The sequence below is a fragment of the Chlamydotis macqueenii genome, chromosome 1 (assembly GCF_036417535.1).
Source record: "Chlamydotis macqueenii isolate bChlMac1 chromosome 1, bChlMac1.mat, whole genome shotgun sequence".
In the NCBI taxonomy this organism is placed as follows: Eukaryota; Metazoa; Chordata; class Aves; order Otidiformes; family Otididae; genus Chlamydotis; species Chlamydotis macqueenii.
Window position 1 is genome coordinate 187,097,844 of NC_141556.1, and position 235,517 is coordinate 187,333,360.

The 235,517-nt window shown below is 41.3% G+C and overlaps 10 protein-coding genes across 15 annotated transcripts; 4 read left to right on the forward strand and 6 right to left on the reverse strand.

The window, feature by feature from the left end:
- Positions 1-4,391: 4,391 nt before the first annotated feature.
- On the reverse strand, positions 4,392-32,571 carry ATP7B (ATPase copper transporting beta). Of its 2 annotated transcripts, none has more exons than XM_086741956.1 (21): positions 32,323-32,571; positions 24,869-26,096; positions 22,921-23,157; positions 21,605-21,768; positions 20,582-20,743; positions 19,018-19,094; positions 18,462-18,636; positions 17,657-17,890; positions 17,368-17,459; positions 17,104-17,231; positions 15,785-15,939; positions 15,440-15,574; positions 14,497-14,691; positions 12,752-12,934; positions 11,011-11,209; positions 9,519-9,665; positions 8,112-8,254; positions 6,367-6,570; positions 6,139-6,256; positions 5,239-5,341; positions 4,392-4,797 (listed from the first exon to the last, which is right to left on the reverse strand). In XM_086741956.1, the coding sequence occupies exons 1-21, from the start codon at positions 32,569-32,571 to the stop codon at positions 4,533-4,535; spliced, it is 4,593 nt and encodes a 1,530-aa protein (XP_086598082.1). In that variant the 3' UTR covers positions 4,392-4,532. The 2 variants fall into 2 exon arrangements, with proteins under 2 accessions (XP_086598082.1, XP_086598091.1); XM_086741965.1 differs by having other exon boundaries at positions 20,582-20,736; positions 21,601-21,768.
- A 13,891-nt stretch (positions 32,572-46,462) lies between these two features.
- ALG11 (ALG11 alpha-1,2-mannosyltransferase) lies at positions 46,463-54,651 on the forward strand. Its single transcript, XM_086771909.1, has 4 exons — positions 46,463-46,509; positions 47,521-47,754; positions 48,575-49,506; positions 54,255-54,651. The coding sequence occupies exons 1-4, from the start codon at positions 46,472-46,474 to the stop codon at positions 54,524-54,526; spliced, it is 1,476 nt and encodes a 491-aa protein (XP_086628035.1). The 5' UTR covers positions 46,463-46,471; the 3' UTR covers positions 54,527-54,651.
- A 105-nt stretch (positions 54,652-54,756) lies between these two features.
- On the reverse strand, positions 54,757-84,940 carry NEK5 (NIMA related kinase 5). The gene is made up of 22 exons (XM_086771908.1): positions 84,824-84,940; positions 82,935-83,031; positions 81,797-81,894; positions 79,785-79,868; positions 79,607-79,677; positions 76,027-76,113; positions 74,926-74,980; positions 73,226-73,426; positions 73,057-73,129; positions 70,235-70,371; positions 66,739-66,938; positions 65,452-65,518; positions 65,009-65,128; positions 63,693-63,776; positions 63,484-63,588; positions 61,714-61,794; positions 60,796-60,864; positions 59,837-59,960; positions 59,509-59,640; positions 58,394-58,531; positions 56,758-56,872; positions 54,757-56,341 (listed from the first exon to the last, which is right to left on the reverse strand). The coding sequence occupies exons 1-22, from the start codon at positions 84,938-84,940 to the stop codon at positions 56,089-56,091; spliced, it is 2,508 nt and encodes an 835-aa protein (XP_086628034.1). The 3' UTR covers positions 54,757-56,088.
- A 3,751-nt stretch (positions 84,941-88,691) lies between these two features.
- NEK3 (NIMA related kinase 3) lies at positions 88,692-102,455 on the reverse strand. 3 transcript variants are annotated; one of them, XM_086771912.1, is made up of 17 exons: positions 102,358-102,455; positions 102,032-102,100; positions 100,981-101,199; positions 100,065-100,158; positions 99,747-99,844; positions 98,635-98,718; positions 97,910-97,977; positions 97,688-97,774; positions 96,529-96,583; positions 94,400-94,600; positions 93,989-94,058; positions 93,361-93,407; positions 92,297-92,399; positions 91,757-91,900; positions 90,590-90,724; positions 89,813-89,939; positions 88,692-88,854 (listed from the first exon to the last, which is right to left on the reverse strand). In XM_086771912.1, the coding sequence occupies exons 3-17, from the start codon at positions 101,095-101,097 to the stop codon at positions 88,788-88,790; spliced, it is 1,497 nt and encodes a 498-aa protein (XP_086628038.1). In that variant the 5' UTR covers positions 101,098-101,199; positions 102,032-102,100; positions 102,358-102,455; the 3' UTR covers positions 88,692-88,787. The 3 variants fall into 3 exon arrangements, with proteins under 3 accessions (XP_086628038.1, XP_086628036.1, XP_086628037.1); XM_086771910.1 differs by having other exon boundaries at positions 91,757-91,903; XM_086771911.1 differs by having other exon boundaries at positions 91,757-91,903; positions 100,981-101,153; positions 102,012-102,100.
- A 1,078-nt stretch (positions 102,456-103,533) lies between these two features.
- Positions 103,534-114,756, reverse strand: CKAP2 (cytoskeleton associated protein 2). The gene is made up of 9 exons (XM_086741979.1): positions 114,696-114,756; positions 112,412-112,499; positions 110,996-111,071; positions 108,394-109,214; positions 107,184-107,370; positions 106,511-106,678; positions 105,898-105,970; positions 104,826-105,213; positions 103,534-104,430 (listed from the first exon to the last, which is right to left on the reverse strand). The coding sequence occupies exons 1-9, from the start codon at positions 114,754-114,756 to the stop codon at positions 104,193-104,195; spliced, it is 2,100 nt and encodes a 699-aa protein (XP_086598105.1). The 3' UTR covers positions 103,534-104,192.
- A 289-nt stretch (positions 114,757-115,045) lies between these two features.
- Positions 115,046-135,266, forward strand: VPS36 (vacuolar protein sorting 36 homolog). Of its 2 annotated transcripts, XM_086771913.1 has the most exons (14): positions 115,046-115,185; positions 116,428-116,496; positions 119,849-119,919; positions 121,243-121,357; positions 122,800-122,889; positions 124,314-124,400; positions 127,656-127,688; positions 127,799-127,876; positions 128,259-128,393; positions 129,286-129,351; positions 129,940-130,004; positions 130,475-130,559; positions 132,958-133,034; positions 133,115-135,266. In XM_086771913.1, exons 1-14 carry the CDS (start codon positions 115,090-115,092, stop codon positions 133,206-133,208), a joined length of 1,161 nt encoding a protein of 386 aa, XP_086628039.1. In that variant the 5' UTR covers positions 115,046-115,089; the 3' UTR covers positions 133,209-135,266. The 2 variants fall into 2 exon arrangements, with proteins under 2 accessions (XP_086628039.1, XP_086628040.1); XM_086771914.1 differs by lacking the exons at positions 115,046-115,185; positions 116,428-116,496 and adding an exon at positions 116,990-117,405.
- Positions 135,267-144,705: 9,439 nt separating this feature from the next.
- On the forward strand, positions 144,706-172,596 carry THSD1 (thrombospondin type 1 domain containing 1). The gene is made up of 5 exons (XM_086771915.1): positions 144,706-144,989; positions 151,227-151,366; positions 156,761-157,726; positions 167,036-167,194; positions 170,175-172,596. Exons 2-5 carry the CDS (start codon positions 151,309-151,311, stop codon positions 171,548-171,550), a joined length of 2,559 nt encoding a protein of 852 aa, XP_086628041.1. The 5' UTR covers positions 144,706-144,989; positions 151,227-151,308; the 3' UTR covers positions 171,551-172,596.
- A 2,536-nt stretch (positions 172,597-175,132) lies between these two features.
- LOC104474666 (fibrinogen-like protein 1) lies at positions 175,133-186,804 on the reverse strand. Of its 2 annotated transcripts, none has more exons than XM_086771917.1 (9): positions 186,713-186,804; positions 186,362-186,420; positions 184,993-185,077; positions 183,443-183,653; positions 182,197-182,356; positions 179,247-179,344; positions 179,078-179,166; positions 177,518-177,708; positions 175,133-176,512 (listed from the first exon to the last, which is right to left on the reverse strand). In XM_086771917.1, the coding sequence occupies exons 3-9, from the start codon at positions 185,059-185,061 to the stop codon at positions 176,323-176,325; spliced, it is 1,008 nt and encodes a 335-aa protein (XP_086628043.1). In that variant the 5' UTR covers positions 185,062-185,077; positions 186,362-186,420; positions 186,713-186,804; the 3' UTR covers positions 175,133-176,322. The 2 variants fall into 2 exon arrangements, with proteins under 2 accessions (XP_086628043.1, XP_086628042.1); XM_086771916.1 differs by lacking the exon at positions 186,713-186,804 and adding an exon at positions 186,606-186,691.
- A 7,303-nt stretch (positions 186,805-194,107) lies between these two features.
- LOC104478215 (phosphatidylinositol 3,4,5-trisphosphate 3-phosphatase TPTE2) lies at positions 194,108-213,882 on the forward strand. Its single transcript, XM_086741994.1, has 19 exons — positions 194,108-194,142; positions 194,673-194,762; positions 196,755-196,832; positions 199,287-199,334; positions 200,048-200,209; positions 200,592-200,711; positions 203,524-203,623; positions 204,187-204,250; positions 204,773-204,837; positions 205,382-205,442; positions 206,752-206,833; positions 206,916-207,004; positions 208,230-208,291; positions 209,229-209,309; positions 210,349-210,454; positions 211,073-211,170; positions 211,549-211,644; positions 212,146-212,216; positions 213,650-213,882. The coding sequence occupies exons 2-19, from the start codon at positions 194,713-194,715 to the stop codon at positions 213,750-213,752; spliced, it is 1,536 nt and encodes a 511-aa protein (XP_086598120.1). The 5' UTR covers positions 194,108-194,142; positions 194,673-194,712; the 3' UTR covers positions 213,753-213,882.
- Positions 213,883-215,853: 1,971 nt separating this feature from the next.
- SLC25A15 (solute carrier family 25 member 15) lies at positions 215,854-233,129 on the reverse strand. Its single transcript, XM_086771918.1, has 8 exons — positions 233,112-233,129; positions 232,134-232,242; positions 230,480-230,607; positions 224,855-225,113; positions 220,343-220,480; positions 219,868-220,037; positions 218,697-218,855; positions 215,854-218,147 (listed from the first exon to the last, which is right to left on the reverse strand). The coding sequence occupies exons 3-8, from the start codon at positions 230,532-230,534 to the stop codon at positions 218,023-218,025; spliced, it is 906 nt and encodes a 301-aa protein (XP_086628044.1). The 5' UTR covers positions 230,535-230,607; positions 232,134-232,242; positions 233,112-233,129; the 3' UTR covers positions 215,854-218,022.
- Between the last annotated feature and the right edge of the window lie 2,388 nt (positions 233,130-235,517).

Sequence of the window (235,517 nt, forward strand, 5' to 3'; positions counted from 1 at the left end):
GTTGTAATCATCTTGGATAGAAAACAGACAGTTAATTTGCTTGAAAAAGGGGGAAGGGAGGAGGAAATGAAATGGAATAATTTCTTTCCTGTGAATTTAGGGCATCAAAAAAATGTTATGGCAAAACTACAGCATGAAAAGGAAAATAATTGAAAAACTTCACAAGAAACACTGCTCTTGAGCTATTGCACAAAAAAATAACATGAAAGTCAAAGTAAAAAATCTGATTAATTAGACATCTTCTGTGTTCATGTCCTGGTTTTGGCAGAGATGGAATTAATTTTCCTCTCGGTAACTGACATGTTTTGGATTTCAAATGTGAAGAATTTCGACAAACACACTGATGTTATGAGTTGTTGCTAATAAGACCAAGGACACTGTCTGGCTTTCCAGGTCTTGCTAAAGTGCAGGTGCAGGAAGCTGGGAGGGATACAGCCAGAATAATTGACCCAAACTGGCCAAAGAGAGTATTCCATGCTGTAAAGATTCGGGCTGGGGGGCTCTGCCACCTGGCAGCCAGTATGTAAGTGGGGGTTGCCCAGCACGGGGGGGTGCATCTATGGCTCTCTCGCTCCTTTGCTTGCTGCTCTGCTTCATTTCCATGATCGCTGCTCGGGATGGGCTGTATCAGTCATTGGGACATCAGAAATCATGCATTGTTCATTTTGTATATTTTAGTATCCATATATTCTGTTATTATTGTAATTTTCCTTTGCTATCGTAGTGGACTGTCTTCATCTCAACCCACGAGTTTTCCTTTCTTCCCATTTCTCTCTGCCATCCCCCGGGAGAGGGGGAGGGTGAGTGAGAAACTGTGCAGTGACTAGGGCTAAACCACATCAGTCTTTAGGAGTTGTTAGGCGCACTTTGAGTTCATAAAAGAAAAAAAGAAAAGTTACAGGAAAAGACTCATGACCTTTTCTCAGGGCAAAATAACTAGACATCTCATGTAAATCATCAGATATATCAACATTTAGGGTCAGATCAGCAGTAACTGGGTCATGCTGAGAGGATGCACAGAATGTAGACACCTAAGACCAAAACTGGGATTTGAAAAGCTCCTCCACACTCTCTAATCCATCAGTATACTCAGTCCTGGGAAAGAGGAGAAGCGTGGTGTACTGGCGAGCAGCCAGGGCACCAAGCTTTGGGATTATCTTTTTCCAGCCCTTTTACAGGAGCTGGCTCATGGCACAGAGGAGCACCAGTCACAGGCCAGCACCTCACTCTGACTGGGGCTCTGCAGGCATATAGTCCTGGTGAAGGCAAAGGAAAACTTGGTGAAGGCAAGGAAATCTCATAGTTATGCTCTGCAGAAACACAGATGCTGTTCCCCATCATCTCGTACGCCCCTCCAGTGAGTCAGCTCAGGTTTAACAAGAGCACATGATCACAAGTGTCCAAACTGTCACTTACATTTCTTTTTCTTGACTATCTGTAGCTATTCTAACTTTCTTATAGGCATTTATGCAAGTTTCACAGCGGTTTACAGTCTAAGACATTATGCAAATACAGTTAGGAAACCTTAACACATTTTCCAATTCATTTCAAGTTATTAAATAAAGTCAAAGTCGATCTTTCTTCCAGTCCTTTGGCACTTCTTGAGAGCAGGACAGTGTGACCAGTCCTCTGCTCCACTAATTTTCCAGTTCATATTACATTCACAGAAATAAGAGAAAGGTCAGTTGGAGAGAAGGTCAGGAGATTGTCCAGTCACCAGTCCAAGGCAGGATTCACCTCTGGCTAACATATTTTCATCAGATATGTGCCTGATTGCCACTCACATCCGAAGAGTCCCCCTTGGCGATCTCCTCCAGTGCACCATAATCCTTCCTGTTACACAGTTCCTCCCTGGTGACTAATCTAAATCTTCTTTGATTCAATAAGCCTATTATTTCTTGTTCTAGCCACCATGAACACAAAAGACACTGAAAAGATGAAAGGAATAAATTATTTTCTTTGTGTTTGGAGGCTTGGATTTCCTTTGAATATTCTGTAGGCAAACCTACTCAAACTCCTTCAATCTTCTTATATTTCTCATTCTCATGTACTTATGTTCTCATGTTTTCTAGATTTCTGTTAAATCTCATTGCTCTTCTCTGAACTGTCTCCAGTTTTTCCTAACAAGTATAAGATATAGAACTAGACCTCATAGCTGATGCCTCTCCAGACCTGAACAGAAAGAGGTATTTTATGTTACATGGATGATACAGTCTTTATATAAAGTTTCTGTTCATTTTGCAGCACCACTGTGTTGTAAGAATGGGTCACAAAATGAATGCCAGCCAACTACCTGGCATTCTTCTGCCAAGCTGACCTTTAATTCCTCTCTTTCCTGTTTTCAAAGTTTGTCAGTTCTGTCCAATTTCTCACAATGATTTTGAATCCTAATTCCACCCAGCAAGATGCTTGCAACCTCACCTGCCTCAACATACAACACAAAACTGTCTTTTTCCCCAGCTATATATCCTCTCTGAAATAGATCACAAAGCAGTCACAAAATCCGTCCTGTGTAAATGTATCCTGCAATTCAACAATCACCGCTTATGCTCTTTTTTATTTTTTGCTGTACACCTCCAAAAAAAAAGAAAAACAAAGACACAAAGTTGTTTGTTTGTTTGTTTTTGTTTAAAAAAACACAGTATTTTTACTGTAAGCACCAGTAAGAAAACATAAAACAGTGAAACAGTAGACCATCTTCTCCATGGGGACGTGCATAGGAACCTATGGTGTATTTGAAAAGTGTGTGTGCTGTGAAAGTAATCTCTACACATGTAAAGAGATTTTACTGTTTTAAAATGGATTTGTAATTATATTTAAGACAGTACCATCAATGTTTGCTAAGGAAAGCTAAAATACAGTATTAAGAGGAAGAGAGAATAGGAAGCCCTGCTCAATGCTTTAAGCACAGTTCTTTTCCTCTCTGACTTATTTTTCATTTTTACTTTAGGAGGAGTAGGATTTGAACCCATGTTGGAAACAGTTCTGTATTTAAGTGAGTGAAATTAAGTGGTTATTTCACATGGCTTAGCACAGTAATTCCTGTTCTTTCACTTTTTAGATCAGACTATAAAACTCCGTTCTGCTTGCTTCAGAGTCCCACAGTTGAGCAACGCAGCACTCCAGGACCAGAATCAGTGCACCGAAGCCACTGAATCCTACTATCCTGACTGAAAAGTGGCAAGGGATGAATTTTACATTCACAGTGATAAAGTTACTGCAAGCTTTGGTAAAAACGTTAGAGTAAAAAAAGGGTTGCTCAGCACCTTGATTTCTCATGAAACCAGAGCAAAGAGGGAAATTAAAACCAATTTAAAACATTAATACAAATTTACATTAAAATTCAAGCTATTAAAAATCTTAGTTCAAGTCCTTCTGTCATCAGAAAAGGATATTTATATGATAGCAAATAGCAGCCTCGCATTTTAGGGCCATTTTTCCACCTTTAACATTTAAACTTTTGGCTCCATTTTAAGCAACCAGCAAGTTAGGGTTAATTTATGCAATTAACTCACTCCATTCAGCCATGCTGGAGTCACACCAGTGATAGTTCTGCTCCGAGTCACACCATGGTAAATACCACCTTCACTCACACTGGCATAAATTCTTCACTCTGTCAGAGGGAAGAAGCAGACAACTGCCTAATAGTCAGGAGCTTCACAGCATCCTGCAAGGTATCCACAGGAAAATGATGTGCTAACTTGGACCAGGAATTGCTCTGCCTTTGTGGACTTTAATAGGGATGGAAAAGTTCCTGGTGACTTAAAGGAGTTTGTCCCAAACAGGAATATCTGTAAACATAATAATAACTCATAGCAGATATCTTGTGCAAAGAAAGTGGAAAACAGAGCTCATATGGAGCAAAAGATAAAATCTAGGAGAGAAGTGGGAATAACAGAACAATTTTAGCAATGGAAATGTGCATTAAAAAGATGCAATACCTGAAAGAAAGTGAAAATCTTTGAAAGAGACCTTTCAGAGAGTTATAGTTGGTGAAATGTTGAAGCATTTTTGGTCCAAGGAGATGCACATAAATCCTAAATACAAAGTGGTCTCACACTAACGTGACTAGTCAGGATTCTGTATAAAAATACAATGCCGTGGATATTTTCACTCAGACACAGAAATTAGTATTTGACAGCTCTCTGAAAATACTTTTGCTTCATATGCTTTTGAAACAATAAAGTTAGAAAGAGTGTAAGCTATCAAATTTGGTGCCCAGAAAAAAAAAAAAAACAGAAGAGAGAAACTCTTTTAGACTTTGAAAATTACAATTTTACATCATTTCACTAATCACTGTGTGTAAAGGAGCCAGTTCACTGTAGAGCCACAGATTCTTTCCATGACTAGAAATAACTGGTGTCCTGAAAAAATCCACAATCCACACAACCCAACATCAATCTGAGTTGCAATTGTTTTGTGAGCTAAAGGAAGGACTTCACTTACAACCTTGAAGTTCTTGATAGCATAACTTGGTCCCTTCCATCACTGGTGAGAAGGAACATTTCCTGCTGTACTAAGAATACAGTGCTTCAGATGTACTGTTCTTCATCTCCCTCATTTATGAGCAATGACCACTTGTCCCCTTCCTCCTCAACAAAACCATTACATCTTGGCAGCTTGTCAGAAGTCAAGGACGAGAGAGACACTTGGCTGATCTGATCCCAAGGAGCCGGTCTGGATGAATCTCTCCTTCTATCATCCATTCCAATATGAACACTGATTTGGGAAGGAGTAAGTGGCTTCATGCAGCCTTGAGCTTGTGCTTCATAACTTTCTGTGTCTGGCTTCTTATAACTAAGAAGAGAAAGTGAAAAGATGTTTAGTACCAAGAGGTCAATGTGTAGAAGCATTTTCAGCGTTAGGACAAATCAGAAACTTCTGATATCCTAGATGTTACCTGCACATCAGACACAATGTTAATGGCTAAAAGTACTGGTCACATGGGATTAAGACATTTCAATGGTAAAAGAGAGGGACTTTCAAAGTGAAATTCTTTAAGAAAATTTATGAGTTTGCTGAATTATGAGAGGGTTCATGATAGACAATTGCAAGGGAATAGACTTGACTGAAAAAAATCACTGTTTGATTCAATGTACTCTAGGTCAAAAAAAGCCAAGCAATGGCAAGTACGCATGGTCTTCTTCACATATGTATTATCATGTAGTAACGTCTCTCTTGAGTTTCAGCAGCAGTGCTGCCTACAGTTCCACAATGGATTAGTATAAGACAACTTGCCATTTCAACTGCAGGGAAGACAGCACGACAGATACAGAAGAAGCTGCCATTGCAGCCGATCCCATCCAAGGCTGAAGCACAAGGCCAACAGGCATGAACACACCTAGCAAAAAAACATATGGACATCAGCCAAAGCCGCCTGTCCCAATACAGACATTTCTGACCCTGCATATCATAGAACAGATCGGTAGTTCTACAACATGACTTGGTGAGACCTTCATACACACAACTAGATTGACATATATTTACTCACTTATTTTTAAATATGTTGCTTCTATTGCAAGGGATGACCTTTGCATCAATTCAGCTACAAGACTGTGGCCACAAGGTAAGACTATTTGTCCCGTTCAGCTATTCTGCACATATGAAACAAAGCAAAAGCAACAGAAAGACAAGGCAATAGTCCAGGCAAAGGAGGGAGAAATTACTCATAAAGAAAAAGAGGAATACTTGAAGTAAGTTTTAAGGAGCAATTTGGAGCATGAGAAGCTATCTGACAGAAGCAGAGAGAATGCAAGCAGTAGGAGAGAAAATGTGTGCTTTGGAGTGAATAACAGAGGGAACATCCAGAAGCAGGATGGTATCTCTGATTAGAGCTGGGTTTGAATATACAGAAATGAATCCCCAAGTATTGCTATGTGAAATAAGAGCATGTTTTTTATTTCATCATATGAGAAGTTATTCCTAAGAGTTTAAAATTTGGGGAACAAGGATGTTTTTCTACAGCATGAAAAAAAATAAAAACAACAAAAGAACATATTTATTTTGTCCACCTTCTACTAAGTTTTAAATACTCTGGGAAACTCTCTTTGGTTCCTTGAGCAGGAAATGCTGTGAGAGGCACCACAGAGCTCAATTGTGCTGTTGTCTTCAGCAAGCTGAGCTCTGGCAGTCACATACCTGCTGCTATGGGTATTCCAAGCAGATTATAAATTAAGGCAAGAATCAGATTTATTCGTATTCTTCGAACTGTTCTCTTCGATAAGTGAATACTGGCAACTACATCCAGCAAGTCATTCTGCAAGATAGAAAAGCACTAAAAGTTTTCCACATGCAGTCTTCAGAATACCCAGCCAAAAAGAGGAGTGTCAGTGATACAAGAGGACAGGTCAAAACCGTAGTGCTCACTCGGATAAGAACAACATCTGCTGCTTCAATGGCAACGTCGGTGCCTGTTCCAATTGCAATTCCAACATCGGCCCTGGCTAGTGCAGGGGAATCATTGACTCCATCACCAACCATCGCAACCTTCCTCTTCCCACTTTGGAGCTCCTGGATTTTTGCAACCTTGTGAGAAGGAAGGACCTCAGCAAAGACTTTTTTGATCCCAACCTATGTACAAAGAAAGAAATACACCTCAGTTGGTGATATGATTCATGCTGAAAGGAAGAGTTATTTGCTGTTCTGGGTGAAAGAGAAACAAAGGAAGATCAACCAAACTGATCCCAGTGGAGGCAAGTCTTGGAAGCTACGCAGAACTCTGAAGAGCAACATGCCTTTGGCATAAGAAAGGGACTGATTACCCCCCTCCATCTTTACTGCAGAGGTGCTGGCAGACCATGCTCTGCCTTTTTTTGTCATTCTCTGCAGGGCTTTTGAAGCTCTACTGTTCTGGCAACAAAGGTTTGATGGTTAAAAGAGCCAGTTTTCAGCTAATCATGCTGTTAGATGCACCCAAAAAGGCTTCAGTGAAATGTAACACAGGAACCATGCATGTATGATTCATAACACTAGGGGAGATTATGAAAATAAAGCAGATGGTTGCTAAATGCTTCTACCCATTCACGTCTCAACTAATACGGAGTTGCTACCAATGGCTTCAGCACTATCGTTGAAAAACAAGTGCGTGCACTAAAGAGGGCTGGGATAATGCCCCTGGTTTGGCTGCCTCACCAGGCAGAGATCAGCTTTTCACTACACAAGGTAGAAGCTCTTTAAACTTTTGAAAAAGTAACATTTTTAAAGTTTTTAGGACTTGTGTACCATTTTTGCATTGGAAAGGAAGCAAGTGGCAAAAATTCAATGAAAATGTAGGCTGGTCCAGACTAACCTTGTTTAAAAACTTCACCTGGGTGCCTGGAACCATAAATTGAAACTTGTTTCTAAAAGACTTCTCTTAACAAATAAAGTTGGGTGGGAAAGCACTTTACCACAATTGAATACAGCAAAAGTGTGAAACAAAATAGAAGAAGGATTAAAGCATCACAGTGAGAAAGAAAACAGACCTCACAACACACGTGCATACCACAGTGCTGGCTGTGTGGTGGGATACCTGAGGAAAGCAAGGTGGCACACGGTAGATTAGAAGTAGATGGATTAGAAGAGAAAGAGGGAAAATAAAATTGAGAGCGTGGAAATGCAGCAAGGTAGAGTGAGAAATTGGCTTTGCCTTTGGAGCAACATTTATACTTTGAGATCAAGGAAATCTCATAGAAACCCTTTTAGACTTCTAAACTGCTATGCTTGGTAACTAATTCTTATTGTTATTACTATGTAACCCTTAAAGTTGACAAATCCCCACCTTCCTTATTGGGAACAGGACTGGACCTTAAAGGAACTTCATCACTACCAAATAACTGTCCACCAGGGAAGGGAATCATGAGGCTTCAGTTCAGCAACGGACTAATTACTGCAAGAAACTCTGTACCTCCGGAGAAGTATTGAGTGCTTGTCTTCAGAGGGATCTTAATGCAGCCACTGGGCTTTACTATGCTATAGGACCCAACTTGATTTTTCAGTCCAATTCAATAAAATTAGTCATCATTTAACATATCCAGGGAAACTCTTGAGTCCATGCTCCAAATTCACTGGAGTAAGCAGAGTTTTAGAATCTCATAATGTATTTTTTTTTAAAAAGGTAAAGAAGCACATACCTGAGTAGCAATGGCTTTTGCAGTTTTTCTGTTGTCCCCTGTTATCAGAACCACATCTATTCCCATGTTTTTCAGTGTGTGCACAGCAAGGGCTGCCTCCTGTTTGACGGTGTCTGCTATTGCAATCATTCCACACAACACGCCTGCACAAGGAAATGTCCTCTGTTAGAGAGAGCTGTGGGAAAATGTGAAATAACACATTCTGGGCAATATTGACACTCAGCCAAACAACTGTCTACGGTTGCCTAAGTTATGGTGTCTTTTCTTACAAACACCCACAATTTTCTAATTTATCTGTTTCGGATCAAATAACAAACACCTTTGATATTTAGGGACCAGGAGGAAGGGGAGAAGACAAGGGTACCTTTTAAACATGCCTGACTTCTGGGTTTTATGGTACCAACAAATATGATAGCGGGCCAGAGAAAGTTTAGGTATTTCTGCCCAGGTCAGATGTTGAAGCCACTCCTCCAGGAGGAGGCATATAGAGTATCTGGTTTTATGTCCTCTAATCCTTCAGGGTTGGATCTCTATTATAATTAATTACTTTCATACAGAGGTATGCAGGCACCTGCCTTTCAACACATTGACTCAAAGGTCCATCCATGTTTCCTTCACGTGACTTACAAAAATCTCACATTGGTTTATTATTGCATGTTACCTTTCAAAAGTAAGAACTTAAGTAGGTTTTACATCCCTGTATCTCTATTTGCTATCACCAGCAGCAATAGGAACACCAGTTTATTTCCATGTTAAGAGCACTTGATTTTGCTGGACTGAGGATGGTGCTCAGGCTAAGTCATGCAAATGTCTCTAAAAATCACTCTGTAGGAGCACCAAGAATATTTCTTCAGTAATTGAATCAGAGGCCCCACTTCAAGATTACAGATGCACTGGCAATCTATCACTATTACAGCAGTTTCTCATATTAAGGTATTGCCTGGGATCTCTCTCTGCGTAGCATAGAACAGAACCCCTCTGGCAAAATTCACTTAGTCTAATCTATTATACTTGAATGATCTAATGAATCATCATGTTTGTTCACGAAATGTTTTGAAATCAGTGATGCAATAGGTTGGTCAGTGATCCTTAAGTGAAGTAAAGTCAGGATGGCACATGGCACTGCACTGGCACTGCTTTTCTGAACAACAATCCTAGACAACAGGAGGTTCAGAAATTAATACTTAAATTAAAAATTACCCAACAAAGTCTTATAAACACCATTCTGAGGTGAAAGCTTCTTTTAAGAACACCTTGATACTTTGCAGTTCACAAGCAGTTCGGCACTAAAGGATTAGTAGTTTCTCGACACTAAACCACTGATCAATTGCTCCAGAGTTTGTTTTTATCTGTTCTGTGGTAGGATCAATTGATACTCATTAAGTCACTCCAAAGAACAGCAGTTACCATCTATAGCCACTAGTATGGCAGTCTGGCCTTTCATTTCATGGTCTGTCATTGCATCATTTACGTCATTTGCAATATGTAAGCCATTGCGTCGCATCCACTCACGATTTCCAATCAACACCGAGTATGTATGAGAAGCTGATGGACCTTTGTGCACAGACAAAAAGAAAAAATAGCAAAAAGTGAACACAAGCTAAAGATGTTTGAGGACAACAATGTCAGGCTGCACTAGCTATAGAGAGGTATTCTGAAGAGATTTTCCTAATTTGCGTGTGTGTGTGTGTGTGTTCTGGACTGGCAATGATCACATCCAAGACACAAACAGAATTAGTCTTCTTGAAGTGCTCACGTAATGGCCAAACACAAATGCATAGGCATTACCTGAAGACAGCCTCATAAAAGTTTTCTCCTTCAAGACTCAATCTGTGCCTCTTTATACACAGAATTGTGTCATGAACTTAATGGTATTTGCCTGTATTTGCCTTTGCCAGTTGGCATTGTTTTTCTGTAAAAGTGCAGCATGCACATTTCATAAATGTCATGCTGCTTTATTCTCACAACTAATGACTTCTTTCAAATACAAAGGCTATTTCTGGCAAGAAAAAAAAAGAAGTTTTGTTCTAACAAACAATGAAACAGTATGTAGAGCACCTCATTGTGAATTCAATCCAACTTCACAAGAGCCATTATGAAGCAGGTGAGAAAATATTACATTAACACCATTCAGAAACGGCACAGTTCTGATAAAGTTCTTATTTTAATTAATTCTTCTAATAGCTTTCTCAAAAAAAAAAGGTCAGGAGAGCCACAGTCTTCTGAAGAGAACTGATGAGCTTCTTAAGGAAGGCTTTAAATACTTTTTCTTTCTCTCCTACACTACAAAAGAGCAAAGTGGCTTCCATAGAGCCCAAAACAAAGCCCAAATGTATTGGTCTAATCAAAACCATCAGGCACTGAAACTCAGTTTGAGGATAGAACACACTTTATTGTGCATCTGCTGAATAGATTTTTTTTTAATTAAGTGCCTTGAGAGATATATGAACAGAAAAAAAATGGTCCCTGTTAATATGGAACTAAAGGGTAAAATATAAAAAGTAGCAGTAAGATAACATATGTTAAAAGTAACTGCTCTAAATGGGAAGATAATGCTAATTGGTAAACTTTGCTCTCTGCAGGGCCATTCTATGCAAAAGAAACATTGCAGGGTATGCCTTATTGCCTATCCTTTCTATGGACTTTTCAAGTACCCATCACTGTAGTATCTAAGTATCTTATTTAAATTTCTGAATTGCAGAGAGATTGAAAATAGGAGAAAGAGAGAGCTTCAATTTTTGTTAAGGTACATTTTTGTCCCTCATGTTCTTTGCCTCCTTCTGCCATAAATCCACCTTTCTGTTTTTCCTAGTTCGATAGGATTGTTTTACAGTGATTGGCACTGTTGATTCATTATGTCTCGCATTGTGGCTGGTGGTCACTTTGGGGACAGACATACCATGTGAGTCAGAGAGTGTGATCAGCGTGTTATCTCCCATAGGAGCACTGCTGTCCCTGCTCCCGTTAGCATCCAGTTTATTGAGATCCTCCTCGGCCATGCCCAGGACAGCCTCAACACCTCCGACTTTGCAGCTGATGCCACAGCCCGGGACTGCCTGGAACTCGGTGCAGTATCCCAGGCTCTGAGAGCCAAGCTCCTGTGGATGTAACCAGAGTTCATCATCAGTCTGTGCTGCCCATGTTGGGTACAGTTATTAGATAATTCCTGCTGAAAAGAGGCCTCATTCTTCCTCTTGACTGATGGAAAAGCAGCATGGAGTATTAGTAGTGCAAAACTAAAAATAAGGATGTTCTGGACGTGCTGTAGTTTAGACTTATAGAAAGGGGCAGCATACAGATCACATCCAGGTCTCTGCCCTAGCACCAGCAAACCATAAAGGACAGATTCTCCTGGTAGTTCAAGGAGAAAGCAGCTACAGTGGTGGTTCATGCCCTCAGCCAAGACTAGGAACTAAAGAGAAATACTATAACAATAAGCCATACAGCTTCTGAAAAGATGTAATTTCTAATTAGCCTCACAGACAACTAGCTTTACATATGTGTAAGCTTTTTGTATATATGTAAAAGTACAGTGAAAAACTGTATCTAATTCCTGGAGTGATCTGGCTGGATGATAAGGAAACTGAATCGTTCTGTCCAGTTAGAGAGAGAAGCCAGTCAGTACCTTCAAGATGAGAAGATGGATTACCAGGACCTTCTGCGTTACAAAAAGAATTGAGAAATACGCATTTATAAGCAAGTTATATTGGGCTGTTGGAATTACATGTACCTCTCAGTGACTTTTTTACAATACAGGGATAAGGCAGGTGGTAAGACTATTAGCAAACAGTATAGCATTGCAATTCATATAAGCCACGATCCAGTAATAACTGGTGCATGGGATGAATACAGAAGCGTCAGGGAACTAAGATAAATTTAAAAACAGAAAATGCAAAATACAACAGAGGCAACTGAGTCATTACCCATACTCTTTTTTTTCCCTCTAAGTTTATATGTTAATTTCTAAATTTTACCACTGAAACATTTAACGCTAATAAGTTTGATATATTCTTGCCAATATTTTTTTCCATAAATCAATTAATGACTTATCTTAGCAGAAATAAATTATTTATTTAAACCCAGCATCCTATTTTGGTTACTATTTGTGCTTTCATTCTTCCTGAATCATTTGAGGAACACCTGCAATATATGAATGACCTTTGAGGATGTGCAAAATTTGCAAAGACTTGAGTAATCCATTCATTTGTGAAATTCACAAATATCACAGTGTAATATTCAGGTTTTAAAGTTTTGACCTAATCTATTCAGATAAGCAAGTGACTAATAGAAGTTACTACAGTCAGGTAACATAGGAAATGTCACCACAGGCATTTGCTTCACAATGCTATTTTAAGAGTAAGTATTCCTCCTGCACATATTCCACAATCCTTATTTTCCCACTAGTTCAGGAAAAACTTTGTAAGATTTTGCTTGAGAACTCCACAGCACTACCAGAAAAGTAAAGCTTAGAATATGCCTTCTAGTATTGTCCAGACTAAGATGCACAATCTTAAAATCTGCCAGCTTTCCAGCCCGTTATTTTTCAGGCAAGCCTGTCCTGGCAGTTGCTCATTTTATACAACACTGCTGCATTTGCACAGATCCCTTCAGGCCTTAGATGAAATAGAAAAGCTAAGTACCTCTTTGCAATATTTAGTGACCGCCACTCCTAAAGGATGCTCACTGCTGGCTTCTGCAGTGCCAACTACTGCCAGTACCTTCTTCAGAGAGAGCACAGCTGTGTCTCCCAGCAAAAGCACCCTCATGACTTTAGGAACTCCGCAGGTGATGGTCCCAGTTTTATCAAACATCACAGTCTTGATCTGCAAGAAATAAACCAGGGTTACTGCCTAAGCCCTGTGAGCACAGGGATGCTCATATGCTTTAGGCACATAAATACAGGCAAGACCTTAATAATCAGCTAATGACGTCCACACCAAGACAGAACAAACTGACAAAAGTAGAGATTTCTGTATGTACCTTGAACTGTCTATACAGTAGGTCTCCTTATGCTTTCTTATTCATTCCCCATACAGTGATTTCACTGAAGCTACAACATCATCCTGTACCTGTATCAGGATCTCAGGCAATAGAGTCATTGCAGGACTTGCACTATCCTTTCTGTGCGCGTGTATGTATTCACACGCAGAATTCACATAATGGCACCTTAATCACTTTTACCACAAGGTATATGATGCAAGGAGGGTTTTTACAAATGCTGTTCTAAACAATTAACAATAGCAGTGAGGAAAGATAACTCAGGGAGTTATGTGGTGATAGAGCAAGTGGGGAGATTGCAAAAAATTGCAACAAGTTCCAGAAACAACCACCTAACCAAAACCAACCTCATGCTATCCATCAAATTCAGCAATCACTTGTTAGCCAGCACAAATGGTCTTGAGAAATCAGGAATGAAACAAAAAACACAGCCCCACATACACTGAAACCCAAAGCTAAAGTAAATTCTAATCCTAAAAATAAACACAGCACAGACAAACACAAGAACCAAAAAAAAACCTCAACAAAGTAGGCACTATTTTCATTCACAGCTATTCCACCCCACCAACGTTGCAGAATCCAACATGTCACCTAATTTTCCAAGCCCTGACCCTAGGTAAAATGTCCTGACACTTATTAGCAGACATTTTGGGTTGTTTTTTTTTGTTTGTTTTTTTTTTTCAGAGCTGTGGAAAAACTTCCAGTCTATGCTTTGTAATGTCCAGTAAGAACAAGAATTATCAGTCTGATTAACTTATTCTTACCATCCTTTTAACTTAAAATGTTCTGCATATGTCTAATCCAGTCTGCCATAGCATGGTTTGAACTCATATTCTTTTCATTGGTGTAGACATGTCAAACCTCCTCTGCTCCTCTGCCTTCAATCTCCTCCTCCTCTTTTAATCAGTTTTCTGTCTTTGAAGGGCTTTTTCTGCCCCCCTCCCATCTTTTTTTTCTGTACACTAAACCAACTTCAATTAATTCTTTTACATCCTGCATTTTAAACTACTGGTCATGAACAATATACATTTCACAACAGCCCTCTGAGGAAAGAAGGAAAACATTGGATCATTTGGCGTCTTTGCAGAAGAGGTAAGGAGAATGCAAAAGTCAGAAACCTCTGAAGTCATGCAGAAGATTAGCAGCCTCACTGGCATAAGACTGCAGGAATTGTTGGCTCTCAACATTTTGCTGTGACTGCTTTGAAGAAAGAAGGTCAGATCTGGCTTCTTTACCTTAATGAGCAGCAATTAATAGGAAAAAGAAAAAAAGAAGTACAAACCCAACATTCTGCAGTCTTTATCTGGATCAGCAGGACTCCCTGGGAAATTTTATTTCATGTAGTAACAGCTGGGTAAGGTACAAAATTACAGAATGAACTACTAACCTTGTGTGCCATTTCCAGGGGTTTTCCACCTTTGATGAGAATACCATTCTGCGCAGCAACTCCTGTGCCCACCATCACAGCTGTGGGGGTAGCCAAGCCTAAAGAACAGGGGCATGCAATGCTCAGCACAGTGATTGAGGTTTGAAACGCAAACCTCAGTATTAGTTCAGTTTTTGAAACATGTTTGTTCTGATTCTACAAGAAAAAGGAAGAAAGGGAAAAAAAAAGAAAGAGAAGTATAATTGCTGATAGAAGATAACACAGATGTACAATCAATCACAGTCATTTCAAAAAACACATTTATCCGGAAACCTCCAGCATAGGAAAGCAATATATTATTGTGACTGTAATGGTAGAGAAAGTTCAATGTTATGAATTGTTTATGGCAGTATTTTCTGGGGGGTTTTTTGCCACTCAAGCACACATATGCTTGACTCTGCTCTCAGGCTCCCAGATAACAATATAACTTGCTGGCATTTCCTTTATAGCTTAGCAAAGGAGAATCCTATTTCCAGGTACATAGATCCCCACAGTTGCTGAGCACAGGATATACACATCCTAATGATAACAGAAGCTCATCTTCTTTCTAAAGCCAAACTCACTATCTGCCATCACGAACAAGGATGTCCAAAAAAAATTCAAGCATGATATGAATGGCTCAGCTCCTTTCAGCGTGGTTATAGATCATACTTAGTCCAGAAAGACTGCCAATTATTTCAGTTTGTAGGAACCCCATGCAGAACTAAGGGGTAAATGCAAAAATATATTTATACCTGCAGATGATAGATTTTAATTAGTGTAATTATCTGCTCTGTGTAGAAAACACCACATTGTACAAAAGTATTTGTCAGGTTGCAACATCAAACCCTACATACAGACAGCATATTAGTTACACTGGAAGATATCCTAACACCAAAATCCAGCTCTTAATGAAATTACTTACAGGAAAATATTTTTGAATAACATCAAAGTTTATAAAACCAATTGTGATCCATACTATCAATGTCACTGTTGAAATGATGATGATAAATGGAACAAAATATCCACTAAACTTATCTGCCAGTTGCTGTATGGGTGCCTATAAAAAAGAAGAACAAGTATTTGCATTTTTATGATCAAAATGTGTAAATATGTAGAGTTCATTGAAATATCTAACAGTCTTTATCTGAATCTTTTTTGAAGTCTGGAAAAACACAGTTTTCTGAACAAGTAAATACATGAAAACTTAGAATCATTTTCTTATTTAATTAAAATCTGTGAATAAGGTTTTCTTTTCTATTATTTTTACCTTTGACATCTGAGCTTCCTCCACCAATTTTACAATTTGTGCCAGGGTGGTATCGTTACCAACATGAGTTGCATTAACAAGAACTGAGCCATGTGCATTTATAGAACCAGCAATCACTGTGCTCCCAGGCTTCTTAGTGACTGGCATAGCTTCCCCTAGAAAGACAAGATAAGAATAAAGGAGCCAATACTCCTAATAACAGTGAACATAGTCCATTAGCACACAGCTCACTCTATGCTAGCAAAATCTGTATGCTAAGCAATAATGACAAAAAAAAATCACATATTAGAATCATAGAATCATAGAATGGTTAGGGTTGGAAGGGACCTTCAAAGGTCATCTAGTCATTGTATAGCTCTGGCTAGTAAAGACATGTATAAGTGGTGTCATACTTCTACAAACCTTTTCTAGGTTTAGTTTCAAAGGAAATGCTGTTTCCTTAGTCCTAACCCTCCAGTATGCCACTCCTCAAAGGACCAGGAGCAAATTGGTTGTAATTGCTAGGAATTTCTCCAATTAATACTTTGCACAGCCATGGGAGTTTGAGCAATCTGTCTCCATTTCCACCACCATCAGTTTTCAAAGTCTCAAAAAGTTGTCTCTGTGGCAAAGCTTCTGTTCTCACACTGCCTCTTCAAGAATACTGGCTCTGCAAAATCTTTATTTTCCCTATTTTTAGGGTTACTGATAATGACTGGTTCTCTTAAATTAAGAGTGTGCCTGTTCCCCAAGCAAAGTAAATACATAACTAAAACAATCAAGCTAGTGACAATGTAAATTTTTTATATCCTTTACCTTATTTATAAGAATTACATGATAAAGTAAATCCTTATTATATTTACAAAATGAAATTAAAATGTCAGAAGCTGTGAAAAAGTCGCATGACCCTTAATGAGCATCAAGTCGTGAGGCTTTCTTTCCCTCTCCTTGCTCACTGGGTGATCCTTGTTGGAACCCCTGTCTGGTGCCCATGCGTAAACACCCCAACATCTCAGTAACATTTCCCCATCGCCCTTCAGAAGCTATTTCTGAGAAAGTACCATCTCTACAAATACATTTCATTTCTCCCATAAGATTTTTGAAATAATGACAAAGTGTTTAGACTCTACCAGTCCCATCAGTATGTTAGTAAAAGTGACCAAACAGCTGAAATTCTTAATTTTTTTAGGGTATATGCAGACACAGGATTTGGATTCAAGCTCACAAAGATCAGACACAGTGTCCGTTAAGGTTGGGGGCTATTTAGTTGGGTCTGCTCTCTTTTCTTGTAAGAAAGTGTTCTAGATTTCACTGCTTTGCATAAGTGTAAGGGAAGTTACCAGTAATGAGAGACTCATCTGCCATAGAACTGCCTTCAATGACCTTTCCATCCACCGGGAACTTTCCACCAGGAACAACCTTTACGATATCACCCCTTTGAACCAGTTCAACAGCTACCTGCTCCTCCCTGCAAAAGTCACAAGTGGAACAGATAGATTATTTACTGTATCAGCTTCAATAGAATAATAATGCTTCCACATTGACTTCATCAAGCCTAGCCTGTGCACCCAGGCAGGGGTTTTGAAGGGTTCATAAATATTTACCTGACAACAGAGTGGTCAGGTCCAAGAGTCACCACAGTGGCTTCTGTGGCTTGAAGAGATATAAGTTTAGCAAGAGCTTCTGACGTCTTGCTCTAAGAAACAGAGGTAAATATTTAAGATATGCTGAGATATATGAACGCTGATGTCTATTTAACACAATGATCCATGAACTCTACATTACCATAATACAGGCTACTACACATATCAGAAATATCTATCTCAAAATTCCTCTCAATAGTTTTATTCTATTCTCATCATAAATGCACAATTTTTAGTGAAGATTAGTTACCTTGGCTATGTGTTCCAGCCATCTCCCAAGGGCAATGAACACGAACAGCATCGGAGGAGTGTCAAAGAAAGTGACAGGGCTTTTCTCTGCCTTTTCAATTATCGCTACCATCAGGATCACACACGAATACACATAAGCAATCGTCGTGGCCAGCACGATGAGCACATCCATATTGGCCGTCTTGTGCCTCAGTGATTTGTAAGCTTGTACGTAAAAGTACCACCCACCAAGAAACTGTTGGTGTAAGCATGGACAGACTCATATTATGATCACAGGAGTGAAAGCAGGGAGTACCTAATACAATACAGTAGAATTATAAACACGTAGTATATAAGGGAAGGCATTGCTGTCCCATGCAAATTTTATATTGACCTAACTCCAGTGGAATGGTCTACTAGGAGGCTCACTCCATTGTCATCCTCTCAATTGCATTTCCTTGCTCTCAAAACAACTCCGTCAGCTCAATATGATCCTTTTCCTCAGCAACGCAAAGTAAACAAGGCATAGAAGTTGAAGGCAGTTACCTGTAGCTACCCAATTAGTTTGCAGCTGATCAGGTATTTCTTCATTTTACCATTACCTCCCCCACTTGGAAAACTATCTGACACAACTTTGTCAGGAGTGCTGTGAGCAATAACAGAATGGATAACGTGCAGAAAAATGCCACTTCATTCTGCACAAACGGTATGGACAAAAGGGCAGGTTTAATCTACTAAACCTTTCCTGTCTCCTGTCTTTATCACATCAGATTACATAAATGGGAGATTAATAGAAAGCAAACCCCTAGGAAGTACTGTGGACATACCTGAACAAAAGTGCACAGGACAAAGAAGAGAAGATTTAAAATAGATAATCCAGGAATGAGATTCTGTTCCAGCACCATAGATCCATGGTGCTCACCGTCAGGTATTAGCATATAAATCATTAGGATTAAGACAGGGATACCAAACAGTAGGCTGCACAAGAAAGATTTCCTCCACCTGAAAAGCAGAAGCTGTAAATCCCTGGTTGTCACATACCCCACAGTACTCAGGCCAAACAGTAAGCTCGCAGCGCAGAATTTGGGGTATCAGTACTGTACTAACACAACTTCGGGATCTTTGGGAAAGATCTAACAGTTCGGGACAGTTTCAGTGTCTCTTACATGTTTAACTGTACAGACTTCTATCAGTTAAAAACTGAAACTAATGAAAGTATTAAAAGCACTTGAACCAAAATGGCAAATTGTAAAATTAAATATGCTTTACAAGGATAAGCTAAATCAACTGGGAAGGTCCAGGGCCGGGGAGGGCAGGGGGGAAGCGAGTTACAACAGATGATCTATACAAGTTCATTAAAGAGAGAGAAAGATAAATACTTACTGCTGTATTTCTTTTTTATGATCCAAGTTATGTGCATTTGGAACTCTTCTAGCCACGGAAGCATGAAAGCCAATTTCCTTTTTATTGAAAAGGGAAGAAAGATGAGTTAGTTTTGATTAAACTAACCATATTACTTATAGCATATTTAAATGACACTATTTTTAGAAGAAATGTCAGAAAAGGACACTGTTCCATATTTAATAAATGCCAACTTCTTATTTATTTTTAGATCCTGCCAATAAGAGAGAGTATTTCAGACAGTACTCAAAATGTGAACTGCAAAGGATTTCTGCTACCTATACATGGACACAGTGTGTAGATGCAGTAAGTATCCCAGATTTCTTAGGCATAGGAAGCTCCTACTGACAGCTGGAGTTCTGCAGCCCTCCTCCACAAGGGAAATTTATGGCCTTTCATCTCCACTGCAATAAATATGAGAGAATGGGAAATACCACAAAGGAAGACAAAAATGTACAAACCACTGCGCTAGTCAACCTTGCAAGCATCTCCTTAACACTACAGACAATTGAGTAGATAAACTTGCAGTTGAAAATCAAAGTGACTAGAATAAGTTTCAACCTGTAAAATAACAAAATGCAAGGCAAAGTATCCCAGAAATGAATACATGCAAAAAGCCGGTTTTGATGGATGCTTCGGTGAGTTACTGCAGTAGAATCAGCCCCCTGCCCTCACCCCTCAAAGCCACAAAAAACCCAAAGCACACTTGAAAACATGATACATTTAAACTTTGGATCTGCACCATGACATTCTCCTGTGGCAAGATGCTCTTTACAGAACTACTCTGCCAGCCTGAAGAGTCTACTAGTTAACAGGTTAATCACTGCTGCTGCATCCATTCTGCAGTCTAGGAGCTTTTTTTCTGAGTAAATACTCTAGAACACGAAAGGCAAACAGTCTCTGCTATCTTCCTGACTACTCACTGTGTGCGCCTCATACAGTAAGTTCTCTTCCCTTCTGGTGGCGCAGAGAAGGAAAAAGTTTTGTCCACACCTGGACCATGGTAGCAGCAGATTTTATGGTCTGTGTGGTTACTGGCAAGCCAGGATTTTTTTTTCCTTTAGTGGCTGTATCACTAGCTCTTTCGTTTAAAAAGTTCTTCTCTGAATTGATGTGGGAATAAATGCCAGTGTATACAGAGATATGCAATACTTGTGGTATAAGCTGTTGCACAACTCCTTTTACAGCCTTCTTCACTGGCAAGAGAAAGTAGTATTTTTTTCTGAAGTATTAACACTTCACCGAAAAGACTGGAAATCAGAGATACATGATTCTACAAGCAGAACTGCAAAGAATTACTATATGACCCTTTCACTAGATATAGATAAAAAAGTTTATTTTTGTAGTTTTTAGGGGGTTTTTTTAGAGTAACAACCTGGGATACTATGCACTACTGTGGAGCACAGTAGCTCCACCACACAATCATAAAAACATATGGCAGATGTCATCTGCAACAGTCAGTGAAACCTCTCAAATATCAGCTGCTTTATTTCTTTTTTAGCTTCACCTTATAATTGCCCAAACATAAAAAATTTCTAAAGTCTACCTCAATTATTTTTATAATATCTCGAGGTCCAGTAATTTCAGGATCAAACTGGATGTGAGCTTTGCAAGTAGCAAGTGCAACTGAGGCGTAGAATATGCCATTCGTTCTCATGAGTTTGGATTCAATATTGTGAACACAAGAAGCACAAGTCATCCCTGTAATCTAAAGAAAAGACAAATTTAGGTACAGTTAGCAGTCTGCTACATTCACAAAGTATTTGGGGATGAATTTGAGACAAGGCCTCCCCATGTCACAAAGGTACTAATGACTATTCAAGCTCTGCTGGTACTGACCCAAAGCCTCAGCATGATGATTTTGTAGAGTTGTCTTAAATGAAACCAAGTTGAGAACATAAATATCCACTTTTATTATAAAAATCTGCAACCAGCAGCTATTTACACAGCTATGTACTTGTACATTGTAGTTACTGTAATGGTATTGCTAATAAAGTTCTGTCAATAGCTGTACTAACATTGCCAAAGTCAAACTCTGCATGCGTAACCTCATCTCACTTAAAGTTTCCTGTGGCTTCAGTAAGGCATGCTCCCACTTTCTGCTCTATTAGTACAACTGCAGACTGGCGTTACCTGTCTTGCAGTAGGCAGATGTCAGAGAATAAAAAGACTTTTGAAGGATCTGTCCTTCATATAAACAATTTACTAATTTTACCCAAAGTTCTCAGACTTCTGTACAGAGCCCCAGGCATTATCAACACATTCTCAGTTGCTCAGAGTCTGTACTGTTGACTGAATTGCCTTCACAGAAAAGTTCTGGTTTATTTCTCCTTGCTAAGAAAAGTCTATTCTGACATACAGCTATCACTTTTTATTTCAGTGCCTTTGGACAGGTTCTTCTAAGACAAGTTGATTTCATCTTTTCAGCAATTACGAAAAAATAGTGGCACCAGCCAGGACTGACGTGCTGAAGCCACAACTCCTTAAACAAAAGTATTTGCAAGAAAATGCTTCTTCCAGACCTGGCTTTTCCAAAACCAACATATCATTTCAAATGCACATGACTTACAAGAAGCTCCACATTTCCTTCTGTGTCTGCGTGATCTTCTATGACGGTAGCTTCAAAACCCAAATTCTGGATCAGCTGTGCTATTTCAAGAGGCTGTATGAATTCTGGCTTGTATTTTATCTCTGCTTTACCTGCCATCAGTGCTACCAACACTGAAACAATTCCTGCAGTGGCAATAATTAAAAATATTAGACAATGTAGCTTCTTTGATGGGAAGAAAAGTAAATATCACAAGTGATTGACAATGAGGGCTGCAACGACTTAGAGATGTTATAAGCCTAATGATTTCTCTCTGCCTCCTTTTAGTGTTGTTACCTAGCCACAACAGCAAAGTTTTTACTGAGATCCAGCCACGCTGCAGTTCCCTTTAGCAAGGAGAGGAACCACATGAGTTACACAGGGAAGGAGGTGAGTTTTGCTATGATCTAATGAGACAAAAAGGATGTTCAGAAGCAATCTTTGCAGTCATTGCTGCAAGCTCTACCCTGGACTATGTAAGTTTGGAAAGCTCTAAACAAACCCCACAGCACAATGCTAGGCCTTTTTCTTGTTTTTCCCTTCGTTTTTTTTTCTTCCTTTTTCTTTTTTTTAATAAAGAAAACCACAGAAATCTACATTTAGAATTGAAAAGCAAAACATAAAAAATCACAGGAAAAAAAAAAATTGTTCTGAAGTGCTAATGGTTTGTCAGATTTTTAAATCAAGGCAGTGAGACCATCACTGAGAGACTAACTGAGGGCACAGGAATCAATAAGCAAAGCCCTCCAAAGGCATGCCTACACAAATTAAATCAGACATTTGCTGAGGCTCATCTGCTCATCTTCTATATGGCCAGAGGAAAGGCAGCTCCAGTCTGCAGATTTCTAACGTAATAAGCTTTGCTGTGCCTGAGCTAATATAATTACCCAGGCACTGGAACCACACATTTGTTTGTACCTGCTTGTGCAAATGTGCCCTGAAGGGTGTTTCACATCACAATTGTGTCAGAGCTTTCAACAGCTCTGGAAGAGATGGATTGCTCTGGAAAGCAGTAAGGCCCTGAACACTAGATGGGAACCATTTTTCTGTTCTTGTCTTAAGCCTTATTTGAAATTTTTATCACATTACAACAATTAAAATACGCGTAAGTCCATAGGGTTTGTCCACCAGTGCAGAATGATAGTTAAACAGTGATATCATTCAATTAAGAAAGAGCATTAAGTCTCTTTAACGTCCAGATGTTGTACCACACACAGCCTCTTCCATTAATCCCATTAAATACCTTTTCTATCCCATAGTCCCTTATAGACTCATTATAGGAATCTTAAATTTATTACCATCTTCTTTCTGCAAATTTCTTTCAATTGTAGACACACATGATGCACAGGTCATGCCCGTGATTTGTAAAAAACACTTTTCAGCTGTCACTCTGCTGGGCTGGTTTGACCCATCGAGGTGAGGACTGCCTGGAAGAGCATCTGAGGCACAGCCTTGGTGAGGAGGCTCTGGAGCTCGAGGCTGCACGGCAGCATTGCTGGCATCAGGCTGGACCCTGCATTCTCCAGTGGCGGTATCTTGAACAAATGCACAATAAACTGAATAAACACTCTTTACAGTGCAATTGGATGATATAAAACTACAAGTAGGTCACATTTATCAATCATGCAAAGTCTCTTGGTTGTTTGAAAGGTGACAAAGTAATCTTGGTCTCTTCATGGAAACAATATAGATGGTTACTATGTGTATAACGATATATGCTCACCAGTAGCACTTGCATGACCATTTAACTCTACAGAACTGGTTTTCCAGTCTCAGATGGCGAATTCCCTCTAATTTCAATGCCTAGACCTGACAGTTACCTCCACTCAATAAAGATATACCGGTATCTAGAGGGTCCTTATTCAGCACAGAGAATGAATCCATTCTGTACTTGTTGTCATCTATGCAGGACTCACAGCACCTCTTCTCAAAATGTTTCTCTTTATGGCACAATATTTACGCTGCAAGTACTGCAAAACAAGTATTTGCAGCACTTAGAGGACTTCCACAAATACAAGTCTGTTGCAATCATTTTTGTTCTTTACCAGATACTGAACCAATACCCAAGAGCTCCAGATGCGTTCACAAACTGCCTTCCCTGGGCAGAGGTTTGTGTAAAGGAGCAAGAGTTGCTTCAGAACACATTAAACACAGGGGCTCCCCTCCTTTTCCACAGATGAATCGGGAGGTCTCCCACCAACAAATTATAAACCAAACATATCATAATTAAACACCACATACAGGCTTCTCCTCATTTGTAGTAGTCCCATAGATTCAGAGTGATTGGATCCATGAGAAAAGCAAATAGAGTGTGGTCGGTCGCGATCAAACTAATTCAGTCAACGTAAAACACATCAGTATCTCAAAGCAAATCCATTGAGTTGAAGCAGATAAATGTTGCCACATTTGAAATTAGCTAGAGAGGAGATTGTGCACCATAGCAACCTCTTAAACATTGAGCATATCTACAAAATGTACAAACTGTTCTGCAGCTGACATGTTAAAGCATCTGTTCCCACCTGTACCAGCATTTTGGCACTTATCTAGCTGAAAGTAAAGCTTAGTAAAGAAGAGCTGGTAAAAATACTCAAAAAATAAAGGTCAAAGGATTAGCACACTAAAAACGATATTTTATCTAGGTAAAAAGTGGTTTTAAATGAAAGATATTTCATTAAGTGGTGGGACTTTTTTAGTATTTTGGAACGTAAACTAAAACATTCACTTTGATAGATCTACTCACAGCAGCCTGTAGACATACTAGGAAACCTACTTCAGGAGGTAAGAGGATTGGCTATTTGAAGGACCTTGTACCAACTTTATAGAATCATAGAATGGTTAGGGTGGGAAGGGACCTTCAAAGGTCATAGAATCATAGAATCATAGAATGGTTAGGGTTGGAAGGGACCTTCAAAGGTCATCTAGTCCAACCCCCCTTCAAGAAGCAGGGACATCTCCGACTAGATCAGGTTGCTCAGAGCCTCATCCAACCTGGCCTTGAACTTCAGACCTTTTGGCTTCATAATGTAACCCAGCTCTTCTACCCGCTAGTGCAGTTACTAAGGGCTGAAACAGGGTGCTTCACAGCTGAAATCTCTCTCCCTTGCTAAGTGAAATTAGATCAGGCCAGTCCCTTAGAAAAGATAATGCCTATGTGTTGTTTTAAGGGTTCCTCTCCAGAAGAGAGTCTCAACACAGGTGTCACATGGCCCAGTTTGGCACACTACCCACAGAAGCAAAACCAGTTACCTGTCAGCACAGAAGCATCAAACCCCATGTCTTCTATGGCAGCTCTTAACTCTTCTCCATTAGTGACAGCTGGATCATAATGTATGGTCCCAGTTCCATCAGCTAGAGAAACTGCTATGCGTTGCACTCCTTGTCTCTGTGATATGGTCCCTTCTATGGACTGCACACAGGACTTGCAGGTCATGCCATCAATCCTAATAACAGCTGTGCATGTCGTGTCTTGCAGCGACTCTCTGAAGAGATCACACTGCAAAGCAGGTGATGGAGACGCTCCCTTATTAATTTCTGAACCATTAAAGAAACATACTTTAAAGTTTCCAGGTGGAAGGGATTCAATAGCTTGCTGCAAAGTTGACAGGGTAATTAAATTTGGGCTATACTGTACAACAGCACGTTTATGCTCCAAAGACACTTTAATACTTTGTATGCCAGGAAGATCTGATATATTTCCTTCAATGTTTCTGACACAGGACTTGCAGTGCATGCCTTCTATCTGTACAACCACTGTAGTTGTGCTACTCATCTCGTCGACCAGTGGATCCACCCCGTCACTCTTCAGACTTGCTGGTGTCTCTTTAAGGTTTGCATTCTGCAGGCGCCCAAGATCGAGGACACCCAGCTTCAGAGGGGTTGATTTACTTTTAATGGTGCAGTCATACCCCAGGTTACTGATATGGCTCTTGAGGTCATCAGGCTGAATGATGTAAGGATAGTAAGCAATAATTGCTTCCTGGTTACCAAGTGACACCTTGATTTTCACAACACCATGCAGTTTCCTAATCTTTCTTTCAATGTTGGAGACACAGGACTGGCATGTCATACCTCCCACCCGGAGCTTAACTACTGCTTCTCTCAAGCTTGACAAATTTACGGTTGCTGTTGTCAACCTCTCTTCTGCTATGTTGGCATCAAAGCCCATATCCTGAATTTCCTGGCAGATCTGTTCAGGACTTATTTCCGACTGCAGATACTTTATCACAGCTTTGTTCTGTTCAAGGGAGACTTTAATACTCACAATGCCCTTCACCTTGGAAATTCGGCCTTCTATCGACTGCACACAAGATTGGCAAGTCATTCCCACAACGTTGACTGTCACAGTGTGTTCTTGGGAAGATGGAGAGGGCACAGTTTCTAAGCTCTCTTCATAGCCCATGTTGTCAAAAGCAAAATTGTGTTTCATTGTAGGCTCCAGCTCACAGCCAGGAGGAGAATCAGTGTTGGACAAAGCCTAAAGAGCAAGAGGAAAAATAAAAATAAAATGCATGCATCTTTAGCACTGTAAAAGCAGTAATATTCTGCGAGTGTTCTCAAGCCCGTATGAGACATGCTGTCAAGTCAGTCTATATTGCCAAAACACTTCACAATGTTAACTTACACGTTCAAAATACTACCATTTAGCCATATTACCACAATGATGAATCAGGCCTCTGACATGTCTCTTGAGCAGCAATTGTAAAAATACTCACTAGGGATATAAAAGCAAAATTGTCTCAATATTTCCAATCCATTCACTTAAAACTTGAGCTCTCTGCAGCTACAGGGCACTTTCACTGTGCAGCCTGAGCCCTGCTCTTCAGAGCACATTGTCACCTGCACAAAGTGTCACAGCAGAGTGTGCTGAGTGTCCCTCCACAAATATCAGGAGCCAGCTCAGTTTGTCCAACCTGCCAGTGCTCAATAGGAGTTAAAACCAAAGCAAATCAAAATGCCCACAGAAAACAGAATCAAGAGTTTCCAAAGAGCCTGAAACCAGCTGGAGCAGAGTGGACCAGTTGCGTGATCTCTGAAGACCTGTACGCGTGCACACAAGGGTCCGCATATATACTGATTTTTAACTTAAAATCTATGTCTGACAAAGATTTTAAAAGGCACAGACTTACATGCACATACCTACACTATGGTTCAGTTTCATTAACCTCTTTGTGAGGCACTTAAGGAAGACCATATATTGGGTTGCAAGAACTCACTGGTTTGATCCAACATCAATTTTCAGAATGTAATGGGCAGTATAGAAGGAGATCAGACAGAAGTCGACTATCCATCAGACAGATCACAGGCTCCAAGGTACTGAGACTCTAGAGTTTAGTGCACTCAGCTCAAATGAAAATGAAATATTAAAAAAAAAAGTTATAAAGCCAATGCTTCTCACAGAACAGGTAATCGGAACACTGACTCAGTCATCAAAGGAAATTGCTGCCGCCAAGTGATAAGGAAGATTGAGAAGGTGAGGGACAAGTCCCAGATTATCAGGTTTCATGGAAAGAATATAAAAATTCATGTTTATGCCTTAAGGCAGCTTTAACTACTAAATATCTAGATGCAAGCTACTGCGACAAATCTATACACTTGCCTGCGAAGCCATGGGCATTCAACATGGCATTCAACAAAGCACCTAATGCTGGGCATTAATGCAGGGAGGGGGTCTCCACTCAGTGCTACAAATCTCGTTACTACTACGGAGGAGAAAACTCCCTCCTTGGTACCACAGCATGGATAAGAATGCATTTAGCCTTTTTTTTTTTTTTTTAGGCTGCTTATTAACACTAGACTGCATCCAGTTCATTTGATGCAGTATTCAAAATTCATTAACTTGATTTTGTTTCACGGTTAGACAGCTTGGGAATAATGAGGTCTGAGGTCATGACCAAAATGGCAAAAATTTAATACCAGAAATTTGCTTTCAGCTTTCTCTGTAATGTATTTATTAGAAGAGTAGGAAGAATAGTAGGAAGAGCTTCACCTCTTCAGCATTACGGTGCAGCCCCTTGCTATCCCAATTGCGAGCTCTCCCCCTATACTCCCTCCCTCTTCGCTTGGCCCTCCCATTCTGGGGATGCAGGAGAAGAAGAATCACAGGAATAGTTTATCCCCAACATCCCCTTTTATCTCCCACTCCTAAATGCCTGGCAGTGCCCGAGGCACATACCCAGCAGTTACTGAAATCCCCAATGTACATGGAAATGCACAGCCAGCCTCTTCTTTCAAAACAAAATATAAACAGTTAATCAGATCTCCCTGCAGACGTGGTTCCCTGTTTAAGCACACACAAAGACAATCACGTGCTTACTTCCTCCTATTTGTGCTCTCCCCACACTTAAAAATAATAATATGGCCGCATATATGGAAAAGAAGCCAGACTGCAAATGAAAACACTGTATTTCAGATGCTGCTGGAACTCAAACTTGCATTTATTGTAATGTCTACCTCAAGAAACATTATTTGAATATTGTCCCTTGTCTCCTCTTCTGTATCTCCTGTCCCCAGCGCCCCAAGGACACTTTGCTCGTGGCAGCCAGCTCTTCTCTTTTGCTCTACAAACACCCAGTAAAGTGAAAATCCAGGTGCAAGTTACAGGAGCTCACCCTGTACATATACTTTGGCTTGTATGACAAAGGCATTTGCCTTCTGCGTCCTTTGGCAAAACAGAGCATGAGACATGGGCAAGACGAACATCCTCTGCTCCCTCTGCTCCCCTTCACTGCGTTTCTGGCAGCCACTAGCAGATGAAAATAATGAACCGTCACAGGACTTATGTCCTCCACAGTGTTACCTCCAACCCCACACTCACCAACTGTCTGTTTTCCTAGGTATTCAGTGATGTAAAAGCAATTCAAATCAAAAGTATAGAAAGAAAAGTGCATCCAGTATTTTGAAAGACATAAAAGCAAGGACTGATTCTACTATTTCAAACATCAAAACTTGGCCATCGCTTTGTATTTTGGATAAAAAGCTATCCCAACGTTTAGAAGAATTGGCAAAAATATTTTGTTTGTGATAAAACCAGACATTTATGCTCCATAGGAGAAAAATCTGTGCACAAAGATTTTTAAATGACAAGGGAAAAATTAGAGAGGAGACATGGATATTAAAAAAAAAATCCCTTTAAAAAAACCCGAAAACAAAAAAAATCCACACAAATGTGAAATCATTGAAGAATCTCCCTCAAAAAAAACCCCAGAAATATGCAGGTTCATATACAATATTTACAAAGTCTTCAGTATTGTTTAACAGCTTAAAATAAAAAAAAAAAAGGCAGCACATGAATACATCTATGTGTGTATTTGCAAGACGGGGTGTTTTTACACTAGATCTGAGGAAAAACTAGAGGTTCACATAAGGACACAAAGATGAGGCACGCAGAAATGTGCCCATAGTTTTCCTCAAGCCCACACTAGGTCTCAAAAGAGGGTTTCCTAGTACCAGCTAACACCCACACACAAAATGGCACCTATGAGGTTGTATAGTAATTCAGAGACACCATCTGCAAGAGGATCAGAGAAGCAATCACCGCCAAAAATGCCAGAAAAAAAAAATGTGTCTGGGATTCCCAGGAGTTGCTCCTCCTGCTTATTTCTGCCTAGAGAGAAATCTCAATTAAATAATGAAAATGCCTCTGTCCCTGCATCCGTACAGGAGTGTGAAAGAACTGGCCGCAGTTACGGACTCTCACACCAAAGGAGGCCTGCTTACTTTTAAGGGAAGGTGTACACCAAGTCTGCTTGCTCTACCAGTCTCACACATATTTTTACAGTGACTTGGGGGCAGCAGGAAGAGGCAGAGGATCCTGCTCCCCATTCTAACTGCCTCCAGACAGCAGGAAGGAGATCATCCAACAAGAACATGCCCTGGGGCTGAACTGATTTTTGGGGAAAGCATGGAGGTAGGGCAGTGCAGGGAGACACTGCTGGATTGGGAGCACCAAGCCTCAAGCCCCGGCTTGGCACCCACCTCTTGGTGTTACAGCATCCAAAGCTCAGCTGCAGGTCTGGCGGGAAAGGTGGTCATTGTCCATGGCCTCTACAGCTGGTGGGGTAAAACCGCTCCATCAAGGGCTGCCCTCAGAGGCCTGGCATCAGGTTGCCCCACCATCCCCCAAAATGGCCTATTTCTTTTGGGTACTCCCATTCAGAAGCACAAAGGGCAAGGGCTTAACACAGCAGTGAGGAGATACAGAATAAATATAAGAAAATCAGCTGAACTGGGAAAAAAAACTCCAAAGAACAAGACAGCACTGGGTGAGACCCTTCCATGCAGCACATGGTCACCAGCGTCCTGACAATGAATGCAACCTCATGGCTGTAAATTCAACAAGGTTTGTGCCTCCTCAGCTTTGCACCCCAGCCGCTAGTCATCCCTAGCTGGGTCTCCACGCTCCGTCCACCCCTGTGCTCCATGGTCACCTCATGGGGTGGCTTGTCACCAGGAAAGCCATCATTCTCCACCCCTCCTCCCCTTCCCAAGAGGTGCAGCCACCTCCGAAACACCACCATAAAGCTCCTAGCCTCTGCAGCACGAGGCTAGGCACACCCTGCAGCTCTCCGAACATCACCCACACCGAGATCTGGCATGACTGCTGCTCCTCTCTGGCGCACTGGAAAGGCTTTCCCTCCAGGGCTTCCCGCCCTCCTTTGCCTGTCCTGCAGGGATGCCAGTTTTCATATCCTGAAATTCAAGCACCAGACTCCTCACCGTGATACCAGTCAGTCAGCGAGGAGATGAGGCCTGTCCTATTCACCGCCTTCCCCTCTGCCTCTCCTCGTCTGCTCCTCCACAAGTGCCGGACCTCACTGAACCTCTCGCCAGGTTTTTCCAAAGGTTCTGGGCTGCTTTTCTCCCTGTACCTCCACAAACTGAAACCAGCTATCGCCCTCTTGCCTTCGAGCACACAACTGCTGAAAAATTATCCTATCTGTGTCACTGTTTTAACTTTCCTGCTTTGTTCTTTCACAACCTGCTGATTCATGGCTTTGGATTCAGGCAGGCAGTAACACACAACAGAAAAGCCACATGCTATTAATTAAATACTTCAGATGCTTTCCTATTTTATTATAGATAGCCAGTGAACAACAAAATGAGGACAGAGCAGCTTCAGGAACATCAAAGGTCCCGAGTCTTCAATTTCGTGCCTACAACAGCAGCACTTCTGAGTGCGTAGAAATTCAACTTTCATCCTTCCTAAGAAATTTCAGTGCAACTTGTCCATCCATCTTGTTAGCATGTATTGTTTAAATGTACTATAACTTAAATGGTTGTCCTTCCTTCCCTTCCACCCCCCCTCCGCCCCACAAGCTTAGTGAAGATCATCAAATGTCAGTAGCCACTATTTTCAGTAACTACTTGGAACACAACTTGTTATTTTTCAAATGGTTCCTGAGCCTTAAATGAGGGAAAAATCACCCTCTCCACCTGGATATCAAGACCCAATGAAAATATTACTTTAAAGCAGCCTTTATGGTGCTTTTGTTTTCAAAATACTAAGTTAGTTGCCCTAATGCTTCTGCAAAGAGACTGCTCTTCCCATCTGGGAACAGGTTTCTCCAACAGTACAGGCAAGGGGGAAAGATTTCGGCAGCTTCAGCTAGCCTTACTGAAATGACACCGACATACACCATAGTTAGAGACCTTAACAGGCACTTTTAAATTAAAGGGAGCTGTGTAAACCATGCTTGGTTTAGTGGGAAAGGGGATGGCCTTGTTGTAAACAGATTGTTTAGAATTAAAGCAAAACACTTTGAGATGTTCGTCAGGGCTCCAGTACAAACAACGCATATATCCCAGTGAACTGAATGCAGAAAAGAGATCCTTTGGTAGAGCAAGTCATTTATGTTATTGTTTTCTAGCAAACATTTATAATATAAGGAGTAACTCGAAGCAGAAAAAGCCTTCAGGTATATTTGGTCTGTCCTGGCTGTTATTTCATTCCAGTCTGACACTAATGATTTAAGCCATTCTAAGCATACGCAGTTTCAAAGAACACAAAATTTGTTCTGACAGTTTATTTTCCTTAAATAGTCACAATATTCACTGATCCAAACTACACATAGCTTTTAAATAGTAAAAAACTCTTTTTGAAATAATAAACCTCATCATGTTTTTATCGGCATTTATTTTTCTAAGCCTCTTCTCCATGACACTTAATCTTCAAAAAAAAACCATAGTTACATACAACACTGAATTTTAAAAAATTAAATAATATTGCCACAGATGTATTGTCAAGAACTTTTGCTAGCATTCACTTAGTAGTTATAAATAAACTACTTACCTACAACTAGGATCTTTTAACGTTTCTGCAATTTCTGTTATTCCAGAGAATAACCTGGTATAAGCTGCTGTCAAACTACTCAAGCAATTGCAGTTGAAAATGAAAAATATTAAAATGCTTCCTTACTAAGAACCACCACTCTATATTATTAGAGGTGGAGCTGAAAAACAGCTCATTAGTTACTACAGCATAACTCATCACTAACAACTGCTTTCAAAGATTACTTTCAGAGGATCTCCAGCATTTATGTACTGCTTGGTTTGGGGCAGGCATACATGCTGGGGATTGAGACAATTTAGATAAAGAAGGTTTAACCTCCTTTAATATACAACCCACTTCCCACATGCTTTGTTTTAAATTCTCCAGTTCAGAAACACCTCTTCCCTCCCAACACACACACCAGCTCACTGACCTGGCTTTCAACTGTATTGACGTCTGGCATTCCCATGGAGTAACTCCGCAAAAGTTTCTCTTCTTTCTGCAAGTTACTGCTTGCTTTTACTGGAGATCCTGCCTTGGACTTTTCACTAATAATCAGTAGTTCAGGCACATCATGGGCTGCCTGCTGCTTACGAATAGACACCAGGGTTATGTTTTTGTTGTTTAAAGTAGCTAAGCAGGACAGTTCCCTTTTCATTTTATTGTCCAATTTTCTCTCCATTATCTTTCCAGGCTTTAAATATTGCAAAGCCAAAGGAAAGCTTTATGAGAGCAGTTATTTGGTGCCTTATCAGCCACGCTTCTTTCAGTTACATTTACAAGGGCTAGAAGAGTTCTGCCCCTCTAATCGATGTGCTCATTAGGCATTCATCACGAAATCCCAGATGTAACCTGTGATCCTTGTGTACACTGCTCGCTGCGCTCAGCTACCTGCTCTTCCTGCCAGTTTAAATCTTTCCCACCAATTGGCATCCCTGGCGCTCACCGAACTGCGTCCAGCACTGCTAATCTTTGCACACGGCGTTGCAGGCAAGCTCAGCCAAGGCTGCCTTTCACAAGCTAGTCAAACATGACCTGTGTGCAGCACGCCGGCGCGTAATTAACTCAGCCGGTCCGGCATTAGCTCCCTGTGGCCATGCGTGTGATCACAGCTTTCTGCAAAGGGCGATGCTATTCCACTTCCTTCTTCTGTGATACCACCAGGGATTTCTTGGAGAAAATGTGGTCCTGTCTAACTTTGAAAATGTGCCTATGACTATGTCATTAGGTAAGATTCCTAGACTGAAGGCCTTTCACTCATTTAGAGCATAAGAACATTCATTCTTTGTTTCAAGAAAGAAAAAAAAAAAGAGTATAATTAGTACACTATTTACACTTTTTTAAAATGCATCTCTATTATCAGCAAGCTTTACTAAACAACAAACCAACAAACAAAATGAAATCAACAATTAGTGCCAGGAGGGAAAAAAAAAATAAAAAAATAAAAAAAAAGAAGATATTCCCTTTGGCAAACTCAGTTCCCCTTAAATCCTCTGGGCAATTACAGGAACATTTAATTTAGACAGCCATACATATGCTCTGAGCAACCTGATCTAGTTGAAGATGTCCCTGCTCCTTGCAGGGGGGTTGGACTAGATGACCTTTAAAGGTCCCTTCCAACCCAAACTATTCTATGATTTTGTGATTCTATGATAGGTACCATCACTAGAAGTGCCTTGAGCCAAACCTGGATATATTTCTCTGGGATCGCCCGCAGCAAATTCACAGCACTGTGCTATCTTGGTAAGTGGGATGCCAAGTTTCCCAAGCCAGTCCCTAAGTGCAGTCCACTTCTGAAGACACCCCTGAACAGGGACACCTACAGAATGGCCAAGAAGGGAATTTATATAATACAGTTGATGTGTCACCAGTTCACACCCTCCCTGGCTATGCAGTGACCTCGCTGCACAGGAAAACCTTAAAATAATTGCTTTGCACCTAATCAGAAGCTTTTGGACTTGTTGGAAAAACTCAACAAATCTACTGCTGTGCACAGGTTAGCATACAGGGTCAAAATCTCAGCATAGCTCTTTCATGTCACAAAAAAACCTGAGGGAATAGATGACACTCCACTTGCCTGGCAGGACAAATTCAAATTCTTTTTACTTCCAAAAGCAGAGGTACATCCCTCACACCCTTGCCTCAAAGAGAGTGGTCTAGAAAGCCACCATGCAGGACATTAACATCCTGGCTTGTCTTCCTGTCATAACTTCCCCACAAAGATGAATCCTCCCCTCTGCTCACACCACCCAGTTCTTGACTCCACTTCAGAGTTAAGAACCATCTTCGGAAAAAGAAGGTTTTCTGACAATGAAGCGAAACTCAAAACACTGTTGTAACACTGTTTTGTATCATTGGTTTAATATAAAAGATCGGTGAGAATATTAAACTTAAAAAAAAAAAATATTATTTTGAAAACATTTTGAGAAATGGCCTCTCTAAAGAGTATTACTGCAAAGAGCAAAGCATCTGGGCTCATTCTGTATTTATCAATGAAACCAACTAAAAACACACCTGAATTTAGATGGAACGCTTTTGTGAGAAAGAAAACTGTGTTAAAGATTAAATATTTTCAGAAACTACTGATTTTAACTGGTTTTGAAACAAGCAATTTAAAATTGTACTATTTGACTTATGTGAAAATATTTCATTACAATTTCTTTAAATACTAACACTACATCTACATAAAGATACATATATCATTAAAATGTGTTCTTGTCTTTCTAAAACAAAATAAATCTAATCCTAAATCAAAGATATTCAGAACTTCAGCTCTATGTCCTAATGCCAAATAATGGAAATTGCAAATTCTAGAATGTCTTAGGGAACAGAAATTCCAGTTTCTGGCCAGCTCTAAAGTATATACTTGGTCCACTCATCTCAGACAGAATCTTTGGTATTAAAAATATCCCAAACCCTACCTAGCATGCTTCTACAAGTAACTAATATTCATGAAATTATTATATGATGAAACATACAGTAAAAACAAGTTGGTTTTTTTTTTTTTTCTTCTTCATTTCAGGTTTACTAGCAAAGCTCAGCTTAGGCTGACAGAATAAAGAGGTGTTCAGTAAGTATCTTCTCTCTGATTCCCCTCACTCATCCTTTTATTCCTCAGCTTCTGAGCAACTCTAAGGTAAAAGTCTGTTTCTTTCTAAAAGCAGTGAAGAGAAATTCTTACTTAGTGCCCCCATAGTCCTTTGCCTTTGACAGCATCCTGAATACTGATTTGGAGACAGAGAAGAGACACACGAGGCTGTGCTTTGAACATGTTTGGTTTAGAAGGTATTTACCCACATTAAAAAGAATTATTTGGCTGTAAAAACCTTTTGCTATAGTTCTTCAGATGAAAGGGGCAGAAGATGTATTTCAGCCAGTCTAGCTGATTCAAAACACCTGGTTTTGCTGCCGACTGAAGCAGAGCTATATGGCAATGGCAAACGAAACCTGTGCAGCTCACTGCGTTACGAGCACCAGCTCTTGGAGGAGAGGTACCATCCACAGAACAGAAACCACTGAGCATCTTGTAAAACCAAACAACAATTTCCATTTACCTTAATATACCAGGCTGAAAGCTCAGAGGTCCTCCCCCATCCCAACCACCCCTCAACTCTCTTAAGGACGGCAATGTCTGCCAGCGGAGCGAGGCAGCTGGTTGGAGCTAACTGCTGTGATCAGCTGCTGCTGAACTCTGACAGACTCCTACTAGTTTCCAAATGGTTTTCCCCATTCTGGTTTAATTAATTGCCCCTTTAGAGATAACACACAATTGTGGTATCTACAAACTGCGGGTGAGCATTTTAGTGAAGGCTGAAATAAAAAAAAGGCAATGTTGCCCATCTCATCTGATAAAAGTATCATGCCCTGGTTCAAGGCTAGATTTTGCACAGCTTAGGAGTTTCGCCAGGAAGAGTCACTCAGGTTTGGTAGGGTGAGGTTTAGATGGGAAATAGCAAATAAGCCCGCTGCCTTTCCAGCACTCTGCTAGTGTTGGGCTGAGATCTTTTCATTTTTGTGTCAGAAAATGCAGAACATCCTAAGAAAATGAAATCCCTTTGAATTAAATCCTCGAGAGCTGACAAAACATGAGCTTTCCCCTTTACATTACTTGCTACTATTGGAGAACATGGTAAACACACAAGGACTACGTGCCTTCAGGGAAATTCTGCTTCCTGAGTGCATTCATCCCTGGCTTCATAGGATATTCTGGTCTGTGTCTAATCACTCTGGCTCCTTGCCCAAATAAAGCATCTTAAAATAGTCTTAACAATGCCTTGAAAGATGAGAAGCTTGGATTTAAGGAAAAAACTGGATGCCTAAAGTTAAGGGTGTCATATTGCCTTAATCTGACAGACAGACAAGAGGAACCGGTTCAGATATGTGCACATCGTGTCAATGAAAAGAGGGATGTATTAGTATTAACATATCACTTTAGAAATCCAATCTGCCTTTGAATCGTAATAATTTTCCTGCTCTCCTCATACATAATTCTAAACCACTGAAATACAATCCATCCTGAGGCATACAAAGAATTATATGAAGCTAAAATCCAAGCAATTTCACATTTAACAGTATTTTGAGTTCTTTTTAATTTGTCTTCAGGATGCAGTCAGCTAAAATTTTTTAATCTTTTTCCCCATTATAACAGACTTAGATTGACTTTGGTTTTTACACATATAATGCAACTGCAAGAACTGGAGCTTTAAGAAAATAAAAGGGGCCGGGAAACAAAGTATTCCTGTAACATCACAAACAACAGTGGTGGTAACTCACAATTATCATCAAGTGGTTAAAAACATTGCTTGGGAGGGGAACCCGCAAAACACCCAGCGCTTCTGTGAAACAACTGTTTCTCCTCTGCCAGTGTCCTCTTAAAGCCAAAAGATAAGTAGTTAGTAAATGTACGCACTTTTTCTTCAAGCGAATCCCTACGCTTGCTCAGCAGTCATTTTTCAGCCCTACTAAGCAACACAAGCCTCACATTTTCCCCCTGAAGTCAATCAGTTGCAACTGAAAGTTCAGTGGAAGCTTGGTCAGATTCACGGTATGTAACTACGTCCTTGACCCCTCAAAACAAACAGACTTATTTACTACAGGAAATTTTTAAAGGGCATAACTTTTTAGTGTTGAAGAGGCAACAAAACTCCCTCTTTACCTACACTTGCTCCTAGTTTTGAGCTATAAAATCAGAAAACTAACTCTTTGGCTACAGTCCTGAGAAAACTGGCAGCCATGAGACACACAAGCATTTCTCTGTCATGAATGGTATAAATATTTCTTTCAACAAATGAAGCAGCATGATCATAAGTAATATTCTTTCTTACACTATAAGAAAAAAGGAAACCATACATAACTCTGAAATACAAGGAATCAAATTCCTACCTGCCATGAATAAAATTGCTTAAGAGATGATGACCTCATTTCAAACCAAATCAGTTCAGACTTTGGCTTCGGTTTTTCAGGAAACAGACTCAATCTTCTCTAAATATTTAAAAAAGGTTTGTTTGCTCTAAACCAGCAAAATTCAAGGGAGTATTTCTTTTGTAACAGGCCTCCAAAACGCATACTAATTTTTTTTTCATTCCACAGCTTCAAATATGATTGCAAATTGTGTGGACTTGGTACTTTGTCTGCTTTTAGCAGTGTTGATTTCATTATGATAATTTCTGTTATCTCTCTATTTATACTGCAGGAATTTGTTTTCAAGTGCCTGGAAACAACCAAGCTGATCATATTACCAGAGGAAAAGGCACACCTTTTGGGTCAGGGTTTAAGTGCAAAGAACAATTGCAATCTGCATGAATTAATTCGAGTCCAGATTTCCAGTAACGTTAATTCACCTAGCAGGTGAAGAAGGCTGGCAGAAGTCATCAAGCAGTGCCACAACGAAACCAGTGTTTTCACTTCTGTGTTTCCAACTTAATTTTCTGATGTTGTCCATGCTTTGCTCTTGCTCAGAGCTGGTTTTAGCTTGTAAAGTTTGAGCAAAGCTTTTTTGAATTCCATACAGAGAAAAAGGACCTACATTTTATCCATCTTAACTGCAGTATTTCAAGTTAAATCGAGAATGAGTAATATTACAAAAGTAGCTATTTTTAAAGCCTAATTTGACATGACAGAAAGACCTCTACCTGTGAACTATATCAGTCATTGTTGAAGATCATAGCTTTTGTCACCTATATTTGCTATTCACATTTAGAAATAACACTCAAGTTCTTAATTTCAGTTTTGTTTTGTAAATTCTTCAGTATTTCTTGCGGGTTTTTAAAAATATCTTTCACATTTATTTTGAATAAATAAAATGTAAGTCTGTGAATTGTGATTTAAGTAAATGGAAAGACTGATTCTTTTTTCCCCAGAGTAAGCTGCTGTTTTACCCTGTAGAAGGCAAACTAATAGCAAACCCTAAGATGCCTTGCCAAATCTGCAATTATTTTTTTCCCTATACAGATCAGGAATTAAGTGTATTAAGTGACCTCCATATATAATAGATATCTTTTAAACTGACCCTGACTGTAGAGTCCACACCATTTAAATTTAATACTAGTTCCCTGCCAGCACTTGTTTCAAATCAGTCTTGTGGTCATGTTTGACACAGCCAGAGAGAGAGATTTTACTTTGATGAGATACTTGACACTGTGTAAATAACTTAAAGCACATCATACTTGTAAAGCATGCAAAAAGAAAAACAAACAGAAAAAAAAAAAAGAAAAAAAGAAAAGGAATGTAACTTTGATTTAAGCCTGTATTTCTGGTTCTCTGGCCAGTGTTTAATCCCAAGTCAAACAGCTTGGCCTCTGAATAAAAGGTTATTTCATCCTATTTCATTTATATACACCACAGTCACCTTCATTTCAATGAAAAAAAAAGACAAAACAGCGTCTTGTGCTGGCATTACAGATGTCATGTCTAAAATACAAACATACTGCCTTTGTTAGGACAGACTAGCTATGTAAAGGCAAGCCCAAATTCAGTTTCTGTTAACAGTTGTTTCTTGGCTATCTTATCCCGGCAGAAACCATCTCCATACAGAAAGAGAGGGGTTTCCAGCAATTCCCAAATTCCTTAGAAAGCCTGATAGCAGCACTCCTCACCACAGGATCTGGGGTCCTCCAACCTAGAGTCCTGAGCGAAGTCCTATCTGCTTTCTTGTGTTCCAGGCAAAACCCTGCCTGGGAAGGAGGGTTTCTGCTTTCTACATAGTCCATTTGGTTCTTTTGCTCTTTTTTTGCCTCTCTTCCTGCGGACTGGTTCCAGTTACTGTGTAGAAAAAGGTGTGAGGGTGTTAGGGCCCTCTCTGTGATCTCACCCTTGCAGAGAGGGTAGACTCTCAGGTGTCCCCATGGCCACAGGGGCTCAGCCACAGCCCAGCAGGGCCGGCACTAAGGCCCTTCTCACCTGTCCTCCACTACTCGCCCTTTTGGGCTCTGCCAGATGCTGCCAAGCCAAGGCTTCTGCCCTGCCGTGAGCCAACAAACAGGAGCACTGCTGACTTTGGCGTCTCCATACTCACGGTGGGACTGAAGGGTCCAGTCGTTCAGCAGCACAGGCCTCCCTTACTACAGTGCTGCCCTTAAGCTCATTTTTCTTCCCAATTTGGAGATGGATGAAGATCCACCAGCTCTCTGGCTCACTCCCTTTGCCACAGCAGGCAAGAAGTGAGGAGGGAAACTTCTGATGAGGACACTACAGGTACATGAGGTAGAAGCCTTGCTATTCCCAGTTGTCAGAGGTCCAAACTGTAATGTATGTGAGCTACTCTTTAGCCAACTTATTTTTCTACAAAAATCCTGTTAATTATTTGCTCTTCAGGGCTAGGAACTATGACAGCACTGCCCTGTCCAGGTCTAATATCTCTCGTGAACTTACAGTCAACTCTCAGGCAAGAGCCACAGGCAGGGAGGTACCAGTTTCTGTCAGTGGACAAAACATATTTCCAAGTGACTGTGAAAATACGTGGAGCTTGTCTGGATAGTCATACTGATTTATGGCAGAGACTTATAGAAACTTATAGAAACTGAGCAGGGAAATAAAAAATAAAGAAGAAAACATATTTGCTGTTTGTTTTTTTTTTTCTGATATAATACCTGGTAAAAATTCCCTATTATATCAAATAACATTGGCAGCCTACAAGTAGTGGGGAAGAATTCAGGTGGAAATGTCAGAACTAAAGTGACAGTCAGGGATGAAAGTATCAACACAGGAAACTCTGCTACTAATTTTATGCAATATCTCTTCCATACAAACAGATGCTTTGAGAAACATCTAAGGGAAACAGCAATACAGAGTAAACTTCTTTCTGTTTACAAGTATTTTTATCTGAAATATTTAACATCCGGATTGAAATACACAGTTAAAATCCTGCTTTCAAATGCAGAGGAGTTTTGTCAGGTTGTTTTCTGGTTTCTGCATACTGGTTCATCACGACTCAAACTCACTGCAAAAACAGTGTTTGTTTATTGCATGAGCACACAGAGGAAACTGAAGACATTTGACCTCTAAAGAAAGAGTTCCTGGGAGCCTCCAGTTGTGAGAAAAGGGAAATAAAAAAAAAGCTTTCCAACAGTGAAATGGAGGGGTTTTTTTCAGCTCTCGGCAATCCTGTCATTTCCAGAGTTCACCTCAGTCTGTTCTCTAGACAAAGAATGTTTCTTCCAAGGACACATTTAATCAAAACTGATGCATTCAGTTACTCCAGTTCAGTATAAAAGAGGGTAACCATCCCGAGAGTTGCTGAGCAACCTTCTGAGATACATTAACTGCCCTCAATTCCTGGGAAGCAGAAATGCTAATCCTTGGAAATTCAGGCTCAGTTAATTTATCATTCCCTCCTGGTACCTCTGCTTGTTGAAAGAAAAGGTAGTGCGGCAGGGAACTACTTTTAAACAGCCCTAGTTCACCCCCCAGACAAGCATATTTGATTGAATCTACCCCATGGGAAAATCACCGACCTTTCAAGCTTTATTCATCCCTAGAATAGAAATAAGTCAGAGTAGGTGACAGGGCACAGTGCCTGCAACTCTCATGTCTGGACTAGCCAAACAGTCTCCTCCAATAATTGTAACTTCCTTCTGTCCTGCTCCACAGCCAGTTTCTGGCTCCTTTCTCTTCCTTGAGCAGTGCCAAGGAGCCAGACGTGAGCACAGAATGCAAATCCTGCCTCATCCTGGCTTCATGTGAAACCAGTTGGGTTTTCATCCAAATAGCACTCTCCCTTGCTTCTCAAAACAGGCAAAGAGAAGCACGCACAAACACATGTGCACAAATGCACCTTGAACAAGTTCGTGCAGAGTGTTTCTTTTTCAATATGTGAACCCTTTAAAGTCTGATGATGAAGGTGCCTATCTCAGTAAAAGTTTCACACTGTGAAGTTTTGCAGCTTCCTAAGCAGTTTCATAGTTGATTTAAGCAGATGTTAAGGTACTACTGTCAAAGAGGTGGTCCTTCATGATACCCTTCATGTCCTGATTAGATGCAGATGGCCAGAGAGACATTAGTATCTGCATAAGGGAGAAGGAAAAGCAAGAAGGGTTTGGATCTGCTGTCATAAACACTCAGAGATAGTAGCCAGAACCTCAAGAATTCCAAACTTCCAGTTGAAAAAGCTGGGACTTAAGGTGACTCTACTTGTTATTTTTTAAGCTTAGTGATGTTATCAGTAGGACTATATCATCTGCCATCCCAGTTCTGCTTGTGCTCTGAGTTGCTTGAATATATTTCCTTCACTGACCCTAAAAAATGACAGACATTTTGTTTTTTCCTGCTGATAACTGTTTAGGAGAACTGACAGAAATGTCCATGGCCACTGGCAAAATCTACAAGATTCAACTCCAACAGTGGAACTGATTTGTTTTCCTACATGATCCTTCCCCAACCAGGACAATTTCTGTGAAAATAATCTTCTGTTAATCCAAAGCTATGGGTTTGACCTGCTTAAGTTGCTTGGTGATACAATTAAACATGATTTATAGGAGCTCTTGCAAAAATTATTTCTAGATTCAAGCTGCTTAATTCTTCATTGCTTCTGCCAAAAAAAAAAAAGGCAGCTTTTGCTCATAGATACACGGTGCAAGAACAGATGCCCTAGAACATCTAGCTCAAAAGTAAAGATGACAGTTAAAAAAAAAATAGAATTGCTTGTATTTAGCAACATTAATATTACGACATATCAGTAAAAACATCCCCCTAGTGTTTTGCCCTATGTATATTAGTGCCACAATTTATTTCCAATACTTCGTTCGTTTTGCATCGCAAATATTTAAGACACAACTGGTGCAACTTTATTTCTGCCTCCTGTTACTATGCAATTAAGAACAAATGTACTGTAACATTTAACAGCCTATCACAAGACGTGCAAAAAAGGAACAACTTACTGTGTACATGAATGATCTAAGATTCTTTCTGCTAAACACAGTCCCAGGCATTTTGGTAGCTAAGACAGCAGCCCTGTATGAGAGACTCAGTACTCCACAGGGCATGCTTCTGAAAGAAAGTAACCAACTGTATGAGAAAGTATAAAAGACCACATGACTGTCATATGAATATCCTTACACAATATTGATCCAGTTTCTTTGTGTTATTACTTGCCAGTGGTTTTATCTTACCAAGTTACTGGCATATGGAATACTCAGCAAGAATGAGAGTTACAAAAACATACTTTAAAACCATCTCAGATGCCTTGCAGGCTTGCAAAGAGCACACTGTGAGTGGATTCTGCTGTTTGTTCTGAATTATCACTCACTTCAGAAGGCCTGTTTGCATGGACTGTCCTTCAGAGCAAGGACCTTAATAAAGCAAGCAATTAACACAGGACAAAAAATGCTTACAGAGGCAGCAAAAGATTAAAAACTTGGTACATCTCAGAGGAGGTGAAAACAAAGCCAACTTCATGACAAGGCTAGTTTAATTTCGTTGGCATGTCAGCCACATGGAATTTCTACAGACAAGGTTTTTAATAGCGTTCTCACTGCTGGAGTGAGAACACCACAGAGAGCTCAGCGCTGCTTTTGCTGAAGTTATTGCCCATACCCTAAATGCATGCATACAGTAACTTCTGCTACATATGCATTAAAGTGAGGAAGTTGTTAAGCGGTGACAACTCAATTAGACTCTGTTGGTCATTCACACATTAAAGGTATCCCTGGCAGTCTGTAAGGCTGTCAGCAACATAGTTTTCATATTGCTCAAGTCAGAAGCTGAATAGCTTGTGATAAAAGAAAACTTAACAAAAGAACTTGAAAAGTATTAATACATCTTTGTTTTAAATACCACTACGTGGACTACAGAAAAAAAATGAAACAACTAATGTGATTAAAAGACCGGAGCACCTCTCCTATGAGGAAAGGCTGAGAGAGCTGAGGCTGTTAAGCCTAGAGAAGGCTCAGGTGGGATCTTATAAATGTATTTAAAAATCTGAAGGGAGGGTGCAAAGAGGACAGAGTCAGGCTCTTTTCAGTGCCCAGTGACAGGGCCAGAGGCAATGGGCACAAACTGAAACACAGGAGGCTTTCAACATCAGGAAACACTTTCTTACTCTGAGGGTGACTGAGCAATGGCACAGGTTGCCCACGGAGGTTGTGGAGTCTCCCTCCTTGGAGATAGACAAAAGCTGCCTGGACATGGTCTTGTGCCCTAGGTGGCCCTGCTTGAGCAGGAGGTATGACTTCCAGAGGTCCCTTCTAACATCAACCCTTATGTGATTCTGTGAACTATAAATTATTAGAATTGAGAAAACTATTTGATACTTTCACCATCAAGCAGATTTCTCCCTACAACAAGCAAGTGCACACTGCTTCCAAAGTAAAAATAGCCTTCTATGAAAAGGAAGAGAGTCTGAGATGACTACAAAACACATAGGAAGAACTGCAGAAGAAACGGGCCATCAAATCAAACTTACTGCAAAGTCAGGTCTGTGGAAGTTGTTCCAGGACTGGCAGAGGTTTCAGAATTATCATGTGAACTTGTGTGACAGTTTGTGTCTGTAGCAACTCATGCAGTTTCTGAAAAAAAAAACAAAAAAAACAAAAAAACAAACACATCTCAACCAGGCAGAGAGTACAAGCAGATGCACCACAGCTTTTCTTACCATCCTTTTCTATCTAGTTTGATTGTCTTGTGAAGAATTCTTCTTTTACCCTGTTTAGCGTTGGTAAGGGTCTTAAAAAGTTATTCAGATCCAGAATATCTATTTGTTTATGCAGATGGTTTACTACAATGTGCCCGGGCAACAACTTACAGGTCATACGCAGCCTGCAAGGACATTGTGTTTCCTGACTTACTCCACCTGAAAGTGCCCACCAAAAAAAGGAGTGCACATGGCAAGGAAAGGGCTATGAAGCACCAAATAAAAAAAAAAAAAAAAAGGAACGTAATCAGAGAGGGCTGCTCCTACCAAAACAATTCCTCTGGCCTATCTGTTGTTTGCCTTGAGGGCAAAAGCAAGACAAGAACAGCATCTATGAATTGTTCTCCCAAGAAAAACTCCCCCGATTTGCTGTCACCAGGAAAATCAAGTGGCTGTATATGCTGTGTAGCACTAAAGCTGGACAGTCAACCTGCATTCCTGCAAAAACTTCAATATATCTGGGAAGTGCCAGACCTCCATCTCACACTGGCTGTGCTGTGCAGGCGGAGTACGCCCAGCTGTACAGCGAGATGAACAGAGCCCGAGGCTCGCCCTGCCGGAAAGCTCACGCACTGCAAATACTGTATGCTGCTGGGAGGCAGCTGTTTCCAGTGTGACTGTGCAAATCAGGCTTTTTCTTCCAGCTGCCGAGTGCTCAGACATATGCATTCGTTAAAAGGAGATTTGGGGAGCTTCCAATAAATTGATTAAGTGGTCTCAGGAAAAGCAAGATATTTTTCTGGGCTCAAGATGAAACGTACTTCTGACCGAAATCCTGAAAAAAGTGCAGGACTTGTGCTGAAAGTTTCAAGGGTTAAATTCTGATTTCAGTACAGCTAACCTTGTAATGAGCCTTGACTGGAAAGAACAAGTTGTATTCTTCTAGCCACATGAAGCCAGAGGCTTTTCCAAGTACTTTTGCTACACGATTTACCAAACAGACAGCTGAATCTAAACCCAAAACATTGCATCTGCCATTTATGGCCCAGGCAACTCAAAAGCCAGGTATGTAGGTGTCTCCCTCCTTAATTCTTCTTCTGGCTTCCTGGAACTCTTCAGCATTACTTAAGTCTCATCTTAATTAAGCCATGGATAACCTGTGATCCTTCAGCTTTCTAAAGACACTCAATCTAAGATTCGTACCTTCCAAGGGAGTGGCCAAAAGTTCCTTTTCAAGTCAGTGGGGAGACACACAAATTTCATTGTCTAAAATAGACTGGACTTCTTGCTCCCTATAAGAACTGTGCCTCTTCTCTGAACCCAGACAATTATCTTCAAATGTTGACATTACAAGAGAGGTGTCTTGAGCTGAGAGATGTGAATCCAGCAACGGTCTCTTCTTGCAAACATCCCACATCCTTCTCAGGCAACTGCTCTGCTAGGCAAGAGGAAAAAGATTAAGGGAGTGAAACTAATGCCTGTGGTACACTACTTATGAGAGCTGTTGGTTCAGAAGACAAAAGTCAGGTCAAGCTTGTTGGACCTCCCAGCAGAACTCTTCCAATTTACCTGCTTACATGAAGGCAGAGATGCCCTAGTAAAACCTATAGGCAGTGGTATTTAGGACAGTGAAGAGATTTAAATAAAAACACCAGTAAAATAACCAATAAAGCTGTAACTTTGAGGGTCTAACACATTTGTACATGGTGAGTCCTTGTAAGTGGAAAACTCAATCCAGGCAGATCCAAATCAAATAACCATTATTTAAGCTGAACTCTTCTCACTCCCACTACAGTTGAGACTTTGCCTCTCTGCTTCAGACTGTAGCAATGGCCAAATAAACTGATGATTCAGCGTTTTCCAACCAGCACTCTTCCGACAAAGAAGACACAGGATGACCTTCATAAACATCCCTGAGAGCTTCCAGACCTAAAATTGCACAAGGTAGCTGGGACATGGAAGAGATCGTGCTGACCTCAAAGAGGCTGAGAGATCACAGGTTCTGGGGAGGTCCTGTTCAAAGAAAGTGTGCTTGAAAGGCCCTCCAATTTTGGACAACCTCAGCTCTGCAGGAGAGTGGAGATTCAGCTATCTGGATCAAATTTGCCACATAAAGCAAAGGCGGGGGGGTCAAGATTTACAGAGCCTATATTTGCATTTGGTGGATGCAGGAGAAGGAACGATCCGTCCCAGGGCTTCCCCACACACCACACCGCGCACCCCCCGCGGCAGGGCCCGTGGTACCGGCGCTTGCCGCCGCCCTGCCCGGCGGCCGGTGTCCCGGCCCTGCCCGGCGGCAGGGGAGGAGGGGACGGCGCCTGAGGGGAGGGGGAGCAGGCAGCGACGCCCCCACTCGCCGCTCCCGCCCACTCGGCGGGGCCGCGCCGCTCCTAGCCACGCCCCCTTCCCCACTCCCCTCCGTCTATCATCCTCGGGAACCAATGAGAGGGGAGGCAATGCCCGGCGGGTCCCGCCCCGTTCCCCTTCCGGCGGAAAGGCGTGGCGGCGCTGTCCCAAGATGGTGGAGGGAGGGTTGTGTCTGTGTGGGCTGATCAGGTACCGGGGCTGCGAGGGCCGCTGTGTGGGTCTGTGTGTGGGGCGGCGCGTCTTGGACAGCGGAGAGGGAGGGGAGAAGGAGGCCCCGCGCCTCCACGGCCCCCTGCCCAGCCGCGGCCGCGCTCCCCCGGAGGAGAGGAGGCCGCCGGGCACGGCGAGGCGGGACGGGTCCCTGGCCGGCTCCTTCTCACCCTGCCGCCGGTCTCGGATGCGTTAATGTGCTTTTCTCCTTCTTCATCCCGAAAATGAAAGTGTTTTCTGGCCTGACGTGGCGCCTGGCTCGCCGTGGCTCCTTTAATGTCGAGTAAATGATGTTTAGCATAAGGCGTAGCACAGCATCAGAAACGGGGATCTGGCGCCTGTGAAGCCCTGTAGGCCAAGAAGAGACTCCTGTGAGAAACCTCCCGTTCCTGGGTTAGGAGGTGGTGAGCAAAGGGAATGCCCCTGTCGGGGAGTGCTTCAGAGACCTGAGGAAACAGGTCTCTCTAAACAGAGAAGATGCTCAGAGCTTTTCTGGGCAGCTTTTCACATCTCAGGGGAATGGAAAATGCAGGTTCTGGGTCGTGCACTGCAAGCTGGCCCGCGTAGTTCAGCACCAAAGCAGTTCATGCTAAGGCAGGCCAGGCAGGACCTTGGATTGAAGAAGGCTTCCAAAATGTATTTAGAAATCGCTTCACTAGTTGTGTTTTGCTAGATTGCTAAGGGCATGCAATCTTTATGGTGTATATAGCACATGGAGATAGATACAGATATATGGCATGATTAAACAATAATAAATGATTGAGAGATAACAGTAGGAAAAATATCTTTTGCTAAACAATCTGAAAAAGTAGGGATATCTTTCCATAATTGTTGAAGTGATGGACAGATATTGATGATTTCTGAGATTAGAAGTACTCAAGAAATTGTTGAACTCCCTGTAGCTCTACCTGTAAGTCCTTCTCTCTCAATTTCCTACATAGTATTTTTTTAAAAGCGATTTTATATTTTAAATTTTCCGGCTTGTTTCAGATTGCTGTGCTCATTGTTAATCCCTGCATTATTTCTAAGTGGAATTTTGTGTGTCTGCTTGGTGGTACTACTGTGGGGAATCCGGCTCTGGATACAACAAAAGAAAAACCAGTTGACATCAGCAGGAAAAGATGGGAAGCGGCCATTGCTGGTTGCCTTTTTTCACCCATATTGCAATGCAGGTGGTGGAGGGGAAAGAGTCTTGTGGTGTGCCATAAGAACGCTCCAGAAAAAGTAAGCATACATGTTTATCAAATACCTCATTTCATTCTCACTACTGATGGTATTATTTATGCACATTTTTGCATTTTACATACTTAAATAGCTATCATTAATCTACTGGTCCTACATTTTTTTTACGGCTTGAGTTTCACCTGGTTGCATCATTCCGCTTCATCCCTTTACTCAGATTTTGATCTGTCCTTGCTGTGGCATCTCTCACTTCTTCTTTCTCTCCTTGGGACAACATCTCCTCCCTCACCAGGTTTCCAGTACTGGTATGGAACTTTGTGTGGGCAACTTGTCAGTAGCTAACTGATGATATTGATACGTGCCCCTTGGTGCAGGAGGCAAAACAGTATCTAAAGTGGATTTGACACTGGCACATCCACTGGTTTGCACAGTCTTCTGCATTTTCATAGAATGGTTTGGGTTTGGAAGGGACCTTCAAAGGAGCAAGGGACCTGCAAGGAGCAGGGACATCCCTGACTAGATCCGGTTGCTCAGAGCCTCATCCATTTTACTCATACTGTGCACTAGATAGACATGTAATGTAGAGCAAGGTGATTTTAAGTCTGTAGAATAATACTGACCTCCTTTTATGTTTTACTCAAAAAAATATTACCCAAGTCCTCAGCCATTATGGTTTTTTGCAGATCAGAAAAAAATTGTGGAAGTATAAGGAAAAGTATAATTTAGTTAAAATAATTTCAGAGCTAGGCCAGATATTTGTTGTCACATGCTTTTTGAGTATTTTGGATGGGTAATTTTTTAGTTTCATGTTATAAAACTTGAAGAGAAGAACTTGTGAAATTCTTTTTCTTTACTCTTGCAGGTACAGAAATGTAACGTGTGTTGTTTACACTGGTGATAGAGATGCCACTGGAGAAGAAATAGTAGAAGGTGCTTTCAGAAGATTCAATATTAAATTAATTCACCCAGTGAAGTTTGTATTTCTAGAAAAACGCTACCTTGTGGAAGCTTCTCTTTACCCTCACTTCACTTTGCTGGGACAAAGTCTAGGATCGGTGTTCCTCGGCTGGGAAGCTCTTCTAAAGTGTGTTCCCGATATTTATATTGACTCAATGGGCTATGCCTTCACGCTTCCTCTCTTTAAATATTTAGGAGGTTGTCGCGTTGGATGCTACGTCCATTATCCCACCATCAGCACCGATATGCTTTCTGTTGTTAGGAATCAAGATACCAGGTTTAACAATGCAGCCTTCATTACGAACAGTCCTCTTTTCAGCAAATTTAAACTTGTCTACTACTACTTCTTTGCTTTCATGTACGGATTGGTTGGTTCCTGCAGTGATGTGATTATGGTTAATTCTTCTTGGACGCTAAATCACATCCTTTCCCTCTGGAGAGCTGGGGCTTGCACTAGTGTTGTGTATCCACCGTGTGATGTTCAGACCTTCCTGGATATTCCACTGGAAGAGGAAAAGAGCACCACAGAATATTCCATTGTTTCCGTCAGCCAGTTCAGGCCTGAAAAAGATCATCCTTTGCAAATCAGAGCCTTTGCTAAATTGCTGAACAAGAAGAGACTGGGGCAGCAGCCATCATTGAAGCTTATCTTAATTGGAGGCTGTCGTAACCAGCAAGATGAAGAGCGTGTAAATAACCTTAAACGTCTTTGTGAAGAGCTGGGAGTTAGTAACAATGTGACCTTCAGAATAAACATTCCCTTCGAGGAGCTGAAGAGACACCTGGCCGAGGCCACCATTGGCCTGCATACGATGTGGAATGAGCACTTTGGGATCGGTCAGTATCTTTCCTCAGTGCTGAGCTGTTTGTCCCAGCTGGGGACACAGTCGGGGAGGGGTTCAGTTCATGATGAAGGCCCCTCAGTGTAGGTGTCTAAGCACAGAGGTCTGCGTGCCAAGCAGGTGTCCAACTCCCATTCTGGTCAGAGGCAATCTAGCTGAGGTAGAGCCTACAGGACCAGATCAGATGACTGACCACTAGGTGCTACTATAGCAGAAGCTGAAGCGCTGTAGATAAGGGCATCCTCTTGTCACCTAAATAGCCAGCTGGTCCCATCTGTGCTGCCCAGGGTGTTCTACCCCAACCTCCAACTACTGCTTTGCAAGGACATGGGTCACCCTAAGGTCTTGTGGTAGGTTTGCCAGCCTTACACAGGTGCTTTCTGTACCCAACAGAGCCTCAAACGCACCGGGTACTTCTGTTTAAGCACCTTAGGTTGTGCCCTCTTGGCTCCACTGACTGCAGGGGGAGCATAGACACAGTTCACTTGAGGACATCCATGTGTAGAGATTTTGATGGTGTTTCACCTGCTGCAAGTGCCATTTGAAATGTCTGGTGTATGTCCTGGGGCTGTAGCTGCGGTTTCAGAGGTGTGTCTCCCACAGATCCTGTCTCTTACTTGCGAGCCCCACGTGGATAACACCAGGCACCCTTGGTCATCTCATTGCACTAGGTTCCTGCGCTAAGGCAATTAAATCAAGTCCTTAAATCCATTCCTCCTAGTAGTGTGGAGCAAAATGTCAAAGACAAATTGGGACCTGTTTTGCAATGTGCTGTCATACAGAGTTAAAGTATCGGGCACAGTTTGTTGGCATCAGTTGAGTCCAGACTCTGAAGGGGGATGTAACACTGCCCATTTGCCATAAATCTACAACAGGGTAAATTAGCAGCCAAGCAGATGGATGCCGTACTTGGCTATAATGTGACTAAACTGCAGTTCTTGTCATCAGATTAGGCTACAAGTTAAGTCATGAGGAGTAGTTTATACTCTGTAGCAATTTGGTATAAAAAAAATTTACCTTGAAGTGTCTCCCAGAAGCCACAAACTGCAAATAATAATTTCTCGTATTTTTGCTCCCATAAAATAGTTTAATTAAAAAAAATAATCAAGGAGTGATACAATGACACTGTGATTTTGAATTTCAGCATGATTTCACCTTCTCCAATGGCTTTTTACCTAGAAAAACATGTTCCAGAGCTTTGGAGCATTATTTATAGTTGGCAATTTTTGAGCTATGGGAACTTTTAAAAAAATCAAATCAGAACTGAGAACCAGCAATGAAAGTGATTTCTGAGGTCTGTTCTGGAAACATGGAGGAAAATTGAAGTGGATGTATACATTATATACGATCCCTATCCCGCTGATTTTGGCTGGGGAAGGCTTGCTGTCAGATTCCCATTTCATTAAAGCTTCTTCCATCAAAAATACAGATGCAGCAATGACAATTTTTACTTGTTTGTCTTGCTGAATTGTCAAAAGGTACAAAAATTCTTGATCCGCAAAATACTGAACTTCTGAATATCATCAGATTGAAACATGCATGGTCAGCTTTTTTCTCAGTATCTTTCTCAATGTTAAAAATCTTCTGTGTGAATGAGAAAGTGAATACAGTTATGTTCAGCTCTAATTTTTAATTATTTTTTGCAGCTGCTACCATAAAACCAGTGTTGCAGTGTTCTGTCACAGAACAGAACAGTGTTCTGTTACAGAGCAGAACAGAACTATGCAGTGTCCTGAGACAGAGCTACTTTCTATGTTTGTCTTTGCATGTTTCACTATCCAGCTTTTTTTTTTGACTGTATGTAGTGGTGCTGTCATCTATTTCAGGTAAATCAAATATGTTACAAGAACCACAACTTAACCATTTATATCTGATTTCTAATTTCAATTTTATGTGTTTAACAGAAACTATCATTTCAGTTTTTAGGACTGAAAAGCTTAGATTTGTTTTTCTTATAAGACCATTTACTCTGTATTTTTCAAACTGATGTAGCACAGCAGCCTATAGTAACTTAAAATTCTAGGTGAATTTTACTGCTGTTTTAACTTTCCAGTGCTTTATAGAATGCTGAAGTACCTGACGTACATGTGCGTGGAGCTCCGCCTGGGGATGGAGGAGGAGCTGACAGCTTATGGGTCAGGATTAGAAGATGGGGACGGACAGGGGACGTTACGGTGGGGGTCTGTTACAGGCCGCCTGGCCAGGAGGACAGAGCAGACGAAGCGCTCTATAGGCAGATAGGAGCAGCCTCACAGTCACAAGCCCTGGTCCTTGTGGGGGACTTCAACCACCCCGACATCTGTTGGAGGGACAACACGGCAGGGCACAGGCAGTCCAGGAGGTTCCTGGAATGTGTGGACGACAACTTCCTCCTGCAGGCAATAGAGGAGCCGACAAGGAGGGGTGCCATGCTCGACCTTGTGCTCACCAGCAGGGAGGGGCTGGTCGGGGATGTGAAACTGAAGGACAGCCTTGGCTGCAGCGACCACGACACGGTGGAATTCAAGGTCTTCGGGGCAGCGAGGAAACTACACGGCAAGCTCTCAGCCCCAGACTTCAGGAAGGCGGACTTCGGCCTCTTCAGGGACCTGATGGCCAAAGTGCCATGGGAGGCAGCCCTGGAGGGAAGAGGGGCCCAGGAAAGTTGGTCCACATTCAAGGAGCATCTCCTCCAAGCTCAGCAGAGGTGCATCCCGATGAAGAACAAATCGGGCAAAAAGGCCAGGAGGCCTGCATGGATGAGCAAGGAGCTCCTGGACCAACTGAAAGTAAAGAAGGAAGCCTACTGAAGGTGGAAGTGGAGACAGGTAGCCTGAAAGGACTACAAAGAGGCTGTGTGAGTGGCCAGGGATTGGGTGAGGAAGGCCAAAGCCCTGACAGAATTGAATCTGGCCAGGGATATAAAATGCAACAAGAAAAGCGTCTACAGGTACATAGGAGACAAAAGAAAGTCCAAGGAGAATGTAGGCCCCCTCCGGAAGGAAACTGGTATCCTGGTTACCGGGGACAGGGAGAAGGCTGAGGTATTCAATGACTTTTTTGCCTCAGTCTTCACTGATAAGGGCTCTTGTCTCACCACCCAAGCTGTGGAAGGCACAAGCAGGGTCTGCGAGAATGAAGAACCGCCCATTGTACTCGAAGAGCAGGTTCAGGAATATCTGAAGAACCTGAAGGTGCACAAGTCCATGGGACCTGATGAGATCCATCTGCGGGTCCTGAGGGAACTGGCGGATGAAGTTGCCAAGCCACTGGCCATTGTATTTGAGAAGTTGTGGCAGTCTGGTGAGGTCCCCGATAACTGGAAGAGAGGGAACATAACCCCAATTTTTAAAAAGGGGAACAAGGAGGACCCGGGCAACTACAGGCCAGTCAGCCTCACCTCTGTGCCTGGCAAGGTCATGGAGCAGATTCTCCTGGAAACCATGCTAAGGTACATGGAGAGCAAGGAGGTGGTTGGTGACAGCCAACATGGCTTCACCAAGGGCAGATCGTGCCTGACCAATTTGGTGGCCTTCTATGACAGGGTCACAGCATCGGTGGGCAAGGGATGAGCAATGGATATCATCTACCTGGACTTGTGCAAAGCTTTTGACACTGTCCCGCACGACATCCTTCTCTCTAAACTAGAGAGACATGGGTTTGATGGACGGACCACTCGGTGGATAAGGAGTTGGCTGAATGGCCGCACTCAGAGAGTGGTGGTCAACGGCTTGATGTCCATGTGGAGACCGGTCACGAGTGGCGTCCCTCAGGGGTCCGTGTTGGGCCCGGCCCTGTTCAACATCTTTGTCAGCGACATGGACAGTGGGATAGAGTGCACCTTCAGCAAGTTCGCCGATGACACCAAGCTGTGTGGTGCTGTTGATGTGCTGGAAGGGAGGGATGCCATTCAGAGGGACCTTGACAGGCCGGACAGGTGGGCCCATGCAAACCTTGTGAAGTTCAACCAGGCCAAGTGCCAGGTCCTGCACCTGGGTCATGGCAATCCCAGGCACAAATACAGGCTGGGCAGAGAGTGGATCGAGAGCAGCCCTGAGGAGAAGGACTTGGGAGTGCTGGACAAGAAGCTCAACATGAGCAGGCAATGCACCCTTGCAGCCCAGAAGGCCAACCGCATCCTGGGCTGCACCAAGAGGAGCGTGGCCAGCAGGTCGAGGGAGGTGATTCTGCCCCTCTACTCTGCCCTGGTGAGACCCCACCTGGAGTACTGTGTCCAGTTCTGGAGCCCCCAGCACAAGAAGGACATGGACCAGTTGGAGAAGGTCCAGAGGAGGGCCACAAAGATGATAAAAGGGCTGGAGCACCTCTCTTATGAGGCCAGGCTGAGAGAGTTGGGGCTGTTCAGCCTGGAGAAGAGGAGGCTCCGGGGAGACCTGATAGCGGTCTTCCAGTACCTCAAGGGGGCCTACAAGAAAGATGGGGAGAGGCTGTTTAGTAGGGCCTGTTGTGATAGGACGAGAGGTAATGGTTTTAAAATAGAGGGAGGTAGATTTAGATTGGATATTAGGAAAAAAATTTTTACAGTGCGAGTTATAGAACACCTCAACAGGTTGCCCAGAGAGGTGGTGGAGGCCCCATCCCTGGAAACGTTCAAGGCCAGGCTGGATGAGGCTCTGAGCAACCTGATCTAGTCAGGGATGTCCCTGCTCCTTGCAGGGAGGTTGGACTAGATGGCCCTTGAAGGTCCCTTCCAACCCTGACCATTCTATGATTCTTATCAGTATGTTTTTCCTTCTTTTACAGGAGTAGTTGAATGTATGGCAGCTGGCACAGTTATCCTGGCTCACAATTCTGGAGGCCCCAAATTAGATATTGTGGTACCCTATGAAGGACATACTACAGGCTTCCTAGCAGAAAACGAGGACAATTACGCTGAGACGATGGCTTATATCCTCTCTTTGTCTCCTGAAAAGAGGTTAGAGATCAGAGAAAATGCTCGTCGGTCTGTGCACAGGTTTTCTGACCAGCATTTTGAAGAGACATTCCTGTTATCTGTGGAGCCGTTATTTAAATAAATTTATATTAATAAAAATGTACATGAATAAAATTAACTTTTTATACTTGACTGTCACCTGTAAATATGTCATCTAAGATCCCTTGGTCCCATTCAATAAAGAGATTTATTTCTTCTGTCAGGGTATGTGCTTTATGCAGTGGAGATTTTTTTACTGGGAAAGAAATGCTCCTGATAATTTTCTGTGTTGACTAAATGACAGTACAGTGCACTGTAAAACCCTCTGGATTCACAGGACTATCGTGTTACCTTGCTAACAGAGCTACATCTGGAAGTTCTTTTATTTATTGAATACTTTATTTTCAGTCTGTACCCATTTCATGACTCTTCATCCACAGTCAAACTTGTTAAAAGTCAACATTTTTGTTTGATAGCTTTTGTACCCAGAGTTTTTTTCCAGAATCCGTAGCACATTTTCAATTTGCTGTCCTTCATTGTGTAGCAAAAATTATTATGCGGGATTTTAATTGTGGTTCTAGAGATTTTGTTACCTACAGTGATTCCTTTAAGTTAATCATATGGTGGTTTTGCTAGCTTGCTTTTTAATAAGTGTAATAATTGCACTTTTCTGTGATCCTTATGTTAGCTGTTTCCTCGTGTCCTTTCACAGTATGATAACGTAACGGTATTTTTTCAACTGTATTTTTTCAAACCGAACAGTTTTCTGTTCCTAGGGAATAGAAGGATCTAGATTAGAGGGCATAATTAAATGTTAAACAAACATGAACTTTCAAGCCCTGAACTACTGTTTATTATAAAACTGAGAACATAGTGAACAAAATGTTCAAAAATTGGACATCTGCTTTTGTATTGAAAATGGAAAAACATATTGTCCTTTTTTGAGACATCAAAGCAGTATTTTGTATTTTAGCAAACTAAGAGAAGTGCAAAAAGCTACTGAAATCTGACTTCAGAATGTAGTTTTCCCTCTATTTAAGCTTCACCTGGATTATATGAAATTTTGTGTGTGAAAAAAAGATGGTTGGAAGAACCAACTGTTCCATGTTTTATCAGGAATTAGGGAATGCACAATTCTAATGGTCCTAATAAACCCTTCTACTGCTACTGTACAGAACTGCTGAGCAGTTGGTGATACTATGGAGGGTCAGTACTTCTAAATGAAACTACAGACTATAAAGTTGTATTGGCTGTACACAGAGATTCTGAGAAGCAGGAGGAGCGTAAAAGGAGTTGACTGAGCTCTGGAAATACAATAGACTGACTAGGAGACTTATTTACATGATACAGAAATGGTTAAAGATTAGAGTATGCCATCAGAAATATCCTCAAGCAAGTTGTCAGAGATGTCCCAGGTAGCTTAGAATAATAAAGATGAAAGTGTATTTCAGTCTGGATCAGGATTTTTCAACATTCAGACATCTGAAAAGTAGCCTGATTTTTTTCCTTCTAAACAAAATAGCAACAACCTTCTATTAATTTTAATTGTGTTCAGCACTGTTGAAAAGCAGTTAATTTACTTGGCATTTAATGTCAGCTATCCTTAATTTTTTTTACTGTGGCTGAAATTTCAAGCAAGTTTGAAACAGTAACTGTGGTGGTGTTCTAGGTAGCTCTTGCTTCCTGCTTGCCTTTTGCATTATGTGTGTCAACACCAAATGACCCATTGTTATTTTCTAAATCATCATCAGATTTTCCAAGTAGTTTGCTAGGTAAACTAGTCTTTTCTTCATCTGTTTGACCTTTATTTATTGAAAGGATGGGAGACTCCGTGGTTCTTTCTGCTAGAGAAGTCGCCACTTTTTCCAGAGATTCCTCCAGCTCATGTCTGAGTTCATCTTCAGAATCCTCAAAATTTCTATAAAGTAAAACAAGATAGTTAAATTAATTAAATATATATTTGTTACAAGCCTTTCTCCTTTCAAGGATTTTTGAGATTTTTTTGAAACACTTTATGAAGATTATACAAGCAACACACATAACGTGAGCTCTTTCTTCTTTCTCCGTGAGCTTGTTTACCTGTATTTATAAGGTAAGAGAACAGGAGTTGCAAAGCCATGTTACTACTTCTGCCTAAGATTTTTAATGACAGCATTGGCATGTGACATACAAAATTACAGAATTAAAAGTTAAATTAGCAGACTCTGTAAAACAAGTAAGTTTTCTTCATTTATGAATTTAAAAGAACAGAAGAAAAGCTTTAGACAATGCAACCTGTCATTTCATGGAAACTGTTCAGTTGTATGGATTTTTCTTCTGATGTGCTTGACTTACGTGTCTTCATCATCTGATCTTGGCTCAAGTCTGCCTTCATCAACAGCAACAGCAGGATATGTTTCTGGATCATCTTCCTTGTTTTCTGTTGGAAGCAATGTAGTTAATCTCCCTTCTGGAAAGGAAGAAGAATGTTTCTTTATTTGTATATTAGCTAACTATAAAAGTGTATGTAAAGTAGCAAATAAGTAAATGCTTGAATTTTGTGTGTGTGTGTGTTTAGATTACAACAATGTAAATACCATGCTTCTGTTATTCTTGATCACACGTTTTAGTCAGTGGTTTGTAACTTCTGCTCAGTGAAACCTAGTGTGTTTGTAGACCATAACCAAAGGACTATATTAGGTAAGTAAGAAAGCTGATCTGATGTTAGGTTTACGTTCCCAATACAGGGGTCTGCATTCTCAGGGGAAAACTTAGGGGAGTACTATTTGGGACTGAAAATGACTGCTTAGATGTAGCCGTGGTTCCCTAAAAACTCACTTCCAAGATGGAAGGGCAACCCAAACCTGAAGGCAGAACAATGCTAAGAGTTGGTTTAGTATAAAGAGTAAATTCTGCACGTGACCCAACAGAAATCTGTCCATTTGGGTAACACTGTAGTCCACAGTGTCAGCTTGAGTAGCAGGGCAGAACCGGGTATTGAGTGCCATAACTGTCTAACACCAGTTAGAACACCTGTGTGACTTATTCTTGCTTTAGCCCTATGAACTGCTGACATTAGTGAAAAGTGGTTTGAATTTTTTTTTTTTTTTTTAATGTAGTCTTGGAAGAGGAATTCAGCTGGTACAGCTGGTTTAGCCTTCAGGATTGGGCAGTTTTAAAAGAGCTTGTTATGCTATGAGAAAATGTGTGTGTGAGGCATAATTAGCAGGATGGTGCTGACTGCAGAATTGCAATTGAAAAATATTTCTCATGATCCATAAAATTGTTGACACTTGGCATATAGAATTTAGCTGGCTTAAAAGTCATCCAATTACATGTTCAGTAGATTGGCAACTGCGCATAAAACCACAATGTCCAGTTAACATTTACAGCATCTTTCTGTGGAAAATACTCTGGCTTTTTAGCTAACAACTTTTGGTGCAAATGTCGTTCTTAAAATAGTCTGTTACTTGAGGAAAGTGTGCTACAGTGTGAGTTCAAATCAATTCCAGTGTCAGCTGTATCAGCCTGGACTACATTGTAAAGTAAGTCACCACTGCAGTTTAAGTCACCACGTACTACAACTTACAGCAGAAGTTCTACAGAAATACGTGTATTTGTATAAATGCTTTTTACAGGGTTCTTCAACCTCGACAGTTGCAGGGGCTAGATCCAGATTTGTGGTACCTGCCAACTTACTGGCAGTAGTAGCTTTCCTCCACCTACCCAAGCAAATGAAAGAATTATGTATGAAAGTAAAAGCCAGTAAGCAGAGCTTGCCCTGTTCCCTGCTATTGAAAACAGCAACATCCTGAAAGAGGCCTTTCACTGCTACCGCACAGAAAGCGGTGGCTGCTCAGACGGCTGCCCGTGTTTTCCTAGTTTGCCAACTGCTTCAGAATGTTGGTTCTCATCACAGACCCTCTGCAGTCATAGAAGAAATAATACACTGAAGAAAAACTTGTATAATTTACAGTAACAAACATCCTACCTATTTCTTCTTCAAGATGAATGAAGGAGTCATTAGACAGCTCTGCTTTTGCTAAGATATTCAGGAGTGTCCCTGGTGGTGTTTGTTTCCACTGTTTCCTGTTTTCAGGGATGTCTTCAGGCAGAATAGCGTGGTCAGCTGAAGGACAGGAAAGTTCTCAGGTAACAAAAGGATGACTGTGGCTTGGGACTGTCTTTTGTAGATTCAGACCTTCTAATCTTGACACTGATTTCTTTATTTTGTGTAACACTGTTTGGTTTTTTTTTCTCTTGTGGAATACTGAATTTCTAATAAGCATTTGGTCTGATTGATACCACAGATAAAAAATAGCTTGGGCTATTTGTCACTAAAAATGTCTAACACCAGTTTTAATAAAGTAAAAGCTCAAGAAACTGCTTATTAGGCCTGGAATAGACAGGTGCAGCTTCATGGAGCAGTCCTTGATCTCAAACTTGTTAGCTTCTTGGGGCTGAAGAAGCTTCAAAGAAGTTTCTGTTTCTTTTGTGCCCTATGCTCTTTCATCTAATGCAGAAGGAACAAGAAGTGGCATATTAACAATATTCCGCTTTGTCTTCACTGTCCATGCAAACTCTTCAGGTTGTTTCTCTGGAGCTAGGATGTTGGGAGCATGCTGGATGAGCCAGCAACCAGTCACCAGAGATACCTGTCTGCCTGGGAATATATGCACTGGTACCGTAAGAAATACAGCAGTTAGCTGCTCCTGAAAAGGAGCATCACCACAGCCAGACCTGGGTGAGGATGCACTTGTGACTGTGTAGTAACACTAGTGTGTGGAGTGGGAAACCATAACTCCACCACATCCTGGGATGGTGCAGGGATGGTGTTTCATCAAGTTAAGAACCAAAAAAGTGGTGTTGATTAGTTGCATAGACTGCCATTTTTAGCTCTTGTTACCCAGGCCTCAAAGGGGAAGATGATTATTGCATTCTATGTTTTTACACATACAATAACCTCTGTTGTTAAGAAGTCTTGCAATTAAAAGCCTGCCAGATCATATGAAAGCTCTGGTATGGAACTGTTTCAGCAATGTAAGTAGGCTGGCTGAGTTTCAGCAGCTCTCTACTTTCACTCGCCAAAAAACAAAACTTTCTTACCAAGTTCATTTTCAGCCATAGTAGGACATACAGAAGTGACATCAGCATCAGCTAAAAAATTCAGTAGTGTCTGAGGGGCTCTAGCTTGCCAATGTTTTCTGTTTTCTTTAGTATCACCAATATCATTGGACCCTAAGATGAAGAAAAAGAGGAGGCAAAGTTATTTCAGTTTTTTAAAAGTAGATTTCAATGGGATTATAATATTATGTGATATTATAAAGAGAGAGCTCATCAGATAAACTTGCTATAGCCTGGAGTTACGGAATTTACCTAACTCCTAAGTGATTCTTAGAATTAACACTGGGATTTGCATTTCCCCAGGAAATACCTGTTTGGTATCCAGATATTTCTTCCAAAGCTCTGTCCATATGATCTTCAGAAACCTCTACCAATTTCTCCTTAAGATTCTCACCATCCACGAAAGTTAAAGTCTCATTGAGCTTATCTAGTACCTGAAAAAAACAATAGGTTACTCTGGAAAGAGAAAACAAAGATGGGACAATATGTAATCACTTCTCATTTCACTGTGTTTGCCAGCTGTTCTCACATATGCACAGGCAAATTGTGTAACAAAAAGTGAAGCCAGCAGAACTCAAAAGTCACATTGTGATTTGTGTATCAGAGGGCTGCATAGGGCTCTGCAGAGACGTGAAACAACAGAATGACAAAGCAGTGCTTTATAAATTAAGAATATATATATACTAGAAAGAAACTATTTTTTATGTTGCTGTTACAAATATTTTTAAAATTTTAACATACTAATAAAAATCTTAGTAAAAAAAATCTTAATCAACTATTACATATCGATCAGCTAGAAATGTCATTTTAATAAATGAAAATACATAATGTTGTCTGTAGTCTCACTTGCACTTTTTCTGAATAACAGCTGGTTCATCACAATATTATTCTTGCTGTGTGATACAACACTAGTGAAAAGAACCAGAAACGTACTCAACCAACTTACAAATCAAATTTGACATTTGCAGACTAATTCAATTTTGAGATGAGTTCTTCCCCTCAGCCCAATTGACAAAATGTAAATATCTGCACTCTTTAATCTTTTGCCATGTGAAAGATTGACCCAGATATCATCCAATTTTCTTCTAAGCAATTATCCTCTTGAAGAAGGTCAGATATATGCAATATGTTAACAAATCCTCAATAGGAAGCTTCATTGTAACAAAGGTAGAGCATGATGGCAATGGAATCAATTAAACCTTAGGTCATGGAGCTACTGTCATGGTTCAGATCACTAATGTAAATGCTTTGAATATAACTACAACATACCTCTGCTTCTTGAACACCATCTTCCTCAGGAACACACACATCTAAATTAATTTCAAACTTTACTCCTCCCTAAAGAAAATTCACATGTTTAATTAATTTCTTTTATTAAATAAAAACATTTAATTACATGTACACAGTTTATATGGAACTACAAACTTGAAAATTATTCTTCTATTTAAAATCACTTTTGTTTAACAGTATTTTTCTTCTCTTTAACAAGATCAAAGTTGAGCAAATTGGATAAAAATAGACTTGTCTAAATATAGTTTATAGATATTTTCAAATGATTGCATCCATTTTCGATTATAAGGAAAGGTGTCTTTGATAATAACTTAATTCAAATCCTCACAATACACAGAATTGGTTCTTACAGTTGATTCTCAACCTATATTAAAATTTGAACATTGTACTTCTTCCATGCAATAGTTCTCAAAAGATCTTTGGTACACTTCACAATGCTTACGGTCAGAAACCTTCCTGATACCTTATGTGCATTTCTGTTCAATTCCCATCCCCTTCTACAATTACAGTGCTACAAAGCACTATAGAGAATCATGTTTTATAACAAAATGCTAAGAAATTAGCAACTTGACTTGACTTCACTTAAACTTTGAGTAGACATGAGTTTCCATACACTATTAGTGCAGTTTGATATAAAGAAGAGTAGGTAGGGATTTATTACTATGTGTGAATATCTAAAGGGATTCTCCCTCAAATTATCAGAAATATATATCTGCTATACATTTATTTTCTTAGTGATTCCCTCTTCTCATATAAACTTTGAACAAACAGCATACCAGCACCTTTAATTGACTCTCAAATAACTTGATTTCCAGAGCTACTGTGATAACACAATCATTTGAAATGTACAGATATAAGAAGAAAATAGAAAAAAAATACCATAGTAAGGATGGATACCTTTGTGTTATGTTTCTTTTCTAAGATTTGTTGGACTTGCCTGTCCTGGAGTCTGACTTGTTTGAAGTTTTCTTCCATGTCCTAGAAGGAGAAAAAAAATGCTAACTTTAAAATAGATTCTTTGGAATCAGAATATGTGTATACCCTGTAAAAAAAGACATGTTTAAGTAGTAAATGTAGTCACTGATTTCCTATATCTGTAAGAATATTCCATTCATTGCTTTATTTAGATTCTGACACTTAAAGATATTATAATTCTGGCTTATTTGGCAAAAAGAAAAAGAGGAAACCTTGCATAACATGCAAACTTCTGATTTTTCAAAAAACTATATTTGAGGATACAGTACTGTGTCAATAAATAAATAATAAATATTTTAATTTTTATTATCATATGCAAGATCACCGAGGCTGATTTCATTCTGGAAAACTTTGGAAGTGATGAAAATCAAGATGATGCCTGTAGAAAGTATACTTATGTTTCACAGTATTTTGTTTTCTGGTAACACCTAAAAAATATTTAATTACCCCTTTTCATATTCCTATGTCCTATGTTAGAACCTGCCAGATAAAGGCAAAGTAAATAATTGTATGCAGCTCCTTCAGTGGCCTGTTGCAATTAGGGCACATCCTCAACCTGAGGTGAAACCACAAAAGATATTGCTTTTTTAAAATATCTATGCAGTTTCTCCAGTAGTGCCCATGAACTAAGGTGACATCAAGCAGGTGCAAAATCTTTTTCATTATCATGCATTTCTTATTAAATTACCGGGAACATAATTTCTCTCCTATCGTGGCTCTGGCTGCCTGTAACCTACTTTATCACATCAAGTGATGTGTGAATTCATTTCAGTAAAAGCTAGATCCAGGACCCACGAAAAATCATCAAAGAGAATCCTACTTTTATTGGCAGGCTTGTCCCAAGTTCCACCTGCAACAGGGTAGCAATGTCTGTCAGCAGTTTGTGTGGAAGTCTGCCCCTTGCTGCTGAACAAGGCAGCAAGTCCTACACCACATGAGGCAAATCTTGAGTGAAGAATCTGAGTAGCTAAATCAGGGCTGTTTTCCCTTCAGAATAGACTGGGAATTTGCACACTGAGATTAATTTTCATAAACTGAAGCTTTCATTCATTTCACTTGAAGGAAAGTGGACTTATTGCTGCAGAACTCCATATGGTCTGGAAACCTCATCTGGAGTTCACAATGCCAATACTGCAAAGTAAAAGTGGAAGAATTCTGAAACTCCTTTCCAGTAGCTGCTTTGGTAGTATTTGATGAGAAAAAAAAAGTGAAGGAGTCCTGTGGCTCGAAAGCTTTGGCTCTGCCTCTTCCTCCTGCTTCTTCCAAATTTTTGTTTAAGTAAGGAGTTCGCATAAAACTGGATTCTAACTTCCCACACAGTGCTACTCTGAGCTCTCATGAATTGCTGTATCTTCTGCACAGAATTCTCATGGAGATCTGCACTGTGAGTGGTGGTTTCTTTACTTCACTCAGAAAGCAAGGAAAAGAAACACACCACAAAAAATATATTAAGTAAAAGTACATCCTAATATTTACAGATGAAAAAGAATTGCCAAAACAAGTCAGGACTCAGCTAAAGAAACTTTCCAGGCTATTTGTGAACAGAACCTAGGGAGATTTTCACATACAGTGCCCCGGCATCAAGTGAGCTTTAAGCTTTACTGTTTTTCAGATTTGTCACAGAGAGTGAATCAAAGACCATGTGGGACTTGCATAAAAAGTTCTGTTTAGACTAGGAGATGGTACTGATACCTGAAGTGATTCTTCTCCTGTTCCAGCTGTATCCTTGGTTTCAGACTGGTCCTCAGCTTTCCCTTGCCACACAAGATAGGTTTTATCTTGTATTTTTTTATTCTCCTAGGGAACATTTATAGAAAATGTTCATTTCCATCTCTAATTAAGTGTAATAGCTTGAAAAAGAAAAAGGAAATGTGACTGTGTGTATGTTTGAACTTTGCTACCTTGAGTATTCCTGCTCTGAATCTGAATTCTTTTATACCGCTGTGGTATTCTGTCCGAATTTTCTGCAATTGTTTCAGGTACTCCTATTAAAGAACAGTAAGGTAGAATACATATATATTAGAAATACATACAGAAGTAACACTAGCTAAACAAAATATTCTATGGATATCAAACTATGTACATATGAGAAAAAAGGATCAGTGTCCTTTACTTCCAATTTTAAAGATTGCTTGATACTTCCAGGACATTTTGGACTTTTAAACTCTTCCAGACTTCAATTTTTTTTAAGTTTTCCAGACTGTTCCATGTTAGATTTTCTGGAGAATTAAATCTAAAACAGCTAATTCCAAGAATAACCTAAGGATTGTTGAGTAATGACTCTGAGGTTGCAGTCCAAAAATAGATGTCTGGAAATTAGGAAGACAAAAAAAAAAAAAAAGTATTATTTATTGTATTACAACTTGTTCCCCAAAACAAAACTTGGTAATATTTTCTTGAAGAAGCTTCCTATGTTTTGAAGAAAAAACTTCCAATTTGGCCAAAAGATATTTTTTGTGTAACAGTAACATCTCTGCTACTGTTTATATGAGAGACTATCCCAATTTGCCCATGTTACAAATGGACAAATATGTAAAATTTCTTTTTTTTTGCATACTTAGTACAAACTTCGTGGAACTAAACAGCAACAGTCTCTGAAGAATGTGTACATGATGAGTATGTTTTTATTCTCAAGTCTGACCATTATATAAAAGCTAAAATAGTCATATTTATTCTGGCATTTTTTTATAAATCAAAGATAGAAAGATTAAGTGTATTTACATGTGTTCATGAAAGAAAGAAGTATCAGTTTGTTTTCTCTGTCATCCAAAAGCAAAACCAGAAAAGTACAAAATAATCTCCAAATGTTACAACATATCAGGGAAATAGTATGCATCACAAACTAGTATATCACATTCTAAATGTCATAGTATGACTTACGAGCAATGAATATACATACATGAATAATGCATGCATTACTATTTTCTCTGATTTGTAAATGTGGGGATCTATTGTCCCCCAACATCAGTTTGTTCAGTTATGTAGCTCCTCTAATCTCAGCAGAACTGAAATCAAAATCAAGGCCATGGTTTAGGAAATTATTAGGGACAGAAGCTTTTGTGCAAGTTTCACCAGTTTATGTAAGATGGAATCAGATTAAAACAGCTTATATTTTCCTAGTGGTCAGATGAAAAGAAGCAATTTTCACGTAAAGAATACTATTGTCAAAGAGTGTAAGAGAACAGCTTTAAGCAGCTAAGGAAGATATTTCATTTACCTGTTCTTTCAATTCATTCTTTCTAGGCATGTCCTGCTGAGGGTTTTTGAGATATCCTTCCTTTATTTTCTGCTGCTGTATTTTTTCATGATATTGATCAGCAGAGGATGGTCGCAGTCCCTAGGATGTACAAATAAATCCCAGAGCAAAACATTTTTCAGTTAGAATCCTTTCCTTCAGTGCGTACTCAATTCACTCTCCCTGTGCCACTGAAGAATGCAGTAAGGTAAGTGTATATTTTTGGAGGAAAAAAGTTGTAACAGAATTTTACATTGCTATACTTTTGTATTAGAAAATAAAACCTCAGGATGAGCATTGTGGAGCAGATAAATGAATTTGCTAGAGCAGAACTTTCTACCTGTCAATGTTACAGTTTTCTATTACAAAGACATCGGATCATCTTTTGGATTTTCATTTTATTCTGTGATTCAGTATTTACTTACCAGCTGTTTCTCCACTTTAATCTTGTACTGTTGGGCTTCAAAACGCCTTTGAAGATATTCTGCAGGCCTTAGAGAAGAAAGTGACATTCATATACTACATTTTCTTTCACAGACTCAGCTGCTGCTTCTGCACAAATAATTCTCTATCAGTTCTATCACATATGACAAACAGAGCTCTCTTTGTACTACATTAATATATGAATATGGATGAAATATGTATAAATATGGAACAACAGCAAAAAGAAAACATATCCACTTCAGGCATTCCCTTTCCTATTACTTCAGTTACATTAGCCTTATGAAGAATGCAGCGAAGTCCTTCTCTGCCTTTTAATTGATAAGTGGTATGTGAAAGTATCAGCCTAACTTTGTATTTATATAGTTTTTTGGTTTTTAAATATTTACCTCTTTTTTTTTCCTATAAAATAACCAGCAGTCAGTTGTAAGCTCCTTGACTTCTGCTTATTTAATATCCTGCCTTCAGAATCCACTTGTGCCTCAGGAGCCAAACTGAATTAATTTTGTCCTTAAATAAGGCCCTAGAAACTCAACTGAGAAAAGATGTTCCAAAACTGATGATGCCTAACTGAAACATTCTAAACACTGTCATAATTGAATGATAAGTAATGATTCAGTCAACCTTAAAGGAAGGATCACAAAGCAAGCAGTATTAAAAATTCCTTATCTTCCTTTCTCAAGGTTTTCAAAGTTCATCCACACATAAAATGGCTAACCATGGAATGCACAAGCAATCTCTAAAGTAATAAAAAGCCTGTACCTCTACTTTGTAAGAGAAAGGCTTTGAAGTAAATAAACTGCTGGAGAAAGGGTATTTATATCTGAAACCAAAACACAAGCTCTGTAGAAAAAGAAAACATTTTCAGGACCCATCTCCCACTCTGTTCCCTCAAGTGGAGAACTGCTTTTGGTCTTCATATCATCTTGATTGTGGTGGGAAGGAAAGACAGTGTTCATCCTTGATATAATAAAAAAGTCTACAAAAAGTCTGTGTTTTACTTCTCAACCAATAAAATGATGAGATTTGGGAGATGTTTTGACAATGAAATGTCAAATATCAGAACAATAGATTCAGAAGGATAGACAGGATAGACAGGAACAGGAGTTATGTTGTTGTGCAATAAACTTATGTAAAGAAAATTATCAAAGACCAAGCAGAGAAGGAATTATACTGAAAGAGCCACATCCAGTGTTACCTAACCAGGAAGGCTGATAACTCAAAACATGCATGACAGTTCACTACTAATAAATAGTGTGAGAAAACTTTACCAGTCAGGTGATGGGGGCGGAGGTGCAACTTGTCCTTTTAGTTTATAGTATTCCTCAACTCTTCGGCTGATATGAGAAAGGTCATAATGTGCATGAGCTTTCCTCTGCAAGTTGTCAAGTTTATCATAGTAATGATCATAATGGCCATGTACTCTAATACTTTCTGGCCTTTCTGCCATCTTAAATCTGGAGCTCTGTGGCTGAAAATACAATAAAGGATGTTAATATACTTGTTCTCATTTGTATCAGTACAAGTTTAAATTAACTTCCTGTCTTTCTCCCCAATCTGAGTTGCATGGTAATATAGGCTGTCTACAGTATAGTTAGTGTAAGTTTTCCAAATCCTTTCACATATGAGCCAGAAACTTCCTAACTTCTATGGGCATTAATCTTACCGTTGTCTTTTCCTTTTCCCCTGTTCCATCAGCTCCTGTCATTAAGCAGCAGCCCATATTGTTGTGCAAGTCAGTTAGCACAGGGCTTTGTACCCTGTAGTGTCGTTGCCTTAGAGTTGCTTCATTGTTCTGAAGCCTAAAGCACTGAATTAATTCCAGGAGAATCTGATTTTGACATGTGAGAGCAAGGGGAATCCGGGATGTAGTTTTGGGCAGTATACACATTGACTGCTGCTTTCAGGGGAGCACTGAGATGTCACCATGTCTTTGATTATGTGCCTGTGGGAGCTTGCCTTTCATTCCTCCAAGTCCTTACTGTGATGAAACATCCCTGTATTTCTATTTTGTGACAAGACTGTCTTTTCCATTTCTCCTAAGAACAACGGAGAGAAGGTGATCATCTTAGCTGCCACTGCATGATATAAAAGAAGTGTGGTAAGACATTCACAAACTTTTCCATGGCAGGAGACTAAAAATCACTATATGTTATATGAGAAAAATGCTGAATTTTGCTTATTTTCTTACATAAATGAAGAAGCATCTAAGTATCTCTTCCTTAGAGAGTAAATATATTAACTATTCCTCTCTTTTCCTTCTCAGAAACACTGAAAATAGGCTCACCTAGCTACAGTATAGTCCAAATTACAGTCGAATATAAATCCATATCTATGTAAGAAGAAAATTGTCCACTGTTGATAATGTTCCCAAGGAAGAGGTAACTTCAAAAAGTGTTTATCTTGTCCCTATTGAAAAACATTTTACAGTATAGTATCCAGAAGCATGGCAATCCCAAGCAATAGGGAGAACCAATCAGGCCATTTAAATAAGTGTAGGAGGGTTGAGAACTGTGACCAGTGAAGCAGGCACTCTGGTGACACAGGCCATGGAAAAAGCTGAGGTGATTAATGCCTTCTACACCTCAGCCTTCACTGGCAAGACCAGCCTTCAGAAGTCCCAGGCCCCCACAATGAGGCAGGGAAGTCTGGAGCAAAGAAGACATACCCTTGGTGGAAATGGATCAGGTAAGAGAATATGTAAACAGACTGAACAAACCTAAGCCCATGGGCTCTGATGGGATGCACCCACAGGTACTGAGGGAGCTGGCAGATGTCACTGTGAAGCCATTCTCTATTATCTTCGATTGATTGTGGTGATTGAGAGAAGTGCCCGAGGACTGGAGGAAAGCAAATGTCACTCATACCTTCAAAAAGAGCAGGAAGGAGGACCCAGAGAACTACAGGCTGGTCAGCCTCACCTTAATGCCTAGCAAGGTGATAGAACAACTAATCCTGGAAACTAATTCCAGGTACATAAAGGACAAGGTGATCAGGAGTAGTCAGCATGGATTTACATAGGGGAAGTCATGCTTGACCAAGCCGGTAACCTTCTACAATTAATTTATTAGCTTGGTAGACAAAGGGAAAGCTGAGGATATTGTCTTCCTTGACTTCCATAACGCTTTTGACACTGTCTTCCATAGGATCCTCACAGAGAAGCTCATGAAGTATGGATTGAATTAGCAGACAGTGGACTCAAAACTGGCTGAATGCCTGGGCACAGAAGGTGGTGATCACAGTACAAAGTCTAATTAGAGGTCAGTGACTTAGCAGTGTAGCCCAGAAGTCAGTACTGGGTCCAATCCTGTTTAACATCTTCATTAATACTCTGAATGATGCGGCAGAGTGTACCCTCTGCAAGTTTGCTAATGACACCAAACCAGGAGGAGCAGCTGATAGACCAGAGCAGCCATCCAGAGGGACTACAACAGGCTGGAGAAGCGGGCTGACAGGACCTCATGATGTTCAAAAAGAGGAACTGCAAAATTCTGCATCTGGGGAGGAATAATCCCTTGCACCAGTACATGCAACAGAATCCTGAAGAAACAGATTCGAAGTATGACACTACGTAAGTATCCCTGCAACCCTGCAAACTGGTCACTTCATTTGGATGCTCAAAGAATGTGGGAACTTTCCCAGTGTTAATATTAGACCATGTCTCATTGATCAAAACACTGCGGACAAAATTCTGCCTTTGATTACAGAAGTGCACAGTGAAGAGAAACTTAACCTTCCTAACTTAATCCTTCTCTGGATTTGCATTGGATATGCACAAATGTAAGAATGTGGGAACTTTCCCAGTGTTAATATTAGACCATGTCTCGTTGATCAAAACACTGAGGACAAAATTCTGCCTTTGATTACAGAAGTGCACAGTGAAGAGAAACTTAACCTTCCTAACTCAATCCTTCTCTGGATTTGCATTGGATAAGCACAAATGTAACTACAAGGAAAACTAAGTCTTAGATTCTGTAGAGTGACACTATTTTCCATAGTTTGCTTGTAGTTGTATCCATGATTGCTTGAGGTGTAAGTGATTGCTTGAGGTGTAAGTGATTGCTTGAGGGCTGCAATTCTGGGAATTCCACAATTCTCCATCACCAGTTAATTCACCGTAACTGCACTGTGCAATTACTGCTGGGAGCTCCCAGATCCTAAATGTGCCTTGCTCTGTGTTCACCCGCACCCAGGGCAGTACTACATGCTCTTGAAGATAAACGTAAAGGTATGGAGTGATGTCATGCTGTAGACAGTATGCAGCTGATATCCAGCCTGAGGAAAAAGGAGATGGAAAATAAGTGAGGGACACAACTGGCTGTGAAGAACTGGGGCTTTCTGCTGTAGGGTTTGATCTCAGTTTGTTGTAATAGTGTCTGAGACAAGTGCAGTGAGTGCCAGTGTTTTTGCCCATGAATGGGCTCTCAGAAGGTCTGAGGTAAGAGGATCAGTGTATTTGCTTCTATAGAAAAAAAATGCAAACACAGAGTTTATTTGCCTTTGTGCAAATGTAAACGCAAAGCAGGCCTGACTCCTTTTGTTACAAAGGACCATACTGAAGCAGCCTAAATTCAGTGTTTCCCACTTAGGCTTTCTAAAACACTTCTTCTGAGGCTTCAGGAGTGCTCAACTATCTCTACTGACTTAGTGTATGCATTAAGCTGAATTTAATATATCTTAATGTAATCTTTTAAAGGGCCTTTTCTAAGAACAGGATTTTGCCTTCTGAAGATGATTAATTATTATGAGAATGTGGATGCACAGTACCTGAAAAATAGGCTGTTGCCCTCTTGAAGGAGGTTTCCATTCATTTCTTTGAAATAATTCCTGTTTCTTGACAGGAACCACCATTCCAGATTCTGGAGAAGCTTGGTCTTGGACTCCCCTTTTTTGAAATTTATGTGCTTTTTAACAATGAAAGATTAAAAAGTTACCTTCTGTGCTCTCTACATGATGAATGATCACGTAGTTGCAAACCATAGTAGGGTGCAAATACATAGCACTGACAGGTTGGGCTAACACTCCTTATGTCCTTTCATCATCATCATCATCATCATCATCATCATCATCATCACCACCACCACCATACTTCACACTTCCAAAGCATTCTGCTTTTCATTCTTAAAATGACACGCTTTTGAAAATGCTATGATTTGTCACACTCATATAAAGTGGATCTTATTGATTAGTTTTGCAAAGAAGCACAATGAATAAAAGGGAGACCTCTATAAACTTAAATGCTAATTTGATGCTAGTACCAAGAACAGAAAATAGGAAGTCTAATTCTTAGGCTAAGATTTCATTGGAGGCTAGGTCCCTACCTGCTTATGCATTCCCTTTCTAAACCTAGTCCTTAGTATTCTACAAATCGCTAGACAATCTTGTAGCCCTTGTGAAATTTTGAAAGAAAGGCTGAAGAGTGAAAAATTTACCTTAGCAGTTCCCCATGTAGAAAATAAAAGTACACACCATTCCGGTTTGGTCAGTCACTATTTTGCAAATACCTTCACTGCAATAATGAAGAGTAGTGTCTTTGCTAGGATTAAATAGTTTGTAAGTGAGTTTTAAATATTTCCTGAGTAATGATCATGAGTCTATCATGTCTGGGAGATAAAGTATATGAAAATTATGAGTATATGACCATAGATATATTTTGAAATGCCGAAGTGAATTAGGTGTTCAGGTGCCTCTGTCCAAATTGGATTAAACCTGAAGGCAGATAAATCTCATTGAAAGTAATTTCCAAAATAACATGGATTCCTACACTACTGAAGAACATTTTGGAAGAAAAAGTCCATAGTGTGGTTAAAGTAACTACATAGGTTTATTTTTACAAATCTGATTAAACTACTTTACTACATGCAAAGATAAATTTGAGGAATAATTATGATATACTAAAAAATATAGAATGAGGAAAAGGTCATGCTGCCAGAAACATGCTAGATGTTCAGCAGTTCATAGAGACACCTTTTATCTCATTCATATTTTCTAAGAATGTGCATACACAATCTGATCTATCAATAAGCACTAAATCCAAATAGAGTTCATTGTCTCTCACAATTTAATCTAATTTATAATGTTTTGTAAAATATATTTTTACAATTTTTCAAAATGCTATGCAGCACATTTTGCAAGATTTTTGCATTTTTGCCCATAGCTTGGCAAAATGAAGTAAGGATGTTTTTCATGTGACGGACCTAAACCGCATCTAGACCAAAGCCTCTCAGGTTTTGTAAATTATATTCTTAAAAGAATTAAGATTAATGTTTCAGCACTTTCCTATGGCAACTTTTCTAGCTAACGTTGCTAATGAGCTGGTCTTAAGTTGTCTTCTCCTGAACAGGACAGCGATGCATTGTCTGAGGTGAACACTTCTTCTGTTGCACTTCTCTGCTCTTCTTATTTTTCACAGAATCATAGAATGATTTGGGTTGGAAGGGATGTTTAAAGGTCATCTAGTCCAACCTCCCTGCAAGAAGCAGGGACATCTCCAACCAGATCAGGTTGCTGAGAGCCTGTCCAACCTGGCCTTGAATGTTTCCAGGGATGTGGTATCTACCATCTCTCTGGGCAACCCATTCCAGTGTTCCACCATCCTCATTATAATTTTGTTTTGTTTTGTTTTATCAAGTCCAAATCTACCTCCTTCTATTTTAAAACCATTACTCTTTGTTCTATTGCAACAGGCTCTGCTAAAGAGTTTCTTCCCATCTTTCTTATAAGCCCCCTTATAAACCAGTCTTCACCTGGACATTGAGCTGTTGACCACCATTCTTCAAGTGTGGCCATTCAGCCAATTCCTTATTCACTGAGTGGTCCATGCATCAAATCTATGTCTCTCCAGTTCAGAGACAAGGATGTCATGCGGGACAGTGTCAAATGTCCAGGTGGATTATGTCAGCTGGTCGTCCCTTGTCCACCAATGCTGTAAACCCACCATAAAAGACCACTAAATTGGTCAGGCACTATTTGCCCTTAGTGAAGCCAGGCTGGCTGTCACCAATCATCTCCTTATTTTCCATGCGCCTTAGCATAGTTTCCATGAGGATCTGCTCCATGACCCTGCTAGGCACAGAGGTGAGACTGACTGGCCTGTAGTTCCCCGGATCTTGCTTGTTTCCCTTTTTCAAAATGAGAGTTATGTTTCCCCTCTTCCAGTCACAGGGAACCTCACCAGACTGCCATGACTTCTCAGATGTGATAGACAGTGGCTTGGCAATTTCCTCTGCCAGTTCCCTCAGGAATCCCAGAAGCATCTCATCGGGTCCCATGGACTAGTGCCCCTTCAGGTTCCTTAGATGGTCTCGAACCTGCTCTTCTGCTACTGTGGGCAGTTCTTTGTTCTCTCAGTCCCTGCTTTTGCCTCCTGCAACTTGGGCGATGTGGTTAGAGCCCTCGCCAGTGAAGACAGGGGCAAAAAAGTTGTTGAGTACCTCGGCCTTCTCCATGTTTTCATTTCTTAACTTTGTGTAAAACTCTCTCATCCAAATGCACAATAAAGACTGCTGGAGAAAGTTATAGCCATCACATGTATCATAACTAACAAAAGTTAGTGTAGAACTAATGTTAAATAATATTATTATCACTACCTTGTATCAGCTTGGCTCCAGGCTGTGATGCTGAAGGTCTTTTTCTAGGTATCACAGTGTGACTGAGTTCTTCCTGTGTTATGTATAAGAGAAAATATATCTGATAGAACTGTTTATACTACTTTGATACATATTTTTCTCTCAGCAAGCAGCAGTACAAGGCACTTACCTCAGGTGGCAAATATCTGAGAATGAGCTTCTGCAAGAAGGGCTTCCTTAGAATAGAGTTTATAGATGGTCGATCTCTTGGAGATATTTTAAACAACTGAGAAATTAACATCCTCAGGTCATATGAATAGTTGGGAGACACTGGGTGAAAATGTCCTCTGCAGATCTTCAGCACCAGCTGGTGCAAACTATTGCCTTCAAACTTCATCAATGAAAACAGTAAAAAGAGGACAGTAAGTACCACTGGCTGGAAACGGTGGACTAGACACTCCAACTTGAAAAGAAAGGTACTTGCTGATAGAAGCCCTGTGCTATGCAATCTCTTCACAAATTCTTTCTTGCTATCCATAGTTTCCTCTGGAAAATTAATATAACCAATTTCTAATTGTATTTTCTGGTTACATTCTACTTGTTTCAGTTGCACGACTCAGCAGGTCTGATAGCTTTTGTACCTGGAAAAGTTTTACTCATACTCTGCTGTCGTGCAGTAGCATTTTTTCCAGAATGAAACATGATTTATTTTGCCAAAAGCTGTTCAACGGACACCTGCATACATACTATCTTCAGTGTTCACCTTCAAAACCTCACTCCACACAACTTAGCCTCTGCATTCTGTGTTCGCTCAGAAATCAAGGTATAATCTAATTTTTAAAAACTGATGCCGCTCAGATAATTCAGTCCTCTCAGTTCAGCAGATCTCTTAACAGGTCAGCATCAATATCATTTTGATGGCCTTAGACAGGCAAAACTAATTTTGAAAGCAACTTCTTTCTAAAATTACCATTTAATTTACCTGGCTATTTTGAAGGTGTTGCAAACAAAATTTGCCTTAATTTCAATTGCATTTCCTGTCTACATCAACATCTAGTCCTTGCCTTCAAATTTAAAAAAAAAAATGGACAGCAATACAGAATAAACCAGCTAATATTCATAAGAAATATTTAAGTTTTCTCACTTTGTGAAATATGGAATTTTGCTCAGCAGTATCCCTTCGATCTCAGCTCAGCACAATTGCTCTCCCTATTAGTGCTGTTCTGCCTTCTCCTGCAACCAAGCACAGCAAAACATCAACTTCTGCTGTGCCCAGGAATCTGATCCTTTCCCTACTGTTGGGATTAGTCTCTGCTGTGTTCCCTTCTCCATATAACAGTCACAAGCTGAGGATTATCTGAGGCTCACATAAGGCTGAGGACAACACTGCTTCCTGAAGATGCTCTCTCAGTCATTTTCTGACATGACTGTGCTTCCAAACAAGATAAAAACTTTTGGAAAATGCTTCTGGGTACTCAGTGCTTGCTGGAGAAATATGGGTTTCAAACTCTTCAATAAGTATAGATTGGTAGTCTCAGAAATGAGTAAAATTATATGTCTAAAGCCTAGCTTTGAACTTTGGCTTTAAATCTTTATATTGTTCATCTGCCTTTTGAAAAAGTTTCGTACTTTTTAAAGTACATGTATGTTTGATGTGTGTGTGTGTGTGTATGTATAAATTGTAGAAATACAACATAATATATTGTATTTTAGTATCCACAAACCAGACACAATACAAAAAAATATACACTGGCACTCATTCTTTAATATCAGTAAGAGAATTGAAAATAATGCTAGCAGCTGCCTATGAATACCACTTAGTACAGTTTTTGCAGGCTGCCCACTATCTGTTTTAATAATACAATATTGATCTGATTCTGCAGTACTTACAGGATGCTTTAGTGCACATAGCTCATAAAGCACACAGCCAAGAGACCAAATATCTCTGTGAATAAAAAGTAATTAAAGTTTCAGGGAAAAGACTACAATATTTCCACACAGGTAATCAGTATCTATTCTCAGCTCTCAAATTTATTAACATTATTCCATCACAGATTAATACTGGTGCAACTTTTAATTTTTATTAAGATGCACTGAAAAGAACAACCTGAAATTTCTTTCTAGTTGTGGTACCAATGTTTCTATGCTAGCTAGCAAGGTCTCTCAAGGAGACAATAAGGGAGTAACTTGTGTGAATAACACCTTAGGGCTGAGATGCTAGTCTGGGCTCCAGGATACTTGGTCCTGCTCACATCCCACGCACAAAGAACGAGGTCTAGCTCACACAGCTTCTAACTTTTCCGTGCTTCTCAGTTATTTTGGTATTTTGTGTTAAGCATGAGTGAGCTTTTACAATTCTCAGATATCTTTGTCTTTCCTACAGGTGGCTACTGCAAAGTTCCAGAATTGCCAACCTAGCAGCTTTCATTATGTATATATACACATATATATTAATATATATATATTTATAAATCACAAATGAGTGTATAAAAAATTCATAAACTTGGAACTGAAAAGATCCAGACTTGCATTGGCTATTACACATTGGAAACACAGAGAGAAATGTAGTATTTGATGGAGAACCAGATAAAGCAAAGGAAAAAAAATCTATTTTACATTTCACACCACTACTAACAAGAAGTATTAAAAGAGAATGAGATTAAACTTTAAGTTTAAAGTACAAGTAATTTTATAAAAACAAAAAAATATAATTATGTTAAGCCTGTAGATGAATCATAACAAATTCATGATTGCTATACTCTTGACACTGTGAATCAAAATACAACTGAGAGTGTTGTATAGTATAACATAATTGTTGTATATGATTGATGCACTTAATTATTGTACACAATAATACAAAACTTCACAAAGTGTGACACGTGAAATTCCTGGTGCCCTGCTGAATTTAAACCATGACATTACTAAAATAAGTTCTCTCATGCCTGCACACCCTCATCCACAAGCATATATGAAGGAAAGACAGAGACTTACGTTTTATTGTTATATGGTCGATTTTCACACATCTCAGGTGACAGATAATAGGGGGTCCCTACACAGGTATGGGCAAACTCCAGAGTGCTAATGAAACATAATGAACAAAAAGGCTTACACACTGAAAAAGTCTACAGGCAATTGAATTAGAGGCTTCTCCTCCCCAGGGGAAAAGCCTGTAGGACACATTCCTGCTCTAAAAACAGTTGAATAATGGAACACCCCAAGAAAAACTAAAGTATTTCCTGGTTCTGTGTAAAAATGACCAACTATTTTAACAGTGGAGAGTATCTGCACTTCAACAGAAAGCACAAGAATTCTCTTTTCCCCAGTTTTCACCAGCATTGTAATCAACATTTTCAAGGAATGTTTATCATTAACAGAGAATTCTGAAACTTGTCAAACACACAGCAAAATATTACAAGTCTCCAACATACTCACTGAAGTAAGAATATAGTAGGTGCTAGTCAGTCACGCAAGCCACAAACAGTGGAAGGAGGAAGTTCTGTCCAGAAACTAATGGAAAAGTAAGTGAATTCTAGTTTCATCTTTGCTGCTGACTTGTGAAGGGGTAGCCAAATAGCACCAGTTGCATCCATTTCACTTGCTTTTACATATCTACATTGTGGATGTCATCAAAGGACTGACAAGTCAGTGGAGAGAAGAGGTACTCACAGACTGTGATTTCTCTCACTCTATACTAGATGTCAATAAAGCTGTAAGTTACACTTTTTACAAAGTATATGAAGTCCGAGTGCCAGAGGTGCCACAGACTGCAAGTAAAAGTATTGGACACTATTGCATTTTGAAGTGGAGAACAGAGATGAAAATGCCTTTATATACCTCAGGGAAGGAGGAAAAGAGAGCCTGAGAAACTTAATTCACTTGTTACATGAGGACAAGTACTATCAAGCTCCAATTATTTTGTTGTATAAGCCTATTAAACTCTTGAAAATGTCTATATTTGGACATTCAAATTCTGAGAATTACTTCCTATCCTTTTCCTGGAAAAACAACAGAAATGCAGGAAACGGAAAAATACTGCTCCCCAAAGTTCAGCTTACATCTTAACATAAGCTGTAATATTAAAACAGCCTTGAGGTAAGATGCAGTTGCTGCTTATGGGAACAGAATGCGATTGCCATGGACGACGCCAACTCTGGACAATCAGAATGTACAACATCCTTGAAATGGGGAACAGAGTGGTGCAGAGGCACCATGGCTCCTCCCTGTTATCAAGACCGGCAAAGATAACCACATAGCTTCTATCAAAGAAGATGGATCACAACTGCTGTCTCAGTAATGACGGTGAAATCGTGCCCTGTAGCTGAACTTTGCTCATTATAACGTCATTATAATACCAAAACACACCTCCATCTCAAAAGCTACCCGCCTCCGAGGTGCAACCACCCCTCACTGAGCATGCATTCTGAACTTCTTCTAGCCTATACCTTTAAAAGCAAAGCGAGGAAAATTTACACCAATCCTAACAAAGGTATGTATGACTAGAGTCACTCAAGCTCCACCTCAAAGTAAAAAACAGTATAAAAATGGCTTAAGAGAAGGGCAATACTGGAGAAGACCTCCATCAGAATGTCTGGGACCAGTCGACGGGCTGACCCTCTCTTTCCCCACCGTGGGGACGCCTATTGGGTAACAGCTTTTTCTTATGCACGCTTAGTTACTAACATCTTGCTAGCTATTAAAACTTACTATTGATAAGTTCTGTATATATATTGCTCCAAACTTGTTTTCGCAGTCAGTATCTTATCACCGGCTATCTTCAAACCTTTATCCTGTCACAAACATATATAATAAAATTTGTCTAGCTATAAATATAAGTTTCTATATCTTTAATGTGTATAAATACATAATAAAGATACAACTTTAATAATTGATAGAGGGGATATAAGGGATCCACATCTTAGTGTCACTGCCTGTCAGAGTCCCTGAATAGGTTACACGACCACCCTCCAACCCTGTGAGCTTTCCAGAGGGATCTGTCCCAGTGACACTGTCAGCATAAGCCTGACAGGCTGCTCAAATTGCAAAGGGTTGGAGGAAAACCCCCTTCTAGTTAAATGGAGTGTGGCAGGCTGGTCTGATACAAGGGTCTTATCTTTCTTGGGAAACTGGCAGGCTGGTCAAATTGAAAAGTGTTTGAGGTAGTCCCGCTCTCTGTGCTCTATCGACACAATGTCCTGTCTTATCGTGACATCTGTTGTGTAGGAGCAATCCTTAAAGCAATTATCCCCAGAACACTTCTTAAGGTAGGCACAGGAGAGGTGAGACACTGACAGCAGATCTATGCTTCACAAAAGAACACACCGCAAAGGTGCAAGAGCTGGCAGAGACTGCAGTTAGAACATCAATATGGCATATTGCCGGAGATGAGCAGGCTTGGATCAAGGTGCTATCTGACATGCTCATCCAATATACTCCAACTCTCAGCAAGACTTCCAGGCTCTGATGCGCCACTGAACTGGCAAGGTTATGCAGGCCTAAATCCAAAGCCAATCTGATGGGGGCTTGACAGAAATTACATGGGCTCTATTTCCATGTGAAGAATGCATAAATGCATAAAGCTACCTAATACATGTACACAGTTAAGTACATCTGAAGAGAATAAGCAAATTCTCTACATTGGTTAAAGTTATCCATTCTCTTTACTGATGCTGTGTAGACAGAAATGTGGTTAAATGTACACTCACTTAATTTAGAGATAGGAAAAGTTTTAATGAGTGCGTTGTAGCAGCTGGAGTGCAAAGCAATTGAGAAGGACTGAGAGACAATCTGCAAAACAATCAACAGAGGAAATTGCCTTTCCACACAATACCTAACTAAATTGTGGACCTTCTTTGTCACAATATTCTGCCAACCTCAAAGATAAATCAAGTGGCTCAAAAAGAGACCAAATTCAAGCATTGTCCTGTTGTTAGCATGCCCCCTGGCATGTTTATCCACACCAAAAAGCACTCTCCTAGACAACACCTGGCCACCATCCAGGACAGGTCAATTTTGTCCCCAAAGTCAGTAAGATACGGCCATCCTCTTTGAGAGAACAGGGTTTAGCTGTACAGATGCAAGCCATGCCATGCCATTTACTCTCAGGGCCAGAGAGTGGGTTCTGGTCCTTTTATAAAAACTAATATAGGCACAGTCTTGGGAGACATACAAATGAAATCTGTACAAATTCTTCTCTTCTACTCTTTCCTAAGTTTTTAACGCTCTTCACTTTCTTTTTTATGAGGCAACAGAAGTGATTTTCAACAGCTTGCAAGAGCAGGAGCTGTGCCTTCAGAATTTCTTTACGTCAGTTCCGCAGAGAACAGGGAAAGATCGAGGACCCTATGTCCTATTCATAATAGAAGTTCAATTGCTAGGCTAGACACATCTCTGGTTTCATGCAGGATTGCATGTTTTAGGACAAGAGAAAAAAATGTAGTGTTAGACCCTTTGTATCCCAGACCTCTTGAACAAGCACAATCCACAAACAATTTGCACATTCAGGTTGCATCCTGAACATTCAGAAACAGTCCTACTTGGTGTACGTCACAGACTAACTAAAAAAATTGCTTACCTGTTCAACTGTCTTGCTATGCCAAAGTCCCCAAGCTTTGCTACCTTTTCATTATTGCTAAGAAAAATGTTCTGCAAATAAAAACAAAACTGGTATGCAAAAATGAAACATGGCAGAGCTTTTTAAATGTATTTTTTACATGATAAAATCACTCCCTCTCCAGTACCAGTTTTACTACCTGTGCTTTTACATCTCTGTGTAAAATTTTCTTGTCGTGAATATGTTTCAAGCCCAAGGAGATCTGCACAAACCAACTCAGAATCTGCAGAGAAAGATAAAGGGAATGGAGACCTATAAATTTGTGTGGCTCTAATGTCCAATGGGGCATCTTACTGAAACATATAAAATAAAAACAACAACAAAACATAAAATAAGTAGAGCATATGCAATATAAAATAGTAAGAAATAATATTTTTAAGGCTAATGTCATAGACTTTTCCTTTCCTTTTTTAGTGCTACCACAAAGCTAAATGGAAATAGATACTTGCTCCACTTTCTTTATACCCATCAAGTTTTAACTGACTGTGATAGGACGAGTACTTGAACACGGACTGAAGAATCACATTAAAAGTCAATAAGAATACTAGACCTTTGTTTAGAAATAATTGAGTTCAAATAACAACTAAGAGAGAACTGGGAAGTGTCTTCTTAATCCTCAGTGGTGAAAGCCATACCACCCAGTTATAATATTTGTAGTGTTGCCAAATGTAGTCCAGAAAAAAAAAAGAAACAAAAGATGAAGGACTGAAATGTGATGAAAGAAGAGAGCGATGAAGAAATGTGCATAATAAGTAAGCTCACAGGTTTATCATTATCCTTGACCCAGTACAGCTCCTAAACATGTGTTTTATTGAACAGGGGCCTTTGGACTTAATTCAGAAACAAAAGTACAATGTGCTTATATGCTTCTCTATTTAAGAAAATTGATAACCATGACAGACTTTGATTCAAGTAATAATCTTCTATTTAGTAATGCTTCACATTAAGCAGATGATTTCCTGAATGGGGCTCATGCCACAAATGAGACATTTGTAGGCATACATTTGAAAATATAAAGATATCTTAACAGTGTTATGTTAAATTGGGCAATTTGCTTTCATTTCTTGATTGGCAGATGTATCTTTAGTTTCTATAATCCATTCCTCTGTCTGTAGTTCCTTTGCCTTTCTTTTGATATGTATTATTCTGTCTAATTGTCAAATGTTTTGAGCATGTTGGTTCTCTCTTTTGTGTTTTCATGATCTGTGGTTTTGTCTGCTCTTTATTTTCTCTCATGTTGTCTCTACCCCTAGAATGACTCCCAACAGGGTCTTAAAATGCATTTCTGAACCAATAATTCACTTCCAACTGACTTCTACACTAAGGAATTCCTGTTTTACTACTAAAGCAAAAAGAAAAGTCACAATACTTCTTTTTTTTTCCCCACTTTTATGCTTTAGAGTATATTTCCACCAACAGGTTGGATACTAGCTATCTAGTTTCTAGGTAAATTTTCATTGTACCTGCAAAAACTGAAGACTATGCATGATTAAATAACCTCAGAGTTCAGTACACTAAGTCCAATAGATAAGATTTCCTTCAGAAAGCTAAGAGTTAGTAAAAAAAAAAATATTGGAATAAGTAAGGAATAGTGGGAAATTCTGTTTCTGTGAATTGCACCTATCTTACTCATCTATTGACAACACAAAATATATGTGAACATGCTCCAAAAGCAGTCAGAGTTCTGGGCTTGTTTCTCTGTGCTGGTTTAACAACTTAAACGGCATCAGAGAGGTCTTGACCCAAATGAAATGAATGAGAGATTCACCACTGGCTTCAGTATAGAGCAGGATATGCCATGATGCAAACAGCATAAATGAATGAAGAACTTATATATAATATATCCCCCCGTAAGTCTAAAACAAGATTTATAATGAAGTCTTTATGGCTTAGTAGTACTAATACAAAGAAAAAGTGCATTCACAATGGCAGGAGCAATGGGAGGAAGGAGCATCAAGATACTGCTAATGAATTAAAGATCTTAAAGCAGTGTAAAAAGCAAACTCTAAACTCCCATTAAAATTAACAAATTTTCTTTAAAATGTTAAATTATTTTAACAATTCAGAAAAGAAACAGTAGCTAGCACTGAGTAGTTCTAACCATGTGTTTTACATGATATGTTCTTTCCTCTAAAAAATAACTTCTTTCACCTGGTCCTCGTCAAACAGCACTCCATGCTGCATATTTATCCGCTTCATTAAATCTCCACCATCACAGTATTCCATGACAATATATAGCTTGTTCTTTTCTGGAAGGAAAAGTATATATTTCCTTTATTACTCATTAATACAGCAATAAATTATTTTCACTTTATGTGGTCCTTGTTTTAAAAGGGAGTAGTTAATCCTCTACCTACTCCTCCATTTCAAAGAGTAACTGACAAAAAATGGTTACTTGCCGTGAAACCTGATGCAAAACTAAGACGTGAAAATTATTTTTTTAATGATTCACCAAAATATTAAATTCATGAGAAAACCCTCAAGAGACCACACTAATAGAAAGACAGATGTTCTTACAGGCAATGCTTAGCAGAATGCTTCATCGTTGGGATTATTCCCCAATAATAACTAAGTATACAGTTAGAGTTGGACTTAGGGAAGGGGTTAAAAGTAGACAGTATCCAAACAGTAGAAATAAACAGCATGGTCTACTTAATACAGAAGTTTACCCTATTTTTACCTCTCTGGGGTCCAGAAGACTACCAGATTTACATCCCTTAAAACATTTACAGTCCTTATCACAGAAAACAATTTGAACGCAAGCTGTAACTATAGCATCCATTACATAAGGCATTGTTTATGACAGATGTCAGTAGGAAAACTAAATATGAAGAATTAGCTTTTATGGAGAACAGACTTTCTTCCATCCCTTTCAGTCCTGAAGAATTCTGTATCCTTGAGTTACACCTCAAAACACGGCTCAAGACAAAAGGCCAACAGGACCTATTGCTATACTCAAAAGCTCTGCTCCTCTGTTGAAACTCCTAGAAAAGTCTCATTAAACTCTGGACTCCTACTGAAGGTCAAGACTAAAGTTCAACTTAAGCAATGCAGACACCCTAGGATCTAGGAGGATCATGCCTAGGTGGGACCTTAGGTCCCACCCACACATGAGAAGAGGGCAATTGATGACTGAATTTGATATCTTATGTTCATTTTTAGAAGTTGGGACCTGTCCCCACTGGTAAGAGGTTGGAGACAGGCTTAAGGTTGGGCAATATTAACAAGCTAGCTTTTGCTGCCTTCCACTTCTATAATCGCAAATAAACCATAAATGTTAAAAGTAAACCTTGCAAAGCAGCATAGAAGGTTACGATATTTGCATGCTTCATCTTGGCGAGAAGAATGACTTCTTTCTGAGAGGCTTCTTTTTCCTTCACAGGCATCTACGAGGAATTAAGAAACTATATGCTAGCAATGATATATTTAATTCCTTTCAAAAATAGTTTCATCATTATCAAGCCTTTCCCACAAATACAAAAAGACTGTGTACCAAGGTGATGCAGAAATATTATAAAATAAGATATAATGTAAAACATCAATTTGCAGTACATGCTTGGAAATATATCGGAACGTTACTGAAGTCAAACCAAATTATGACATTGTACAAACAGGTAAATATATTCCTTTAAACTTTTTACACAAATGCTACTGTTAAGCTAGCTGATGAATAGAGTTAAACTCTACAGAACTTCCTTTAGGTATTTGGAAAATAAGGGTCTAGATGATTCCGTATTCTTAATACGGGTGATCTTGAAAGAATAAAGTAAAAAGAAAAAAAAAAAGTCCTTCTGTTTTACTAGTGTTACGAGTTCTTGTAACATTTCGGGCAAACAATTTGCCCTATTACATTAAATGCAAGAGTTTTATTTGGTTCATTGTGACCACGCTTTCATCAATATTACTTCTTAAAAATTAATGTCTCCAAGTATCCACCCATCAAAATGCCCTCTTGTATTTATAAAGTTTCTTATCCTCCTTCTTAAGAAATAACTTTGAAATGTACTCTTCAAAGATTAAAAAATCAGAAAGTGAATAAAACAGACGCTACCATATTAAAAAAAAAAATCTCATTACATCAAAGTAGTCATTTTCTGTATCCAGCTCCTGATTTTTGGATGAGTGGGGTTCAAAACAATATTTTATTAACTTCCATTTTTCTATTTTGCATACATCAAAATCGAAGACTAGAAATGCATGGGTTTTATTGGTCGTGAGCATAAACTATTTTTTATTTAGCTGTCATTACTAGCATATCACTTTTTCTGGGTTTGAATTTGGAAGTTATACAGCTCTTTCTAGAACTGATATGTATTTATTCTTCTATTATAATTCTCTAATATATTATAAATTCACTAGTGTGGCCCAGAATAGCAAAAGACCTATCAAAAGCATGGAGGCACTCTTGGAAATCAACTGTTGAAACCCTCTATTGAAATCACAGGGAGTTTAATTGCCTGTCTTTCTGGAATTAGATATAGGAGTGATTTTCCTTTGATACCTGAGCTCGTCACCCTAACCTGCCTCTGCAGTCAACAGAAAAAAAAAGAGAGTGCTTTTATGACCTGATTAATCTCATTCTAAAACCAAATTCCAAACCACACACTATCAATGGCATCCTACAAATATTTATTTCTCTTGTTTTCCCAGAAAGGGCGTCTAGCCAAGCAGCTCAGATGCTGACAGCTACAGAATGGACATTTAAAATTAGATGAGATGAAAACTGCCATAAATATAAACGAGAATTGGAAAGACTCCATTATGAACTACTCACATCTGAAAATAAGGATGTGGGGAAAAAAAAAGGAAATTAAGAAGTTTAGAGAAACGTATCACAAAATTGTGATATGTTATTTCAGTGGCAATAGCTTAATTGTAATTGAATCATCTATTATAAAATTTGAATTAGGTAGTGTCATGCTTTGTAGGTAGAGAGAAGTTTTGAAAAGAACAAAAATGCAGTACAAGGTAAATGCTGTTAATATCAAAATATATATTTTGTCTATACTTGTAAAGTCACTAAATTTGCAAGGAGTACAGTCTTCAGAAAGTTTATACAATTGAGACAGAACTACAAAGAAGGTAAAGTAAAACTCAAGTTCATACCCTAGCTAAATGCAATTCGCATAATCAGTCAGGTAAATAACTACTGTTATCATCCAGGTCTTGTTGTTTTACCTTGGTTAAATTGATCTCTTTGATAACACACTGCTCATTATCCACTTTTCCTTTTGCCAAGAATATTTTGCCAAAAGATCCTTCTCCAATTTTTTTAATTATTTCATATTTATCCATGATGCCTTCATCTTAAAGAAATATCTAAAATAAAAAAGTCCCCCACATTAGTATTGCACGTAGCCAGCATTGTAAAATCTGAGTTTGTACTACTGAAATAGACACTGCCTTTTAAGACTGTCATTTTTATCACATTTTTATCACATCACCTTTTTATTACTGCTGCTGATTCTTCCTCAAAATGTCATCTCTTCCTCAAAAAGTCTGCAAATTATTGTGGATCTGAACTCGCAATAAGCAGCACGTTTATGAGTGTCTCATAAAGAAAAGCTTGACGCTTAGTCCTAGTACACCCTAAATTTAAAACATGAGAAGGCAGTAAAAGGTACAGTCTAAGATTATGATGCGATTTTGGAAAGTCTGACTCATTATTTCTTGAAGTTAACAATAGCGCAGACTTGTTCTTTTAATGGAAAAAATAAAACGATAACGTATTTCATGTTGATTAGTTTATACTAATAAGATCTAATGTTGTCAGAAAAAAAGAAAAGCCAAAGCATTTGCAGGAGACCAGAGCCAAGTGCAGTCGGCCATCAGCAACCCTCTGGAAACCTCTGGCAGAAATGGTAATGTCACTGGGTTCCTGCAAGGTATCCATGAGCAAACTTACACAGTGAAATACGAGCAAAGACTATAAAACTCCTCTTATTAGTTGGCCTGAGTTTCAGCAAGGGAGAATTGCTAAGATACCAGACTTCCTCTGTCAAGAAGGTAAGCTCTGTAACAGGCTCCATGACTGGCCGCTTCTGAGGACAGGGTGACTTGCAGACATTAATAATCCAGGTATCTGGGTGAACACCAGCTGCCTTTCATAGTCACTGGTGAGAAGCTGCCACTCAGGACAGGTGGCCGCCTCGGCCTGCGATGCACCCAGGCCCGTCACCGCCCAGGGCCTTGCCTCTGCCGGCGGCTTCACGGAGGCGGCCGCCGGAGAAGGGAGGGCGGCAGGGCCGGGCCTCGGGCCTGGTGTGGTGGGGCTCGACCACCGGGGGCGACGGTGCAGGCGGCCACCGCCTGCCTCGCAGCAGGACTGGCACAAAGTCACGGCTGGCGGTGCACAGCTTCGTGCTCAGGGGCTTGGGAGAGGCACTGCAGGGGGCACGGGGAGGGGAAGCCGGCGGGGGTTCCGAGCCGCCCGCCGCGCTGGGGGATCGCTCTCCGCCGCCCTGCCCGCCCCGGCCGTGCTGCCGTCGCCATGGCGACAGGGCGCGCCAGGCAGGCAGACCCTGCCGAGGCCTCCCTTCCCTGTGGCCCGGCCCGGCCCGGCCCGGCCCGGCTTGGCTTGGCTCGGCCCGGCCAGCGCTGCCGTCGGGGGACGCGATACCTGCATGCGCCCAGCTGCCTCCGGAGCCCCCACGGGCAGGAGAAGGAGGAGGAGCCCTGCCGCGGCCGCGGCGGAGGTGTGGCCTTTGAAGCCGTGCGGCGACAGCGCCCGCAGGCAGGGCCGGAGCAGCGGCAGGGAACGGCGAGGGCCCATCGGGAGCAGCAGGAACCTGATTTCCCTCACGGAAACCGCGCCTCCTTCCCACGACTAGCATCTTTTGGGTTGGGTGGTCAGTAGCAGAAGTAGAATCATAGAATGGTTAGGGTTGGAAGGGATCTTTAAAGGTCATCTAGTCCAATCCCCCTGCAAGGAGCAGGGACATCTCCAACCAGATCAGGTTGTTCAGAGCCCCGTCCAACCTGGCCTTGAATGTTTCCAGGGAAGGGGCATCCACCACCTCTCTGGGCAACCTGTTCCAGTGTCCTACCACCCTCAGTGTAAAAAAAAAATTCCTTATGTCCAGTCTGAATCTACCTCCTTCTAGTTTAAAACTGTTACCCCTTGTCCTGTCACAACAGGCCCTGCTAAAGAGTTTCTCCCTGTCTTTCTTATAAGCCCCCTTGAGGTACTGGAAGACCGCTATAAGATCTCCCTAGAGCCTTCTCTTCTCCAGGCTGAACAGCCCCAACTCTCTCAGCCTGGCCTCATAGGAAAGGTGCTCCAGCCTTTTTGGTCATCTTCATGGCCCTTCTCTGGACTCACTCCAGCAGGTCCATGTCCTTCTTATGTTGGGGGCTCCAGAACTGGACACAGTACTCCAGGTGGGGTCTCACCAGCAAAGAGTAGAAAGGCAGAATCACCTCCCTCCATGTGCTGGCCACGCTTCTCTTGATGCAGCAGAGGATGAGGTCGGCTTTCCGGACTGCAAGCGCTCATTGACAGCTTATATTGAGCTTCTCATCAGCCAGCACTCCCAAGTCCTTCTTCTCAGGGCTGCTGTCAATCCATTCTCCACCCAGCCTGCATTTGTGCCTGGGATTGCCCGACCCATGTGCAGGACCTCGCACTTGGCCTGGTTGAACTTCATACGGTTTTCATGGGCCCACCCAGCCTGTCAAGGTCCCTCTGCATGGCATCCCTCCCCTCCAGCACATCAACAGCACCACACAGCTTGGTTTCATTGGTGAACTTGCTGAGGGTGTGCTCAATCCCACTGTTCATGTTACCAACAGAGATGTTAAACAGGGCCAGTCCCAATACCGACCCCTGGGGAATGCCACTCGTCACTGGCAAGGTGGCTCAAAACTAAAATCTTGACTGCCTCAACTTCCTGAATCCTTGGTGGAGCCTCATGTGCCAGCCTATGTGCAACATGGGAGGTGTGATATGAAATGACTCTGTACCAAATCTAAAGATCACCTAAAGCTTCTCTTATGTATTATTCTCTAATATTTATGACATGGACACAGTTTGGAACAGCTTCCCCAGAAGAACTCTGCTGAGAGCATTTCTGCTCTCTCTTGCCATGCTTCTCTTCTAAAATGACTATTTAGTACCCAGTAGCCAGCATAGAGCCCAAACATGACATTGCCCACGATGTTTTCTGCAGCATCTCCTTATCAAAATCAGAAAATTAGTCCTTATTTATGAACAAATTACCTTCCTTCCACACATGCAATGGCATATATAAAAACCTTTTCATTGAAGTAATTAAGGCAAAAGCTCAGCCTCAAGAGTTTTCAGAGGCTTAATAATTGCATGAATTAAAGCCTCAAATATTTAGCATAGCTAAATATTTTCCGTAATATGCCCTTCAGACAAGATGAGTTATTCCTACTATGTAGTATTTCAGTATGTAGTCAGGAAGAAAAACCTAACACATTCTTGCTCTGTTACGCTATCTCTTGATATGACCAGGGGCCAATCTGAACAATGCTATTCGCGCCAGTGCTTTTGACTGAACATTTCTTTAAAGCTACCAACTTCAAAGTTACCAACTCTAAACACATTTAATAACTAGCCTTGTTTAGTTGTTTGCAAGTGTTCTAGCTAAAAAAGTTTGTTACATGTGGGAGATTCAACAGAGACCTATATGAACCTAGTTGATACAGCAGTAAAATAAGGTAAGGAAAAGGACAAAACACAGGTGCAGGAAAAGAAACTGCACTCAGAGGCAAGAAATGAAAAATGTAATCAAGTAAGAATGAGGAAGTGGAAAGCAAAGGAGAAACCGGATGAGAGCATCAATAACCAAAGGAGAAACTGGATGAGAGCATCAATAACCAATCAGAAGTAAGGACGATCAGGGCCAACAGCCAATCATAAACATACATGCTCAGCACATGAATAAGGAAAAAATATATAATGAGGAGAACAATAAACATCTCCATTTCCCCCAAAACAATGGAGTCCGTGTCCCATTCCCTTCAGTTACACATTTTTCACCTTGTTTTGGGATACAGAAAACAAGCCCACTCAGAATTTTTTGCCTGAAAAATTTTATTAATAACTACAACTATTAACAACAATGATTTGGGTTATAAATACTGGCAAGCCTAACTTCAGTTATTGTAGTTCAAGTTTTCAGTCACTGTGTTTCAATATAATTTTGAGTTCCGACACCCAGTCTGGGTCATCTTCCTCGAAGTCCCTAAAAATAGATTTCAAAATGTTATTTTGCAAAGCAAAATACAACTTTATAAATCTTTGCTTCCCCCCCAAAAAAAAAAATTACCTTACAACTAGGAGAAATTATGTTAAAAATAGCAACACAAGAGACTTACTTCCTGCAGCACTGTGATTAAGGAACCAATAGATGCTCTCTTTTGAATTTACCTGCACAAGTTTTATCAGAAGCAAAACCAAATGCATATACTAAGAGACTGCAAATGTGTTGATATTAACAGTTTGCAGCTGAACTGCAGTAACACATGCCTAAGTAGTTCCTCTCCAAGTGCCACAAAAATAAACAATGACATAAACCGAGATTCTGAAATTTCAAGATACTCCCCCAAAAATATGCACATATCTGTAAAAGACAGTATTTCTTTTCAGAATGTGGTTATGCACACTCTGCTCTCTCAAAAACAGGAAAAGTGGGTTGCTAACATAAACAGAACATAGAAGGAAAAAAGTTTCTACAAATATGTCTCAATAAGTAGGTACCAAAGTGATTTTATTGCACTACACATGAAAGTGTAGGAAGATGAACACACAAATACAGCAAACATACCACTAGCAAGTGGTTTTGCCACTGGTTATCTGATTTCAAGGTTGGAGGACAAAGATGTTTCATGCAAGAAGGTTTTGCACTTTACTGTGGATCTATTTCATCTTATGCTTTCATTTTTGCAAAGTCGTCAGCAAATTATTAGCATATCTGCTAATAACAAGCAATGTGTTTAATCTCAACACCATCAATAACTATAAATATAGCAGAGAAAACCTGTAAGATACCAAATGCTATGAAATTTAGTATCGTTATGTAAGAGAGGGACAGATTTAGATGCTGAGAACAATACTGGTTTTTTTCAGAGGAACGTCTTTTTGTAAAAATCACTTTGAGGAACCAAAGAAAACAAAAATAGAAGGATGTCATTTGGACATACGTGTCATCTTCATCAGATCTAGGCTCAAGTCTCTCAGAATCTACAACAATAGCTTCATGTTCACCATCTACTTCATCAGATGCTTCAGTTTCATCAGAAAGTGGACCTCTGAATATATTTTCAGAAGCTTTGAAAGCATAAAAATGAAAATGTCACAAAAATCCTTTAATTTTAAAAATAAAATTATTAAGAATATAAATACAATATAGTCTTTCTAATTTGTCCCCAGTTCTTAGCAGATTCCAGTACAAGCCATTACTCGTTTTAAGTGGGGAGATAAACTAGTAATGCAACTGAAGTGCAGAACAAGTATCTGTGACTGTGGTTGTGCACTTCTACAGACTACAGTTATCTTTTGCCATGCCATCTTACCATTCTGTCTTCAAAACAGGGCTTCACTACTGACTTAGTGAAGGTGGATTTACCTGATGGGGCTACAGCCTATTCATTGCACCTCCCTAATGTGTACACCAGGCCGCTCAGCAGGGTGGAGACCGCGTAGCTCTGCAGTCCCACTATTTTTGTCACAACCTCATTCAGCTATTGAGCTGCAAGTGAAAGCTCTTCAAAGAGATGTAGATGTACAATCACTCATGAATTCTCAGCTTGGATTTTTGTAATCCCACATTTCATTTGGCAGACTTTAAAAAAAAAAAACAAACCAGCCTGTTGTGATGTGAACTCAAGTGCACAAGCTCTATATAGGGGATGTAAAAAAAACCCTCTCTATTAATAAACCTGTTTGCAAAAACATTTGCCCACAAACTGAGGATTTACCTGGTTTATAAATTGTGTATGTTTTAAATGCTAAGCTGACATCTGCATTACTGAGAATGTTCATCAGGATCTGAGGAGCTTCCTTGTTCCACTGCTTACGTGGCTTATTTTCACTGTAGTTTATAACACAGCCACCTAGGTATAAAATCATTAATAAATACTACTTAGACAAAATCGCATTAGCAGTGTGGGTGACAAAGATCACATTCAAGAGAGAAACACAGGAAGAAAGGAGTCTGGATGTTTCCATCTGTAGCACTGCTGACCTCTCAATATGCTGAGGTTGACACTGTCAGCATTAAGAGGAAAGAAAATTGCAGAAGGCCACAGCGGAGCCTTCTGCTAGCAGGGAGCCAGCAGAAACTGGGTGCAAGGAGTCAGAATCTCTGCAAGCTCATTTGGTGGCTCTATAAATCTCACAAAATGGAACCTGTGGCCATTTTTGTCCCTTTTGGTAGCCAAACACCTAAACACGTGCATTCTTCTGTCCTCTTCCATTGCCCTGCCTATAATTATCATGTAACATTCCTACCACAGCTTGGGAATTTTCTAACTATTTGATTATTTATTTCAATAGCATCTATTCACATTTACTTAGAATACATATCCATAATCACATGAAATAATTATAACAATTGCATACAGTGTGGGGCATTTTAAAACTGACACATTTTTTAGAAGAAACTTCTAACTAAAAGCTATTGATGTGAAAGAAGGAAGAATCTCTGCCTCACATCTGAGGTACATCATTAATAGTTCTTGTCATTGGCATTATCTGTACATTAAATGACAACAGAAGTAGAAGTATGGATGTTATATGCTACCAATAGTGTGCTGTACTTGAAAGACAGGCAGCTGCATTCCTCAGTGTTACACCTGCAAATGGCATACTAAGAAGAAGGTTGGTAGGATGATCTCTTAGCGATCACTACAATTTTAAGGTTGCTAATGTTATCTGTAGCTTTCATCACTCTTTGCAATCCTCCTGTCACACAAGATCACTAAGAAATTCTCTTCACACAGTGGACTTTTTGAATGTTTGTTAATAAAATATTTTCAAATTATTTTTACATAATTTTAAATATGCTCTGTAAAGTTTTGGCTTTTACATTCTGTAAAGAAACACTGATATTACTTTAATTAAAACCACATTTAACTAAATCTTACTTTTAGCCTCTTCAGATGTAAAGCTGGAAGAAAGCAAGGCTGCGTTTTCCAGGACATCCACTACAGTATTGGATATCCTCTTTTCCCAGTGTCTTCTGTGGCGATGAGACAAATCAGTAATTCCTGGAAGGATTCCAGAAGTTTCTGCTGTAATTGCAACAAAGAAAAAGATGATAACCAGCATCTAACTTGGTTCTCTGGCTATGCAAACTCATACTAAGCATACAGCACTTCAGTAACGCTGATGTTTGATTCTATGGGTAACAAGTCTGAAGTGGGTAAAAGAGTTCCCCATACAATTTCTTTATACCAAATGTTTTCAAACAGTCATTTTTAAATAATTTGGCCAAGATTTTTTTTTTTTTTTTTAAATCTCAGATGAGCAGTAAGAATCAATATAATTGCAGAAGTAACAGACAGTGGCATAGTTTTCTGTAGATGCAGGCTTGTATGCTGTACCTGTTTAAACGACTGGATCATTGACATTTAGACATAACTACATAGAAGGAAATCCATCAGCTTTAAAACTGTAAAACTTACCCTCTTCATCAGATTCTCTTTGTTCCTTTGTGCTTTCCCTCAAATCTTTAGTAATATTTTTCCTTTCTAAGGGGCTATGCTTGCTACTTTCACCTTTACTTTGCTTTAAAAGAATAAAGACTGTATTAATCATTATCCTTCTTGTCCAGAAAAACAAAGCAGTAATATTAACATGGGATTAATCATTTTAGTTTTACTATAAAATGGCTGGCCTAAAGATCTGAACACTAAACCACTGACACCATTAAACCAATTACAATTGCACTGTGTCTGTTATTGCACTGCATTTGACAATGGATGTCCTTTTTTGACAGACAATGTCAGTTTTTGAAGCTAAGCACTTGATGCAATTAGTGGGTTCATTTTTTTACATTTAAGAATGGTAGCAATATAAAGACAAATGAGTCATATTCCCAGGGAAAACAAGATGCACCTAAATATTAAGCTTCTCAGACTGACAGGTCTGCTAAAACAAAAAAAAAAATGAGCCCTATGAGCAACATGTTTTGAAAAATATACTCAATATGGCTGAGCCAGGCTGTGCTATAATGTACCCACAGGTGATTTCTTGGCCACTCATGACTTAATTCTCCTCACCTGAAATCTCACATGGGCCCTAAAACCTAGTGAGAATTATGTCCAGACTGGACTGCTTCCAAGAGCAGCCTGTTCAAAATATGTCCCTAGAGCAAAGAAAATTCATCACATTTTGCAGTATCCCGAAACTTAGAAAAATAGGAGAGAGGGTTTTTTGTTTGTTTGATTCTATTATTATTATTATTATTATTATTATTATTATTATTATTATTTTAATTTATTTTAACAGGGCTATAAGGAGATCCACTGTGGAACTAAACTAAAGGTGGGAAGCATCAAAAAGTTACGGTGGTGGGAAATGCACAGGAAAACTCTGCTATTGATGCTTGCAATTGAACATTGATGACAGCTGACCTAGTAGGCTGATCTATGGTTTAGCATACTAATAATTTTCCATATGAGCTTTTCTATAATACTGAATATTCTAAATTACTAAATTATAAATATATTTATATTTGAATACTTACCCTATTTTCTTTCTTATTATTTGAGCTTCCACGAGCCATGATGTTATCTGATGGATTAAGGGACAGATTCAAGAATTAATAACTTTGGCAAATGTTTGTGGTAATGCGGTATTCCAGGGGTACGACAGCAACACCACTGAACCAAGCAACGGAAATTATGTGAAAGCTTCTTCACACTTCTGTCAGTGTAGCTCATTGTCAACGGGGAGTCCCTCTTTCTCTTCCAAATGTGTACAAATTTTGGTGTAGCTAAATTTATGCAAAGAAAAAACCCAACATGCTCTCTAAAAATTAAATAATGAAAATAACTTGCTTCACCATATTCTGTGAGAGAAAGCATATATGCAAAAGCTAAAAGTTTTGCTCATTTTGAAAGGAAAAGTTTAATTCTAGCACAAATCTTAAGACTTACAATGTATGGACTGTAGCTTTGCACTGTACTTTTCAAACTGGAATATAATTTACGCCCTTCAAGCATTTTTCCATACAAGTCCAATACTATTAGATTTTGAAATAATTAAAAAGAGATTTGAACATATAATACTAATGTTTTATAGCTGTGTTTAAGATCTTAGAATTCCTAGCCGTTTTGTCATTCCTTATGTCAAGAAAAGTGTTGCTGACTCACCCTTTGGTCTTGCTGCATTGCCTTCATGTTTCTCGGTTTCCTTTAATACCTGCTCCAACTCATTTGTCGTCTGGAACGTGTATAAAGCAGTACTGTATCATTTTATCCTTTCTCAAATTATTGTATATGTTATTTGTTAAAAACAGACTTACTATACAAAAGCATTGTTACAGCTAACAGCTAACTATCTAATTTTAGCAGCATCATGTCAGTATTCAACTCATTTTCAAAACAAACTTCTAAAAACTCATTTTTCTGAGAAGGCTACAACTGTATTCATGGCTTTTAGATTAGAACCTACACAACACTACATTTGGTATTGTTATACACTAACAACTACAAAGGAAACTGATTTAGTACCAAAAATGTAGATACTATTCCTTACACCTAGAGACAAATAATATACTGTACCTCTGAAGGCAAATAATTTTTGATAAGTTTTGTTAAGCAGCCTCTTGCAAGAATAGTGCTAGCTGATGGACGATTCTTGGGATTTCTCTTAAACATCTGTTTTATTAAGTAATGAAGCTCATAGGAATAGTGAGATGGTAATGGATTGTAGGATCCTTTGCATATCTTAAGGATGAGATGTTTCCAGCTTTTGGCTTGAAACTGCATCAAAAATAAATGAACAGTAGAGCATGGAGTTTAAGCATAAGGTAAAAAAAAAAAAAAAAGACATAATTCAAGATGAAATTTAACATTTCTTATATAAAAATGCATGATATGTTTCTATGTAGGCTCCCTATTGCCATACTGATTTGGCTCCCTCTTTGACAGTTTCAGGGCTCCAATTCAGAGGTGTGGAATAATGAGCCTGAGTAAACACATCAATAACTTTTCTTTACACTTTATGCTATTACATAGGCATTTACTTATATTAACAATGACAGAAATATAATTTGCTGACAATGAAAACATCACAGTTTGCATACAAAGTTTGACTAAAACCAGATCATAGTGGACATTGCAAACAACAACCTGTACAACTGGAAACCAGGTGGAAGTTACTCCTATAAATTTAGGATTATTCAGATTTTATTTTTGTAGGCATATAATATTGAGAAAATTTGGATCATCTTAGTGTACTTTACTTCATATACTTGAGATAAGAATCAAACTGCAACAGTGAAACTGTAAGACAGGAAAGATGCAGACTTCAAATTAAAAAAAAAAAATAGTCATCCAAAGTAGCCTATGAAGGCACAAATGTCCTCTTGCAAATGTACGTGAAATGGCTTCAGTTGTTAATTTTCTCAGCTACCTGTTAACCGATCTTCAGTCAGGAATTACTGCGTCCAAGTACAAGTCATTGGAGACTGCAATGTCAGTGGTGACAGCTACAACCACAGGTGGAAACAGCCTAAACTAAAATGGCTGAGAACGTCTATCTCCATACAAAACCAGATTTCTTATGGTACACACCACTGGCTTGGCTGCAGAGTGCCAAGCATCCGTGGCGTGCAGCATCCTTTTATATCACCCCTGATAAATTATGCAAGAACGTACGTGACCGTCACATAGAAACAGATACATAATATTTCAATGCCGCTAACAAGGGAAGAATGCTCCACTCCATGGTATCCCAGCTCTGAGTACTGCCTGAATAGTTGTGACACTACCAAAGCCTTGCTGCAGACCTACTTAGGCTAACACACGCCTATGCATAGACTCCTTCATTACTCACTCACTTGCAGTATAAACTTCTGAACTCTTGTACTGCTACATTAGCTCAATGAAATGAAACTGCTGTTTACAAAAAACTAAGACAAGATGACCTTAAATTAGGATGATCTCATTTTCTTGCAAAACAAACATATCCCCCCAATAAGGGCTCTTGCATTAGCAATGTTTCTGTATCTAGAAGCCAGAGGAAGTTAACACACAGGAAGCATAGCATCAACACTGTAAAAGACAGTGTCTCAGAGATGACAGAAAGATAGAACCATCCACCAAGGTTCGCGCTGTCCCAATAGGAGGATAGTGCTTGGGCAGTCACTTGTTTGGTATGAAGAATAAGCAAATAGCTGTATCACTGATGTGAGGTACAAAACTGCTTATTGCTGACTACATTCTGCTATACTTGTACACAATATATTCTCATTAGCAAAGATTTTGAGTTTCCTTGCCTCCACCTTCTGTGATCATCTTGATCCTGTAAAACACAATGCTCATTGCAACATCCCTGCAGATACCTGGAACCAGTCTGGCACCTGCTGGACTTCTTAATACAGCCCAGATCACCTCACTGATACTGAGGAAAATTAACAAAGAAAGAAAAAAAGATTTGTTTCCTAACAATTTAGGAAATTGAGTGTTTTACAGAAAGGTCCAATAGGTCCCAAGAGCTGCTGAAAAACAAAAGGCACACAACGGATGAGGGGTGGGAAGGGTGGAGCAATACTTCCCTCTTTCAGAAGCAGCAGCAAACACATCAGTCAACTGCGTAATTGTCTATGAATCCATCAAACTGCAGCAAACTGCTAATTAAGATTTAAGGCATTCAAAAATTTTTCTGATAGCAATAAATCTATACTTACTGGATGTCTAAGAGTGCACAGCTCATATAGAATACATCCCAGAGACCATATATCACTGTAGGTAGACAGATGAGAAATTTTGAGCCAAAACTTACAATTTAATATCTTGCTTAGAAAAAGTGAAATTCATCATGTGTACATAACTAAATTGAATAAACTAAAAATAAATTAGTAAGTAACCATAAAAGACAATATAATTCTCTGCTTAACCTCTGCAGTGGAAGTTATCTTGCTTCTTTTATTCCACCCTGATGTAAAAAAGGATGACTGTCATAGCTGTAGTTGGCTTTTTATTCCCAGAATGTCTCCTAAGCAATTTCCTGCAACAGTATTTATCCTTCCATAGTTCAAAGCCTTTGTATTTCATGGCTCTTAACATCAGACGGCAGAGATGCTATCGTAATTCTGAGAGCTGGAATTTTGTCCTTGCCAATAAGAATTCTCCTCCTGAGAAAAAAAAAAAACTTCATCTTCCACCAAAAGTGAGTACTGTTATCTGAACAAGAAGCAACTGATGCCTTTCTTGCAAGAGGAGCTGAAAGAAAACTTAAGTGCTAGAAGGTTTCTTCCCTCTTCTGGAAAATGAATAACTTGATTCAGGTACAACTAGGGTCACAGGACAGATCTAGGGGAGGGAATATAAAATTATTTAGTATTTTGGAGTCTGAGAGGAAGCCATAAACACCATACTATCAAGATGCTCTCAGAAGTTCTTGCATAAGGACCAGAATAACTAGACTCTGTAAATCTAAGTCATGTAAGTTTTGTAGACATTATCCTTATATTATCAGGACTGTCAAGAAGAGCCTGAAAAATATGACTATCCAAAAAAGTAAGACCAGCAAAAAGACACAAACACATACATATGTATGTGAATACATACATACATACATGTGGCTATGTCTGTATGTATATATTTACTCTCCCAAATGCACAGAAATCTGCACACCAGTTTTCAAATTTTTAAGCCTAAAGATATTGTAAAGATGAATTTATGCCTTTTCACCTTAAAAAATCTGTAATTACCTCTTTCTAAATATACTTCAGCTCAATATCTTCTCCAAAACAAATATTGGTAAGCCACAAAGCCAGATTGAGATGGCAATAAAAAGACATACATCAGTCAGGCATTATTTGAGACCACTGAAGACATGCGTACCTTTTGTTGTTGTATGGCATGCTTTCCCATATTTCTGGAGGTACATAATAAGGAGTTCCAACATATGTGCAAGCATATGACACTGGACTATTGAAATGACAAAGAAGAAATGCCATATGAAAAGTAATGATTTAAGAACTCTGTACTATTTATTTATTTTACCATTTATCAATGGTAAAATAAAACTCTACACCACTGAGATCACTGGAGATATCCACATACTGTGCAAGAAGGCGCGCAGATCCAAAATCTCCTAATTTGACTTTTCCATGTTGAGTGAGGAAGACATTCTGCATTTCAAGAGCATAGGTTAACATACTTAAATATTATTCTAGGAAACATTTCTGCAGTTTGTATATACAGAAAACACAGTGACAATAACTTCTGATATTTTATCTTTGTATTTCCTTTTACTTGCTTCTCCTAATACTCCCTCCTGCAAAAAAAATTAAGAACTATGATGTGTTTAAAGGGAGATGGAAAGGTTATATGGGCCTAAAGCTCCAGCATCAGTAGCAGAGGAAGAATCAGAACTTAGAAATGCCTTAATCTCTATGCTGCACGCAAATCACTGGAGTCACACTTTCTTCTAAATTTCTATCTTTCTGCTAAGAAAGAGTACAAAAGAAAAAAGAGGCAAGATATTTACAAACTACATACTCCATACACGTTTTATACTTCTGCAACTGTTTTATATTGTATGCAGTCTGGCACAAGCAATTGGCGCTATCAGGAGTGTGGATATGAAGGGTATAGCTATACTTAAATGATGTTTAGGCCCACAATATTTCATCATCCCATACACTCAATGAATTAATTTACCTGATATTCTTAGGTCTAAATTAAAAACACAGCATGTAGCAGTAACAGGAAATCATGAAAGAGGAAGTTAAACTTTTAGATGCAGAAGAAAGTTTCTTAATGGCAACAGAAGTTGTTCTGTTCACCTTGGATTTGATATCCCTGTGCAACACACGTTTATCATGAATATGCTTCACACCCAGGCACATCTGCACAAACCAGTGAAGGATCTGAAAATAATAACTAAGAGTTATAATGGCTCAGTGTTGTATATAATGAATACTTTACTAATAGATTAAAAAAAAAAGAAATAAAATAAAAGCATGTTCAGAATATCTAGGACTTAAAAGTAAGTCTAGCATAATGGCCTCCAGTCAGCAGGAAAGACTGGATTCTTTAAGGTAAAGTATTTTAACATGGTAGAAGGAATGTTGGCTACCTATGTTTAGAAAGCCCTAATAATATATAACAATAATGAAGCTAGGCATTCACTATGTGGCACTTTACCTGATAGTCATTTTATAAGCACGTCAATTACAACTTCATAGCAAATTATCAAATTAAAAAAAAAAAAAAAAAAACAAAAAAAACCAAAAAACTCACACTGAGATAACATATTATTTCTAAAAGGAAAGGTATTCTTTTTAAAGGTACAAAATAAGGTTCTCAAAGATGCTTGGTCAATCTAAATATTAGATTAGGTGAGGATTCTGGTCTTTTCATTTTAACTAAGATGATGCTTCTAACTGTGTCAGGAAGTAGTTTGGATCTCCTAAGTAATTTTACAGCCTCTGTGATAAAAGGAGGTAACGTCTGCTGAATGGTTTAAACATTTAACAGCTACATAAAATGCAAGAATTTAGCCACTTGGCTAGTTTCACTTATCTTACCAGAGTGCTTTATTTACTTTTCATTTGCAGTACCTCTTACTGTACTTTAAATTCTGTCTGAAGTTTGTGTTAAATTCTTACTTAATTGCATAAATTTACACATGCAAACCTAACTGTTTTTCACACTGCCTGCACAATTTTCAGATACAGAGAGCAATTTCTTCTTTATTCCTTTCAGTCCAATTCTCATCTTGTTCAGCTGGAAATTATCAAAGAAATAATGCTTCTATTCTATCTGTAAGTGTCTGTTTCAATTAAGGTACTTCAAGGTATTTGTATATCTAACTCATTTTATGTGATGCAGGCTGCTTCAGTTTATATGAAAAAGGTTTCCTAGGTTCTTGGTTCAAAACAATGTCTTTTCTTACCGTATCTTCAGGGAACAACTTTCCTCTTTGGTGTTTAATCTTTTGCATTAGATCTCCATCATCACAATATTCCATCACTATATAGAGATGTCCATCAGCTAGATTTTAGGCAATTTAAGAATAATTCGAATTTTCATTAGCAGTGCAAGTATATTACTTTTACTGTAAAGCTCTGATTACATGCTATGTATTATATATTACAATAAACATCGTTTTTGTTTATAACAGGTATTATAAACAACAACAAGAAAGTAATCTTGATCCCTCAGGAATATGTAACTTTAAACAAATAAAGATATTTAAAGTTTTTATATTTACCTTCAAATGATTCTTTATAGGCAACAATATTTGGATGTTTCATTTTAGCCAAAAGAACTGCTTCCTTCCTAGAGTTCTCTACATCAGATGAAGACTGAAATTGCAAGTACACTTATATAAATGTCATACTAATGGATTTTCATATATACACATGATGCACTTCACTTTCCAACAGGAAAATATTTCTTAGAATTGTTCCTGAGTTATTTTAAGAACTTGTTTAGAAACTTAAAAACCTCATTCAAAAAAAAAAAAAAAAAAAACCTGAAACCATTTTTAGTCCATGGTTTATTACTAGCTGAAGACTTCTTTGTTTTGAGGCTAGTTTTTCTTTTCTTTTTTTTTTTTAATTTGAAAATATATTTGCCTACTTCAGTTAATGACTCTTTTATTTTAAAAATACAAAACTGCGTAACAAAGCAGCACACACTGACTTTGAAACAGCTGACAGTCTACACTGCATGAACTCGGTATAAAGCCAGCCTCGATAAAGCCAGTGTCTCCCATTTTGTGATTTTTTGGTCAGCTAAGTGCAGAGAAGGTAACCTGAATATCTGACTACCAGAAAAATGTGAGGCTAATTTCCTCATCGCAGGTGAAATCTGTGCTCTAGTGAAACCAACAGGAATACAGCCAAGGGCTTCAGGTGAACAAGGGTTTCATTCTGTGTCTTCCTATGTGCTACACTTCCAAAATGTAACCGCACACTTTCTGAAACAGATTGGATTTTGCTACTTTACTTATCAACAACATAGACTCAGACATAGTTATACAGTAGCCACACTATGCAACTGTCTAATACACAAAACTCTCAGCAAAAGTGCTCAGCATTTCAAAAATATATCCAGAATTATGATTTTAAAAAAAAAAAAAAAATTCTAAGTGCTGGGTGAGGTGATGTATGTGTCACACTTACCATAGGAAGTCTTATTTCCTTCATTGCATACTTCTGGTCACTGATTCTGTGATGAACTAGGAGAGCTCTGCCAAAGGATCCCTCTCCTAATACTTTCAACACTTTGTATTCTTCCATGCTTTACAAGCCTAGGTCCAACAGTTCTCTTCCAACACTCTCTTTCCCAGGACGATCTTTCATGACCTCAATTCATTTTTTGAAATTTGTTGTTACTATCATCTTCATGAGAAAAAAAAAACCAAAAAACAAACAAACAAAAAACCCAAAACAAAACAAAAAAGAAAAACAAAAAAAACCCCACAAAATAACAAGAATGGGTGATAAATGGGGGTACCTACAATTGTTCAGCATTACCATAAATACAGTTCCAACCAGTTACTGTGATTTTGCTGAAAATGAGGCCCTCAGAAAGTTCATCTCGAAGTATCGTACAGTGTATCTCTACATTTTTTTAAATTGTGAATGCTAAAGTTCTTTGAAAATATAAGTTATAGCCCTACAACTTAGCATCTTCTTTTTGTTGCCTGCAGTTCTGCAGGTGCTTTCATAATGCCAAACAAAACCCACAGGCACAATCATCACAATAAGCTTCAAGCTTCCAGTTACAATTTTCACCTAAAACAGGGTAAGCAGGATCAAATTGGAAAAAGCTAGTGGCATTCACGTGCAAAGACCTCAATAACTGGCAGATATAACCAGACTAGACTAGAATAGTTCAGTGGGAAAGAACCTACGGTGATCACCTAGTCCAACTGCCTGACCAATTCAGGGCTGACCAGAAGTTAAAGCATGTTGTTAAAGGCATTGCCCAAATGCCTCTTAAACACTGACAGGCTTGGGGCATCAACTAGTTCTCTAGGAAGCCTGTTACAAGTGTCTGACCAGACTCTCTGTAATCAAATGCTTCCTAATGTCCAGTCTAAATCTCCCCTGACACAGCTTTGAACCATTCCCACGCGTCCTATCACTGGTTTTGCAGATCATGCGCTTTCTTCAAAAGATTGTCACTTTTTTAGTCATTCACAAATCACATATAGCTTTATGAATATACCTGTGCGCACACAGTGTCTTAACGGGCGAATGAGTTGTTTTTAAAAGACATCTCAGGGCTTAATTGTTTCTGAAAGGACAAAATACCAATTTACTCAGAGGCTGAAAAATAAACACAATGATTAATTTACTTGAAAACCCTGAAGGCCTCTAAATGATGACTAAAGACTATTTTTCAGGGGAACGGGCACACTCCGTGTGTGCTCCACGTTAAAAGCACTTACACCGGGTAGCTACGGCTCCCTTTACCCTGAGGAGGTGAAGCCGAAGCCCGCCCCGAGCCCCACCAGCCCCGCCGCGGCCCTCAAGGCCTGAGGCGCTACTCACCTCAAAACGCCGCGCAAACTGCCGAGGCCTCTGCCTGGAGGAAAGGCACTCGGGGAGACCCAGTTCCGCCTCCACAGCCAAGCCCGTGCTGGGCTGGGCTGGGGAGGACGGCGCTGCCTCGGAGGCCGGGCGGGAGCGGGGCTGCGGGCGGGGCACCGCCCGCAGCCCCGCTCCCGCCCGGCTTCCGAGGCAGCGCCGGATGCGGCCATGGCGGCTCGGCCGTACACGGAGGCTTCCCCACCTTTGTTCCTCAGAACAAGCAGATGGGGCTTGTACCCGGTATTTATTAACAAAACAGCTCCCACGCTTGCCCAACACCTCACTAGGAGGCCTGTTAATACCTCGAGAGTGTCTTCAGGCTCCACATTATACAAAACCCAAGATACAAATCCCCGTTAAGTTTCACAACTGGTTTCCCTAGTGTAGTGAGAGACTAATTCGTGCCGTGGGCCACAAGTTGTACTTTAACCTTAGTTTTTATCTGTGGAAAAGTAACCTGTAGGTAAGTAAGTGTAATAAAACATTTTATTTTCAACGCTGTAAAAATCATTTCCACTTCACAGACTTCTGGGTTAACAAATTTTAAAAAATAATTACCCTGAGCCTGACTCCTTACAGGCCCAGTCACTGCACAGGACAGCAGAACTGAAGTGACACAGATGCCCTGGTCAGCACATGGACCATGAGATGGAGCAGAGTTAAATCCTCCACAGAGAACCAGAAGTGCCTGCCCATGTCCTGGCTGGGACATTTTCAATTCTGTGATACTCCTTGTAGTACTACAAGTGAATGCTTTGATTTGCTCATCACTGATCAGCAGGGTTTTCTGAAGAAAGTGTAGTGCAATAGTCCACTCAAAGTTTGGTATCTTGTTGGATGCAAAGAGCGTGTCTTTTCCGCAAACGGAAGATTTTAGCTAGCCATAAGGCCCAAGGTTCGTTTGACACTGAAATGTGAATGCTCAGATAAGCATTCAGATGTTAATGTAAGCTCCCCATACTGAAGATATGGAAACTTTCAACTTCTAGTGAATGTGAAAAATTTCACAGGGTTCTGCTTTGACAGTTCATTTCCAAGAACAGACTAAAATAATTTTCAGGGTTCTAGTCTCAGGCTTATAGTCCTGTTCTACAATTAGTTTTAGTCTAAAGCCCATAAAGAAAGAACAAATACAACTCAGTTGATTACTTTAATAAGTCTACTGTATTACAGACTAATGCAAACCAACATTAGAACAGTCACATAGTAATTAGTGTGTCAAACCTTATCTAACGGAGATTACTTGATAATTAATAATCCCAGTAACTAAAGGGATTAAACTCAGTTTTGTCAAAATGGATAGAACACTTGAAACTTAGTGTACACTTTACTAGTTGGTTTCAGTTTTCAAATCTAAATGTTGCTGTAGTAGACATTGCCCTATTGGCATGCCTACATTATTTTTGTTTCTTAAACTAAAAGTTAATTGTGTAATTCCAAAGAATTCATAGGAACTGCAACAGAAAAACAGTAGATATTAGCAATATACTACAATCAAACTGTTTTATGAAGTGTTAAACCTAGTCCTTAATTCAATATTTAATGAATCATATTTAACATGAAGACACTGATGTTTCAGTACTGAAATAGACCAGATATACCACAATTTTGAAGAGGCCGAAACTTATAAACTTAAGTTTAGTGACTCAGGCAGTTAAATTCCATCTTAAGCCATCCATGCAAGTTTTAGACGGCTCCTCTCTCAAAGCTGCTAAAAACAAGCTAAAAGACAAACACCTCCTGCCTCCTTAAAAAGGATCCAGTCTTTAACCTCTGTGTAGCATTAATGCTACTTTTTACTCCTCTACTTCGGCACTTGTTTCTTTAAGCGCATTGCTTTGTTTATGGATAAATGCAGTGGCTTTTGGTTCCAATTCTCCCAGCTGTTCAGATGAAGAGATGCATGGATCTTGATCTTTAACAGTATCCAACAGCTTGCACATCTTCTCCCGAATGCGTTGAGAATATCGCAAAGGGGTTACAATTTTCAGGTCTTTAGCACTGGAGTCATCTGCCTCATGGTGCATCTTCACACTTCGGAAAAGAAAAAAAAAATTAAAAAAAAAATCACTAAACATAGGCATACCATCATACAGATTACCTCTGTATCATCTAGCAGAAACAGCAAGTTATGATTCCTGTTAAACTTTATCCCATTCCCATACCCAAGGGAACTGTCTCTGTCACAAAGGGGTTTGATTACTCTGTAGTGAGGCATTGAAAAAGCAAAAGTGTTTGAGTAAACTGAGGAATTTATTTTAAAAGACTTCCTTCTGAAGGAAGAGGAAGCAATCCTAAAAAAATATTAGTTCTTGAGGGCTTTTAACTAGGTGTTCACAAATGCAGCATCTCCTTGTTTCAACAGGACACAAACACTACTGTTGCCCCAGACACTGCACAATTCCCATAGTTACCAGAAATAATCTTACCTTTCCAAGTATGGCGTGTTAGATGGATTGTATCTCATTAAGTGAGATGTGTCATTCTCCTTCTCAGGAGAACTAACTGCTTGGGCTATATCTTTTACCCCATCCTCATTCTCCTCTTCTGTTTCACATTTTGCCTTCTTTTTCGTACGTTCTTTAGTCTTGTGCTTTTTATTTTTTTTTGGCAAGATCTCTTCTCTCAGTTTCAAGTCTAAATTGATTTCTTTTTTGATCACTTCACTGCTAGTCTCTGCCTTCTTGTCATCACTCCCTGTTTTTTCGTCATCAAAGCCGAGATCCTTGAAGGCCCCCTGAACCTGCTCTACAGATGCATTTGGTTCCTTGCCGACTTCTGCTACTTCACTTAAATGAACTTCTATCACAGATCCCCCTAAAACTGTAATATTGAAGAAAGTACAGCTGTGATTAGTTACAACTGAAGAGAAGTTAATGTTTTAGAGAGATCTCTGAAATATAACAGCTTTACATGAGAAAGAAAGTTAAGCATGTGTTGAGTTTGAGTCACAGCAATTTAAGTTTCTAATAATTTTATTCACCTTCAAGAACCCGCAACCTGAAAACTCAGGCTAAGTACATCCTTGGAAGTCATTCTCTTCCTTCCCAGAGACAGCAGCTCTGATCAAGTATTTCAGTTTCCAGGATCAAATACTCAGGTTGTTATATTGAAGAGGAATTTATACAGCTACTTTGCTTCCATCTTTAATTGACACTATGCCATAACACAAGCATGCATCTGCTAGTGAAGGAGATTATGTGCCAAAGAGACAGCTGACTTTCAGCTCACAAGAAGGTTTTATTGACTCTGATTATCAGGCTAAAATAGCTGGACAACACTGCTTTGATAAAGTTTAAGTATAAAGTTTGAATACAAAATTATCTCCACAATTGAAAGGATTTGTTTAGTCAAGGTTGTTCTCAAAGACAATTGAGTACAAAATAATCACAGGAAATTTTCCATGAAATAGAATTTAATATAGGCACAAGTAGTTTAAGCAGTTCACCTGTGTTGCCTGTGTAGCCAGACACTTAATGAGAATAGAATACTAAGACTTACCATCCTCAGACTTGAAGAGGCTTTCAGTATTTTTCATTATATCTATTAGTGTGTGTCGTAGTTCATCTTTAGGCTGCAAAAAAGTTTTGTTGTTTTAGAAAAACAATTCCAAAGTTAATCATCATTTCAGCTTACTTGGTATAACAGTTACAGGGAAAGTGGTACAGACCACATGATGTTCGTGTTACAAACCCTTTATTTAATGCTGTTCAAACTTAAGTCAGAACACAAAGTGAATCCTATATTTGGTGCACCAAGGCTGTATTTCGCACCCTGAAATCTTGCTGATATAAAAGCACAAGAACCAAGTTCATCAATAAATGTACAAGTTTTGTTTTGGGTTTCTAGTGATACTAGAAGTCTCAGTCCTTAATCTCTTCTATGCAGAAGATCATACGGTATTTTGATGATCCTAAACACTTTTTCTTGAAAGTAGTAAGCATCAACAGTGGTTACAGAGCAAGCCAAATCCAATTTCTTATGTTCGAGTAGATCACATAGGTCTTCTTCTACTATAAAAGGATTTATTCAAATCAGAAGTAGTTGTATTTTATACACCATACTTTCATGCCTTTACATTTGTAAATCACAGACTTCAAGACAAGCTGCTTACCATTGCTCCTGCCAAAATGGCCTCCTCATAGACAGCAATAAGCTTTTCAAGAGGGCCCACCCCTTCAAGATACATACAGCAGATCCAATATTTTGCAAGCTTTTTAGCTCCAGGAATGCTTTGTGTCAGATCTTCCAACATTGTACGTACTTCATTGCCTTGACATCCCTAAAGTCAACACAAAAGTAGAGATTTAAATGCAGTTAACATTTTGAGGTGCTGTATTTTATCCAGTTTTGAACTAGAAAGCAAGGTTTTTTTATCTTTCTTTGGAGAGTAATTCCGAAACTTGAAGATGGCAAGTATTTCTAAAACTGAACTACTGGGACATCTTCAGAACTACTTAAAACCAGACTTCTTCAGAACTCCAGGAAAGTTTCTGCAAATGCAGACTTGTCTTAACTTTAATTACTTCATAGCTACTCTTATTACATTTTAGCTTTTCTACTTTATTATGTTACCATTATTGCCTGATCTTATTTGGGTAGTCCAGTAAGTTAGCGAAGCTTAAGTGCTAATTAAATTCTTCAGGTGTCAGCAAAAAGCTATGATATTGCTTAACCTGGGGAGCGATTAGTGCCCTGCATCTGATTCGCAGGTTCAGCATGCTCGTAGGACTTGCATGTTGTAGGGACCTGTGTAACGAAAACTCAGTAGGCAAGGGACTGAATACCTGTTTGGTTAACTGCAGACACTCTGCAAGAGTCTTGTTGACCCTTTCATTGTGTAATACATGCTCTAAAGAATCACCAGATGAGAATTCTTGTTCTTCGCTTTTAGATTGGGGTCCCAGAAGCACAGATATAGGTGGTCTTCTCATCACTTTTCCTCTAGATGCCCTCCATTCATCCAGGCGAGCTCTGCATTTAAGAATATTATTTGCTGAAGTGACAGATGTTTTATTTCTTTTTTTTTTTTTTTTTTTTTACATTGACTGACAATAGCTAGGGTAAGTCATGCAAAAACATACTTTCCAGACAGTCCTTGAGTCCTCTCCCTTTAATCCTAAAAGGAATACAGCTGCCATTTAGACCTACATGAAAATTCCAGAACCATGCATATCACTATCTATCAGGTCAGAACACTTGAATCTCTCCAATAGCAACAAGAGACTTAGGCTACAGACCTTTTTTTTCAAGAGAGGGTAAAAAATGCTTCTGATTTATTAATCTGTGCTACCCCTCTTCCCCAATCCCACTTCAAACCAGAAAACTAGAAACTGTCTCTAAAGACACAAAGCATAGAGAGCAGCCCAGAACAACCCTATCACACAGCTTTTAGAAATCCAACACTGATGTGTAAGTGCAATTCAGTTTTCATATACATTTCATTTCAACCCCATTCCCCTAGATCACCAATTTCTAAGTACATGTGACTTTCTACAAGGAGCTCTACCAAGAATACTAAGTAACTTCTAAATTATCAATTTTTACCCTATCATCTAAGCTGCATTCAGCAAGCTGAAAAATGTCATTGAGAAGTGCTCTCCTGTCCATAAACATGCTTCCTTCTGTGTACATTCTGCATCAGCCTTTTTGAGCTTTGGCATGCATGTGCAATTCACTTACAGAATTATCTGTCATGCTTAGGGCTGTCACAGCACTTAACCTAAAAAACAGAGTTCGAGCAATATACGTTTTCTATTTATAACTGCACGGGACTAGCTGTAAGCCTGAAGCACTGTTGCAATTAGTCTGAATCCTGATTTCTCAGTATTAAGTATACAGTTTTATAGTCTGCTGCCCTTGGGCATCAAGTTCAAATACTCAGTTCTCTTATTTTTCAGCACATCTGCAGCAAGAAATAGATCAAAATAGATATTCCTGAAAATAAGGTCTAAATACTTCCAAAGAACAAGCTATGACAGCGAGTAATTCAGTTACCTTCTCTCTTCTGCTGACTCTTTTGGCAGAATAGAATTTTTATTGCCATTAGTTCTGGAAACCTGTCCCAGCTTTGTACCCGGAACAGACGTTGGTTTTGCTGGAGCTTCTGGTCCTGTATCTTCACAAAAATCCGCACATTTCTTCACTCCTTGTGCTCTGCGGTCAGAATTGTTAGAAGCAGCCTTCAGTGGCTGTGGTCCCCTTCCACCAATCATTTTTTGGACTGTTACTTTCTTTGGCACTACAGCAGATGTCAGTTGTCGTTTCTTCAGACTGGACTGTGAGTTAATAGCAGCTTTGTCAGATGGCTTGTTCTGGAATGGGAGTACACCATTTGGTTTTACAGATTTAGAGTAGTTTGTGGCTTTGGTGGTCTTCAGAACTACACTGCATCTGCTTGTGGACAAAGAACTTGCTGCTGGTTTGGTGGCAGAAGGAAGAGGCTTCTTGTCTGGCAAAGAATTCTCTTCTCCCTCACTTTTTGGTGCTTTTCGGAAGGAGTTTATCTTGGATTGGATAACTTTGCCACGGTATGTACCAAGCACTGGTTTCTTTGGTAGGTTGACATTTGAATTTTGGTTTTCTGCAGTCAATTGCTTCTCCTTTCTGCTTTTTCTTTGCAAGAAGGACTTACTAAGTGACATATGCTGAGATTTTGTTTCAGTGACTTCATTCTTGGAAGCCTGGTCTTCAGAATTATAGTTTGTGCCTGATATGGAATTTGTCAGTGTGATTGTGGAAGAATTTAAAATAACATTTTTTTCTGAGGTTCTGCTTGATTGGTCCCATGACAGTTTATTAGCATTCTCTTTATTTTCCTGAAATGAAAAGCATATCCATGGAGATGTCAGAAGCACATTCATGCTCCACATTACTTGTTTCCAAACAGGCTTTCACTCATTTACAGGACTACAGTGATTAAAAGTAAACGCCACTTTAAAAGTATCTGCAAAAGTAGTGTATATATACAGAGTAGAATATTTGTTAACTATTATTGCAGAATTCACATTAAAAAAATAAATCAAATTAATCAACTCTGCCATGGAAGTAAGAAGGCCTCACCTGAGGCTACACTTTTTTTAGAGAAACAAAACTCTTCCAAAGCAAGTGCTGGGTTTTAACTGCCCAAATCACGTTCTAAGAAGAAGAATCTTAAAGCAGAAACTTGCTTTAGGCTGTATCTAGTCAAAAGCAGTATCTCAGCCTGCATACCCCAGCACTTAATACCAGCACTATTCCTCTGCTTAGCAAGGATAGCCTGTTAACACAAGGTAGTGAAGAAAGCCTTTCATCAGGGCATTAGGATGCATTAGCAGAAGATGGAGAATTTTTCTTACTAACGAGTTGTAGGACGCTGTAGTTAAAAATAGACACATGAGTCTTGTATGGGCTTACTGCTTCCTGAAATTCTCAACCATACATTCTCAGCATAACCCTAGCCCAGAGGCCATAAGAAGTGGGACCTAGTCTTTTCCCCCAAAGATGTTCTAGAGCAACTAACTCAACATTGTCCAAGCAGCAGCTCATGGAAGAGTGAAAGATCCAAAGGCAGGAAAAAGAAAAGTGAATGACACGTGGAAGTCTGCAGAAGCTGATACTCTTCTCCTTTAAAGGAAGATGCCCTGGAATTGTTTGAAAACTACACTGCATCTCATTCCCTGATCTGTAACTTAGAAGAAGGCTTAGAAGTTAGATTTGACCAAGTCAGTAACTAGAGCTTGAGTACAAGGGCTGTTGTTTAAGGGAGCTATGTAGTTTAACTCAAATTTAAAAATCACGCAAGACATTAACACAGAGCAAAATATCTCCTTTCAGGAAATTTCTGAAAAAACTTTGTTCTTCCCTTTGGAAGTTTTCCCCTCAACACTCAGTTTGAAGTTTTAAGGTTTTTGCTTTCTTCTTCAAATACCCACAGGTCTTAAATCTTTCAGAACCCAAACTCAAAACCATCTAATATGAACACAAGTTTTGTGTCTATTTTTTCCTCACCTTTCCCTGAGAGCAGGTCTGGAGAAAAATCTGTGTTTTGCTATTTTTGAGTAGCACAATCACGTGCATCTTAATTCTGGAAAAGTGACACAAAATGATATAGGGAAAACATTCCCTTGAACTCTGATTAGATATTAGCATCTCCTTCTGATTCCACTAGATTTGCCAGCATCATCACACATTCATCAGCTTTGTTAGTAGTTTGGGTTTTTTTCCAAGTAACAGAATACAATAGATTTCTCTATTCTAACAGAAGACCTTGCTCAGATTTGAAAAAACTTCCCTGAAGGCTGAGAATATATTCAAGAACTTCTGAAAGTCTCAAGAAAAGTTGTTGAATTTTAATCATTATTTCAGCAATAATGGTATTCTCTTTAACCTCCTCTCCAGTCAAGTACAAACTGAATATCAATATGAGCCATTACATACAGTAATGTGACAGCTCTCTAAAAAGCATATATTAAGCAGTCACTGAATAAAGTTTTAACAAAGTGCACCTCTGCACCTGCAAACTGAAAGTCATATCATTTAAATGCAGTTTAAGTGAATGGAAGGTTGTAGCCACAGAGACAGAGTGCCATCAGTATTTGAGTGTCAGCCAAAAACTTACCATTCCTGGCTTTGGAGATGTTGAGAGTTGTATTTTGTCTTGCAGTTTACTGCTAGTTGCTCTTCTAGTTCTGCTACTGTTAAAAAAACAACAACAACAACAAAAAAAAACAACAACACATCTTAAATCATCCTGCAACATAACAAAGAAATGTATTTTTAGAGTAAGTTCACATGGTCCAGGCAGCTGGCTGAATTCACACTGAAGCATTTCTGCTCAGCTTGTACTCTTCCTCCAGAAAAAAAATAAATGGCTAAGCAACCACTGATCGGGGCCCAGTCTGCAAAACATCCCTTCTTGCACCATAAAGAGCTGGCTAACAGCAGGGAAGAAAAGAGAACAGACCCTATTTACTGCAGGTGCCATTCTCATGTTTAAGGATGAGCACCAACCTGCCTGACCTGATGCATCTGCTACAGGAGGTCAAGTTTCTAAATGCTGCAGTTGAGGGAGAAAGGGAAGCAGCACGAGGAGTTGAAGCTCAGCTACTGCTATTAGAGGCCAGGCCATCTGAGGTGAGTCTGAACAAGGATACATAGCTCCTACTGCACTGACAGGTTCCAAAACCTGCAGTCAGGCACCAGAGCTGGCACCAGACTACCCACTGAGTAACAAAACCACCAAGACCAGTATTGTCTCCTAGCAACTATGAAAATATATTGACAGCTCATAAGAAAAACATCTCAGTTTTAAGTTACAAATCCAATTTTTTGCTCAAATTCTTCATGATGCATTACATTAAGTGTGTGGTACTATTGGATGTCACTGAAAATTAAAATTCCAGTTAGTAACTTTGCATAAGATGATCTTCTGGAAGCTAGCTGAGTTGAAAATGAAGGTACATTAGTGAAAATAAAGATAAAGACACATTAATGATTTTTGAATGCTGGAGAAAGTGGTCTGCATCACACTGTCACCTCCATATCACATATAGTAGAGAATATGTGCTAAGGAAACTGATCAGAAGGCCTTGGTGTGGAATAGCAATGGCTTAAAAAAAACAAAATGTCTGCCAAATAAAAGCATTAGTCATGCCCACAAAAATACAATTAACCTAGATCAAGTGGATCGTGACCACATGCAGCATAGCCCAACTAGAAAGAGGGGAAAAAAAATTATTTGCAGAAGGAAGGTTATAGAGGCAAAGTCGCATCTGAAATAATAGCTCTGCCATAAAGGTATCCTGTCCCCTCAGTCTCTACAGGAACAGATAATATACTTCATTAATTTAATCTATTATGCATTTGTTTAACAAAAACTTCTAGTATTTGCTGACAATAAAAGGATTTTAGGAAATCCATGTGGTCACCAATCTCGTTGCATTTTGGTTGATGTTCTCTGCAAAAACTGCTATTTATGTCTTTCCCATCAACCATGGGCCTTTCTAAAGCAAAGTAAGCCAAGCCGAAATACTACCTGATCGATGCCTGGTTTTCTTGAATGGCCACACCAGAAAAGGTCTTTTTCCTTGACAGATATTCTTCAACTTTTTGTCGTCTTTGTTCTAGTGAGTTTAAAAAAAAGCAAAAACCAAAACAGATTTATTACATTTTCAGCTAAAATAGAAATACCAGACAAGGGTTGCCTTTTAGGAAAAAGGAAGTGCAATTAGAAAAGTATCGAGACATTATAAAAGAGACATGGTGGATTAATAAAGTCATTAGTTTAATATTTATATCTTATGATGTCTTACGCACTCTTTCATTTCATCTTTCACACCCCATCCCTGGAAACATTTAAGGCCAGGTTGGATGAGGCTCTGAGCAACCTGATCTGGTTGGAGATGTCCCTGTTCCTTGCAGGGGGGTTGGACTAGACGACCTTTAAAGGTCCCTTCCAACCCAAACCATTCTATGATTCTATGATTTATTGAGAAAGGCTATATTCAAAGTGCAGTTGAATGTAATTTCACAGATATACAAGATGGCCGTTTTGCTGCATTAAGCTAAAAGAAACATGATTTTGTTATATGAAAAAATTAGGCCCTTTCTTTTACCTTCTGTATGCCTGTCGAGTATTTCACATACTTACTGTTGGTTCAGCAAGAACACTTCACTCACATAGTAGCAAGTTAAGTATAGCACACATGAAAAACACCATGCACGTGAACCCAACTGACTGTCTGTAAAATCATTTGCATCTCTTCCGCTCTCATCTGGGCATCTGCACAAATGTTGGACCAATGGGAGTGTTAATTTCCCATGTCTTTACTGGTTGACTGCACACCAGAAATGTACATTCTTCATAGGACTACATTGTCGATCTTTTTCAGAGACCTTTCCTTATTCATATAGGGAGCTACTATGACCTTGGCTTGCTGGAAGTAGCTGGGATAAGATGTCCCTGCCACCCAAAGCAAGTTCAAGCATCCACACAGCTAGTCTAGATACCCAAGACTCCAAGTCTTAGAATTGTTTCACATGCCCTGGGATGCGAAATCCAGAAGTTAAAGCATTATTTTTGCCTCAGAACAACAATTCCTTTATGGCATTCAGTAACTCGTGGCACTGCACCGTCCTCTGTCACCAACAGGCTCATTCAACAGTGGAAGCCTTCAATGAACTTTCATATAAACCCCAACTTCTGCCCCTCCTAGACAGGCATGAGTCCCCTTTTGAATCTGTTTGCATATGTTCTTTATCTTTTCTATTATGTCTTGCTCATTGTTCTTAAATTAGAAATCTCTGCAAGGTCCATCAATATGTTCCCTCAACACAGAGATATTTTTGTATTACTGAAGTTCAGACAGCATAAATTGCTAAAACATTATTGCCTTTGACAATTTGAATGTTAATCTTGAAAAGAAGTAAGCACTTGATTGTGCACTGTCCATGGTAAAAAGTTGTCACCCCACAGAATGGTGTAGTTACCCTCAGAATTTCCTCCTAGTATGGGAGAGCTGAAAAAGGCAAGTTCTTTCCCATGCACTGACACGCCAAAGCCTGAAACATATAGCCAGCAGATTGGATTGAGACTTTGGCTTGCAGCAACACTGCGTTCCACTTAGGATACTGCTTTTTCAGCACAACTGTCCAAGCCCACGCTGAAGGAAACCCTAGAGTCAGTCAGTGTACATCACCTGCTTGTGAAGAGGTGTACCTACCGAGAGATGCTGCACAACAGCAAGCTCAGCGTGCATCCTAGAGCCTCCCGGGCACCTTCTGCTTCAGAAACTCAGGTCTCACCAGCTCCAAAGAGCAAAGCCCCATCAAAGCAATTCAGTTCGTTTAATTTGTAGAAGCCAAACCAGTCAGAAAGCAATAAACAGAAGAGTGCAGGTCTAGATTGAAGCATTTGCTTGTTTCAGTAGGACGCTTTTAACTTACGGTGTGCCTTTTATAATGAAGAAAGGCTTTCACTCCAGGAGCCCTACCTGGGAGGGAGAGCAGCGTCCCCTGCCCTGCGAGGGGAGGGTGAAGCCTCACCGACCGGTAAGAGGCTCTAAGGCCGTGATAGCGGGCGCTGCTGCCAAGACCTGCCCGAGCTCCGACCCCACCTGAGGCTCTCGCCCTCGTCTCCCGCTTCTCGAGAGAAACGGCCGGCTCCTCCCTTACCCGCCGCAGCCTGACCCGCCGCTATGCGAGGCGGTAACGGCGGACAGCCCCGGGGCAGCGAGCGCCTCGGCTCCAGGCGGCCAGAAGCGGAGGGCGGTCCGGCCCCTCGGGGCTTTGCCTAACGGGTGCCCGCTCCGCGGCCTTACCTCTGTACGCCGGCTCGGACCTGCGGCTGGCCGGCAGCCGGGGAGCAGAGCAGGTCGCCATGGCCGCCCGCGATATAAAGACAGTTGCGACGGGTGGCGCGAGGCGCCGCCGCCGTTTGAATCACCCGCCGCACGGCGCCTCGCTGATTGGTCCGGCCGCGGGACTTGAACTGGCCAATGGCGAGCGGGAAGGCGGTGCTGGGTGTGCTGGCCGGGCCGGCAGGGGGCGGGCGTCGGAGCGAGAGGCGGCAGCAAGATGGCGGCCGCTCCGCAGGCCGCCGCTAGAGGGCGCGGAGCTGGCGGGGATGGGGCCGGCTCGCGCGGCGGCTGCGGCCTGGTCTGGCGGCGGCAGCAGCAGGAGTGAGGGAGGGGAAGGGAGGGGAGAACGCCCGCCATGGACAGGTTCGCGTGGACCAGCGGGTTGCTGGAGCTGGGGGAGACGCTGGTGGTCCAGCAGCGCGGCGTCCGCCTCTGCGACGGGGAGGAGAAGGTGATGGGAGCGGCCTTGCCACGGGGCCTGGCGGCGCGGCGGGGCCCGGAGGGGAAAGGGCACGGCCGTGGGCCTTCAGCTAAAGGGGGCGGCGAGGAGCGTGACAGGGTGGTATCAGGCAGGGGTGTGAGGGGGCCTGGCTGGTGGCGGGGCGGGACAAGGTTTGTGCAGGGCCCGGGCTGCCAGAGGAGCATCTGTCAGAGGCCTGGCAGGACTGTGTTCGTTCTGCCCCGGGGTCTGGCAGGGTTTGGCTTTGTGAGAGGATTGTTAGGGAGGAGATCCAGGCTTTGTGGGACCGAGAAAGGCCTTGGACTGTGATTGCTGCATGGAGGGAGGGTTGGCATCTCCACAGGATGTGTGTAGCTGGTGTCACTGTGATGAAACCTGATGTCCCCTGCTGAGGCTGTCACTTCCTGTGTCCGGGGCTGGGCACTCCCCTGCGTTGCTCCGCACAGCGAGCTGTTCTCTTTGGCTTTGATGCCATGTACTGGGCACACCGTACAATTCACACTTCAGTCATCCTGCTAGCTGTAAAATTCTTTTTAACTCTGGTCGTGAAGGGTGCTCTCTTGCCCTCTGCTCTCACCTAAGCCCACTCAATTATTGCTTTACTTCAGAGCTGGAGTAACTCTTGATCTCTTTATTTTTCCTCACCGGAGTAGGTGCATACCATCATAAAAAGCTGTAAAAATGTGCCTCCGGTTTTACAAGTAGGAAGCAATTTGCTAGCACAGATTTTTCCAAATACTGATGACTGTCTGAAAAATAAAGAACTTTTCAACAGTAAAATGGATAGAAGCAATACTCTTATGTGATAGGCTGGAAGATTTCAGGCTATGCGTAGGACCTTCTTAGTAGGTTTGCTTTACTTTTTTTTTGCATAACTTTTGCTTTCTTTGTCAGCAAATAGTGTTCCAAATTCAAGATCCCCATTTAAAATACGATATTTAGGAATACTTGTGTATCTTGCACAACATATAGAGGGAAGATCCTTCAGGATTTCCTGGGGGAAGGTTTATACAGTTGAAAAAGGAAATTTGTATATATCTATCTAAACCTTTTAGACTGATTTTCTCCATTGATTCCTGAATTTCATTTATTGTGTCTTCTGAAGAAAAGAGTGTTCTCAAAATACTGGCTTGTTGAATCCGATTGCTGTGTTGTTGTAATGTTTCCAAGATCAGTATTTATGCAACTTACTGGATAAATTTGTCATTGATCTGTTTTATTTTTCCTGTTTAGGTGAAATTTGATTGTGGAATATTACTGCTTAGCACACACAGACTAATCTGGAGAGATCAGAAAAATCATGTAAGTCCCACTTTTGTCTCTTTTAAGTAATTCAGTTGTAAATTCCATAATAAACAACAGAGCTTGCAATGAAAAGGCTACACATGAAGAGGGGATTTTTCTTTCTTTTGTGTTTTATTTTACAAGTATAGCCCATTTTTTGGCTCACAGTGGAAAGAAAATTATGTACAGGAATGTTCATTCACCCAATTCTACTTTAATAAAATAATCATGCAGAGATGAGGAGGAATGGGAATGAATGACATAAACTTTCCTTTTCTACAGCACAAAAATAGAGGAGAAAAGAGTCTACTAAAGAGTCTGCTAAAAAACTTTGGTTTTGAGACTGAAGTTGAATGTGTCCGGCAAATCATAATGTCAGCTCCTCTCCCACGTTCCTTGTCTAGCAAGACCTTTTCTTCCTCATTGTTTTCAGGTCCAAGTTTCTCTGTCTTCTGCTCCCACTCTATAGTCCCAGACCATGATTTGCTGATAGGATGTGTTTGGCAACAGTATTATTTTGTATGGGCCTTAACCGTCCCAGCTGTTCCTGTGCTGAACCATCCCTTCAGTAAGCCAGAATGTGTGTCTGTACTGCTATGGACAATTAACTCAGAGGTTATGTGGCAGTGTCAGAACTACAATGTAGCAATACTGCTGCTGAATGGTTTGTATCCTCAAGCCACAACCTGCGATTGCAGGCTGGAACTGGATGAGAAAGACTGCAAACACATAGAAAGCTGTAAGCGTGCACCACTTTGCAGCTAGAATTGAAGGAGATTCAGATGACAACTTTTCAAAGGTGTATTATATTCCACTCAACTAGTTTTGCGCAGGGATAGCTGAAGCACTTCTCACACCCAAAGGCTGTTCCTTACGAAGTATCACATCCTTGCTCCAAAGCAGGGAGCCATGAAGAGTCTTCTAAAGGTAAAGTCAACAAGGATATTCTTCATTTGGCAAAGCCATGTATTTTTTCTTTAGGGATTGTTTGCAGGAATAGCAGAACTATTTTTAGTACAAATTTTTCAAAATGTTTTGAGTGCTGGTCCCTGGGGTGGGGTTACTGTTAAAGTCAAGGGTTGATTGTCCAGACTGTGAGCTATTGTGTATAAATTAACTTTTTTTTTTTTTTTTTGACACAGTCAACATGTTATAATTTATCTGTGCTAAACCATCTGTGTTAATCACTTCTTATTTTTTCGTCAGCATCTCTTTTTGAGAGGTGGGCACGTACTGCAACATGCACTGTTTCTAATCTTCTCACTTGGACTTTTTGCTTGCTTGGAGTAACATTAAGCATTATGGCTTCAACGAGTCTTACAGCTGTCCATATCCCTATTCTCTCCTTCCCAACAAAATTATGACATTTGTCTTTTTCCCCAACTTCTCCTCCTACTCTTAGGCAACATAGTTTCTTATACTCTTCCAAGATAACTGAATTTGCTAAATCGACAGAGAAGAACCTTGGAGAAGAAGAAAAATAGTTTTATTTTAATAAATTAATTTAAGTCCACGAAGATTCTGACAAGCTCCAGGCTTGATTAACGGAAGGGGCAGAAACATATGGCCAAGAAATTGGTCAAAATTATCCAGTTCTGATCAGGAGGATATGAGTATAAATAACTTTGTTAGTGTGGTAAATAAAGCTGATTCTTCAAGCTCTTAGGACTGAAACATTGGGAGCACAGCGCCATTTTATTTTCATGGTGAGTTGCAGACTAAGCTCAGCTGTGATATAACATCAGCCTTGGAAACCTTAGCAAGTCCCCTTCTATTGTGTCAGAAACTTTAGTAATAAATGGGACAGTTGTCATTAGGTTAACATAGCAAACCTTTTTACAAAAACAGACAGTTATGTTTTATAGCTGCTGTTGTTACATACCATCTGCAGTTGAACAGTATAAAAAATACAGTGATTTCCAAAGGGAAAAAAAAGTGTAATGATTTAAAGTTTGTTACATAGCTAGATTTGTGAAATCATAAAATCATGCATGAGACATTAGAACAAATATCCAAGTAAACTCACAGCATTTTTAACACATCTTTCTTTTGGTATCCTTTTTTCTTGCTTCTCTCACCAGGAAGGGGTGATTCTAAGTCCTTGTGCTTACAATAACTTCATAACTTTCTAACTGTGAACTACATGAATCTATTATTTTGACAGTGTACATACTATATATAGTTGGACTCTTCTGTCATTTTCAAAACCTTTTTTTAACAGAAGTATCATTTTGCCTGTATTTAAAGTGTCCAGAGCTATGTGGGTATTTTACAAACAGTAGCTGTTCTGTGTAACGCCTGTAGAATGTGGAGCCATAGAAGAATCTGCATAGCTTGTATTAAGAGTTTTTAGAACAGGAAGTACAACTTGTGTTTTTTCGCCGTGAGAGGTTTACTCATTAGTCGGAATTCTTGCATGTATACTTCCCTAATCTCCAATGTAATAAGTATTTGATTATTCCATGCAAAGAGGAACAATTTTGGTAGCTGGGATTGAGAGGGCCCTGTAACAGTGTTCGTTGTAACCTGGTGTTAGGCTCACTGTCATGGGAGATGGAAGAGAGAGGTTCAAAGAGGGACTGTAACCTGTGTTTCCCGTATTCTGGGTAGCTGCGTCAATCACCAAGCTATTGTGCAGCAGACGATGTTCACCAAAGGATCTTCACCAAAACAAGACCAGATACCTAATTAGATGCTTTGAATCACTCGCTTGAGCTATTTTTATCTCAAATGCATATTGAAAGAGTTTAGCCTGGGTAGGTTAGTCTCCCATTGATGGATGCAGTTTTGTTTCTTGCTCTGCTTTGTTTTGTCTAAAGCGCAGTCCAATAAATGTGTGTTGAGATGCATCAACTCCTGGATTATGTCCTTGGTTGTGGAATAAATGGAAAAATTCCTGTTCCACTCAGAGGACAGTCTAGTTTCTTAGACATTCAGCACTTTTGGGTATTGTTTTAGCTCCCAAAGTAACATCAATGCAAAAATATTAAGAACCTATGAGTATTGTGCACCTGCAGGGATAAGCTGCAGTAATGTGGAAATTTTAAATTTTGAACATAGATACTAAAGATTTGTTAAATTCTCGAGTCCTTCTATGAATCTGGTTCAAGGTATCCAAAGTTGACATATTCACACTTAAGTTTGGTTTTTTTATTAACTAGAACTCAGTTTCAATTTTGTATTAGTTTCCTACTTATATTTCTCTTTAATAGATTGTTTCTATTGCTACAGTCATATTTGATATGGAGTGCCTCAGGCAGCACCTGTAGAAATCCATACCGTTTGTGAAATGGGGAAAGAGAATACTTGGTTTTAGAGAATGGTCAGGATATGGCTTTGATTTCACTTGTGTTTGCATTGATTATTCCAGGAGTGCTGCATCGCTATACCTCTGTCTCAGATTGTCTTTATTGAAGAGCAAGCAGCTGGGATAGGGAAAAGGTAAGGTGATAGTCATTGTCTTTTTGAGATGGATGGTTTGCACATGCATGTTATGTGAGGTACCCAAGATTATATATTAATTCATGGTGGGTTCTATTTGCAGTCCAAGTTTCCAGACTGACAGCCACAAGGACCCGATTTCCTTAGTGGAGATCAAATGTGTAAGAGAGCCATGATAAAGCAGTGTTGGATGTGATTTGTTAAACTGTCTTGTTTAAACATACTAAACAAGTTTTAACATACTAAACACGTATGTGTTCTAGCTCTCCATTTTCATTTGATTAGTTGTAAATGACAACAGTGATTTTGCTGGATCTACATTTGAAAGCTAATTTTAGTCTTTTGTGCCACAGGACTGGCTGGGATAGAAACTCTGCCAGATCCTGTATTATATAACTCTTCATGACCATATGATTAATTTTGAGCATGGAAATGCTAGCGATGGTTAGAAGGAACTCAAGTGTTTCCACTCACTTGAATAACTAATTCAGTATGGTATATGTGCAAAAAAGTTGCACAAGAAAATGAGAAAAAATTTTAACTGGAGAAATACATATGTAGTTGACATCTGCTTGCAGCCTACAGTCAGATGGGTAAGGTAATATGCTGGGGGTATCCAGGAGAAATCAGGTAATTCACTAATGCTGGAGAAATCAAGTAAATAAAGACCCATGAAAAAAAGTATCATTAAAATGGGAATGGTGGACTTGCAGCCGTGATGTGATAGCAGTCTGTTTTGTTCCTAAAATAATGTTATCTCAAGGTCTGTTTTAGTGGTAGGTGTCATTTTAGACTGTTTTTTCCATGTATGTTACATTTGAATGTTGGTTTTGGACAAAGTCACATGCAGTGTTTGCAAGTGACATATACAAGTGGGATAGATTAAACATAATATTGAGACCTTTTGTTTTCCTGTGACAAAGATAGTGTATTTTGGCAGTAGGTATTGTAAGTCAAAAGCCAAATCAAATGACCACATGACAATTAGTTTATATCTTAACTAAAATATTTTTCAGAAATTATTGCTTGGAATGTTAAAATTTGTTACATTTATTTCTTAAGAATTGATGGTGGGTGCATTTAAAATTTGTGAGATGTTGCTGGTTTAGAAGTTATAGTAGTTTTTATGCAGGGTCTATAATATTGAGTCAACATACTTAAATTTTGATGCAGAAGCGTAAAACATTATTTGATGAACTTTAGCTCTTATGTGAGATAAAGTTAATGTAGGTTTTGATTAAATGGTTGTAGAAATATTCCATTGTAGAAATATTTTTTAATATATTACAGAAAGTTCTTCTCTTTCCTTTAACTTTTTCTTAGTGCCAAAATAGTAGTTCATCTTCATCCTGCTTCTTCGAACAAAGAGCCTGGTCCATTCCAAAGCAGCAAATATTCCTACATCAAACTGTCTTTCAAAGAACATGGGCAGATTGAGGTAAGTTTTGCACCATGCAAGCCCAGCACATCAGATCTTTGGCATGCCTTTCTCTTCTTGCTGTGTTAGTGATAATTTTCCATGATCTTTCCATGTTTACTTTTGAGGTGGAGCTTTTTCTCTACATCCTTTTTGAAGACAAACTTCAGGGTTTTATACTTTAGTTAAATGATGCAAATAAAGTTTCAAAAATGTCAGGAAGCATTATTAGGCTTTGTCCTTATTTTAGTAGGTTTAATATAATCTTATACTTCCTTTTTTATTCTTTTAAATTGAACAAAAGATTTTTCAAAATGACATCTCTGAAATCTGTTAGATGTTTAACAGAGTAAAAGATGTATCTTTGTAGCTAACCCTCTACTGAATAGGAATAAAGCAACTTATTCCTAATCATGTCTCTAATTTTAGTGCTGAACATTTTTTCTTGCCTCAGAGCTTTCTTTCATTTTATGTGTTATAAATATTTTTTTTCATCTACACCAAATCTCAAAGGCTTTGAGCATTCTAAAAAAATGTGATATACTTTTAAAAGAAGGCTGATCCTAAAAAACAAAGAAATTGCACTTTGTAAAGAAATTTCATGGTATAGATCCTCACTTGAAGAGACTGAGAAATGTAACTTTGACAAATGAAAAAAAGCTGTACCTGTCAACTGCAGAGGATCAGATTTTCAACTTGAATTAGTTATATATGTCTTATAAATGCATGTGTGTGATCAGACTCACTTTCATTTCTTTGTGAGCAGTTTTCAGCTTAGGATGAGTGTGGAGTTATGCCTAGTTATAATTGTGTAGGTGTTCTGCCTAATTGTAACCTTAATTTAGTTTATAATTTGTGTTTGAGAATCAAAACACATGCTTACTGGTTACTTAGCGTATCAGTTACGCTCCAGATCTTTTCTTCATTACTTCAGAATGCTTTCCTGTGAACTCTGAACAACCATTAGAATAGAACAGATTTTCTTTCTGGATTTTGGTCAGTGGGATACAGTTACTGATAACTAATTAATACCAGAAGGGGGCATTAGTTAGCAATAAACAAATAAGTGTAATTGATCTATGTGATTGTCTTTATACTGTTGAATTAACAGATCAGTAATTTGATTGGTAACTTTTCTTCCTTTTAAAAGCATACCTTTGAGCAAACTTTGACATTTTTAACTCTAGCATGTTTTGAAACATCTTGAATATCTGAAAAAAAAAAAGTTTTTGCAATGGAAGTATTCATGCAAATTTAACTAGTAATATGGCTCCTCCTCTAGTCTGTAGATTTTCGAAGACTGGACATTAAGAATTTCCAGATAATGAATGTTGTATTGTGGATGTGTAGGTGTTACCATGCTTTGTCTTATAGTGAAGTTTGTTTCATCTACATGTGAAAAATACCTAGAGGTACCCTGCACAGTTTATGAAACACCTGTTGTCACTCTTTAATGTTTGCAGTTCTATAGGCGATTATCAGAAGAAATCACACAAAGGAGATGGGAGAACATGCTTACTGGTCAGACCATTCAAGTTAACAAGGATCCACAGGTACGTGCAGATCTTCTGACATCCTTCTGTATGTCACATGTCACTTTGTTTAGGTTAAGTGCAGAATCTTTATGTAATCTCTTGTTCCTGTTCTTTCTGCCCCCATATACTGCATCTGCCATGCCTCTCTAACCAACACTGTGGGCACTTGCAGGAATTCAGCTTTACGTTGCCTGTTTCTTCACTGGCATAAATTAGTTTCTCCTTTGCAGTTTTCACCTGATAGAGAACACTGTGGCCTCTCTTCCTTCAGTGTGCTTAGACTTGAATAGCTGATAATGAGCTCCATTTTTTTAATGGACTCAGACACACACACATATATAATTATGCACATATTTATATATGTATATAAATATTTAAATATAATTTTATTCAACATGAGAGATCTAATGAAGCTGAAGGATTTTGGTCTTAATTGTGATTTCTGCGCTTTTTTTTGTGGCTGGAATTCAAATATATAACATGTAACTTTTATATAAATGGTTTGGAACCTGCACATGTTTGGTTTAAATGTATGTTCTAAATGGACAGTTGTTAAAGAGAATCTGTCATCCCTTAGCTTGCCTTCTTTATATCTCTGTGTACTTCTAGGTTATAAATTCTGATTAACATGTGGATGTTGTTTCTGTATATTAATACATCCAATATATGAATATATTGAACATATAGTACTATAAATGAAATAGGATGATGTCAAATCATGCATGTCCTTCTTTGTAAATGTAGTACCTATAAACATAGTTGCATTTGATGGATTAATGAGGAAGCCTGTACCCTGCATCAAGAATCACTTAGTAAGAATGTGTTACCTCCTGCTCTTGTTTTTGGGTCATAGCAAATCATTAACGCCAGTGCTAAGCTTTGCAGTCAGGGATTTGAAGGCTGGCACCACTTCCACTTAGGTATTAGACTTTCTAAAACACATTTGGCTTCAAACGAAAGATTCACCATCACCTCCATACTGGTACTTCTCCGAAAGGTTATTACTCAACTGCACTTAGCTTTGAGTTTCTGTGGCTATGTTTCTTCAGGCTAGATTTCTTGAGGTAATTGTGTTTAGATAGATTCACACATTTCCACAGTTTTAGTACAGATGTTCACATGGACTTGGGAGGCTTTGATTGAGATGAGCTGGAATGCTCAGTCTGGATCATGCTCTTAAGAATCTTCATATTAATAGCTTCAATATGATAATCTTATCATCTGTATACTACAGCAAATTCATACATGCTTTTACACTTGTTTATTTTTTAACACTGGTTTAAAAAATACTTTCAAGAAATGTATGATATCAGCTCAGTATGTACAGTATCAGCTCTTTGGGGGAATGTTTCCTGTTGTCTAATGTAAGGTTTTTCACAGTGAGGCGGGTGAGAAAACTTAGCATTTCCTCTTTTGATCCCTTTCATTATTTTCTTTTACAGGCAGGAAGAATAAGGGCTATAGGAATTGTAGGGATCGAAAGGAAATTAGAGGAAAAAAGAAAAGAGACTGACAAAAACATTTCCGAGGTAAATATTACTGAAGTTTCAAGGTCAACCACCTGTCTGAGTTACTTACATTCATTCACACTTTCTTTTAGGGGCAGCTGAGATTATGTATTGTTTTTGTTGAGAAGTCTGAATTGATTAAGAGTGTGTAATTTACAGTTACTTACTTTGTTTAACTGACTTTTTGGTGTACGTAAGGATACTTAATTTAAACAATTCATTTCAAGAAGACTGTTCTTTGAACCTAACAGTGTATATTTATAAAATTAATTTGGTATAATTAGAAATCTGGCTTTGATGACTTCTCATCAGAGGAAGCAGAACACAAAGGCACCTGCAGAAAGAGACTATTACGAGTTTGGGTTTTTTTTCCTTCTTTTTACAGCTAATTATGATTTCAATATACTTCAAGAATAATATGATTACCTAAGTGTTTGCACGTAACTGTGGTGCAGTTAGTTTTTCAGCTTACAAATATTCACTTCTAAAATGTTAGATTTAGGCTTATAATCATAGTAAAATATTCTGGAGTCCAGGCATCGGCGAGATGTTTCAAGTATCTGTGCAAAATATTTGGTCTAGATGGAGACCATCCTTTTCCCAAGGAACAGTACAATGGTTGAATTCCAGATAGCAATACTGATGGATAACAGAGGCAATTAATTTCTTCACATAGATGTTTAAGCGATATCCTCAAAAATAGTCTGGTTCTGTCTTCGTAATAGAGATTAATACAGAAGTACTCATAAACTATATGGAACAGATTCATTCTTATGGCAAAGCTTTATGGGATTCAAGGTGCCACAGTAAAAAAAGGCATTCACTGCTCTGATATGTAAGAAAATTACAGTACCTTTGCAGGCCATGTGCTGTTTCAGATACTGGTAGCATTAAACTTTTTCTTTTCTTTTTATGAAGAACATAATGAATGAAGTTCTGTGTGTAGTTCAAAAGGTATTGTGGTTACGTGTGTGTGTATAGTTCAAAAGGTATTGTCTGGTTATTTTTTCCTTTAGTAGCTTTGTCAGAGAGTAAAAGAAATCCATGTATGTGTTGTATGAACGGAGGAAAACCGTAACTTGTAAAATCCTGCCTTCCTCCAGCTTTAAATATTATAAATGACTTAATTTTAAAAATGGTGCCCTGGCTTCCAGGAAAAGGCTTCCTGCATCTGCTGTTCACTGCTGATAAGAATCCAGTTCTTTAGCCTTTTGTTTATCTGAGGAAGTTCCTGTTAGGTGTGTGCACATTCCCCTTTGTTTCCAGGCCTGCCCTCAGTGAGTCAGGCAGAGGAGGAGTTAGACAGAGCATGCTGTTTATTTAGCTAAATCAAGGGTTCTTTTGATGAATGATGTTTTCATGCAGGTTATAGAGATTAGAAATAAGCTAGGAAAAATCTTGTTCAAAAACCTTTTGTGGATATCATATACAAGTACAGTAGAAAGACTTTGATTTACACTAGAGATTGGGAAATCTATTGTAAATTATTGAGTTTGGCAGATTAGGGAGTAAGAAATATTCCAAAGAGAAACTTTTGTTCTGATAGTGGTAGATTATTTTTATGCCGTTTTGTATTTTCTTTTCTCCCCTTGGACCTGGGCTTTGTCCCACTTAATTTTGGATACATAATTTAGATAATAAGTGTTAAGAGGATAGACTTGTCCAGTCACTGGAGAAACACTGGCACCATTAGGAGGGATTCCGATGAAAAGCAAACCCTGTCCCATCCTGAAGGCATCTCTTTCTCTTCTTTGCATGTTGAGTCTCAGACAAATAAGCTTTTAAGTGAGGTGCCTAAATGTAGATGGGAACAATTGGGTCTTCCTGCATAAATTCTGCTAAAATGTGTCTTTCTGGTGGAGGATTAGTCAGAATAAGCTAGGAATCACATAGAAGCGATGGCTGGAAGCTGTAGGCAAGATACGTCTCTGGTTGTTTGATATACTTTAACTGAATAACCTTCTTTACTTGTGGCTGGAGGGGTTGGGTGCTGCTGTCAGGCGAGCTTTATCTGAAAAGGTTCAGGAATTTTTCTCACACCAGTTGTTCAAAAAAAGGTTGTTTGAAAAAGTTGACCACCTGGGCATGCTGTCATGTATTTGAGACAAGCAGGTAGGAAGGCTGAATGTGTTGCTGAGGGTGGGAGAAATGAGAGTTGCTATTTAATGTAGTTGTTTTTATTTTTTCTTTTACATGAATATTCTAATGCTAGTTGGTTATCATGACTGAAAGTTTTGAATTTTAGTATACTTTCAGCTTTTTTTAAAGTATGTTTTATTTAAGTCTAAAAGTGCCCTTTATGGGTTGTTGTAGAACTGTTATATTTGAGATCGTAGCAGTTTACTAAGCTTAATAGACTTGATATAATTGTGGTTCTATGATGGATGTCCAGTTTAGTACATATTTTTTGTGGAAACAAAACATTTCTTAGACTAGAAAAAATGTTTGTACAATTTTTTCTCTTGTTCTAGCAGATATTTTGGTTTTTTGATCAAACAACTAGAGTTTTCAGAGGACGCTTTTTATCTACTTTTAATCTTAATTTATTTAAATCTGATCATTTGTCTCGTGGACCTTATTTCATTCACTTTTAAATGGGTTTTTGTTTATTATAGTAGCACCACTGTTCCTTTGTATGCAATACTTAATTGAAGAGATGCTGCCACACATTTTCAGAGGTTTTTTTCTCTTCAGTTAAGCGTACATCTGAAAGCATATACCTTGCTCATTTTAAATTACTCTCTTTTACTAACTTGGTAACATCTACTGATTAAAGTAACATTTTTTTCTCAAGAGTACTTCTGTCACTTTACATCTGGCTTGCTGATGGCCAGAAACAGTGGATCTCCTTGAGTGAAGGTTAACTGTTGAAAGAAAACCTACCATCACCACAAAGAAACCTTTCCCTACCTTTTAGGAGAGCATAATAAACTTGGACAGTTTAATCTTTTCTAGGCGTCAGTATCTTATTGTTCCTTCCTGTCATATGGACTTCATAAATCATATTGAACTAGTGCTCACATACTAGGAAAATGTGTGATTGATCCTTTTGTTCATTCCTTGTTGTTTATGGGTTGTATCATTTTGATTTTTAAGACCTGATATAAATCAAATATATCAACCAATTACATATAATAACTCACATTGTAACATACTAATTTAAAGAGAGAGCAGCTCTTATGAATACTTTGAATAGGCAGATGATGGCAGCTCACTGTATCCATGACACTGAATACTGTAATTATACTGATCTGCAGTGTCTGCTTTTCATTTCAGGCTTTTGAGGACCTTAGCAAACTAATGGAGAAGGTATGGCATGTGTCCCTTATCCGAGCAGACTTATGCTTGTTTTCCCAGTGTTGAGCGTGCTTTTCCCTGTTGAGCTGAAAGTTGACTTACCTATGTGTCTTTCTTGATAGGCAAAGGAAATGGTGGAGTTATCAAAGTCAATAGCTAATAAGATTAAAGAAAAACAAGGTGACATCACTGAGGATGAGGTAAATTAATTTTGTTTCTAAAATTTATGGAAATGTTCCTACGTAAAGCAAAAAGCTATCTGTTTAATACATGTAATATTAATAACACTTCACGGTTGAGTTTTTTGTGTTTTAATTCTACGTAATAAAAATTACTTACTTGTTTGGTGTTAGCTTTTGTTTTGACCCTTTCTTAAAAGCAAAGATTTTACTGCCTTTTTGTAAATTTTTGTATTTTTGATCTCTGCTGGTCAAAAATAAATTCCCTTTGCTAGTAATTGACTTTATTGGTGGTATACTGAATGGATTTATTAACCAAAACTATCTTACAGTAACAAAATCAAAGACCTTTAAAAACCAAAATCATTCACAAGCTGACGTAATTTTAAATTTATTTGTTTAGACTATTAGGTTCAAGTCCTATCTACTGAGTATGGGTATAGCTAATCCGGTTACTAGGGAAACATATGGATCTGGTACACAGTACCACATGCAACTGGCGAAGCAACTAGCTGGAATACTGCAGACACCATTAGAGGTAAAGTACCTAATTTTGCACCAGCATTTTCCATGTGTTGCTGTAAATGTATTTTGTCTGTAGCATTATGCCTCTTTTTGAAGTCTCTGATTTAGCAGCACAGCCTCATATTCAGCATCTATGGAGGGAATATATATCTTCTTTCTGAACAGAAATGTTTAAATGAAAGTCAAAATCTTGCTTTGGAGTAATGGCATCTCAACTTCTAATTTGCAAAATATCAGTGATATTTAGAAAATCATATTAGCAGTCTTTCTTCGATTTGAATAGCCCTGTATTCATGCCTTGCCACAGAATGTTACTTTTTTAAAGAAAGAGCGAAACAACACTGACTTTGAATATATAAGAAGTCAGTCTTTAAACAGCTATATTTTGCAAATATAGCACAGAGTTATTACATAGATTACCCCCCTTTAGTAATCTCTCTTATTTTAGTTTATCTGAAGCTATTGCAGAATTCAGGATTCTCACCAGAAAGTTAGATTTCACATTAAAACTTACGTGTCTACTAAAAACTTACGTGTCTACTAAAAAGCATATGTATTACAGTATTTTTGTGAAAGCTATGTGCTATCTACTATGATCAGAATGGAAAATGAGCGTGTCTGGAAAGTAAAAATGGTAAATTGATTGATAGATTTAATATATTTAAATTACTTGTTCCTGTGATTTATTCTCTGCTTTAAAATCAAAGTAATTCACAGTCTTTGGATGTAGTATCAATAAAATTATTAGAGAAAGATATAATCTAATAACTTACCTCTCATGCTAGAAATACGTGGTATTGCTGGGGTAGTTTTTTTTCATTAAAGTTTAATCAGTAAATGCAAATTGAGATACTGTGTTTAGTAGATTAATGCCATTTCTCTTACCAGTCTTGTGCTTAACACAGGAGCGAGGAGGGATCATGTCACTTACAGAAGTGTACTGTCTGGTAAATCGTGCACGAGGATTAGAGGTGAGAAATTTGGTTTATTAAGTTTTTTATAAAAGGTAATGATAAGGTAATGATAAGGTAATTCAAGAAAAAGGGTAAAAATGTTCCCTACCAATTGCTCACTCTACCTGTCTAACAGCATGAAGTGATCAGCCCTTTATTAAAATCAGGGATTATCACCTTTTCCCCTTCCCTTTCTTCCATGTAATTTTTATGTATCCTCTATAAGTTGTCATAATATATGTTGCTTTTTGTAATACTATATAAAAGGGAAAAGCCATCCTTGCCTGGAAAGAACACTGAAAGGACAGAGAATACTAAAAAATGGTGAATGTTTGGGGTTTTCTTGTTTTGTTTTGTTTTGTTTTTTACAAAACACATCAATTCCTTCTGCAAACAAGGCAAGATGATTATTATAGAACACATAGTAAGGAAACAGAAAGAAGCATGAGAGAGCCAAGAAAACAGACTGGACAATAGAAAGGAATAAAGTTAACAATATTGTGTAGCCTGGTGTACTTTATAGCTGTAGTTATTAAAAATGTTTTGTTGTTATGCTGTATACTTGAAATGCAAGCTGTGAATAAATATGTTTTACTATTTTAATAGTTGCTCTCACCAGAAGATTTAGTAAATGCTTGTAAGATGCTGGAGTCACTGAAATTACCACTAAGGTAAGAGGTTTACAGATGTATTTATAAAACATAGCATTCACAAGCCGGACCATGGTGGTTGGATGACTTAATATTTTACCTGCAGTAGATTGCTTTGTTTTTTTTTTTAACAAAGTCATCCTTTGCTTAAAGGATGTGCTGTATGCACCAACATCCTCTCTACACTAAAATGTGAATTTTTAACCATAGTTCACTTTGCTAGGAAGACAGTATTCTTTGCACTTCCAATACAGTTTTTTTTTGGACTAGGAAAGGTGTTTAACTAAGCCCAGACATGTGCCCTACTCCTTTCAGTCTCTTCAGATTTTGAAGATGCTTTTAATGCTAAGTTCATTTTACAGAGCTTTTTTTTTTTTTTTTTTTTTTTTTTCCCTTTTGTAATGTGGTTGTAAGTGTGCATGCATTAGGAATGTGACCATAGATGATGTACACAGGGTTTTTAGTAACTTTGACTTTCTCTTTTGATTTAGGCTTCGGATATTTGACAGTGGTGTGATGGTGATTGAACTCCAGTCTCATAACGAAGAGGAAATGGTAGCTTCTGCTTTAGAGACTGTAAGTGTACCTCATTTCCTTCAGTGTCCTGACCATGCTGGGGAAATTTAAACACATCAGGTATAAAAACCTGAGGTACAGATTTCCTTTTGAGGTTTTGAAATACAAAATATTCCACTTCCAAGTCTTCTAGCAGGAGTACTTAAATAGTACTTTTAATCTTCAAAGTGCTGTGCAGGCAATAATCTTAGTCATTGCTTTCTCCTTAAGAAATAAATCACTTTTCCATCTCTTTTCAAACTTCATTAACCTTCAACCTTCCTCCAAATCTTTTGCGCTGTAGAATGAAATTCATGGCATGTATTAAGCACTTAATTTAACAGAAACAGACTTCAGACACGGTACACAATATGCTTGAAGGCAGTGGAAGTAGCTCTTAAATGTTCATATATATATAGGCAGTTGTTTGCTTTGGGTTTATTTTGTAAAATAGCACATTGTATGTGTAACATCTTGTACTGAGTTTGCCACTGTGAAGAGCACTCAGTTGGAAAGTAGTGCATATAGAATTAAACTAGCTTTGTCAGGAAAAAGAATAGTATAAATTGTTCATTGTGGTAGATCTTCGTGATCTTGCTACTTCAAAGTCCTGCTGTCCCATTATTTGATGCCTTTTCCTGTATCTTTTTAGTGGGATGTAATTTTTTGTTTCTCATAAAGTTGAGTAAAGTCTGATTCAGTGTATCCAAAGTTAAACATCAAAGTAAAAAAGGACTTGGGCAGTCAAGAAAAAGTAGAGCTATCACAGACACCTTCTCACTTGATACATGTGGTGGACTCTTCAGTGCGTTTTGCATTATTGTTACCATACAGCTTTCTCTCGTCAAACAGATTTATAGATAAGACAAATGTATATAGTCGTCTAAAAGAGTCCATCCTAAATTATCAAAACTGAAGTGCTTAAATCTTTCAATGTATGTTAATCCTTTCAGTTTATTTTCTTATATTTACAGAAAAATACCTAGTCCATTTTAGTGGGGTTTTTTTTCTGATTCTTTTTGGTTTCTAAGAGTGCTTATCTCTCTGAAAGGAAAGGAAAAACCTTTTCTTAGTAACAAATGAGGTCAACTGCAAAAAGCAACAGATGGTGGATTTATTACTGAAGTGCCTTTTTTCTTTTATTTTCATAATATGAGACTTAGACTCCATAGAAAAATGTCAGAGAGAGACTTTGAATGAGGAAAGCTAGCCCATAAGGGAAAGGGAAGATGAGATCAGACTTGTGGCCAAAAGCACCCTGTATTTAATGTATAATGTACAGTAACATGAAACTTCTGAGAAGTAAAAGGAAGTCACAGGGTTTCAGACAGGAGATAGAGACGTGGTTTTGATCTGCTGGTGAGGACAGTTACATGGAAGTCAAAGGAACCCAAAGTCATCCCTGATGAGAGTGACTTCCATTACTCAGATTTGATCACTTAGCTTCATAAAATCTCAAGCTAGGACTAATTTAATCTGAGTTTCTGTAAAAAGACTACTGCTGAGAATGATGCAGAATAGACTCTTCCCCACCCAGTTACGTGAGAAGCAGGAAATGGCAACTACATCTGAACTTACAAGTTTGCTTGAATCTGAAGCAATGGAGAAATGGAAGAATTATTAAGTTGTAGGATAATAAACATGTTTCTCTGGGAAATTCAATGCAGTAGTAAGTCTGGACTTCATATCTAATATTTTAAGCATCCACTTGCCCAACCTGTGTGAGAAGGTTTCATTTTAGCATCTATTAACTAGTGTAGTTGAGACAATGGGACCAAAGTTTTGAGTCCCAAGACTGAACCTATCTTTTGTGTCATCTGAATGTGATGGTGGCTTTTACTGATCCCTCTAGTATGCCATAAAACAGGGTGGGTACTAAGGTTTAGGGATTTTTCTACAGGCAGCGGGGATATTTTAAATCCCATTAAACTAAAATTCACCACTTCCATCTGAGATTACTTAAATTTCTAAATCGATGATCCGCCCTGAAGAGGTCTTCTGTTTCTTTGCTTAGGCTTCACTGTTTGTGGAATCACTTAGTGGAGTTGGGCTGTATAAATAGTGATTGTGACAGTATACTGCTGTCTGAGCTGTTCTAATTTTTCCACTCATTTTGTCCCAAGGCATCTTTTAAAAAAAAAATGTGAAGGAAAGGGTACCATGTGATATTTTTTTATTCATTTAACTTTTCTACATTCCTTTTTTATACTTGGCAATTTTCCCAGGACACAGAAGAGGTATTTTTAATGGGAAATACTTATGATTTGTTCTTTTTAAAATGCAAACAAACTCATTGTCTTCACAAGGAATTTGATGCCAATTTATCACTTCAGAAGGCTAGACTTGATGCAGTAGCTGAGAGAACTTCATTGTTCTTTTAATGCCACAGTTTGTTTATTGTGTGTTTGTTTTTTGACAGGTATCTGAAAAGGGTTCTCTCACAGCTGATGAGTTTGCTAAGGTGGTGGGGATGTCTGTTCTCTTAGCCAAAGAAAGGTAAGTAATAATTGCTGTGTTCAATACCTTTGTTATGTTGTCCTCAAGTAATACAGCACGTCTTCTTTTGCTTTTTCTAGGTTGCTTCTTGCTGAAAAGATGGGCCATCTTTGCAGAGATGATTCAGTGGAAGGCTTGAGATTCTACCCAAATTTATTTCTGATACAAAGCTAATGTCATTTGTGTACAATTTGTTATGTGACAGTTGAACAAGAGAGCAGAGGGCAGAACCCTTCCAACAATTGACTTTAAAACTTTTATTTTGTTAGTCAACTGCAACAGTGGTGAACATTGCAATGCTTTACAGTTCTCAGGTATTTCAAGTGCTGAATCCTCTTACGTGGAACTGAAAGGAAATAGGAATCACTAAGTCAGAGGCATGCTAATTGTCTCAATCCAGCTAGCTCGTGTTTCAAGTTTTATTTTATGTGGTCTGTAGTTTCTTATTTCAAGAGAAATCAGCTGAAGATTCCACACAAGTGAAAGTGGAGAGAATATCCCTGTAGTCTGCCATGAGGGTTGGCACCCAGAAGACAGGTTACTGCAAACTCCAATTTCACTTTATTTATGTCTAGAGCAAGAAAGCAGACAGATGTATCCGTAGCGATAAGAAAAGTGGCTTTGGTGTGTACTGAGGTATAAAGAACAAACCAGGGTAGAATAACTCCTCTTCAAAGTGATGAACGGTTTTCTAAGAGAGGATCTTGGGGTTCTTGTACTTTGAGACAGAAAAACCTGCTGCAGGAGAGATTAACACATGTTGTGTGAATCTAGAAAACACTGTTTATTTTGTCATGTCTTATGCTAATGTCTCAGATCGAAGCATTGTTAGCACAGACTTCCTCCCTTCTCTTTCCTTGCCATCTTCCTTCCTGTCTCATTACATTGCACTTCGGGTGCCCTTTCTCTGTCCTGTCTTTATGTAGCGGAGTGGAGTAGCCTCCCATCACTCTACCAGACTCTGTGCTTTAATGTGCTTGGTTTTCATCTTGTACTTCTAATGAAAGATCATTTGTTCATTTCATCAGCCTCTTATCTGTTTTGGAGAGAGAGTTCATTTGCTTATATCTTGTATGCAAAAATTAATATGCTTTCAGTGTTGATGGGAGGAAGAAGACTATCACCCTGTGTTTAAGTCACGAGGTGTCGTATTGCTTGGTATTCCTCACCCTGTGTTCACACTGAATGCAATTTGATAGTCTCAGCTTTCATAACTCCAGTGGAGTTGTTACATTACTTGAAGATCTGTTGTTGTGGTAATAATGGTAAGTGGGTGTTTACGATCCACTTAAATTTTTGGCATTTTGCAGTGACTAGTTTTAATAAATGACAAAATTAATTCAAGGTATGGGCAAGGGCAACATATAGGTAACGGCATTGTATTTGTAATGACCAAATCGACATTACAAAAAGGAGTAAAAGGCTTTTAAGAGTCTGAAAATATTTTCAGAACTATTTTGGTGTTACTGTAGTTTAGACAAGAGTTAACAGACTGCCAATGAGGAGTTCAGTGCAGAGATCCCTGCAGTGATGACGCTTTTGGTTCGTAAGATGCTCATTTAGATCCCGGGAATTGTGTCCTCTTATCCTTGTCATGAACAAACTTTTATGCAGTGCTTTCTTTAGGGCAATTTTCCTCTATTCCATGAAGGTGCTAAAACTAATGTATTTGACACAGATGAAGGAAGCAGTTCTACACTGTTCTTACTGTGTTGACAATCTAGTATCTCTTCAGGAGCCTTATGGCTTGCTCCTTTTCTTCATCCTCCCCACAACCCACAGAAGAGATCTATGCAAAGTACACCAAGCATCGTGCGTCTAAGGAGGGACTGAAAAGTGAGAAATGCAGAAGCAAAAAGCTGGTTTGTGAAAACTTTCTTTTGCCCGATACCCAAACCTGTCAAGGGAGACCAGAGGTTTATGGGCCTGAGCCTCTCCCCACAAGGGGGCAGAAAGAACAAAACCAGAAAGGAAATGCCAAGTGTAAACTCCCATCCTCCATTGCTCCAACCCTGAGCATTTAATTATCTTAATTAAGCAATAACAATACAGCCTATTTAGAATGATGGTACCTTCTTGAGTTTTCCTTTCCCAAGATTTTTCCTTGACTTTTTTTTTTCTATAGGGAAGAACTCCATAGGGTAAATTGTATAGTTGGTTTAAAATTTAAACATACACATGAGAAAATGACTACTAGAAAGTAATAAAAATTAAAAGATTTTCTTAAGTAGACTGTTCTGTTGTTTTTTTTCTTCCTAAATGTTTTGGGTAGCTTTAAAATCTTTACACATACAAATCTTGTGGTTACGTGTGGCAAGTGTTTAAAGCATGCCATATTTTTGTTGTCTCATGCTGTTCCTAAAAGGGTACAAGGTAGTTTTGATTTAAAATTAAAAGGCAGAATTAAATGTAATTAGAATGCCCTGGTTCTGTTGCTGAGTAGCCTATGGCCCGTCCCAACCAGAACTGCAAAACTGTAGCTGTCTACACAAGCACCAGTTTCACGAGGGAACCAGTCTGAGTCCGAGCCAAGCATATATCCTGTCCTAGCACTGGAAAGGTGTTTGGCACATTTGAATATGTTTTCCCAGCTGAAAGACAGCAGAAAACATGTATCTGATAACATACTGCAAGCCAGCTGCTGGGCCAACAAATGGTGTGACATGTTTATGAGTGTGTGGTGCCGTGATAGTACATCACGCTGTCCTAAACTGTCATTGCCCACTCCTGTTTCCATTGGTACTACCAGCAAAAAAATCTATTGACTGTATTGAAGCAGTATTACAGGAGAGAGGAAAATATAGGAATTGCCATTCTTACAGCTCATTCTAGTTTAATACGGAAAGTGCCTATATGAACCTTTCATGTTTTGATTATTCCTAGAATATTTCTGTTGTGATACGTGAACATTACCTCATTTTGCCAAAGCTGCCCAATTACACAGTCCTTTGAACAGAGGTTTGGAACAGAGGTCTGTTCAAAAAGTACTTAGTTTTTTTGTGGAGCAGTCTTCAATGATGATTATGTTTTTCATTTGAAAACACAGGCCTTTTTGTACCTCTGACAGGAAAACAACACTGCTCAGGAATCTGTACATCTTTTCCATTTCTCCTTTGCCTTTGTTTTCAGGAAAACTATATTCAGCCTATGGAAACATGGATCTAATCTGAACCGTATTTCTGAAGTGCAAACTTTTTTTTTCTGAAAGATATATATGTGTATGTATGTGTATTTGGAAGTCTTCTGAAGAGTATCTTTAATAATCACTACTGGCTGCGTATTGGTTAGCTAAACTCTTTGATGGTCAGTCATTCTAACAGGACTTTTATAGTTTATCCAAAGGGCCTGACTGTGCTTCTTGTAAAATTAGTGGAAGTATTGTCACTGAATTCATGAGGACAGTAGTGGGAGACAGCAGGAGCCTGTTGCCGACAGTAGAATTTTCTGCTTCCTCAAGCCTCAGAGGCTCTCATTTGCAACTTGACAGTTCTTTCAAAAGACACACTGAAAAGGCAGGGATGTCTGATTCAAAATTATTTGTTGATTTGACATGAAATCATTGTTTTCCTTGGGAGGAACCCCGTCTCCAATGTTTTGTTGTTTGGTTTTTTTCTGAGCTAGATTAACAAATCTGACAATTGTGTTCCTCCTCCTATTCTAGCAGGTCCCATTTCATTCTAATCCTCAAGTACTTCAGGCATTGGCATGAAATGCAAGACACTGTAGTTCTGTGTCTCCTCTGCTGAGAAGACATCAACTATCCCTTTGTTCTCCCAAGAATGAGCTGCAAGTGCTCATGCTAAGAGGACATTCTGGGTGTGTCTGTTGGCAATGTTTCTCTTTATTTTAAGGAAATACTTAAATACTTTTTGGAGCGGAAGCCCAAGTGTCATACCTCCCAGGTAGTTGTCCTGGCCCGCAGGCTTCAGAGTCATTTTTCTTTGTGGTTAGAATTAAAGTATTAATCAAATATAAAAAAAAAAAAACCCCACCAAAACACAAAAACTTCAGGAGTGAGTGAGGAAACCTCAGTTTCAGAAAACTCCACAGCCTGCTAGTTAGCACCCACTCGGGACAGGTAGACCTGACAGAAACCACCCTGCTTCATATCCCTGCTCCAGACCAAAGACCAGGTAGGATCTCGGGTCTCCCGCTTTCCCACTGGACTTGAAAGCCATGATTTCAAATTCTGATGAAAGAGCCCATTAAACCCTGCTCTGCTGTGCTCACAACAACGATGGACAGCAAGTTTGAGGTAAAACGGGCTGGTGCTGCTAGAACAGTTGGAGCGCTTTTGTGACTCTAGTCCTTCTGCTCTGAGCATAAGGGCTCAGACTATTTAGGTGGTTTGCATTGTTTTGTTAAATTCATAGCACTGCATGTGTTTGAAGGGTTTCACTTAGATGATGGTGAATGATCACCAAAATGGTCTCGGGGAGTAAATAGAGGAGGGGACTGATATAATGTAAATGCCGTTTCATTTTATATTTGAAGTCAACAGTCAAACAAATCAATGCTCCTGTGTCCCTTACTTCGTACATGCAGAATATGCCCAGAATCATAAAGGCAGGACTTGTTATTTTCTTTTATCCAAAAAGTTTGCAGGAGGATACGTGCTGTGTGAAGTACTCTCTTTTTGCAAAGAACAATAAAGGCAGCACAGTTGCAGAGAATAAATTTGTGCCTGTTGCTGGATGGCATTTGTACTGTGGCCATTGAATGATTCACTTCATGTAGGCAGAATTCTTTTCAAATGTTGCCTAAATATAACAGTATTTGACATGGTATGCGAGAAATGTCTGTTCTTTCAGCCAGACTCAGCAGTTGTGTGTGTGTGGCATAATTCCGCTGAGTTTCACTTCACATCGGATGGAGAATTTGAGGTGTGTCCTTAAATTGCAAAGATACTCTGGTTTGATCCACCCATTAAATGAGAATGGCAAAACTCTCATCGACTTAAAACATGATCTTTGTAATAATTATCAAACATTGACTAGTTAACAGCTCTGAAAATGGGTGTATTGGGTATGGCTGAGCTTTGATAGCAAGAAGGAAGAGCCTAAATACCTTCTGGAATAAGATCACAAAATATTTTGCTGTCTTCAGTAGAAATACCAAACTAAGCACAACTGTTGCAAAATGACTGTTTCTGATCTTTCTGCTTTTCTATTGTTTTTTTCCACAGTGTTTTGGGAAAGCCAAAGATAAGGATAATTTTTTTCCACTGGGACTCTAATCTATTTATAGGTTACAAGGCCAGAAGAGACTGTTATGACCATCTCGCTTGACCTCCCGGGTAACAGAAGCTGTAGGATTTCCCTTACTTAATTCGTGTTTGAAGCAGAACTCCTCTTTTAGGAACAACAAGAGATTTGCAACTTCTGGGAAATCCCACTGCAGCTCTTGGCAAATTATTCCAATGACTATTACCTGTTGTAAAAATGTTTTCAGTGTATATAATAAGAGTTTGTTTAGCTTTGGCTTCTAGCCACTGGAGCTTATATTTATTAAGTCCTCTATTAAGGGCAAGTTCCTTTCATGCCAGGTTTCCTGGAATGTAACTGTTTCTTAAACAGATAAATCATTTAGAGTCCTGCCCACCATGTTGTCATATTTTCTGCTCTTCCCAAGGTTTTCCATAGTTACCTAAAAACCACCTTAAATTGTGAACACCATCACTGGACCAAGAAAAGCCATTGTGGAAGTACTAATTGCAGAGGTAATTTGTATCCCTGGTTTTTATACTCCCAGCCATCACATACAGACTGCATTCCCACGCTATGTTCATGCTCTGTTCACTCCCCATCCACACAGCTCAGATGTGAACGTGACTTAGATGTCAGACTTCTGCTGGACTCTCATCCCTGTGGGTATCTCCAGGAAGAGGGAAAGTGGGGTTTGAAGTTGGTTTCCTGTAAAACTCCACCAGGCTGAGTGCACTGCAGCCTGGTTTTCCGGTGCACGTCCAAAGATAGACTTTTCCTAAGCACGGTATAAAAACTACGAGCCTGAATCACAGTGGACTTATTAACCAACAGCATAGCTGGAAAGGCTCAGGGCTTCATCTGATGAAGCCTGCCCTGCAGCTTCTCCGGAAGCTTACAGATGCTTTCCTGCAGATTTGCTTCCTCGGGGGCTGTGCTTTGTGCTATGGTTGCGTGATTATTTCTCATCGCGACAGATGCATTTCACTTGGTCATTTCTTTATTTTGATAAAATATCAATAATAACTACTCTCTCCTCAATTTTCCTGTAAGTTTTGTGTTTCCTCATAGCAATTTGATCGAGGTCGTTATTTCTTGCACTTGGTCATAATAATTGCAGGTGGGATAGTGGCAAAAGACTTGTAGAAGTAAGGTGACATCTTTCTCTGCTCAAAACTACGAGCAGCAGCACGAACTAACTGATGTGACAGTGGGAGCTCAAGATTAGGTAACAACTCAGTATGATCTCCAGATCTTTGTAAAGTAATGAGTACCCAGGAGGGAGCTGCACATCCTATAAAGCATGTGCTGCAGTCTTTGTTCCTAGATATGTATTTTTATGGGAGCTACATGAAACAATGTATTGTTTGCTAAAGCCCAGCTTACTGAGAGGTTGCTCGTGGTAGCGACCTGCCTTCAGGACTTACCATTGTCCCATTTTGTGTGTTATATGAAAACTTGAGCCATGATGATGTTACATCCTCTTTTAGGGCTCTGATAAAAGTTTTAAATTGCTAAAGCCTAATCCATGCTTAAATCTTTAGGTAAATATATCCTGCATGAAGATGACACATTAGAAGGACGTTCTGAGACCAATTAGTCAGTATTTAATCCTTTTAATGTACGCTGTGCTAATTTTGCAGAAATGTCCTTGGTAGAAATGTCAGGGGTTAGTAAGACAAATGTTCTACGGAAATGTAAACCATTATAACATTGCTACCTTTACCTAGAAGATATATTCCACCAACGTTTGTCAAGTGGTATCGGTGATGGTACTCACCCTTTTAATTATCAGCTTTTCCATCCCTGTGTCTGGAACCAGGGTAAGGCTGACAGGTCTGTAGCAGCCTGGGCTGCTCTCACTTTACAACCCAGCCAAACCACTAATACCCCGCACATGAGTATTGGTCCACTGGTCTGAAACCTCCGCAGTGTCTCCAGACTAACTGATTGGAAAACCAATGTTACAAGTTGTTAGATGCAAGCTTATCCAGAGCTGCTGATTCTACGTTGTTTAACCGAAGCTGCTCTTATTTTACATTCTCAGGCTTGCGTTGTAACAGAAAGTATTTTGTTGCCATCCTGGAACACGGCTCTATCATCTGTTTTCCACCTCAAACTAGAACAGAAATATTCGCTGAACATCTATGTTTCCTTTGCATTCCAATTGGTAAGTCACATTGTTCACATAGCAGTCGATCACTAGAACAGTTGCCGTTCTTTTGTTTCAAATATATAATAAAATCAGAAAAATCTTTATCACTCAACATCACTGGCTGCAGATTTTATCTTAAGTTTTTTACCAGTTTTATGTTTCCAATTTCTACCAATTCCTGACAATTTCAGCTTTTTCTTACTTATTTTTATTAATTTAAATGCCTTCTGTAGTTAAATTATTAGTATTCTTGTCAGTTATCCAGTCAAGACCATAGTTTTTTCAGCCAGTGCAATATTTTTCTTTTTTTTTCTTTTTCTTTTTTTTATTTTTTTGATAGTTTGAGAAATTTTCTTGAACAGCACAGAGGTATCGTTTCCAAACGGACACTTTTCAGCGTTTCAGTTTCTCCCCGTTTCCAGCTTTCTGAAGTTTCCCTCTAAACCACCAAATATTTATATTACTGTTTTGGCCCTTACCTTGTTCATCCAGAACAGATGACTAGCTTGTATCCCAGCCAGCACTGCTTTGGGGGTTTCACAATTAATTCTTCTTTGCCAGTGCGGATGAGGACAAATAGAGATTTCTCTTGCTTGCACACTTCTCTTTCTGAGTCAGGATATTATTACTGCTCCCGTAAGGAAGCTTGAGGTCATTTTAGGATCAGTAAGAGGAGCCTTGTAGCATATTTTACACAGAGAAAAATCACACGCAATGTTGCATCTCTCCCTCCTACACAGAGCAGGGAGGGAATTCAGTAGCCAGCCATTCTGCTTTCACACCTGGTGGTCTGTAGACAATATGTGCTACTACACGATCTTGGTTTTATGCCAAGGGAAGAAAAAAAAGACATTTTCTACCCAGCCCAACTGTGCTGGCAGGTGGGAGAGAGCCACAAACCAACACACCACCTTATGCCCACTGAAAACCACCAACGCGGTCAATCGGGTGGTGGTGCCCTTCATATAAATACCCTTAATTCGCTTTGGGTAAAACTAGGTAGATCGGTTTCATATCATGGCTGGAGGCAACGTGGCTGCTCTGGCCTGACTGAGCAGGGGGCAGCTGCCTGCAGTCTCTGACATGACCCATCGCTACATGCGCAAGCGTTTTCTACTCAGCTGCCAGCAGCTGGAAAACAGATAATCCCATTTTTACAGGCCAGGATGTTTTTCCCTGCCTGGCCTTACTGCCACTGCTGCCTTAAATGTTTCAGCCATGCAGGCCACCTCAGCACAGCGGCTAGCTGGGGTCTGCGCTCAGGTGGGATCTGTCTGCACGCTCCCTGCTCATTTATCACACCAGCGGCTGGCGCTACAGATCAGCAATTGAAGGTCACTCTCTCTTTGTATCCTTTGGTGCCTAAGTTCATTCTGTTCTCAACGTTACAGTCGTGGGCTAAATGAGTATTCATCTGCTCCCTCTTTCTCCTGTCCCTTCTGTTATTACTTTCCCACTCTCCAGGGAGACCAGCTTTAATGGCAAGGAACCCAGCATTTCATCTGCCGCTAGCCAGATGCCTCAGAGACCAGCTCTGCTCAAGTATTTTAATGAAAAATATGTTCCCGATGAAATTTGGATGGCACGTTAACAAAGACAGATCTTAGTTCTTAGCATAGCAGCAGGTGTGTTATGTGCAAACATAACCCTGTGTGCTTCAAAGGGTTTTAATAATGTAGCCTGTGTATTTATCTCGTGCTCATCCTCCTGTTATCTGGGGTCTTTACAATTTCTATCACGTAATCATAGGGGCCGACTTGCGTTTTTTAATCACTATTTTTTGGACTATGTCCCCTTTTGGAAATGTTGACGTAAAGGCAAGAGGGGGAGCACAGTGACCTGAGCTGCAGTCTTGGTTTTGTTTCCGGCTTTACAATTTGAGCATAATCTCAACGAATCAGTTTGCTCTGGCAGAAAAATGAAGACAAAGCCTTTTTCATCAGGAATGGGAAACAAAAAGACCAAAGATCACTCATAACTCATAAAATACTCTAAGGCCATTGGATCAAAGGCACTATAGTAAGTGCAAAATACTGCAGTATGAGTAAAACATCTTGCCACATGTTCCAGACTCTTTCCTGCTGTATGGATTTCTTTACTTTCTCTTCTGCATTATAATGAAGAAATTATTTTTTTTTTTCATAGTGATTAAATCTTTAAAAAGTTGTGTTCATAGGGGCAAAAAAAGCCTGGCAAAACACTCACCGATATAAAGTTTTGCAGATGTTAAATATAGGCAGCAAGTGACACTGGGGTTTCAGTCCTGGGACTTCAGCAGGTATTTCAGAGCAGGGAGCCATTTGCTGTACATTTCCTCTCCTCTGAACTTCCCCATCATCCATAATCTCCTTACAGTATTATTTTCTTTATTACCACGCATGATTTACTAGCTTTCATTCAAACCAAACCCAGTACCACAGCACATCCACTTGTGTCGGCTGGTACCTTATGTGATCAATGTGAAAGGAGCTCCTGGCACAACTGTGCACCCGTGTGCCTTACCACCTCCACAGCGGCACTGCTTGGAGCCAAATCCTTGCTGCCAGCCAAGTCACACAGACCAGGATTGGGCATGGGAAGCTCCTCAGCATTCCAAGGAAGGGTTGAGCTACACCACCGCGAGGCATGGAACAGATCGTGTAGCCGTCAGTGTCTGATGGCAAAATGCTGTGCCCTTCACTTATTAGACTGGACACACACACGTGCCCTTCTCCTCTGAAACATAAAAAAAAAATCTTACAGCCACCAAAAAGATGGACAAGTTAAAAAAAAAAACTGTACACATCTCTATTAAAACAAAATAGGAGAATATTAGGAATTTGGATTGTTCAAATTAAAATGTTTAAAAACAGCCTGGAAAATCTTTATGATACATAAAGACTTCGCTCTTTCCTGTCCACAATACTGTCCGAGTTCCTCAGCAAGTGTTTTTCTTGCCTTCCTGAAGATTTCCGAGGGTACTCCAGATGGCAGTGTGCCTGTGAAGCGTTAACCACCGCAGACCCAGCGACCGTATGGGAGAGGGTTTTAGTGCAGGTTAATCAGAGTTGAGCAAAAGTGGGAAGACTGGGGACGACACAGGGGGCCAGGGCAGGCAGCAACCCTAATCAGCTGCTGGAGCTCAGCACTCATGTGGGGCAGGGATATTGGTGTTGCGTCAAAGTTATATTTTCTTGGTCATACAGATGATACAAGTTAACTAGGAGCACCGTTTTGGTTTTAATTTTGGAAGCCAGGAGTTGACAATTACTTCCTCTCGGGCCTTTCCGTCGTGCCCATGCTTGCTGTAACTGAATTAGGGAAAGCAGGAAGATTCCCTACACATAATGCCTGTTGATTTAAGTGCCCCTTGAAATCTTTTTGTAGCTTTGTGGGCATGTAGGTATCCATCGGTCTGTATTTAAATCACAGACTTCATGTTAAGTAAATAAATTTAACTGCTGTTTGAGACAAATGGATGAGTCTGTTGCATAGAAACAGTTGGAAAGTCTTTTTTTTTAAAGAAACTTCTCTGCAAGAGAATAGTTTTATCCTGTCACAACAGTTCCTGAATATTATCTGTAAACACCGGACATGACAAGTATCAATGCATACATGACCTTTGGCTGCAGACAGGCATGTTAAGGAGCCAGTGCTGCTCTTCCCTGCTCAGGACATTGTCTGACGCCCCGTCTTCACCACTGCAAGCTGATATTGGAAAGCAGCCCGCGGTTTGCCCGTTGCATTCTTCACAAGACAATGACCAACACTGATGGCTGGCTCCGACATGCAGGCTTGTGCATGGATGGATGCCTTCACCAACGTCCCGCAGAAGAGGACAGATTTATCAGTGAGGACTCGCTGCTGACCAGACAGGAGGCTTGCGGGGAGGTGCAAGAGGTGGAAACAGCCATACGTCTGTGGAGAAATGGTGGCTTGGGCAGGTCTGAAAGCTTGGCCTGCTTCCCGAGTGTCGCCTCAACTGGCATCGCGGCTCTCCAGCTTCTTCACAACCGAAGGGAAGACCATGACCGTTCACCCCGGGGGCCGCCCAAACCGCGAAGAGAACTGCTGAAGGCCGGGGTACAGCAGGGCCCTCACCGGGGCTGGCCGCCGGCCCAGCGTGGCGTCTGAGCCCGGTGCGCGTCCATCCCTCGGCGGGGCTGCTGTAGCCGCTTCCCTCCCGGAGCCCCCCTCTCCCAGAGGGCCCGCTGCACCCCGGCGGACAGGCGGGCGGGCGGGCGTGTGAGGGCGGCGCGGCCCCAGCGGGGCTGGGCTGGGCTGGGCAGGGCTGGGCTGGGCTGGGCCTCGCCGTGCCTGGCCGCCAGGGGGGCGGGCTCCCCTCGCCCGCCGCCGCCCCGCGCCCCGCTGACAGCCGCCCTGACAGCCGCGCCGCGCCGCCATTTAACCCTCCCGCCGCCGCCGGCCGGGCCGGCCCGGGCGCTGCCGCCGCAGCCGCCGGAGGTGAGTGAGCTTCCGCCCGCCCGCCCGCCCAGCGGCAGCTCCGGCGGCGTTTCCTCCGCGGGAAGGACCACGCTTCAGCCCTGTCCCTGCGCGCCCGTCCCGCCGGTGCGGCGGCCGCTCCGCCCGCGCAGAGCCGCGGGCAGCGGCGTGGAGGTGAGCGCTGAGGCGGGCGGGGGGGAAACGGCCGGGGCTTCCGTTGGAAGGAGCGAGGGGATGGCGGCCCTCGCTGAGGCGCCGTCCGCGGGGCGCGGGTGGGTGGGTGAGGCGGTGGGGGCGGTTGCCTGGCCTCGCCTCGCCGCGGGTGGCGAGGGGGCTGGAGCCGTGGGGAGCCGTGGGGAGCCGCGGGCTCGGGACAGGCGGGGTGGCGGCTGGCCCAGGCACGGAGCCCCGTCGGCACAACCCGCAGGTCGCCTACCGGGGGTGCATGACAGGACCGTGCTGCCGTTGCCGTAACGCCTGGTTGTGCAGGTCTTCACAAACACCCGCCTGACTTCAGGTTCTGGTTTTGCAGCTGCCCTCTGCCTCGGTTTTTCTCTCCCCTTGAGGCAGAGACCGTCCCGCCCTGGTGTTTTTAGCACTCCCGAAGTGCAGGTAGCACCGTCACATAAAGTGTTTGTAATGGGTTTGTCACTCCGCGTCTGTCATAAGTAGGCTTAATTTTAGCGTTTCTCAGCCTGTGTGGTGATTTCTACTTTGTGGCAGTCGCTGGGCGAAACCCTGCGAGTGTACGACAAAACCAGGGTAAAGCGTGGGAGACGCCTTCCCAGTTCTCTTTTTAATACTCAGACTTCATGATATTTCAGACCTGCTTCTCAAACGTTTTTCTGATTATTTCAGCTCTGCGATATATATTCCCCATACTGTGGTCTTTAAGATGAACTTCACTAAAAGGGGAATTCCATAAACAGTGAACAATATATATATTAAAAAAAAAATCTAAAGGGGAAGGGAAAGAATGGATGACTGCATTCCATCCGTTATGCCGTAAGGGGTGATCTAATGTATTTCATTCTTTGCGTTCATTATTTATTACTGCTTGGACACTTTCCCAAATCTCCTTATGCTTAATAAACTTATTTTCACTGTACATTTTCCAAAGTAAATCTCATCTCATTCCATCTACTGTAGCCTTTAGGTTTCAATGGATGGATGTTGTTGGCCAGCTAGCTCTTGAATTGCTGAGGTGATATCAAAAGGAGCAGAGAAATGCCAGGATTTTGTGAGATCAGACCCCAAATGTTGATGAAAATAAGCTTTACCAGCTAATTAATGTTTTTTTTTTCTTGCACACAGAGAATCTGGTGCAGTTTCAGCCTAGTGAATTTAAATGCATAATTTTAATAAAGCTATTATCTGATAACAATGTAAAATTGTCTGATGTGTAAATAAGAATGAAAGATGCCTTTGAGGATGTCAGCTCTAGCCCCCTGCTGTGGCAGACATCACATATATAGCATTCGTGCTAACCTCCGTATTTTCCAAGAAGTGGCATATTTTTGACCCTGGCTGCTCTGACTGGTCAGCAGTAATTAGATTTTGATAAAATGTGATGCACACCTGAGGTGCTCCCTCTGTAATGTCGGAGGGAGAGGATTATATGGGAAGTTCTGAAATTCCCAGCAGGTGGTAACACTTCAATAGCTGCCTAATCCCACATTGCAATAAGCAAATGCTAGTGGAAAATAATTAATCTCTTTCCTGCCGTACAGATAAAATATCTTAAATTTGCAGAAATGTTGCAGATACACATTTCTTTTTGCTCTTAGTGCTGCTTGGCATCCCTTAAGTGAAATGTAGGGAGGATTTAGGGACTTTCAGGCTTTTCCTAGCCTATTTCACATCCAGCCTCTCATGCATAACCAGAATTGTGCAAATTTCGGGTTACAAACATGACTGAAAAATGTTCACTAATGGACAGCTATTAAGGAAACTCTTATTCGCCTGGGATTTTTTTTCCTTTACATTCTGTCAATACTTTGCTTGTTTTATTTAAATTCCAATAGATAACTTTATTTTTCTGACAGCATCACTTTGTCATCCCTGGCCGGTTCCCTGGGTCCATTTGGGTGGTGGGGGTACATGCTGCTGTTCAGGGCAGTGCTTGGGGTGGGGGACAGGCTAGCTCAGAGCAAATCAGTCCTCAACCTGACCCCTCTCAATTACTCCATCCCCAAGCCCTTCTCCCACCTCGCTCTCGTGTGCCCCGAGTCATGGGGGTCCCGTGCTGTGGCTGGGTCCACCTTCACCCGGAGCTGGGGGACAAGGAGGGAGCAGGGCTGTAGTGGGGGGAGAGATGAGGGAGGACAGGCCTCTTCCCGATTCCTGAAGGAGGATGGAGCTGGGGCAGGGAGGGGGTCAGCTCTTGCAGGGGATTTGCAAAGAGAAGGAGGACTGAGGATGCCTATGGCCGGGGCAAAATGTGGGATCCATCAGTGGCACTCCCCTTCGCGTGAATAAGACTCCAGAGTTCAGAGGTTTCAAGTGCCGTGAGTTTGTGTTCTCATTAAACTCAGTGCTTGGTCATGGAGTAGCTGATTAATTCCTGATGGCCTGCTCTTAACTGCAGGGCTCATTTGCCTCTCATTTCCCTTATGAAGGGGGAGTTACTGTGGAATGCTCTGCTGCTGCTCCTGATGAAGCTGGTAACTGGTTAGCTGTGCTAAATTAGCGAGTGATAGCACTCAGAAGAGGTGGCTGGTTTGTGAAATGTCATGTCTGCTCTGTGGCCTTGGATACTGCTGCAAAAATTACTGGGAATCATAAATCCAGTTGGCTTGTGGTTTGTTGTTTTGGGTTTTTTTTTGTTTGTAAAACTAAAATGATCACAAAATATTTATAATTTTAATGATGTAGAGAAATAGGAATATTATTTAATAGATTAACATATGAGACTCTAATAGTCAGTATATATAACCTATTCTGTTACTTCTTGGTTTGCAAAAAAATACTGTAAATAAAATTGTAAATGTCGTGTTTGGTTCTTACACGGTTCCTGACACTGTGGTGCCTGTAAGCCTCACAGTGCATGATGGATTTATTCTTGCAATACCCGCACCAGATAGTGAGGTACTACTTCCAGTGGCGATCTATGACATGGGTAAACTAAGTGATATGACCAAGATCACACAGGAAATCTGTTGCAGAGCAGGGATTTGAGGTTTTCCTGTGTCATTTGCGTTACACACAAATATCTTGGTCTTCATTTCCAAGGTGCTTTATAGCTTATCCCGTCCTTATCTGTCATTTCCAATTCCCTTTGGAGAGGAAGTCTTCCACTTCCAATCAGCCCATTACACTGTCTCTTGGAAGAAGAAAGCATCTTTTTATGTTGCTATGCTTCTGCTGTGTCTCACACAATAAAGCCTTAGTCAGTGCTTGTCCACGAGAGCAATAAATTAAAAAAGCCAATTATTGAAAGTCTGATGGCCTTCTCTGTTCGATCATTTTTCATCTCATTAAGTTAATGAACTTGAGGTAGAAGATCTGAATTGAATAGAAATCATTTAAGATGTACTGTCAGCCTTGAAAAGCAAAATTTTATGGGAGTATGAAAGGTGAAAAAATAAGAGAGCGGGTGGCAGGAGGCAAAGATATGGAGAGTTTTGAAGAAGACCTGAAAATGAGAAGAAATCTAGGAAGAAGTTGGCTTAGAGAAGACTGAGAGGAGAAGTCTGAGCCGAGCTTAGAGGTCAGCATAAGGCCTAGCCAAATCTGAGGTAAGGCAAAAAGAGGGAAAACTGAAGGAGGGGAGAGGAACAAATCTGTGGGGAAAGAGAGGAGAAGGAAGGGAGCAATACTACACCAGAAATGGTCCAGCAATTCCCACGTTCAAAGCTGCTTTTAGAATTGAGCTAGCAAAGGTGCAAAAACTGAGGGAGGCACTTTAATCAGAGCTTTGTTCAAAGGCAGGGCTGTAGCGCAGCCGGTAGCTGTATGTGACGCGGGAGGGCTCCCGCTGCAATGCAGTGTCGGCAGAGGCTTGCGGAGGGTGAAGTAGCCCCGGGCTAGGCTTCCAGAGGTACCTGATCTCACTAATTGGAAGTTAGTTTTGGTACCATTTCAAAGACTCCTGTTCTAGCCTGGGTGTTGCCTGTGCTGCGCGCCAGAGTCTTTTCCCAAGCGAGCCAAGATAACACAGAGGGAAGGGTGAGAGGGAAGGAGGTTTTGGTCTGACGAGTGATCGGCGTTACCAAAACACCCAAGGGCCCTGGCGCTGGGCTCCATCCACGGGCTTGGTTAGGATGAGTCCGTGTCCTGAAAAGTCTGCCCTATAAATACAGAGAGAGATGGAATGGGAACGAGAGGGGCAGATTAATGCTGCAGTTTGCTGACATCGTATGCCTGGCAATGGCAGGAAGAGGAACGGAAGTTGGGTCTCCTGTGCCTCCCGCCGGTGCCCTGTCTCATGAATCACGCTGCTTTTGCCTGGCTCGGACTGACATGCACAAATTAAGATGCAAGGTGATTATCTTGATTGAGGGTGTTCTCCCATGCAGACTCTTTTCTTTCTTCCTGAGGATTTATTCTCCCTTCCGTAGCTTTGTTTCCCCTCTGCAGTGTTTCACTCATGAGACTGAGAATAGGATTATTTGAATTTCACCTGTCTGTGTGACGCTCTGAAAGAAGTATTTGTAAAAGGCATTTGAAAAATACACAGCTAGGAAAGCTAGAAATGGAAAGGGACCCATTAAGTCATCCAGTACAATCATGACTGTGGCCCACAAAGCATTTTCCCTCTCTTTATTTCAGAGCAGTTTACAGCAACGCCATGTAAGTTCTGCTGTTTTCCTCGAGCCAAGACATCTATCGCAGTTGTTTTTTGGTTTTTTTTTTAATTAAACTTGCTTTTTCTTCCTTGGACCACTTTGATTCTTTGTTTCAATTAACCAATTCATGATCAATAATGATACATGAAAAGAATGACGTCCTCCACGCGATGCTGTGCCTGCTGCCAGTAGCTGGGGCAGTTACAGAGCGGGCGCCTGGGGGGGGCGCAAACTGGCTCTCCACTGCCTTCTGCTAGCAGCCCGCCCCTGTCTTGAGGCATAAGTTTTGTCTTCCTGTAATTTACGGCATATCAAATGAAATTGTGGGTGGTGGCAGTATCACTGTCCCTATCTAATTCTTTCTGGAACCTTGTCAAGTTCGTGGGCCGGATGATGATTATTCACTTCAGATATGTACAGCTATTATTGTAATGGGCTTTAACTGAGCAAAGCCGTGCTGTTAGCCTTTTCTTAGAAATTAGTCTCTCCAGCCACTTGGCACAGAGAACAGTCTAAAAAGCTTTCAAATAACGCGTCTGCTGTCTCTCAGTTCAACAAGTGTAGCAGTGTAATTGTTGCAAATACCTCATTTGTGATTCATAAAGATGTACCTGGTCTTTGCCGTACGTGGTTCCTACACTTTACCTTTATGCTCCACAGTTTTGTTCGCTCCTAACTTATCCCTGCTCCAGTGCCAGATTTCTCTCATAAAATTAGGTTGTAAACTTGATGAAACAAGAACCTCCTTGCATGTTTATGTTTCGGTGAGCACAGTAAGACTGACTTGCTGGTGCTCCTATGCAGTAGAAAAGAGTGATTCTTATATTTTGAGAATGGTTCCCTTCAGCTACATCTTCTCTTTTTAGATTCTCCTCTACTTCTGTCGCTGCAGCAAACTGTTGGTTTTGCTGCTGTCATTGTGCTTCCAACCTGGTTTGTGTGATTGCTGCGAGATTCATAAACACCAGTTTAACTCACATGGACATAAAATTTGCCGAAAGGAACTCTGCTTTTTGTTGGCTTAACCAAGGCTATGGAGAATGCAAACATAAAAAATAATGGAGGAAAAAGTGGAAGTTAGCACCTTCACCATCTGAACAGTCTGAATGACATAAAAGGCAGTTACAGATCTTTTATATATCTAGTAAGATAACTAAATATATTACTTATCTATTGAATAACAGGACAATTTGAGAACCAAAATGATAGTTTTCTACTAAGTCTCTTTCATGCTTGCAAGCAGTTGACAGAAAGTGATATGGATTGTGTAGCAGAAATAGATCTCCAATATTGATATGTGCTGAGGTCAGAGTTACATTTTGTATAAAATACTTGTTATTTTGCTATAATGAGCCTTGATCTTAATATAAGACATGAACAGGAGCAGTTACAAAGGTAAATTGTTGTCACTTGCCTTTGTTGTTCTGGCTTAGGAGCTGACGTTTCAGGAGGGAAAATTTATTGTAGTTGTGCTTGTTCAGATGCATTGATACAGTATTAGTAATTGTTATATACATGGGAGAAAAGTATTGATTAATAGTGTATTTTTTTTTTTATTAGTGGGATGTTCTTCTTGTATTTTGTGAAGCAAAGTCAACACAGCTGTAACTTTTTTAACTTTCAGGTGTTCTTGGAAGAAAGTGCCTGCACTTCAGCACTGAAGAAGGACATGAGGAGTACAAGGGCCTGGGATCTCACTGGTCAGAATGAAACAGATGTTGAAAGATTTTTCAAATCTATTGTTAGTAGTTCTCTGTGACTACGGTGAGTATTAGAGCTATCAAGGGAAACCTGTGAGATATGTATCCATACAGCAGTTTTGGATGGTGCTGTTTCCAGGTGATCTGTTGAAATCAGATGCCACAGAAGCCGCCACTGATATGCACAGAATATAGTCTAGATCTTACGCAATATTTAGGTGGAAAATACAACTTGCATAAACTACCCCTTTAGATCAGAGTGGCAGGAACCTTTCCTGCTGTAAATGTGCTCAGAGAAATAAACAAGATAAATGAACAGATTTCCATGGGCATCATCGAGAGACTGGCTGTGTTAGAAGTAGTAACTGCTGTCTTGTAAGACTCATATTTCATAATGAATGTCATGGAAGATAGACCTATTTTAGGTACCCATACCAGGATGGGCAGAACTGTGCCAAACAACTACCCGTTTCTCTCCATTAAAGGAACCTATGGTGGTTGGCTGAGATGTAAGCATCTACAGTATAGGCAACCTCCTATTATTGAGTGAGCCCCCATCTAATGGACCTAAGCTGCCACTTAGAGAACTTTTGAGAATGACAGAAGTGTTCTTTCCTCTGTCTGTATACGAAGCCGAAGGATGGTATTCAAACTCATTCAATTTTAATCATGTAAAATTAGGCAGCTAGCAGAGGCAATGTCTTCTTTGAGTAGAACACGCACAAATCAGCACATATTGAAAGCAGCTCCAACCCATCTGCAGTCTAAGATGTGTGGAGTGAAAAAGCACTTCCTTCTCACCATCAGCTGCCAAGGAGGGAGGTTAGACATCTAAGTTCAAGTTAGACAACTGTAAGATGTCTACAAGCTGAGGGGCATGGCATCTTACCTTTTCCAAGAATGTACTGAGCAGGAAGTAGATTTGCAAAGGGAATTAATTCCTTATTGTACAGTGAATTAGAAATTTTGTAAATGGGACTTTTAATTCCTAAATAATACATATGTTTTCAAAAATTAAATTCCTAATTTAAAAGCAAGTGTTCTGACAGCTGCAGTACGTTGTCAAGCCATGATAAAGGATTAAGGCACGCACTGCTGAAATATCTATGGCATGGAAAAAGGATGGGTTAGTCCCCGCTTATGGAATGAGCTGTAGTAGCAGGTAATTCACAGACCAAATCACTGAAGATGTCTTACAAAGGAGAGAAATGGACCAAATGCAGTTGTCTCTCCTTGCATAAGTGAGAAAAATCTGATTATAGGTAATGACTGAATACTAAGTATGCTCAGCTACTCTTGCCTCTCTGCTTGCTCCATCTCTGCTCTGGAACATGGGATCACTAGCAGGTGTGAAGAACCTAGAATTGCCATCTTTTAGATGAACTTAATTCCAGTAGAAGTGGAGACACTTGTCTGTGGTTTTTAGTACCATTTCTTCTTTTAATAAGATGAAGTTAATTAGCCAAGTTAGGAACACTGTACTGAGTGGGGAACACAGGGAAGGTAAGTATTAAATTCAGTTCACCCAAGAAGTGAGGTGAATGATTGCAATATCCACTGGTTCTTAGTGAACCAGTCCTGTAGGCATTCACATCTAGTTGACTCAGAGGTAAAAGCTATTATTATTCCTGAACTTTATAGAGCATGGCACAGTAAGTAATTACCAGGTGCAGTTAAGGGCTAAATCTCTGCTGCAAACATCAGGTGCATCATCTTTTGCCTTATTTCCAGTTAAAGGGTAGTCTGTAGTTCAAAAAATGACTTCCAGACAGTTCTGTGTGTGCACATCTTTGAGTATCACATGTGTATATAGTTTTTAGATAACTATTTCACTCATATACTTCTCTGTTTCAGAGCAAGACTATTTTTTAAATGATCCAGTATGCTCAGGAAACTTACTGTAGTGCTAAAAAAAAAAGCCCTAACATACAACAAAACAATATTCTCATTTCTTATCAGTTTTTCTGATGTGTTTGTTCTTAGCTCTGTGCTACTGGTGGCTTACAAGCCAAAAGCACAACCCAAGTTGGCTTAAACACAATTAAGAATAAATAAATATCAGAATAGCACCCTCAAGTAATTCTTCTTGCTCTTCAGTGAAAACAGGGATTTTCCTTTTGATCTTTCTAAGCGTGAGTTCTTGCAAAGACTCCTGTGGCAGGTTGTTGGCGACACAGCCAGGCTTCGTTCAATGGGAGACCATTGTAACAACAACCAAAAATATACAAATGCATTGAAAGCTGCTTCTGACTCCCTGTCCAAACAACTGGGACCAAATTTTGGCATGTGACACAGTCGTGCGTGCACAGTAGGCTGGAGGGCAGGTGAAGGAGCTTGTGGTACAAGCTGGCTACTTCTGAGTGGTGCCTTCTGCAGCATCGTGAAAAACTGTGTGGGCTGTCTAAGAGTGCAAAGTTCTTGTGTTATTAACGAAAGATGAGAGAAAGGATGGCGTGAGCTGGGGTGCACCAGCAAGAGCTGTGCAATGCTGTAACAGCATCCTCCAGTAATACTCACTTTCCTCGCTTCCCAAGTGATCTGCATTAGGGTTGATGGGGAGCTACATGGCAGTCCCTGGCCTCTCTCCGTCCTCACACACCTACACAGTGGTGTTAGTTCTTCTCATCTGAGCCATTCCAAATGAAAAATAGTGCAAGAGAGTCAAGACAGTTGTAAAATATAGTAAGGGCAGCAGAGCAGCAGGTACAAACGTCAATGCTCTCCATTACTGTCCCTTGAATGTTTTTGCTGTATGTTTGAATCTTGAAGTGGAAATTTTTCGTGCTGGGTTTTTGTCATGGTCTGATTTATTTTTCCCCATAACGTTTCAGCTAAGTTGATCTAACCAATTCCTTTGTAGAGAAACGCATAATTTTGCCCATGTTTAAAGAAACAAAAACCCAGTAACTTGCAGCTATTTCACTGGGAAACTCTAACGCATCTGTAGGAACTTCATGTTTGTTAGAGTGCTCATGGTGGCCTGGGACATGCTTTCTGCTGTTCTTATGAAAATTTACCCAGACTTGGTCCAGATCTGAGTCCTTGCAGATGAGTTAGTGATGAGGTTCTCTGAAGGGCTGAGCGTGCCCCAACTCCCACTGGCTCCTCATGCCAGCCCCATGCAATACTATGTGTGCTCCAGCCAAGAGCAGCAGAGTTCCCCCACGTTTGTAATACTGGGCACTAGAGTTGCTTGTCCTGTGCTCTCTGCTGTCATGCTAGCAGTGATCAAGAAAGGTGGGAACTTGCTGGGGTTAATTGCAGGAGGAATTACTCCTCTCCAAAGAACAGGAGAAGGATGAAGAGCTATAAGGCAAAGAGACGAGGGCAGGAGTTTGGAGAACTATGGTAATGGGGATGGAGTTGGAATAGTACCCAAGCGATATTGATAGTAGGTGATGATAGGAACAGGACTAGAAAATATGGGCAGGCACAGATGAAAGAACCAAAATGTGAAGAGCAAGGAGAATGTGTTGCTGGGCAATTAACAGAGCACCATTTTTCACAGGCATTCAGAGTCTATTTCCTGCTCTCCTAGTGTCTGAGTTGAGATCAGGTTTGCTGGAGTGCCCTGTGCTCACCACAGCTAGGATCAATGGGATCCTGCTTTGGACCATTGTGCTTAAAATCAGGTCCTGGATTTCTCAGGGCATCCACAATTAGTTGATGCTTAACAGTTTTCACCTTTGTGCTTGTGCCTTGGTTCCTAACACACTAAACAAGGATAGTGACATCCTCTCATCTTTCAGAGGTATTGGAAGGATAAACTCATTAATATTTCTAATGCACTAATATACTACGATAAGAGCACAATAGAAGGGTCCACGGGGGAAATTAATAATTCTGTGTTATCAGGGTGGATTTTGGATGGTGCGCAGTCAATAATAGATGAGACCACCCACGGAAGAATGAGAACAAAAGACCCCTCTGGTAATGAGCACCATCCATCTGCCAATGAAGCAACGTCTTGTGGAAGTGCAAATTAAAGACTGAGTTATAGTATATATATGCATATGTAAGAGTATGTGCATGGTTTATATGTGTAAGGCTGTGCGTGCCACCTTCATTCGGACTTTATGGATGTGGTTGGAACTGGTTATTTTAAGGACATGTTATAGCTGGCAGAGAGTAATAGGCTCTTCCAGCACACACTGCACCTCACCCTGATGTAAATGTCTATAGCTAGTCAGATTAATTTCTTCCTGAAAAATTTCCCTGCTGACAAGAAAGTGAATCCAAGATGACTAACTCAAATTGAAGTTTAGAGTGGTAGGCGTCTAATATTCTGTGAGATGAGTCCTGCTACTCCTGACTGCCAAGTGCTTGCCTTGGCAGTGGCAGTGTTTTTCCAGCAAAGCTTTCTTTGAGGTAATCATAAGACGTGTAACAGATTTAACAAGTCAAAGTATTGTTAGTTGATACTACTTATGAAAGGATTGCTTTAACTGAAGTTTTACACTTCCGTAGCACCTTCCATCCAAGACTCAGAAGCCTTTTGCCAGACAATTAATTAAAGAAAGATGTCTCACAGCACATTCTGTATCTGGAATAGATGTATGCAGTTCCCATTTTTCAGATAACCTTTCTATGTCTGAAATCCTTGGATTTCAAGCAACACAGAAAAGCTAGCTGAGCTGAGAACGGAAATGTGATCTTCCCAATCCATTGCTTTAGATATCATCTATCTCCACTAGTTATAGCATGTCTCAGAATAATTTGGCAACTTGCATAAACATGGTCATGCAAGAAGTGCATTTAAAAAGACTGCACCATTTATAATGAAATGATGTCATTTAGACATGTTGCACCACATCTGAGACAAGAAAAATGCTGCAGTTACCGTCACTGTTATTTTCAGCTCTTTCACTCAAGTGTCTCTGTGATGCAAATGAGCCAAATGAAAGATTCATAAGACAGAGCAAGAGAAGAGGCTTCAAAAAGCATCATGCAGACTTCCTATTTCATTTAATTTGAGGGACATTTTTCATGTTTCTGTATTAAGAAACTACTGTCCCTTTTTTTGCTAAATTATAGCTAAAATAAGTGGAACAACAGCTGGCCACTGTGAAGTGGACTTTAAGAATCTGTAAATGAAAGAAGTTGAGAAGTTTGAGAATCTATCCTGATAAGTGAAGTTTTCTGTGAATCTTTTGGTTGGTTTTTTTTTAAATTTTTTTTAAATAAAACCCAATTTTGTTTTTAACCTTCCTGAATGTGTTACTGCAGTGGACTGAGTGGCTCCAAACCACATCCCTACACAAAGGAGAGGTGATGAGATTTAATTGCTATAGCTAGGACCTTTTTTTTTTTTCTCTTTATAAACTGATTCACTTTTAAAAGTTTGAGACCCCTTTTTAAATATCCATTTTATAAATCTTTGTTTTCTTCCGTAAAGTAGATAAACAATCTGTTGTCATCTCTTTAGTTCTTAATACTGTTGTGAAACTTTTCCTTTCAGTTCTCGGCGAAGTGGAGTATCTCCTGTTGGAGCGTCCAGGTCATGTAGCCTTCAGCAATGACACAGTGTCTGTGGAATATCAGTACTATAGTGGTGATAATGTGACAGCAGAGCATCTGTCCATACTATTGCTGGATGCCAGCACCAACGAGATAATTGCCAGAAAACAGCTTCCAGCAAATCAGTCCCAGGGGATGGTAGAGTTTGAGTGTTTCCATTTCAAGAGTGCTGGGGACTTCTTGTTCAGAATGGTCTCTCCCAGCGATAACAGCAGTGCTGCCCAGTGGAGCAGAAGCAGCATGTCCACCCTCCATGTGGAATGGCCTGTATTTCACATTGATTTGAACAAGAGTTCAGAGGTGCTTGGCAGCTCCCTTCAGGTTGGACTCTTTACAAATGAGCAGTTGTGTGCCATCAACAAGACAGTGGTTTCACTGGATGTGATATTCACCAGCACCCTTTATGAATTCAGAAGAGTAAGCTCTGATGAGACTCTGGGCATTAGAACTAGCAAAGGAATCCCACTCTCTAGGTCCCAGTGGGTAGAGTTTGATTGCCCACCTGTTGGTCAAGAAACATACATCACTGTGTTACTGAAATCGTTAGAAACGCGTTCCATCATTGCCTCCATAGGACCCATAGATCTCCTCCACAAATTTGGATACAGACTGGTTGTGGCACCAGAAGCAACGTGCAAGACTTTGCTTCAGGTCTTCGTGATCTCTCCACCGTGCACTTCTATCAGCGGAAAAATTGTTGTCTATAAAGAGGCTCTCAAGCATCCTAGTCAAAGAACAGCTTGGTTGTATGAAAACACCCTTCACCCAGGAGACAACAGAACCGAATTTAACTGCACTTTGTTTGATGTGGGGAAGAACAAGTACTGCTTTGACCTCTTTAATTTCTCAAACCGAAGCCATTTCCCAACAAGAGTTAAGGAGTGTATGATGATCCAAAGGAATATGGGTTCGTACTGATGTTTGTCCTCTTTTAGCCAAAATCAGCACTCTTCACAGCCAGTGTGGGTAATGGTAAATAAGTTTTATTGTGGTGTCCCCTATTGAATAGCTACTTTTTGGGTCTTCTACACCAGACTAAATAATTGCAATGTCAAATGCAGATGGGAAGAAGATGGAGTAGACTGTTATGTGGAGGCATACACAAGGACACTTGGTAACAAATGCCACTGTGGTAGCTTAAAACGGCACTAAGTTAACACTAAGTACCAACTAAAACTATTTGAGGCATTCTGAATGGTGTATCTATCTAGTCCAGGTAAAACTGAAAGTTGGCCTTCTCAGTGAGGTAAGAAGCTGCTGCAGTAGATCTGGCCTGTTGGAGACACTAAAGGTAGGATCAGTGTCATAGTTCAGCCCTGATCGGGACCAGAGTACGCAGTTTCTCTCTCACTCCCCCCACCCTCCAAGAGAACAGGGGGAGATAATATAAGAAAAACGGCTCGAGGTTGGAGATAAGAACAGGGAGAAATCCTTAAAGTTACCGGCACGGGCAGACTCGACTTGGGGAAAACTATTCATTTACTACTAAAAACAGCAGGATAATGAGACAGAGAACAAGATAACCTCCCTCCACCCCTCCCTCTTCCCAAGCTTAACATTATCTCTACTACCTTCCCCTCCCGCGAGTGGCACAGGGGGGAAGAGGGAATGGGGGTTGCAGTCAGTTCATCACACGTTGTTTTACACCACTGCTTCATGGTCGGGGGAAGAACTCCTCACATTCCTCCCCTGCTCCATTGTGGGGTCCCACCCATACGCCACACTCCTTCATGAAACTGCTCCGGTGTGGGTCATCTCTTCCACGGAGTTCAGTCTCTCCAGAACGGCTGCCCCAGCAAGCCCTCTGTGGGCCACAGCCTCCTTCAGGCATCCACCTCCCCCAGTGTGGGGTCCTTCACGGGCTCCAAGTGGATCTCTGCTCCTCCGTGGACCTCCATGGACTGCAGGGGGACAACCTGCTCCACCATGGCCATCACCACAGGCTGCAGGGAAATCTTGGCCAGGAGCCGCATTACTCCTCCCCCTCCTTCTTCACTGACCTTGGCGTCTGCAGCCGTTCCTCTCACAAGAAAAGTTCTTCACAACAGGCTGGCAGATGCCTCTCAGAATCTCTTCACATCATCCATCTCATCTCCTCTCCACTTCTTATAGCCAGGCTGGGCCAAGTCGGGCCCAATCGGCCACCTGGCAAGAGGCCAGATGGTGAGGCCTGCAAGGCCCATGAGGCCTGCTCCTCCCCCTCTGCGCCTCTGCCCCCATTCAGCTTCTTCACCTCTTCTCTTCTCTCTTTTTTTTTTTTTTTTCTTTCTGTTTTCCCCTTCTTAAAGGGGATAACGCAGAGGCGTTATCAGGGAACATTCTGCTACCAATTGGCTCGGCCTTGGCCAGCAGTGGGTCCGCCCTAGGCCCGGCCGAGTCCACTCAACAAAGGGGAGTGACTTCTAGCAGTTTCCTACAGAAGCTACTACCTTAGCACCCCCCCTCACTAAACAAAACCACAACAATCAGTCTTACCTACATCTAAGTGTTTAAAAGACAAGGGTCCAACATTAAGTAGTTGTCTAGCTTTTTAGTCGAGAGAGACAGGCATCTCACAAGGGTGAATCATGGGTATAGAAGATACATGGGCTGAATCCTCACCTGAGTGTCTTTTTCTCCTGCCCATTTGCTGTAGGAGTTTAGAGTCCTGCCTGTTAGACACATACATTGTGGTGAGATGAATCAGGATTTGTCATAGCAAAAGACACTGTTGTCACTTGGACAGCTTGTGGGTTTTTCAAGCAGCCTTTCAAGACATATCTGTACTGATGCTTAAAACCGACTAGGGTGCATTTTCTGACCCATGAGGCCACCTGACAGATCATGGGTTGCATTTGTATAGCTAAACTTTTCCTCCCAGGAAAGATAAAAATCATACAAACTGCCAACTAAGGGACAGTCTATGGTCCATATAGTCCTTTGGGCCATGACCAGGCATGGTCTGGGAGAGCACTGGTTGGCAGAAGCCAAAACCGTGTCCGGTTTGAATGATTATGGTTAAGAAACGATCACAGTTAAGTATGATCACAAGACACAGCTTGAGACCGTTCCTCTGTCCTATTTAAGGAATATCTATGTATTTTATTTAGATCTGTACATTTTATGCAAATATAGCTTCAGAGATGGCAGTCCATGGTTTGGCAGAGTCTACAGATCACAGTAGCATGGCAGAGGAAGCAGATGAGCCAAATGTTCTCGTCTCTCATTTGTGGAAGGCAACCACAGTGAGGGATGGATTGTATGTACACAAGGGGATTGGGGTTGGGTTAGGTTGTGTTGCCTACACCCTGGAATGGAAAAGCAAATGTTCTCATTTGGAGCAGGCTTCTGTCCATATGTAATGAATTAATCTTTCCCATCTGCAAACTTCAAAGAGTTTGGGTTGAAAGGCTTGAGGTGTACACCATTTTCTACGCCTCCCCACTCTGGTCTCCCTGAAAAGGAAGTGCAGCAATTCAAGCCAAAAAAGAGTCATTGTGCTTCATGGGCAGGTCTGAATGGGGTCGTCAGGAGACTAGGAGTGTGGGACTTGCTCCGTAGCACACAGCCCAGACACAGTCTACCTTAATGAGGTTCCTAGTGTCATATGGTCTTACTTTGTACTATTTCAGAAATTCTAAACCTGTTAGCTGTTTAATTAACACGCTGTACTAAAAATGACCTCTGTTTTCACCATGTGCCAAACTTGGTACGTAGTTCTCTTCATCTTCACTTCCCATCTGCGTTTTCTGTTGGCACTCTCTCTCTTCCTTTGGCATAAGAAAGTCTATCTAAAAATGAAAGCGTATTATTTTCTTAACAGAGATAATTTTCAAGGAAAAAGGAAGAGAGAGTTCTAATTCTTTCTCTGTTCTTGGGTGGTATATTACACTGATGCGATCTAGATAATTACCCTGACAGATGAATACCTAGAATATGACATAGATATGTTTCTGTGCCCAATATTTGACTGTTCTAATTGACGAGATCCACCTTAAGCAATGACTCCCTGCAATCTGCTTTGTTTCCTTGGGTTCCCTGATAGCACCATCCTTATATCTGTGGTCAAAAGAATCGGGCTGCACCTGTGAAGAACAGAGTTAAGTCAATAGCTGCCAAGTGAGAAGTGTCAAATCTGCAAAGCCGATGAAAGCAAAACCACACCGTGCAGCCGTAAATAAAATGTCAACCTGAAATTAATTAGACTGCAGCACATCTGACTTTGTGCCTCTATCTGCGAGACTTCAAAGCCCACAGGCAGCATTTGAAAGGAGCGGAGTGTTCTGGGAGGGGTGCGTCAGCCTGAAGCCATGACAGGCAGAGAGAACCTGCACTGCTTACGATGGCCATCTGCCTCCTGGCTGCTTCGGAAAGCCCTCTCCTGGGCTTGGAAGTGCCCCTCACCCTGCTGCAGGGCACCGTGAGATGGTGTGCATAGATCTGCACCTCTGATAGCTGTTTATGTTAAATGTGCTGCTGCTGCACAAGAGGTGCCTCTCCTCAAGTCATTTGTTTTCTGCTTTGGACTTCCTGAACTCACTCGGTTCAAGGCAAGGAGAGGTGATAAATCCTCTAGCCTGGGCTCCTGTACAGCATGGGCCATCATTTTCATCCCATTACGCTGGTGCTGAGCCCACAGCTAGTCTTTGCATTTGACTGCCACTTACCCTCCAGAGAGTTATCCAGTCTTTTGTTGAAGGCACCATAGAACAGAGACCCTTCTAATAATTTCTCTAAATATTCTGCTTTGATGTTTTTTTTAAAGGGAAGCTCTTTGTGTTTCATAACTAAAGCTCATATAGCTTCATCCTTTAGTGACTGACTCTTGCTCTGCTGCTCTCTGCTAGAAGAGACAGCTGTTTCCTATCCACTCTCTTTCCCCTGTGAAGCCATTTGTACATCCAGATCATCTCAGTCCTTCCAGATAATCTCAGTGTTCTTTTTAATAAACTGAATAGATTGATTATTTAATTGGAAGGCATTTTCTTCAGGATTTGATTAATTTTCTGGCTTTTTTGATCCATTTCCATTATTTTAAACAGCCTTTTTATTTGACAACAGAGGTACCAGCTTTGGGTGCTGTCTTCTGACATCCTCCTCCTCCTCACCAGTGCCGCTTGAGCAGCAGCACTCTTCTTACCCCTACTTACTGCTGCTCTGCTTTAATTTCCACTGATTGCATTAGCTAATTTTGCCATAACTTTTATCCTGTAAACTCTCAAGCTGCTTTTGCACATGACCTTTCAGTATGTAGTCTACCATCCTGCAGGTACAATTTGTATTCCTTCTTCCTACATTTTACATTTTCCTGATTTGCGATCTACTTTGCCCGAGTTATCCTAACTTAGCAAGTACCCTACTTTGCTCCATACCACTGCGCTATCTACTTATGTCATCACAGGAGTGACATATTTTCTCAGTAATGGTTTTATATTTACTTTCGTGTCAACTAGGCAAGCATTGTACAGCACTGAGCCTTATACTAATCCCTTTGGAATCTCTCCAAATGCATTCCCACTTTGTGATGGTTTTCTGTTGACAATTGCGTATCAAATCTGTCACTCAGCCAGTTCTTACTTCATTTAGCATATGCTCTATTATTATGAAGCAGAGAGATTGTCTTGTAAAAGATCAGAGCTCCTAAAACATTAAAATTATCTTCATCCAAACCACAGAGGATGAGATAAAAGATTATTTTGCCACACCTGTTTTCCATAGATTATATTCAGGACAGCAGCTTTTCCAGCCCTGTCCTATCAGCTTCAGAACGAGTGTTGCAAAAAGACCTGTGCTACCTACGACTGTGGATATATCTATTAAATGTGGGGAATATGTTTATTAAATATGAACAAGCACTTGTGCACCTTTCTGTAGACTCCAACTGCAGAACCTGTGAAAAAATAACAGTGAGATGTGAGTCATTTCATTCCTCTCAGTAGGGTGTTAACTGTTTCACACAAATGACTTAGAGAGGGTCATGCAGCCAATTTTCTCCCTGTGTTTGAATGGATTATTTGAATGTCTGAGGTAGGAAACTCTCTAAGATCATCTTACTGATCAACAGACACATTGCAGGCTCATTCTTTTTGACGCTTTATCCTGTGCTTTGCTCATCTGGGATTTAAGTATCCCCAGCAGTGAGACTTCTGCGCTCCTTAGGAGGATGTTCCATGTCCTAGCCTGTATCCCACTTGAAACATTTGAGATGACACTAATAAAATTAATCAGTAATGCTACAGCATAGAAATGGGCATATTTTCTTCATATTTCCAATGTTAATTAACTTTCTTTTACAGTTCTTAGTTACACTCTGGAGACCAGTTTCAACTTTGGTGTGATTCCCAGTGAAGTCTCTTGCACTTGTTGACAGCAGAGGTGAATTTTATTAATCTGACTTTTGCTAAGTGTCAAAAAAAGCTATTGGGAGGTCAGCAGGGCATAAGAAATGCAGCTGTTGCCAGCAAAGGGAAAGAGGAAGGTAGGGGAAGACCTTCTGAAGGGAAAAGTGGTCAGTAAGGGAGGAGAGGAGTAAGTGGGGTATCTAGGGGTCAGGCAGGGATATACAACTTACATCAAATTCTTGCTCCCTGAATAAGACTGTGTGAATTAAACCTGGCTATTATCTGCAGGAAAATCTGGGAACCAGTTAGGTCTATTGCCTGAATCTATACCTGGCTTGCATTTATTTAGAAACAGACAGCTGCAGAGGATCTGGGTATGCCAGGACTGCTTTGTGCCCCATCCACTTCTCCTGTGTCAGTGAATGCTTCATTTCTACACCCCTAGCATTTTAGGAATAAATCGGGTGTTACGGACTCACTGGGATAGTTCTTAGTTTCTGAAATAAAATTTTTAGACTGTGCCTCCGCAATTCTTAAAGATGCCTGTTTGTGAAGAAAAGACTGTAATTTGTCTAGGCAGAGTCTAAGTTTTCTTCCTTTAAAGGGATCCTCATCCTTTTGTTGTCCAAATTTGTAACCTGTTGGAGCACGCCACCATTTCAGTGCATTCAGGCCTCATTTCCATGGAAATAGAGAAACATGGAATGGGTGAGAAGGGTTTTCCCAGGTCTTATCCAAACATCAGTACAATATTTGTGCACCCAGTCTCAGGACCTGAAAACTGATCTCCGCTTCCACAAATACCCTGCAATCCCTGAGACTAGCATAGACGTTTACATGAGCCTCTGAATAATGAGTGATTTTTGTCCCATGTCACTGGTCTTGTTGAAGTGCTTAGGACTATCATGTGCGTCAGGCTGGAAGGATGATGCTAAGCATCCCTCCCTGGCTGCGCCATTGGATAGCACTGCGTGCTCAGTCCTACGAACACAGAAATTTGAGGGCAGATTTTTTATGCAGAGCAGCAATTAACACAGTTAATTGCATTTATCTTTCATGTTGGCAGATCTGCCAACTGTCAGCTATTTCAGACTAACTCATCAGTTAGATGTCTTCACGTTGATAATTGATTCTTCATTTGTATGTGAAAAAATTCACACTTATTAGAGCTAGTTTGCAGTACATACCTTCTGGGTTTTCCCCTGGCGCTTTGGATCTGTTTGGCTTAAGTGGAGGTTAATCATTTCATTTCCTTGGGGGAGAATAAACTATGCTTCATTTCCTTTTACATTCTGGTAATTGCAGGAGGTTGCAGAGCAAGTTGCAGGAGTTTAAATCTCCAGTCTTTCATGGGAGCTGGAGCATTTCCTGCTCTCCTGCTTAAGGCGTGTATTCTTAGCCCCAAAGCTATGGATGCCGAGAGTTTTTGCTAAGAAACTCGGTGCCCTCAGCTGAAGCCGAAGTCAGTAAAACGTGCCCTGGAGCAATGGGCACATTATAGATTTGACGTCAAAGTTGGAAAATTACTCATCCTAAATCTTATTGTACGTTGAAGCCCACAGGCATCAATGCAGAGGCTGCTGAGCATCCTCCACTCTCATCAGTGTTAGCACTGGAGGCAACCAGAACCTTTCTGGGTCTGGCTCTGTATCTGACTGTAATTAAGAGAAATTTAAATGAGCAGGGAATGTAGAGAGAGGGAAATCAGCTAGCTCATGCACTGGAAATTATGTCAGAGACTCACCAAGCTGCTCACATAAAATAGTCCATGAGGAGGTGGGTGCTTCTCCAGCTAGCCTGCTTCCCTCTGCCAGTGATGAGGGACACTGCTGGCATCTTTAGTGATACTGAGATGAAGAAAAGACCCGTGAGATCTCCAAATACTGTGATACCATGAGGTCTTTTGGAGGAGAGATCAGCGGGCCCTTGATTGACTGTTGATTACGGCTGTTTTTCCTGCTGCCCTCAGTAATAGCTCTGCTCACTGGCTGATGTGATTTTGCAACTGCCAGGGTCTGTACCTTTGAGGGACTTCTTACTCCAGCAAACTTCCCCAGTACCCTGCTCCTTCACATCCTCTGACCCTCTTTCCTCCCAGCACCACACACCATCCAGTTTGGCTCCATTTTGCACTTACTGGGAATTGGCATGGCTGCAAACTGGAGGAGGAGTGTGAAAACTCAGCCTGCCTCTGGGCTCCTCTTCTGTGCTGTGGCAGCTCCTTGGCTCCATCAACAGAGAGGTGAAAGCAGAGAGGTGCACAAAGTGGAAGGCGGCCTGGGATCGTGTATATCGTGACATTGTGGTACTGTCAGTGGCAAATAGCCAGAGAGGTCACTTGTTGTGTGGGCTTAAAACCGCAGCACCACCGGGGTGTCTCGCCGTGCCCATCTCTGCTCTGCGCTGGGCGAGGCAGACGTACTGGAACATGCATGCACACAGATGTGCGTGAGGATGTGCCCACACATGCTGTACAGCCTTGGCTGACAGTGCAAGGGTAAGCTCCAAACCTCTGGGCCCCATCCTGCAACGCAGGTGAGTACTTGCACACAGCAGAGCAGCCCCGCTGTTCTGTTACACTGCTCGCATTAACGTTATTCTTACTGGTGTGCTCAGAAAAATTTGTAGGACAGGGCCCAAAGCAGTTAAAATTTCATGTTTATTAAAATACAGCTGTATTTATTTTTGTTCAAGACTTTAAAAAGTAATAACACACTCTGAACAATACAGGAACCACTATAATGTGAAATCATAAAACCACTTCCGGTCACACAACACTGTCCGGTCCTTTAAGATCATAAATTGTTCACTGATCAGGTGGCATGCTAGCAGCAAAGCAACAGTGTAAGAAAATTAAGGATCATCACCTGTGTTGGCAGTAGCCAAAGAGCAAACTTTAGCAAATCTAATCTTCATTTTGTGATTTTCCACTTTATCTGTGCGCAATGAAATGAAGTAAGTAAGTCGTCTATTTTTTTTTTTCTCTGGCACATTTCAAAGTCAGGTCACTGAGCCAGCTGACCCGAAGGAGGGTCCCCAGCGTATCTGTCCTTGAAGATCGCACCTGGACTCATGCATTGGTTTGGAATTTGAAGCTGTAGTCCTGTTCCAGTGTCACAGCTGTCAGATATGGGCAGGAACAGTCTCTTTCTCTCTCTGGGTTCTCACTGCTGTAAAGTTTGAGTGTTGAACACTGGATGAGGATGTTTTGTAAGCAAAAAAGGGATTTTGTTACACATTAAAAAAATGATAATGTTTGAGGTAGCATGAGAACCTGTCTCTGCCTCCACTTAAAAAAAAATAAATGAACCTGCAAAATTTCATCTGGAGTTAATTGCCTAGCCATAGGCTATATAACAATAGGGACCTGTAAGCTGTCAAATAAATGATTCAATAACATGTTTTGTGTGCTGAGAAGATAATAAAGAGAAAAAACAATATTGCCGTTTCATTAGGCCTTGTAGGATTATCCTCCTTTCCCAATCACATAAATCAGGAGTAACTACACTTAAGTCAATGAAGTTATCCTGCTGTAAAAGCACTATTTGTCAGGCAGGAATTGGATGGATATATAAATTACTAACCCATTCAGAAGATTTGTGGATTAATTTCCATTTGCTATTGTTCCAGGCAGAACATGCCTGCCAGTTGACTGACCGCTGTGTTGCTGGCTGGCACTGGAGTGAAAAAAGGAAAACAAAAAGTGGGAGCTTTGCCCCTGATTCTGATGGGAACAGGAGCAGGTCCCTGGATGCTGCTTGCTCTTTTGGTGTTGCCGTTTGCATTGTTTGGTTATTTATTGCTGTTTTTCTTAAATAAGAGAAGGCAAATGGCTGTGTCTTTAAAGGTAAGGAGGTAGATGTGTTCCTCATTGCTGTGAGCTTGTGTATTTGCAGAAACGTGGAGCCTCTGGCAGCCCTGGAGCCCTTGCAGCGTCACCTGTGGGGATGGTGTCCGGGAGCGCTTCCGAGAGTGCCTCACCTCCTCACCGGCAAAACCAGGCTGCGCTGGATCACCGAGGGAGACTTCCTTGTGTTCGCTGGAGGAGTGTCTGTGTACGTAGCTCTGCTGTCGTCTTCCCTGTGGTTGCATGTCTGCCCTAGCAAAAGCGAAGAACCTGTTGTTAGAAGGGCTTTGTAAAATTGAAGTGTCTGATCTCTCCTTCAATCATACTGATTTTGGGGAGGTGTCATGTTCCTGCGGTTGATGGAGTAGGGCGGGAGCCTACATGTGTTTGTGGGAGAGCTGGAGATAGGGCTCCAAGAAGAATATTTCTCCATGCTGTGATTTCCATGGAAGGGGATTAAAACCTCCAGCATGGCTAGGGGGTGTGGAAGGGCTGGAAGATCTTGGGGCAGTGAGACATATTCAGTACTGAAGGCCAAAGACTCCAGGCCATGCAAACCTGTGAAAAAGTGGAAACCTATTAAAAGAGCACTGGTTACAGCTGGGACCTGTGGTGTGGGGATTCCCACTTTGTGGGTTTTTTGAGGTGGCAGTGCCAGGTCTCTCCCAGTTCCAACCTGCCACCACTATTGTCCAGTGACAGGGCAAGCTGGCTGGTGCTGGCAGGTGGCAAGTTGGTGCAGATATAGGAGACCTGAGCCTCCTGCAAGGCAAGAGAGGGTTACAGCGTGGCCCCCAGTGAGGCTGGATGAGGCTGTGCCAGCACCATAGTCAGGTGCTTGCAAGCAGTGTGAGGGGCAGAAGCGGCCCCTCTTAATGTGATGGTGGTGCTCAGTCCATACAACTTTTGTCTGTTGCAAACTCCCTGCTGAAAAGGAAGGTACTGATGCCAAGGGGCTCTGGAGGTCCATCTGCTCAGAAACTGGCTGATCTACAAGCTCCAATGCCTTCCCCATCCCACAGGTGCCAGAGCCTGGCAGGGATGGGGAAGGGAAGGTGCACAGGGCTGTGCAGGCTCCTGGGCTCTGGGGCTGTAATTTAACACATACTTTAGGCTGTTGCAAAGTGAGCAATGCCTTATCCCTTGCTTTGGCTGCTTCCACGCCGCTCACTTCCTTGTGCTGCCTAAAGTGCAGTGTGGAGAACTGGAACAGAGCTAGCTAAAAAATTGACAGTTTGGGGGTGTGACAAATGATTCTGTGATTTTTAGTTGCTTATCACATGGCCACTGCGATGCTTGTGCCACTGAAAAGGGAAGGGCAGCAGAGGGGGAGAATGTGTAGCTGGAGCAGGAAGAGGGCAGGACTACTTTTTTGATGGAGACATTGGCTTGAACCAACTTCAAGATGTTTGCTGAATCAATGCCTCAGAAGTATGCAGGCAGGACTGAAATGTATTGTGGAGCACTGTAAGAAAAGAGTTGTATTGAATAAAAGGCTGGATGAAGGGAAAATATTAAAAATTATGTTCCATCAAGCCAGGTACTGCATTTTGTCAGCGTTGGAGCTGCACTTCGCATGTTTTAGCAGTTTGGTTTTAAGGTTTGTGATGTTTTTAATCAAAGTTTATGAAAGTTTATGAACTTTCATGTTTATGAAAGTGCTGGCCCTGTGGGTCTGCTTCTTTTGTAAAGCTGTGAGTGTAAGCAGAGAGGAACAACTCAGATGTTTAAGGCCCCAGCTTAAAACTAATGCGCTGCTCTGAGGCTGGTTGTCTTCTCTATGGCCAAACTCTGTCAGACTGCTGCGGGCAGTAACGCCACCAGTGAAACGCAGTGGGGTAGTTGGTGTTTTTCTAAAGCTGATGTTGAGCTGTGCTATTCTGTGCCTCCTGTTACCTGCTGGAGAGGTATTTCAGTAAGTACAGTGTTTGCCTTGGCTCCTCACCGGCCAGTTTCACCCCTGGACCTCAGAGAGCAGTCTTGGTGCAGAGAGCTCCACGGAGTGGGGGATCCACGTGTGCAGAGTTTGTGCTGGACACATGATTTGGGCGTGCATCTTACTTTACACGCACAGAAGTGACAGGCCTCTCTGGTGCTTCTCGGAGGTGTCACTCTATGCAACTGTGTAAGACATACGATGGTTTCCAGGGAGGTCAGCTGCCCTCTGCATACACAGTGCGCATGGCTGTAGCAGTCTGGTTCAAGTTACCGTCTGATGGTGCTCAGCAGGTCTGGAGAAGCCTCAGATTCCAGTGGGATCTCTGGGCTAACGAAGAGCATTTATATAAAAAAAAAACCAAAACCAAACAAAACAGAAAAAACCCAGATGCACAGGAGGCCTGCATCTGCACCCACTGCCGTGGGATCATCCGGAGGAATTACCTCGCTTCTCTCTTGCACACTGTTTCTAATCCTCCTCCTGCCATGTCAGGCAGCTGCCTTTACAGAATCACCTATGTGATTTCATCTCATTGAGTCTCAGGTTGCTCAAGAAGTGACTTGACACCGTGCTCTTACAGTGTTCATCTGCTGCCTGATCTCAGGCTGGGTGTGTCACTCTTCCCACCCCTTGGCTGTACGCAGTGTTCTGAAGCAGGGAGGCTTTTTTTCAGCATAACTGTTTGCAGTCGTTAGTCCAGCAGATGGAGCAGATGGCTGAACAAACAAAACCAGCACATGGTCTAGGGCCAGAGGTAGATGAGAGGAAGAGAAGCAAACCTAAGTGACTAAGTCCTGTTTTCAACCTTGCTGTTTCCTAGCTGTTTTCTTTCTACTCCAAATGATACAGCACAGTGTGCATTACAGATAGAAAATAACTGTCAGACTCAGAGAAGGATGAGCAATGAATTAATTGCTCTGCTGCGGTGATACTGAACTGGGCAAGTCCTCGTCCTGCCCTCTCCCCTGAAGTCGGCAACGTTCACTCCCTGGCTCAGGCCCATAGAATGGCAGTGCTCCCTGCTCCAGGCATGGGGGTATTGGGCTGAATGCAAGTCTTAGGGATCCTCCAAAAAAGATTCAACAGGCAGTAGTCTTGTTCTCATCTACAATGAGCAAATTTTAATGGCAGACAACTTCCTGTACTGTATTAATTGCTTATTTTTTCTTTTTAGTAAAGTATCCATCCTAAAATACCAAAATGCTGATGACAGTGCAACTCTGACAGACACGTGTGCTCTTTGTTACAGCTATCAAGCCTCCCACCCCACCTTCTGTCCAGCCAGGAGAGGACCAGAAGGCAAATAACATAGTCACCATCACAGGTATCTCCTTGTGCTTGTTCATCATCTTTGCCACCGTTCTAATCACCCTCTGGAGGAAGCTCTGCAGAGCTCAGAAGTGCAGCACCGCTGTGCGCAGAAACTCCGTCCATTCCCCTGGCTTCCGGAAAAACTCTGATGAAGAGAACATTTGCCAAGGCAACAAGCAGCGGGACAGCTTTGCCGAAGGAGGAGATGCTCCTGTTAACATTCCTCTGACCTACAGGCGAAGCCTCCAGTTTGCACAAGAAGATGATGCCTCTGGAAGTGAGAACTTTCAGCCAAATGCCCAAAAAATAATCCCTCCGATTTTCAGCTACCGCCTCGCACAGCAGCAGCTGAAAGAGATGAAGAAGAAAGGCCTGACTGAGACCACCAAGGTGTACCATGTCTCTCAGAATCCCCTCACGGACACAGTTGTTGGTGCCACCACGATGCTTCCTTTGAGCGGGGAAAACCAAGAGGAGGCAGCGGCAAACAAATTCAGGATCAAATCTCCATTTCTGGACCAACCAGCCAGTCAGCCCAAATTCCCAGGGGAAGGCTCTCACGCTAGGCTGGATTTTCCATTCTCACAGGCCAATCCTGCAATGAGCCCTACCCAAACCTTGGTAAGAAGAGCTCATTTTAAGCACCAGGATAGCAGAGGGGACTTGCCCGAGAGGGGCTGTCACAGAAACCCACACTTTAGAAGAACAGCCAGTTTCCATGAAACTAAAAAGGCCAGGCCTTTCAGAGAGAGAAGCATGTCCACCCTCACCCCCCGGCAGACTCCTCTCTACAACTCCAGGACCAGAATGTGGGACCAGGGTTTGGAGGACAGGATACGGCCAAAATCGAGAAATGCTAATCCAGCTTGTGAAAAGCTGGATCAGCCCCACAGCGCTGTGCCGGGCTGTGAACTGCAGGGCCATGGTGCAAAGTGCCACCACAGGGCAGGTCCTCCGGTGAAGAAGCTGGACCTGGTCACTGACCGCCAGCCTGCCGGTCAGGAGAAGGCAGCTGATAAGCCTGAGCCCAGCCAAAGTAAGAGAGGCCCTTCACCTAACCCCAGAGGTGCGTGGCGGAAGGAAACGGGCTTGGCCAGCAAAGATAATTCCCAGAGAGGCCTAAGTGTAAGCCCTGCCCAGTACCGAAAGGACAAGTGCCAGAGCTTCCCCTTGGACCCTGAATTTGCCTTTTATGACAATACTACTTTTGGCTTAACGGAGGCAGAGCAGCAGATGATCGATCTCCCGGGATACTTTGGCTCAAATGAAGAGGATGAAACAAGTACTTTAAGCATTGAGAAGCTGGTGATCTGAGTGCCTCCTTACAGCCCTGCAGGAGGGGCGTGTGCGGGAGAGGATCTGCAGGATCTGTTGGCTTCTGGTGGAAGGGGCAGCGGGTACCATGTTACCTCCGCATGGAGCAGGAGGGAATAATGCCCCAAGTCTGACTTGTGGGAACACATTCTTTTCTAATACCTGGAAAGTGCTTCCATGTCATTATTTTTTTTATGTACATGTGTAAAATACAGACGAAATACCTTGGGAAAGCACGTGTTAGTGAAGGTGTGTCGCAGGAGTAGCCAATAGATTTTATTGCATAAAACAGTCACGTTTCATGCATCATACATAATGAATGCCACTGACCTAGTCTTTCTCACCTTGTGGACCATGTATTAGTAGATGATGATGTCCTAAAGCATCTGTTGTCCACTATCCTCAACCATCTGTCCTAATTAGTGAATCATTTTCCATTTAGAAAACACAAAGCTCAAGTTGTGCGCAGTTTTCCTTGGTCTTTTGGTAGTCGTTACTGAACTGTGTTAATTCGTTGTAATTGCTCAGGTAAGTCATATGGTGGTGTTTCTTTTAGCTGGTTGCTTGAAAGTGCAAACAACTGATGCTGAGTACTTGGAGTGAAGGTAAAATTGAGGGAGCATTTTTAATCATTCAAGACTGGTATTTTCTTTCTGCCATTATTTATACTAAGAAAACACAGTCACTTATAAATATTTGTATTTGTAAAATGAGAAGAAAAGGGCATGCTACTGGGAGGGCTGAGAAAATTGATTACCAAATTTTAGCCCTCAGAAACATTACTGGAGCATTTAAGTATCTGTAAAAGGCAGTCAGAGAAGTGTTGAATCACTCGTCTTTTCTATAATCATCTTTGCCTTTATTAAACATTTCTTCTTTTTGTTGTAAATAAATTGACAATAATGCTACTACAACAAGTTCAAAGTAAATTATGAACAAAACCAGTGAATGACACATTTATTTGATGAATACCTCTTTTGCAAACAAAAAGAAAAAGTAAAATGGCTTGACAACATCTGGTGATTCCTGGAGAATCTTACGGTAAAGTACAAAAGTTACATTGTTGGGGTTTTTTTCTGTCGTGCTTTAAAACCACGGATCACAAACTGGCAATCACACCCTGCTGCAAGTATTCAGAGCTGGGTTGAAACGCCAGTTAACAACAGAGACAGAGCTTGGGCCAGCGAGAATGACTCAGACTTTGCTTGCCATTTGTTGGGATAACCGTCTCTCCAGGGAGTTTGCAAAAACCAGGGGAATGCAAGTGGATGAAAACAAGAAAAGAGGAGATGCTGCCCGTGGAGGGTAGAGTGAGAGAAGGTAGGTTCAGGCAGAGGACTCTCAGTCTTAAAACAACTCTCCCATGAGAAGCCCAACCCTACATGCTCTTTAACCTTCCGTGTGAGTGTGAAGGAAAAATTAATATGTGCTCAGTTCTTTGGCAGGAAGCTGCTATCTTTCTCAAAACTGGCTTTCTGTGTGGAAAGACAGATTTTTGCAATCCCATACTTTTTTTTTTTCCTCCAGCAACAATTTTAAAGGGAGAGCAGCATTGCTGTGCGTTACCAGTGGCACCCCACTGAAGTGTCCAAAGCGTGCACAGGTAATTTGACAGGAGCACAGCTGGAGAGCTTGCTGTGACAGCCTAGGAGGAACCAGACGCTCAGCATTTGGCAGCCAGAGTCCAGCTCTGCCATTTGAACTGTCTTTTTGGTGGGTAACATTTTGCAGCTGCTGCTGGAGCACCAGATTCAACTCGCAGGGTGCTGTGAGCTCCCGCTTTCCCAGGAGCTGCACCAGGATGCTGCGTTGTCGGCATTCAGCCCTTCGGCTCAGCGCAGCGTTCGTACTTGCTACGTGTTCCCATAAGCTGTCAGCTTGAAATGCTGTTTAAAGCATTTGAGAACATGTCCACACTTGAGGACCAATCCAAGGCTAATGGAATGTAACAAGTCTTTAAATTGACTTAAATGAGCTGGAAATGAGACCTCTGAGGCAATTCATGCTCAGGTTACTTACAGCCTGGTGCTAGGGTAAATTCAGCCGTTTGAAGCGCGTTTGCCCTGAAGCAGTGCTCTGTCAGCATTGGAGCTACAGTATCTTATTTACAGCTTTGGTGAGCCTCTCCGCACAGGAGACCCTGGAGAAACAGGAGATCAAATGTACAGCACAGCCACGTGCAGCAGGAGTTTCCCCGGCCTTCATCGGCGGGAGTGATCTGAGCATGGCAGTAGCCCTCAGATCAAATAAGTGCTCTGCTGGTGGCGTTTTACCCTGTTTATTAAGATAAAGAGAGTTCTGAAACACTTCCTGGGGTTTGCTGTGGGAGTTGCAGGGTCCTGCAGAAAGCTGTGTGACCCCTGTATCTCCGAGGGGCTTCTGTGGGCTGCAGGAGGGCAGAGGAGGGGGAGCCTTGCTCTAAGCCAGGTGCTGCTTCCTACAGCCTTGTTTCAGTGTTGGGCTGCATTCAGAACAGCTGCTGTAATGCATTAGATGATGGACTTACGTACATCTTACACCTAAGACACCTTCCCTTCCAGCTTGTCAGATCTTGGCCCCTTTTTCTTTCAGAGAGAGGGGAAAAAAATGTTAGGTTATGGATACTGGCTGAAGGCAGCCCAACTATAATGCCTGCCCCTCTATATCAACACAGTGTGAAACAGGCTCCGTACTCTGGACTTCCACATCGCTCACCGCTTGCTCACTGGGGAACTGGACTGGGTAGCAGTTGTCTAACAGCCCTGTTGACTTTGTCTCCTGCTTGGTACTCCATTATCAGATGGGTTGCTGGCTGCTCAATGAACTGTCAAACCACTGGTATTGTCCCTGTGGTGCTGTAGTTCATTTCCCACATGCAGAGTTGAGTATCAGCAGTCTGTAAACCTTGCTTCCCTAGCCCACTCCTGAAAATGGGCTTTAGCATCATCTGCCAGAAGACATTAACTTCTTTCACTCACATTCCTCTGTGTCTTTGGCTGAGACAAAAATTGTCCTTGCTGCCCTCAGCACTGCATCAGTGGTTATAATGTGCACAGTGATTCCTTATGTTCCCAACGTGCAGTTACAATACGTCACTAAGATTTTACCATTGTGAAATACAGAAGTAGTAATCAGAAAGGAAAGAGTAAGTACTGGTTGTTTACACTCCTTTCTTCTCAAGGGCAAACTCGTTTCAGAGGTGTAGGTGCAAGTTTCGTTCCAAGTGGGTACGTGCCAAGGCCTGGGAAGAGGGCAGCAGTGCAGTCTTGCTCGGGCACAGGCTTTAGGAGCACGGCTACCTGGAGTGCTGGCCCATTGCACGCCGGTGCTCACGTTTGCAATCACTGGGATGTCTAGGAAGAGGTGAGAACAGGGTTTACCTCTTACAAAGCAGAGGTTCACATATCTCTGCATTGTCTCCAGGACAGTTTGAGCCATGGAAATTAAATTCACCTCGCAGACCCTCTAAACTACCCAGGGAAGCAGGTGTAAAAGCACCAAAGCCAACATCAAAAGAATAAAATTCTTGTATTACAGGCTTTCTCAAGATTTTCATCCATATCTCTGTTCAAGTTCCTGCTGTTGAAAACAAAATACAAAGTGTTAAGTCCTACTCAGGTGAGTTTATTTCACACTTTATGGATATATAATACATATTACAATATGTATGGATCTAAAGGGAAATAAATGGAAAAGAACTACCAGTTTTAAAATGATTGTAATTCAGAAAAATATAGGCTCATTCTGCAACATGGTAGTTAAATGATTTGCATCAAGCTGTTATTACTGTTCATTTCTAACTGTTGTTATTAACAACTTGTGGAAAATAAATTTTCAGTATTCAATTTCTTTCAGTCGTTTGTGTTGCTCTTTCATTTCACTCCAGCGAGACAATGAAAGCAGTGTGCCTTGTGGTGCAATCACTTTCCGCTTTCTGATTCCCATTCACTAACTCAAAGTCATCTGGTAAATTACACGAGAAGATACAAATGAATCATTTTTGCATTTTATGAACTCCTAAGAATACCTGTGCTCATCTTAAATTTAGTAAAATCTGCCTATTTTTAATCTGGGACTTAAGTTTGCCTGGCAGTGTTGTCTCTGCATTAATGTGTCATAGTGCGCTATAGAAATGGATCTGCAGCGGGAAGCTGTTGGCAACAAAACCCAGTGTCCACATTGTCCATGTGGTGGGAGTTTTCTTTAAAGTAGCCTTAGTCTGGATGCACATTAGCAGTTGGAGCACGTCCATCCACTGGTTTGGTTTCACACATTCCAAGAGCATTCTGCAAATAAGCGTGGCAATTGGGGACCATAGGGAGACTTGCTTAAAAACATCCTCCCGATCCAGAACAAAGCACTAACGAAGGCACACCAGTGAAGTCCCGTTCCCCATCACCTTGTTATTTCTATTCTTATGTTCTCGCAACTGAAGCACTGGTGGTTAAAATCAAGATGAGAAAGATTTGGCCCTTGAAGAGTATAGATAGCTAGAAGAAGATGATCATTCAAGGTCCAGAGAGCTTTTCATAAACACTCTCCAATGAAGTCCTGAAAACTGATGAAGAAGAAAATTGTGGTTATTCCATGACTGAGATCCATATGTTTTCCATTAAATAGTTGGCTGGCTGTGCTCAAACAACTTGCAATGTTAGCGTCAGCTAGTAGAAACATGTGCGACTCCAGTTATCGCAGCGCAGGTTTGGCGATTGACAGCAGCGGGGGGGGGGCTAGCTATTAACGTATACCATTATTTTCAGCCTGTATTTTTTTTCTTTCCAAAGCAGCACTTTTCAGCTGCCCTGACTGTTCTCACCATCTCCACTCTCGCTGTCAACAAAGAACGGAGCCCTGATTTTCATGGCCGAGTATTTTAGGGAGTACCACATTCCATGCCACGTAGACCAAACCAGGCCGTTGTCATGGGATCCATTGTACCTCCCTTTTCTGTAGTAGTGTCCATTGAGGTTTACGGCATGGCACCTTGTAACGATGTAGGAGAGGGAAAAAAGGAGATTAAGTTTAGCGTGGGAAGATATTGCATCATTACAGTGAAGTACAATTTTCACACAAATACATTTAGAAATACCGGGGCAGGATTCATTGACAGGTTCAGACACCTAGGTATATCTATCTGTACTGATCAAAAGTTATCTAAAGTCCTACAGTAGCCTATGGAGAGCTGGTTAATGCATTTAATGGAACCCAGAGAAGTATGTGGGTTATCGTAAAGTAGACACCTACGGTGGTCAGATAATTCAACCTGTTGACTCATTCAAGTCTATTGACTAGGGACATGATTCACTTGCCTAAATGGAGGGGTGCAGTGCCACTTGGTAGGCTCTAGCTCAAATGTAGGCAGCTACATATTGACATCTAAAAATGCAGATGTCTTTTAATCGAGGTAAATCCTACTATTGATGTACATTTTTGTAGCTCCATTGATTTCAATTTGTATAGGATGAGGGCCTGGTCAAAGAAGAGGTTCATCCTGCACTAAAGCAGAGAAAAACTGGGCGCAGTGTGTCCATGCTCCCAGGGCTGGCAAACCCCCTGTTGATGTGCGGGGTATGCCTATCAAACATACCATCAGGACTTTTAAGGGGTAGCTCACTCCCTAGACATGCTCCACAACAGAGAAATGTCCTTTGAACACACTTCACCTTGCAGTGGCTACAATTGTTTTCTTTCCTGGGATATAGCCCAAGGCACTTGAAGGAATTTTAATCGGGCTCTTTTCCTTCCAAGTCATTCCCCCCTATGCATTTATTCTGATCCATTTTCTTAAAATGAATGCAACTTACCTGCTTTGAAAGGAAAGCAGATTGCTTTCCTTTGAGGATCTGTAGGTATGAACACCTTAGATTTGGCTGTGTGAGGTGGCAAATGCGCACAACAACCTCCAGCTGCCGTAAGGCAGGCAAGTCCTCTCGGCTGTGCAGCCACCCACACCCTATGCATCTGAGAGGAATCAACCGTTTCCCATACCTGTTAAACCACCAACCGCCCTTGTTCTCTGAGGCACAGTTGCCTGCCAGGAATCGATCGTGATCCTTGTCAGATGTGGTGAACTGCATCCCTCTGTGAGAGGCTGACCACTGATCTTCAAAATTGCTCCCACCAGACAGAGCGTCGCCAGCGTTGCCAGAATAGGTGCCAAACCATAGCCTGTAATTGTCCTGCAGGAATATGTGAAACGTCTTTGGTATCAGCTCTTTCTGCCCTTCTTCCCATTTTTGAGAACAAATATGCTCTGGCCATTGTATCCACTGTCAAAGGTACGACTGTTGACTTTTGGCCCCATGCTTTAAAGATCCTAGTGTAGTTCAATGTGGGATTTAAACTCCAGAAGGGATTGCTAATTACTGCTGCTACAAAGGGCTTCAGGCTTTATTGTCCATTTGATACACCATACAACAACCTGGAAGGCTCTTCCTAGCTCATCAAGAACAACTTGGCAGGAAATTGTGCCAAGTAGTTGCCTTCATAAACTGATCTGTTGTTCAGCTAGAATAACTCCTTAGGAATTTTGCTCTTCCAAGAACTAGAAGCCATCTGATTTCTAGATCAATGGTCCTGTCCTGGTAGGAATACTTAGAAGAATAGTTCCATTGTGCAAGGCTAACACATCTAAGAGACATTTGATATAAGATGGATGATTACTTTTGTGGTGTGGGCTTTTTCCTGTAATCATATTCCAGTTTTGTTTGTGAAAAAATAACACTAAAGTATTAGAATGAAGCTGTTCAAACTTTTCTTAAGAAAACCCTAATTGCAAACTGAACATAATGTGTACATTTCTGGAGCGATGATGGAGTTGGAGCTAGGACTGGTCCATGCAATGGAACTCATGTCCTTGGGTATTCAGGCTACTTACATGTGATGTTCAGAAAGGCAAGCCTGCAAAGAACAGTACCTGCATTGAGCAGGAGGCCATCTAAAGCTAGAATGCAAACATGAAAATATGTGGATTTTCTGTCCTTGGGCTTTGACTACTAAGTGTAGTGCTACGGGTACCCCTCTTCAAGAGAGGAACTTACAACTGCTCTTTCAAAGCTTTGATTAGAGTTCAGTGCTTAAAATAGTAGAGCGGGCTTGTTCTCGTGGTTGTCTATTATGTGACAGGCTGAAACACTCTCCTACAAAGTAGAACAGGGTTCAGCTTGCTTGCAGAGGTTCAAACCCTTATCTCCTCTCTCATGGAAGACTCTCTTAACTGTGAGGCCAGAGGCAAATGCACACAGGAACCTGTGTGCCCTGCAGCAGAGCGCTGCCCTCTGTGCACTGGCAGAGTTAGCAAGGGAACACGTGTGATCCTGTCACCTAGTGACTTGGGCACTCAGCGGTTGTGAGGAAGAAGTCCCAGGCTTATGTCCCTGGTCCCAGGGCTGTTTGTCAGTCAGCCAAATCAGGAATCCCAGGGAACCAGAGCAGGTAAGTTTTGCAGAGCTGTAATTACAGCCCTGATACTGAAGTCTGATGCTGCACATGCAGATGCCTCTCCCTCACAGATGAAACAAGCAAATTGACACTTTCTCAATTTCTTACCTGCTCGTTCGCAAGCTGGAAATTTTCATAGATTGCATAACGTCTTTCCCCATGCCAGTCCATCAGGTCAATCTTTAATGAGCTCTCTCCTAAACACAAAATGGTGTCCAGTTAAATGAACTATCTCGTGTGAATTGGAAAGAAATCTGTGGAGGGAAAATACTTGCACCTTTAGCAAGCAGGTCATAGATGTGGTCATTGCCCAACCAGTATTCATCATTCTTGCCCTGGAATTTCCCAAATCCTAGTTTGTAATCATCCCATTTCCTGCAGGAAGATAAAATAACAATTTCAGCATGTAAGGGAATTAGACGGTTTGTGAGACTTAGATATGGTAACAAGTAAAACTTCAGCTGTATCTCTAGACAGTGTTTTCTAAAAGTACCTGATTCATTGCAAGCTGAGCTGAGATTTGTCACTCTGCCTTAGAAGTAAAAACAACTCACAGCTTAATTCTGCACCTGCTAAACCTGTGCACACACATACGTTGGGATCAAACCTTCTTCAGTGCTTGCAGAATGAGGTTGTCGCTTAGATGGGAGGGGAAAGCAGCAGCTCTCATATTGGTCTTCAGCAATGCATCTGGCATTGTTCTTCAGAAAGTCATAATTCAAATGCACTCCTGGCTGGAAATTAAGGTTGCAGTCTAAAATATGCTGCCATCTTGGATGTATGACGTGATATGATGAAGAATCAGAAACTTAATAGAGGCTTCAGAGAAAAGCTTCCAGATGAAGTTAAAAGGAAAATACCTGGTTCTGCTTTGTGCTCCTGTTCCATTCAATTCTATTTTTTGATTCATTGACCACCATCTCTACTTTTTCATAGGATTACTCTTTGGATGTGGATATTCAAAGATATACACTTATTTTTCATCAGGATTCCTTGGCTTTGTCTTTCTGAGAGAAATCTCCTGCTGTTGCTTTCTTCTCATCATTTCATTCTCTTAAAATCTCATCTGTTATTTACGTATTATCTTTGATATTCACATCTACTTCCTGTGTATCATCATTTCCAGTTTTATGAACCCCGTGTTTATCCCCTCTCTCATGTTGTTATTGGGGATATTAATTCTGCCTGACCTACATATTAATCAATACTTCTTTTAAGGATGTTTTTCATTCATCTATGCTGAGAGCTGAACTACCATGGCTAGATAGCTACCATTCTCGGGGCAAGCCATCTTAGAGCCAATTGAGGTAGCTTTGCAATGGAAATAGACTGCATGCACTGTAAGAGACACTAGATGTGCCCTGAAATTATGTGTGCTGTGATAGTGAATTAATCTGCATGGGGATGTTTCTTCTTTACTGTGCTACCAGAGGATCTCTCCTCCTGGAGATTTCCAAGTGAAAGTCAACTCTCTGGGATTTTGCATAGCGAAAGGACAATCTGGACCAGTGATTTGGCATCTTTCTGAATGATCTGAATAAGGAAATAAATGTTACAACGTGCTGAACATTATTTTTGATATGAGAAAAGATAATGTGCTCAACAGGTCTCAATCTATGTGCTAGCGGCACATACATGCCAATGTGGAGCCTTTGACAGTCTCCAATAATGATAAAACGAATATAGAATCATAGAATCATAGAATGGTTAGGGTTGGAAGGGACCTTCAAAGGTCATCTAGTCCAACCACCCTGCAAGGAGCAGGGACATCCCTGACTAGATCAGGTTGCTCAGAGCCTCATCCAGCCTGGCCTTGAACGTTTCCAGGGGTGGGGCCTCCACCACCTTTCTGGGCAACCTGTTCCAGTGTTCTATAACTCGCATTGTAAAAATTTTTTCCTAATTTCTAATCTAAATCTACCTCCCTCTATTTTAAAACCATTACCTCTCGTCCTATTGCAGCAGGCCCTACTAAACAGCCTTTCCCCATCTTTCTTGTAGGCCCCCTTGAGGTACTGGAAGACCGCTATAAGGTCTCCCCGGAGCCTCCTCTTCTCCAGGCTGAACAGTCCCAACTCTCTCAGCCTGTCCTCATAAGAGAGGTGCTCCAGCCCTTTTATCATCTTTGTGGCCCTCCTCTGCACCTTCTCCAACTGGTCCATGTCCTTCTTGTGTTGGGGGCTCCAGAACTGGACACAGTACTCCAGGTGGGGTCTCACCAGCGAAGAGTAGAGGGGGAGAATCACCTCCCTCGACCTGCTGGCCACGCTCCTCTTGATGCAGCCCAGGATGCGGTTGGCCTTCTGGGCCGCAAGGGCGCATTGCCTGCTCATGTTAAGCTTCTCACCCACCAGCACTCCCAAGTCCTTCTCCTGAGGGCTGCTCTCAATCCATTCCCCGCCCAGCCTGTATTTGTGCCTGGGATTGCCATGACCCAGGTACAGGACCTTGCACTTGGCCTGGTTGAACTTCATGAGGTTGGCACGGGCCCACCTCTCCAGCCTGTCAAGGTCCCTCTGGATGGCATCCCTCCCTTCCAGCATGTCGACGGCACCACACAACTTGGTGTCGTCGGCAAACTTGCTGAGGGTGCACTCTATCCCACTGTCCATGTCGCCGACAAAGATGTTGAACAGGGCTGGGCCCAGCATGGACCCCTGAGGGACGCCACTCATGACCAGTCTCCACATGGACATTGAGCCGCTGACCACCACTCTCTGAGTGCGGCCATCCGGCCAACTCCTTATCCACCGAGTGGTCCGTCCATCAAACCCATGTATCTCTAGTTTAGAGAGAAGGATGTCATGCGGGACAGTGTCAAAAGCTTTGCACAAGTCCAGGTAGATTATGTCAGTTGCTCGTCCCTTGTCCACCGATGCCGTCACCCCGTCATAGAAGGCCACCAAATTGGTCAGGCACGATCTGCTCTTGGTGAAGCCATGTTGGCTGTCACCAACCACCTCCTTGCTCTCCATGTGCCTTATGCACACCTATACACATTCAAATGCAGAGCAGCCATGCATAAGGTGTTTTAGGTCCATTTTGAAAATGGCCTCCTGCTACCAATACACACCACCAGATTGTCCTAATGCAGAGAGTTAAAATCGCTAAAGAATAGTCTTGCATACTCTGTTTCTCAAATGTTGGGGTTTGCCCAGCAGCAGGACTTGGGGCGGGAGCTGGAGGCCTGACTGCAAGCCCTGTTGATGCAACCATGACGCACCCACCTGTTGAAATTCTCCTTGCCATTACTCCGCCGCTGAATGACAGTCCACCCTCCGCCATCAGACATGTCACAGTATGCCAGGAAAGGCTCTCGGTCTGCTCTGGGCCTGATCCGGTAGTAGCCAGTTTTGGTCTTCTTTCGATTATAGACTGCGGAGCAATCTAGGCAGAAACGAGGAGAGGAAGAAAGCAAAGGGTATGTGCAGCCAAGAGAAGACATTGCTGAGAAGCTACATGGGACAAGGACGCTCAGGCAGCAGGTGTATAGCTCTGCAAGCCCCACAAAGCCACAGCAAGTGGTTCAGTAACGTACTAGCAATGCTTGTTTGCACACTGCTGATGTAGAGCAGCAAGGCTTGATAGCCTTTACAGCCATGCCCTCTCAGGGACTAATTCCAAAATCTTTGGTGAGATCCAGGATGGCTGCAACTCAGGCTGGGACTATAGCACAGGAGTGATGCAAGACCAGGGCTGGATCTGTCAGCAAGGTCATTTGCAGGGAAGCTAATTTCTGTGTGGAAGGTAACCTCAGCTCTACTTCACATTGGATGAAGGCCCAAAATTTCTAAAACAGAAGGCTAGTTCCTGTGACCAGCTTTACCAGGGCTGTATCAGGAGAGTGCCTTTCAGGACCTCGGTGTTTCATACTTTCAATGTAATGTTCATGAAAGAGGAAATCTTGGCCACAGGCCACAATTCCAGTTATGAACATGTTCTCAAAGTGACACCAAGGAACAGGGTATGCACAGCTGCTACTGTGCCGCAGAAGTGATGGAGGAGCCAAAGAACAGGGAGGCTGGACTCCTCCAAACAGGTTTCAGTGCCTGCAGCTGAGCCAGGTGGGCTCCCATAAGTCACCCAGGGAAAACAAGCTCTTCAAGAGTAAGACCGGTCTCTTCCTAAAGAAGATGTCTAAAATAGGTCTCATGGAAAACAGCTGAGAAGTGCTTGTTCCTCTCTGCACCAGAGTCCCAAGTGAGAAGCTGAGCTGCAGGTGTCTGTGTTGTACCTGAGGGGTAGCTGCCTAAAGCTGGGCCAGCTGACTCCAGTCTCAGGGAATGTCTGCTGGTACCAGGGCCACCAGTCTGCCCTTCTCCTTCCCATGTGTCTGACTGCATTTTAAAACACAATCCACTTTTACAATTCTAAAACTTTTAGCAGAAATAAAATATGACAGATGGGACACTGCAGGAAGAAATAAACATTGTGGCAAGATGAAATCTCCACATACACTACTGCAAACCATACCTTGGTCATAGACTATCAAATTTCCACTGGTTGTGGGTAAAAGCGTCTCATGCTGCACGCTCCTGTTGCCCGAGAACAGCCCACTTTTTGTTCTATGGTAAGTGTTCTCCAGGATGTCCTTCAGTTGCAGTTCATATAAGTAAAGCAAGTCTTGAAGCTGTTTTAACCTTTGTCTTAATTTATTGTTGTCTAGGAGGCAGATGTCTTTTTCCTATGGAGAAAATGAAACAAAGAACCCCACACTTCAGTCAGTGATAAGAACAGAGAGGCAGAGAGAGAAGGAGTATCTGTCTCCTCTTGATCCTAACATGTCACACTGCCTCTGTGGATCAAGACAATTCGATGGTGGGCTTTCTTCAAGATACGTGAATCATGCACAACGTGGGCTGTTGAGTTAAACACAGTGGAAAAGGGTTTTCTACAATGATCTTGCCACTGCTCAGAGCATCCCAGAGTATGATCAGACATGCAGAAAATGATTTTGGATAAAAATAATTCGTCCTGACTCCCATTTAATAAACTCAAAGGGAGTGTTTGCAGACTATGAAACTGCTCAGGGTAGTCAGAGGGGGAAAAACTGGCTCTTTCACTCAGCCAGGCCAAACCAGCAAGGTTCCAGAAACATCTTCCTGTAAAACTGGAAGATAAAAGAGTTGATACTTGGTGCAAATCAGCAGAAAGCGGTGAGCTTACCAGGATCAGTGGAGTAACTTCAGAGCTGCCTTACCATAACCACGATCATCATCTGGCCCACGCTAACTGCGATAAACATTTTCTATCTATCTAGTCTGTGGCTGGTGTTACTCCATTAAAAATATAACAAAGCAGAGCAAGATCTCTTCCAAGACAACCAAGTAAACCTGTGCAATAAGAATCAGTTGCTACTTTTGCTCTGAGCAAACTGGCTTGAGTGATACTAGGTCAGGACCAGCTCTAGGCATAAGCAAAACAAGCAGTTGCCCCAGACAGCAAACTGACGAGCATGCTGAAATGTGGCCTCCCACCTGCCTCTTCCTTCTCCTAGGCCTCTTGGTTTTGCCCCACAGAGGATTTCCAGGCTGGAGGCACACAGGAACCTGCTGCAGACAGCCCCAAGGTCACCAAATTCTCTTTGCCAAGCTCTGTACCTCCCTGGGATAGCCCAAGAGCAATTTGCTCATCAGAAGAGTACAGATTGCCTCAGACTACGCCTACTCCTTCTTGCTTTTTAAATCACAATGAATAAATGAAGGCAGTTTTCCCTGAGGGAATGGAGCAGAGTATTTCTTAGGTGGACATAACTTTTTTTTTTTTTTAAGCGGTTTTTGTTGTTATTTTTAATCCTTAGCAATGTCAGTCCAGCTGTCCAGAGAGCTCCCGATCCTCTAATGCCATGAAAACCCTGACTTACCAAGACAGCAAGAGTGACCTTCCTTTATCTGCAGGCAGACACCTTTTTTGCTCTGATCTTGCAGGCCCACATCCGTTTTGTGGAGGAGCACCTGTCTCTACATGACTGGGGATGATAAGCCATTGAGAGGTTGTACAGACCCTGGCTAAGAGATACACACCGACAACCTGGGTGCAGGTGAGCCAAAGCCGACCAGGAGAAGGAGCAGCAGCAACCAGGGCATCATCATGCTAGTTTCTTATCACCTGAAAAGAAACAATGACAGGCTGCACTGGAGGTTTTTTTAATTCCTCTCACAACTTAATCCCCCTTCCCAATCATATTTAATTCCCCAGGAAATGCTGCAGAATTTGTAAAGGAGGCTGTTTGAAACTACAGGCAGGACAAAATTGGGGAAAAGATGCATGTTAGGGAGCGGCTGAAGCACCAGTGCAGCATGTTGACAGGGGAACCAAGGCTTGGGTCCAAGCTCCTGCTTCCCTGGAAAAACCAGCATGACTCTCCAGCAGCCTCTGCCCCTTCTCCCGAGTGCCCACGCAGACAGGAAGTTACTCAGCAATAACGCCTCTTTGGAGCACTCCTTGCCAAACTGGTGGGCCAAAATCACACAGTCCTTATGCAGTCCAAACTCTGTAACATTTTGCCTGCTGGCTGAGTGAGGACCTCCTTGCTCCATGGAGGGGTCTATCAGGATAGGATTACCTTGGAGGCCAGGGGCAGAAGTCACACATGGGACAGAGCGGGCACGGGATAGTTTTTGCTTGGATTTCAGTGGAAGAGATCTCTGCTGCCGACCTGCCCCACCGCACAGATGGATCTCTGGTTGGAGAGTCTCAGCTAGAAAAAACACTAAGCGACCACCACTGGGAACATGCAGCTGAATGAGAGCAAACAGTGCAAATTGTTCAGTGTGCTTGCATAGTGCTTTAAAAAAAAAAGAAAACATAAAGAACTAAAAAAATCCAAAAAATAGGCTAAATCCGACTCCCCCGCTTCACATCTGGAAGTGCTGCAGAAACTTGGCTCCCCAGCTTTAAGCTCTCAGCGACATGCTTTGTTTCAGCTACAGCTCTATTAGCATCCCCACAGCGGCTGATGCTAGAGCTGCTTCCAGAGCCGGAAAAGCCGCTGTGGCAGAGGAGCCATCTGCCAAACGGGGTAGGCAGGACGCAAAGCAAGCAGAGAGAGGCAGTGCCCTGTGGAAGTCACCCATAAAAGACATTGCACAGGTGGGTGCTCTGCCACATGGCATTTTTTTAGTTCACAGAGAGAAGAGTTCAGTATTACAGCAGAGGACCCCCCAGCCCATGACCGCTGGTCCTGTTCATTCACACCACCCCACAGCCGTGCCAGGGGCTGCAGAACCAGCGCAGAGGTCAGAATCAGGCCACATCGCATGTGGGTGGAGGCAAAAAGCTAACAGGAAGGACGGGTTTGAGCAATGGTTCCTGAAAACCAGACAGTGCAGACCGGAGGGAAAGAAAGCAACTTCATCTACGCCTTTATCAACACGTATTAAATGCACATACCTGTAACTTGCCTTTCCTTCAGACCTCCTCCTGATAAGATTATCTCCCTTAAAAGTCAACTGCAAAAGAAAGTGATCATAAACCTGGTTGCATTTCTAGAGGCTGAGGAGATTTTCCTTTCCAGATGGCCCACATCAAGGGCGCAGACAAATAACATTTCCAGCACTAGGCAGTTCCACAGAAAAAGACACTTGCAATTCCTCACGTGAAAGAGTTACCCAAACCCCGGGTTATCTGTTGTTACCCAATACTCATCCTGCTGCTTCCCACTGAGGATAAACATCAGTTACGTTTCTGTCAGTGGTGCTCTCCCAAGGAGAGGGGCTCAGCTGGTTGCGCACCGTTACCCACCTTATTTGACCAGGAAGCTCAACCAAGACTGACTTCTTTAAGTGTTTATATGAATCACTCAGACTAATGGTCCCTGTGGGGGTTTTATCTCACGTTTAATACAGCCAGGCTCATTTCAGTAAGTCCTGCAAGGTGGAAATAACAGCTTTTCTGTTCAGCATTCCTTTTGCTGTTTAATCTGGTTTATTTGTAAAAGCACAGCACAGCTGTAACGCCAAAGGAGCTGCAAATGCAAAGCAAGATGCGAACACAGGGGTATTAAGCAAGATTTGCTATTCGACTGAAATCTCAGGAGGATTGCAGTTGTGTAATTCTCCTCTGAGCTGGATGATTAGATTTGCTAGTTAACACAAACAAGGACATTTGTGGAAGAGAGAAAAAAAAAACACCAACCCCAAAACAAACAGATGGGTGCCTCCCTTTGCGTTATGGCTAAGGAATTACAGATTATTTTAAAGAAACAGCAGGGATGTTCCGTTTTACAGGGCTGTGTTCAGAGGAGAGACCGTGGGGACAAAAGACAAGTCATATAAGTCTGTAGTAAACTTTTGCGTTACTCTCCAGGAAAGCAGGACTGTCCAGCTATTACCAAGTACAGTGATGCTGTTTATTTCTTAAAAACTGCATTCCTCTTCTCCCACAAGAACCACTGACCCATTTCACTGCCAAAGGATTATGTAAACAGTGCTTTCCTTCTCACTTGTTCTCTACTCCCAATTTTAGGCTGCTTGTGGAAGCTGTGAAATTAGATGAGTGAAATGTCTCCTCTCCTCCTTAGTGGATACTCAGCCCTTTTTTCTGCTGCTTTGGTCAGCAGCTGCAGCTGACAGCAGGCTGCTCAAGTACCACACTCCTGAGCACAGAGGAGCTGCACGCCATCCTCTGTGGCTTTCACCCACAGCAGCATCTCTTTTTCAGCTGGAGCCAGCCAGCTGGCACTTGAGATGCTGCACACCAATTTATGCTCTTGCCTAGATGGCCAACATCCTCCTTGGCCCGTGAGCACTTCCTGATCCCAGGTGGGATGGGCGACGGGCCCAGGTCTGTGGTGGCAGTGTTGGAGTGACAGCGTGGGCAGCATGGTCAGCCCTGGGGGCTGTCTGCAGGGTGGTACGGCCAGGGAGCATTGGGTCCCATGTCTCTAAATCCCGCTGGTCTCTGGGTAGGAGGGGCAGTGGAGCTGCAGTCCCAGTTGGACTCTCGTGTGTGTGTTATGTGACTGCAATTTGCAGGAGCAGGACTCAAAGTCCAACTCTCCTTCAGGGACCCCCCAAATCCCTCTCAAAGCCAAGACACCTGGAGCTCTCATGTTCTCTCAAGGACTCCACCAGTGTTAGCCTCACTAATGTCTGCATGTGAAAAACCCAGTCAGCTGGAACACGTTTCTCACATACGTACTTCACAATTAACTTATTTTCCCAGGCTAGATGAAGCTCTAGGAATATCTGAAGCACAAGAGAGGGATTGCCGTGAAGCTGAGTTCACGTGAGGTGGGTCTAGCAGGAGGGTGAGTTCATGTACTGCTCCACTGGCCCAGAGCTAAAATAATCAAGTTATCATAAAGAACATGGACACTGTGTGGTCACTGAAGTCCCTAGGCAATGGGACTGGGACTGTAAATACTTTTTTTTTTTCCCCTGGAATATACGTGCTTCACACACATTCTGCAGTGCAAATTCTTGTTTAGTTGCTTGGAAGGAGATAAAATTCTTTCTTCTTAAGATTTTCAGTGATCTTGTCAGCAAATAATAACAGTTTCATTAACTGAAAACCTCGTCACCCTGCTCTCCTCCACCCTCCTTCCAGCAAAAGTATGTAGGTGCTGAATAACAGTCATAAGAAAACTATTATTCACATATTAAATGCACAGCCAGCACAGCAAGAATACAAACTGGTGGATTAACGTGAACAAAGAGGCTCTGGGGCAGCTCTTGATATTCCTACAGTCACAGGGCACTGGGCTCCCCCAGAAAGAACAGCCCAACATAAAGACACGAAGATGACACCAAATGGACCCTAGAGCCCAGTGGAACATCACTGCAGTTGGAACACAGTGGTGGCCTCTCAAAACTCTCCCAAGACCAGTTCATCGTGGCCTCTCAAAACTCTCCCGAAAGACCGGTTCATCGTTGTTTGTTTGTTCTTAAAGGGGTAAAGGAAAAAATGAGGCAGACTGCTTCAGACTCCAAAGGAGGTACAGAGACCTGAGGTTTTTGCAGCAAGAGTTTGACTGCCTAGCTGTGCCCTAGGGAAATTCAGAGTAGTCTAGAGCCAGCTCCAAGCAAAACAGCTAATTTGCACTGAATATAGGTGCTTGATGCATTTACCATTATATTTATACTTTTTATCATGTCTCACCTTCCATGAACATCCTGCTTACTGGGAGAGACCATGGAGCAGGCTCCTTCGCAGGCACTGCAGTTGTGGAGGTAGCAGGGGACTGCAGGCTCTTGGTGTGTGAGCTACTATACATCTTCTGTAAGAATCTGGGCTGCAAGGTTTCTTAAAACAAAGTTAATGTATGAGATCTGAAACAAATGTATACTTAAAAAAAAATTCTATTGATAAAAAGTTTCATCAAAAGTAAGATAAATTTAAAAGACGAAGATGACATCAGCCACCGTAGATTCCATCTACGAAATAACCGAAGCCAGCATAAGCACATTGAAAGTCTGTGGTTTGTTAGCAAGGAGTAACCACAGAATTCTGTGTACAAAGAGGCAGTAATGGTGTCAGACCATGAAATGTGCTAGATCAGAATGTTTTGATAACATTCAAAGAGCAAAGATATAATTCAGTCTAAGTAATGAGTCTGGATGCAGCCTATGAGTATCTAATGGGTTGACACAACAAACGTAGTTAGTTTATAAGTTCCTGAGGGCAAGCACAGGTCCGAGCGGATCTCACTTAGATCAGGAATAACTGTACCAAAGGGAATTTGGAATTATCTGTGTGATTTTCTACCTACCCCGGGTCAGAGAACTCCTCATGTCCAAAGAAGAGCAACGAAGCTGGTGAAGGGTCTGGAGAACAAGTCTTATGAGGGAACTGCGGTTGTTTAGCCTGGAGGCTGAGGGGAGACCTTATTGTTCTCTACAGCTACCTGAAAGGAGGTTGTAGCAAGGTGGGTGTCAGTCTCTTCTCCCAAGTAACTAGTGATAGGACGAGAGGAAATGGCCTCAGGTTGTGCCAGGGGAGATTTAGATTGGATATTAGGAAAAATTTCTTCACTGAAGGGGTAGTCAAGAATTGGAACAGGCTGCCCAGGGAGATGGTTGAGTCACCATCCCTGGAGGTATTTAAAAGATGTGTAGATGTGGTGCTTAGGGGCATGGTTTAGTGACGGACTTGGCAGTGTTAGGTTTATGGTTGTACTCAATGATCTTAAAGGTCTTTTCCAAACTAAATTATTCTATGATTCTAGATCCAAATGTTGAAGCTTTAGGTTTGCTTACACCCCTTTTAGGGCACCTAGATCTTTTTCCAGATCCAGCCCTGACCGACTGTGATTAAGTCACTCCTCATATTTTCTTTCAGAAGATGGACAACTTTGTGGTCCTCAACCCAGGTGTGATGAGGTGCATTTAGACTTTTACTCACATGATGGCTCTTCCCTCTTCCTTCTGGGTTTGTGGTTACAAGAACTGAAGGGCTGAGAGCACATAGGAGCCAAGTAAAGAGCTCAAGTAATATTTCCAACCCAACATCTTTCCTGCTTGTCGATCCAAGGATCTTGTTATCCCTTTTGCCACAGAGCCACATGCCAGCCACCTGTGGCTGGCTACTCCCTACCGCTACCCCAGGATTTTTCAGACTTCCCTGTTTCCATAATACAGTCACAGATGCTCCAAGTCTGACCTGCCATGCTGTTACTCCTTGCACTCAGGATGACTGTGATTCACAACACGAGAAGTTAGTCCAGAAATGCTTGCAAGTTTTTTGGCATGTACACACATGCCCCATGCAGGTGACAGGTGCCTCGCAGTGACAGTCAGTGGGACTATAAGTAGACCAAGGATTTATTTTTAAAGGTGCTGCATGGTCCTTCAGGTACCAAGGGCTGAAAAGCACCACACTGAGGTCCTTTGTTCTGGTTGACAGTGGATGTATAGAAAGGCACGTTGCTCACTCTCCTGCACTTACCAGATGTTACAATTTGCGCAGTGCTAGGCAGCCGTTCTTCGACCACTTTTCCAACCTCTGTGTCAGCTGCAAGCTCCATCACTTGGGATTTTATACAAGGCATGGTTTAAAACAAAACAACACAACGTTAAACAGCGTAAGACAACACCCAGTCCCTGCAGAACCTCTCTGGAAAGGAATTTCTTAAGGATGGCTCTCCTTTTAGTTATTTTAAGATTAGTGTGCTTGGTTTTCACCAATGTGAACCAGATTGAGTTTATATTCGTCTACCTTTTAATCAAACGTGATTTGCTAGCCAGACAGTTGCTTACAGAAGCAACAAAAGACATTTATCAGTAAAACTTGTAATCTTGTTTTAGAATTATAAATTAGTGTGACAAGAATTATTTTCTCTAACCCTATGTTGATTTGCACTAATTATTATTATTAGTAGTATTAGTATCACTAAGCTTCTTTAATATTTTATTAGTTAAACCCTCTACCTACTCTGCTCTCATTTCTTCTGGGAGCAAAGCCAAGCTGACAGAGCATCAGGTCATCTGATCTACCTGCTTTTAATATTGGCAGAGAATTGATTTTTTTTTCCCCATTTATATCCGTATTTCTGCTATCTCAATAAAAATGAAATTCTTTTTCTTGGCCGTCTCTCTTAAGAGTATGACATACATATGAGCCCTACCTACTGATTTTAAAATCTGTCAAGTTAAGAGATTCTGTTTACCACCCTCTCTGTTATTTTTGGAATGTAAAGTATGTCATCATCGCTCTGAGATATGCATACTTCATCCTGGTCTCTACCCAGTATGTAACTGGATTCCTTAGTGAATATTTCAATCTGCTCTGCGTTTTGTTGACAATTCTGCTATTGTACACTGATGAATAATTGACAAGGGATCAGAACCGGATTCTGAGCGATTTTAAAAGTCAGTATCATGAGTTAACCAGCAAAATATAATGAAAATTGTTTACAAGTCTTGAATTAAAAAAAAAAACAACAAATATTTTCAATGCATCCTTTTTATTTTTAGCTTTATGAACTTTGGGTCTTGTTCCTACGCTTTTCTCCAACAGCTGAGAGCTAGAAGTTTTATTTTATTAATTAAAAAAAAAAAAAAGTGGTGCTTTTATTTTAGCCGTCTGACTCCAGAAGTTAAGGTTTTAAGAAAATAAATCAACCACCAGGAAACTCATGATGACGCATGAGAGCTGGCAAATCTCCTACAGCATCAGCAATGCTCTAAGATTAGCAACACTGAAAGGAACAGCTACAGTGTTATCACTGGCAATGCGGTGTCTACCTATTTGATGAAAAATGGGAAGAACTGTTTTTCTTTTTTAAGCGCATCTGCAACCTCTAGCAAGCTAGTTCATTTACAGCCCTAGCATTCAGTCTGAGTGCCAAACTGGAAGGCTCTTAGCGTCCAGCCCCTCTTTTGACTGGTTGTTACAGGTTGTTCTGTGAAAAGTCCACTCCAACACCCAAACTGCCAGCACAGCTTGGTGCTTTCAGAGCCCGGTATAGAGGAAACTGGACTCCTGAATTTTAACATGCTTCTCCAATATGACCCTCCCTGTGAAGGTGCTCCACAGGTATAACCTCCTGCTGAGAACAACTCACAGGATACCCACATAGTCCACAGGATCAAGCCTGTACTAAATAACCTGCACATGTAAACATTTTTTTCAGAACTAAGAACAAATTAATACAATGTTTCTTCTCATCATCCAGCGTAGTTTCCATCCATGTTTAGCTGCTTCTCAAATACATAATTATCTGCATATACCAAACATATATACCAATATACCAAACATATAAAGGGGGCCTACAGGAAAGACGGGGAGAAACTCTTCAGTAGGGCCTGTTGTGACAGAACAAGCAGTAATGGTTTTAAAATAGAGGGAGGGAGATTCAGATTAGACATTAGGAATTTTTTTTTTTACAATGAGGGTGATGGAACACTGGAACAGGTGGCCCAGAGAGGTGGTGGATGTCCCAACCCTGGAAACATTCAAGGCCAAGTTGGATGAGGCTCTGAGCAACCTGATCTAGTTGGAGATGTCCCTGCTCCTTGCAGGGGGGTTGGACTAGATGACCTTTGAAGGTCCCTTCCAACCCAAACCATTCTATGATTCTATGATATTTAGCTCATTTACTTGCTACTACTGTCTGTACTAGCTCCTTATCCATACATGTGACAGACTTGAAAGGGAAATTTTCGATTTAGGCTGGAAATGCTCCCTATTCTCAGCATTTATCTTAAAGATTTTTGGGCAAGATGCATACGGAAAGGCTGCTGCCGTCGGTTAACCGCATCTACCCCAATAAAGCTCCAGCAGTCCTGGGAGTAGCCCCCAAAAGCTCGCTTTGAGCTCCCTCTGCTGCCGGCCGTGCTGCAGAAAACCTTTCCAGCGCAGCCCCGGCTTCTGCAGCAGCCCTGTTCTACCCTGTGATGCTCAGGGACTGGGCTTTGAGCCTGTCGCTGGACCGTTGGTAAGCGATGAGGTAGGCGTGAAGCCTCTGCAGAGCACAGGGTAACACGTCGTATTCTGCCCGGCAGGCTCCAATTCTGTAAAAACATAAGTGTGCATCTTTATGTGAAAAACATCAGTTACGTGTCTCAGGCCTGGATGGCGGCAGTGGCTGTGGCAGGCCGTGGTGGCCTGACTGGCCCTCAGGCCTACCTGCACCAATCCTGTCCCGACCGCAGCCCCCACTCCCCCGCAAAGCTGCCATCCCACGGGAAACGCATTAAGAGGCGTCAAAGCGCAGCAAAGTCTACAAAACCCGAATGGTCGCGGCTCGACAGAAGGCGGCAGGCCCTGCTGGGGCGGCCTGGCGGGACAGCCTGAGGTCCTGTGCGGGCCCGGGATGGCGTGGCCCCGGGGGGACAGGCAGGCCCTGGCCCAGCTACTGCTCTGGCGGGCCCCGAGAGGCGTCGGGGCCGCCGCAGTCCCGTTGCCCACCCGCTGCTGCCGGCTGCGAGGGTGACGGTCGGTGTCGGGAGCAGCGGCGGCGCCGTCGTCATGGCAGCGGCCGGGCCCGGCCCCTGCCCAGGTGCAGCCGTGCGGCGCCGCCGGACCATTTAGCCGGGGCCAGGCGTGGGGGTTGAAGCGTGTTCCCGCTCCGCGGCTCGGCCTGGCCTTGGCGGGTGAGCGGGGGCTGTAACGGGAGGCGGGAGGGTCGGGAGAACAGCCCTCAGGAAGTTTAACGCAACTTTCCGCTGAGTCTGCGGAGCCGCCGGGGGCGGGTGTCCGGGCTGGGCTCGAAGCCTGGCTGCCGCGCCGAGGTAAGGGCGGTGCGGGGAGAGGGAGCTCCCCGGCGGGGCTGGGGCCACCGCGGGCTGCCCTCGCTGGGGCTGCGGAGCCGCGAGCTCCGTGTGGCGGCCGCAGGGCCGGGGTTTGGCGTGTGGGGCCTCCGCTGGTGCCAGCCCCTCCCCGGGGCCGTGCTCGCCGCTGTGGGAGCCGGTTCCCTCCCCGGGGCTGCGAGGCTGTGCCTTAGGCAGCTTTACGGGGGTAGAGGCGCAGGGGGGACGAAGCTCGGGCCTCCCGTTCGCTGCCGGAGCAGCTCGGGGCTGCGCCCCTCCCAGAGGTACCGGCTGGGGTTCTTGCGTGCTTCAGAGCTGGAAGTAAGGGAGGTCGCTTCGTCGTGCGGTAAAGATGCTGTTTAAAGTTATTGTATTAGGTATAGCGCTTTGTCAACAGTGGTGGGGGAAATACTTGAAAATGAAGCAGAAGCCGGCCTGCTGGCAAGGGGAGTGCGAGGCTGCTGTAGGATGCTGGTGTTCACTGTTTCTCCTGCTCATCCCCCTTTAACTAGGTGTGCTTCCTGTAAGACCAGCAGAGCAACAACAGGCAAAATGACAACTGTGAGGTATGAACAAGGGGCAGAGCTGACAGAAGCATCCAGGTGAGTGAAGTGAACGGCACCAGTGTATGAGTTTGGGATTGACATATGCTGTATGTGGTCCCCTGTCTAGAGTTTCTTAGTGCTTTAAATGTAACAGAATAATGATGGAGCGCTTGAAATTTATATAGCATATAGTCTTTGTAATCTCCCCTTTAAAATGCTGTTGTCTGTGAGGAGTGATATCTTTTGAGAGAAATATGCAGTTGTGATTTGACTTTTGAAAAGTAGTTAAGAATTAAGAAGTACAAAGCACCCAGACCTGGTATAATAAGCTCATGGCAATAAAGCCTTCTCTCTTCTAGCCTCCAGAAGCACTGTCAAGCTGTCTTGTAGAGCTCTTTGCTCTCCTTTAAAGCCTCAAGTCTGAAGTTCAGAGTGTGTCGGGAGGAAATAAGTTCTAGTATATCCTAATTTTTTTTTCTCTTCCACTCCAGTAGTCAAAGACTAAATGTAGTAGCTTGTGGCAGAGAGCTTGTTCCAGCTTGGACAACAAGTATATGTAGAGTGCTCAGCAAAACAAACTCCCTCTGAGGAAAGCATTATCTAGAAATGAATTTTTGTGTGGGAACACAGTGGAAACAGTGTACCCAGACTTGGCTTGTTTTCCTTCTGTGTTAAAGATTGGCTTTTGAACTGAAAACACTACTGTTGTTCATCCTTATTTTGGCTTATTTTAATCATAGTAGAGGATAAGAAGATGGCATTTGGTGCACTTCACATGCTTATACTTGTAGACAAGTGACCTGCAGCAGCAACGTGATTTAATGGGTGAAGAATTTCAGCTGTACATTAAGTGGAAACTCCCAAGTGAATATCCCATAAGAATAGCTGGGAAGCAAAGCTGAATGGCCATACATCACTAAAGCTTTGCTTCAGTTCTAGGAACAAAGTGAGGATACTAGAGTTGGAAAATTAGCTTTAAATAACAAAATTGTTGGAGATGTTGTGGAAATCACTCCTCTCTTCAGCCTGGTACTGAGTGCAGGTGGTGAACCATCAGTACTGGTTGCTGACACAGTAGGAAATGTATCATTAAACTACTTAAAAGGAGTTAGCCCACACTGCAGAAGCAGTGCTGGTGCATGGGTCTGTTGTGGAGGATGAAGAATACTTGGATTCTCTGACTTGTTACACCAATGCTTCAAACATGCTGAATTGCCTCAGAACAGCATGGAAACATCAATATTGAATATGTCCATGTAGCTGCTCCTCCCCAAGAAGCAATGATGCCAGAGGCAAATCCACAGCAAACACTGTGGCTGTGCTGTTATGCTACACAGTATTTCTGTAGAGAATGCTGAATTAGAAACTCCTGGTTTTGGATATTACACTTTACTTTCTTGGAAGTCATCATGTGGCCTTCAAAGCTTCTCAGGTGGCTGAACAAAAATCTGCTGTAAAGAGACCCTTTTAAGGAAGTTGTGGTAAGCAGCCAGTACCCCCAAATAATGCTGTTCTAGCACTTGTTCAGCTGCTGCTGCTCTGGTCTTTCAGTTTCCGGTCTGGTATCCTGCTCTGCACAAAAACATCTCTGTGCTATGGCTTTTCCTGGTGAAAACATTCATTTTCTGAACAAGTAGTTTTACTGTAATAGCATTAATGTATTTTGGACTCTGAAGCAATTTTGCATATGCATGCTTCCAGCACTTTCAGAGTCTGGGCAGGACTGTTAAGTCCTCAGCAGTCTCTTGGATGCCCTGTGTCAAAGACCTTTGTCCTATTGCTGAAAACATCTGTTCCTTTCCTCCCTCAAAAGGGAAACTTTTGAAAGATAGATTGCTAATGGGAACTTGGTCAGTACAAGCCAAGGGGTTGTGCTGTGCCAACATATGGGAAGACTTTCCTCTCCTGGTACTGTGCCTGTGCTCTGGCCCAAGCTGTTGCTCACTGCTTAGCCCACAGTTAGTACTCTTTTCTCTGGAACAGTGAAGGCTAGTGATGTATGAAGCTGACAACTCTATCAGTATGTGACTTGTATTATTCCTTTGCCAGCTCTCCAACAGCAGAAGAGCCCACAGTAAAGATTGATGATGGTCGTGATGAGGATAATGAACCAGACAGCTGTTCCAAGTAAGCTGATGATATACTAAATGCCTTGATTACCCCCAGAAGTGTAAACTGTTGAGCCAAAATAAGAAGGCAGATGGCTTGCTGAAGTAGAGATAAGCACAGTAAATCACTTGATCTTGACATTTGTTCTAGTACATAATAAAGACAAGTAATTTGAGGAAGCTTCTTTATACCTCTAGTGATGCGGTCCAAACTGCATTGATTGTATTTTCCCAAAAGAATAAGTTTGAGAGAGCACATAAGAACAAAAGCTGGTGAGAAAATGAGGTGAATGAATATCTGGGGCAAATTGTAAGCATCATGCCCTCATCAAGACTGAACTATCTGAGCTTGCTAGTGATAAACTCTGTGCTTGAAGTAGTTATTTTCTGACAGTGTTTAGCTCTTGTCACCAGATTACTAACTCTTCTAGCATACTTAGTCAAGTCGGTGGCAAGTAAATGAATTTGTTTCTCTATTCCTCCAGCTCAAGAACAGTAAGATTAAGCCTGTTATCTCAGTTCTTCTATGTGACAACATGTCTTTCTAGAACTCAGAAGTTGGCATTTACAAATGCATTTCACAAAGGCTTTAAGCTAAGTATGTGAGCAAGTATGCTACTTTCTCTTCAACTCATTTAAGATGTTAACAGACCAAATTGGAGTGATGTGTTTGTTTCAGTCTTTAGTGCGCCTAATAAAAGTACTTGTCCTTAGTGTACCTCCTGCATTTACATGGTAGGACTGACTGGGCGAAGACATAGACCAACAAACTGTTAGTGTAATTATTGCAGTGCTTCCTTAGGTATTAGACATCCTAAATGCAAGGATAACCTCCTGTATGCTAGGTTGCCTTCCAGAGAAGACTTGTTATTATATCCTTGACTTCTGTGGGGAAAGTGGATACTACAGCCTAAGTATCCTTTCATGCAAACATCATGCAGATATTTGGCTAGACCTTGTTTCTCAGTTTAAAGTTAGAGCTTACAGAATCATAGAATGGTTAGAGTTGAAAGGGACCTTCAAAGGTCATCTAGTCCAGCCCCTGTGCAAGGAGCAGGGACATCTCCGACCAGATCAGGTTGCCTAGATCCTCATCCAACCTGGCCTTGAACATTTCCAGTGATGGGGCATCCACCACCTCTCTGGGCAACCTGTTCCAGTGTTCTACACCCTCAGTGTAAAAAAACTTTTTCCTGATGTCTAATCTGAATCTACCTCCCTTAATAATGAGAAGTATGAACTAATTCAGTAAGCCCAGCAAGATGCTGCTTCATCACTTCAAAGATACACAGCCTTGTCTTAAACGGAGTTATTGAGGCAGTAAGGATATGCATTAGGTGGAACGTAATGCTCAAGTTACTTTAAAGGAAACAAGTAGCTCAGACAGGATCACTGGGGTGCAATATGCATTATTGAGCTGACAAAGACTTCCTGTAACAGTGGTATCTCTAATGGTGGTGGGGAAGGGGAAGTGTAGGAACTATGAATAACAAAAAAGGAATCTACTGGTACTTTTTGTCAGTATGTCAGAACTTTTGATAGGTCCTACTGTCAGTGATATACTTGAAAAAGGAGTTTTCTTTTAAGAGTCTAAGAAAATGCTTACAGTGGTTAAGTAATCCCAAGATTACTGAACAGACTGGCAAGCTCTTTTTCCAACTGTCAAAACTTGGGGTTTGCAGATAATTGCTTCCACCTTAGTTCTTGATGTAGCCTAAAGAGACTTTCAGCTAGTAAGATAGTTACACAAAGGTCTAGCTTTAAACCACAAGGCTTAAAGCATACCAAAGAGGCAACAAATCTTCCATAACTGGAAACTGGAGCTGTAACCTGCTAGGGCTGGAGATAATACTCACAACTGGAAGAGCCTGGCTTCAGTAAATAATTTTCTTAAGAGGCACTTGAGTCTTCAATCTGAAAGCCAAACCAATATTTCCTTTTAAAGGTAGAAGAGGGAGTTGATTTTCTTTATTCCAAGAGCACAGAAGCAGTAGTGGAGCTATTAACAAGTGCAGCTTTTTCCAGGCCTGAGGTGTGGGGGGGAATCCTCTGATATAATAAGCTAATATCTTGAACAAGATATCTTAAGATATGTTTATCCTTTAATCTTCCTCTTGACCAATAGCTATTCTATAAACTCGCTTCTTAAAGCTTATAACTGGGCATTAAGTCAGACTTCTAGTGTCACTGGAACTGTGACACTGAATAGTGTTATGTGTAAGTACATACTGCTGTACCTCTAGGGTCTGTAACTGATGAATAGTACTTCTAACAAGTGGTTAAGTATTGCTTTCAAGTACTATTTTAACCTGTATAGTTTATGAATGCAACTGAATAATCTCTTCTTAAATAAATCACTGCTATGTGGAATTCTAAAACCAAAAGGATGAACGAAATAATAGAACAGTATTCTTGTGGCTAATATCAGTAGCAAAATGTCACTTGTCTTGATGCAAATTCTCTTCCCTTGCAGTGCAATCAGGAGAAAAATTTCCCCATTTGTGATGTCATTTGGATTCAGGTAAAAGATTTGTGGTTGTAATGATGTGGGAAAGGTAGAAATAGTCCTTATTTCTGGTGTAAAAACTTAGAGTTCCTTGAACCACAGTAACTCTAGCCTGCTTGTCTGGAAAGTGCTGAATCCCTTATGACACCCTGAAAGTGTGACTTGTGGAAACTACTTTGATTGGGAAAGAAGTCCTAAACAGATATGACTTCATTCTCCAAGGAGAGCTGAAAGTCAGAACTGTAAATGCCATTGACTTGGATAAAAACTCTTTAATGGCTTACTCCAGGCTGTGGCAGCCTTTGAACAAGTTGGTCAGTTACATGCAGTCTGGGTGCTGAAACAAGGTAAGACCTTAAAGATAGTTCTTTTTAAGGAACTGAAATAAGTAATGAGTGGGAGGAAAGATGAGCAAGCTGAAAGACAGCACTCACACTTGTGTGCCTTAAAGCATTCAGGTTTGCACCACTTCCAGGTAACTGTGGAATTATGGATTAATAACTACAGCTGGAGTCTGAGGTAAATGTACAGTTCCACATGGATGATGTGCTCTGTGCAGGTCACTTAAAATGCAATTTGAATCCTTCAGTTGCTTGTACAAGCAGGCTTCAATCTGCATATAAGAGAACACACTCACTGAAACAGCTTAAACTCTAGGCTTGTGCTTTTCAGTCAATAAGTGTCAGTAATTAATTCCTACTTCTGAAGCTGTACTTTTCTTTTTGCAGAGTATTTGGAGTTGTACTTATCATTGTGGACATTATAGTCGTGATTGTGGATCTGGCTATCAGTGAGAAGAAGAAAGGTGTTAGAGAGATTCTGGAAGGTGTTTCCCTGGCAATAGCACTCTTCTTCCTCATCGATGTTCTCCTGAGAGTGTTTGTTGAAGGGTAAGACATGGACAAATGTTAAGTCAATGTGGCAAGCCCTCAGGCTAGTAAGGAAGCACTACTTCAAGCTTGGACTATGAACATGGGTGCCCTGTAGGCTAATTTTCTGGTCATAGACAATGGCCACATTGAGTGTGTATGTTGGCTGTTACCTTTCTACGGAACAGTCTGTGAAGTGCTTTTGGTATAAGTGAGCACTTGGAAACTGCATCAGCTTTGCTGTGACTCATGTATGTAGGCCAGGTGTAAGATTATTTTCTTAGTGGGTCTTCAGTGCTTAACATTAAGAACTACTTCAAGAGAGCAGTAGTTCTGTATTAGGTGGTTCCCTTTCTGAAGATGTGTTTCAATATGAGCATCTATGTGAAACTTTTTGTTTCAGCTTCAGGAACTATTTCCGGTCCAAACTGAATATTTTGGATGCATTCATAGTGGTGGGCACTCTGTTAATTAACCTGACATACTCCTTCTCAGACCTTGCTGCAGCAGATCAGATACCAAGGTAAGAATAGTAAGGCAGCTGTTAAATGTGACATCTTTTTTTTTTTTAAGTAGTCTTCTAAGAATTTTCTTGAGCACATCTAAGCTAGATGTGTACATACTAGATTATGAATATGGCTTTGATAGTGTTTCATGGTACAGAGTGATGAAGGATAGAGACACCCAACTTTGGTCCACAATTATACTGTAGACTGTCCCTGTCTCAAAGGCAGAGGGGATCTAAACTTATCAGTTAGGGTAACTAAAAATGAGTAGTGAGGCCATCAAATGCTCTAATTCAGGCATTTTCTTGGGAGAAAGTATACAGCGGCCCTGATAGAGAGGAGAGTCTGAAGAAGGTCAGAAAGAAGAGTTGTATTAGAATAGCAAATGGAACAGACAACTGAGGGAGGATCTCGGTTTAATGCATCTTTAAATAGTTATGAAACTGTCTTGTTTCCTCCATCTTGCTTTCCCAAAAGCCCCATGGTAACATATATTGGATTTCTCAGCCATGCCCTGGAGAGGGCAAACAGGCTGCTTATGTGCGTAAGTAATTTGAAGTAATATTTCCATCTGATTCTTTTAGCTTGATCAGATGATAACCTGTGAGAGGAATCCATTCCTGAGGGAGACAGAACTACAACTTTAAGATTAGTTTATCTGCACTGGGTTTGAATTTGTGAAACTTGCTTGCATCAGTCAGGGAAAGCAGCTGAGCTCTTTTTAAAAAAAAAAACCAACAAAAAAAAAAGACCCCAAAACAACAACAAAAAATTCAACTGGCTAGAGGGCACAAGGGGGGAAACATTCTAGAAGAAACCAACTTGAAGTCTAGTTATTGAAGAATCCAGAGTTGGACAAACATCTAGAAGTACTAGCTGTCCTCTTCAAATGCCAGCTAAACTCACGTTTCAAAAAGTAGAACTGTAAAAGGAATAGCTTTTGCAGCCTCAGGATCATAAAAGGCTGTTTCCTTCTAGTTGTCCTAAACATTAATCTAAGTTTAATGGTTTCCCATCTCTCTGGCAAGACTCTTCTAAAGCAGTTTTCGTCTTATGGCAGCATCCACTTAAAGGTAGGAGAAATAGCACTGTGATGGATAATCTGCGCTGCTATCTTGACTAGGCGATGTTAGTAGTAGGCCTGACCCTGTACTGACCCATCTTCTTGTAGATCAGTGTGTGCAAGTTCCTCATTCTGTCTTGCTGAAGTTGATGAGGATTTAGAATAGGCTTTAGAGTTGCATAAGAAGGAGTTCACACTGATCTCAGAAGATACTCAGCTGGAGCCTACAATCTCACCTGTGTAATTATTGAGGCCCTCTGTAAGGCTTCTCTTGTTAAGGGCTCTCCATTCCTGTTCTGACCAAAGTGTTACGACCTGTCACTAGATGATACCTCAGACTTGGCCAAATCCCATATTTTGAGAGGAGATGGCCTTCCCCCCCCTAACACTCCAGTAGCCTACCTTGGGTTTATCGCTTTTCTTTCCTCATACTCAAGAAGCAAAGAGCAGTTTTAAAGCACCTGATACCTCTCAGAATAATTAGAATCTGAGCAGGTTTTATGTGGATGAGAGCATATGTGACAAGTGAAATCTTGGTGGCAGTCTGTAGAGGTAACATGCCCTGATGGAGGGATATGGTCTCTGTTTTAATCTGGTCTAGCTGGGTGTGTGCTGGGATGAGTTACCTGTTTTTCCTTTTAGTCTGACCTATAAAAGAGCATTGAGGAATGAGAGCTGGGTATCAGTCTGGGAGCTAATGCTTAACTGGCTAACTTCCTAAAGGGCAGAATACAAACTGCTTTTATCTTGAAGAGCTGCTTCTCACAGTTGTGGTTCAGGCTGGGGAGAGGGGCTATGGAGTCTTCACTCCAGTGTTGGTTCATCTTCTTGGCTTCTTGCTTCTTTGGCTGTTATCTCCAAGGGAACTATTTTGAAAACAGCAGGATAGGAAGGAGCTGGGGGAAAAACCGAAGTTTTCCTCCAAGTGTCCAGGACAACCTTGCCTTACTAACTTTAAGCTCCACATCAGTAGAGAGCAGACTGTTCAATTAGAGGTGATGGGATAATGTTTCCATGGTATTTGTCCCTCTTACTATGGATATTCACTGGGATTTTTACTGAAGTGTATCAGGACTGGAAATACTTGCAAGTGCTCCTTAAAATTATATGCTCATATACCTCCTTAAGAAATGAATCTTAGTTTGCCCTAGTCCCTAAGGGTATGAGAAAGCAGCTGCCCCTGTTTAGTTTTTTTCTGTATAACCATTCGCATAAGCATCTTGCCTGCTTCAAAGTTCAACAGCAGTTCAAAGTTCCTCAAACCAAATCACCTGCTCAGGTTGCTGAATGATTAAACACAGGGTTTGTACTGATCTCTTCTCGAGTTTCTTAATCAAGGCATGATATAGCTTCTCTAGCTTCTCTTTTCAGCTATTTTTTTCAGGAGGCTACTTACACTTAAATGTGTACTTGAAAACAAACTTCAAGGAACAAAAACTTGGGGATAATATAGGTAGTGTTAAGGGAATCTGTTTGCTGGGCAGAGGTGCTAGTGAGAGTATGTTCAAGCAAGTAAGGAGTTTCCTAGTTCTTTTAGCTGTTGAGAATGTGTACTCCACAAAAAAAAATTTCAGTAAAAACATTACATTCTTCAAGCATAGTATTCTTTCTCCAAAATCAGCCTGAGAAGTCCTAGTTCAGTATATGAAGCAAAGCTTGAAACAAAGCTTTAAACTGTCTCAGATGTAAAGCTTAAAGCTATAAAACCTGTTTCAAAGTTTAATTGTGTTCACTTTTCTTTCATGGTGAATCTGATTCTCATCCAGAATGGTTACTCTTCTTCGAGTTCTGAGAATTGTCATCTTAATAAGAATATTTCGCCTGGCTTCACAGAAGAAGCAACTTGAAGTAGTGACTAGGAGAATGGTAAGTTGGCCTCTTACCAATAGTAGCCTATATATATATTATTTCTATCTTTTTTTTTTTCCCCTCAAGGCAGCCAACACTGAGTAGCAAGACTGCCCACAGCCTATTGGTCTGGAACTGGTAATATTGCCTAAGCAGCCTGTCTGGTCAGTGCCCCTGATAGGGTACTGGAGCTTTGCCTCCAACTTCAGTGTAGCTAATAATTCCTAACTTTACTCAAGTAAGCAGCAACTTGACCTGGAAAGGCCAGCACGTCAAAGTGATTGCACCACTACTATGTGTCTCAATTGATAATTTCTAGTTTGTGTGGTAGATAGACTTTCCACTAGAATAAACATTGATACTTCAGGGTAAAAATTCTGTATGGAGCTTCTACCTAAAAGCTAACACGGTAAACATTTTTGGCTAATGCTGTGAACTTTACTATAGCAAAATGAGGCTCTGCTACTCATGGCTTAACTTCAGAGTGTAGATGGTTAGTTTTTCCTAGTAACAGGCAACACTTGTTCATCTCTGGCAATCCTTTGGAAAACAAACTCTACTTTTTTTTTTTTTTTTGGCAGGTCTCTGAAAACAAAAGGCGTTATATGAAAGATGGCTTTGATCTGGATCTCACTTATGTTACTGGTTTGTAGAAGCAAATGACACTTTGCAGCATGTTGCATCCTGTTAACACTATTATTCAGTTAACAAGTGCTTGACACAAAATACGGGCAATGTTTTAGATTAATGAAACTTAAGTATGAAGTCAAACCAGGCCTACTCCTTTTCTGTGGTATTTTGAAATATGGATTCCTGACTCTGACACTGTTCTCAAGTATTAGCCTTCCGGGAGAGAGGTTGTACATGCTGTAAGTTATACTAGAAATTTTTCTGAGGCCTAGGGAACCACAGCTGAGAAACTATTGTCTCCCTCATAGTATTTTTGCCTGTGGTTCTGTGGAGACTGACACTTAATGGTAGCTGATGCTTCAGGAAGCATTGTTCTACTGCTCTAGTTATACTAAATGCAGAAGAAAACCTCTCAGAAATGGGTAAGGGGTTCTTATGATTAGGGTAGAAATAAGCTGGTTTATAATTATGTTGTTCTTGGTCCCTACATGTGGGGAGGGTTCCCCCTGTTACTTCTGTTTGCTGTCTCTTCTGCAGATCGCATTATTGCAATGTCGTTTCCATCTTCTGGGAAGCAGTCATTCTATAGGAACCCTATAGAGGTAAAAATCTCTCATCTACGAAGTATTTCTGAATGTTGTCTCACTTCTGTGTTCCCACTAATTTGCATGTGGACTAAGTTGTCAAGTCAATCCTAGTCCTGCTGGCTTGGCTGGTTGGAATGACCAAATGGTGGTCACCACTGTGCTGCTGGGATGTATCTCAAGTGTGGACACAGTGGTGCTCTGTTTCTGTTCCTTGGGAATGCCTCAGAGAACCAAGTTGATTCTGTCCCAGGCTAGTAATAGTGTAAGTCATGAGAACTGCATACTCACCTAAAAGATGTTTAAAAGGTCTGTTTTAATGTCCTTTAGAGCTATGCTGCCTGATGTTGTGGAAACATAAATATGTAGGGCAGGTAAGATAGTTGCAGTAATACTTTTATTCCAGACAAGAACCTGAGCTATTGAGCTGGAGAAGCCTGCTGTCCAAGAGCTGTTTGTGAATGCAGCTGCTGACTCCACCTGGGGAGTGGGGAAGAAGTGGCAGTGGAAATAAGGAGTAAGACCCTAACTACTCTGAACTTGTATCTTGTTATTGCTTTAGGAAGTTGCAAGATTTTTGGACACCAAACATGCAGACCACTATAAAGTCTACAATCTCTGCAGTAAGTATGTTTAGCTGCTGACTGTCTTGAAATACTGCTAAGCAGCAAAATATCTCTTCAGAGTATGATGCTGGCAATACTAGATCTCAAAGTGTTTAAAGTATGTCAAAAGTACACAGCACAGCTGTGTCTGATAACAGCCACATTCAGGACAGGAAGTAGACTTTGAGCATCTAATATATTACACTGAAGCTTGCAAAGAAGACACTGGATGCCTTGCAGTATAGACTTCCTTCTTCATGCTGAACAACTGCTTTGATGTTTGAAAACTCATAGTAAAGAAATAAAAAAACTAAACCTGGGCTAAAACTTCAGATGATATTGGAGGATTTTTCTAATGAAGGCTTAGAAGGATGGAGTGAATGAATAGGTAGAAGCTATTCTGTTTAGAGGTAGCTAAAACCAATGACGAGAGAGAGAGTTGGGGTTGTTCGGTCTGGTGAAGACCAGGCTCTGGGGAGACCTTATAGTAGTCTTTCAGTACCTAAAGGGGGCCTACAGGAAAGACAGGGAGAAACTCTTTAGCAGGGTCTGTTGTGATAGGATGAGGGGTAATGGTTTTAAAATAGAGGGAGGGAGATTCAGATTAGATATTAGGAATTTTTTTCTTCAAAGAGGGTGGCAAACACTGGAACAGGTTGCCCAGAGAGGTGGTAGATGCCCCATCCCTGGAAGCATTCAAGGCCAGGCTGGATGGGGCTCTGAGCAACCTGATCTAGTCAGGGATGTCCCTGCTTCTGGCAAGGGGGGTTAGACTAGATGACCTTTGAAGGTCCCTTCCAACACTAATCATTCTATGATTCTGAAATACTTCAGGAACAACTATTCTGTGATTTCTGCTTTCATAATAGAGCGTCGGAGCTGGAAGCAGTCAAGGTATAATATAGAAGCATTGATATTGAAGTCCTGAAAAAGTAAAACTGTTTGCTAGCCAGCAGAGGGATAGATGAGGGGTCACAGATGTGTGGTGTTAACTCCTTACGACTTTGTAGGTGGTTGTTGCTGTGGTTGACCCTGACAGTACATCAGAACATTAACTTTCAGATTCCTAAATAACTACTATGTAAAGGAATGGCCATCTGGACCTGGAGGTGAATTTTCACTTATAAGTCAGAGGTGTGAAACTAGAAGCTAAACAAGCATGGGTTTAGCCAAATTACCTCACAGTAGTAAAAATGAACAGATCAAAGTGGGAAAAACTATATTTCAAACACTAGTATATGCTCAGACCAGCAGCTGTGTCACAAGCCACTTTCTTTGTTGCAAGTCTATTCCCTTTCCTGGCATAACTCCAGATCTTTCCTTGTAGGTGAAAAAGGCTATGACCCCAAGTACTTCCATTACAGGGTGGAAAGGATCTTTATTGATGACCACAACGTCCCAGCGCTACAGTGAGTCTTGTCAAGAGATACATACATCATGATAGTTCTATGCAGATGTTTGCTTTGATCCACTAATTTTGCTCTTATCTAGGGACATGCTGAAATTCACTGCCAGTGTCCGTGAATGGATGAGTCAAGATGAAAAGAACATCATAGCAATTCACTGTAAAGGGGGGAAAGGTAGGACTTCTCATGTGTAATCTGTGTATGCTACAAATTACATATTATTCTTATCATGGCTTCTTTGGTGTTAGTATGGCCTTAAGCCACAACTTGAGATGGTTTTAGAGTGTAACTTAAATTCTGCAGACACCATGATGACTAGCAACAGTGTTTAGTATTACACGACCCCCTTTTAATCTATCTCAAATTGGTTCTTAATCTAAGCTGGCATTTGATCTCTTAAAATAGTCTTCAATAACTTCCTGCTGTCCTGACTGCTGGGACTGCAGTCTCCCAGGAGAAGCTGGGGGCTGGGAGCTATTAAAACTGCTACTATCAAAAGTTAGGCTGCTGCTTTGGCTCCCTAGCAGCCAGTCACCCACACTGAATATCCTGCACTGTAATATCCCTCAAGTTTTAAATTTCTTGTGGTGGAGGGGTAGAATGTTATAGGTACTGCTGGATCTTAAATCAAGATACAAGGTATTATGTGCTTGAGTGCAATGTAGTCTTATGGGGACAGGCTAGTCAAAGCTGCTGCACGTGAGCTGACACGTGGGTGCTGTCCACAACCTGTAGAGGTGTGGGAGCTGGTGAAATGCATAGATAGCTGTGCAAAGAAGCAGAATTTCTCTGCGAACATCTGCCACATATATAGCTGCCTGCTGTTACTACTGGAAATACTTGGCTTAAGCTAGGTGGTTACTTAAGAACCTTAAAGAAGGTTCTTTCCCCACTTGGAACCATAGTTTAAAAGGTCTTGTAAAACTGATCATTGAAACTACATGCAGGCCAAAACCAGCTTGAACAAATATAGGGGAGGGCATGACTTGACCTCTGAGACTTTAAATAAAAACTGAGACTATAGTGGAGTCTTTGTCCTAGCAATCTGATGATGCCTTCTTAGTAGGTTAGGGGAGAAAAGTTGGAGCAGAGAAGCGACTTTTGAGGCTCAGAGCATTGGCAAGTGCCAGTCTATAACCTAACTAGTAGTGTCTACTTGACTTTATCCCCTGCTGAATGGAGTATGCAGATACTGGCAGCTTCCTAAGTAACTCTAGGAATAGTACAAAGAAACATGGGGACTGCTTTCTAGGAACAAGTTAAACTGCAGTATTTTCTCTTTGACTACTCTAGTGTCACTTATCTCCTGTTATCTCTTCTATTTAAAAAGTTCATCTTCACAAAAATAATCCCAAATACCTTAGAACCCCTGTAGTTCAACCTGTCTCTTCTAATGCAGGCAGGACTGGAACAATGGTCTGTACCTGGCTCATAGACAGTGACCAGTTTGAGAGTGCAAAGGTAAGAACTGGTATCTATTTTGTTGATTCTTCTAGTATTCAAAACACCCCTTTAGAACCTACTTAGCTAGTGAAATGCTCTAATACTCTGCAATAAGTCTGTACTGGAAAAAAGGCTACTGTAAACAATCTGTTTTACACAGTAGCAAGACTTGCAAGAGCTCCTTTGTAAATGCCTTTCTTGATCGGGAAGAACTGTGAAAGTAGAATTTAACAGGATACCAACTTTGAAGCTCTTTTTTTGGTTTAGACGCATCATAGACCCACGATCTTGAGTTTTCTTAAACTGTAGATAGTTTCTGAGCCTGCTGTACTAAAGATAGTGTCACTATATAAATGCAACTCTTTCCCCAACCTCCCTCCAAGTAGTGTGAAGCATCAAGAATTGTCTTGACTGCCAGCATTAGAGCAAGAAGCCCTTCTAGCAAAAGTGAGAAAGATCAGCAAGTCCCAGCCAGGACAGACGCATATGCTGCTTTAGTATCCAAGGTCTGGTATATCCATCTGGAGACCTGGGTGGCAGGAGGCCCACATCCCTCAAGGTAGTCTGGCCAGAGTGTGTATCCATTTAATCACTTGTTTTTCTCAGAGTTTGGTTTGTGAAGATCCAAACTAATCTTCAGCTTGGTCTGCCACAGACCACTTGAGAAATACAGATGGTTCTAAAGAATTGCATAAAAGGATATTGCCCTCCTCATTCAGTGACCTTTATTGGCATTCTTTTGCGGATGACAGACCTAAGGTATCGGATTTCCTAATTGTACTTTGTTATTTTAGTTAAAAGCCTCCTTTAGAAGGTACCAAACCAACTACAGCATATTTTCACTTGCATTCCTTTACTGGAGTTGACTAGTGTAATTCTAGCTTACTATCCACTTCTTAGGAAGGAATGGTGATAGGATGAATATCTTAATCCTTGAAATTATCTTTCAACATAGGAAAGTTTGGACTACTTTGGGGAGAGAAGAACTGATAGAAGCACAAGTACCAAATTTCAAGGAGTTGAAACTCCATCCCAGGTAAGCTTGAGCATATCTAGTAACAGTAGCCAAACCAACACTAACGTTGTGAGCACTTATGCCCCCCCACCTCCTCTTCTTTGTTTCAGAGATGTAGGTTTCTACTAATGCTCAACTGCTGGACTTTCTGTACTTTTTCTTTAAGGGTTGGAAGACTGGTAGGGTTGCACTGCATCTTCCCCCCCCCTCCCTTCATCCAAGCACATTCGTCATGCCTTTCTCTGTGTAATATCTTAGATACCATAATTCGGATTTTATTATAACAGAATTGTTGAAACTAGGAAAGCTTTCAGTCCAGCCCCACTGTTCAAGCAGTGTTAGCTAGGGCCATGTCCAGCCGGGTCTAGAATATCTCCACAGATGAGGATTCCACAACATCTTGGGACAGCCTGTTGCAGTGTTTGCCCACAGTCACAGGAACATGACCCTGTAGGACAACTGCACTGTTTATCAAGGATGCACTGAAGCCTGCAGCCTGGCCTGGGAAGGGCCATGGCACTGCTATGGCTGAGTGGAGGAATGTATCCTCTAGAGACTGTGTTCAGGAAGAAATGTTAAACAAGTTATTGCCCCCACTGTCTGGGGCTTTGCTCATTCTGATTCACTGTGTACTGTGAGATTCAGAGGTGTGAGATGAAGCTGGTGACAGAGGTACTCTAGTTTAGATAAAATCAAATGGAAGTAGAGCTGTCCTTTGGAATATGCTTCTGTGAAATGAAAGTATTTTCTACATTTAAACATTCTGCCCCATTAAAAGCTAAAATGTAAAAGCTCCTCACTTCTTGCTGAACTGAAAAGTACAGAATTCCTTTTAGAACGTGAAGTTTAAATACTGCTTTAAAATGTAGATGTTGAATTTGTTTAGAGGATTTTTTTTGAACTGAGGAGAGGAAGGAGAACAAATGGCTTTCTCCTTAGCTTTGGACCTACAAAAGCTAAGAACTTGGAGTAGGAGATCTATTTAATCATACTTCTGCCTATAATTAGTCTGTGTGGGGTACAGAAACTGCATAATGTATCTGGGTTTTTTGCATTACAGAGTAGGTATGTTGGGTATTATGAGATCCTGAAAAACAAGTATAACTTGAAACTCCCACCAGAGAGACAACTCAAAATAAAAAACCTCAAAATCCACTCTATACATGGTAAGAACTCTTGAATTTGGGCATTCCTCTATCTGATAATGGCTTCCTAGTACAGGCAGCTGATCTCTACTGTCTCTCTCTCTAAGCCCATGACAGGAATGTAGACTTACTGGGATGTGAGAATTCAAATGGTGCAGTTAAAATACAATGAAGAGCATTTTTTAGTGCAGTTGCCCTGTGTGTTCTGTCACTTTCTGAGTGTCTGGCCAAATGGTGCACACATACAACCTGCTCTGTTTTGGGAGGGGAATCACTTTTCACACAAGATTAGTGGATCCAGTTTGATGGTAGAGTTAATGTTTCTCATCCTGTTTCTGTACAAATGTACTGGTAACCTTGATAAATGTCTGGAAGTTCAGAACTAGTTGTTCAAGAGGACTTCAAACTGCTGTTCTTGTTCAGTCAGTGGAACTATACATTAGCCTCTTCCTGCTCCACTGTAGGATTAACTGCTACTTCAAAATACAGTTACCTTTTAGGTTTTGAGTTCTCTAAAGTCTCTAGCAAGGCATTGTGGAGAGAAGGCAATTTTTAATAAGATTGCATCTGGTTTTCACGACCACTTGTATTTCCAGCTAATGTATGTACTATGGTATAATTGTAACTCTTTCTTCCTAGGAGTTGGTAAAGGCAATGGAACTGATATGAAGGTGCAGATAATAGTGAAGAAGCAAGTTGTACTAGAATGTGTGTGTGCCAGTCAAGGAAACTGCAAGGTGAGAGTACTATGAAATCATGTCAGTTGAGCCACAGAAGCTGAAAGCTGACTTATAGGTCAAAAATGTGTTCCTGTAAAAGTTGAATACTATATTTACAACTATCTAAATAAATAGATACTGTAAATTCAGAGAGAATTAAAAAGCTAGCTTTGATAAATCACAGGAAAAATACTGGTAAGATAGTGAAAGACTTCCCTAGAAGTCAATTAAATGCAATAGCTCACTCTGACCAGAGTAGCTAAAGTGGCTGACGGTTCTTGTAGCACTGCTATTGTATTTGTATCCCATGAATGAGCAGCTAGGTATTGTCATGAATTGGTCCTCTGTCTCTTTGCAGTAACTTTCATCAAAGTAATACTTTATTCTGTTATCCAGCTGTTCTTTGATTTGGAAAGTGACTCTGTAGTCATTGGCTTGGAAGACAGCCCTGTTATAAGTGGTGATGTGAAAGTCAGATTTGAATCGCATTCTGTAAGTATAACAGCATGAAGCCCCTCACTTGAGTATGATGAGAGGCTGTAGTGTAAACTGCAGCTGAGTGCTGGCTGTGCTGTGTGGGGCAGAATCTGTGTTCCTTCTCTGTGATTCTTGATGTTTGGGGTGGCCCCTCTGTAGCAGCTGTTATTCCACCCCTGTGGGGTGAGTGATGTAGCAAATGTTGCTGCATCAGCCTGTATGGTTATGGGAGGCATCTGGCTGTTCATACAGTAAAGCCAAGACATCTTAGTTGAGTACCTGCTGCTTTTAACATGGGTCTTTTTCTTACTTCATTGTATTAAGCTTGAGTGACCTAGTTCTGAAATAGCTTCAGTGAGAATAGTGATCTGGGTGCGACATTGGGCTGTGCAAGTGTACTGACTCTAGCACTGTAGCTTTGTAAACAAAACTACTGAGGACAGGTGGGTACTCTTGCTCTGCAAAAATTGAGTCATATTGTCAAATGGAGTCCTTAAACAAGGTCTTTGTGTTTAGGATCTCCCAAAAGGCTATGATGACTGCCCATTCTTTTTCTGGTTCAACACTTCCTTTATTGAAAATAACAGGTAAGTGACCACAGTGATTGCCTTCAGATCCTAACTTCTGGTGTCTGAACAGAGCTGAAAGTTCATAAACACAGTACTGAAAGCTGAGATAGCTGGCTGATCAAGCCTGTCTTGGCTTCTGTGTGGGTACTGGTCTCTGACTCTCAATGGTAATTTGTAAGCAGGGAGTTGGCACACTTGCTTGCACTGTACCAAGTGTTTTTAAGCATCTGTGAGCTCTTTATCTTAATCTACTTAGTCCACTGGACTCTTTCCTCAGCATTCTAAGTATTGTTAATGAACTTGAATTCAAAAAGTTCAAACCTAAAGCAACTCTACCATCTTCTATAGCATGGCTGACTGAGAGGCTGGAACTCATTCAGCAGCTTTGCAGGCAAACATTAATACTAGAGTAGTACAAGTACAGATGCTTGGGATCTCAAAGAAAAGCTCTTTAACTTACTGTGTCTCATGTTTGTTTTAAAGTTGGAAATTACTGTGGCTTGTTCTTGGTGAGACTAGAACTCCTACTGGAGCTCCTGCCAACAAAAGTTGAGCTTGTCTGCCTCACTAGGGGAGTGATGTAGAAATGTAGAGACATGACACCCTCTGTTCTGTCTACCAAACTTGACAGCTTTAGACAGAGGAACAGTGAACTTGATGTGTGAGATATAATTACTCTCCTGTCCATGACTGGAATAGGAAGGAAACAATTTTTATTTAATTGATCTCATCAAAGCATATGGAGAGGTAGCCATGAGTCTCTGTTCCTAACTCAATATGCTGAGCCAGCAATGCACCTTGCGTTCTAGGTGCAGACACTTAGTTACACCAAACTAGTGGCAGGCTAAATGTATGCCTGCTGTCTGACAGCCCTGCGACAGTACTATCCCAAAAATTTCACCCAAGTGCTTTCATTCCTCTGGTGGGGCATCTTCCGTAGCCCTAGACCTTGTCTTAAACCCAATTTAGTAATATTATCTCTCTTTCTGCCCAGAGAATTCTGGTAGATATCAGATGGACTAGGTCTGATCAGAAGTGAAACAGCTACTAAGGCAGTGTTCCTATCTCTATCCCTAATTCAGACACAGCTGACGTGCAAATGCTGTTAAGTGCTAACTAGATATTAATTTGGTGAGCATTAAAAGTGGAGAACATGTCTGAGCTTGACTGAGTACTCAATCAAGTTGCCATTAGGAAAGTCAGTTATTAAATTCCTGTCACTTGCATCCCATCAGGAGGCCTTGAGCTGAAGGTAACACTAACTTTACTCTAACAGTCTTGCATTGTGGGGCTCTGGGAAACCAATCCAAAACCACCCACAGTTTCTCAGCTGTCTGAATTTAAGATGTGGAGCTATATTTAATATCCCAGGGCTGAGCTTGAAGTTCTCTTGACTGGCTGAAAGGAAAAGCATGTGGCTGTAAGATATGCTACTGAATTTTGTCTTTCAGACTCTACCTACCCAGGAATGAGCTGGATAACCCTCACAAGTCAAAAACATGGAAAGTCTATAGTGAGACATTTGCTGTGGAGGTGAACTTTATTGAACCATAAGGGAAAGCTGAAAGAAGGGAAATACGTGAAATTCATCTCTCTTTCTGGAGAATGTCTTGCTGCTTCAGTAAAGTGAAGCAGTTTCATTTTGATGTACTTAATGTATTTCTGTGTAGATACAACTCCTCAAATAAACCTACATGAAGTTCTGTTGTGCAGAGCAATAATACTCTCAAGAGTTACTTGGTGTCAGCTAACTGTCATGTTGTGTTAATAAGCTGTTGGATCCTTTGAAGCTTAGATAGTCTCTACATACAGGTAAGCCCTTCTTTATTAATTTAAGACAATTGTATGTCTGTAAGCAAGAGCATTAACCTAATGGTGGGTGGAGGCCAGCAGTCTGCAGGAGACTGCTGGGAGAATCTGAAATGCTTTCCATTAGCTTCAGGGTGTTCCACAGATCAGTAGAATACAGGAATTTGGAGTGAGGACTAGTAATCTAGGGCAGACTAATACTACTTAAGTAGAAGTCTTTGTATCAAGCTACTGATCATCATAAATCCATAATGTAGGGTTTTGATCAACACCTGGCCTGGGAGCTGACTGTGAAGGCTGGAGACTGCACAGGTGCTTCTCTGCTACTGTACCTCCCCACAAAGGGCTGAGGTGGCGCATCAGCTCCTGAGCATGTGCAATGGCCTGTGGTCAGTTAGCCAGGCTTGCCTTAATACCTGCATGCTGTGGGTTTGATCTGTGCACCTGCTCCTCTGAGCTAATACTGCAAATGCTCGCTGATGCCTCTTGAGCTAGACTAAGGCCTGTAAAGCACAGACAATACTTATTCTGCCTCCAGATGTCCTCAGGAATGCAGCTCTTCTGTGGAGACTGTTCAAGCCTTCTGTGATGTGAAATATGTGTTGAGGTAGCTCAACACAAGCCCATGAACCAAGTAACTGCAGGCAGCAATAACATCTCCCCTGGGCTTTCTGTTATGGGTGAAAAACCCAGTTCTCACCACCATCCATTGTGATTGCCCTCTGCCTGACTTGTTCCAGTATGTCACTACCTTTCTTGTACTGAGGAACACTAAATTGGATGTGGCATTCCAGAACTGCTCTGACAGATGCAAGAGGTATGAGCAGGGGGTCAGAACTGTCTGATTTGCTGGCTCCAGAGCTTGCTATTGCAGCTTAGTCTTTGCTGCAAGGATGTGCTGGCTCATGTTTGACTTCTGCAATGCTGTTCCCCAAACTGTAGTGTTGCTTCAGAACCTGCATGAGTTATTGCACATAGTCAACTGCCCCTCAAGGTTAAGGGGTGCTGGCAAAGTTCACGCAACTCCTGTATCTCTGGCTTGAGAAAAGGAAAAAATACCCACTTACACAGGAGTGAGACCACAGCTGTGTCACTAGAGGGCGATGAGGCAAGAAGGCCGATAAGCCTGTGTCTGCACTGAATGTGCTAGGAGCTGGAATAGGATGCCATTTTATTGCAGCTAGAAGTGGCAGATGACAGAGTTCTTTTTGGCTTAGCTCTGGCAATTAGATATCACTGTCCCAGGATGCCCTTTCTAATTGCTTGCAGGGCACAGAAGGTCAATGTTCTTCCTGCTTATGAAGTAAGCTACTCCGCTTGTGTAGTTAGCAGTGAAGGCTGTCAAGAGTCAGATGTTTCTAGCTGAAGCATGCAGTTAAGTAAGAACTCTTGCATGAGCAGGATCAGTAACAACATAGCTGTGTGAGGGAGATACTGCAGCTCTTCAGAGATCCAAGCACCACTGCTTAGAAGATAGTAACAATAGTTCCTAACCTCCCTGCAGCAGTGACTTCTGGCTTCATGGTAGTGGATGCTCATCCCTCACATGTGGAATTTAGGTGACTGGGGCCAGACTCACCCTTATAGCACATGTATCATGGTAATTGACAATCTAGAAACTTGGAACTTGAGTTGATCCCTAATATTAGAACTGACTTTGGTACTAGCAAAGCACCAGGCCAAGGGCTAAATCATGGGCTTTATTTTCCACCTTGTTATAGCTAGCACTTTGCCTTGAGTATTTTTGAGGGCTTTATATGTTCACTGATTGTGAAAAGCTTTCCCCTTCTTGCTCCTCAGCTAGACAAGCTTGGCTAAGTGTTGTTGCATAAACAGTAGTCAGGCACTCAGTTAATCAAAACAAACTTTATTCCTGTGAATTCCTATACCAACATATAAAGTTCTGAGCTGAACAGCTGATATGTGTGTGTACAGCTTGAGCAGTTGTGAATGGAAAAAACACTGCTTGCATAAACTTCAAAAGGTAAACTCTCAATGTCTACTTCAGCCACCAGCTTCTTATTGTAGGTTCAGTTCTAAATATCTTGCTTCTCTTGAAGCTTCAACTTCAGTATTAAAAACTGCACCCATCAGCTTTAAAAAATGAAAGCAGAGACAAATCTAAGAAATAGATTAAGTATTCCACTGATGTGGAATCAGTCCTCACCTTTTCATAACTCCTAGAAACATATACAAATATACTATTTCTCTTGGGTAGACAACTTTAAAAAGGGGAAGTCTAAAACTCTTAAAGCCTCCCCTCATACCTGAATTAGTTAAACATTTGGCATAATTCATTTTAAAGTCCTGACTATGCACAGTACTACTGCCCCTAGTCTACTTGTCAATCAAGTAGATTGGCAAATTGGTGTAACAGACACTGATTCTTCAGCCACTCTCTGCTTGTAGCTGCTTTTTCTCATGGGTGTAGAAAAGGAAGACAAACAGTTCTTGCTGTTGTACATGAAGGGTGGGGGAAGCAAGAAGTGTGTGTGGAGCTACAGGAACTACCTTTCATCAAAGAGGCTGTAACAGTGCAGTGCAGCAGCCAGTTTCAGTGCATGCTGGCTCTACTGCAAGAGGCAGCAGGTACTGAGATGCTTTTATCTATGCTGAAAGCTTTTTCCTGCAAAACTGAGCTATTCCAGCTGTGACTGTTATCAGTCACTTACAAAGTGTGGTTGCTGTGACAAGTTGCTAATAGCTATCTAGCCCTGATGGTTAGAAGAGCTCTGCTAACCCCTGGGGGCAGCTTGTCTGTGCCTTCCATGAGGGTAGGTTGTCACTTAGAGCATGCAGACAACATCCCTCTGTACAGCTCTAGGCCCAAGTCATGAATTGTGTTGCTCTGAGACTTGCCTTGCCTTCTCCCAGGATAGGCAGCAGCTGCTGCTTACAAGGCAGAGAACATGCTTCTATAAAACATCCTACTTCAAGAATAAAAGTAGCATCTGGAAGAACATGTTATTGCATCACTTTGGATAACACTGACTAACTGCATGTCTAATCAAGTAACATGACTAAGCAGGCATGCCCTCTAGGCCTGAAGGTGATAGGAACTATCCAGTCATATGAGCTTTTTTCCACTCAGCTGAAGAGATGCAGCAAGTGGCAGGACTCCAGCAAAAGTGAGTGCTGCACCACAGCAACCATGGTGTCAGTTGTCTTTAAGAACTCGGTTCTCTTCAGCTTCCTGTCCTTCAGGCACCTGGACTCACTTATATCAAGGTGACCTAAACAGAAGCCTGCACAAACTTACAAGCTGCTGGCTCAGACCACAGACTATTTCCAGCAGTCTCCCTTATGTTAAGTATTTAATTCACTGGTGCTTAGTGTATGCCAACACTTCTTGCAGGGATTTATAAAATAATGAAATGCTGCTATGCATTTGTTAAAAATGTTGCATGGAGTCCTTAAACGCAGTGACTATATGTTTGTATCTCAAATGCAGGCATATCTCAGCTCTAAATCATATAAGGTAGAGGCTTTTATAAGCCCATTCACTGGGACAGAGTATGCAAGTCAGACACCAACTGCCATGACTGTGGAAAGTCACAGAGCAGAAGGGAGCGGGAGAAGGACAGGGGACTACCTGAGGGATATGTATGTCAGTCATGCTCAGCAAGATTAGACAGGACTGGTTATTTTGAGTCAGACACATGCCAGCAACACAGATCTTAAAACAGTGCTTTGCCTACTGCTGCATGTTACATTAAACCCAAGAGGTCAACATAACTCTTTAGCACCATTACAGGTCAGGAAAATACATTTATGATGACATGCAGTGTACCTATTGCAGAATCTGAAAGATGGAGATAGTTCTGCTGGTCCAATTCAAAGCAGCATGTACAAATCTCTATAAAAATCACCTGAATTTAAAAAAAAATTATAAATCCTGAACTAGAGTCGAGTTCCTAAAATTAAGTCACTGATTTGGCCCTGCTCAGACCAGGTTTTTGATCATTTATTTAACTGATCCTTAAACAACCTTTTGTACTCTGTCTGCTGCGAGGTATCAGTAAGAATCTATTTGTTTCATCATAAGTTTCCGGCTGTACTCATAGGCAAGGAACAGTGCCCCATTGGCCAGAAATGCCCGGATCATAGTTGGCTTTAGTCCAGAATACAAGGCAAGTACACCTGGAAATAAAATCAGAGCCGGTTAGCAATTTATTAAAATGCCTGTCTGCATCATCTACTGTTTTCACCTTTGAAGGACAGTGAAGTAATGCTTCTGCTTAGAGAGGCATGCACACACAGAGAGCTGAACTCACTGGTGTAGCAGCTAACCCCAGTGTTACTGGATGTTGATGCAGAAGGAGTATTAGAGTTTTAACTTGAATTTAGCCATTTAACTGCTTATGTTAGCAGCTTATCTCAGGTATGACAGTCTTCAGAAGGCAACCTTGGTCACCTGAGGACACAGCTCACAGCAGCTGACCCACAGCTGGTAAGGGGACAGAAAGAACAGGCCTACTGTGGATTATGCCCTGAGCAAAAAGGCCTGGTCTCAATTTCTGGATTCCAAGCTTTCCAGACTACATGAAGCATCACTATTTCTGTTTATTAGAAACAGTTATTGTCTAACACATTATCAGTGGACTAGCTGTCTTATGCAGTTTTTGGTATTGGAGAGTATAGATTTCAATCTGCAGCCCTACAGATTTAACTGGTAAGCTGCATACTCACCTTCAGTTCTCACAAGAGATACAAATGTTCCCATGAAGCCTGTCTGTTTTCCAGCCATTGAAAGAACCTGAATTCTAGATTTGACACAGTCCACAGGATACACGGCAATCCACAGACAGCTGCCTCCAAAACCTCCACTTAGTATTAAAGGAATGGGACCTAAAATTAAGAAATAAGCTTTTATACACACCACAAAACATTCACCAACGTAAGTATCACTTTATTTCATTTACAGAAGTCAAAGAGAACACAGGAACCTGCTTATGACAGAAGAGCAGTTTCTGCTCCCTCACAAACCTTTAAGTTAATTTTAAGCCACTGGTAAGTTGCAAGTCTAACCAGAAGCTCAAAGGTTATAAGGAGAGCTTCTTAGATTATTGGCCATGCTAAAAAAGTATAACTTAGTTAATACAGTCAAAACAGAATTCTAAATTAACTTCACTCCTTTCACACTTGTAATCACTTTCCAATGCTAATTGTGAAATGGTTTAGAGTAACATCACATAGCGTCATTAATGACATATAGAGATTTCTTTGGTACAGTGAAGTTACTTTGTGATCAGTAATTTTTTCATGATGCAACCTCATTTTGTGTTCCAGATCAGATGTTTATAAATATCTTGCAATAACAAAAAACAGAATGCGTGCAGCTGAAATCCTAACTCCCAGCAAGACAAAGTATGCTTGTGGAGTCCTTCAATTGGAGACAAGCAATCTTTATTCTGGCATCTTGTTTTTTTCATGTCTAATTTTCAATCTCAGTGTTCTCTTACTATCATTGTAATGACAACTAATGGTCACCTTATTCTTGAACATATGGTTCAAGAGAACACAACTAAAAAAGATCAAAATTACTCTAAATGGCCACTGAAATGAAATAGTTCAGAGATGAATTACACTGTAGAGTCAGATATTTTAAGTAGTTTTGTAATATTACTGTTAACTTGCAATATTTATTTTCCATCTACAATATATCCTGCTCCATTGGTAAGTGGTGACTTCAATAACTCATTACTACATATACACAAAATGCAGACTTCCATATTCTGTATGTCTGGTTTCCTTTGTTTTATGAGTATTTTACTACTGCTGTGCATTATTAGCCTATCTTCCTCCCTTATGTCCTGCCTGACAGCATGCTAGGATCCACCTGGAAAAAGGGGCACCATACCTAATTCATCTTTTGATCTCCCAGAGGCAAAGAACGTCCGGCTCAGTTCATATCCTCCAAAGAAGAAGAAATAGCCTGGGACTTCCCGCAGCAAAGTGCTTGACAGGCCACGGTAAAATCCAAGGGGACCGTCCTTTTGAATGACACTCTTCACAACTGACCAAACTGTACTGATAGAGAGGTTGATCCAGTTAGTGATGCTTAATAGCCAGATACCAAGAAGGTTACAGAACAATAAGCAACTGCAGCTATAATTAAGGGTAAGATCCTTTGTGTAGGCAACAGGACTCAAGTAAGACTTAGAACCAGGAGCCCTTCACTACTGCCTGGAAGATCTTCAAGCTGCAACTCTCCCATCCACAACTCATCTCTGGTGAACAGTGCACTACAAATGTGACACTGAGCCAACACAGAACTAAAAATAATAAATACACATTAAAGGGTTTCAGAGATAGTGGGTAGGGTGTATACTTACTTGTGTCCCTGGATTATCTTTCCTGACAACTGCATTTCATGCATGGCCTGCAGCCGGCACTTCACCAGCTCTGTTGGGCAGAGGACAAGGGTGGCAAAGGCAGAGGCAAAGGAGCCTGCAGCAGCATTCTGCAGATCACTGCAAGAGAGAAACTGCAGAAGATATTCGGGCACTGACCTTCAGTGCAGTGGAGCCACTGTACCAGCAATCAGCTTCCTGAACCTGTACTCTAAGTATCATCAAGAAAAACCAATGGACGGTCTTGGGGGAAAGAGTATCAAAGGAAAAGGGCAGTTACTTGAACTAGGGAGATGAAAACCTAGCTCATCCCATCCTCACATACAACTCAAAATACATCATTTTGACACCTGGGAAGATATATTGCAACATTTACCCTTCTTGCTATACTTTAGTGATTGCAGCAGAATAAACATTATCAAATCTTACTCTTTATAAGAATTTCCATAGACTTGTTTTACTGAGCAACTTTCGGGTACCAGTTACTTCCTCAAAGAGAATAAGAGCAATAATCACCTCATATAGATGTCAGTGTTCTCAAATTCACCTTACCAGTATTAGTACAGGTTTTCAGTGGAAGATGCTAGAAATCTGAAACCAAGGCACAACAGACCACTGTAGTCTTTCTATGGATGTGCTGCCGTGAATGCAACCATGTGAATCTGAGATAGCGCAGACCAACATAAGCCACACCACTAAACAGGACAGCAGTGTCATCTGCATTGACTTACAGAATTCCAAAACAGGGACTTACTTTGCAGTTGTATTACACATATTGCAAAGCCTGGGCTACTAAACTGTTAGGACTCAAAAGGCTGGTACTCCAGGGTCGTACTGCTTCATGATACACTTTAAACGGGTTCCTACAGACACTGGTGTGTTAAACAGGAGCTGCCCAATAGCACAGAACAAATCGAACTTCTCTCTTCTTTCAAAGCCTGGGGAGTCAGCACAGCAGACACTGACCTCACTGCTGCATCTATGAAAGCTACAACTTTTCACCTTACAGAAACATCATGGAACAGAAGTTGTGACATGAAGCAAAGCTTGTGACACATTCAGATGTGGCAGTGACAAGAACTGTCGAAGTGGAAGAAATCAGTAACTGGCTGCAGAACAGCAACTAAATAATACGGAGCAAATAAATGACAACATTGATTGTACAGCCCTCTTGCAGCACACAAAGTCTGGCTTAACAGGGATCTGAGACGCAGCCCAGTAAAGCCTAAGACAAAGCAAGGCAAAGTTAAAAATAGAGCATGTGGCTGAGCCCTGCAGTCATTAATATATGAGCTAGAATGAAGTAGTAAAGTTACACATTAGGATAAGAAAATATGGAAGAGGTGCCTTAAAACTGTGCACTGAAAGTGCACAGGATCCTTTCTGCTTCTGGGAGGAAGAAAGCCAGATGCTATCAGACCTGAAAAAAATTCTGACACATGTACATAAAGGACTAGATTTAGCCATAATTGAGATTTTTCTACTTTTGCCTGTTGATGTTTAATTCTACATACAAAAATTCAACTATACCCACTGTTCAGGCTTTGATCCTTAATATAACGAACCTTATTGTCAAAGTGATAAGCCTTGAATCCCTTTCGAGTTACCTCAACTCAAAATGCCTAATTCAGTATTTTTTCTAGGTGGGAGCATTTTGATCACACAGCACAGGAGCAAGAATCCTCTACTCTTACACTGCTGCTTCTTCTATAAAAGGCATTTATCTTGTTTTTCAAAGAAAATAACCTGTTGAATATGACTAGTCACGTACTGAGAAAGTCAAACTGAGGTGAACAAGGATAATAGTTCTCTCAGTTTAGACTTTGGTACAGAACAACATCGGTTTGGTAGGACTAAATGGGCATTTTAAAGACAAATGGAATTTAGCACTTCTCTTCCCATTTGGTTGTCTCCGTTTAGACTTCAGCATGGAATGAAACCAGTTTGATTGGATTAAATGGATGTTAAAAGATAAATGGAATTTAGCATTTCTCTCTCCATTTGTTTTCTTTTTGACTCATGCATCAGTGGCATGTATTCCTTTAACTGGAAAAAAAAGTGTTGTTTTGTAACTATCCTTGTAACTGTTTTGCAAGGCTTCATGCACTGACCAGGGTACCCCTAAACACAGGCAGGCTAGGCAAGTTTATTTCCGAGCCATTTGAAGGTATTAATGAAAAGGTAGCTTAAAGCAAAACCAAACTATTATAGTTGGTTTTGAGAAATCTCAAACACTATAAAATAATGAAGAAGTAACAGGCAATTGCTTAGATATGGGTAAGAAAAATGGTCAGGTTCACAGCAGTTTGTGACTTCACACATTTTGTTCTTCAGCCTAAGACAGCATGACAGTTTTCAAACACCAGAGATAATGAAGGTAATTATAGTTCTTTACTTGTCAGGTCTGGAAGGTAGCCCCCCCATCAGGGTTTCTTCCTTCCCTTACAGCAGGCTACGAACGCTTTTTGACTCTGACACAGTGAGAACAGGTAGAGACATCCTGGACATACCACATCTACTCAGGGCACCGCTGCAGAGCACGTCAATACGATTCTCTCATATATGCATCTCGTAAGATGCCCCCACAATGATCCAGATGAAGAGACCACAGGAGCAGCACACCAAGGGAGAATCTTTCAAGTAAAAACTTAAATCCTTTAGTGTTTTGTCCTAGTACAGCCATGCAGTCATACTGTTTGTTCTTCAAACAATGAATCAAACAGCCATCTTAGATCTGAAAAGTACCAGTACCTGAAAAATACCTCCCCTACAGATACCCTAAACATGCTGCCTTAGTCACTTAAGAGATGATCCTAGGACCTCTGTAAGTGTGTGGTTTACCTTCCAGGAGGATCACAAAAGATGGTTAAGAAGCGAAGTGTGCTGTTGGGAGGCCTATGTCCTACATTTTAGTGGGCAGAAAAAGATAAGGGGTCTGAAAGCTGAGCAAGTAGAAAATCCCTGAGCTAAGAAAGTAATAAAAAAGGTGGAAGCAATTCTGTCTCAGCTGAGAGGCCTCAACTGAGAGAAAACAGTGCAAGAGAATGCAAGTAGAGAGTAATTAGTGTAAGTTTCTTCATCGCTTCATATTCCCTCATAGCAGGCCTCAGTCTTAAGATACAGTACATCTTAACACGTGACAGGAGAACACCTTGCGTAATGCCACTTTTAGATACTTGTCTCGCACTAAGGCAGCGCCCATGTAATGTCAGAGACCTCAAATGCAGAATCATGGCCTCCCCAGCCACTTCCATTGGAGACAGACGTGACAGAGGCAGAACAAAGTTATTACTAAAAAGCTGAATGTGGTTAACCTTGTGTTACTCCTTGAATGAATGGAGTTAGGACAGTATGAGAAGTATTTTGCACACTGCAGAGCAGCACAGAGATGGAGAAGGTGCGGCTACTCTCAGTGCTGCACAGAAGACATACCTTGAGAAATGTGTAACAGTAAGGCACACTGATGCTGCTGGACCACTGACAGCTCTAAAGTGATGCACCTGGAGAAAAGTCATCCTAACTAGAAAGAGATTACGATTGTTACGCCAGTGCATACATCCATGACTTGTGCACATCCCAAATACTCTGCACCACTCTGGTCTCATGAGCTCAAACCCAGATGCACTAGAACTGCAAGAGTTTCAGAGAAAGGCAACTAGGACAGTTAAAGGAACAGCTCCTCCGTGCTCACTGACTAGGAGGGCTGGAATCCTTCCACCTAGGTAAAGACTCAGGTGGGGAAAAGTGGCATGGAGCAATGGATAGAGGTCTACAATATTCCAAGCGGCATAGGGACAGTGGCTAGGGACCGACTGCCTCTTCCAGCTACAGAATTAATGATTATCACCTGCAGAAGTGTACCGCAGATGTAAGTAACTTAGAAGAATTTGAGGGGAGATTGGACAAGTGCTTCAAAAGAGATCCAAAGTTACTGATTGGATCACACCAGGTTTAAGAAATCCTCTTAACTAAGAACATAGCCTGGCAGAGGACTCGGAGTAAATATTAAACACTTTCTCTCTTCTTTCTCATTCCTTAGGCAACCACTTATTCCCAGTACTGTAGGCAACACACTGTGCAAAATTAGACTCACAGTCTAACCACCATTACATTCAAGCTTTTGAAACTTAGTTACAATATTAGAGGAACCATTACCTCCCCTACAAATTCAGAACAACCTAGAGATCACGGGAATACCAACTTTCAGGTGCTGCAATGCTCATTCCCTTTGGTAAGATATTCCAGGTCTTGAATATTCTAATTAAGTGGTGATGATCTAAACCAGGCAGCGGCAGTGACAAGTACATGGCTCTGTTGTAGTTAGACACCATATCCTAGCACAAAGGTCTATATTCCAAAACTTACTACACTGCATACTGGCAGAGGGGACCCTGGGACATCAGTTGCACCCTGACAATACAGTATCAGCAAGTAGCAGTTGCATGACTTTTTATTTATTTATTTTAAAATATTAAACCGATTTCTGTTACTAACCTGAGCTTTGTTTTCCTGTCAACTCCAACAATTCTCCTCACAATTTGTTGACAAAATCCATAGCACATGAACAGAACAGAGTTCTCCGCAATGTTGGCTACAAGTGCTGGTGTGGTTCCCTTGTAGAAGCCTCGAAACCCCACTTGCTTATAGGTTTTCACAAAACAGTCAACAATTCCTTTGTACATGTCAGGGAATGTCTGCATCTTCACCTTTGCGGTGTCAAAGGGCTGGCCAGTCACCACACATGCTGTCCCACCTAAGCAAGGAGTGGAAATTAAGAACATGGCTGAAGGCTATCACAACCAAAACGCCTATATACAAACAGCACTATTAGAAAAATCACACAGAAAGCAAAGACAAATGAATTCTCCACAGGAAAAGACAACTGTACTGATTTTAGCACAATGGCATCAATTATCAGTGGTGAATTTAGTTACATAAAGAAATAAAATTATGTGTAAGAGCAGTACCAGTTTGATTCTCATCAAACATACATTTATCTTACTAAAAGCAAGCATCTAAATTAACCAGTTCACTTACATAAACGGGTACTGAATTAGAGGTATTGTTATGCAATCAAGTCACTTGCGTTAACAAGTTAAGCAACATTTTCCCTTGCTCATTAATGCAGCGGTTAAGAAGCCATCTGATTTTACGTTCCAACAATAACAAAAAACTGAAAGATCTGTAATCAAGTGAGACAGAGATTCCCCCAGAACAAGAGGAACACTGCTGAGAGTGCCAAAACTGATGATGCATTACAAACTGATAACAAAAGACTCAAACTCTTCACTTCAAAGCTACATATGATTCTTATTTACATTTATTCCCACATACTGGAAGATAGCGTCCAGGATAAGCTGAAAGAGGGCAAAGTTTCTCAATGTGTTATCTTTTCCAAACTGAACTGCAAGGTCAATAACCTGAAAACTTGCAAGATATTTCCCATCAATGTCATCATATAACCACTTTGCCAACAGTGCAGTGTTCCTCCACAAGACCTAACCCAATGCAGTAGTCTTCAGAAGGAGCTAATATTACACTTTTTCAGTAAGAAATACGAGTGTACACTGACAGCAATCTATTCCTAACAGGAAACATATGATAGGCATACCTTATATAAACTTTACGCGTTTGCTTTTTTAGCAAGAGAGAAGAACCATCCTAAAACAGAAGCAGATCTTTAACCAAAGCACAACTGACATCCAGCAAGAGGGCAAGTTAACAAGATGTTTTCTCAGCTATGAAACTGAAATAATTATCTGTAAATCATAGAATCTTTAAGGTTGGAAGAGACCTCCAAGATCACCAAATCCAACACCCATGTCCACTAAACCATGCCCTGGAGTGCCACGTCTACATGTTTTCTGAAACCTCCAGGGATGGTGACTCCACCACTTCTCCCTGGGCAGCCTGTTCCAGTGCCCAACCACTCTTTCAGTAAAGAAGTGTTTCCTAATATCCAATCAAAACCTCCAACTTGTTACTTGGGAGAAGAGACCAACATCCACCTCCCTATAACCTCCTTTCAGGTAGTTGCAGAGAGTGATAAGGTCCCCCTTCAGCCTCCTTTTCTCCAGACTAAACAATCTCAGTTCCCACTTGTTCTCCAGACCCTTCACCAGCTTCCTTGCCCTTCTCTGGACGCACTCCAGCAACTCAATGTCTTTCCTGTAATGAGGGGCCCAAAACTGCACACGGTATTCGAGGTGTGGCCTTACCAGTGCTGAGTACAGGGACACAACCACTTCCCTACTCCTGCTGTTCCTGATGCAAGCCAGAATGCTGTTGGTCTTCTCAGCCACCTGGGCACACTGCTGGCTCATGTTCAGCTGGCTGTCAACCAGTACCCCCAGGTCCCTTTCCACCACTTCTACCACTTTCCAGCCACTGTTCCCCAAGCCTGTAGCATTGCATGAGATTGTTGTGACCCAAGTGCAGGACCTGGCAGTTGGCCTTGTTAAACCTCATACAGTTGACCTCGGCCCATCAATCCAGCCTGTCCAGATCCCTCTGCAGGGCCTTCCTACCCTCGAGCAGATTGACAGTCCCACCCAGTTTGGTGTCATCTGCAAACTGACTGAGGGTGCACTCGATCCCCTCAACCAGATTATTGATAAAGATATTAAAAAGAACTGACCCCAAGACTGAGCCTTGGGGAACACTGCTTGTGACCGGCCACCAACTGGATTTAACTCCGTTCATCACAACTCTCTGGGCGCAGCCATCCAGCCAGTTTTTAACCCATCTCACGGTGCACCTGTCCAAGCTATGAGCCATCAGTTCTCTAGGAGAATGCTGTGAGAGATGGTATCAAAGGCTTTGCTAAAGTCCAGGTAGATCACATCCACAGCCTTTCCGTCATCCACTAGGTGAGTCACCTGGTCATAGAAAGAGATCAGGTTGGTCAAGCAGGACCTGCCCTTCATGAACCCATGGTTACTGGGCCTGATTCCCTGGTTGTCCTGCACATGCTAGGTGAGCACACTCAAGATGAACCACTCTGTAATCTTCCCCGGCACCAAGGTCAGGCTGACAGGCCTGTTGTAGTTCCCCGGATGCTGATAATGTAAAGAAACTGAAACAGAAACAAATGTGTGAATCCAATTAAGAGTAGTTATTTTTCTTCTAAGTGAGGAGTAGAAGAGTAAGCAAGCATTTAACTAGGATGATATTCAATCGATTTTACTCTTTGCTAACGCATTTGTGTTACATTGTTGTTGCTCCTCTGCAAAGAGGTACTTCAGGTCTTTAAGAGGAACTCAAGATCCTAGCTCCTGTAAAACCTCATTCTCAACCAGATGGATCACTTAAAGCTTCAGCGCAAATCATGCAAGGAAGCATGAAGAACTTCTTACTCTGGGAGGGATAACTAAGCAGAGAAGTAGCTAGCTTGGACCAGTAACATCCATGTAAGCCTCAGATGAAAAACAAAGCTGGAAAGGCTCAACCAATGCTGCTTGCAGGCAAGTCAGGTAGATGTTAAACTACAGGACAAATGCTAGGTTCCCGTGTAAAGGAAGACCTAAAACATCCACATGTAGCAAAACAATGGCTGTTGGAAGAAGCCCAGGAAGACCAGGAATGGTCTTGGGAATGCAAAGCTGAAAAATTGGGAGTTGACTGTGAATGGCTGTTCCAAAAAGAGAAAGGGCTCTCCTTACACTGTCAATGGAGGCAGCACAAGATGCCCAGTAAACTACAGCAATGAACTTTGGAAGCCTCAAAGTAAAGACTAAGAGTCCTGGTTAACATCTAGAATATTGAAGAAAAAAATAATTCTTCCAGACAGCAGCAGAGAGCCCAAAACCAACATCAATAAAACCAAAGCAAACAAAGAAACAAAAAAGTCAAGCCTGCTTACATATTTAGACAAATGTGGACCTAATAAAAACAGGGCAACAACGGGGAAAAGAGTCCTACTTAATCAAAGAAGTGATTAGAGGTTGCTCAGATCCTAGGCAAAGGACCCACAGGCAGCTAAGTGACTAATTTATTCTTGTTCAGAATTTACTTGTCCCAATATGTCATCACTTATCAGTTAGTCAAGACTGTATCTGGAAAGGAAGGTAAAACCAGGCTACGCATTTGCTGAGGGGACTAGCTGTTTGCCCAGTTAAATACACTTGCTAAAGGGTGCAGAGACATAGGCTACACAGAAACAAGCACTACGAATGAACATAGGCAATACAAAGCAAGTATGTGCAAAGAACATGGAAAATAAATACTAGAGGAACAGTAAAGCTATCTATTACAACAGAAGTAGCAAAGAAAAAGAACAATGATTTAAGATTCCTGAAGTCATGTTGAAAACAGTCTGAATTCCTTCATCTTATCTGAAGGAAGGAGAACTATACCAGAGAAGAAAACAGCATAATTAGTTCTAAGATCCTCTAAGCTCTACTGCCAAAAACCAGGCAAACTTCAAGTGCATGCCCTGTTAGCCTGAATGTGGGCATGGAACAGTACCACCAAGCTATGGTTTTATAAGCTAATGCTAGTTTCCAGCTCTTGTAGCAGCCAAGATCATAGAACCATAGAATCATTAGGGTTGGAAGGGACCTTCAAAGGTCATCTAGTCCAACCTCCCTGCCAGAAGGGAGCAACCTAGATCGGGTTGCTCAGAGCCCCATCCAGCCTGGCCTTGAATGTTTCCAGGGATGGGGCATCCACCACCTCTCTGGGCAACCTGTTCCAGTGTTCCACCACCCTCATAGTAAAAATTTTTTTCCTAATATCTAATCTGAATCTCCCTCCCTCTACTTTAAAACCATTACCCCTCATCCTGTCACAACAGATCAGGCTTCAACTCAGAAAGCCACCTTCCTAAGCCAGTGATCCACTGCCCTAGATGTTAACAGCAGCATTCCTGAGCGGAAGTACCGGGAAGGAAAGCAATCACACCTCCCCATTTTAAGCACCTGAGAACACCCACAGAACTGCCAAGAACTGCACAGATATTAAGTTGCTACTTTGGGAAATAGAGCAGATATAATAGTTATTCTTTACTGAGGACCCAAAACCCAAGGTCTAACTAACAGAATCACATTTCTTCCAAGGCAATTAAGGAATAATAGCAGAAACACCTCTCTTCCCTTGCAGCGAAAAAGGGTGTTGTCTAGTCAATAAGATAAGCAAAGGCTACCAAAGCAGGTATTCACTGGGCAAAATGTGGTGGCAGACAAAATGCTTCATGGAAGTGCCACATTGGACTCATGTTATCTGTCACCGCTTGCTTTCTCACTGCAAAAGGTTAACTCCACTCTGACAAATGACCTTGAATAACTGCCCTTGAATGCAATTAACACCATTAATACAGTTAGATTCACAGCATTAACACAGTCATAAAAGGACTGACTGTAATAGCTATTGTACAGGAAAGAAAAAACATGAAACTGTTTAAACTGGTTACAACAGTACATTAGACAAATCTTTCCTTCCACCTTTTCTGTATAAACACTGTCAGCTTAGAAATGACAAAAATACCCCTTTTCCCTGGGAGAGTTAAAAAACAACTAATGTCTCAGCCATGGACATTACCAACATGGTAATGTCAGAGAGACAATGCAACTGTTTCTACACTTGTGACTGTCACAACTAGTCCAGCAAAACTTTATAGCACAGACTAGACCAAAGTGGAAGTTAGTTAAATGAATTCATCCCATCAGTTCTACTGCTGAGCTTCCCAGCTTTTCAAGATTCACACCAGGAATAATAACCCTTCAGATAGTCTCTTGCCCACTTATTTTGGAGAGGGTTCCTGTGACAAAAACAGCACGTCAATCACTCACACACAGTTTTGAGTTCATTCCAAAACCCTACTTGTGACTGATTCTTAAACTCACATAAGCATGAGAACTAACACTGAAACTTAAACCTCCTTCTGGAAAATTATTAGTCTGAAATATGGGCTACACATTGCCTGTTTGGCAGGAGTTTCACCAGGGAGAAGTGATAGCGATGCAGTTGTAACACTGGCTGAGGTCAGCTGCTTCACCTCCGTGTCCTCAAAATTTAGAATGCGAGGCTTTTTATGGCAACAGGAAACTGTTTTTACATTTGAAAAAGCTATTAAAACTGTCCCTCAGAAATTTTGCGCAATTAAGTTTTCTCCAGCATTACCTGCAGCTCCTGCTGTGAGGTCTATAGCAGCCTGAATAGCAGAGTTGATCCTCATGCTGCACACTTGTTTATCAGTTACTTCACAGTGAAGTCTCCTATATCCCGGCAGATGTCGAGACACTTGTCTCCTGAGGGAAGACAAAGATGAAGTATACATATTTTACAACAATAACTTTGACAGGCAAAAGCATCACGTGAATGCCTTCACTTCCACTCTTCCATTTAGAAACTGTCTCAGCTCCCCACCTATAAAGCAAAACAGAGAATGGCACTCCCCATGGTGAACAGCAACTAAGAAAACTGCATTCATGATGATACATGCACATTAGCTATTTCTACATGGCTCTCAGAAGATATGAGTGGAAAAGGCATGAATATGAACATCTAGAATTTTGTCTGGCTGTCACGTTCTCAGTGGCAGTCCCCCACACAGCAGCATATTATAAATAAGAACTACACCTCATCTCTGAGGAAGGCAGCTGGAAAGCAGAAATACAAAGGCAACACTTTCAAATAAAACATTCAAATTAATTCAATTCTCAAGTTTGCAGCAAGGTAATTTCACTGGGCAAGCAACTACAAGCTTGCTTATTCAGAGTAAGATCACTGAGCCAAAGATCTCCCACTGTTTCAGAACCATGTTGCTCAGCTAGACACTTGGCTGGCAGTGCTGTGAAGAAAGTTGCATGAGTCTTAAAAAGCACACAAATACACACATGAATCAGCCCTTCTTTGACTGTTAAGCTTGTCTTCAAGCAGAACACATCAATAAACAGAATGTTTTTCACTCTTCTACCTACTGCAACGCTTCTTTTGAAGCCTGTTGGCTCCCAAAATATATTTTGGAGGAATATGAATGGGAAACATTATTTCCAGTAGGCTACCTCAAAAGGATAATTAAAACAAACCCCGACACTGTATCAACCACATCCTTTTCACAACTTCGACGTTACAAGCACAGACACTTGCACACAAGCAAGGCCTTAAGAAAGCCTGTGTCTAAACAGATTTATTATTCCTGAAGCTTAAAAAAAATCCACTAGGCCAAATACTGCCACTCAATAACTCCATGTCCTATCTGTTTAAGATGTGTTGCAGGAATCTGAACGTAATGGGTTAAAAAAAATAGTCACTACTCTTGTAATAAATGACACTAATACATGCTATTTCCAAATCATGGTTACAAATTTGAACCGTTTCACTACTGACAGCATAGTATGCTAGGTGTTATTTCAAAACAGAGGCTCCAGGACCAAGTTACACTTAATTATCCTATAGACCTCATTAGCGTTCACACAGCACTCTGCAGTTTTACTTCTTTTTCAGAAGAAGAAAAGAAAAACAGGTCAGTGAGACAGCCTCTGAATGAAGGGAATTACTAGAGAGCAACAATTGCCTGCCTTCAGTAAAACGTACAATGCTTGCATCATGCCTGCCGAGTGCTTATCAATTTGTGCCAGTGCCCAAGGGGAGCACATGCCAGATACCCATAGACATTAACTGAAAGCTTGACAGCAGAAGGAAAAACAGAGATGCCTATAAAAATGTGAAAGTTTTAAGAGCCAAGGAATTTTTGTTTCCTGATCCATAAGAGCACATTTTCAGAAGATTTAAGACTTAGTGAAAAATACCCTGGTATTATGTATGTACATACCTTCACTCCTGACTTTTTTTCCTATTTGTAGTAACAGCAGCAGATTAAAAACTGCTCGTAGATATAGCAAGGCAGCAACAGCTCTGTTACTTCCAAAGCAAATCCAAATCTGCAAACACAGAAGCGTTCGTTAGCGTAAAAGGTCCTGCAGAGTCCTCCACCCGCTGCCCCATATGTTACTCTCTGTTATGCGTTCTCCAAATGCTCAGTAAATACATGCCGAAGGCAGCACTGCTCCCCGCAAGAGCCCGCAAAGGCAGGCCGGCACCTCTCTTTCCAAGGCCACAGCCGGCCGGCACCCCAGCAGCAGAGCGGGAGCGGGGCCGCCCACGGCCGGCTGCCACGCGTGCTCATGGCTGGCGCCGAGCGCAGCTCTTCACCGGCCAGACCGCCAGCTCCAGGGCGGGCAAAGCCGAAGGCGGCTTTCCTTAGGAGATGAAGGCTGAGGCTGCGATGGCGCTAACCCCCTGTTCCCAGAACAGCCCCCCCACCATTTCCAGCAGCACAACTCCGGCGGGGCGGCGGAAGCCTGCCGCGGCAGGGAGCCGCCCAACCCCGCATCGCCGCCGGCTTCCCGAGGGGCCGCGCACCCCGGGGCCGCCCGCCAGGCCCCACAGGCCGCAGGGGAGCCTGGTTCCCGCCCGGGGACCGCGCCGCTCCAAGCCACGGCTGGCCTGGCCCGGCCCGGCCCGCTCCGGATGGGGCAAGGCCGCCCGGTGCCGCCACTCACCCCAGCACACTGCCCGCCCGGGCAGCCCGCCGCCCCTGCCCCTATATAGGCGGCCGAAGGAGGCGGCGCGGCCCCCACGCAGCCCCGGGGAAGGCGCGGGCGGGCGCGCGGGCGGGCGGGCAGCGGAGCCGTGTGCCGGCCTGCGCTGCCCTCGGCGGCGAGAGGCGGTTCCAGGCGGGCGGGGAAACGCCAGGCGCGGCTGTGAGGCGGGAAATCAGGGACAGGAGTTTTAGGGTCCCCACAGGTACCGACCGCAGCACTGCTCCCGCTCCGAAACCCTGCGGCCTGGCAGGGCCGGGGGCGGCGGAGCCCCGGGCCGAGGCGGGTCGGAGGGCCCTGCCCGGCGCCCGGGCGCGCTGCGTGTCGCGGCCCGCGGGTGGGTGTGGACGTGGTGGCGGCTGTGAGGGCCGGACTCGGGCGGCTGCTGCTGCTGCTGCTCGCGTCGAACAGCACATCATCCTCCATTCCCCCCCCAAAAACCGGTGATTGGTGGGCTCTGTTTAAGCTTACTGAGCAGGATTTACCTGAATTTATGAATTAGAACCACAATATCTTTTTGTTTCAGTCGAGTGGATGGTTTTTGTTTGTTGGTTTTTAAAGAAGGATTTATTTAGGAATTAAGTACCTTGAAATAAAACCAGTTTGTGCTTACAGGGAAACCCCAGCAGAACTGCTGTAACTCCCGAGACAGGCACTCGCCCGTCTGACGAGAGGGCTTTTTTTTTTTTGCCTTCTGCTAGTTTGCAGTGTTTGACTAATTTTTAAAATGTAATTCAAGCAATGGAGGAGAATGAAAATTAACTTGTGGCTATTTTTTTTTTTTTTGTACTATGTGACTGAATAACAGTTACTTAAAACAAAAATGACTATTCTCCTTTTCCCAAAGTACCCCATGAAGTTTAACATACATGTTGGAGGACTAAGCTGTACAAGTTTGGAGCTATCTTATACTTAAAAAATAAAGATACAGCAGTCTACAGTCTTCTATCTAAAGTTATAAAGATATACCTGGCATCTTGGATACTGACTAAAATAAAAAGGATTTTCTTCTGCCTCTTTAGTTGGATTGAACAGTCAAATAATTGTGGGGATATAAATAAAAAGGTATTCCTATTCTGATGTCTAGTAAAAAAAAAGCTTTTACTGGTGCATAAACGACAGTGACCCACAGCACATTAAACTGGACATGGACAGACATTCATAAGCAATTTGCTGCAGATCAACAAGTGACTTCTGAGATGTCACTTTTGTGCTTCTAGCTTTTCAGAAATGTAAGTGGTGTATAATGGCTTAAACCACTGTGGTGAGGACTAATACCACTTTCCTCAGCTGAAACTGCACAAAACTGCTTTTTTTTTTTTTCTTTTTTTCTTTTGATCAGCAATTCTCTGAAGTGATTGCCATAAGGCTCATCAGAAGCATTGCCCGGGTGAAAGCAGTAGGACGCTGCACAGCCTGTGGAGAGGTAAATGAGCAGCAGCTGTAATGTGTGTTGGTGAGCAGTAATACACGAGATAATCTGCCAGAGCAGGCAGTGTTTCTGGGAAGCATTGTACGCCTGCAATCCCTGTTGAACTGCACGTGTTTGCGTGGATTGAGACACACAGACCTACGTACTTGAGTTTAGATCCATGGTGTTTCACCCCAAATAAAACTGACGGCTCCTACTTTCAAAGCTCAAACCAAGGAAAAAGCATTATAAATACCAGAAAGTAAAATGTACTTTTTTTTTTTTCCGTCACTTTTAATTAAATCGTGGGGTTGAGATATGGCTGATTATTCTATCTGGTTATTTGCTTGAAACATTCATTTAAATGGTTAGAGGTTATTCTTAAAAATATGGCAGTTGTTAATGAAGAGCAGGCTAGGTTATAAACGGTTTTAGAAGCAATACATCAAATTGTAAATTACTTTATTGCTTTAATGTAGAAATAATTGCTGAGTCTGTGGTAACCAGTTAGTGATGGTGAGTTAGTTGTGCATCTCAAATGACCAGAAATATTCAGAGGTTATGGTTTAGTCACAAAGAGTTTTGACCTGTGTGCTGATTTCTTTTTTAGCAGGACTGGAGAGGTGTTGGAAGATCCAGTTGGTGAAAAATATCCAACCCCCAGCACAGTGAAGCTTGCGATTACTATGCCATTGAACCATGTGCTGCCTGCTATTGCCATTTGCCAGCTGAAACATCAGCCCCTGAGTATTTCAGGATGCTTCATAACCACGTTCCTCAGGCAGACCACCAGTCCTGGTCTGCTCTTGGATGGACCCTGTACAAAAGATGGAGTTGGTGAGAGTGCTTGAAAAGTTGCCTGGGAGATTTTATAGCCGTGAAATGCAGCACCACAATGAGCACATTGCCACCACATGGTTATTTCTGATACCTGCAGCTGTATCTACTAAGCCAAACCATATTTTTTTTGCCCCTGCACTGTGCTGGCATGGAGGTCCTAATGGGCAATTTGTTTCCCCTTCCTCAAATCCTTTGAGGGGAAGCTTAACTTCAAGCTTCCCCTCAAAGGATTTAGGCAGGACAGAAATGGGACACGTGCAGAGAGCTTGGCTTGCAAGTGCTTTGCAGGAACATGGAAGTGCTTTCTGGGACTGAAGGGATCTGGCTTGGGGTATGGGTGACTGGCTTTGGATCTGATGGCCCA

Bases quoted from the DNA above. Each gene is read 5' to 3' on its own strand.
- ATP7B (XM_086741956.1), bottom strand. From the start codon at position 32,571: ATGGAGAGAAAATTGGACAATAAAATGAAAAGGGAACTGTCCTGCTTA. The intron at 17,891-18,461 runs GTATGTCCACAG...TTACACCAACAG, and splicing joins TCCTGTGCACTTTTGTTCAG to TTTCTTGGTGGGTGGTACTT. The intron at 4,798-5,238 runs GCAAGTTGTCTT...TTCTCTTCTTAG, and splicing joins TCTTCCCTGCAGTTGAAATG to TTATAAGAAGCCAGACACAG.
- ALG11 (XM_086771909.1), top strand. From the start codon at position 46,472: ATGGTGGAGGGAGGGTTGTGTCTGTGTGGGCTGATCAG. The intron at 47,755-48,574 runs GTAAGCATACAT...TTACTCTTGCAG, and splicing joins ATAAGAACGCTCCAGAAAAA to GTACAGAAATGTAACGTGTG. The intron at 49,507-54,254 runs GTCAGTATCTTT...CTTCTTTTACAG, and splicing joins GAATGAGCACTTTGGGATCG to GAGTAGTTGAATGTATGGCA.
- NEK5 (XM_086771908.1), bottom strand. From the start codon at position 84,940: ATGGATAAATATGAAATAATTAAAAAAATTGGAGAAGGATCTTTTGGC. The intron at 74,981-76,026 runs GTAAGTCTCTGT...TTTTATTCACAG, and splicing joins CGACCATATAACAATAAAAC to AGATATTTGGTCTCTTGGCT. The intron at 59,641-59,836 runs GTATTTCCTGGG...TCTTCATCTTAG, and splicing joins AATATCTGGATACCAAACAG to GGTCCAATGATATTGGTGAT.
- NEK3 (XM_086771910.1), bottom strand. From the start codon at position 101,097: ATGGAAGAATACAAAGTGTTGAAAGTATTAGGAGAGGGATCCTTTGGC. The intron at 94,059-94,399 runs GTACAGTATATT...TACACGTTCCAG, and splicing joins AAAATTATTTGCCTTCAGAG to ACGACAAATGAGTTGGAGCA. The intron at 92,400-93,360 runs GTAAGTATTCAA...ATTCTTTTAAAG, and splicing joins ATAATAAGAAAGAAAATAGG to CAAAGTAAAGGTGAAAGTAG.
- CKAP2 (XM_086741979.1), bottom strand. From the start codon at position 114,756: ATGGCGACCTGCTCTGCTCCCCGGCTGCCGGCCAGCCGCAGGTCCGAG. The intron at 111,072-112,411 runs GTAGTATTTCGG...TTTTTTTAACAG, and splicing joins GAAAACCAGGCATCGATCAG to TAGCAGAACTAGAAGAGCAA. The intron at 104,431-104,825 runs GTAAGATTATTT...TCTTTTCCGAAG, and splicing joins AACACGCCATACTTGGAAAG to TGTGAAGATGCACCATGAGG.
- VPS36 (XM_086771913.1), top strand. From the start codon at position 115,090: ATGGACAGGTTCGCGTGGACCAGCGGGTTGCTGGAGCTGGGGGAGACG. The intron at 122,890-124,313 runs GTACGTGCAGAT...TTTCTTTTACAG, and splicing joins AAGTTAACAAGGATCCACAG to GCAGGAAGAATAAGGGCTAT. The intron at 129,352-129,939 runs GTGAGAAATTTG...CTATTTTAATAG, and splicing joins ATCGTGCACGAGGATTAGAG to TTGCTCTCACCAGAAGATTT.
- THSD1 (XM_086771915.1), top strand. From the start codon at position 151,309: ATGAAACAGATGTTGAAAGATTTTTCAAATCTATTGTTAGTAGTTCTC. The intron at 157,727-167,035 runs GTTCGTACTGAT...GTGTATTTGCAG, and splicing joins GATGATCCAAAGGAATATGG to AAACGTGGAGCCTCTGGCAG. The intron at 167,195-170,174 runs GTACGTAGCTCT...TCTTTGTTACAG, and splicing joins TTCGCTGGAGGAGTGTCTGT to CTATCAAGCCTCCCACCCCA.
- LOC104474666 (XM_086771917.1), bottom strand. From the start codon at position 185,061: ATGATGATGCCCTGGTTGCTGCTGCTCCTTCTCCTGGTCGGCTTTGGC. The intron at 179,345-182,196 runs GTGGGTGCGTCA...ATCTTCCTGCAG, and splicing joins GGCAAGGAGAATTTCAACAG to GAAATGGGATGATTACAAAC. The intron at 177,709-179,077 runs GTAAGAAATTGA...ATATTCCTGCAG, and splicing joins TCCAGCTTGCGAACGAGCAG to GACAATTACAGGCTATGGTT.
- LOC104478215 (XM_086741994.1), top strand. From the start codon at position 194,713: ATGACAACTGTGAGGTATGAACAAGGGGCAGAGCTGACAGAAGCATCC. The intron at 199,335-200,047 runs GTAAAAGATTTG...TTCTTTTTGCAG, and splicing joins GTGATGTCATTTGGATTCAG to AGTATTTGGAGTTGTACTTA. The intron at 206,834-206,915 runs GTGAGTCTTGTC...GCTCTTATCTAG, and splicing joins CACAACGTCCCAGCGCTACA to GGACATGCTGAAATTCACTG.
- SLC25A15 (XM_086771918.1), bottom strand. From the start codon at position 230,534: ATGAGGATCAACTCTGCTATTCAGGCTGCTATAGACCTCACAGCAGGA. The intron at 220,481-224,854 runs GTTAGTAACAGA...TCTCTCTTGCAG, and splicing joins GACAGGAAAACAAAGCTCAG to TGATCTGCAGAATGCTGCTG. The intron at 218,148-218,696 runs GTGAGTATGCAG...TTTTATTTCCAG, and splicing joins ATCTCTTGTGAGAACTGAAG to GTGTACTTGCCTTGTATTCT.